Below are 288,358 nucleotides of genomic sequence, written 5' to 3' on the forward strand. Positions count from 1 at the left end.
GCCCTGGAAGACACCTCTGCCATGTGTCCTTCTCCAGGACAGAGAAGAAGCCAAATCTCTGCTTTCCTAGAGAATAACTTACAGTGGGCAGAAGGAATGTGTGAAGCCACACAAACATGTGAGGCACACAGGAAAGCAGCAAGCACACTGGAAGGCAGCAAAGCTAGCATAGGCATCGTAGGATGGTGGGGAGTCTCACTGCCATCAGGGGGGTCAGAAAAGATCTCTGTGGGATATTGTTATTTGGACTGGAGGAGGAACTGAGCAATCAAGGTAGAGAGGAGTCAGCATTAACAAAAAGCCTGGGGGAGAAGTATGTCCTGAGTTGTAATTAGAGGGAAGAGCAGAATAGCATCAGGGAGGTGGTCAGCCAGAGTCCATGAGTGTTATGGACTTTTGCAGGCCGTTGTCTTTACTCTGTAAAATATGAGAACCATGGGGCTTTAGAAGCTATCGGGGTTGTAGGATGGGTTCCATTTTGGAGGATTGCCTGGACTTGCCTTAAGAATAACTACTGAATGGCTAGGCAGAATGGGACAACAGTCCAATAGCTGTGCTAATAATCTAGGCAAGGTCATGTGGCTGGACCATAGTATGAACAGGGAGACATGTGAAATAGTCCTTTTGGAGACACTCTGCTCATGCATTGGACATCTGAGAGTAGAGTCTAAGGGCAGCTTATGCAAAGCTCTAATATGAACTGAAAAAAGTCAGAGGAAGGATCAAGAGACTACAAAAGACGAGTTGGAGAAGACCTTCAGTGTCTGATACCATGAGACACTGAGTGGAAGCAAGGAAGAAGCAGTCAGAGAACATTTGGCAGAAGTCAGGCCTTATCTCACTAAGGAAAAAGAAATGTTCCAAGCATTTGTTTACAGATAGGAGAGGACATGCCATGATCAAAGCCATGGATAGGAACAATCTGGAAGAAAGACAGGACTTGGGTCTTGAGAAGTAATTTTTCTTCCCACCATGGTCCAGCTGGGATTTTAGGTAGGTTGTCTCCCTGTTCTCCTCTTCAGATTCAGAAGCTCAACAGCATGAATCTCACCATCTCCAATCACTAAGTTCTGATATCAACTCCACTGACTTTTAAGTTCTTGCTGCTAGTGACTAAAAGGACTTCTCTACAGGCGGGTCATGCCTTGGAGCTATTTCTAGAACCCAATGCTCTTCTCTGTGTTATCTTTTTTTCTCTGCCACATTGCACCAAAGTCCTTGGTTTTCTGAGCTTCTACTTTCCAAAGGGGGGAAAAAAATCTCTGTTTGCATTCCCAGTCTCAGGGCACACAGAGTCAGGCTGCTCCATTTCTTGCTTCAGATCACTGTCCACTTAGAAGCCACGGTCATTTTTAAAATTTAATTTATTTATGTATTTTTTAAATGTATGTGCACTCTGTTCTCATGCATGCATGCCAGAAAAGTGAATCAGATCCCATTATAAATGGTTGTGAGCCACCATGTTGGTGCTGAAAATTGAACCCAGGACTTCTGGAAGAACAGCAATGCTCTTAACCTTGGAGCCATATCTCCATCCCCCATACCACAGAGATTTTAAAATAAAAGCCCTCTGTCTCTATGGGACCAGGTCCCATTTCCCTGCAGCAACTCTAGCTCCTTCAGGTCTTGGCTTGACTATCCTATCCCTAGAAAGAGGCTAGGTTGAATCACATACCAAGATGTATGTGTTCCTCCTTCAATTCTATCTCCCTGCATTGTTTATGTTTGTTCTACTTAAACACAAGTTAGTTGTCTACTTATGTTTCATCCAAGATTTGATTCAGGTCTGTGTCCCTCACAGGGCACATGCTCAGCAGAGCAGAGCCTCATCCATCTTGTGCATCTTGTATTTCACTAGAACCAAGCTGGTGGTTAACCAAGAACAGGTATGCAGGTGGTATTTAAATAAATGCATATTGGCATAAATATGTAAAATATTTAACAAGACTTTTTAAAATTTTATTCTATTTTTTATTAATTACAGTTTATTCACTTTATAATCCAGCTGTAGTCCCACCCCATCCCCTCCCAATCCCACCCTCCCTCCCTCTTCTCTACCCATGCCCCATGTACAATGATAGGGGAGGTCCTCCTCCCCTTCCATCTATCCCTAGTCTATCAGGTCTCATCAGGACTGGCTTTTTTGTCTTTCTCTGTGGACTGGTAAGGCTGCTCTCCCCTCAGGGGGAGGTGATCAAAGAGCCAGCCCATGAGTTCATATCAGAGACCATCCCTGTTCCTATTATTGGGGACCCCTCTTGAACAATGAGCTGCCATGGGCTACTTCTATGCAGGGGTTCTAAGTTATCTCCCTGCAAGGTCTTTGTTTGGAGTATCAGTCTCAGAAAAGACTTCTGTGCCCAGATTTTTTTGTTATGTTGCTCTCCTTGTGGAGCTCCTGTTCCCTCCAAGTCTTTCTATCTCCCCCTTCTTTCATAAGATTCCCTGCACTCTGCCCAATTAACAAAACTTTTTAAAGAAAAAGAAAGAAAGGAGAGAGGGAGGGAAGGAAAGAAGGAGGGAGGTAAAGAAGAAAATAAGGGAAATAGTTAAAAAGAAGGGGAGAAAGGGTAGAGAGTTGGAAGAAAGGGAGGAAAGAGAAAAGAAGGAAAGCAAGGAGGGGAAAGAAGAAAAAAGGAGGGTATTTTGCTCATTAGAATATTGTTAGTGATAATATGTCACTCTTGGAGGAAGAAAAAAATGACTGATATATTTATGCATATAAAGAAACCTGCAGTGGGCTTCAAGGTCAGCCAAGATTACTATCAAAGGATCAGGAAGTCTAAAGAAGGCTTCCAGAGTAGGACAGCTTGGAATAAGGTGGTCCCTGCAGGCTGGGAGGACATTTCTCTTGCCATGTGTTCACCATGACCTGGACAGTATTCCAAGACTCCACCCTTTCAGAGAGGGAACTGCAACATTCCACCCAGATCCTTGGGAGGATTCCCCTGACAGGCACTGAGAGAAGGCTTTTGGACTCTACTTCCTTCATTCCTGTGTCCCTGGAAGCATTCTGCCTCAGAAAACCCAAGAGCAGCATGTGGCTCTGTGTCACCATGTGCTTCCATATTTGGATGACCAGAGGGAGAGGGCCTGGGAGGACAGCCAAGCTGTTCTTTTCTGGGTGGCCCTGACTGTGTCACTACACTTCAGTACTCTAGCTTCACGTAAACTGGAGTTCTGACTCTCTCTCCCTGCATTCCTATAAGAATACAAGAGTAAAGGTGTAATAAAGTCTTATGGGAATAATAAAGAGTACAGACTAATAAAAGTCCTCTGGGAATCCAATGCAGGAGCTCAGGCCTGTTAGGAATAGAAAGCCACAGTGGTCCTGCCCACAGGTCCAGGGCCTCTGAAGTTTCATGGCCAGGGCAGAAGCATGAGGACCCTATTCCCAAGGATCTGCCTCTCAGCGTAAGCCACCCTTCATCACCTCAGAAACATTTCCAGATCATTTACAGTGTACCATGACTGAAACAGACAGAAAGACGAAAGTGTCTAAGATCGTGTCATTTTGGAACGCTGCGAAAGAATACCAATCTCTTCTACTGTGGACTCTGTCCTGGACCTGCCAGCATCTCGGGCTGTGAATATATAAAATAGACTACACAGGAGGTGTTATGTCCACTGTGGTCCCTGGCCTTAAACGTCTTATAGGACACACCGTCAGACCCTAGAGAAAAGGCCAGCAGTTAACAGGTGGGTTCGGTTTCTTTTTACACAGAAAAGAAAGTAACACCTTACATTTGAGAGCAGGGGGGCACAGAAATTGGTCTGGCCAGGGCAGAACCAAAAGTGGCAGCAAAACTCTAACTATCATAGAAAAGGCCTAAAGAATAGATACCTCAAGCTGGCCAGCTCATGGCTGGTTTCTGACTTTTAATTGTCTAAACACCTGCACACGGTAAAACAAAATTCATGATCACCATCAGACAAGGTGGCCTTAATATTTGGAACAGGAGCCCAGTGCCACATAGTCTTTATTTTAAGCTTCGAGGCCACATCTCTCTCATGACTATTAAACTCTCCAATGCAGGAGCAAAGTAGCCCAGTGACATTGTATAAAACTATGGACACAGCCATGTTCTAATAAAACTTTAATGGCAACCACAGGTGGAGTCGTAATTAGTCAGATGCTGGTTTAGAACAGCACAGGCAGCTACTCAAGACTATTGTGTCAGGAGCTCCACAGACTTAAATATCTCTTCCAAAACAAGTGTTTGACAGTCAGTCACCACAGTCCAGGTGCTAGTCTAGGCCCTGGGGTTCAGCAGGTTGGACACAGGCAGGGATTCTACTAGTACCTCTCACCAAGAGAAGTGCCATTCACACTCTTCAGGTGGAGGGCAAAGATCCAGGAAGAGAACATGCCAGGGCTCATGAGGACACAGAGCAGGGCTTCCAGAGAAGACGCTACTCCTCAAATCTTCAAACTCCAGGCCAGTTCTCACAGCAGAACCAAGACTCAATCCCAGCATGGGACTATGTCCCCACCTTCAGCCAAGGTAAACGGCCTTCTGTTGAAGGTTGTTCTTGATCTTCTTGGGCCCATGCTTTGCAGAGCAAGGAAAAGGTGGAGGACACCTCCAACATGGGAGAAGTTCAAAAGAAGCTGCTCTTCAAAGAAAGCCTGTCCTTTGTGTGAATGACGCAGATACCTAGATGACAGGAGGGTCTGTAAGCCCCTGAGTCACTTAGCTGGAGACAGGAAGCTGACAGACATTGCCCTACTAGAAGCCTTGGCCTTTGTATAATTTTGGGTGGCTTGGCTTTGTGAAAGGAATTTTGCTAGGAAAAGAATGGAGAAGAATTCCTGGGTATGCCTGGGAGCTTTACATTGTGACACACACACACACAGAGGGCAGCCACGCTCCTATTTCTGTGGTGCACTCGAACCCATGGCCAGGCAGGATATGTCTTGGGTTTTAGGTCATTCATCATGGTTGCAACTACTCAACTGAGTCACTACCAAGCAAGAGCTCTGGCACCATGCTTATATTATACAAACAGTATGAAAACAGGGAAACTGAGGCCCAGAAGCCACTAACGCTCTCTGCAAATAAGAGGTTTCTTTGGCTTCCATGTTTGAATTAGTCTTTTACTGAGGAAAATAAGGGCAGGATCTCAGCAGGAGCAGAGAAGGGACCACAGAGTAAACCTGCTTACTGGTCTGCTCCCATGCTCATGTTTAATTTCTTGTCTTAAACAAGCCAGGACCACCTGCCCAAGAGTAGCACCACCCACCATGAGCTAATCCTTCCTCCATCAATTGTCAGTCATAAAAATACCTCCCAGACATACCTACAGGCCACACTGATGGAGGCAATTTCTAGACTGAGATCCTTTTTTCCCAGGAGTCTCAGTGAATAGCAAGTGGACAAAAAGCAAACAGCCCAGTCATGTGTGCTGTAACATATATTAACATATAATCAGTGTGTTGTTGGTGTAACCCTGATTAGATATCTTAAGCAAGAACCTGTTTCCACAGGGAGTCTTATGGAAAAAGTGGGGGAGGGGAATGATAGAAGGACCCAGAAGGGACAGGAGCTCCACAAGGAAACCAACAAAGCTATAAAATTTGAGCCCAGGGGGGCCCTGCAGAGACTGATGTACCAAACAAAGAACATGCATGGAGAGAGCCTAGACCCACTGCTCAAATATAGCCAATGGGCAGCTCAGTCTCCATGTGGGTCCCCAAGTGGGGGAATAGGAGATACCTCTGCCATGAACTCTGTTGACAGCATTTTGATCACTTCCCCCTGGCAATAAGGCCTTGCCAGGCCACAGAGGAAGAGGATCCATGCAGTCCTGATGAGACTTGATAGGCTACGGTCAGATGGCAGGGAAGGAGAACTCCCCCTTTCAGTGGACTAGGGGAGGTGGATAGGGGGAAAGAAGAAGGAAGAGTGAGAGGAGATAAGGAAGGGGGCTACAATCGGGATAGAAAGTGAATAAACTGTAAAAAAAAATTAAAAAATGACCTGTTTCCAGAACTCCTTTTGGTCTATCTGTGGAAAGCACTGCAAGGATGAGGTCAGGCTGGTGAGCACCAACCATTCTTTCTCTTAGCATCCTCATGTCCTTTAACATCTGACTCATGTTGGAAAAGCACACCAGAGAGCAACACTTGTAGGAAAGAGAAAGTCAGAAGGCAAAATGATTGCCTTGGCACTAACGCCTACCTGAGAAGGGGAAAGAAAGGGTATATCAGGAGAGGAATGGGTTTGCCAGAAAGCTTAGGGATGGTTCTGAATAAAGGTTGCGGTTTTCCAGAATGAAAACAATGCTAGCTAGTGACAGTTCTGTGTCTCCTGGGCACACAGGCTTAGCAGGCAAAGAGGCGGGGCTGGATGGAGCTGGACAGGACCCAGAACTCAGCTTTGTATAATGAGCTCAGTCAGCCCTGTGGGGTCACTCCAGAACACCAGGGCAACCTCCGTACCAGAAAAACAAACTCATGATCCCTGGCCAGACAGGCACCGTCCAAAGAGTAAACAGGAGTGATCACACCCCAGGGACCCCCCAATACTCCTCCCTGTCCTGCTGGACTAATAATAATCTCAGTAGCTAACATGCATGGTGGATTAATGTGTCAGGCACGTGTTTTCAGAGGCTTGTATGCATCTTTTTAACCATCAGAAAGCCTTTGGTGTGGGTGGACAGGAAAAACAACTTCTAGTATTCTGTAGCAAAGTAGGTTAAGTAGGAGTGACAACACATCACAAAAGAGTGAAGTTTTGACTATTCCCTGCATGAAGACATGCTTTTGAGATGACCGACAGACCATTAGCCTGACCTGGGTTGTTATATGTTATCTATGTGTATTAAGGTGCCTGACCACACTGATAAGTATACACAATTACCATTATATATGGAAAGTGATGAAAATTATCCATTTTGCAAGTGAGAAATTAGGGTTCAGAGCTTACGTGGGGTCTTATGTTATTTAATAGTGCAACAAATGTGAGAATCTAGTCTGCTTCTGTGACTGCCACAGGTGGTAGACTTGTGGGCATGGCCCCGTCAACACATACACACAGAGATACCTTGATTAAACTTTCTCAGGATCTTTGTCTCATTGGTAAAACGGGACCGCATGTCCTAGGCTGGTATTGTAAACGGGGATGCTGCAGTTCGTACCTGTGAAGCGTCCTGTGGCTGCCTGTAGTTCCTGTGTAACTTGTTTGTGAGCTCGGGTTCACAGCCTCTGCCACCTCCCACACTGAGGGATGAGTTTAACTTAGGACCTCATGCCTCCCCTGGGCTCCTGGGAAGACCCACCCTAGCCCTGGACAGTGATTTCTATTTGGTGAAGCCTCCTTTGAAGTTCAAAGCCAAACAACTGCCCCCTAGGTTTTGCAGGAATGCATGCCCAGTCCCTGGTTTTCCCCTCCTAGTGCAACATTTTAGCCCTTCTGTTCTTTCACCTCATTCCCCACAAGTGTGTGTGTTAAAATAGCTGAACTCCCTTGTGCAAACACGGGGAGGGCAGGGAAATCCTTGTATCTTTGAACTACAACAAAAAACAGGGACTGAGTACTGTGTTGCTGTATCCGAGGTCACTGTATCCATGTGTTGCAATCCTGACCTTTGTTGTCCTGTGATTAGAGGTGGGTTGGAGGGCTCTGGGAGCTGTGTTAATTACTGCTGTGTCACTGTGATGGAACACAGAGTAGCCTAAGGGGGAAATTGTTTATTGTTGGCTTGTAAGTATAGAGGGTTTTTGCCTATGGAGGGAAAAAGGCATGATGGTGCTCATGGAGTGTGTGCCGAATCAGGAAGCAGAGAGGGAAACAGTGGCCTGGTGACTATGTTCAAAGGCCCATCCCTACTGACCAACTTCTTCCAGAGAGGTACCACCTCCTTAAGGCTCCAGTGGTCTGCCAAGGTAGCACTGCCATATGGGGGACCAGCGTTTAGACATGAGTCTATTGGTGGAAACGTGGCAGCATTTCAGGCATGAACTATGATAGAAGCTGGATTCACGACTTTTTTGTTGCTGTGATGAGAAGACAAAGTGACCAAAAGCAGCTTATAGGAGGGAGTGTTACTGTGGCTTACAGTTGCAGACAGGTTTTCCACAATGGCGAGGGACAGGAAACTGACAGATCACATCTTTATCCATACCCAAGAAGCCAAGAAAGCAAACTGTAAGTTATGAACCTTCAAACGCCCATGCCTGTGACATACTTCCACCTATTGAGGCTACCATTCCCAAAGGTTCCATAACCAGTGCCAGTTGAGAAAAACCTGAGCCTATGAAGGCAGTTGTGGGGGCAAGTTCTCAATTCAAGCCACCATAGCTGATTCAAACATGAAGCTGAAGTCCTTGTGAATAGGATATATATCTTTACAAAGGACTCTTTTCAGCCCCCTTCTGCCACAGGACTGAGGGCACGATAATTAGATGGTCATTCACATAAGAGAAAAATTGTCTTCAGAAAACATTGAGACTGCCTCACTCACAGTTAGAACTGTGAGAAATAAATTTCTGTCATACGTGAGCTACCAGTTCATGGCTCTCTGGGACAGCATCTATAGAAGTTAAGACGGCAGGCCTTGGGTAACTATCACATGAATGCACTATGGGAAGAGCTTCCTAGTTTTAAGGAGTGAAGCCTCCTTAAGCAAATATCTAGTTCTTTTCTCTTAGCCTTGGCTGACTGCTTGGAGTTGCTGGCATTTTATTCTTATTTGGGTCACATGGAGGACACGTTGGCACAAAGTCTACCTCCTGGCTATGACTTTTCACCCACTTGGATATTACCCTTCTCTCCTGCAAGCAAACTGTGGAAGATGACATTCTAGGAAATTGATGGTATACCCCAGACCCATACCCAGAAGAGGAGGGAGGGCCAGGAAGAGGAGAAAGGGAGGGAGAGGGAGGGACAGAGGGAGAGAGGGAGGAAAAGAATCCTGCTTTCTAGCGTGGGTTTATGTGAGTATCACTGCAATAAAAGAACACTTTCCTTCACCAGCAATCTTCCCCAGGCCAAGCATGCAGCCTCTCATGATGGATATTTATGGAACACTCCACCCCAATCTGCAGAGGAAACATTCTTTCAAGTGCAGATGCAACATTCAGTATTGAGTACCACATGCTGAGCCATTCAGTCAGTCTGCAGTAACCCTGAAAGAACCAAATTCAAGCACAGTGGCTTCTAAGTGCTGGGGAAATAAGGCACGAAGTTAACGATAGTACACATACAGAACGTCCCAGAGGGTTCATCTTGATCATAACTTGATTGGATTAAGGGAGGGTTCATAAGGCACACCACTTTATTCGTTTGTGAGGTTATTTCTAGTGACCATTAATTGAAAGCAGAAGGCAGCCCTGAACAGGACAGGCACCATGCCATGGACTGGGAGTCCTGAAGGGAAACAACAGGGGAAGAAGTCAGTTATTACATTCTCTTTTCTATTTCCTGGCCATCAGGGAGTGAGCAATTTTACTCTACCACATGTTTCTGCTCCCATGGTGTCCTGCTGCAACACCAGACTGTGTCGGCAGAGCCAGCCAAGTGTGGACTAAAACCTGCAAAGCCATAGCCAAAATAAACTTTTCCACCTTGAACATTGTTCTTTTAAAGAGTTTATCAGACTGATGAAAAATAACAATTACAATTCTTAAATATTTGTAAGTGAAGAATCCCACTCAGTCCTTGGTACAAAGTAGACCTTAAATATTGGTAACTCCATCTTCCAGTCCCTGCACTGACATCTTTGCACCACAGTCATGTCAGTAGACCTTGAACATGAAGAACATGGCTAAAGTCTTGAATATGTCACCCAGTGTTAGTCTGAAACAATGAATAACCTCCCAGGGTTTTTTTGTTTTTGGTTGTTGGTTGGTTGTTTTTTGCTTTGTTTTTGTTTGCTTGTTTTTATTTTTTTGCTTGTTTACTTGTTTTACCAGACTCATACCTCGGTAAGAAAATCTCAGCCAACTGCCATAGTGGAGCTCCACTCAACTGTCCAAGGTGAGGACAAGGAACATCCATCTTTCCTTACACTACCCATCACAGGATGAACTTGACCTGATGCTGAACCTCATGCTCTTTGCCTGAGTGTGACCCCGACAGCCAAAGTGATGGCCAGAAGAGCTTGATTTTCTTAGCTTCTATGCTAGAGAGCATCCATGAAAGCAGTAACGAGTTTACCCAGAGATTCTGCAAGCCAAGCTGCTCAACGTGAAGCCTACCACCACCTGTAACCCTCCTTGGTATGGGTAACGAGAGGGGTAAGAGTTAGAAGCAAGCATTTGCCTGAAGTTTTCAAAGCAGGTGATCTGATCTGAGTTTGGTTCATTACATAAATGGATAATCTGTAGTGACAGGACCTGTTACTCCTAAGAACCCCCAAAAGGAAGCAAATGGTATAAAAAGACATATGCAAAGTATAAACAACAGTTTATGGACACAATGATGGCAGCAGGATCACTTCCCCATGAATGAAGATTTCACACAGACAAGAACAAATAGAAAATGTATGCCTTAGGACACTACTGGTCCCATTGACCAATCTTGTTCCTTCCTTCTCCATTCTCTATTTGCCCCAGCCTCTGGTAGCCTCTACTTTCCTATGTCTGAGACCACATGTGAGTGAGGCCACAGAATGCTTGTCTTCCTGTGTCTGGCTCATTTTACTTAACATTTTGACCTCAGCTTCATCCATGTTGCCACAAATGGCAAGAGTTTATCCTTTATGTGGGTGAAGTGTTCCACGGTGTCCATGTTCCTTTTGTTTATCAGGAGGAACAAGTTACAAGTTTTGGTACAATATGACCCAGAAGGATGAGCCCAGTTCACAGCATTCCAGGGTAGTTGAGCATAGCTGGGACACAGGATTTGGGATGATCCTGTGACTGAGAAATGACACACATTTGAAGTGAGGGATGCTACCCAGAGTTGATTATTGTGCAGTGAATACAGGTCTCAAATCATCATTCAGTACCTCATAAGTAAATACAGCTACTACATGGGGTTAAAGAAGAAAATTTCTGCACCAGAAGAAGTAGACACGAAGCTTCCTTAGCACCCAACTCAAGGACACAAAAGAAGTCTGTTTAATAAGGTTAGATAACATCCAGATTCTGTCATATCCTATCTCTAGGCTATGAGCAAGAACCTCTGAACATTTCCTCATCTGTAAAGCTGTTTGATGAGTCACTACAGCGAGCTGTGGTGGCTACAGGAGATGGTTGGTGACAACTGAGCACCTGACATGCAATCTAAGCACACATACTTCCTTATGACAGTCTGGGGAAGGGGTAGATCCTAGAGTTATTTCATTTTGTAATGTAGAAAAGATGAGAACGGTGCTAAGGCATTCAAACTGTTTGTTGCAGAGATGGGGCTGGCATCCACTTCCAGGAGGTTGGGAATGACCAAGAGAAACCATCATCCACACTGCTTCAGGGAGACAGTGCCAACTGGCTACAGTGAAGGAACAAGGATCTAGAATGCCCCATCTGAGATGAGCCTTTAAGGATTTCTGTTTCGCTGCCCTTGCTGGAAAGCCTACTTTGCTGGGTGAAAGGAGATGTTGTATGGAATACTGCTTAGGTTGACCCATCTACATGGCTGTAATAGTGAAAGACTTGCGCTGAAGCAGTCTCTAAAGAAATGTCTTCCCAGTCTCCACAAGCATGCTAAGGAGCACAGTAGCACAGCAGGCACACTAAGCACACACAGTAACTGGGGGCGGGGGGGAGGAGAGCACTGTTGTCCCGTGAAGTAAATTCTTATAATGAAGCAGTATGACTTGGGAAAAAGACATAATATCTCTGGTCCCAGCAGGATAACCTTTTGCAGGAGAGTCAGTGTAAGAATGACCCTTGTGTCTGGGCTGCACTGAGCATCTAGGATTCTGACACTTATGTTTCTACTCCACTAGATGTGACCAGAGTCTTTTCTGCCATCTTGTTGGCATCTCACAAGAACATGCCAGTTCATTTCCTTAAAAATGTAATGTCATGAGAACCAAGAGGAAATGAGGCTTGACCGATCATTATTGCCACAGTTCTTGCTAACAACAGCTCATCAACCCAACCTGATTTAGGGATCTGACTTCATCCTTCTCACACAGCAGAGTTTTGTTAAAGAGCCAGAAAGCAGTGTCATTTGACTCTTTCCATTCCCAGTGGTTCTGTGAGATCACTTTCTGTCCCAGATCACAGGGCAGTATTATTTCTCTGGTTTATAGCGTGTAAAATGGGACAGCAGATTCGTGACTTTGATACAAGGTCATATTTGCTCTGAGCTCCCCATTTCTCACAAACTCAAGTCTTCAAACTTTTATTTTGCATCTGGGTTCAACCTTGTCTTTATGCTTATCAACTTTCAAAGCAGAAGTTTTCAGATATATCTTTTCAAATAATGTATATCCTACAACCAGAGGCATGGTATAGTTTCATTGGAAGAAACTTGTTTCTTTCTTGCTATGCATAAATTAATGGTAATACAGTGGATGACATCTAGCTTGGAAGAAATATAGAAACTGTTGCAAAGCATGTTGCATTTAAACAAAATTTACTTTCATACTGAACAACAGCAACATCCACATGAATACTAACATAGAGGTAAGAAACTGGATGTGCTTAAAACTGAAAATCATTTGCCCAGTTGCCTAGTGTGCTGGAGGAAGAATTACAGTGGGGCCTCTCATTTCATTGAAGAGTACACATTATTGCAGAACGTTGTGTCTTAAAGCACCAGTCAGTTAGTACGGCTTGTAATGTTTTTGGTCAGGAATTTGGGAAGGACTTGTCAGGGTGCTTCTCACTGCCATGCCCTTGTACTCAGATGCCAGCTAGACTGTGGTCATTCAAAAATGCAAAGGCTTAAACGGCCAAGATGGCCATCGCTGACTGGTAGCTAATCTGCAGCCGTGGCTAAGGCAAGAATAGCTGGCTCTTCAGCATTACAGGCACTATGGTCTCCTAGTCCTTGTACTCCAAGAACTCTAGGCAGGGGATGCATGTAACAGTCACCAGTCTGCACACACTTTAAGGAAAAGATAGAAATCCCATGTTCCAAAAGGAAGCACACAAATGGCCATCTGATTTTGTCCAGAAACCACCAAAGATAAGAATGCTGCTTAGAATTGGGATGCTCAATGATGTCCATGACCTGAGGAAGAGATTATCTAAATGCAGTGAGGTGGACTTCTAATCAAGGTGCATTCAGTCACCTATACAGCATCACCAATGCACTCCTTTTCAGACCCTTTTTTTCAAAACATATAAGGAACTTTCCAAGAAGTGCTCTAAAGGCAGATTTCACAGGTTCACAAGAAACATAAGTCTTAGAACTTGGTCAGAATGTTTTATTCAGCGTCATTACTTAGCAAGCACCCAGTGCAGAGTGTTCTGGCTTCTGTAGGCACTCTAACAATGGAAAAATGGCTCCTTCACCACTAGGCTTGTATTCTGATAAGAGATGCTTAATGGAGTTTTGTCTGCAATGACTGAAACTTAGGGTGCTACAGATGACAGCAAAGAAGAGGAGCACACTTCAGAGAGTTGGCAGAGAAAGCCTGAATGGAAATTGACACTGAAATACAGATCAGAATAAAGTGAGGACAGAACAAAGCAGATAGTTATTCAGGAAAGAATGCTCTAGAAAAGTAAACTGGTACATGGAAAGGCTGAGGCCAGAGTATACTCAGGGAATCTGTGAGATAAGGAGGTATGAACAAGCAGGAAAGTGGCAGTAAGGATAAACTATCACCCACCCGAGGTGGACTATTTACATTTTATTCTTAAGTGGGATGGTAATTCAGAGCATGCTTATGACCAGAGGAAGCCTATGTTTTGGTGTTAGTTTTTAAAGGACCCTGGCTGCTGAAGAAAGAAAGTAGGTCAGACAGAAGGAGGAAGGTTGGGTAGGAGAGCGGTCCAAAGTTGGGGCTCCCTTTTCTGGGGCATCACTCACAGAAATGGTAATAAGCAAGTGGGAAGGACACACATTCTTTAGGAACTTTCCAAAAGCGAGTAATTGGGGGATGGGGGGTGGGGGAGCGTTGTTTTGTCTTGCTTTAATTTTGGCAAAAGTTTTTAAATGGGCACACATACTAGTTGATTCTTTAACCCTATGATCAGGAACTATTTTGAAATAATGCCTAGTTGTTGCTCAACTTCAAGTGACCTCTCTAGGGGATGGCCATTGGGGCAGCAGAAAGTGATATCCTAGGTCATACCTGTTCCTTCACACATGACTAGCAGCCTGGTCCTTCACTACACAAAAAGGACCGAGAGCCCAGATACCAATCTTCCTCCCATCTCTCTACCTGACAAGAAAGATGGGAGATGCAAATAAAAAGCCACCAGATGGAAAGAGTCTTTCAAAAAGGAGTTTCCAAAATTCTAGAGCCTTCTAGAATTTGCCAGGAGAGACTCAAATCCATTTGCATGAACAAGTTTGGATATTTTCGTTATCTGGTGACACGACTTGATGGTCACAGCCCCCTTCTTTTTTACAAGCCAGTTTTCTCTAAGGAGTCTTTTGTGTCAAAAAGAAACTACTAGTATGGGTGTTCTGAGAGAGTTTGGGGGACATTTCATGCTCCCTGATCCTCAGTAGTGAAGGGGTCAAAGTTCTGCTTAAAGGCTACGGTGGTTTGATGATCAAGATGCGAAACAAAGCCTATAAACATTACTGCTTCACCTCATACCATTTGGCAAACCCTTCCACAGCCACTTACTTTGTGTCAGGCAATGTTCCAGCCTTTTTATAAGTATTTAGTCATTTAACGAGACTGACAGTCATGACTTAAATGGTACCATTGTCCCTCATTCAGTGTTCAACTTACATTTATTGAGCATTACACAGATGAGCAAGGGAATTCATGGAGAAGGTAAGAGACTTATCCATGGACACATAGAATATTCTAGGTTGGAACCCAGAAGCTCTGGGTGTCATCTCATGCTGAAGATACTCTGAATATTAGAAATCCTTTCAGCTGTAAAAGCCCAATAAGCAACAAATCTGAAGGTGGTCTCAGCCCTGAAATGATGGATTACCCCAGCAACAATTCAGTCAGGGATTGGGCTTCTTCTGTCCCTTCTGTTCTTCCATCCTAGTTTCCTAGTTTCGTGGCTTGTCATAACCTTATAGGTTCAACATGGCTGCTATACCTCCAGGTACTATATATGTGCCATATATACCATATATATATGTATGTATGTATGTCAAAAATGTAAATGTATCCACTAAATTCACATAATTGTTTTGTTCATCTCTAAGTATGTTTGTTCAAAACTAAAAGTACATTTCAAGGTGTAAAAGGCCAGCAAGATGGCTCAGTAGGTAAAGTTGCTTGCCTCTAAGCCTGACGACTAAGTCTGAGCCTGAAACCCACATAGTGGAAGGAAAGAATCAGCTCCTGCAATTCTATGTAGATGCCATGGCATGAACATGCCCATGTACACACACACACACACACACACACACACACATAAATTAATAAGTGTAAAATATAGTTTTAATGTACAAAAAATGCCTTCTTAAAATTTAGAATTAAAAAAAGAACACAATACTTTTTAAAAGGCAAAAGAAACGACTGAGCAGATACTTCACTGGTGATACATGGGAAACAAATAAACGGGAAAATCTGTTGCTAAGAAAACACAAACTAAAACAGTATGGAGACCTCACCATACACTGATTACTATTGTCCAAATCTAGAACATTAGTGCCGAACATTGACAGGAACCTTCTGTAATCAAGATGGAGTTGAAACTGTGATCCAGCTGTCTCAGCCTCTCCAGCAGATGGGATCACAGCTCTGCATCATCTGACTTGGTGAACTTGTACTGATTTGCTTCTAGACTTAAACCTAGGGCTTCAAGAATGCTAGGTGTGTGCTATGCTACTGAGTCACCTCTCTGTTATGTGCCATCGAGACTCTCAATTCACTGCTAGCTGGAATGGTCCATTCACTTGTCTGGCAGTAAACCTTCAAACTAAACATTGTCTTACCTAAGACTCAGAAACTGGCCTCCTAAGTATTTACACACATAGCTGAAAATTTTAATCAACATAAGTGTTTATAGTAGCTTCACTCCTTGATGCACAAATTTGAAGGTAGACAACTCGGCTTAAATCTAGCTCATCCAGACCATAGAATATCCATTGCCAATTCTCAATTCATAAATAACATATTAAAGGAGTCATATGCAAAAAACAAACAAACAAAAAAAAAAAAAACAAACAGGTATGTAAAGGCTACCTATTATGTGGCTCCAACCATGTGATAGTCTCAAAACTATACAACTACAGAGATACTAAAGGACCAGTGGTTGCTAAGGGTAAGGAAAAGGGAGAGAACAATGAATTCCCAGAGTGCAGGGGATTTCTAAGGCAGTTAAACTTTGATCCAGTGATAGCCGATTTGCAACACTAGGAATTGATCAAGCCCCATAGGCCCACAGGACACCAGTAGTGAACCCCAATGTCACTCATAAGGTGACACTTATGAGTATCACTCAGAAGGTATTAATACTGCTACATAAATTCTAATAAATGTACTACCACAATGCAAGATTTTAGTAATAAGATGGTGTGAGAAAAAGCGAAACAGTACAACTCAATGGATTTTTTTTTCTTTTTTTCCTTTTTGAAACAGGGTTTCTCTGTGTAGCCCTGGCTGTCCTGGAATTCATTCTGCAGACCAGGCCGTCCTCAAACTCAGAGGACTGCCTCTGTCTCTCTAGTGCTGGGATTAGAAGGGTGTGGCACCCCCAGCTGGCTCTCATCAGATTTCTTGATAAATCTATACCCATTCAAACAAACAAAAACAAACAAACAAAAAACAAATCCATTCATTTAAACACAAGTAACCATACAGAGTGACATTTACATTCTTTAATTCAGTGAGTATGCTTCTGTCATTATTGTTGGATACAGGGCATACTAGAAGTAAAATTTTACATACAGAAGGAAAGTTAGGAAATTAGGTTTTGTTGCTAACAATGATTTGGATAAAAGGAAATTTTGACATGTAGTTGAAAAGTTATGGAATAACATAGGCATTGCTGGAAGAAAACTATGGATGGAAAAATAAAGTGATTTGTGGGGAGTGATCTACAGAATGACAGACATCAGTTATATAGAACAATTGTTCTTATATTGCAAAGGCCCATGATATTATAAATAACCAATATTTTCAATATACTTGCTCAGATATGAGTATGTACTTCACAGGTCTAGCATATAGAGAACAAAGGGAGAGAAGACAAGAATGGATAGTAAAGCTAAGAACTGTAGCTCTCACTCCCCTGGTAGGTCAATTCAGGGGCAAAGAACTCTCGTCCCTCATTCTTCTCAAAGTTTAACAACTTTGGGGGAACTTAGCTATAGCTAAGTTACAGCTAGATGGCAGAGGACTGCTTATGTGAAACCAAAATGGACCCCCCTGAAGTTTAGGCATTCGGTGTGGACATGGCAAAGTCACCAGATGTGCTGCCTGCATGCAAAGATCAACAGAAAACGGCGATACACAAAGTGGGAGAGATTAATAATACACGTACTAGCTTACTCAATCTGTACAACTCCGCTTTCTAATTCCTTTCAGGGGAGCTGCAATAGGGAAATACATGGGAAAGAATTAAATATGTCTTTAAAGCCTCCCAGAGTAGTCTATCTAAAACTTGAAATCTTCCCAGTTGGGGCATTTCTGAGGGAGGAGAGGTATAACGACAGAAAGAAAATGGAACAGCTGGTGTCAAGCAGAATTCAGCCAGGGCTGTGGAGTGTCTGTATACCCCATGCCCTGTTCCTTGGGGAAGCCCCTGGAAGAAAGGAGTTTCCAGAAGCTGAAATTAAGAGGCCAAGGAATTTATGTGAGTCTTCCTCACATCAAGCTATTCCAGTCAAGGATCTATGACTCATAGGGTAAGTTGACTTCTTTTTGAAAGTTTACCAGTTGTGATTGATTATACATGGTATGAGGGCTGAGAATGTGAAATATGGGGTGGCAGGAGACAACTTGATTTGAATTGACCTACAAGAGATTCAAATAAATATAGTCAAGAAAATCAACTATTAACAGCAGCAAGAACTTCATCATCCTCTAATTTATATCATCAATTGGCCATGTACATTTTGCCAATGAAATCTTCTCCATTCCTTTTGCTCGTGTGTGTGTGTGTGTGTGTGTGTGTGTGTGTGTGTTCTAGATACTTAGAGTTCAGAACCTCTAAGTTACATTACTCCTGTTTTGAGACAGGGTTTTGGACTTTAACTCAGGCTTGTTCGGAAATCTTGTTCTTCCGGCCTCAATAACCGCTGTGCCCCATCACACCCAGAAAAAAGTATGGTTTTGGTTCCCCCTCCCCATAAAAAAAGAAAAAAAAAAAAGGAGAGGGTAAAGTGGCTATTGCATAGCTTCATTTCACCAGTTGGCCTAGCTGGTAGGAAGCAGAGAATGGAAGAGGTTTAGTCATGTGTTCTTAGCATCTTGGTACAGAGAAATGTATCAGCCCATTCATACAGAAATCTACTCAACCCCGGGAACACATGAGCAAAGTGGCACTCAGGAATGGAGGCACACAAAACCCTCAGACGCTGCAGGGTTACTGCTCCTTTTGTACCTTTCATACTTCTTCATAATGATCTCTCACCTGCAACCACAACATCTACAGACCAAGGGCCAGAGTTTTCCTGCCATAGGGCAAGGCACACCTTTCCTGGTGAGGCAAAGCCACCTTAGGCATATGAAGACAAGCCAGTGACCCTTGAGGTCCTGAGCTACAAAGAGGGGGAATACCCCATGGCTTAGGTTTCAGGAGAGAAAAGACTACCCATGAATCACAGTGGTTTAGAACTTCCTCTGGGCTATTCTTGTGGCTCTCTGAAGGGCTTGGCATGTGTCCCAATGGCCTAGAACACCTGAAGATTCTCTTGCAAAAGAAGACCTGCTGGGCTTTGATGGTCTCTCAAGTCTTGTCAGAGACTCATGAAATGACCTATCAGCCGGTCAGGCGAGACTTGAAACACCAGGTGAAATAGTCACAATGAGTGTGGTTTTAAACTTCCGATGTTATTTTGGCAGATGTTTTTCCCTTCACCATACCAGGCACATGTTCTTTCTCATATATGGGTCCTATCGTTGAATCTTCACGTTTGTGTTTTTTAACCTGCAGGAAGTATGGAAGCTGGAAAACTAGAAGGGGCCATCAGGGACAACGATGACTTAAGGGAGGGAGGCAAGTGGAGCTTAGGCAATATGGAAGTAGAAAGGGGGAAGAGCAAGAACAAAGCAGAGTTAGAGGTGGGACATGGGGAAATGAAGAGGCAGGGGATGTGAGAATTAATCAAAACAAGGGTATGCAAAAACCATATGGAAACCTATCACATTGTAAGTCAATTAAAATAGTTAAGAAATTAGAAGATTTATATCACATATGGTTGGATGATGCTACTTCTAAAAGCAATGTTTTTTTTTTTCATTTCTCAAATTTATTTTTTTTAATTTTTATTTTTTTATTTTTAAATAATTTTATACATTCACTTGTATCCCAGCTGTAGCCCACTCCCTTTTTCCCTCCCACTCCTCCCCTCCCTCCCTCATTTCTTCCCTGCCCCTTTCCGAGTCCACTGAGAGGGGGTGTCCTCTTCTCCTTCTGTCTGGCCCTAGTTTATCAGGTATCTTCAGGATGGTTGCAATGAAAGCAATGTTTTTTTAAAATGAAAAGTGCCATGACTATGACAGACATGAGATCCATCACTATGTGTTTCTTTGTTAAGGAAGCTCTTGCTATTGGCTGCTCACCAGAACTAGTCAATACTAATGCTGAAGATAACACTCACCTCAGTTATGATATGAAGATAAATTAAGCTGTAAGGGAGGTGAAGTTTTCCTTTCTGCTAGATAGCTTTCATATTGCTGATAGGTGTTATAAAAGGTGCTGAGAAAGAAAAAAAACAAATGTTTTTCACCCATCTGTGACCCCCATGAACTACAATATCAATCTGCTAGTTGCACCTACTGGTATAATTGTGGCATGACATTGCTAACCAACTACTCCTGATTTAACTTGAGACCTGCTTCACAGACGTCCATATCACTCAGCGACATAGAGTCCAACCATTTTTAATTTATTTTTTACCTATTTATTACAATGTATTCACTTTGTATCCCAGCTGTAACCCCCTCCCTCGTCTAAACTAGTAGATAAATGCTATGCCCAGCATTAATCAGAGAAGCTTTTCTTTGCAGTGAACTGTGGTAAATACAGATATTCTTGGTTTCAGAGGGTGCTAAGAATACATAATGGCTTAGTGCTCAGGAGAGTTATAGTATTACCCTCCTCTGTGACTCAGGAATGTCACAGAAGATAGAATGAAAAAAATGTAAGAGGCAGAAAACACAGAAAAGGGTTGTGAATGCTATTGTTACGGCATGACACAATACATTGAATCATGATTGCACAGCTGCTATAGTTGCCTATACTGGCCCTTACAAAACTGAGCTATCATCAGTCAATCATGAATGGTTGAGAGACTCCAAGGACCATATCCTATCCTGCAGAACTCCAAGAGAAGGGCAGACATTGTGAAGAGTCAGGTAGTCACAGTGGGTCCACCAGGCTCCAGCCGATAGTTGGAAATTTGTGGCTACAAAGACAGACTTGGTTAAACAGAATGGGTCACAAGGCAAAATAAAGTAAATGGAGAAAGGAGTTTCGGGAAGGAAGGTAGTTGACAAGGATTGGCGACATAGAGAATAGGGTGGATATGAGTGTAAAAAGAATGTAATATGTAACATTTAACCAAACTAAACAAACCAAATAAAAATTCTTTATAAATGATGGCAAAATATTTAGAAAGAAGAGTCAAATATAGAGGCAATAGTTTGGGGCTTATAGTAGACTATGGTGCTTTATCAGCTAAGCACGGGGCTCTGGTGTCTTTCCCCATCCAACACACAGTAGAAGGACAGTGACTGAGGTATTTTGCAGGTAAATTTTTTGCACTATGGAAGTTCTGTTATTCTTCCTAATATTTTCAAAAGGCTCTCTGAGCCCACTGTGCAGATGAAAAATACCATCCAGGGAAAGGAAATTATCCTAAGTTATCATGTCCACTCTTATGGAATAATTGGGACACAAAGGCCTAGATTTGGGATAAGTGATATTTGGTCTCTCTGGCAAGCCTCAAACCTTTGCATAATTCTGTTTGCTTCTTTGGCATTATCCCAAAAGTAGCTGATGGATACTGATGAAATGTGGTGTGAATACTAAAAGATACTATGGCTAGCTGATCAAGTTACAAAAAAGAAGGCATCTGGAAATAAAGTGACTGAAAATACCGATAGAAAAGCTTATTTGAGGGCCTAGGGAGATGCCTCAGATCATAAATACTTGCTTTACAAGTGTAACAACCTAAGTATTATCATCAGAACCCATGTGAAAAATCTGGACATGGTGGTAGAAGATTGTAATCCCAGGGCCAGTAGGCCAAGACAGGAGGACCTGTGGGGTTTGCTGGCCAGCCAGCATAACCTAAGTGGCAAATGGGAGGGAGAGCTGACTACCTAGCTGTGACAGCTAGTAAGTCAGTGCTTAAGAAAAAGCATCCAGGATTGGCATCTTGTATCTCTGTGTGCTGTACCCATGTGAGTGCATAGCTGCAGGCACATGAATTCATTTGGTTCACATCAAAGGTGGCAAATACACGGAGCACAATGATAGTCCGTAACAGCTAAAAGAAGAAAGAGGGGGCTCCTATGTGTCATCAGGCTTGACAGACTACCAGGTGAGAAACATATACTGCAAAGCAATCTGCTCACAAGTCTGTCTATAAGGAGCTGTCTGTGTGCATGTGTACGTAAAGGCATAGGCAAGGCATGCAAAGGTGTGCTCCAAAATGATGACAAATTATTCCCTCTGCAGAGATAAGGAGGAGGTGAAGGTTAGCAAAGATACATTAGAAGTATTTCCATCTTCTTGCAAAAGTTCTGGGGATTTTTTCCCCCTAAAATGAATGCAATCACTTAATATTTATGTAATAAATATTTTTGAAAGGAGAAAATCGAAGTCATACTTTGAGGATTCATTTATCCATCTATCTATTCATCATGCAAGCACCTACTATGAGGCAGGCATGTAATATAATACAGTACACATGCTGCCCACCAGCTGAGGTCTTAACTCTTATGGAAAGAGGTTGGCAAGCATGAGCTAGGCTACGTGTCTGCTGGCACAAGAAGAAAAGAAGATAGAACTAAGAATACAAAGAACGTGATCTCAGACCAAAGATGGCCTAGAGCGCAAAAGTGCTTGGCTTACACACTAAGGATCCCAAGCTATATTCCAGAATTCACAGGAAGGAGCAAACCAACTCCAGAAAGCTCTTTTGACCCCATTTGTGTTATGAGCTGTGAGTACCTACATGTACTCACATACAGGGAAATAATAAATAAAAGAGAAAATAATTTCTATTTCATGGGAAATGCAGACATCAAATAGAATCTCCACTAAACTCTTTTATGGCTGATGTCTTAAAACACTATATTATGGCCAACAATTAGCAGAAAGACAAATCTCTACAATTTGGAAGGAATTTCCATTTCCTTTGGCTTTAGTTTGCAAAGAAATATCACGATATAAAGGACAACTTGAAGTTTCTAAACACTTGACCCTATAAACACGGGGTGGCTTTCATGGTCTGTATAGCATTGTGTCTTTGGCTGTCTTTAATCAGCGTATAAGGCCAGCCACAGTAGGCTACCCCAGACATGGCCACCTCCAAAACTGCTGTTTTAATTGGGGTTTCTAAAGACGAAGGATGATGGTTATACACACCTCTGCAGGGTAAAAACATAAAACATTTGAACTGAATTGCCTAAAAGCTGAAATTGAGTGCAAATAATGCCTTGTAGCAATAGCTATAATTAGCCTAATGGAATCCTTTGAAGGTGGAGGCAGTTCAACAAGTGAGTTTAATTGAAAGTAAAATTTCCAGACTAATATTTCATCAAGCCAAATTGAAAGAGGACAGCACAGCGGTGACCAGAGCCTTGGTGAAGTGTTGAGTGTGGCGGAAGATGCTCAGGGAGGGGAGGGAAAGTGCTTTCTTCACTCTTCTTTGACTTTTTCTATGCACATTTTCCAGTTTCAGGAATCTTCTACGCCTTCTGCAAAGAGATTCTCATTCTCTTAGGGCCAATGTCATCGCTGTGCAAGTCCATCAGTATCCTACAAATAAACAAAACAAATTCAGGATTAGAAGAACAGGGGAAAAGACACTCACCATGCAACACCCCATTCATTATCAGCTCTGGGCACATTGCATTCTGGGAGATGCACACTTACCTATCAGCTCTGGAGAGCTCAACTGTCTTATAGAATGGCATCCAGCCTGAAGACCTCCACCTTTGCTATTTATCAGTTGTGTGATTTCTGTTGAGTTACTTGGCATCTCTTAAGTAGAGATCTCATCTGAGAAAATAAAACAGGATTACAATTATCATCACGTACTCCAGGATACTGAGGAAACCGAGCTGTGTGCACAATCACTTGGCACTCTAGACAGTGTCAAGCTCCATGTGCTGTGTGTATCTGTGTACCAGCAGCATCCTTGTAGCCTTAGAGCCTTTTATTCAGAGAATTCAGCGTGGAACAGGAGATGTTTAGTAGGTACTCCTGTGTCTGATATGAGTTATCTTCTAGGTGTTTGGCTTTCTATCAGGTCATCAGGTGAACACTGGAAATTGATCATGTCTTGGAAGCACTGCGCTACCTTTGTGGTCAATGCAGAGATTTGTGTGTGTGTGTGTGTGTGTGTGTGTGTGTGTGTGTGTGTGTGTGTGTAAAAAGTATTTTCCTGCTTTAGAAGTCAAGAAATTCCATGACTATTCTCTACTCCTTAATGTCCAGAGTCAGTACAAGCTCTGGGACCTGGCACACTTGAATCTTCTAGTTGTGACTCTGATAAGCAAAGTGGTCTGGTGTTTGGTAAGTTGACTACACTGAGCCTCTACAATTCTCCATTTTCCTTTTTTGAAATATAATTTTTATTTATTACAATTTATTCACTTTGCATCCCAGCTGTAGCCCCCACCCACTTCCCCTCCCAATCCTTGCCTCCGTCCCTCCCTCATCTCCTCCCATGCCCCTTCCATAATCCACTGATAGGGCAGGACCTCCTCCCCTTCCATATGACTCTAGCCTATCAGGTCTCATCAGGACTGTCTTCATTGTCTGACTCTGTGGCCTGGTAGGGCTGTCTACCCCCTCAGGGGGAGTTGATCAAAGAACCAGCCACTAAGTTCATGTTAGAGACAGCCCCTGTTCCCCTTCCTAGGGTACACATTTAGAGACTGGGATGTAGCCCATTTGGGCTACATCTGGGCAGGGATTCTATGTTATCTCCATGAATGCTCTTTGGTTGGAATATCAGTCTCAGAAAACATCCTTGGGCCCAGATTTTTTGGTTTTGTTGTTCTCCTTGTGGAGCTCCAGACCCTTTAGGTCTTTCTAGCATAAGACTCCCTCCACTCTGCCCAAAGTTTGGCTATGAGTCTCAGCATCTGCTTTGATACCTTCCTGGGTAGAGTCTTTCAGAGGCCCTCTGTGGTAGGCTCCTGTCATCTTCAATAGATGGTGCTGGTCTAACTGGATTATCTACATGTAGAAAAATGCAAATAGATCCATACTTATCACCCTGCACAAAACTAAAGTCTGAGTGTATCAAAGACCTCAATATAAAACCAGATACACTAAATAGGTTAGAAGAAAAAGTGGAGAAGAGCTTTGAGTTCATTGGCACAGGAGACAACTTCATGAACAGAATACCAACAGTACAGGCTCTAAGATCAACAATCAATAAATGGGACCTCATGAAACTGAAAAGCTTCTGTAAAGCAAAGGACTCTGTTGTCAGAACAAAAGAACAGCCTAGAGACTGGGAAAGGATCTTCACCAACCCTATATCTGACAGAGGGCTAATATCCAGAATATATAAAGAACTCAAGAAGTTAAACAGCAACAAATAAAGCAATCCAATTAAAAAATGGGGTACAGAGCTAAACAAAGAATTCTCAATAGAGGAATACCAAATGGCAGAGAAACACTTAAAGAAATGCTCAACATCCTTAGTCATCAGGGAGATGCAAATCAAAACAACCATGAGATTTCACCTCCCACCCATCAGAATGGCTAAGATCAAAAACTCAAGTGACAACACATGCTGGATAAAGGGGAACCCTCCTCCATTGCTGGTGGGAATGTAAGTTTGTACAACCACTTTGGAAATCAATCTGGCATTTTCTCAGAAAATTAGGAATAGTGCTTCCTCAAGATACATTTCCTTTTAAAATGGTAAAAAGTATCTAATATTTGAGTATATTCTAAGTCCTTTATATTGTTAACCCACTGAGTACTTGAAACATACCACTATTATCTGTGGTGCACAAAGAAAGCCAAAAGATGTATACCTCAGTGAAGTTACTTGCTTAAAGCCACCTGCTAATAAATGCCAAAAGCAATTTTCTTTTTCTTCCTCAGGCCTTATGGATGCTGAGCAAGCACTCTATGACTGAACCAGATCCCCAGCCTGGAAGCAGGTTTCTTTTCAGAATGCATGTTGTGCCCATGACACAGACAGATTCCGTGTCATGGGTTCAACAAGGACAGGAAAAGTCTGGAGAGTTCTTTGAGTTCATAGAAATGAACCTCCTCACCCCACCCCCAACCCCAAGCCACCTGGCAGAGAGCAAATACTCAACAAATTCTAACATTCGGGTATCACTTAAAAATCAGTGTTTTCTTTCATTGGTCAGACAGAAAATGCAAGGATTACTAGAGCATCCCTGTGGTGAGTGAGAAGGGAAAGCAGCTACCTGCAGAGATACTAGCCCCTGACAGGTGCTCCTCCCCACGTGTCATGGCACAGGGCCAGAGTTATGCTACTCTGCCCTTGAAACTTTCTGTTGCCTTCTCTCATTGGGACCATGCTTGACCTCAGCTCGCACAGTTCGAACAGCTGGGGTGGGAACAGGTCTATTGTCTACCTGGTACGAAGATTTTCTAAAGAACGCTAGGCTGCTAAAATGAGCCGGACAGATCTGATCCCCAGATAATGGGCATGTGCTGGTTAACACATCACTTCTGGTCTCTGAAAGTGGTTAGCTATACAGATCTGGGGAAGATGCTGCATGATTACAGAAGGGGGATACTGGCTTGCACAGAAAAGGCAGTATGCACCTCAGAAATTGGCAAAAGTGAAAACCTCATGCAGACTGTTGGTTGCTGAGCAGTAGTTAGCCTCTGCTCTCTTGTTTATTAAACAGTCCCAGTTGTGTATAGGTTTGACACAGATAAGGGTGTGCTCAAAAGAGATACTTGGCAATCAGATGAGTCAACCTTCACTTCAAGCAGCCACAGCAATCCTGTCATCTCTCATAGGGACTTGCTAGTGGGACACCTGCCCCATGCTACACAGTAACACAGGCTTAGGGGAGGTCTACAGGAAATTTCTGGAAAGAATCGTCTGCCTCCCTGATATTTCTTTTGACTAGAGATTTTTTTCTTTGGCATGTAAGGAGTCCAACACAGTGCCCCAACATGGTCATGGTGGTAATTGCACATCTTATCATACCAGGTGCTGGTGGGGCCGTAGGGAAACAGAAACCACCAAGGATGGCTGATGGAAGTGTGATCCAGTACAGTCATTCTGGAAAACAATATGACAACTCTTATGAAACTAAATGTGCCTCTGAGTTCTATGACTCATTCACATCATTGCAGGGTCCACACCAGGGACACTCTCACAGTCCCCAGCATGGGTATAGGGTGTTCATCACAAAACTAGACTCGGCCATCTAGCATCTACCAACAGGGAATAAAAGAAGACAGGAGGAGTGCAGGTGAGGGCCAAGAGCAGGTCTAGGTGAATCATATATTTCAAGGGTATCTAGAGCACCCAAACTGCATTACTATGGATAGGAATGGTTCACATGTTTGAAGCTTAGTCCTCTGTGTGCTAATGTTGAAAGGTGGGAGCAGGATCATGAAACGTTATTTTTTGGGTATGACACCGTCATTCCAACCACAGTCTCACATCAGCTGAGGCTGCCTGCTCTGAGCCTCCACCAGACTGCATCTGTAGGCAGTGACTGACAGATGGGGAAGGGTCTCATGTGGTGCACCCTTGCCTGCTGAGATGCGGGCTACTGATGGATTCTCAGCGAGAGGGAGTCATTATCTTCAAACGAGCGAGTACCTATCGTAAACCAACACGCACATGATAGTTTCATACCTGTGATCACGCAGATGTCCTAGATTAAACTCAGCACACCATAAAAAGAAACAACAAAAACATAAACACGGAAAAGGAACCAGGAGGAAGGGAGGAGAAGAGTTTGTAGGTGTGGGAGGAAGATGAAAGAAGATGGAGGTAAGAGTAATGAGAAAGCATTCAAATGACACATTTAATTAACAGGAAAAAAAAGTTCTTTTAAAAGATACACCCAGAGTTATATCTCATACATGATTTTAAATCTGCTCAACTTGGATTAAATGCAGGGCTGTAATTCTCTTTGGCCCACACTGACTTACACATTGTTTTCCTCAAGTGATGCTTAGCTGGAAAGGCTGCTTGCCCTGATTTAATCATTATGCATTACAGAACTAAGTCATATTTGAACTTGGCCAGCCATGTAATAAAGAGGCCTGGCCTGGAAGGCTTAAGGCAGGGTGGGCTGGACTACAGAAGAGACTGATACGTGATTCTTAAATGACTACTTATGTTTTCCCTTTCTATTCCCTAGCCAATACACAACCATGCTAACTAACTTTGAAAACTTGTTTGTTTATTAAGTGACTGCCAATGCTAAAGATACCATAGTAGGAGACTGCAAAACAGAAGTCATTCCTGGAGCGGATAGTCTACTTAGGATGTCAAGACTTCAGCAGGAGGAGAGTTAGGTAATGATGGCAGAATGAAGTAAAACACAACAAGACATGACTGTCAAAATTTAACTTAGTGTGAGCTCTATGTGGATGTGGACACAGGAGATCAGAATCACAGTGGGCTTTGTGGGAGAATCCTCGTAAAGCTGTATTTCAAGGAGAGAAATATCTCAAGGTTGGGGAGTGAGCGGCAGAAGTCACAAGGGAAAGATACCTTAAGTGGAGATAGGCTTGGTGCTGTGGGTTCAGAGAAAACATCTTCTTGAAGCTGGAGTAGAAAGAAAACAGTCCTGGGATAGGAGTGTAGGGGTATGGATAATGAAGATTCTGAAAGCCAGGCAGGGGATTCTGATGTGGGAAACAGAAGTGAACATTGCAGAAAGCTGTATAGCTGAAAGCCAAGTGTGAAGAGACTAGTTCTCAGCAGAGACCTACACACACACACACACAGTGTTTTTCAAAAGCTGAAGCAGGGAAGGGGTCATGAGGAGCCAAAAGCCAGGTGTCACCCGTGCATGGGCACTGCAGCTATCACCAATCCATAATGCAGAGCCCAGAAGGGACCCCAGAATACTTTCCCTCTCAGGGATTGATCTAGGCAGACTTCATCCTTAGATCCAGTGCAACAACTCCCACCTCACCTTGCAGGCTGCCTAAGTTGGGGGTGGTACGTCTTCCTGCCATAACATGTTATCGCCAAATGTCAACCTATTGAGTGTCACTGGACAAATTGATCCACAAGCCTATAAATATATACAACTATCTCCACCTTTCATTTGACTTTTTATACTTATGAGCTAATAGTATCTGGTAGTTTTCAGCATGAGAGGCCTTAAATATAGATTGGTCTCAGGCTCTCTTTCTAGCTCCTAAATGGTGAAATGCATCTACCTGAAGAATTTAGAAAATTTGTGCTGTCATCTACCTTCCCCACTGAGTTTGAAAGTCTGGTGCAGGCTCAGGTATCTATGTGCCAGCAAGCTTCCTGGAATACTACTTGCAGATTGAAGGCTGAAACCAACTGTTATGGATGCCAAGGATGCATTCCCTGCCCAGGATGGCAGGGGCCAGGGGAGGCAATTTAGGATGACGGTGCATTATGGAAGTGTCCAATAAATGGGAGGCCAAAGCCCCAGCGGTGTTGCAGCCTCTGTGCAAGAATGACTCTCCTCACATTCTAAAAGGGTAAACACAGTTGCAAAACTATGACTCATGAACTGTTGAGTCCCACCTCCATCCGCAGAAAACAATGTTCACTTCCATCAGAGGTCAAGTTCAAGATCCTGATTGGCAAGAAGAGCTTCCAACACTAGGCAATGCTTAAAGACTGAGCCCCACTGCCAGGAACCTGCACTGAGGGAGGAAATAACAAACTGACACCACCTAGATGTTTGCTGCCACTAGCCCCACCTTTGGTTGGTGATGGGCACTCATTAACTCCATCAGCTAGTTTTGTGTAGTTTGAGACTGGGTCTTATGTAATCCTAGCTGGCCTCAAACTTGCTATATAACCCAAGGGCTATGATCCCCCATATCGAGTGTTGTAGGCACATGCTACTATGCTTGGTTTTATGCAGTGCTAGGGATCAAACCTTGAGCTTCACATGTGTGTTAATTAGGCAGCCAACCTGACAACTGAACCATATCCTTAGTCCCAAGGGTAATCATAATTATCCAGAGGACATTGGTTTTGTTTAATCCTTTTATAAATCGGACAGATAAAGCTGTATGTATCAAAACCAACATGATTTAAAGAGGTATATTCACTATGAAATCTAGCTAGTTAACATAACTGTTACTTACATGGCTCTCCTGTTTGTGGAAAGAATACAATATCCATTCTCTAAGCATTTTTCAAGACTTCAGGATACTAAGAACTATAGTTACCATATACCATAAGTCTCCTGAATTTATTCCTAATGGACTGAAATGTCTCTTCTTTTGTTAATTAATATCTCACAGATTTCTCGCTCTGTGCACACAGTCCACCCCCTGGTAAACATCATTCTATTTTCTACTTCTGTGAGACCATTTCTTTCCTATATTAAATATGTAAGTAAAAACAAGTAATGTTTGTCTTTCCGTACCTGGTTCAGGATACAAGCATACATGTACACACACATACACACAATGTCATTCACAATGCATTTTACATACATACACAAAATGTCATAAGCATATGCTTTTCAGTCTCTGTAGAGGTTAGAGATGCCAGTGACCAGAATCATATACCCCATAAGACTTGCTAAGTACTATTTGCAAAGGCAAGCAGGCAGTGGACAAGAGGTTAGTTAGAAAAAGGGGGTGAACTGGCAGATGGGTCCAGCATGGTGCCAGGAATGTTCCCACATATGTTTCAAATGTACATAAAGTGGGGAGGGTGTTTCCTTGTCCCATTCTTCCAATGATGAAACTAAGATAGAAAAAAATCTACCAGATCATAGGTAATCAAACCCCAGGATTGACCTCCAAGGTTCATGTTCAATGCTACATGTAGAGTGGCCATAACGTATACCAGCAAGGAATACAGAGCACAGGGAGGTGAATCGAAGTCTACTCTACAGAGAAAGGAGCCAATGAAACTGAACGCCCAGTCAGGGAACAACCCAAATTATTTCTTAATAACAATTCACAAGCAGTACGTGAGTGATCCCTAGGGGAAAAGAAATCAACTATAGATGAAGAATGAAGGTAAAAAAAACAAATGTGCAATACTTCCTTTCAGAAAATTATAGTATGTAATACTCTGATACACTTTTCTAAACAAATAAATTTGTTCTAGGCTATAAACAAAATGACACAATAACGCAATTCTATCAAAAATTGTATAATACTGACCTTTTAAACATGGATAATCAGTAGTGTTTGCTCAGCCGTAATCTGCGAATTTATGTCATTTCTTTTTTTTTTTTTTTTCACATACTAAGAGATCTCCCACTTCTATCATGTTTGTTTCTTGTCTGTTTCTCTGCCATAAATACATTTAGGGTTATTGTGCTCTGTGGAAGCTCTGTCTTCACATACAGTTTTGCCTTAGAAAACACATGGGCAAAACAGAGTTGGCTTTCTCATCCTCCTATATGAAGATGAAGAATAGATTTTATATTCAGTAACAGAAAATGATGAAGATATTTTTAAACTTTGTTCTGAAGGAAATACAGCCAGACTTCAAAATGGCCCCTCCCTCACTGCAGTGAACAGCCCTCCAGGTGCCCCATGACCTCTGCCAGCCCCTTGTTCACAGAGTGGAAAACAGCTTTCTTTGCTCCCCACTGGTGCTATTAAACCTCCTATTGATCCATAGTTAATCATGCCAATTAAGAACCTGTTTACACTTGGCCTTCAATGCCAGGCACAGGCTCCTGAGTCTATGAAAAGGTGGGTAGATAAACAACCGGTTGTGTTTCAAGATCATTAAATATATGTACCCCCAATAACTTTTCCATTGACGTTATGTTAAGTTTGCAAAAATAAAATTATGTTCACTGAAATACGTAATTGAATTTGACATGTATTTACCTAAGTGCATCAAACCACAATACAGAGCATTTACCACTTAAAACGCAGTTTGTTCTTCTCCTAGTTGCTTCTTCTTCCAACAGAGGCAACTACTACACCTATTTCTAGTTCCATTTATTAACTTGGCATGAGTTAAAACTTCACACAAAATTGAAGCATGGTGTGTGTTTTAGGATGAGTAGGAATAGAAGCATGTTTTATGTTTAAGATGACCAGCAATAAGGAATGAGGGTAGGCAGTTTGAGAGAGATGATAAAATAACAATGGCCCTCTGTGGAAGTCTGACAGATCCCCAAAAGGTCATGAGGAACCATATCCTTTAGTACAGCAATTGTACTACTAGGAATGTGTATACTGTCATAAAAGGAGCCGTAAGTCCATGAGAAAACTGGCATATGAACCTCCAGACTAGTATTATCTAGAAAAAGGAAACAGCTAAAGGTCCATCAACTGATGACAAAATAGAACAAGACGTAGTCATAAAAATGGAATCTTCTTTCATTATATAAAAAGAATGAAGTGAAGATACTTGAATGAGACTTGAAAAGATATGCTAAGTGACAGGAGCCAGTCCCCAAAGGGTAGGATTTACAGAAAATGACTCGAATGGACCAATCCATGGGAAGCATCCTGATGAGAGTTGATGACTAAGAGGGAAAGAGCTACAAGAACTTGGTACCAAAAGGACCCAGACTGTCTTTTTGTAGAAATGAATGTTTTAGGATTGGTAAATTCCATGGTATATGACATCTGTCTAAATAAAGCTGCTTTAAAAGAATATGTTTAGAATCTACTCATATGGAGACAGTGGTAATAGGTGGAGAAGCCATAGTACTGCCCCTGCAGAGGAGACTTAATGAGACAATTGCTTAGTATTTTGGCCTAAGAACTCTGTCCCCAAGGACCAGAGCTGGTGTCCAGTAAGGTCTCTTTCCCATGAGAAGACTCTAGGGTTTATTGTCTTTCCCATGGGACCCTTCTCCCTCTCTATCTCTAGAGTCTAACTCCCAGAACGCAGCTAGTCACGTCCTACTGTCTCCTACTCTCAGTTAGCTTCTTCGTAAGGACAAGCTGATAGCTTCCTTGAGTGTGGCCCTGTGTTTGACAGACTATCTTAGTAGAATAGGGATGTGGAAAGAGCCCATCAGAGAGAAAAGAAAGGTAAAGAACTCTGTGGGACAGACAGTTTTGTATTGGTGGTAATGTTACTTTGTTCTGTTAGGAGATAGGGTCTTATATAGCTAAGGCTGGCCTTAAACTCCCTATGTAGCAGAGGATGACACTGAACTTATGATCCTCCTGTACCTACTTCCTGAATGCTGGGCTTATTTGGTTTAGGTCTGGTTTACTTGGTACTGGGGCCTAAACCCAGAGCTCTGGCATGCTAGGTAAACATTCTACAAACTGCGACTCATGTGTTATACAAATCAGGTGACTGGCAGTTCATCAAGGCTTACAGCACCTGGCTCACAGGAAATGCTGTTCCCTCTAACCACTGTGCATTCACTGTGTATAGCATACCCTTCATACCTCACTTGAACTTCACGGTGTGGGGCAGCTAAGAGACTAACACTGTTATCAGTGCTGAGGTTTCATTCAGCCTAAAGTACTGAATAGAAACTGGGAGAAACTTGAAGGGTTTTAGGACTTCAGGTTTTACCTGAATAAGGGTAAAACCAAGGCCCAGGAACTCTGTGGTTAAGTAATAGAAACATATATGAAAAAGGTTAAAGGTATTGTGTATTTAGTTAAACACCTATTTACAAACTACCAACACGTAGATGAGTTAGATAGATGTTTAGTAGATAGAGAGATAGAGAGAAATCGATAAATCAACAGGCAGAGTCATACTCTCATGTAATTATTTAGCTAGTTAACCTCTAAATGATGAGGATTTTTAGCTTTTTTGTGAGGGGTTCTTGCAGTATTATGCTAAGAGGTAAAACTGCCACACAGGCTCCTTGAGTGGTGCTCTTGTTTGCCATCTTTTGCCATGATAAACCATAATAACCCAAAGCAACTTATAGGAGGAAAAGATTCATTTCATCTTATAGGTTACAGTCCATCATCAGGGGAAGGCAAGGCAGGAACTCAAGGCAGGAATCTAAAGCAGAAACCATGGAGGAATACTGCTTACTGGCCCACTCTCTGGCTAATACTCAGCTGGTTTTCCTATACAATCCAGGCCACCCTATCCAGGAATGATGCTTCCCTGCCACACCAATCACTGATCAAGACAATCTCTCTCTCAAGTCTTGAGATTGCCACAAGCCAATCTATTCCGGCTCCCTTGTGTCAAGATAGCAAAAACTGACCAGCACCAACGTTTGACTGGCAAGTGGGGGTTGCTCTTTATAAACTCAGTTGTATGGTACATCTGTTGAAGGATGTGCTGTCAGTCTGGGGACAGAGACATTCCTGTTTTGGAAAAAGGCTCATTGGGCAAATCATTGTCCACTCAAGAGTATAGAGTAATAAGAGTATACATTAATAAGGCACTTGCAATAGGGCCAACAGATCAAGAGGAGCTGTGCAGTCTTTCCCCATGACTTGAATGTGGCTTAGACTCCAACATCCTCATCTAAACAGCATCTAAACAGGACTTCTGTCATCCTTGAGGAGACTGGAAAATTGATTTGCAGTTGGGAGAAGACTCTCTTTGCCTGTAAGGGATGGGGATGGATGATAACCTATGTGCGAACTGTGAGGATAATCTTGAGCTCAGAAAACATCCTGCTGCTCTCTCCTTCCCCATGTAGCAGATGGGAAGACTTAGTGTCTAGATCTGAACCCCTTTCTGAAAGGCTGACAGGAAAGAATTTAAATCATGCTGGATGCAAAAAAAAATTTACAAAATGGAACATGGGACAGAGAAAGGCAGTGAGCCACAGGTTTTCAGGTCACTATGCCGTGCAGGGAGAGCACATGCCTTTTCATGCGCCACTGAATGCAGACAGCACCAAGGCAGCTCATGACTTTCTGGCTCTTGTTTGTAGCTCCAAGGTTGAACTGCACACTTTAAATTGCATACACTTTCTCTGCAAGAGTGTGTCTGCACCCATTAAAGGGAAGCGTTTAGGGCCTCTCTGGTGTTCCGGCTTCTGGAGGAGTAGAAAGGAAAAGGGTTGGGGTGGTGGCAGAATGTCAGTCCAGCTCTGTGCCCTTTTGAAAATGTGTTGTCTCCTGGCTTCAGGACCAATAACATCCCTCCACAGCAGCAGGGACAGCTGTGGACAATCTGTGCAACAGACAGACAGGGGAACACTTGCTTGATCTATTGGGAAGGCAGCGGGGAACTTAGAAAGCATTCAGAAGCTGTGCCATTGGGGAAGAGGCTCATTATGGTCTGATTACCCTTACCTGGAAAGGTAAGTTGAGAGTATTTGAACCTTACAGGGATGAAGAAAAAAAGCACGTGAGACTGAGCAAACATGAAATGTCTGAATGCTGCACCCAGGAAGCTCATACCTGAACATGGATAGAGCACGTTAGATTTTCCTGCAGAGGGGAATGAATATGCACATGGGACAGGGATCACAGGCTGTTGGGAGAGAAGCAACATGGCCTGAATTTCCACCCAAATCCCCTTGAACCGAGAAACATTAGACTCTAAGTCTGATTTCAGGCGTAGAGGGCCTAAAGTAGACATGGGGGGGATTAGTATGGTTTCAAGATGTGATTTATTTCAGATGCTTCTCAAAGGCAGGCCTGGGAGTCCCTTACATGGCTACTAGGTAGTAGGTAGTCTCAGGAAATCAACATTCAAGATTCCACTGTGTGCTATTCCCAGCCCCAACCTGAACATTTTCTCAAAGAACACCAGGAGGATCCTACTACAATAAGGCAGGCTGGCACATCTCTTTAGGCTATAAACAGACACATACTCTTATGAACTATATAGTAAACACAATGAATATGCAGGTGCTGTATAATATACATCGCTATGTATACTACCTACTTACATGCAGACACACATATGTACATACACGGGTGCACACAAACGGACATTCATATTCACATACATGTAAGCGCGAACACAATCACACAAACACACACATACCGTTTTACAGTTACTTCTCATACAAGCTCTATTGTAGCTGTAATATAACTCCATATCCCAGTAAGGAGCTTTAGGCATGGAAGAAATGAGAGTTTTGTCTAAAGTCACTTACTGGTCAATGGCAGAGGCCAGCTAAAAAGTCAGGGCAGCTACTAAAACCCAGAACTGTAGGTCTACTTTCTGCTAGCCATATAGCAAGGCCATGCATCAAGTGACCACACAAGCCTAGAACCCCTAGATCCTTGTTCTTCTCCTCTCCATACTTATTTCACCCTATCTTCAACCATGAGTGGCTAACGTAGCACCCCAGAATTCACTTTCTTGCCCCAAATATGAATGTCTTTTGTAGTCATGCTGCAGCTAGGTACTCAGTAGAATCCAGGGCAGTGAAAGTTTATCACTTTTGCTGGATTTTGTTTTCTTGACCCATGAAAGCCAGCTATTTCCTCCGAATTGGTATCAGTCAGGCCAGGAAGTTTCTTTTTCCCTGCAATCCATTGTGTGAGGGAAGATCAGAGGTCTCCTGGCTGGCTGAAAGGACAGAGCCAGATCAGCTTAGCAGGGATAGCAGGAACAACAGGACACCCATCACAACAATTACTCATGACAATTATTACCAATCTGAAGAGGCTCTGCTCTGCATCAAAGGCACCTAAGAATCTTACACTACTTTGTTCTGTCTCATTAACCCACTGCTTACAGTCCACTGACAGGCAAGGGACAGCACCTGTTACCAGCAGCAACCTTTCCAGGAAAACAAACACTTCTAAAACAGGAGGCGGTGACAACATCAGAGGATGCTCTACCTCGTTTTCATGTCACAGATAAAATGTTAGGGCTTATAAAACCAGGATGGATCAACACTAATATAATACTGTGTGTGTGTGTGTGTGTGTGTGTGTGTGTGTGTAAGTAGGTAAAATAAAGGCGACCAAAAGATGCCCATGATCTAATCCCTCAAACCTGTGAATATCAGATTACATGGCAAATGGGAATTAAGGCTGCAAGCCAAATTAAAGATGTTGATTCGTATAAAATAAGGAGATGATTTTAGATTATTCTGGTGGCCCCAGTTACCATCAAAAGGGCCTTCAAAAAAAGGAGGGGGGAAGATGTGGGGGTGTTGCTCAGGAGGGGGAGTGATTCCTTATCATGCAGAGCCCCAAGCTTATTCCCCAGAACCAAATAACTGATCACAGTGGCACGTATCTGGAGTCCCAGCACTAGGGAGATGGGAACAGGAAACAGGAAATTCAAGGACATATGATAACAAGCGCTTATTTCACCCTCTTGTTATCTGGTGAACTAGATGTTGGCTGATGTAAGCAATGCCTGTGGAGGGGTGGTTCTGCATCTCTATCATTCTCCCACCACCAAAGGCACAATGTTACTATGACATTGAAAGTTACCAAGAGAAAGCTTTCACATATTCCATCTCCCAGCTGGGTGATAAGGCCAAGAACCTCCCATAGAGCACAAGAAGCCATGTGGCCAAGTCCAAAGTCAAGGAATGAAAGCACATTATATTTAGCCATGCTATGCGATCAAGGAAGAGGTAAGAATGCACAGTTTTACGGGGGCTATGGGATGTTGCTGAAGAATTGTAAGCAGCAGTTCAAGCTACCACACACAATCAGTATGATCACTAACCCATATTCCAGAATCATTTAGAATTTTACCCAAATCATACCACAAGTACACAGCAAAGTTAGGATAGGAAGTTGTAATGGTCAGTCTTAATCATCAAGTTCAAGAAGCCTAGAACCAGCAAGGAAACAGGCCTCTAGGCAAACCTATGGGGAATTATCTTGACTGGATGAATTGAGGTTGGATGGTCCATCCATTGTAGGTACCACCATTCCTCCTGTGGGTTAGAATCATGAGCTGAATGGAAAGGCAAAAATGCAAGCAGAGCAGAAGCATTCACCATTCTTTATTTCATGGCTATGGATTGCGTTGTGACCAGCTGTTGCCTCTGACTCTCACTGCTGTGACTTCCCTACTTTGATGGACTGTGACCTCGAACTGTGATCTGAAATAGAGCCTCATTTTTGTCCGAGCATTTTAACCAAAGCAATAGTGTGGGGGTTGTGGGGGAGAAGGCAAGTAAATAGCTTTAGGATGATAGTTAAGAACTTACATCTGCTAATGAGTAGAGTTAAAAGTCTATGGCAGAAAATGGTATTGTGTCTGGACAGGGTACATCGCTCTGGGCTTCTAAGATTCCCAGAAACAAAAGGACAACACTCTAAGAGAGAGCAAACCAATGAAAGGCAGCCAGTTTGAGCTGTTGCTTTTCAGTGAGGCCACATTCTCCCTTCCAGGCCTGGGGCCAAGAAGGTTCTGTGACTTTCCAGGGATGATTGTACGGCAAGTCCAACACCCAGGCTGAGTCAGCTATCCATGGCTGTCACAATGCCAAATGTCCTTCTTCCCCCTCTTTGGAGGCTGAATCTGCTGCTAAGGTAGGCTGGTTTATAGGAGGTCGGTACCTCTGTTCCTTTGATAGCTGGAGGGCAGGATGTAGTGAGGAAAGGAGGAAAAGTTGAGGAAGAAAATAAGAGTTATGGACAGAAGCAGAGCTGTTCCTGAGCACTGGAAGTCAGACACAGAAAGAAATGAAAGAAAAGTAGAGTGAAGTAATCCTTAGAACTAAGCATTGCTGAGAAACTATTTCAGAGCACCTAGTTGGAGTTCCTGGAAAGGATAAAAAAAAAAAAAAGCCTATCTGGGGCCTCTTCAGAAAGCTCCCAGGGCAGAAAAGCCAGGGGTAGGAGGCAGTGGTGTCTCCACCTGAAAAGGCAGCCAGTGTCTGAAGGTTCCAAATGATTGTAGAACCTTTAATACCATGGCTGAGATAAGGAATCACCAAAAGCTCTTACAGAGAATGTCAGTGGCTATAATGACTTAAGGTAATGATACACCCTAAGGCTGAACCAAAGGGAATCTGCTCTGAGTCCTACAGGAAATAGACCCTATCCCTTCTCCCTGTCAACCTGAGTGAAGGTCATCCCATCCCAGATAGCCTTTTCCCTTCCGTCTACTCTTACCTGAGAAGGATGTGGTATCATTTTACCTAAACATGAGAACATCTCCAAAAGAGCAGCTGATACTCTTTGCTCGGTAAAGTTAGTTTGCTCACAATCATCAGCTAAACAGCCCAGAGTTTAACTCTGGTCTGCTACATTCCTAAACTCTGGTTCCTTGTTTTACTAGGCTGTCATCTCGGCATCTAGTGCATAGACCGAAAGAGAGATGGGACAGTGGTCCTTTGATTCATGTATCAAAGTGATTGTAAAGTAGCTGCTGTTGGCAGTCACTAGAACATAGTAGAAGGCTTAAAGGTGAGCATTCCAGAGACAACTTGAGCTTCTGAACCTTGTTTTTACCACTTCTCATCTAGACTGGAGGATGGAACATAGCAATTAACCTCTCTTCTTAAGCTGCTCCATCGGAAAAATGAATGAATAGTAACTATACCGCAACAGTCTTAGAAGGATAAAATAATTCGGTGAAAATAAAGAATTTGCAATAGGTCCTAGTACATAGAATGCTGTTATGGTTTGTTTTGTGGTTACAACTTTATCCTTTAAAAGATTTAAATGTAATGGAGGAAGACAGGAATGAAACAAAAGTGCCATCATCAAGATGAAGAGTAGAAATCTCAGCATCTCTTCATCACAGAAAGATCAATTTGAACACCATTCAACCACAAGAGCTAAAGAATCCAAATGAGAAGATTATAGCATCTAGGTGGAACGGAAACATAAGAAGACATACTTTAAATGTCTTTTACATTTGATATGGGTTAGCTTTACACTGTCCCATATCAGCACTCCTCCTCACAACCCTGGAAAGGGTTGCCTTTCATTTGGAGGAAGAAGAAAGAACCCTGGGTTTGCCACAGACCCAAATTCCAGGCCTACTGTAATGAACTCCATTCCCAGGTCTACTTCCACAAACCCAGTCTTTGGGTTATAGTTAATGAAAATACCCCAGTGAACTTCAGTGTAGGATAAACCCTCATAGACTCAGAATTTAACTTGTACTAAATGGATCCAGATCTTAAGCTCTGCTCACTGGCCCAGACCTTAGGCTTAGCCACAGAAACCTAAGCTCTGAACCTATCCAAATGGCTCCAGGCTCCAGAATGGCCCCTACAAACCCAAGATACAGGCCCATCGACCCAATGATATAGGCGCCAGAGTATTCTCTCATTTCATAGTTCCAGCAGTAATGCTACCCACAGATTTTATCAGACAGACCACTCAATCTGGATAGGCTGACCAGAGAATAACGTTCTTTGCTAAAGGTAATCTATAAAAAGAACGTAAAAGTAGATTAGGGAGGGAGGGTGGGATTGGGAGGGAATGAGGGAGGAGGCTACACCTGGGATAAAAAAAATGAATAAACTGTAATTAATAGAAAAAAAAAGAATGTAAGAGTGCTTATTTCTTCAAATGGATTCACATCAACATAAGACATAAGGATCTTAAATGGTCAGGGAGATGATTAAAGAAACAAATCTCAAGAAAATGAATATCCATGAACTGACTAACAAAGAATTCAAAATAACTGTCTCAAAGAAGTTCTGTGAACCACAAAACAAAGATACTGTACTACATGATACCAGAAAATAACATCACAACATAAGTAAACAAGACAAAATCCATTAAAGGAAGAATGAATCAAATAGAAATCGTGACACCAATATACAATAACCAAACTAAAAACTCTGTAGATAACTTCCACAGCATACTTGACCAACTAGAGAAAGGAATTAATGAGCTTAAAGAAAGGTCATTTCAATTTATTTGGAAGCAACGCAGTAAATGAATAGAGTTAAAAAAAAAACCTTCTAATATACCATCAAGTAAAACAAAGGACAGGCTGAAAAAGCTTGTTGAAAGAAAAATAAAATCATACAAAACATTTCATAACCAGAAAGGGAAATAAATATCAAGCTGAATCCTGAAGAACTCCAACCTGGTCATAGTGAAGAGATCTTTACTAATATATATTATAATCAAATTCTCAGAAGCCAAAGACATCAATGTCTGAAAGCAATAAGAAAAGCTAACTTGTCATATTCAGGTGAACTGTCATTAAGAATATCTGCAGATTTATCAGCAGAAACTCTACAAAGTAAAAAAGAGGGATGATATATTCAAGGTACTGAAAGAATAACTGCCCATCAAATATTTGAAAGCTATCTTTGAGAAATGGTGGGCACCGAAAGCCCTCCTAGACAAATAAAGGATGAGGGGCTACACATCACAAGGCCTGTCTTAAAAAAAAAAAAAGTAAAGGAAACCCTTCAAGTTGAAATAAAAAGATGCTAATAGCATGCATGCAAAAGCCACAATAAATGTAAGGAAAGAGTCAAGGTCAAAAAAATACTATATTGGTGACACATAAGTCACTTTCAACTAAGTGATACAATTTGAAAAATAAAAATAAAAAATAATGTTAACTGTTTGTTAATACTCAATAGTACATCGTAACACCAGTAACATAAAATGCTGTGGGACAGAAGCCCAACTTTTTTCTTTTTTAATGCAGCTGCAGTTGTCATCAACTTAAAACAAACTCTATAATAAGGTCTTTTGTGTAAGTCTGACGGAAAACACACCCCAAAATAATCCACAATGGCTAGGTCATCAGAAAGGAAGAGTAAATGTAAACAAAAATGCATATTATAAAATCACAAAAAAGGAATGTGGAAGAAAGCAGCGATGAAACCACAAAGCAGCTAGAAAACAACAAAACTACAAGAATAAGTCCTGACCTATCAATGATTACATTATATATAAATAGGTTAAATTATCCAAGAAAATAAAGGATAGCTGAATGGTTAAAACAAGATCCAGTTATTCTATCTATAAGACTACCTTGAGCAGACATGGTGGCTCAAACCTGTAATCTCGGAATTCCGGAAGTGAAGGAAGGCTAAATAAAGAGTAAGATCCTGTCTCAAAAACACAAAATAATTTTAAAAGGAGGAGGAGGAAAAGAAGAAGGAGGAGGAGGAGGAAAAAGACTATTGTTAAAGATGGAGAGAGGCTAAAAGGTGATTTGAATACAGAACAAAACCTGGCAGAGAGAGGAGAAGCATGTTCATAGCCACAGAGACAGCTGGAGGAGAAGCTGGACTCAGGCCAGAGCTACAGACTTCTTAAGCATAAACAGAAAATGATAGGATCAAATCACAGGAGTCAAAGAGGGAAAGTCGGAGTTGAAAATACAAGAAGTGGAACTGTGTTTTGGAGGACTGACACCTGACACTGGCAGAAGGGGTGTCAAAGGTGATCAGGCTTGTTCTGTGGATAGGCTGGTATTGATGAGACCCTTAAATATTATATCAAGAGGTGTGACTGTAACTTAGAAGTGGACACAGAGCTCTAGGTTACATTTAAGTTGAAGAAGGACATAGTCAGAACTGGGCGTCCAGTATCTGGGTCTGGTCATTAGAAAGGAATGTGAGAGATGTCAAAATCAAGTATGGCAAGAAAACTCAAAGCCCCAAGATAATGCTCAGGAATGGAGAGAGAAGAAATAGAAGGAAACAGAGATGTAAAGGCACCAGGAAAAAAGCAGAATCAGAAAGTGCTGATGGGAAGGGGTTCCGGAAAACAGAAAACCACTTCTCCTTCCTTTTGAAGAAGCAAGATTATTACTTGAGAGCAGAGCTGGACAGGACAAGACTTCCAAAAAATCAGGAAGGAAGGAAAGAGCTCTGAGCATGTGCCTATGCTACAAGCCACACTCCCAAAGCATGTGATCAACTGCTTCCATGATGATACCCCACCTGCTGTGAGCATTTCCTCACAACAGGTTTCTGGGGACTTCAGAAAACCAGTACCCTGAAACTGAGACCCCCAAAGCTAGTTGTGAAAGACAGGAAAAAATGTGATGTTTTTCCATCATACTATAAACAAAGAAACTAATGACTAAAGAGGTCCACTTGACAAATATCACAAGGAATGCAAACCAGGTTTCAAAGCCAGGACCTTCTGTGTAGATACTGCCTGAATTAGAGAAGTACTAGCAGAGGGTCGGAAGAAAAATAAACTCCATTTCTGCCCTCCTATCTTGTCCCTGAAGAAAGGCATGAAACTCTATGGTTCAGCCATCCCTTGGATGCATGCACACAACTCAGTTTCCAGGATAAAGCACAGAGCAGAGAGCTCTAGGAAGCTGATTGGGGGAGCATAGCCCTCCAACAGCTTGGTTTTAGTAGGTCCAAGGGTCTGGCTATCCCTCCCTGCAGAGGCAGATCAGAGAAACCCAGGATTTGCTCATGTAGCAGGGGATGGCTTGCTTGTTCCTAGAAGGGGAAGTCCCCGCAGAGGCCAGGGCTCTGCCTCCACCCAAAGTTGGCCAGCATCATCACCACATTCCCTTCTTCCTTCCTCATTCCCCTCTGCCTATCAGTGAGTTCAAAATGCAAAAATCTCTAAAGGATCCACTTCTCACAAGGCAGCATATCAGGCCTGGTTCTCGTAAGAGATGGAGGCCAACTGATGCCTGCAACAGCATCCGCTGTCCACTCATGGGCGGCAAGCCCTTTCTACCCTCCCTGCCAGCCTGGGACATAAAGGTCTGGCAGCCAGTGAAAAGGAAAGCTCCTATCTCTGACTCCTCAGAGGCTCTGATAAGAAATGTCATCCCTGGCTGTGTAATATTACTCTGCCAGATAAGGATCTCTATCTCCTCCAACATATGGCTAGCTACAGAACACAGGGCCTGCTGGAGCAGGATAATTTATTTATTTAAGCTGCAAACCCTGGGAGGTCTGTGAAATGCAGTGAACAGAAGAAGGGCCAAATTATATCCTCTTTTGACCTGGTCTTAGGATTCCTCCCCGAGAATGACAGGAACCTCCTCTGCTGTCCGCACACAATAAGCACTTTCACCTCCTGCTGCCTCTAAAGGGCACTCGCACCAGTGTTATCACAGCTTATCCTCACCAGGACCTCCAAAGACGCATTTTAGTCTACTTTCACAGATCAGGAAATTGAGATTCAACAAGGGTAAGTAACATGGCCAAGGTCACCCAGCCAGCCATACCAGAGCACAGGTTCAAACCCAATAGGTCTGACTTACCAGCACACTGTCAGACGGGGAGGCTGGTCCCAGTTTCTGGGTTGGCTCTGCTCCAATGGCTAAATTAATCAATTAAGTTAGATCTGCCTGACTTAACTGTCAATGTCAGCCCCACACTGTAATCTCAAAAGTCCATTTCGACTCATTCGCTGCTCCCAGTTTTTCAGCAGCCTGGAGAGGATGAGGAAGATAATCAAGGAGAGGAGGGGAGGTCAGGGATGAGACCAGAAGAGGGAGGAGAAGGGAGAGTGGGACTTAGCCACCAGCTTCATACATTCAAGGAGTGGAAGGTAGAAGGAAATTGTAGGAAAATCCTCTCTTCTCTGTTCATTCATTCTTCATTCATTAATATCCATGAACAATCTATTATATGTCTGGTCTGGCTTGGCCCTGGTCATATCATTGTATCTGTAAGCAGTGCTGGCCCAGGCTTCATGGAATGATTGTTGAGCTAGGAGTGACTGACATGTCATCAAAGAGGCAGAGATAACAGTACATGCCATGGGTACTTGTGCCTGCAGTAGATCACACAGCTGATAGGAAGTCAGTGGCTGTGTGTTAATGAGCAGCTGTTAGCAAACCTCACACTCTGCTGTTTGATACCCAGCTTTAAAAAGAAAAGTCAACATTTCTAAGGTTGATGTCGTGCTTTGATAGAATTACTTCAACAATATTCCCCATCAGTTCATGAACTCATTAGTAATACACCTGAACAATTTTAATTGACAAATAAAAATTACATATATTTATAGTATATATTATATATATGTGCACCTTGTGTGCGTCGCGTCTAGGCTTAACTATATGCATAAACTCATACACTTATCTTTTCTAGCTGATTCTTTTGAATAGCTATTTATGGCATCCATTTTTATAAAGATGTTCAATTTAATAACCACAACTAATGAAACTGAAGCAGGAAGTTACCCAGTATTGAGCTGGGCATTCTCCAGGAGCTGCTTCAGTTCCTTGGGGTGCCAAGACATCTTTCGGGTAACCTGAAGGACACATGACATTAAAATACTCAAAAGTACCTGGATCACCACATTTGTAGCACCTCTCTTTGGCCCATTGAGAAGTAAGTAAAAGGTATAAAAGAACAACAAATTCAGTGTCATTGGTGGATCACTTATGGAAAAAAAAAAAAAAAAGCACTAATATGGATTAGGGGTGGGTGACTGGTTCTAATTTCAGGCTTTCTTACTACTGTCATATAACCAAGATGCCATATAGTTTTAGGACCTTAGCTTATCCAATGGCAAAGGGAAAGAAGAATGGACCTGTCAGACAAGGTTCATTTTTTTAGGTCAAACTGGAAGTTTGAAGGCCACACTGAAGAGTTATTTAAACTGCTGTCTAGGCCTCCTGGAACTGCAGAAAACGAAACAAACTTTAACTGCAGTTTTCCATCAATTTTTACACAAAGGGAGAGAGAGATTAAGGAGCAGTCATACCGGCCACATAAAAGCTTCCCTCAGGCCCACCGCACGGGTGGCAGCAAGGGGTCCAGGTGGGGCGGGTGATAGGGCAGGAGCTCAGGGTGTGACAGAGGGCTGCCCATGGAGACATTCAGATAGGCTATGCTATCTGGAAACAATAGAACCGTTGTTCTGGACCTGAATCTGACAAGAGGGGATAAGACCCCCGGAAACCCAACCCCAGATAACTAGCCAGGGTGGCCTCAACACACCAGCCCCAGCATGCCTGTTGCTTCATTTATGCCATTCATTCATGCACCTTTACAGTGTATATCAAGCACATACCAAGAAAGAATTGTGTTAGAAGGTGGGGATGTGGTGATGAATGAAACTCTCAGTTCCCACCCTCAGGAAGCACAAGGATATGAATGGCTCATGAAGACCCATTCGCCTAGAGCAGTGTGCCAGAATACAATAAGAACAACAAACATAATTGCAAATACACCATGCTTAGTATTTCCTACTCCCAGCCATCTCCCAGCCTTGTTGCTTTATCACCCTAAGAATGTGCATTCCATACTGACAACACAGACCCAAAGTTGAGAGGTAGGCTATGTGGACATGTCTAGGGACAGCAATCGCTGACGTGTTACATTTGCTGGGTCCTGTGCTGAGGCAATTTTGCTTACTTCCTTTCAACAGTGACTTATTGATGATTTGGAATAATACACAGACTGGAATCAGACTCGCCTGCAAGGAGCTGGCTCAGTTACTTTGCCTCTCTGCTTTTGAGACTGAGCCTGAGGCTCACCCCTAGAGCAGATTTGACATTCCTTCATTTATTTAGCAGAAATTTACAAGTCATCTACTATGTTGAAGAGAATCAAGCAATAATAATAATAATAAAATAATCTAACAAAAATTTTAGGAAGACCTTCGTAGGAAGATATTGCTTAAGGTGTGCATGCATAAATGTGGGTATGTGTGCATAAGTGTGTGCGCATGTGCATGTGTGTTTGGGCACATGCACGTGTTCTGCTATCCACTTCCTATGTGGCAGGAAACATTTAAAGATGAATAGCTCATTTTCCTTTCACTAATGTCCCTGGAAGGAAGACTGAGATATACTGTTCCCCCAAAATAAAGAGAGCCAGAGCGTTCCAAACTCAACAGTGTAGTGAGCGGGAGAGCTTTGAAGCACAAAATGGTGTCAAGACACTGAAACCCAAACTCGATGTGCACTGGGAAAGGCCTCCATGCTTACTGTGATACTCTGTAGACCTTGTGGTTATCACCATCATACTCACTAAGAACCAAAGAGTGGGCAGGCATGGACACCCAAAAATGCTTTATCCTGCCTGAAAAATAAAGGAACATAGCACCTCTTCTGTAGTACCTGGAAGCATTATACTCTGCTTTTCTTTTGGGTCCAGTTTCCTCTGGGGAGAAGGGCTGGTCTGGCCTCTTGGAAGAAGACTTTAGATTTACAACATTGTTAAAATTCTGCTCTTCCTCTGCCTAAGAAACAAGACTTCATACAGGACCTTGAGGGTTAGTTTCCTCACCAGTCTCATCAGCCTCATACCAGAACATACCCTATGGCTTTCAGACAAAGGTCCAAAGTAAGTATGGGATGGAACAGGAGGGAGGCGTGAATAGCCAGTGATGGTCCTAGAAAGTCCCAGGGAGGCAGAAAAGGACCCAGGGGCCCAATGCTGACTCTTCCTTTGAGCATATGCCTTAGTGGCTCTCCTACACTACCCACAGCCAGCAGAAGGAGCCAGTGTCAGGGAACCCCTTCTGGGGACTTCCCTTTATCGGCTTGGGCATAGCACCTGGAGAAATGCCCTTCATACTTGGGCCTATATGCCAGCTTCTATATTGGCAGCAGCCTTTATAGATGAATGGATAGATGTAAAGTAAAGAGAGGAAGAGAAAAAAGTAGAAGAGTAGTTCAAGAGTTTAAGAACAGGAAAAAGAAACTCTATGACTTGATTAAAGGCAGAAATAGAAATAAAAAGGAAATGGATAGGAATAGACATTTATAGCATCTAGGGAAAAAAAACAACAACTAAGCACTATGCAGAAAAAAAAAAAGAAAGACACACATTCTCACATACACACACCTCCAAGACTGACAGGAAAAATGAGGAGGGTGAAATATTTGTTCCTTCCAGATATAAATTCTGTAGAGTCTCTGGAGCCACTAGTAGCACTGGGCTTGGGGACCAGTTGATAGCAGATGAGTTTCCCAGGCCTAGATCTCCACATAAAGGAAGAGAAGCCGTACCTGCCTTGTAGATCTCAAGGCATCTTGTGATACGGCTTCCAAGCTGACTCTACTTTACTTGCTTCCTTGAAAACACTTGTTCTGTTTTCAAAACTTAATGAGTCAAGGAAACTTCCCTGATTCACAGCTCTAGTTGGTGGTGGCCTGTGAAGGACAACCTATGGACACCAAGTCACAGTTAATGTCCCAGGGCATTGGCCACCTATAGTATTTACCCATAGGACATGTTGTTGCATTATAAAATCCAAAAATTAGTTTTCAATATAAAAGGGGGTAAAATTCAGAGGAAGAAGAGGCTCTTCTACAAAAAAGAGATCTTTTCAATACACATATTTTCAATCCCACGTCCTAGACTCTGCCTAGCCAAACTCCTGCTCGGAGAGGTTAGAGACTTGCAAAGGTCACTCTATAGCCTGGACCAGAATTCAGTGTTCCTTAAGAATGTAGATGTCTCTAGCATCTGCTAAGCTGGTATGCTTCCCCATTCTAAACAATCCACAGTTGAAAAAAAGAAATGATCAGGCAAACAAATGGAACCAGAAAAGATACCCCAGAGGGAGGTAACCAGAGACAGAAAAGACAAGCATATTATATATTTACTTACAAGTGGATATTAGTCATTTAATATAGGAAAGCCATCTATAAACCTAAAGAAGCTAAACACTAAGGAGTACCCTAGGGAGGATTCTTAAATCCAAACAAGATAGACACCAGAAATGTTGGAAGAGAGGAAACAGGATGGGAGCCTACTATAAAGGGTCCTCTGAAAGGCTCCATCCAACAGGATGGATCAAAGCAGATGCTGAGACTCACAGCCAGTCTTCGGGTAGAGTGCAGGTAGTCTTATGGAAGAACAGGGGATAGAAGGACAAAGGGGAGACAGGAGCCCCACAAGGAGACCAACAAAGCTAAAGGACCTGAGCCCAGGGGGTCCTGCAGAGACTGATGCACCAACAGAAGATCATCCATAGAGAGGACCAAGACCCCCTGCTCAGATGTTGCCAATTAGCAGCTCAGTCTCTATGTGGATCTCCGAGTGAGGGCAATGGAGGTCTGTCATGAACTCGGTTGCCTGCTCTTTGAGCACTTGACCCTGGTGATGCGGCCTTGCCAGGCCATGAAGGAAAGAATCCAGGCAGTCCTGATGAGACATGACAAGCTATGAGCAGATGGCAATGTTGGAGAACTCCCCCTTTCAGTGGACTAGGGGAAAAGGATAGGGGAGAAGAGGGAGGGAGGGTGGGGCTGGGAGAGTTGAGGGAAAGGGCTTCAAATGGGATATATAATGAATAAATTGTGAAATATAAATAGATAAATAATAAATAAATAAATAAAAGCACTAACAGAAAAAGGAAGGAAGGAAGGAAGGAAGGAAGGAAGGAAGGAAGGAAGGAAGGAAGGAAGGAAAGAAGGAAAGAAGGAAGGAAGGAAAGAAGGAAGGAAGGAGGAAAGTTTCTTTGTAACCTCTGACTAGAGCAAGGTCTTAAGAGTTATCCTGAGTCCAGAGCAAACTCCAATTCTGGGAGAAGTGATAAACTGGATAAAGGCCCAGCATTCCTAACTCCTAAACCCCAAACCTGAAATGTTCCAAAATACAAAACTGTGCGCTGTGAGGGCCAATATGATGGCACAACTGGGAAAAACCTCACACCATAAACTTCATCCTAAAGGCAAATCACTAAAAACGTTGGATAACATCACCTCCGGGCCATGTGTATCAGGAATATAGGAAACCTAAAAGACTAGGACCCCAGTTCTAAGATATTTCTATGTATCCACAGCATTAAAACAAGAAAGAAAGAAAGAACCATGAAATCTTCAACACTTGTAGTCTTAAGTATCTCAGATAGGGCTAACACAGATGGTTCAAACACATTGCAACACCATATCCACTATTAGCAGGCCCTGGTCATCAGGATGCCTCTTGCTCAATGTTATTCTTTGCTTCATGGTTTCCACATGCTGAGGAACAATACTTCTCTTAAAAAAAAAAAATCAATTGTCCCGAGCAATCCACCTACACAGTTCTTGGAAAATATGGGTTAAACATTGTGCTTCACAGAGCAAACAAGGAACAAAGAAGGTGCGAGGAAGCCACCATTGCGGCTGCGCTTTTCATTAGTCACACTAAATGTTTTCAGAGTCACTAAGTTCAAGTGACCCTGTCCCTTGGGGCTGAAGAACTATTTTTACCAATGCTTGCCAGTAAGGAAGCCGCACATGTTTAATAAATGGGATTATTCAGTACGAAGAGACACCAAATGGCTTCAAGAGGCTTTGGGGTAAAGGAACTGCAAATGGTCTAGAAGACGCTGGAATAATCAATGTCTGACACAGGAGAAGAACTACTGGATATATTGCTGCTACCCCGGACCCTGAGAGACTTTGATGTGGGGACCACAGAGCATCCAACAAATAGGAAACCCTGCTGGGATCACATCCCAAACTGCCAGAAAAAAAAATGATAAATGATAAATGGCCCTAGCTTCAAGAAAAGTCAACATTGAGTAATGGGTGGAGGAGTGCCTGGAGCATAGTAAGTGATCAGCAGGTAGCTCACATACATGCGCGCGCACACACATACACACACGGGGAAGGAGTAATGCAAGCACAGAGAACTAGCAAAATAGCTTTTTTCTTTTCTTGCCTGCAGGGTGATCACACCCAGCCAGAAGGCTTTAAGTTGTGGACTTCTACATACAAATCAAAACATTCTCATTTCTGTAGACATTTCAGATATCCAAGTTGATCTCTTTGTCCCGTGGACTTCCCAGAGGGTGTGTTTATGTGAGAAAGACAGAGGAGGGAGGGAGAGGGAGAGAGAGAGAGCGAGAGAGAGAGAGAGAGAGAGAGAGAGAGAGAGAGAGAGAGAGAGAGAGAAGGAAAGCGGCAGTATTGCCTCACATAATCATGAGGTTCCCAAGCCCAGGACAGTGCAGCAAGCAGAGATTAAAGGAAGAGGTAAGACTGTAGTTCAAGTCCACAGGTGGCATGGAGTCAGAATCCCTACTTTCTATTGCCACAGAAAACCTCACAGTCTGCTCTCTTAAGGCCTACAACTGACTGGAGCAGGCACACCCATATCCTCAAGTCACATGCTTTATTCAGTCTATGTTAACTTAAATTTTAACCTCAGTGAAGAAACACTTTAGTTCGGGGAGGTGATGCATGCCTGTAATGTTGCCTCCAGAGGTAAGAGGATTGTGAGTTTGAGGTCTACATATAAGGCAACTATCCAGGGGATCCAAGAGACCTCCCCAACAATAAAGGCTATCTCATTGCTCTTGGTTGCTTTCATAACTTGAAGACTCTGTTGCTGAAGATAGTACACACTTCAGTCAAAGACTTGAAGAAACCAAGCTTGGCACTCTCCTGGAAGCCTCCTCCCTGGTGGTTAGTTCTCACAGTGTTGGAAGGTGATGCAGGAGAGTGTTGGCAGCTGCCAGGAGAGGAAAGTTATCAAAATGTATACCCGGCGCTAAATCCTGTGAATGACAATAATTATTGGCACACCAGGATGGTTCTCTTTGAATCCTTTGGTCTCAGCCTGACCTGGAGTAAGTGTGGTATATATGAACTCAGTACCTTATGGTACAACAGTACCACTTTTATCTTAGGGATGACCACTCATTGGACTCCCACTCAGTTGAATTTATGCCTGGTGCTCTACACTTAACTAAAAATGCATGGAATGGTCATAGACCCTGTGGTCTTAGACCACAGTTCTGCTAAACTGAAACAGCATGCAACAGCCTCCTAAAGACTTATCCTTAGACTCATAGTGTAGTTCAGATCGCAGCCCTCATCAAACAGCTTCTTTTTGCAGTGAAAGAAGCCATTACAGAGATCCAAAACCTGTCAAAGTGCACAGAGTAAGTGACTGTGGGGCTTCTATAACTCAACCCCTACAGCCAAGGTTCAGGAAACACCACAGAAGAGGGAGCCAAAAGGTTGTAAAAAGCCAGAGGACCAGAAAAGACTGCCATAAAATAGTGTCTGGTAGACATAGCAGGGAGGCTTCACCCGTAGCAACTCAACAGCTACGGTTGCCTGTGGAAGACCTACACAGAACCACAGCAGTCAGCATCCCAGCATGTTGACTAACCCCGGATCCAGATCAAGATCCAGGTTCAAGAGCTAAGTGTAGTCAGCTGCTACCGTGGAAGGGAAAGTCAGTTTTCTTCAGGGATAAACACCGTGACAGGTTGCTCATACCTGGCTGGTGAGCAACACTAACCACAGTGATAACAATAGTAATACTAGAAGAAGAGGATGCAATTTGAAAGTGGGGTTTGTGGAGGGATGAGAGAGAGGTAGATATAATCAAAATGCATTGCACTCATGCGTGAGAGTCTCAAAAGCAAAAGAGAAAGACAAGACAAGAAAGAACAACAACAACAAAACATACCTTCTCCATGATACCTACACTGGTATTAGGTTAATTCCACCCCTTACTTGAAACACAAACAAAATAAGCATCATTTTCCCGTCTCTGATTCCAGGTAGAAATTTAGGTCTCTAGTTGTACAAGACAAATCCTTTTCCCCCTGACACTCGCCATCTGACCCAGCAACAGGCTGCACACTGGGGAATTCATTCTGAATCCCAGAGCATCTCCCAGTGCTTTCTCCTAGCACGCAGTATCTACTCTCTATAACTCCAGTAGCCTGGGTTTCCCAACAGCCTGGACTGTGCCCCAGCTCTGTCACCCTGGCAGATCTCAGTCCACCTGCTTTAAAATAGCAGGTTTAACATTAACAGTGTCCAAGGGCCACTTCTCAGTAAGGACAGAGCCAAACTCCTCACCCTGACCCCTCTCCTCCCAGAGTTGCCTTTTACTCTTTTGGGCTACAATGTGTCCCTTTCCTTTCTATCTTAACTCACCCAGACATACCATTTCCAGAAGCCTACTTTTTCTAGAAGGTAGCACCCACGAGATACCTTAAAGGGCTAGCTCCAAAATGGGGGCGGGGCATTAACCTGAAGACAATGGAAGGGGACTGCAGTGCTGCAAGGGATTAGGTAACAGTGAGGGAGAGAGTTGATACTTTTGATTTTGGCAAGTGTCTAAGGCAGGTGGTAATGCAGATTACTCTCTAAACTGCACGGGTGGACAGTGAAGGGGTTGCGGGGAAAGAGTTTAGTGGCCAGGTAAGGAAAGATCAGAGAGAAAAATGATCAGGTCAGGGGAGAAAAGGAGTTTAAAAAAAAAAAAAAAACCTCCTGAACAGATGTCCTAGAACTTCTTCAAACTCTGTAGCCAAGCTGTGACAATTTTATACACTGATGGTCAGAAGAAATGCACCCAACAAAGACAGAAAAAAAATGCTTTTGGCACAGGCCAAAGGGAAGATAGGGAGCCATGACCAAGAGGAGGGGCAAGGTACCCCAACAAAACTCCCAGCAAGTGGGGCTCATCCCCTCTCTCCAGCCACCTATACCCCTGCTCCTCCCCCAAAGGGGCCAAGCACAAAGAATCAGGGTCATCATGTTCTCTGTTTTCTAAGCCCTTGGCTGGAGACATTGAGCAGGAAAAGAAATCTATTATCTTTCCTATACAGAATAGGGGCAAGTGAGGTACACACAGCTAACAAAAAAAAAATGCTTTCATTACCGACAGCAAAATTACTTCTGAGACCTCTGAAGTTGTGTCCATGGACATGTTATCTTCCTTCTTAGCCCATAATCCTACCAGGGGCTGCACTGTGGCTTCCTCAGCCTCCCCTTGGCTGCTCCATTCGGGTAATGCTCAATTTGCTGCCCATACAGCATCCCTGTAACCAGAGAACATCCAGGCAGGTGGCAAATATAGAATAGGACTGGTTGGGCACTGGGGACCCCCACAGAAGCCTGATGTTCAAAGATTTTTGCCATGGACATTTGAACCAAATCCATCGCGGCAAACAACAGAGCATATTTACTCCAGTGACTCACTCTTCAGCCGAAGGCTTTCCCATGGGCAACTGCAGGCCATTTTTCAATTTGTCAAATAGTATATGAGCAACGGAACCTGCTTTTCCACAAAAGACACAGCTGTCCCCTAACATAGCATTTTTTTTTTAACTTGGTACTGTCCAAAACTCTTAAGAAATCATCCCAGCAACCCATGTCAGAACCTTCCGTTGGCAGATCTGTGCAGATAAGTAAAAGTGCTCAAGAGGAAGCTTGCTTATAAACTCCCTCAAAAGGAATGGGTCCGGCAGAAGAGCATTCTGCTGTTGGATATCCGTGGGTTAAACTTTCTCCTGTCAGGGAGACGTGGCAGTATTTGGAGACCTTTTCATGTGCTTTCATTCACAGTTCACAGCCACCGTGATAAGGAAATGTCTTTACCTTACAGATGACAGGTGAACCTGGGGATTTGGGAAGTCTAAGTATTGGTACTCTGGGGCTCCAGGTCAGAACAAATGCTTAATAAGTATTACCTGTTGCTGCTCTTTACTGCTGCTGTCATTAGAGACATATACTCCATAAGCATTTGAACTGCATCAGCTTACTCTGAGTTTGCTCTTAAGTCAGTGTAAGATATGAACAGTGGAAGCTCAGAAAGGCCAAAGATTCTGCAGAATTCTGAGGTCAATGTTGTGTCTACGATCGCCATGCTACTTGCCCACCAGGCCAAATCTCCTCCCACACTCCAGACCTGTAGCCAGGAAACAGCAGAGAAGCTGCCTCCTGTTCCCCGGTGTTATTTGTGCTTTTTGAGTCTTTTGTCTTCTACAATATGCTGGGCTGGATGAACAGCCCCATCATGATCAAAGGCCCAGCTGGCAGATATGCCAAGCATGCATACCCTGCCAGCCGCCATCCATCGAGTCCAGGAAGAGTCACAAAGAGGAGGAATTATGCTTCAGAACTGTTTCAGGTGCTACCCCCAGCCAGAGGAGCTGTCCTGGAATAGCTGAGGTGTGCCAACTCCAGTTGTACCAGGCAGGAACTGACATTCAAGCAGCTCCTAGGTAGACAGATCACTGGCAGTGTGATAGGTCAAGATCATTTGTTTCTGAAGGAAACAAATCAGTTCAAGAGGGCCCAAAGGGAGAGTGCAGCCTGCTTTCACAGGTCCAAGTTCACATACACCACATTTACTCCAGGGCAAGCTGGGGCCAAAGGATTCAAAGATAACCATTCCTGAAGCATGCAGTAATGAGGGGCTGTGTTGTACGGCATGAAGGACTCTTGAGCAAGAAACAGGACCAGAAAGTGTCCATAACATCTGAGATGGTTTGAATGAGAAATGTTCACCATGACCTCACGCATTGAATTCTTGGTCTCTAGTTGGTGGTGCTGTTCAGAGAGATTTATGGGGTTTGGCTTTGTTGCAGGAAGTATGTCATTAGAGCCATGTTTTGACAGTAAAAGGACTTGAGTCACTTTTAGTCCCCATTCTCTAATTGATGTCTGTGGATGAATATGTGATCCCTCATGTTCTGCTTCTGTTGCCATGCTTTGGTTCTGCCATCATGGATGGACACTAACCCTATAGAACCATAGGCACAAATATACTTTTTTTTTTCTGAGTTGCTCCAGTCATATTTTATCATAGTAATAGAAAAGTAATTAATACACCATCCCATGTTCATTTCCTCAATGGCTCTTAACAGGACAGACACCCATCTGAATGAAGTATAAAGTGAGGGAACAGGGTCCCCAATCCTTACAGAACTCAATTGTTTATTGAATCTGCCTCTGGGAACCATAAAGATCTTCACGAAGAAATTCTGGGTGTCAGCTATGCCTCTAATCAGCCTGAAAATCCTCCAGACTTATATTGCATCACCTTCCTTATCTGTTAAGAGGGATAAGGCAGGTCTATTGGACATCACTTTCTCCCCATAAAATCATTTACAGAAAAAAGTTCATGTAAAGTCAAATGGCAAAACTGCCTATGACAAATGTAGAAGCAAACACGTGTTATGAAACACTTCATATATGCGAGATCCACGTATCATGGAATAAGACTATTAAATGAGAGCTATACAAGTGTGAAGTGACAATAAATACATGAATGATTATGCACACACACACATATGCATTAACTGTTATTCCACTATAGGTAGAGAGAATGAGTGTATCTGTGTGCCCATGACTATATACATTAGCAAAATGGCCTTTTTAAAGTTTTCTTCTTGCTTGTCTGAATTTCCTAAATTACGAGTATTTGCTGCATTTTTAAATGAAACAGTAAGAATAAAAGTTCTACCTCTTTCTCTCAGATAACTGGGAAACATGACAAGGAAGTACTGTAGCAAAACTTCTGTATGACCTCCTATTTTCTTGACCCTCAGATGCCAATCAACACCTAGGATGATCATTCACATAGACTAACAGCTACATCAGCAGCTGTTGTTGGTAGAACACTTATACTGGTCTAGCCCATGGTACTTCCTTGCCCTTCACCTGTGGGTACTGGGTAAGATACTCAGGGATAGAAGAGGAAACTGGGGCATGAAGCAGGTAGAGTAGGTTGGCAGAGTGGGGTGCTCTATCTGAAGCCACAGGCAGCGCTCTCCTCTACACAGCTCTCTGCTTCTCTTCACAGGCATAGAGCTCAATCAGGCCATTATGGTCCTGCTACGGGAGATCCTTGGTGGGAACAGGCTGAAGATGGAATGGCCTGAGAAAGAGCAGAGGGCTTACCCATGTAAGAAGAAGAGGCCTGAGAAAGATCAAGGCTACAGGAATAGTTGGCCTCAGCCAGCAATTTCAGATGGTATATCCATGCCAACCAAAGTAAATATCTGCAATTTTTGTCCCTGTGTAATGTATCTGAGCCTCAGGGTAACCAGGTGTGGGAATCCACCAAGGCAGGAAGTAGCCACCAGGACCCTGGCACAGGTTCCCTACCTCATAGGACTGGCCAGCTAGGTTGGCTGCCTGTCAAGACTTCTGACGGGTGAATGAAGCAGACTGGGTGAATAGCTGGGTAAGTCTGCCTGAAACTGAGAGGGCTGAACAAAAGGAGGCCACTGTATGCTGAGTTGGCAAAAGCCCATGGCGGGATAGAGGGCGGGAAACAAGAAGCACAAGAGCTGGGGAGAGGGGGGTATAAGGTGCTATTGGCATTGGGGATTCTCTGCCGACAGGAGGGAGACAGAATGCAAACAGAAGGCCACAGCTGTACAGGAAGCTGTGAGAAGACCTGGTAGGTAGAAGCCAGCAAAGGACAAACCCTTTTTTTTGCGGGGGGGGGGGGAGTATGGGGATAGGGGATTCGGGGATATTTCTTTGTTTTTAAATGTGCCTCTGGTAACACTGGTTGGTTTGAAACTCACTATGTATATGGACCCAGGGGATCACCATCCTCTTCTGACCTCCTTGGGCACTGGGTGTATATACAGTACACATACATACATACATACATACAGGCAAAACATTTCATGTAGTTAAAAATAAATAAATCTAAAAAACAAACAAACACAAAGTAATGACCTGACCCCCATCTCTGGAGTTTTTACTGTCTTCTTGGAGTTGGGAACCACATTAGTGGGAACTAAGGGTACCATACAACAGCTTGCAGTGAAGGGTCTGAACATGTAGCTGTTAGAGAGCTCAAAGGGGTGAATGAAGCAAAGTGGAGGAAGGGGGTCAGGAAGATTCGAAACTAGCCTTAGTGCACAGAGCTAGGGAGGGTTTGGGTCCCGCTGCAGCCAATATCAGTCACCACTAGGTAGAGACAGGACCAGGCACAGACCTAGCGCATCTCTGTGTTATGCAAATGAGGGCCCTGTGCAAAGGATCTACCAGGTTTTCTCTCTGTCTAACAACCCCTTCTAGCCAGAGATGAAGGAGGCTGTGAGAAAGAGGCTGGGTATGGAGCTTCCAAGACCTTTGTTCTCCAAAGCTCACTCGGCAATATGTCTGCTAACAGGTCAGTGAGCAAAGTTCAGGCATGTGATTAGGACCTGCAGAAGATAGCAGGGGTGGATAAGCATTGGGGCCATTCCTGCCTCTGACTAAATACGCTGCCTTGCAGGTGGATCCATAAAAGTAGTTTTAAATTAAAGTAAGGCTAGAGGGATGGCTCAGCAGTTAAGAGCACTGGCTACTCTTCCAGAGGTCCTGGGTTCAATTCCCAGCAACCACATGATGGCTTCCCAACTAGCTATCATGTGATCCGATGTCCTCTTCCAGCGTGCAGGTGTACATGCAGATAGAGCACTCATATATAAAATAAATAAACTTTTTAAAAAGATGTAATAGAACAAACTTTCCAAACAAACTTAGATTTATTTTTGTTTCATTTTGATGACTTGTTTTTGTTTTTTGTTTCATTTTTGATTCTGCTGTTCTGTCTTTGTCATTGCTGTTGGTTTGGGTGCTACAGATTAAACTCTTGACCTTGTGTGTACAAAGCATAGGACTTAGAGTTGAAGTAAACTCTCCGTCCTGAACTCAGCTATGTCATCACAAAGAGGGACACCAGCAGCGTGAACTCCACAACAAGCTCAGACTTTATTAGGGAACTGTTAGGTCTGGATGGCCTGAGTGTTGAGTGGCCAGAAGTGCTCACCTGGCTCAAGTTGAGAGCTCACACACCTTGACAGCTCCAGTCCTTCACCCAGATGGGAAGCAAATATCACTGAACTAAGTAGCTGGAATGAACCAAAAGACCTCCATGAGATGACAAATGAAACAGCTCTATGGAGAGGAATGTAACCTTCCCCGAGCCTCCACGCTCCATAAACCCAGGGTAAAGTTCAAGCAAAGACTCTATGCTAATTGATCTATTTCCACCCACTTCCCACACATAAATGTCCTGGTTTTTCTGGGGATGTAGACAGCACAGCACGTAGAGAACATTTCACACAGTCTGCAGTGCTGCCATGCAGAGCTGAGAAAAAGGGGCCCAGGCAGGGCTCAGAGCTGACAGTCAACCTCTGACTCAGAGGATCTGGGCCAGCTCAACAATGCACAGTCAATTCCAGCTGCCTCCAATACAGGTGTTTCTCAAGTCACAATTGGAACCCCAGAAACAGGAAGGGATGCAGTAGTCAAACCACTATATGTCCCACAAAGATGAAGGGGCCCAAAAGTTATCAAGGGTTCGTGTTCCCATGGGGAAAACAGATACACACACACACACACACACACACACACACACACACAACAGAGGAAGTAAAAAAAAAAATTTAAAAGTCAGTAATGACAGTAATGATAGTTATATCAACTCACATGTACTTCATACTAAACACTAGGTCACACTCTGGACACACAGATCCCCATCTGAACATCACAATGATTTTGAGAGACAGGGAAGATATTTGTGCAGTGTTTTTCAGGTGAGTAATGTAGAATTAGATTGAGCACGGGAAAGTCTCAGTCTTATATAAAGATCTGAATCTAATATGCTGTGGGAGATGCAGAGGGTCTAAGTGTGGGACCCAGGTATTTTAGCAGAAGAATTAAATCTACATGAGAAATTATTATCCGCTATGGGAAACTGAAGTTCATACTGTTGTGGTCTTCAAAACTAGTAAACTCAATCTTTAACCAATGTCTTAGGCAAAGCTGTGGACTCTCATGGGGGTGGCTTCCTCACACCACTATTTCACCTTCTCCTCTTGCCTCCTCACCCAGCTTCTTCAACCATTTCTACCAAGTCACTCTCCAAGGGAGCTGCAAATGAGGAAGTGGCCCTACTGTTCAGTGCCTCTTTTCCTATTTTCCAACAAACCTCTTCTGACACTGAAGAAGCCTCCACTGAGAGGTTAAGAGACTTGTTCAGGGGCCATGGTGTAGCCCAGCCCTGTATTTGAACTTCAGCACTGCCTACTGTGGTGTTCCAGTAACTCACTTACCCCAGTGATATGATTCATTCCCTTCATGTCATAACTCTTAGGGATTTAAAGAAGAAGAAAAAAATGTCTGCATCCAGCTGAAAACTGCTATGTCCATCATTTCTTAAGGAAAAGGAACATCCTGTGTAATTATTAAAATTGAGGCTGTGGGGGTGGGGTTAGAGGAGTGGTAGAGAAAAGGAAATCTGCTGCTTCCCAGCAGAGGGGGTGTCAGGGCCAAGGACATGATGTACTTTGAATGCGCAATCCCAGGCAGGGAAGGCTGGCCTGCCATGTCCAGGACTGCTGGGGCCATGCACTGGCTCCTGATCTGTACATGCTCATTGTGGACGTGGCTTCTGAGAACAGGATTGGGCCTCCATCCAGCAGCCTCAGGACAGACTCTGGCAAGACTCCATAGGATGTAATATGGAAAGATATTTTCCCCTCCCTGCTCCTTGTCTCCTCAGTGTTGCAAAGGAAGATCAAAATCACAGACAAAATTAAAAATTGCAAAAGGAAACATCCTAACTTCCAATGCAGGCCTGTGGGAGGAATCAAGGTGGAATCTCCTGCTGTCCTCTGATGCTGAGATAGTGGGTCTGGGAGCAGGCATTGGAACATCCTTGTGGAAGGTAGTGGTACCAGGTTGAGACAGGGAGCTCTCAGCGTTCAGTGGGATGTAGTGAGAAGTACTGGCTTACATCCTTTCATTTAATGTATCCGTGATATGCTGTCATGCTTGCTATCTCAAGTCAGAATGAAGTCTTTCAAAGTCTTGTGGAAATGTAAGAAATTTTTAGTGTCTTGTAACAATAATGAGCTTACAATTACTTACAATATTGTAATATTACTTACATTAATGAGCTGCAAGGATAGTTACTTTTACCCAGAGTCATAAGCTTTTCTCACCTCTGATGAATGGACTAACATTGTTGCAGCAGAAGACTGGGGAATACAGCCTAGAGGACATATGATTGTAGAGCCTAGAGCCGGGACTTGGGTTTGAAAGTGGGCTCTATTATTAACCTGTATAGCCTTCAGTAAACCACATTGTATCAGTTTTCCATCTTGGTGACAAAAAAGTACCTAAGAAAACCAACCTAAAGAACACAAAGCTCATTCTGGCTCATGGTTTCAGAAGGCTAAGTCCATGCCTATTTGGCTTGACGCCACTTGAGCCTATGGTAAAACAGAGCAATATCTTAATCTACAAATGAGTTCAGAGATGAAGATCCCATCCCTGAATATCACTGGGTTCAGTCTAAGCCTTCACTTTTTGAGTTTCTGGGAAGCCACTGCAGATCGAAATCGTAACACACTTTAGACTGGGTGCGCCATACATTTTTCATTCATAAAATGCAGATACTACTCGGCTAACTGCAGGGCACTGTTGTGAAGACTGACAGAGCAACTACATGGTGATCATGCCTGTTCCATGTGTGTCAGTTACTGCTGTAACAGGAACAGAATAGCAATACTCAGATAGAGTAAAATATTGGCCAATATTTGCCCATCTTCAACCTCACTGAAAACAACCCCTAAAGAATGCTAAAAATACTGTGATTCTTGGAGTCCTCAGAAGCACCCACTTTAAAGGAGGGCAAAAGCAGCCCCACTGAACACTCAGTTAAAGCGATCACACCAAGTGGCTGTAGTTGCTATCCATATTACATTCAATGTGGCCACACTGAATAAATCTCATTTACCTGTTTTTCACCGTATGTGTCTCTTTACTTTGTCTACTAAGGACCAGTGGCGGAGCCTAACTTGTCAGGGCTGCCAGGGCCCAGGCTTTGTCCCCCAACAACTGTGATAACATTCCCTGCCTCGAGGGTCTATGTGCATTTTGTACAGATGCCAAAATACACACACACACACACACACACATACAAACACACAATCGCCAGGCGTGGTGGTGCACACCTATAGTCCCAGCATTCAGGGAAGCAAAGGCAGGCAGATTTTTGTGAGCTCAAGGCCAGCCTGGTCTACAAAGTGAGTCCAGGACAGCCAAAGCTACACAGAGAAACAGTATCTTGAGAAACAAAAATCAAACAAAAACAAAAAAAAACATACACACAGGTAGACTTAGCTGTATGAGGAGGCATGGGGACAAATCCTCCTCTGAACTGACTCATATATTGCAGCAGCAAGATGCAGGTCCCAGTTCTTTCAAATGGCTGCCAGTGACCCTTAGGAAACAGTAGCCTGTCTCCAGTTCATGAATGTTGTTAGTATTCACTTTAAGGAACCAAGCAAAGGTCATCAAATCCTCCTCACATCTGAATCTCTTCAACTTTTCCTTTACACTTTCCAATAAAGCAAACTCTGGCTACTGAGGATCTAAGACAGCAGTTCTTAACCTGTGGGTTACAACTATTTTGGGAATTATGGATATATCACATACCCTACATATCAAATATTTACATTACCATTCATAACAATAGCATAATTACAGTTATGAAGCAGCAACAAAAGTAATTTTATGGTTGGGGGGCTACCACATCATGAGGAACTGTATTAAAGGATTGCAACATTAGGATGGTTGAGAACCACTGGTCTAAGAGATTAGACTGGGCCCACTCACTTGACTGACGTTAATTTTTGCCTAAAGTATATAGTAACAGTAATGACATAGACAAAGTCCTCTGGGGTATGTAGTATGTTTTACTTGTAAGTACTTCCTAGTGTACACTAGGAAGAGGTGTTCTGCCTCACAGAACACCTCTGCTTCTTGACAAGAAACAGATGGATGGTGTTCAATAGTCAGGAAGGTGTGATGGGCAGTGCCACCCACACAAGGAGGGGCAAGACTCTAGGAAATCACAGAGCAGAAGGGAAGCCCAGGGGCAACTGGAGAGTGAAAGGGATCAGGAAAAAGTCCACAAGAGACAAGATCTCACGGGATCAGAAAGAAGAATGAAAATGTCACCAACAGAATTGCCTGAGTGACTAGTTATTAGGAGAGCATGTTTAGAAGAGGCCAGAACTGGAGAGAACACCAAGTGAAATACAGAAGCAGGAACAGGGAGGGAGCTAGCTCCTTGGCATCTGCACACTCTTGCTCTTCCTCTTCTGTAGGCTCCATTCTGTCCTTGCAACGGCACTCCTGGGACACCCTCAACTATCATGGGAGCCCAATCCAGGAAGAAAAAGACAAGTGGACCTGCGCATACAGATGCAGTGGACCAAAACAAAGAGAAATTTCTAAGCCTCCACAAAAAGAGAAAAAAAAAATCATGGGTCTGTGTAAACTTAGGAGATCTGATAAGTTTTCATGGTAATGTTTCACTGTGAGGGCAGAAAACCCTTGGGTTTAGGGTGTGTCTCCCTTCAGAGATTAACAGAAAGGACACTAGTGGGTTTAAAAGTGCCCAACCTGCAAGACGAATGATCTAAAGGTACGGTGGAGAGGATTTCAGGCTGCTGTTGGTGATTTTTTTTTTGTATTAAGTAAAAAATCAGTGAATGTTCAATGTTTTGTCTTCTGTGTACAAAAATAAGAACTATAAAGAGAGACCCTCACCCGGTTGTACCATCTTTATTCTCCCTGTTCTCTTCCTGCGTGGTGGTGGCAGCATCCTGTATAAGTAATCACCTAGCTTGTGCCAACACAGTGGCCCTGAATCTCATGTTCAGACTGAAGACAAGAAGACTGCTCGGTACTGACCACACTGCTCAGAACTGGCCAACCCAGGCCAGCTCATAGGCTAGACTTGCCTCTTCAGGGAAGGGCCCTCAGATGGCCAACCTCAGGACCCATCCGCTCCCATCATCATGAATCACACTTGATGACCAAGAATCAAGTAGCAATATCTTCTCCAGAGCCGGCTCCTCCTTCCCAATGTCAGACCAGTGGAATGTATGTGGGAGAGAAATAGTGTGGACTCCTGGCAGCAGCATTAACTTCTGGTTTTGAGGATGCAAGGGTTTCTCATTTGTAACGCTCTCTATGACCCGCCCCTTCCAGTCCACACAGCCTCTGCATGGCTCTTCCCCAGGATGCTGGCTGCATAGCAGCATAGGCTCCCCCTACACGATTCTTCCCCCACAAGAAGCTCCAGCTTCCACTGTTGTCAGCAGCTGAAGAAATTACTTTTCTACCTGGTCAATGTCCCTAGGACTCTTCTCTGTGACAGGTGAGTACAGTAGGCAACCAGAATGTCATTATATGTAGCAGGGAGGATTCTACCACATGTGTTAATAAAGATGGCATTACATGCAGTGATGAAAATGCCCTCATGTGTAGTAGGAATTTGGGTTCAGCTTGGTGACAATGGCTTCTAGGAGTTTCATAAGAAATCCCAGTCATCCATGTCCCTGGGAGATGCTGCTGTGGTTCATGCCTCATATTGTTGATAACCTAAGTATGATTTTAAATGTTTCTTTGCTTTTCATGTCATTGTGTCATTTCAAAATTTACATACTGTCTTTTGCCCATGAGATAGCCATTTTAAACCATCGTTTTTTATGTGTAAATGGCCAGAAAGCAAATTCAGTCAATACACATGCTACAGTACCATCAGTCACTCCTCTATGGTATAAGATTGAAGCTATTTTTTAAAATTTCTTTTGTTTGTTTTGTTTTGCTGAGGGAGATGTAGTCTCTATGTAGGTCAGGCTGTCCTCAAACCTGTCATTCTCCCACCTTAGCTTCTCTGGTGCTGCGATTCCAGGTAATGTGTCAGCACACCTGACCTATTTCTGAAATCTCACATGTATACATATTTGCATGATCTGTACACATTCATATATATAAATATATATATATATACACATACACACACACATACATTCATACATACACAGAATATCTTTGTATATACTCCTAACACAATTCTGAAAAGAATGATTACAACTCATCTACTTGGTCATAGATGATTACTAATATCCTGAGTACAGAATGATGATCATGGCTGCCACTCTACCTGATCCTGGAGCACATAGGAATGACCGTAATCAGCCACTCGGTCACACACCAAAATTATTATACTGGTGTGGAAAAATAAGATCCTCCAAGACAGGGATCTTGTCTGATAAACTTGGGGACTCTGCCAACCCCTGATGTCCAGGTGCTACAAACTCATGTTTAGTAATTAAGAAGGAGGCAACTGACTGTAGCTCCAAAAGCAACATAATTCTGATTGTCTCATGAGTTCAACAGCACGGTTCATCTATTTTTTTTTCCATAATCATTTCCTATCCATCTCTTGTGCCTTTGAGAGGATCCTTTGGATGCAGAGACATATAGACACAAAGTCTGGAAAATCAGTATGCAGTGATCCTGATGTAAGGATCAAGGATTTACCACATAGAGACACCTAGATGTGAGCCTTGTAGGTTTGTATGAATCCTCCATCCCTCCTCTGCCATCCACCCTGGACTCTACACTTCTCTACCCATAAGCAGGATAATGACCATTGGTCTCAGAGGGCTCCTCTCTGAAGGCAACTACTGACTCAGGAAGTACAGAAGACTCATCTGTAACTCCTCTGTATTTCAATGTGCATGCCACTTGCATAACTTATTCCGCTCCAAGGGTCTTAAGGACAAGGTCTGGTGTGACTTCTTGACACTCTCCTCCCCCAGCAGCATTATCTCTAAATCAGGGACATAACAGGATCCATGCAATGTGCCTTGTAAGAGCAATAAAAGCAAACAGGAACCAAATGATGCTAGTGAAAGACAAGTGACCCAGCCTCAAAATTCGTCATTACATTTTGGGTACAGATTCGTCCCTAATGCTAAAAAAGAGCACATGCTCTCCGTGGAACAAGTATATTCCAAGACCACTAGATATTTGTGCCTATGTGTAAGTATTTATGGGTTGTCTTTGAACATTGCTGGGTCTTAGGCAAAATTTTTTATTTCATCATACTTTTTTTTAAATTAACCTTTTCTAAATTATTAAGCATCCCTACCTAGTAGTATTGAAGGCTAGAACTGACAAAATATAGCCTTCAGGTTAAATCTGGCTACCATATGCTTTGGCCTATGACCTTAAAATAGTTTCTACACTTTAACTTGCTGGAAGAAAACTCAGAGGACAAATGGTATTCTGTGACATGAAAATTATGTGAAATTTAAAATGTAGTGTATAAACCTAAAACTTTTCTGGGTCTAGAGCCATGTGCATTTACAACAGATTGCCTGTGGCTACTTGGTGCTGAATCAGGAAACCTGACTGACAGAGCTGACAGTGACTGCGTGGCTGGCAAAACCTGAAACATCCGTCAAGCTCTGACCCCTCACAGAGGAAGTCAGTCGGCTCTGGACAAGCTCATCATCTTCATGGCCTCTGACAAATTTGCATCTCAGGGAACAGGATGATGGCTTCACTTATATTTAATTACAACGTAGAGTGTCTTTCATAATCCGGATACAAGGTCTCATGTAAACACACCTCACCTCAAAGTCATTATGCATCTAAGGATTATCTAGCTTTTGTGCTAGAATTACAAGCATGTATCACTTGCTATGTTCAGTTTATGTGGTGCTGGGGCTCTAACTCAGGGTTTATGCATGTTAAGCAAGCATTCTACCAAAGGAACTACGTTCTCAGCTTCTCATTTGTAAATTATGGATTTAAATTTTTACCTATTCATTTAAATATATTTGTAATTATCTAGTTCTCTGTGTTCACTAACAAAACAGTGAAAACATCAAGCTACCAAACATACATTTTTAGAGTTAAAACCAAACAAACAAACAAATCAAAACAGGTGGCTCTGCTCTGGTTAGAGAACCTTAGCCTTTAAATAAGAATCTTTGTCACGTTCTATTGAAGAACATTTTCTTCCCTTGTATTTTTGTGATGCCTGATGTTCTTAAGCTTGTGAAGGCTAGAATGTTCTTTACAAAGAAAGTATGTGTTAAAGACACTTCTTCAGACAAGAGTTTCACTGCTGTTTGGCATGGGTTCAATGCTAGTGAATGAGATCCATAAAACACAGCACCTTTAACAGATACACACCAAACAAGGTTATGTATGGAAGGGCTGACAAGAACATCAGTCAGAGACTCCCACAAACAGAACTCTATTTTGTCTGGGGCAATGCTTTCATACCAACTCAGTGTGTGCGGCCCTTTATAACAAAGAATTTATAACAAAGAATTAACTATACGTTCTTTCATTATTCATCCTACAAATACCACCACATCAGTCTCTGCCAAACAGTGAGTGTCTTGGAATTACTCTGATCCATTTATATCTCTATCTTGAATACCTATTAAAAAAGTTTTTTTAAAGGGGGTCTCCTCCTTTAACCATATGATGATGCCAGAAAGAAAGCAACACAGACAGAGCATATACCAGCTACTCCACACTCTGCATCCTAACATGGTCTCAGAGCCTCTTGTCCTTTATTGTATTGGGGACCTTTACAGACTAGGGATCATTAAAGGTGCTTATGGGACAAAAATGAAGTCACACATGCAACCTATTGGCCCTTGTCCCCCAGTGAACATTGTAAATACTTTATTTAGGGAAACTCCCAAAGCAATGGCCCCCTTTTTGCTACAGGAAATTGTCATTGCACTTGAATATACTCATTACCAAAAATTCCTTTCCAACATTGGGCCCAAACTCTCCTGCAGATGCTGCTTAAATACTGCTCACTTCTTAGTAACAGCATTTGTCAATGGAGACTAAGTGTCCATACAGCCAAGGACGAGCCATCATAAACCTGTCAATTAACAATTTTGGAAAAGCATTGATAAGCCCAGTAAGAAGATTTGCTGCTCCTTAATCCTACCCAAAGTATTAAAAACAGCACCAATTAGGAGTTTGTAAATTCGTTTATTAAAATATATTTATTAATTAATAACCTTTTAATATGAATGTACATTCGAAAAAATGTAGAGAGAAATCCACTCTCAAGTGGATTTTGCACCCTGCAGAATATACCACATCAGCGTGTGCTAACAACCCAGTCTCATGTTCTTTTATGTAATATTAAGAAGGAAGGTTTGTATGACAAACAATGGCCACTATCTATCTCTACCTCTACCACTTGCAAAGGGGAACTCTCATAGAGTTTATTCTTTAGAAGGCGAGTGACTATATGTCACTTTCAAAATGAAGTATTTAATAGTGTGTATGAACAACTATATACCAACAAATTTGATCGTCTGCAGGAAGTAGGAGAATTCATTAATACATGCACATTATGGTTATTGAGTCTCAAGGAAACAGAACCCCTGAACAAACTGTTAGGAATGAGACTGGGGCCACCGTAAAGTCTACCACCAAACCATGCAGCAGAAAGAACGCACTCAGCACATGGTATGTAGTGATATGTAGTAATCGAACAGCTAAAATGATAAAGATGAAGAGCTACACATGGTCTAACATCTGGAAAAAGACAAGGATGTCCACACTCACAAATACTACTTGGATTCAACATGGCACTGTAAGTCTCAGAAAGAGCAAGGAGACAAAAGAAAGAAATGAAGGGAGTTAAGAACTCAGGTGAAAGCTCTGCTGTTAGAGCACATGCTTACCATGCAGAAGGCTCTATCTTTTCCAATTCTATAAGAATAACTCAGGGTTGAGAAAAGCAAAGTAAGATTCTTATTATTTATAGATGGCATGACCACATACATAGAAAACCCTAAAGACTGCACTAAAAATGAGTAATAAAGAAATTAAGAAAGTTGCAGGATACAATACCAGTATACAAAGCTTTTTACATACCTATAACAAACTACATGAAATAGATATATAAAAAGCAATCTAACTTACGGTAGCAAATAAACAAAAATGAAAGAAACAAGGAAACAACACACACACACACAGAGGCACACATAAATGGGTGCACACAAAGAGAAGAAAAGAGATATCCCATGTTCATGAGTGGGAAGAATCAACATTGCTGAAAAGTTAATCCAATTTACAGTCTAAAACCATTCCCAATCACATCCCAGTCGCATTTTTCACAGAATTTGAAAACAAAGAGAGTCATATAAAATCTCAAAATAGTCAAAAGCATCCTGAACAAAAAAAGCACAGATGAGGGAGTATTATACTTGAATTCAAAGCCTATTACAAAGCTGTGCTAATCAAAATATCATAGACAAGTACAAAAATAGACAGAAGGACCAAGGGAAAAAACAAACAAACAAAAAAAAAAAAACAGTGTCCTATAGGTAAATCCACACATCTTTAGTCTGCTTTTTGTTTCTTTGTATGTTTGGCTGGTAGGTTGATTGGTTTGTTGGTTTGTTGTTTGGCTAGATGGTTGGTTGGTTGGTTGGTTGTTGGTTGGTTGGTTTTATATACCAATTCTCATACTGCTAGCATGATACTATGTAGTCCAAGCTAGTGTCAAACTCATGGCAATCCTCTTGTCTCAACCTCCCAAAGCACTGAGATTACAGCTAGGTACCACCATCCCTAACCAGTCAACTGATTCTAACAATGGCGCAAAAGAAGGGATCTCTCATGGTAGAAAAAGGACAACATTCTCAATAAGTGGTAAAGTTGTTAGATAGGCAGGGAATGAAACTAGACTTTTATCTCTTGCTTCTTGCTAGTTATAAAAAATCATTTCAAAATGAATTAAACACTTAAATGTAAGACATAAAGTTTTATGACTTAAGAGAAATCCCTCAGGATATTATAGTGAACAAAGATTTTTTTCATACACCACAAAAAAAAAAACCACAAAATTAAATATGGACAAATAAGATTAAATCAAACCAAAAGCACAAAGAAGACTACCATTAGAATAAAGAGGCAATTCATAAAATGAGGAAAGGTGTTTGCAAACTGTACATCTGATAATGAGAAAACATCCAGAATATATAAAGAATATCAAAGGCGCGATGGCAAATGATAATAATCCAATTTAAAAACACACTGAGAAATCAACATCCCCCATCCCTCGCAGAGAAAACATACAAATGGCCAATAGTACACCAAAAAATTTCTGCTATCACTAAAGACCAGGAAATGTAAATCAAAGTCATAGTGAAATGATTTGACCATACTCTAATAATTATTGTCAGAAAAACAAAAGATAAATGCTGGCAAGAATGCTTAGGGAAAGATTCTATCCCTGCACAATGTTGGTAAGAATGTAAACGAGCATGGACATTATGAAAAACAGATTGGAGGTTTCTCAAATTGCTAAAAATAGAATGACAGTACAATCCAACAGTGTTACTACTAGGTATTTGTCCAAAGGAAATGCAATCAGCATGTGGAACATACATCCACATTCCCATGTTTATTGCAGTGTCCACCACAAAATGAGTGGATGAAGAAAATATGGTAGGCATGCTCAGTGTGATACTATTCAACCATAACAACAGGAAAACCCACAGACACTGAAACCCTATTACTGTGTGTGTGTGTGTGTGTGTGTGTGTGTGTGTGTGACATGTAGATGAAAGCAGAGGACTTTGGTTAGTTTAACAGGTTTCATAATCAGGCATACACAGGCAAGTGCTGTGAGAGCTTCACTCACAGGTAGAATTGGAAAAGGTTGATCTCAAATGTTGAGAGTCCAAAGTCACACTGGAAGATGGAGGGGGAAGGAGAAGAGAAAGAGGCTGGGCAGTAGGTACTGGATTATAGTTAGAAGGAGTAAAGAGTTCTTGTTGCCATGGCACAATATGAAGAGCAGAGATAAGAAAAACAACAATAATAGTAACAGCATGCTACGTATTTCTAAAAGCTAGAAAAAACATGATTTTGAATGTTTATTCCACACAAAAATGATAAATGTGACCATTGGGTTGTCTTGTAGGATAAAAATGCTTGGCGCCAGCATGGTTGGATACCATAAAAAGCTAAAATGATACGCTCAGGATGAGAGGCTAAGCACTGCACTCAGGGTCAGCCGCTTTGGACCCAGAGAAGAGCATGTCTGATTGCATGTGGGTTGATGCCCCAGGTCCCGCCTCTGAGAAAAAGGTATCGGACGGTCTGATGCTCTTTGGGTGGATGACACCTAAATGAACATCTGTACAAAGTCCCAATTTATTTCTAATATCAGAGATCAAACCCCTACTCTTGCCTGATGCGTCTAAAACAAAAAGGGGGAACTGTAGAGAGCTGCGGAATGCTATGCCTTAAAGATGGAGCTGGTTTCCGCCTTCCACCTTCCCGATGGTGAGTGCTCTCTGTCACAAACAACTCCACATTTGGCTAAGGCCGAGGATCTGGCTTGCTTCCATGTATGTGGACCTATCTGCATTGCCCCCGTGGCACGCCTGGGTTGGCTACCCAGAGGCTATTTAAGCTGTGGGCTGGCTTTCCCCGGGGTCCGAGGATTGTTCAAGGTTCCTGAATAAACTGCATTGAAAAAAAAAAAAAAAATGCTTGGCGCCAAGGCTGACAGCCTGAATTGGATACCCACATGCATAAGAACATGCACGCATGCATACACACACACATGCACATAACACATAAGAAAAATAAATTAAAAGACTTTTTAAATAATACATGATATTAACGATAGATGTATTTCCCTGACTGAAACATTTTACTATGATTATGTGCACTTAAGGATGATATGGCACACCCTTAAATATGTGTGTTTTTATCTATTAGTCTTTTAGAAATTTTATGAAAGTAACTGGCTAACCCTCCTTTACTGGCCCTTTCTTCCTCTGCCAGGTGAGTGAATTTCATGGTCCTAGGGATAGCAGGATCGTGACATGAAGAGGCCTGACTTCCAAACTTCTGCTTAAAGAACAGCCACCTGCTCACCAACACCCTGCTTAAACTATTATGAAAGAAAGAACATTTTAAGTTGAATACCACAGTTTAGTTGTTATACCGTCTACAGTCATCAAACTAAACGGTCTGCTTTTCTTTTACATCCCTGGGATAAGGAGACTGAAGCTCACATGCTCAATTCATTGTAACAAGGACACATTGCTAGAAATGCGTCGATAGGCATCAGGTTCTTGGAAAGTTTCCAGAGTCTATGATCTTTCCAAAAAGGCCCAACTGCTGATATGCCAAGAGCTCGAGGGCTCACAGAGCCCAAAAAGAGGGTGCAGGGCCAAATACCATGAAAAAGAACAAGGCATTCTAGAAATAGCTGCGCTGTCCAGCTTCCTGTCCCTTGGTCAGCTTTAGAACTGTTCAGTGGTCACAAACATCTTTTCTTTAAACATTCTCCAAACTTTCTTATTGCTTTGAGTCTAAAAAGGTTTTTTTTTTCTCTGTCTGTGTTATATGTGTCCATGTGTGTATGACGCACGTATTCCTGTGTATGGAGGCCAGAGGTTACCATCAGGTGTATGCCACAATTACTTCGAATCTTCTTTATTCAGATAGCCCCTCACTGAACCAACAATTCACTGATTTGATTAGATTGACTGGCCAGCAAGCATTAGAATCCTAAGTGTCTCCAACTCCTAAGAACTAGTCCTCATGCTTACACAGTAAAACAAGCACTCACCAGGCTACCTCCCAACTCCCTCATTACTTTGAAATGGCTGAAACTGCCGCCTGCCCCCACCTTCATTTCTGTTGTCTGTTCAGTCATTATCAGTACTACCCACAACCAGTGATGGCCAGGCTCCTTCAGAGAAGCCAAAGAGCTTATCAGAAATAACTACTTGATTTGACAGTAAGGCCAGATGTGCAGAGAGAGAGAGACAGTTCACAAACCCCTTCACTTCCCTGCTTCAAATTAGTCAGCTTCTAGCAATAATGAGAAACTGAAGATATCACAAAACAAAACAATGACTTTCTTCGGCAAGTCCAAAGCGGGGGGGTGGGGGGGATGAGGGGTAGGGGAGCGTTATTCAGTACCAGTCAGTATATGAACTTGATAAAGAACTTTTTTTCTTTGAAACAGGGTCGCACTGTGTAGCTCTGGCTGTCCTGAACTCTGAACCTCTCTATGTAGACCAGGCTGGCCTCAACTCAGATCCACCTGACTCTACCTCCCGAGTGCTGGGATTAAAGACATATGTCATATGCCTGGCTTTTGGCCAAGAGTTTTAAAATGTTGCTTAATGAAGACAAGAAGACAACCTCCCAGAGAACATCTCTGTGTTGTGTCCAGACACCTTCTGAGTTTTTCTGTGTACCCTGTTGGTTTAGACGGTGCACTCAGCCTTGAGAGGCATAGGTGAAAAAGACACAGATTTTCACCTAGGAAACACAATATAAAGTTGACTTCAGACTCAGAGACATTTCTGAAGGGTCCAGGACCAGCTGGGTCTCCACTGATCACTGACTCCATTATCAACGCAGCTAAACCAGCCTGCCCTGAGTCATAGCTCTGTATTTCCCAGAAGACTGAAAGGGTATAAAGGGCTGCTCATTAGTGGGATTCAGGATGTATTCATTTACACTGAGTCAAATAAGTGTCAAATAAGTGAATGAGTCATACCGGTAAAATTAAAATGAGAGAAAAAAAAATTCTTTCTTCAAGGCATTGTTTCGGTGGGTAGGTAAGTAATTATGGAACCCTCAATATGTGCCAGCAATGTGCAATCCTGAGCTAAAACTTACAACAATCTCATAATTTTAAGGCAATGGTTATCTGCATTCCATTACAAAGCTGGTAGAATGGGAGACAGAGAAGTGGTCTGTTGCTATGGCAAACACGGCAGACAAATCCCGCCCAGAACTGGACCTTGTTTCTACTAGAGGCATGAGACCCAGTGAACTAGATGGAAAGCAAGGTGGCTACTGCCTGGCTTCCCTCACACCTTCCTGGCCAAGCTGGAGTGGGTGGCCCAGAGCACTCAATGGTAATACCTTGTAAAACCACAGGTGGAAAGCAAGGCCCCTGCCCCAGAGGAAGTACATTAGTATTTTCTAAAAGGTAGCCACTGACTTTCTAAATGTCAGAGTCCCACTTGCGGAAAAATGAAGAAGAGCCTCCAATGGGCCTAGAAACCAGCCATAAAAGCCACCTGTGACTCTGTTCATGTATAGAAAAGGTAACCAGCAACCCAGAGCGACCTTTATCAAATGACTCACCCCCAAAGTGCAGAGGATGCTGTCAGGTTGAGTTTGTAAGACAGAAACTCAATGAACAAATTGGATGCTACATTGCTGTCCAACTGGCTACAAGTCTTGGGAGAGGTCTAGGGAGTACAAGCCTGGCAGGAACTTAAAGGAGCTGAAATTCAGAGAGCCCTCCTGAATTATATTGTAGAGACTTAACGGATGACAATACCTCAGAGGAATGGCTTCCTAATACTGGACTCCAGTTGGCCATAGGAATGACTCTTGCATTCATCAAAATGTGTTTGGGTGGGGAGATGGCTCAGATGTTAAGAGCACTGGCTGTTCTTCCAAAGGTCCTGAGTTCAATTCCCAGCAACCATACGATGGCTCATAACCATCTATAATGTGATCTGATGCCCTCTTCTGGCCTGCAGGCACACATGTCGGCAGAATCCTGTATGTAATGTATAAATAAATGAATAAATAATAAATAAGGATGGGGGGGACTTGTTTGGGTGTACAGACAAATGTTTGCAATACAAACACTTGGGGAAAAGGAGGATTAAGAGTTCAAGGCTAAGGTTACCCTGTCTTAGGGGCAAAATAAAATCAACCTAAAGTTCTGGCCATGGAAACACAAACGTGAGACAGAACATACAAAGCAGACACTGCACATGGGGAAGTGCGGTGAACAGTTAACTCTAATGACAGCTCTGCTGGCTTCAGTGGCTTAGAACACCAGCTCAGCTGCACTACAACTTCTTTTTGCAATCTTGTCTATCTACTCAGCAGTTAAGAAAGATCCTTGCTGCCTAGCCTTGTAAATACTATATATATAATTAATTATATTATATACATATATTTATATAACATAAATATACAAAATGTATAACAATTATATTAATTAATTGTATCAATTATAATATATATTAATTATTATATGTGATTATAATTAATATTATTATATAGTTGATTTTCCAAAATTATGTCTTATTATACTATGGTTCTTATTAGACTCTACTTTCAATGTCAGAGCCTTGTATGTCAGAAAGACTGAGTAGCAACATGTTCACCAGGACAATACGCATATTTTTAATTCAAAGAGAAATAGCATTCTGCCTTCAACATGATATGGTTCACCCCTCCCCGCTTGGTCACTCCAAGCATTGAAGAAGAAGAAACTGTACTGAATAGTAACTTGCCCGATATCCTTTAAAACTACATTACTCATATTCACATAAGCATACATAAAGATTGGCACTGCTGTTGGATTTACCAAGTGCTCAGAGACTCCTCGTCTATAAGGGAAAGAATGTCACATAATAGCAGGTGACTACAATGGTCAATATCCGCAATAGTTCAAGGCTTTTTGGAGTCCCTCATTCCAGAGACATTGCTTCCACTCACATCTGTTCCCTCTCAAAACTAGCCTGTCTGTAAAATGAATTCACCCAGAGGATATAGTTCAGTGACTGCAGGGCCATTACCACCACATACTCCCTGAGGATAGCTTTAAGTTCAAGGCCACCTTGAGCTACACATAGGGTTCTAGGCCAGCCGGGGCTACCAGTAAAAACCTGTCTCACACACAAAATGAAAGCAATTTAGCAGAATCTGCAGTCTCATGGTCTCATTTTCATTAAAACTGCCGGTGAGATGGCTCAGAGGTGAAAGGATTTAATGCACAACCTTAGTTCAATCCCCACATTTAAAGAGCTGAATGCTGTGGTTCTGGTCTATAATCCCAGCCCAAGCACAGTCACAGAGAGATGGAGACAGATGCAGGAGAACTGAAGTTTGCCTACCAGCTCAGTGGTAGAAATAACAGGAGAGGCTCTACTTTAAAAAACCGGATGGAAGGAGAGAACTGACTAAGAAGTTGCTCACTGACATCCAATTGAACTGTGGTACATGCAGGTACCTAATTGCACACGTGCATGCATGGGCGTGTGCACACACATGCACAGTAAGTACCTAAAAAACATAATAACATTTTTAAAATCCAAAAAGGAACTACAGCCATTCACTAACTTGGGGGGTTGAGATCCAAGGCACTGAATGAGTCATAGTTTCTTAACACAGCAAATTATAACCTTGTTCACCTTCTTCTGGGGAGACTGAAATGATACAGAGTTAGGAACAAAGTCTGTGAAGTCTAACCATTGCCAGGCTTATGAGAAACATAAAAGGAGCTGGCATCACTGAACCAGCAAGGATTGACCATTGCCTTTGTATAAAAAGACCGGGGGATGGATCCGATGGTGAGAAAATAGTTAACCAAATGAAAACAATGTGAGCATCCGTCAGGCAAGCCTGTTTGCACAGTGAGCACATCCAGAAAAACATCCTTGGGGAGGAAGTAGGTACCTGGGCATCAGAGCACAGCACCAATGCATGGGTGTACACACATGTAATCCAGGTGCTGATGATTCCACAAATACTAGCACCTGCTTGTTTCGGGACATATCAAAAAGTAAAAGCTTCCATTGTCTCACACCTTCCAACCACACTTCCCAGAAGTGTGCATTAAGAGGAAACACATGCTTTTCTTAGAATTTCTCTATGTGTAGATAAACATGAATACGTACTATACAAGCCTATCTTGTTAAAAAAAAAATGAAAGAAAGAAAGAAAGAAAGAAAGAAAGAAAGAAAGAAAGAAAGAAAGAAAGAAAGGCCAATTCAGCACAAACAGTACCACAGCCTGTCATTTTCAATCAATTGATGAATACATTACGTTCAAACATACAGATCTTGCTATGTTGTGTAATTTTTATTTGCTTTTCAGCTTGGAACAATGTCATACTTACAGGTAAGGTTAAAAGTGAACAGAATTCCTATATATAGCCTTAGGCCTTTTCAAATATTGCTGTCATATTTATATTATTATCACAGTATAATTATTAACTTTTATGGGTAAATTAGTTCTACTGGCTAATTAAGAGTCTTCATTTAAATTCACCGATAACTTTTTCCAGGATAGAATCTGGCCCAAGTCACAAACTGTATTTAGACCCTTCTTTTTTTTTTTTTTTTTTTTTTTTTTTTTTTTGTGTGTGTCGATTCAGTTTTAAGACTGTGCTATAGAATGTAATCTTGGCCAGTCTATATAGCTCAGGTTGACCTTTAACTCATGGAAATCTCCCTGCCTGAGCTTCCAAGTGCTGGGATTTCAGGCATGTGTCATGATGCTCCATTCTTGGTTACTCTTCTGTATGTGGGAGGAGTATGTGCATGTATGTGCAAGAACAAGTATGTGTGCATGTAGAGATTACACAGTAACCTTGATCTTCATAACTAAAGTGTCTCCTCTCCTACTGTTTCAGATAGGGTCTCTCATGGGCTTATATATTTGCCAAGTAGCCTAGGTCAGCTGGAAAATTCTAGGGATCTACCTGTCTCCACATCCCATCCTGCCATCAAAGGGTTTGCAGAAATATGACACCATACCCAACATTTTTACATGGGGTCTAGGGACTGAACTCCAGTACTCATGCATATGAGAAAAGCATTTTATTGACAGAGCCATCTCCCAAAGCCTTCTTAGTCTCTTCACTGTGCATTTGTTCTTCAACTACATCTCAGTTTGGGTTTGTCTCATTATTATTTCTTACTTAGTTTAGGGAAGGTAAGAATATCCCAGAAGTCATGGCTTATTTAAAGGCTTGGAGAGGTAGAGCATACTGTGAGTCTGGACCAAAATGCAAAGCAGAGCTCAGAACAATGGTGAACTATCAAAGCACAGCAATAAAACAGTGACCAAGACGATGTCACTATATCATTGCAAATATAAACCAGATATTTTATATAAAAATAAACAAAATTGAGTTTGTCTTCTCTTTCTCTTCCCAAAGGCAGATGTATTGACATAAGGTCTCAGATAGCCCAGGCTAGCTTTAAACTAACAATGTATTTGAAGCTAGCCTAGAACCTTTGATCTCCCTGCTCCTACTTCCCAAGTGCTGTGATGACCAAGTGTGTATCACCCCCAGTTGATATTTTCTTCTCATACCCTATTGTATCTGCAATACTTGCAGATAAGATGTGACTTGGACGTGGGTTTTGCAGACATGACCAAAGTAAGAAGTGGTATTTGAGATAAAGGTGAGGAACTGATCCATATAAGAAGAGACACATAGGTTTATGAGAGTACGCCATGGGAGAACTGCTAGAGAACTGTGCCTACAAGCTGAGGAATGCTTAGAGCTTCCAGAAGCCATCAAAAGCCCACAGAAAAAGGCTGGGTTCTTCCCATGGATCATAGACATCTCCAAATTAGACTTGCTGCCTCCACAGTGATGGGAATGCATCCCAGAGGACTTGAGCAATCTAGCTCAATTTTAAATTGTTTTAAGTAGCCTGGAAAACTAACATACACCCTGTGCTGGCTAGTTTTATGTCAACTTGACACAAATTAGAGTCATTTGGGAAGAGGGAATCTCAATTGAGAAAATGCCTCTAGCACATTGGCCTGTGGGAAAGGCCGTTGTGCATTTTTAAAGTTTTTTTGATTCATGGTTGATGTGGGAGGTCCAGCTCATTGTGGGTGGTACCACCCTGGGCTTTTGGTCCCAACTGCTATAAGAAAGCAGGCTGAGCAAGCCACGAGGAACAAGCCAGAAAGTGAGCACCACTACTTCATTGCCTCTGCATCAGTTCCTGCTTCCAGCTTCCTGCTCTGCCTTTCCTGTGATGTCTACAAGCTGTAGGCTGAATTAAACTCTTTCTCCCCACATCGCTTTTGGTCAGGGTGTTTTATCACAGCAACAAAAACAATAACTAAGATACACCCCCTACAGAGTACACTAACCAGAAGCCTGTGGGGGCTCACAGAGACTGAACCACTCACTAAGCAAAAAGCATCCCTGGGCTGAACCTAGACATATGTAGCAGATGTGCAGCTTGGCATCTTATGGGTCCCCTAACAATTGAACTAGGGGCTGTCTCTCTGACTCTGTTGCCTGCCTTTGGGTCCCTTTCCCCTAGCTGGGCTGCACTGTCTGGCCTCAGTGGGAGAGAGGATGGGCTTAAGTCCTGCTGCTAAGTGCCAGGGTGGGTTGGTACCCATGGGGGGACTCCCTTCTCTGAGGAGAAGGGAAGGGAGAACTGGGAGGAGGAGGAGGAGGAGGAAGCTGAGAAGAGAGGAAGGAGGGGGTTGTGGTCAGACTGTAAAGTGATTAAATAAATTAATTAATGAAAAAGACACACCCCCAATGAATTTCCACACGTCATTGAATAAAGAAAGACTAAAGCTATAAAGCCACATAGGAAAAATTTAGTGCATGGGCAAAGGTGAGTTTGCGTACAAATGGTCATCAGTTTGAGCATAGTGAATGAGAGGCCTGAATCACAGTATGAATTGTAGTAAATTATTTCAAATATAGAGAGTCAAGAAGTTTTGTTGACATGCTTGGTTAGGAAGATTAGTGTACTCGAGAGATATTTCAAAGGAGGATACTATGGGATGAATATTTATATCCTCATAAAGTTCATATGTTGACCCCCTAACCTCCAAAGTCAGATGGCACTTGGAGATGGAGCCTTTGGGACGTGATAAAGTTATGAGAGTGGAACCCCATGACTACAATAAGTGTCCTTGGAAAAGACACACCAGAGAAGAGCCGCACCCCATCCACCAGGTGAGAACTGGAAGACAGCTATCTGTGAACCAAAGGGCAGGCCCATGCCATGCACTCCTGTGAGCACACAACCTGGGACATCCAGTCTCCAGAACCATGAGGAATCAACTTCTGGTATTCAGCAACCACACAGCCTATGGAACTTCCTTATCGCTGACCAAATACACTAAGACAGGAGCAAAGGGGAAAAGAGAAAGAAGAACTGAGCAAACCCTTCTTGCTCCGTAAATACTGGAAAGTGAACAAGGAAGAGGAAGTTCTTGAGTCTAATGGGGGGCCTTATGTAGGTCTAAAGGGTTACAGGAAGTAAATCAGTCAGCCATTAGCAACAGAGCCCTGCACGGAGGAAAACCCCTCAAGAAATACCTGTCCTGTGCTTCTTCATTTCCCCTGTCAATGTCGCCCTTGGTCTATTTTGAGAAGGCTATTTTCACCCTCTGCCCTGTCATACCTCTGCAGACACAAGAATCCCTCCCCATTCTGAGGACAGATCATTGTAATGGAAAAAAGCAAAGCTTTACCACCATATGCAGCAGGCTATGGGGGCTGTCTGTAAGGCCCCAAGCCTGTGGAATGGAACATAATAAGCTACAGCTAGAAAACAGGACTTTCCGGCACAGGCTGTAGAAGGAGTGGGTGCTGCAGGGGAATGGAGGGAACTGTGAGTCGGTGAGGGTAGCAATCAATACTCTGAGTTTCCAAATGACATGCTGGAATCTGGATTCCAGCTCAAATGACTAAAGGAAATGAGAGATTGGATCTAAAGATTCACAAGACTGTCTTAGAATGAAGAGAAAGGACAAGACAGAAATTGAATATGGGAAAGGGTAAAAGGTGGGGTTGGAGGAGCAATAACTGCTAGAGCAAACACACCTCTTCAGAACGGGAGGCAGGGCAGGAGTAACAGAACTGAGGAACCTGGGCATCATCTGGGGCATATTGCCTGATAGGAAAAAGATGAAGCTTGGTACTAGCATGAGACACAGAGACCCCTGTGGACAAAAAGCATCTGTTACTGAAACAACCCTGCCAGGGTAGTACAAAAACGTACTACCGCAATGGCACTGTCAGGGAAGAGGCAAATAGAAGCTTCCAATCTTCTCTCGAATAACTATGTCTTGGCACAGGGTCTAAAGGCCTTCAGAGTCACTGTCATTGGCTTCACTTGAGCCACAATCTTCTTTGTAATGAACATCGACAGGTGCAATAGCCAAAACATTCCTGAATAGGCAGCATAAGTATTAAAGTATCAATGAGATGGCACATGTAAAGTGCTTGGGACATCAGAAAATAGTACACATGAGCCAGTCCCTCAGTTCAATTAGCAATGTCCCTAGCATTATCTTCATCACCATCAATGTTACTAGTACCACAGAGTCCTCCACCAGCACCAGTACTGTGCAGGGAGAGCAGTTCAGTGGCAGATACAGTACTGAGTGACTGATACAACACAATACACCTTTGAAGGAATGACCAGAGTCCTAGATGATTTCACATCACACAGGGATCCCCTCTGGAAACTGTGGTGTCCCGTGGGTCACAAGGAGCAACACAAGAGCCAAAGCTCCCTTTCTCTAGTATTAGCAGGCTGATGCAGAGAATACAACAGTGCTAGTTGAACACCTAACTGACATCTGACTGATGATAAGGCAAATATCAATCCGTTGGGGCTCTGTGTTGGCTAAACACCAAAGCAGGAACATAGCCACAGAAGGACAATAGCTCAGGATGACTCAACTTGGTCTCCTTGTTGCAAAACTTGGGTTGGAAAGTGGTGACTGTCCTCAGCAGTCTAAGTATCTTCAGCCTGTGGCTTAAGATGGATGTCAGCCAGCTGATCCAGACGCTTGAATACATTGTGTCTACCCAGAGTGTCGACTGACAACTGGATACATTGTATCTATCTAGTATGTCAATTTGGCTTGGTCATGAGCTACTAATAGAACTGTTCAGAGCATTTCTAAGGAGGGTTTGTAATGGTGTTTTCAGACAAAAAGGGAAGAAGAGCGAGTGCTGTAGGTGGCTTGCACTAGTGTGTGCAATCCCACTGAGGATCAGAACTCAATGCTCACTAGAAAGCTCACTAAGGAAACAGGTAGAGGGAGTTAATTCCTTCCCTGCCTGGGTACTTGAGCGGAGACAATCTTCCATAACCCCGTCCCACTCGGCACACTACCACCTTCTCTAGTCTACAGATACACACAGCAGACCATCTAAACTTCCCAACCTCCATGATATGAGTCAATGTTTTATGAAAAATAAATCTTCTCCATATAGACATAGTTATAGAGAACAGAACCATGTCTATCTTTCACTTTGCATTGGTTCTATTGTTCCAGAGTATCCTAACCAATATACCTGGCTTTTTTCCCCTGAGACAGGTTTTTGTTGTTGTTGTTGTTTGTTGATGTTGTTGTTATTGTTTTTCTCCTGTGTAGCCCTGGCTTTCTTGGAACTCAGTCTATAGACCAGGTTGGCCTCAAGCTTGAAGATCGTACTATCTATGCCTCCCAAGTGCTGGGATTAAATTGCATGTGCATCAATAACCTGAACTATTTTAATGATAGAGATAATAATAGAGATGGATAATAATTATCCATCATTAACACCTCAGCATGCTATAGCACCTGGCCTGTCACAAGAAGGTTGATAAGGACAAAAAGGGGACATCCTGTCATCATTACAAAAAATTAGTAATATGCAGAATAAGATCTGAGACTATGCTCTCAAGAGAAGTTATACAACTTCCAAGCCTAGCTCTATATAATCAGACCACTTCCCACAGAAGCACTGTAGAGAAAAGGCTGTTCGTCTTTAGAAGAAACTGAGCTGGGAGGAGGGGAAAACGAGGGGTAGAAAAAGAGGTCAGGAGAACTGAGGGAATAGAAAGTGGCACCCAGCTGGAGAAAAAGGCAGGAGACAAACAAGGCATCAACAGGAAGGTCTCTAGAAATGGAAAGCCCTGTGTTCTCATGTGAAAGCCACTACAGCTAGCAGCTTGATCTCAGGCCATGCAATCTCCCCCAGACTCCAGCCACTTCACTAGTAAAACCCCAGTCATGGTCTTGGGAATTCCCTAAGGCATGGGAACAACAGCTTTTCCTTCAGTACTGCAGGCACCCCGCACGGCGGCATGCCGCGGCATCTCAATAAATACTGAGCAATAAAAAGCAAACACTTGTGCAATAAAAGGAAGCAAACAGGATGGAAAGAACTTTATGAACTGTGAAGTCCTAAGCAGATGGCAAGGCATGCTTTGCTTCTGGAAGCCAGCAGGGTAGCTGTTGTTTGGAAGGAGTAGACTTCTGTATCATCCTCATTTTCAAAGCCAAAGTCAGTATTCCACAATTCAGCCAACCTATGAGTCCCCGAGAATGTCCTTTGAGCCTGTGCTGATGCTAAAGGCTCAAGTTAGTGAGAGAAGATCTAGAGCCTTCCACTAAATATGTATTATCCTAGAAGAAAGGCTGATAGCAAAGAAAAATGAGCACAGCTTCTGCAAGGCAGATCAAAGTCTGCTGATACAGTAATAACCCCAGCAAATTCCACAACAGGCCTTTAACTCTAATAATAATCCTGTTTTAGTTATAGAGTTATAGCTGGGATGCGTGTTCCTTTGTGTGGCCAGCTGCTACAGCAATGCTCACAAATGCTCGTGTCTTCGGGTGCAGGATCAGCTGCCGCTCCTGCCACTACTGAACCCATCATGATGGGTATCACCAAGTAAGGCATGTGACCAGACATATTCAGATGTCATCAGAAGAGATAAAATTAAGCAATTTTTTCCCTAAATGTACAAATACCTCCTCCTCTTCATTCACTCTCATGATTTAACATTCATTGAACTCTGCCTTGAGTACTAAAAATATACTCTAGGTCAAATGCAATGCACCAAAACCTCAATATGAAACCACAAGAAACAGTAATAGACAAATGGGCCAATACTGGAGGTGCTTTGAAAAGACGTTGATGTCAAGAATAGAAAGCAAGTGGGCCAGGGGGTCATTTTACTACTGTGAACACTGACTACAGGAAACAACCTTTACTCATGTACTTCATGGCTAAAGAATAGTGTTGATGCAAGTGTATAGGCAGGAAGGCGGAAGCCCACAGAAATATTATCATTAGAGCCAAAGGAGGCCAGTAAAGGCATAGTAGTCAAAGAACTAAGGACAGGGAAAGAAAAGCCGGAGAGGAGCCCAAAAGTACAAGGGAAGGGACAACAATAAAAGTCATCTGTGACTTTTGTCTGGTTTCCACACAACACTTTAGTTCTGATAGTTTACTAATAAAAGTGATTCATTCTAGCTCATGGTTCTAGACGCTAGAAAGCAAAAGACTAGAGAATTATATCTAATCAGTTTCTGGAAAGCATCTTGGGGCAGGAAGGGAAGTGAGTGCATCCATAAGAAGAGAAGGGGAGGGGGTCATGAATCAAGAGTCATAATAGTTACTCTATTGTATTTTAAACAGGCACTGGGTTGGGCGTGGGGACACTATTCATGAGGGCTTCACACTTCACCTCCGTGCTGTCCCTAATACTATATATCATGGATATAATGTTACAAGTCATGAACTCTTAAGGTACTCATCCAAAGCACCAACCAGAAAGGCAGGAGTCAATCCTGTTGCATGTCTAAAGTGGTGCCAGGCTCAGGGCTTGGGGCCGAGTGAGAACAGCACTGAGGTCAGGAGCCAGGCTAGTTAGAGATCCAAAGGAGTCTCAAAGAATAACCCTTCTTCTTCACAGCCATTTCCACCCACCAGGTGTCTTGTCATTCTTGTAGCTGTCTCTAACCAAGTGAGCACTGGTCTATTTTTCAGGTGAAAAAGGAAAGATTGAGTGGTGTGCAATCCAGGTGTGTCTGGCTCCACAACTGGTACTTCTAATCCACTGTAAGAATAGAGCACAGACGCCAGACTCATAAGTCGAAGAGAATGGTGGTCCTACTGGTGGAGGCAGGGCATGGTATAACAGCAGTGTTTTTAACACAGAGCCACAAGCATGGGTGCTAAAGTGGGAAATGGGGCTCATAATGAGCACCCCTGTCCCAGGACTGTGGGTACTAGAACCCCAGCACCTGCTCTGTCTTTGCGTTGCCTAGCAACTGAATTCGAGGAAAATTCCTCCCCTTTCAGCAGCAGGAGATGATTTCCCAGGCCTATCCTCTGTTCATAGAAGGTAGATGATAGGGATTCTTTCCACAGCCATAGCAGCAAGCAGCAGCTCCTCAGCTCTCTGGTTCTCTGCCCTTATAATCAGACCCCCTCTGCCCTTCTCTCCCATTTCAGAACAGGTCAATCTTCAAGGAGAAGCAAAGAATTGTGACAGACAAAAAAAGCTAATACAATGATATGTATTTACGAATGTCTATCCCACCACACCCCTGGCTGCCATGTTAGTCATTCACTAGTTTAAATTTCCACATCCACTGAGAGGCCTGGCCCTGGAGCAGATACTCTGTAAGCAGTGGTATGCGAAAGACTACCCCAACGCTGATAAAGCTTTCTGGTGATGAGGCGTGGCCAGAGAAGAGACTGCAGTTACACCCAACTACAGAAGCCATGGTGTGACAGCCCATACCCTAAACTGCCTGCTGTGGTCCACTTGAGGAAGCAATCAGCTCTGCTAAAGACTGGAGATTCACAAACTATTGCCCAAAGAAGCTCGCTGCTAAGGGAAAGGCAGAGACAACAACAGGACAAAACTTTTAAATGGCCTGGCATATAAAAGACACCCTATATGCTCTTTTGTTGATCAGTTGTAATGAACAAATCAAGGAAAAAAAGCCCTCTTCTAGCAAATCAAACAGCCCACTACACTTGGAATCTCTGCTTTTCAATGCGCACAGCACCTGCACAGGAAGAAACACATATGACACGTAGTTCTACCAGGTAGTGCTCTAAGCTCAGCAAAACTCCGCGGAGCAGAGACAAGTAGAACAGGAAAACCCAGGTTTGCAGAGAGCCCTCAGGCTTCACTTCTTACCCTTACCAGGGCAGCCACAGACTTAGTGTGCCTCCAACAATGACGGAGGTAGAGGAGAAAACAGATTTCTGGGCATAAAGAAACGTCTCACAGTCCGTGTGCCCCACATGTGTTCCGACCTAATTACCTCAATATAGGACTCTTTCCTACTTTCTGTTCCTCTCCCAGGCCAGACATCTCACAGCAGAGCAAGACAAGTGATTCTTATATGAGACAATGGGTGCTCCAGGTAGGACCAGGGAGAGCACAGCAGGCACTATGGTCAAGTAAGAAGAAATGCTGAGAAAGAGGGCCATGATACAGATAAATGGGAAGCCAGCTTATCAAGCACTTTGGATTGTTGCAGGAAGACCTGTTTAAAACACACACACACACACACAAAAAAAAAAAAAAAAACACTAAAACATACTCCAACCAAATCTTTCTACAGAGACCATCCATTAAGAAAGTTAAATTTGTTTCCAAAAGGCTCAGAAAGAGCCCATCCCTCGCTTACCTCAAATAGTCCAGCTTTTTGTTTATAAAAAGATGATTCTCAGCATCCTTCTGGAATGCTCAACAGGTATGCTAGAAAATTCAAGAAAAAGAGAAAGACTTATTAATATCAATGATGAATGGATTTGAGAAGATGTTTCATTAATTTAAAAAATACAAACAAAGAGCTGGCAAAATGCCTCAGTGGTAAAGATACTTGTCACCAAGCCAAACAACTTGAGTTCAATGACACAGCCCACATGGTAGAAGGAGAGAGTTAACTCTGATGGGTTATTCTCTGACCTCTGTGTACAAGCCTACAAACATAGAAACACAGGCACATACACACACAAAATAAAGATGGGTTGATTGGTCAAATAAATAAATCAACATGCAAATTTAATAAATAGAATAGAATAGTTTTTTAAAAAAGAAAGGTATCCTAGCACAGGCCTGAAATCTCAGCACTTGTGGAGGCAGAGGCAGGTGGATCTCTGTGAGTTTGAGGCCAATTTGGTCTACAAAGAGAGTCCAGGACAACCAAGGCTACACAGAGAAACACTGTCTCAAAAAAGAGAGAGAGAAAAGAAAAAAGAAAAGAAAAGGAAGGAAAAGAAGAAAAGAGAAAGAAAGAAAGAAAGAAAGAAAGAAAGAAAGAAAGAAAGAAAGGAAGGAAGGAAGAAAGGAAGAAAGGAAGGAGGGAAGGAAGAAAGGAAGAAAGGAAGGAGGGAGGGAGGAACGGAGGGAGGGAGGGAGGGAGAGAGGGAAGAAGGAAGGAAGGAAGGAAGGAAGGAAGGAAGGAAGGAAGGAAGGAAGAAGGAAAAGCTAGGCCAACTGTGCTAGCAAGAGCCTGTAATCCTATACTTGGGAGTGAAAGTTAGAAGGATATCTATGAGTTCAAGGTTAGCCATATATTGTGTTCAGCCAGTGTCACATAGCAAGATTCAGTCAGGAAAAAAAATAACAAAATGAGAAGCACAGGGGAAAAAAGTTGTTTACTGACCAATTCTTGTTTTTGTTGTTGTTGTTTGTCTGTTTGTTATTTGTTTTTTGGGTTGTTTTTTTTTTTTTATTTGAGCATCTATGAGTATGGGCATACATATGCATGCATACATAAATACATATGGCCAGAGGAGAGTTTGCAGGAGTCAGTTCTCTCTTTCTACCTTGTAGGTTTTAAGGGATCACACTCAGGTCATAACGCTTAGCAACAGCCACCTTTGCCACTGAGGCATTTTGAACACTCCCCTTAAAAAAAAATGCAATTATTGGCGAGCAATTCTTCTGTGCCAAGCTTTGTGTTAGATATTTTATCCCTACTTTGGTCTCTTTGTGTTCCTAAGTCATTCAGGCAGCAAGGCCACAGCTGATGGTTGGTCTTACTGGTGATTGCCATGTCATCCCCCATCAATCTTATTCCCCTCTGTAGTAGCATTTTCATTCGTCCGATTGCAAGACTTCTAGGCACTGAAGAATAAGAAACCTGTCTTCATTCTGATAAGGGCCTTGTGTTCAGGGCCTAGCCACTATGTACACAGTGGAGTGGATGGGCCACGGAAGCTGCATCGGATGAGCTCAGCGTAAGTGGTAGCAAAGTTTACCACACTCAGCTTGGCATTTGTAGTCATTGTGAATTATGCAGCAAACAACAACAGAAACCAGGCTCTACAGAGAATCTTATCCTCAAGGATCACTAAAACAGCTACAGGAGGGCCCCAGAAGAGATAGAGTAGTGTGGAGAATGAGGCATGGAAGTGCAAGGTCCTGTGAGCCAAGCGGGGGGTGGGGGTGGGGGGGCCACACTACATTATAGCTACTTGCAAAGCCCCAACCAGGTCCTGCTGACCCACCTGGTGGACTCATACATGTCTTCTCCTGCCCTTCGAGGGATAGTGATACTACAGCGTGGGACCCTAGAGACAGCCACATTATATAGTTCCATGTGCTGCTGGAGACCCCTTCCCTATAGACCTCTCTCTTGCCAGGGCCCCACCTCCACCACTACAAACCACCCAGGACATTGGCAGGTGGGTCACTAACGAGCTAGTGCTTAGTGAGCACTGACTCAACGTAAAAGACACTGGAAAGTTCCGTGGGGAATTTGCCCTTACACTAGGTGCAGCTGGCCAGCTGTCCTTGCCACAGAGCTGGGAGCAGAGGGCACACGGCTTGCTCCTTATATTTCTCCTGATGAATTCCCCCTGTCTTCCAGAGATGCCTTACCCGTAATCTGCTCATCTGGGGCCCCCTGGTTGTCATATTCTTCCCTTGGACGTGACAGTACCACAGCCCTGCAAGGCTCAGTGAGTCCCCACCTCCACAGAAGTGCTGGTTTAATTCAGCAAGTGCCCAGAGTTCAGTTCCCAGCAGACAGAGGTGAATTCCCCTCCCCAGAAAGTCCTACTGACTAGTGGTGGACTCAGAAAGATGCCCCTGTCCTCAGCACCTCTGCACTCAGCAAGCAGCCACCCACACAATACTGGCATTTCTACCAGAAAAGCATTTTTAGCCTTATTGTCACACTGCAATCACTTTGTGACCCTAAAAGGGCAGTAGCATAGCTTCCTGGATGTTGGTGGGCTCTTACCAAACCATGTTGGGGACAGCTTACCACTACCAATTTGCAAGCCCTGCTCAGGCACCTCTGCAAAAAATTTTGCTTTAAGCCCCTCTGCCCTCTGTCTAAGTTTCTAAGTAGTTTTGTTCTTGGTGTAAAACAGAGTCTTAGCAGAGTCCAAAACAAGTAGACATATCGGCTACTACTGATGTTTCTGAAACACGCGCTTCAGACTTAACTTTGTAGTTGACTCCTAACAGGATAAAAACACCAAAGGTCTGCCCCCTTCTTATTGCATCACAATTATCCATGGATGAGAGTCAGTGTATGTCTTAAGGAAACACACAGGCCTCATTTGTTCATCTGTGAAATGGGGTAGGTGACAGCAATACACAATGACAAGATCAAATGAGGTAACATTGAAGGAAGGAGGCTATCCAGCACTGAACAATAAATGGGTAAGGCTGAGTTGTTGGTTTCTAAGTTGGCTCTCTGTCTCCTTGGTAGTAGGGAAGGAGCAAGAACATAAAAATAACATAGTTCATGCCAGAAAAAAAAAAAAAAAACAAAAAAAAAAACCAAAAAAAAAAAACCACAGACCTTTTCCCAAGGCAGTCAACTAATATTTTAATTAATGTTTTTGTTTGTTTTTATTTTTTGAGACAGGGTTTCTCTTTGTGTAGTTTTGGCTGTCCTGGAATTCACTTTGCAGAACTTGAACTCACAGAGATTCACCTGCCTCTGCCTCTGAAATGCTAGGATTAAAAGCATACGCCACCACTGCCCAGCTTAATAAGTGTTTTTAATCTTGCACACATAGTGATGTTCTATGAAAATTAGAGAAATAAGTCTCTAAGTTTCTCCCCTAAGAGCTTCAAGCAGAGTGTGGGAGAAAGGGTCTAGTTCTGGGGGCTCAGAGCCTCAGGGTGCAGAGTAGAAAAGTCTCAATTTTACCTGAACACACAGAACTTGGAGAGTCACACGTTCCTACACCCTCACAGAGATGAGCTAGGAATAAGAATGTGCACACAGTGTGACATAACTCATCTGTCCATTTTGAGGGGACCTGATCAGAAATCCCTATGCAACCCAACAAAAGAAGGATGGGGGAGGGGGCCAGAATGCTGCAGACCCTGCTACTCAGGCCTTCTTGTCATATCACTCACTGCCAACACTATCCCCAAGAATGGGACATTAGCTTGCTCCCTGAAGTATGACATGGCCAAGCAAGCCATGAGTCTGCTCAAGTCCTCTAGGCTTTGCAAAAGACAACGGCTGGGGCCCAAAGTCTATGTTCTACTTTCTGTGGATAGCAGAACATAGGCTCAGTATTTGTAACAGGCAGGTCCAGGCCACCCGAGACCCCAAGAGTTAAAAGGCAAGAGGGCTGATCAGATGCCCACAGTTTAACCCTTTGGCTCTGGACTCTTTCTCACAATTCTAAGCATGTGCCAGGTCGCTTGTCCTCTACTCCTCATCATAAGCCCAAAGGAAGGGACATGTAATCTTCTTTGCAACTAATGGGGTGGGTGGATGTGCACAGTGGCTTAATATCTTAAACAAAGATAGGCAGCACCTGGGCTAGGCAGAGGTCCATGGTTAAAGATGGAGACATGGACACAATCCATCACATCAGAGACACGCCGCCTGTTCTGCTTTTAGTAGTTTAGCCTCATCGGCTAGGGCAGGAGGTTGTTTGCTCAGATTATAAGGCCAACTGGCCGTACAGATGGTTGCCAAGATCAGCCAGCCGTGGGTAGCATTTCTTATACACTTGGCAGGAAATAAATGAGCCAGTTGGAAAACAAGTGACCATGGGTGGGTTTCTCACTGGGAATACATCTAAGCACCATCTGACCAATGCAGATAGGTAGCCTGGGTCACCTGCAGCAGCCAATAAGTGGCTACTCACCAAAGAAGTAAGCTCCTGAGCACAGGTGTAGTGTTGGGGTGTATTTGCTCTCACCAAAGAAGGCCCTAAGAAAAGTCGAATGATACTGCTGGATGGTCCCAGGAGGGTTGGCCAACTCTGGCTCCCATCCTTCCCGAATTCTATGAAACCCAGGAGTGCCGAACGTGAAAGCACCAGGAATAATCTCGGGACACTGGCTACCAGGGTCAAAATTAGAGCCCTAGGAGGTAGAAATTATCTTTTAGGTTCTCTGTTCCAGAGTTGCACTCAAAGACATAGAGAGCAGTTACCTTCTTGGATGCAGAGTTAACACAGTACCTGGTTTGTGGTAGGGGCTTGATAAGCACTTTGTTATTCTCAGTGTCTAATTGTTATCATTCATTCTTCCTGCTTAGTAAACAGATTGCTTAGAGAATGGAATTCATTCTCACAACGGTGAGTGTTTGCTATCCTAATGCTCTGTAGTTAGAAGCAAGGCTGTCCCTACTCTCCTGACTCTTCTGAGTACACCTGCCTGGCCTTCCAACTTCTGCCATATTGTAAGGCAGGTGCAGTTGCCTAACCATGGACTTCCCAATGCCCAGAAACACAGCCTAAATAAACATCTTTTCTTTATAAATTACTAAGCCTCAAGTATTCTCAGACTTAGACAATTATTGGGAAAAAAATAGACCAAGATGTTTGCTTTGTTTTAAATACAAAAGAGAAAAAAAGAAATTAAGGCATTACTGTGTGAGGCAGCGTTGAGCATGAAACAGTAATCAATCTCACGCAGCATCATGCCTCTTCCCTGGCACACAGCTGTCACTCATTGTACATCTTTCTATTTTTAGAAAATATATGGCCTAAATATTACAGAGCTGTCCAACCTTTTGCCATTGCAATGTAATGCTGTCATCTACAAAAGTATTGGACTTCAATAACAGCCATATTGGGACTTAAGTGGCCTATAGGCCACAGGTTGGACACATCTGGTTCAAAATGATTAAGCTAGTATCCTGGATAAACACCTAAGAGTGTTAAAGACTTGACCACCAAGAGGTAAGTTCATATGCCTCAACACCCCAGCACAGCTAGAAAAGCCATCAAAGGCAGTCACCCTCAAGAAATTCAACTCAGGCCATATGTGAGCACCTTCCTCTGCAGAGCAACCTCAAGAGAATGGCAGGGACTGTAATCAGTCCCACTTTAGAGCTTAAGAAGCCAAGGCACAGAAGGCCCAGGAACATCACCTGGGTTTCTACAAGGGAGGGACTGTAGAAGGTACAGCTTCTAGAAACAAGGATCTGGAAGACAGAACACCTTCAAAAGGGTCATTAAGGACCACTATGGTCCTATGAAGAAAGGCTACTTGAGTTTAAAAAATAAAAACAAAAGTAAAACAAACAAACAAACAAAAAAAACCAACAGCTCTGGTTTGCAAACGAAGCTCGTGAGCAGGCATCATGGGTCATTATACCATGATGTGTGAAGGATGAAGTAGATAACAGGTATAAACATGCTTGAAAGGTAGCTTATCACTACTGAAACTGAGGATGTGGTGGAGTGTGGGAAGGAGACTTCTGAAAGGTCTGCAGAGCGGGAAGATTTTCCTGAGCCATTAGAACCATGTCGTCTCACAATAGTCCACCTCAAACTTTCCTTTTCATACCTACACTTACATTCACCTTTCTTTATAAGTATCCTCCTACCATACGCATGTTAGGTGATGAAGTCACCACCCAAAGTAGTTTCATTTCTCCAACCTCAAAAACCTCCCTTCCTGCCAACACACTTGGGGCTTGTCACCCAGATCATCAAAACCATTGCTTTCCGTAAAGCTCTTCTGATCACCTGGGTGACTTGTGTAGATAAAAACACGCTATCCGGAACTAGACATCAGCTACTTCCTGCTATGTCTGGGCAAAGGCAAGAGCTGAAAAATGGAGCAGAGTGAACCAGTAAACATTTCCCTAAGAGTAACAGGTTCTACACCTCTCCAAGCACTCCCTACTAGAGGCTCTTGCAGAGGAAGGCAGTTGAACCAGACTATCTCTGTGCCTCTTTGAGAGGTTTCATGCTCACTGTGTAGAAACTTTACTTACCAAACTGTAATGACAGCTCATTTGCATACAGGAAAAGTAAGTCAAGCAGTTACACACACCCTAGGCTGTAGTTTTTGGTGACTCACAGAAGAAAGTGTATAGATTATTTCCATTCAGCTCCATCCTCCAAATACCCAAATGATGTAAAGTCACAGAGCCAATGGGACCCTTGGGGAAGTTCCAGGCTACTGGGAATTCAAACAACAGTTAATGTAAGTTTAGCAGGGAGTTTCCCATGGTGTACAGGTGCACCATCAGGTGGGCTGTGATAGCGATTCCCACCCCTGAGAAAGCCCACATACCCATTCACACCTCATCTCAAGAAACAGTCCTCTAAAAAAAACCCAAGGAAACTCTGAGTCCAGTGTTGGACCAGAGCCTGTGATTCAGGAAGTCACATCTCCAGAATAAAGGCTGGCTCTTCCAGGAAGCCGACCTCAAAACCCACCTCAAAACACCAGATTATAAACTTCCTAGTTGTAGTCATTGTGCATGACATGTCTAAGGAAATCATTGCCCAAATAGTAAGCACTTGCTGAATGAATTACACACAGTTTCCATAAAACCTAGGTGAGAATGTTTTCCTAAATACTGTCGGTTATTTATTATGTGCTAGGTACCATCCATCCATCATTAAAAGCAGTTGATTAGTAAAACTAGCTGACAGCTGTCAGTTTCTTTGAAGACGGCCTTAACTGAACATAGTGACCTTGGTCATGCTTAAGTATCCTCCCAGGCAAGGCTACATAGTCACTGATGAGCCATTATCACAATTCAGGACAGTTCTCAAAGGGCATTCTAGTCTGGTCTGTACAGTGCTGGGGCTGTGCTCTGTTTAATCACCTTCACAGCTTGACATCTTTCCAATCCTGATTCTTTCCCTGAGTTTCACAATTGTTAATCTTAATGTACCCTGACACTGTATCTATACACTGATATCTGCCTCTGAGGGAATCCAGCATGCAGGAATATGGTTCTCCTGAGTCAGGTGTGATGGCCCAGGCCTGTAATCCAAGCATTCTTTGCTCCTCCAGTAGCCAATTCAGAAAAATAACATAGGCAAAACTTTTTTCATGTGATTAGATAATGATGGGATGGACAAATGAATAAACGTAATTGCATACTTCTTTGACAAGGCAGTCACAGCTGAGCTTGCTAAAGCATAAAGACTGGCCGTGATGATTTGATGCTCGCTGCATGGTGCTCGGTGGATGCTTGGCTGTGTAATGCTTATGATTTACTGGTGAAGGTAACAACTAAACAACTCCCTGGAGGAGGTACATGTGATCCGTATGGAAAGAAGAGGACTGGAAGACTAGAGGAAGATGTACAAGGCATTTGTATGAACAAACCAGGTCTATACTTCGCTATCCAGTGTACCAAAATGCAAAGTGTGGACACATCCCACACCCATGGCCTCCCTTACTAGGAATATCAGCCATGATGTCCCTGTGGACAGTTCACAGAAGGCAATCAACATAGTAGTACTGTTTGGAAACTTGATCCTATAGTGATAAGAAACTATCAAGCTCCCAGAATAAAGTAGATGACAGCTGGCAACCCAAGATACAGAACTGATGTAAGATTTCCCAAATTAGCCACCCCTTAAGTTGTCCACACTGGCTTGGGATGCCTAGGCTTTTATGGTCCTGAAGTAGACAGAACCTTGGGAGCAACCAGGAACCCCCTCATTCTCAGAAGATAGCTGTAGAAGCATAACCAGCATTGGGAAAATCCATACCTTAGCCTCAGTCTCCCTGACCTCTACCCCAGAAATGGGGTAGAAGTAAGGGATACCAGAAGACTTCTTCCTCCTATTAATCAAGACCCCAGACTCTGAGTGACTCCCTTTCTGAGGATGACACTTAGACAAACTTGGGCCATTAAGAAAGGAAATGGAAAGGAGCTTGTGATTTGTGCAAATAAGAGTAGGTGAGGACAATGAGAAAAGGGTGATGTTTGCTTGAAGCAGTTATGAAACAGATGATGTCACAGAGCTAAAAGAGTACAGGGTATTCCAGAATACATTGCTGTCTTTGGCTTATTATTGCATGTCCCTGAGCTGGGAGCACCTCAACAGTCAAATGTTGAGGTCATGAAAGGTAGCAGGCAGGGGTGATAGCTCAAAGAACCAAAGTCCAGGCAGACCTTGATGTCAGTATTGGGTGACACATATCGCAGGGAGGCAGTACAGCTCAGAATTTAAACAGAGTACTCACTACTTCCTTCCTGTGTGACATCAGATGCACAGAGCAGAGTGCACCTCTCTGAGCCTGGGGCCTTTCAGGGACATAAGGACTCAGGCACCTTAAGTCACGTCTAAGGACTGAATGTAGAGTAATCTGTGCAGATCACCTTACATAATGGAGTAAGTGAATGCTAAGGGTCATAGGCCTTTCCTGCTGCACTTTCCAAGCCCATGCAACAAGTCCCTAGGGGTCCACAGATATTCCAGAAGGCCTTCTCTGGAGATGTCAGGCAGATGAAGCAGGGGTAGAGCAGCATCTCACTCTAAGCGTAGCATCTTTCATTTAGTCAGTCACATGGATAAGGTCTAAGTTTATGTCAGAAGGCTGAGGGCTTTACAAAAAACCTGAAAAGATCATCTTCTGTTTTACTAGTGACTCAAGAAGACCAAGATATAATCAATACTGGCTCAACAGGGAAAAGAGAAGGAAGCTGGAGCCACAGGTCAGCCTGCATAGACCAAGACCTAAGCCCTAGAAAGAAAAGACTCACACTCCAGGAAACTGGACTTTAGTAAGCCAAAGGGATTCTTTAACTCTTCATCACTAAAGTCTGCTGAATAGAGCAAAGAGGATGTCAAGTGGAGGGTCTAATCCACAGCAGAGAAAGAATTAACCCCACATAATACAACCTAAACTCACAAGCCAGGGTTGTGCTGCACTGAATGGGAAATTCAGCCCATGGTTCCTGCAGCATTAATGTGCTAAGTGTAGAATAAGGCACTGAACAACGCAGACAAAAACTTATTGGCAGACTTTGTTTTGTTCAAAACTACTTGTGGATTTTAACATGTGCCCCACAAATAGCCTCTACTTTCTTTTAAAAAAACTTTATAGAGGAATTCTAATACAGAACATAGCTGCTTTGGCAAAGGATCATATCTAAAGACCTTCTAGATCTATGTGATCCATCTGGAATCCAGACATGCCCGTAGCACTCACCTTTAATCCCCAACAATGACTGTAAAGTTAGGTTGTAGAAGGAAGCACCCATGTTTGAAAGTGATGTCTAATTGAGAGGCAGACAAAATGAGGAACCAGAGAAACATCTGGCAGATTAGGATACACTCAATTCTCACAAGGAGAGGAAAGAGGACTTAAGAGAATGAGGGGGGGCAGTTTTACTAGAAGAGTTTTACAGAGACAGGTTGTAGAGAGAATAAGCTAGACACAAGTGAGGACAGAATGAGCCAGAGAATGAAAAGGATCCAGAAGAGTAGAATATATCACCAAAGTTAGTATGAGGTCAAGCAGAGCAATTTCAGTCAGAAGCTGTAAGAAGCCAGTGTGATTCAGTCAGCTTGGAAAGGAGTCTGAGCCACAGCAACTGAGTTGAACCAGCCAGAGTTCAGAAAGAAGTAGAAAGGGTGAGCTTATTCACCAATAAATTTCAGAGGCTGAAAACATTCTAGGCCTAGATTAGATTATACAAAGACTAGATCCTTCCAGGACTAGGCCTAGGTTAGTAGACAGGCTGTAAGCCTCAAAGGCAACAATTCCAACAGGTGAATAAAACATCCTAGCACACATGTGCACGCATGAAGGTGGGGAGGCAGTGAGAAACAAGAGAGAGGGGGGATAAACGGGATGAAAATGAGTTCTTAAAAATGCAAATGCTAGCCAGGTGCACATCTTTAATCCCAGGCAGAGGTAGGCTGATCTCTGTGAGTTCAAGGCTGGTACAAAGTCTAGAATGGCCAAGGATACAAAAAGAAACCATATCAAAACAAAACAAAAGCAAATGCTCTCAAGTGACCCTGGGTCAATTATCAACCCATGAATCAGCCCAGGAAAGGAAGGAAACAAGGCACACACCTCATCAAAGAAGAGATCAAGCCTAGAGAAATCACTCATTGGAGCCACTCAGCTTCCAGTTTGGGGTTCACCACATGATCATTGGTTTAAAAAAAAAAAAAAAAGGAAGAAAAGAAAAGCATTTTATCTCCAGTGGCAGAGTGAAATGAGGCTAAAGGAGTTTGTGCAAGGCGGAGTTGAATGTGCACTACAGCTGTTGTCATGTGTTCACAGTAGGACCTATAGGACGCAGTGATCCCTAAGTCCCTCTTGATTTTTCATGTGTCTTTCTAATCATAATTTAAAAAAAAAAAATCGTTTCACACAAAAGCTCAATGTTCAAATTCACTCATTTGAACTCGGGGCTGCACTGCCTTTGGCCCATCTTGAAGGAATTCTGTGGAATATGATATGTATCTCACATGGAAAGCAAATAAATGCTTGACAGATAGTGACAGGAGGATCAGTGCCAACTTGGAATACATGAGACCCTTCCTCAAACAATGCAAAACAAAGGCATAACTCTGAAGCTCAGAAGGAATCCAAGCAAGAGACTAGTGAGGGAGCCATAGAGAAGAAGCCAAACAGGTACCAAGGGCAAACTGCAAACCTCAATTTCTCTCATGCCTTCTCAGGTGAATGTGGGCATTGCTACCCATCCAGGCAGGCTCTTCTCTTTCTTTGGGACAACAAAAGTCTAGAAAGTCTTCCCTGGCTTCTTTCAACTAGTGTGGGACTTCCTTCTGCAAACCAGGCTCCAGCTGGAGAGTTGAGAGAGCTCCAGGTTGCTTCAGTGAAGAGAGTAGAGCCAGGGTGCTAAAGACTCCTCAAGCCTGCAGGGTGTTATGGGTGAGGCAGTGAGAGAAAAATCAAAGAAAACTGTCTAGAAACATAAACAACTGCTCTAAAATAAATAAATAAATAAGCTTAATAGGAACACATGGATCTTCTCTCTCTCTTTCTCTCTCTCACAGCTACAAAAAAAAAACCCTCAAAAATAGTTGGGGAGGTATATCTCATAGTTTTTCTGCAGAAAAACTCTGTCTTGTTCATCAGATAAGGCTGTGGGCAGAAGAGAAGAAGGAAACAAGCGCTAAGTTCAAAGTCACAGAGACTAGGGGCAAGTCGGAAGACTTCCCGCAGAACTCTCAGTAGGTAAAGAATAGGTTGTTTTGGTTCTGGTCTTCAGGCTCTGAAGCCAGTCAAAACCAAAAACAAAACAAAACAAAACAAAACAAACAAAAAAAATCAGCATTTTACTTGAAGCCTCAACATTTCAGTTGGACTCAGGGCCACAGTGCCCCTGCTTCATCGTGAAGGGATTCACACAAGGAAAGTCATGAGCTTACTTCTAGAAGCAGCCCGCAACAGGTATTCTCAAACACAGAAAACACGCATATGGGGGGCGGGGGTGGGGGTGGGGGAATGGTTCCTCTCTAGATAAAAATATATGTGAATTAAAAAGAGACCATTTTTGCGCCTATTTAAATTACTTTTTTTTCCCCCAAATCTAATAGTAGGTGTTGATGGGTGGTGAAGCTGGCCTGTCTTTCTGCTAATGGAGGCAGTGTTAACAACTCTATCTGAAAGTAATTTGGCAATATGGGTCAAGTGTTCAAAAACTGTGGCCTCTGATTCAATAAGCCTTCTGCTGAGAATGCTTCCAAAATGATTTCCAAGAAGAGAAAAGTTAATGCAAGGATATGCACAGCCCCCTCGGGTATAAGAGCCAATTGAAGTCTCTTGATTGTCAACTGATTTTTTAAATACAATTCATCAGCATCACCAACCATGACACCCTGATGGAAATAAGTATTGTAAGATGTTTTAATATAAATATGGAACGTTTAAGATATAAACATTATTGGGTGAAAAACACTCTACCAGCCGTTCTCTACCTCCATGCCTATGTAAGATAATTAAGTGTGGCTAGAACATAGTGAGTATCTGAGATAATCCCGTCAGCCCAGAGGGGTTGCAATTGAGTTCTCTGATTTCCTCATCATTTTCCTTCCTTTGGAGCCTGAGCCTGATGCCACTGCAATGCTGCTAGCTCAATAAGTGATAGCAATGATGGTGTTGATGGCAGTGACAATAGCATTTGAAAAAGTGGGGCTAGAAAGTTGACTTAGTGGTTTTCAGCACTGACATTGGGCTCACAACCATCTATATAACTTGAATATTGGGGAATCTGATGGCCTGTTGTAACCTAGACACGCACCATGAACACAATATGGTGCACAAACATATATGCATGCAAAATACTCATACATATAAAATAATGAAATGAAATTTAAAATACATGAATAAGATGTGAAACTCCACCGCAGTGCCCTAGAAACAACTCAGGATATGGGAAAAGAACAAACACAGAAAAGTGATTTTGCTGGGCATCGTGGTACAAACTCAGAATCTGGCCCCAGGGGGCCTGAGGCAGGAGAATGTTAGGGGTACACTGGCCAGCCAATCAAGTATAATTGGTGGACTCCAGTCCAATGTGAGGTCCTGTCTCAAAGAAAGTGATGGCATTCCTGAAGCCAGCACTCTAGGTTGTCCTCTACACAGGCACGGGAAAGTGGTCCCTAGTGAGAGAAAGCAGAATGTATGTAAGGGTATAGTCATATATAGGCCATGTCAGACAGAGTCCTGCAGTGTACAGTGGCTCTAACAGGCTCTGATGACCACAGCTTTGAGAGGTCCGGGCCTCTCCCTCATCCCTACAGTGTTCAGATAGGAGAAGGACAACTCAGAGTGTATATGATCATATGTTAACTGATTCTCACAGATGTTCACACAAAACCTTGTGGAGAGGTGCAGAAATGATGCCAGTACTGAACTGCCCAGATTAAGCCTTCTCAGAAAGGTAATTTCGACCAGCCTCTACTGGGGGGTGCTATAAGTTGGGGACCAAGTGAGAGTTCAGCCCATATGAGAATCCCAACAGACTGCTGTCTGTACAAAACACAGGCGGAGACAGAAAAATGAGGGGTGAACCCTTGGCCACCTTAACCTAAGTCTAGTTCTAACTCCAAACAGACCAGTTCTGTGCCTCTGGGCATATTTAGTTTGTCTCATAAACTTCCAAAGTTTTCACATCCATAAATGGGGACCTTCTGGAACCTTTTCTCTAGGAATGTGGAGGGGGTAAACATAGACCACAGAAATTCTGGAACCTTCTCCCTCTTTGGTAGCATTCCCCACTGCTCTCATATTCTAGGTCTCCTGGTCAGGTTGATTTTCCCAGATTTTACAGTTCATGTGCATATAAAGTATCGCAAGGGTGTGTACTACAAGGGCAGACGCACAGGCAAGAGTTCCACCCTTCTTCACATCAGAGTCACCTTGAGGCTTCCAGAGGCAGCCATGTCTAGTCCTTCCTCGTATAATGGTATCTGATTCTCAGGCTGGTATGCTGACATAGGTACATTTTAAAGCTGATTAAACTACGTGGCTGAGCTGGGTAGAACAATGATTTTTCTCCAGAGCTCCTCGGCCAAGAGAGCAGGAGGCAGGAGTCCTTCTTAATTTGTTTAGGCCGTGGTTCAATAGCTGCTTTTGGAATGAGCCAGAGCTCTGTGGCTAACTGGGTGGGCAAATGGCAAGAGGTTCACCAACTGCTGCCTTGCAGTCCATTGACTTCCTCTGAGGTGGTAAAGCGGGCCAGCGGAAGCAACTTACCCAAAAAGGACAAAGGGGAGCACCTGACCAATGCTGGGGGGTGACAATGATGGAATTTGGCCCTGCCGTGCGGTTTCCAGGTCCTGCTGGGGCCACTGTTGCGATGTGGTGCTGTAATAGCTGCTGAGGAATCCATGGGAGACACCCTGCCTCTCCCTGTCCATGGAAGAGGACAACCGCTGCTGGGCTGGCTCTCTCAAGAGCGGCCCAGATGAGGAAAGGTTTGCTATTTCGTCTCTTAACACTCTCACCTGCTGGGAATATCCTTGGGCCAAGACTATCGAAGAACCACACTGCTTCTCCTTTCCTTCTTTGCATCTGAGGATGTAAAATGCCCCTGAGCCTGTAAATGCAAATGCCCCTGAGCCTGTAAAAGCCTGTTTTCTCATCACACTGGCAATGGATCAAGAATGTTTCCTGCAAATGACCTATGGTCATGCCTGTATCTCATCTCATGGTACTATCAGTGCTAGGTTTACCCCACTTTCCAGATGAGGCAATCGAAGCAAAGAAAGTGGAGCTCCTTCCTTGTGCAAGGTCACAAGGGGAGCTGGCACGGGTTGCAGAAGCTAGGCTCTAGCATCCAACCCGGAAGGGCCCTGGCTATCTTTTTCTAGAGTCTTGCTTCCAGTTGTAAAGCGTTATCGGGATCCCTTTGGATGCCAGGTGTAATGGTTAACCTCAGTTGTTGATATAACAGAATCTGGACTCTCCCGCAGACAAACCTCCAGGATGTCTGTAAGAGAGTTTCTAGACTTTGTTAAGTGAGGTAAAGAGGCTCACTCTAAATACCGAGGTTAGAACCATGACATGGGTCAGAATCTTGACCTAAATAAAGTGGGTAAATAAAGCAAGTAGAAGGCCAGCATTCAACCCTCTCTGCTTCCGAATTACAAAAACAATGTGACCAACCTTCATGCTTACCTCACCAAACTGCAACAAAAGAAACCCTCACTTTGTTTTTGGTGGGAATATTGTCCCAGTAACTAAAAACAAACAGGCTGAGGCTGAAGACACTCCATGGGAAGGGACATGTTCCATGTTCTCAAAGCTCATGAACCCTCTCATCCAGCAATCCTAAAACTATGGGTATCCTCCTGCTAGTCCCTCCTAGCAGTGTGGGGCGGGGCTGCTGCCTGCTGATATTGGGTCTCACTAAGGCAGTGGTAGAGAAATGCAGGGTAAGCTTAACCTATGGGGTCAGGGAGACCTGGTGTGAGTGCCAGCTGCTCACCTGCTGCATGGGGCCCTGGTCTCATTAGCCCACTCCAAAATGCAAGGAAACAACATTAAGTGAGAACTACAAAGTTCTCAATACTCTGCAAAAAGGAGCTCAGCTTCAGTGTCCGAAGAGCAGTTTTATATCAGGGGCGAGACAGGAAGGTTTCTGTCCTTATAAGGCACAAACTCTCTGCCATGACTGGAATCTGCCCCTGAAGCAACAAATCAACACAGACAAAATACAGGAGAATGGCTATTCATGTATTCTAATAAAACTTTATTTCTAAATCAGGAGGCCTGCTAGTGTGCTGACCACTGTGTGTGGTGGAGGTGACAAGATGGGTCATAACAAAAAGCAACTAAAAAACTGCTCTTTGCTTTTTTTCCTTTGGCTCCTTTTAGAATACTTGGACCTTAAGGTTCAGATCAATTTTTTTTTTTTTTTTTTGGCTGGAGAGGCAGACTTTCCCAGTCTACTTTTCAATAAGGTGGCTTTGCACCTTAGGGGCATTTGGGAACTGCTATGAGCTTATCTGCTTATTCATAGATGAAGCTGGGGTTGAAAGGAACCATAGAGAAGTTGGAACCCTCTGTGTTCCCATCTATGGAGCAGGTGAGATACTGCCATTCTGTTGTCTCTTATCGAGGAGGTACCTCCATCTAGGTTGGGGATTATGGGCTAAGTTCTTCCCAGAATGCCCAGGAAGGTTTCTGAGCCTCACAGCAGCTGCTTCAACAGGAGCAGACTTTGTGGTTCTGTCTGGAAGGTACACAGTGAGGCACGCACCCTCCTCAGGGTTGACCTGATATTAACACCTTTGTGCCCAACTGGGACTGGGTCAGGATCTGGGAAACTCTGGGGTCCAAGTCTAATGTCTGCAGGCCTAATCCCAAGATCCTGTCCTCCTCCAGCCCCCTTTTCAGGATCATTGGGAGCTAAACTTTTGTATCCAGTTCACAGGCTAGATCATAGATGGGTTTTCTTCTGAGAGGCCCCAGGTCTGGCTCCCTATTCAGGGAAGAGCCCCTTCACTCTCTGCCTCTGCATTTGTCATCAGCAGCTGAACAGTTGTGCCATAAAAACAGTCTACAAACAGTCCAGCATGCATGCTCCACTAGTCTCCAAGAACAAGCACAGCTTACCTTCCAAGGAGGCCTCTCACCTTCCAACAAGGCTCTTCTCAAACCTGCTGGGAACGTTTTTTTTTTTTTTTTTTTTTTTTCTGGGTCAGGGGCAAAAGGGAACACTTGAATTCCCATGAGTCAGTGAGTGTTCCAGCCTTTGGGATGAAGACATGTTGTAGATTCACTTGATTCAGAGCTTTGCAATTGACCAGTGTCTGTCCCTGGCTAGGTCCTTCCTCCACCACCCCCCTCCTCAGCAACCTCCTGTACATGTGTGTTTCTTCAGGGCTGAGAACTGAACCAAGGCTATGTGCTCTACAGATAAACTATACCTTATACCTTCACCCTGCCCTCAGCCAAAATACAAATGCTCCCACCAAAGTCTGGTTTTTGCTCACGTTTTTCTGACTGCCCTCTGCCTCTCTCTCAGCACCTCATGTCCAACTGCAGGCTCTTCTGTGTGCTTCACTGTTGCAAGCATAGCACTCAGCTCCTTAGTTCGAATGGCCTCACTGCCTATCTAAGCTTTCTCTAGGCAGGAGACTCAGAATTTTCCCTGGAAAAGAGTGTGATGTCGCTTTCTGTACTCCCTGAATGCAGCCCAATGTTTGGGCTCCAGTGTGTGTTCAATGTCCACGCTGTGGAGCACTACTCCACTATGTAGTGGAGCACTACAATCTCCAGTAAAAGCAAACAAGGAGAATTTTCCAGTGGTGACCTCTGCCTCAGTTTCTGCATCTGCAAAGTGGAGAAAGACTCCAGAAGTGGGCTGACAGGAAGGAAGTACCTCAAAGCCAGTCCTGCAGAGGCCCTCCTAGATAAGTGTTCCTCCTCTCTATCTTTGACCTGCTGATCTGGCTATCTGGGGACATCCATCCAGAAGGCTCCCTGGTGACAGGCTCTGCCACAAAGATCCTATCTACCACCAACGGAACTTCAAAGTCATCTTTATCAGCAGGCCCCCACCTCAAGGAAGGTGGATTCCTAAGAAACTTCTCCTGGTAAGCCTTTTATTCTGGGCCGACCAGGCACACCCTCCTGGCCTTATCTGTAGTGTCCCTAAACTGTTGTCTTTCCAGGAAGGGTGTCTCCTATCTGCAGCCCTCCAGGAGGCAGAAGACCAGGCCTCCTACTCTTCAGCTGATGCCTTGGGACAAGTAAGGCCACCTTTCAGGGAATGCGGCTAATCCAACCTGCAAACTACCGTCATTAGGGTTGAGCAAAAGAGTAGAGCTGTGAAGCAGGGAAGAGCAGAGAGCGTTTCCAGGAAGCACATTATTCTGCAAAAGGTGAAGCTGTGGAATACTGGAGAGCCTTCTGAGAACTTCTCATGCTTTCGGGAGGATGGGAGTCCGCAGAAGTGTACAGAGGAGGCAAGCATGCAGAGAAAGTCCATCCTTGCTGGAAATAAGCTCAGGAGGGTCTTCTCTGGGAGCTGAGCAAGGGGCTGCCAGGGCTCGACACAATAACCCCAGTGCTGACAAAGGTCCTCCTCACCTTCCTACCATTTCCATGGAAGTGTCAAGCAGCTTAACAGACAAATGTGGAACAGTCCATAGCGGTACTTCCTGCTTCCTTCCCTGTGGGGTTTGTAGTGCCGAGGGCTTCTCTAAGAGCAAATCCTGGACCTCTTCTCTGTCACATCTTGTCACCTCTACCACACACAGTGGTCAGCACACTAGCCTCCTGATTTATAAGCAAAGTTTTATTAGAATATGTGCATAGCCATTTGCTTGTATTTTGTCTGTCACAATTACTGTGGATAATTGAGTTCACATGGTTGTATGTATCTCCTCCATTTTCCCCTCCTCCTTCAGAGCCCAGAGACAACCAGGCCTGGGTTGACTCACATCGCCTTAACTCCTCCTAATCTTCAGCCTTGAAAACATGAAGGCCATACTATGAGAATGTCAGCCGCACGCTACACTCTGATCTCTATAATGAGGATGAGTTATGCAGCCCCGGATTATTGTTCACTAATGACCTCAAAGCTCCTGTTTCCATAGTACCCAACTCCAGATGAGTTATGAGGATGGTATAAGATGCTTAAGTCTGGCCTTGAATCGATGGTACCCATGACTACTAGCTGATTACTGTTCTCACCAGGGAAACTGCACACATATGACTATAAAGTCACATGCCCACCATCCCAAACATCCAAGCATACTTTGCACTTTACACTTGGGGTCCTAGGTTCTTTGCTCACCCTAGCTCTGTATCTTACTTTTCCATGCTAAGCCCCAGGCTTGCCAATGTGGAAAACTTTTTGGTTTGGTTTGGTTTTGTTTTTACAACAGCTGCCTTCCCCAAAGTCTGGATCCAATAAAACAGAAAGCAGGAAGCTTTCTAGGGTTGGTACAAAGGTTATAAAATTATATTAACAATAATTATGCCTCCCCCCACCCCCAGGATGACCCTCATATCAGTCGGCCAGCACACCCCTGTCTGTGTGTTCCTGATTGGCCATTCACACTCATGTACCGCCACACACTTCCAGTCACTCTGGTTTACATGTGCCCCATTCCTGTTTGGGACACTCAGCTTTGACTAGTAAGCTGGAATTTTGGTGCCAGGAAATTAGATACCAGGTTCAAGATCTAAGAATGCATCTGTCCTTAGGTTGCACAAGCTGTCTTCCTGATCCTAGGTTTCACCCTGAGGAAAAAAGGAACAGCAGAGCACCTGGGAATTATGCCACACCCCACTTTCCTGCATTCATGAGTGCACCCATATGTGCAAACTTCCAGTCACAGCAACACCTGAGCAAAGTTATAGAAGTCACTGCACACTGTCACATCTGGGTAAATAATAAGCTTATGGGCCTCTACGTGCATCACTGCCCCGACTCTTACTCTCCTATAGAATGGACAGAGGGAAGCCCTGATCTGTAGAAGACACATAGAAAACCCAAGTGAGAAGGGATTCCTGTCACAAGTGATACCTGTTTGCTATTCCAAATGCTTAGGAACAGAGTGTAGATTCTGCCAAGCTGTGCAAATCACATAGTTGCTTGACATCTCTGAACCTAAGGACTGTCAGAACTGCTAAGGTAGAGATAGACAGTGGTTTAAAAAAGTTCTTTGGAAAGCATTAAAATGCCAAGGTACTTGGACTGTGATCCTATTTCATGTCTACAGAGAAGAATGAAAGTGATGGTGATGATAAGGAGGATGATGATGGTGAGGAGGAGGAGGATGACTGATAACAGTGCTTACTGTAACAGCGGGGCCTATGAGATAGCCATTCTTTCAAAAATCCAACAGTAGAACCAAGTTTTACTTACAGTTGGCTTCAGCTCCACTGGGCAGTAGACCCATTTTTATTTATTGCAGAGGTCTTATTAACAAATGGCCTGCAGGGAAGAGTCTTCCCTTTGCTATAGAAATATAAGCCAGTGGTGGAGTCATCACTGTACCACAGTGACTGCTCTGTACATCACAGAATGGGAGGCAGTACACAGAGCAAGTGTAGGGTTGCCAGTGCTACCACTTGGCTGATCTAGACATAGGCTTTGATGGCATTGAATAAGGGTGGGAAGCAGATCCCATGGCCATAGATAGCCACATCCCTACAAGCACAGCTCAGGACCCTGCTTCTGTAGTTGGGTGACAGTTGGAGGGCTCAACCTGAAACTTAGCTAAAGACAAAGCTTCCACTTTGAGCACGGATTGATGCCTTTTTCCATTTCCTGTGATATGCTGTAGTATTGAACGAGATCAGTTACCCAGACTAGCTGTGACAGAAGATGGTATAATACATTGAGTAAATGCTAAACCTTGGAGCCAGATACCAGCTTCAAATTTAGCCCTTGTATGAAATACCTAGATCCCTAGTACAAGGTACTTGGTGTCCTTGAACTAGGTGTGACATCTGGCCATATGGAAACAGTGCCAATAAAGATTATGAGGTATAGATTTTCAGAAGCTCCGAAGGCCAATGTGCTTAGTAACTTGGAGCCCTGACTTAATAGCCTATTGTTGTTTGTGGATTCTGTTTATGTCACTTGCATGGAAATGAAAACATTTCCTATAAAAATCTTGGTTTTAACCACTGATAGTGTCCAAACGTCTTTGCTGACTTGGAGTACCATGACACAGCACCAGAGGCTGGGCTGCAGCCACAGAAACCTAAGACCTCACAATGCTAAACCCTAGGTGGCAGTAGGCTTTCTCTCCTTGACCTGCTTGTACACGGCACTCACTCCTCGCTATCCTGCTATTTTGTGTTCAAGCATCCCTAGTGTCTCTATATGTTCAACTGAGAAGGACACTGGTCAGACTAGATGAGCCCATCCCAATGACTTCACTTCTTCACCTTGATGACCTCTTTAAATACACTAACTCCAAATCCACACTCATTCAAAAGACAACATACAGTTCATCTGGAACACAGAGCACTATGTCACTTCAGTAAACTCTGGAAGCATCATAAATTCCTATACGATGTGTTCCAACCATTCTGAATGTAAAAGAGAGGAACCAGAGGACTGTGCCCATGGGTGGCATCAGAGAAGAGATGAGCCAATACATGTTAATTCCCAATCATAAGTCAAATGCTATATGAGACTCCCTAGGAAGAAGCTACACCCCAGCCATAAACAGAAGCTCAGTCATTGTTACATGAAGAAATTGGTGTGCTCAGCAGGGGTCTGAATCCTTACTCTGTAGCCAAGCATGGTGGTGTATAACCGTAATTTTGGCACTCACACACCTGGACCAGGAGGATCAATGCCAGCCTAGCTAAATAGCAAACAAACATTATGAGGAAGAGAAAAAGAGAGAAGCATGATCAGCATCAGTGCCTTGGCCCTGTCTGCTTAACCTGTGTGAGGCAGATCACTCCCTGCTTGGAGGAGTGTGAAAAACACAATGTGGAAGTAGGTAGATGCTGTTAGTTATGGTAGCATGTGCCTTTGACCTCAACACTCAGGAGGCAGTGATAGGAGGCTCTCTAAGTTTGAGGTAAGCCTGGTCTACACAGCAAACTCCAAGATAGTCAGGACTATATAAAGGGACCCTGTCTACATGAATGAATAAATGAATGATAAATAAATGAAAAGGAAATTTAAAAAAAGAAAAATGAAGAAGAGGAGGAGCAGGTAGATTATGAGTGAAGTCTGAGCCAGTACCACACACAACTGGATAGTGTTTCAGCAAAACCTTGGGATAACTCAAATCCACACATTACCAGGCTCCTCTCACTTCCAGGAATGATTCTCAAAGTCTATTCTAAAGGCCATATGGAAAGCTAAAAGCAACAGAGAGTTAGTGTGACCCTACGGGCAAGTCTTTCGGTGCTTGCCAAGAACTGGTGAATGCCCTGTTTTCTGTTCTTTTTTCATGCTGCATGCATCAGTTGTCTTGTAACCAGCCCCCAAGAGTATTCAAGACCATTATTCTTTCAGGTTTTGTATTTTTCTCCACATTCCTGCAGGCAACCTGCTTGACAAGTTTTGCCTTATTCTATGTGCATTTTCAACTGCCAAATTGTACTTGGAAGATGAAGAGATGTGCCCAGCAGCTTTGGACCCATGTCACCAGATGATAAATCCTGCTCAGTGCACAGAAGAGATGGACCTCTAGAAGTCCATGGAGAAATGGATTTGATTTACAATGAAACTTTTATTCATTACTCAAGCAACTTCTCTATCTATCTATCTATCTATCTATCTATCTATCTATCTATGAGAAAGGTCTCACTGTGTAGCCCTGGCTTGTCCAGATTCTCTATGTACACCAAGGTGGCCTCAAACACACAGAGATCTATCTGCTTCTGTCTCCTAAGTACTGGAATTAAAGATGTGTGACCAGATTTTTTTTTTTTAACAAGACAAAAAGAAGGGGGTTTAAGTTTCAGTCCCAGGACTTCAATTTTCTTATTGGAAGAAGGAAAGAGGGAGTTTAGAAGAAGTGTGGGTTGATCTGCTGACACAATCCAATACTAGAATGATTTCCAGAGCAGTGGTTGGCCCACTTGAACTATTCAATGAACAGTGGCTGCCCTTATCTTTTCTTCCATCCATCTCCACAGCCATCTAAATGCAGACCTAGGTTTCCCAAGGTATAATTGGAAGATTCAGATCCTGTTCACAAGTCCACCTGTTCTTAACTCCATGCAAACAGTACAGTGGAGGCCTTCGTGTCCAAGAAGGAATCCTCTACTGTGTGGTGGCCTCCTACTGCATGGGCTCTCAAGAACAATTAAAACAAACAAACCAAAAAGATAGATAGATAGATAGATAGATAGATAGATAGATAGATAGATAGATAGATTAGATAACATTAATGTCCTGTCTTAATGTCCACTTACGGCTAAACTTCAGGGAGATCTTCCCTTTGTTCATTGAGGAAGTGCAGACATGCCTTGCTCACTGAAAAGAATAATATAGAAAATGCAAGTGTGATTACTGAAAGGCATGACCTGGAGACAAATTCAGCTGACTGATCACAGCCACATGACCTCTCTGAGCTCCTCAGCCTAAGTGTCAGTTGACCTACCTGCCATCAGCAGTGCACAGCCTTTAAGAGAGACAAATGACCCAGCACAGTCACTTGACTCAAGACAGAATGTCTAAAATAATTAAGCACTTAAATTTTTTTTCTTCCAAAGGCAGCCTTTCAAAATGCAAAGGAAGCATCAGCTGCAATGCTTAAGGAAACCAGGGTCCGGAAGTGGGTAGAATGTAGTTCTTAGCTGGGTGATAATTTTGCTGAGTAAGCAACAAGGACACAGCTAATACAGCAAGGGAGCTCCAGGAACTCAAAGGGCTTTAACAGACATGATCTCATTGTGATTTTTTTTTTATTAGCTTCTGAGACAGGTGAACAGGTTCCTGCCTCTCTGCTGAGACAGGGAAACTGCAGGCTTGTGGTCTCCCTGGGCATTTGGAGGCCGGGCAGCTTGTCTGAGCTGCTTACACAGCACACACTACAATCTGCTTCTTTATCCGTGATCCCTCCCGAGCCAAGCATCACAGGTGGAAAGGCTTTTTCTTTGAAATTTGTTTGTTCTTCTTTTTTTTTTTTCTTCTTTTTATTTAAATAAATTTGCTACAGCAACACTAACTGAATCCTAGTTTTGTTTTTTTCTAATAAAGCAGATTGAGGAAGTCCTTTGGTGTCCATACTGGGCCTACCTACCTGCCAGTCTAACTGTTTCCAAGATGTGTTTTCCAGACCAGAAGTGGGCAAATCGTGTTCCTCTGGAGGCAAGGCTGGGTCAGGCATAGTCAAGGAAAGTGACTGCTAAGGGCAGGTGCTACAATCCCTGAGTTCCTCCATTAAATGCCTTTTATTTCATATGTTTTGCTTCAGTGCTGGAGACTGAGCCCAGGGCCTCAAGCATGGTAGGTAATGCATCCTACCACTGAGCTATACCTCAAGTTATACCAGAAGCCTGGCTGAATTCTTTGTGGCTTACCTTTCTGAGAATATCTATTCAGCTCTCAGCTTGAAACCGTGCTGGGATCTCCTGCTGTCCATTATGTGCCAGGCCCACCTGGAGCGCCACCTTCTTTTTCACTATCTTAAGGAGTGCATAAACTCCGAACACTGAACCTACCCTGGGCTTCCTACCCAGAGCTCAGGGATCTAGCCCAGAGGTGACTAAAGGGTTTCAGTATAACAAGGACACCCTTGTGAAAATTACCATGCCGGGAGCCCTGTGGGATTTCAGAGTGCTTGATAGAGAAGAAGGAGCCTGGTGGAGTAGAAGCATCTTTGGTTGACACTTCCTCTCTCCCTCAGGAAGTTCTAGTTCCCCCTTCAGCCTAGCAGGGCTTAGATTCCCACCCAAGCCATTGCTCAACGGAGTGAGATCATGTCTCTGAGGTACTATAAGCAATGCTCAAGTGCCAAGTGGGCAGGAGCCATCTTTGGCTCCTCAGGCCCTCAGGATGCTGCTCCCCTGTGACTGTGTATAGAGGGTAAGTATTAGAACTCCAGGACAAGTCCTGATGATAGAGGCTTGTACACAGAGAACTATGGGAAGATAACTAGGAAGTCTTCCAGGCCAGGCTCCTATAGATTGATTAATGGCTATCTCTTCCTGGTCCATCTTTAAAACTCCTGTCCTGGGGTGACTGCTAGCTATCTCTTCTGCAATCAGCTCTTTTCTGAAGGACCCCTTAACAAATTCTCTGTGTATGTGTGGTGACCCCTGTCTTTCCCCTGGGACCCATTTAAGAAAGCTGCCACGCCAGTGGAGACAATGTTTAACAGTCACAAGAGCTCAAAGGCTGGAGTCTGAGACTCAAAATTTGGCCCACTGAGGAAACCGTGCTTCCCTTGTCCACAGAGTACTATAGCTTTGTGGCTACAGGGACTGCTGCTAATGGCACCCATGAGTCAGGTCTTAGTCTTTCCCTGTGGACAAAGGGTGAACAAGAACAGCATGCCATCCCAGGTTGACTCAGTTACCCCAGGACACATTTGACACCTGATGTAATAAGGTACTTTCTCCTGTTAGCCCTCAGGCTTCCAAGATGAGAGCTGGTATCCCAGTTGGTCAGAAAGAGACCAGATCGGGTTATTAGGGGCATGGAATGAAAAGCTGTGGTTGGGGCTCAGTCACTGAAGCGTTTTCTCTGTAAGCATGAGGACCTGGGAATTTAGATGCCCAGCACACAGTTAAAAAGCCAGGCAAAGCAAGCAGTGCATGCCTATGACCTCTGTGCTGGTGGGGTGAAGACAGGAGAATCCAGGTTCAGCAAGATATTCTTTCTCAAAAAATAAAGTCGGGGGAGGACAAGGAAGGGTGTGTGTGTGTGTGTGTGTGTGTGTGTGTGTGTGTGTAGAGAACTAACTCAACTGATAAGAGAGCTCACTGCTCTTTTGGAGGACCCCAAGTTCAGACTGCTCATAATTGCCTGGAAGTCTAGCTCCAGAGGAGCCAAGGCCTCTAGCTTCCGTGGGCACCTGCACTAGTACACATGCCCAACACACAGGCAAAAATATGCAAACAAAATTTAAAATATTAAAAATAAGACAGGGTCTCTCTCTCTCTCACCCTGGCTTTCAGGAAACTCACTATATAGACCAGGCTGACCTTGAACACAAAGAGATCCACCTGTCTCTGTCTCTCAAGTGCTGGAATTAAAGGTGTGAACGACCATGCCTGGTCTTAAAAAGGAAAGAAAGATTGCAAAAGATATTCAGTGTAGACTTCTAACACCCACACACAAATGGGCACCCATATGTGCACACAGTCTCTCTCTCTCTCTCTCTCTCTCTCTCTCACACACACACACACACACACACACACACAGAAACTATGTCTGAAAGACTCAATACAGTCCCTGAATCAATAAATGGGAGCTCCAGTTATGTAGCAGAAGGGAAAATCCATGTCTCATGGCATAAAGCTTTTCCAGGAACTCAGCCATCAGAGAAGTGGGATGGGCTAAGGCTAGAGAAAGTATAGTGTCTTTGGCCAGTGACTAAGGCGGCCAGTGCATCCAGCCACCAGGGCAGGGCTGGCTTGGGTTGGTGCCTTGGCTGAGTGATGCATTTTCCCGTAAGTGCTGTGTAAGTCCATGGCTAGCGCTGTCCTCCCTTCCGTGGGGTCTGACATTGGTCAATGACGAGAGGTGCTTTTTAAAAGAGGCAGAGAATGCCAGGGCCCTGGGAACTGTGTATGGAAAGAAAGATTAGACAGAGCTGGGGAGGAAAAGACAGATTCATAGGTACAAGTCATTTCCCAAAAGCTATCCCCCTGTTGATTTAGCTATGTGAGGTGTGAGGATTTCAGGGCAGGTCTACATGCCGAGCTGAATTCTGGGAGAGAAGCCAATGTCAATAAAGATGATGTCTGAGCAGAGAGAAAACTGAAGCAGAAGGGACTGATGGAGGGTGGAACACATACACACACATACATACACAATACACACTCATACACAAACACACACACACATACAAATACACTTACATACAAGCACACATACTACATATATAGTACAAAAGATCTTATGTCAGAAAATCTGCCTTTGCTCTATAATCTAGGTACTGTGGAGCTGAGAGAGCTTAGGAGTCGAGTATAGGGGGAGTCCAAAGACAATAACAACTCCGGTCCTTATACTACTGAATTCCTTCTCAGAGAAGCCCCATCAGGCAAGTCAGTCAACAGCTCTGGGGTCCGCTCACTTGGCTGTAAAAGGGAATGCAAGCATATCCTCCCAACAGAGCCCATAGAAAGATACCCTGTGTTCAACTTCTAAAACGGCTTCGAACAGGGCCCAATCTATGATAGGTCCCTGACCAGTTACCGTGAGCTATTCTTACCGGCTTTAGATCCCATAGCCTGAGGTGGACAGTCCTGGGGTGAAAGGCTCCCTTTCACAGCTAAGACTCCCAAGGTGGCTGTGGAGGCAAAATGACTCACTCATGGTCACTGTATTTGTCTTGTAGAAGAGCAAATTATCGCTAGGTGGTTTAAACAACATTAAGTTATTTCTTCATCATTCTCAAATTACAAGATCAGGCAGCAGCCAGGTCCATTTTGACAGACTCTCTCCTTGCCTTGGCTGTGGCCATCTCCTCCAAGTTCATCGGATATCTCCTTTTGGGGGGGTGGGGTGTCCCAATATCTGCATCTCACACCAGTCACACAGGCTGAGGGCACATACCTGTGGCTTCACTGAACAAAATAACCTCTTCAACCCTATTTAAGACCACAGTCACATTCTGAGATAGAACGTGAGGAAGGATGTCATCATAGACTTTAAGGGGCATGACCCCTATAGCAGTCACCACCTTCCCCTGAAACTCCTAACCTCATAGACACACCAGCGTTTCTAAAGAAAATCTTGACTTTGCCCCACCCAGGATCTCATTTCAAATGGGAGACAGGTCTACACTTCTCAGAGAAAGCTGCAGGTGCATGCGACCAACAGTGGGTCACCCTCACCTTGAAACACTCCACCTCATCTGCGATGGTTATAAGCCAGAACACAAGGGCAATTCTTCCATCTCGGGACAGAATGCTTGCTAAGGGATGAAAGTACCATTGCCATTGTCTGCAGTGACAGAACTGAGCTCTCTATAAGGGATGAGGAAACATGGAGAATGTGTCTCAGTCACACCAGTTCGCTTTCTTCAGTATTCCTTCCAAACCCTCTATGCCAGCTGATATTCACATAGGGCCAGGAACCCACTGCTCCAGCGGAACCTTCTCAGAGGCACAGCAAGGTGCAGTTCCACCTAGCTCTTACATACTTGAGTTCAGCAACTGCCATATTGACCACTGAAGAACCATGGAAACTGAGCACCTGAGGCCTGCCAAGGACTGGCCCTAGGCTGAGTTATTCCTAGGGGATCCAGCACATGACTGACGAGTGCTTACCAAACAAGATCTGTTCCCTTCATTTCTAAAAGGTATTGACCTCATCCAACCCCTATCTCTTTGATCTCCTCTACTTGGGAATCATCTCCTAGAGAGATGGTGAGCAAAGCAAGAAAGAGGACCATCATTTCCTTTCTCCCTTGTGTGACAAGGCTAGTTAGAAACATTGAGAGAATGGAAGATGTTTTCTAGGCATTGACGTCTTCCTCTTACAAATAATGCCTTTCTCCTTTGACTTTATACCCCACAGGGCAGAGCCATGTTTGCATACTGCCTTCTATATCCCTGGAACCAGGGCTATGTTAGATACAACATGTACCAAACATAATCAATGGAATAATTGCCACATAATAATTGCTTCTCAAGTTTAGTGAATGGTCATGAGCAGGAGGGGCAGGAAGGCAGTGAGTAGACAAGCTGTCTCTGAACTCCTTTCTCACAGATAATAAGTGTCCACAAACAGGACACCTAGCCACTGGTAAAAAGACCAACCAGATGTACACCTTACCCATCAAACTGGCAAGATGGTGACCCAAAAGAGATGTATGACAATGCGGGGTTCAGGGCTCTGCACCCAATGGATAGGAATGTAAACTGGAATGACTCTTTTGGAAACAGCTTGACAGTTCTGACAAAACTCAGAGGCAGGAGTGTTGTGTGAACCCCCAAGAAGCTTATACACCAGGGAGTCCATCCTAGCAGCACTGGCAGCTATAGATACAGAAGAAATGAAAAAGAAGCAAGAGTGTCATCAAGCAATTCTCTAAACAGAGGGACAGAAAAGCAATCCTGTTGAAAGGCTCAACACTGGTCACTGTCCATTCCCTTTGAACTACCTGGGTCCTCATCCACCACCCAGGCTAGCTCTCTGTTGGGTACTATCAGCTCACTGCTTGCCCCACTGAGGAAAGCAGAACTCACATATGAAGAAAAGCAGCCGACTCCAGAAAACCTTTTTCACTTGTCTTTTTGCCCAGGAGATTTTCCCTAACAAAAAGCCTGGCCCTAAGCCATGAGCCCTGGGGAGCAAGAAACCTTGTTCATTCCATTTAAACTAATTTGCCAACCCAGACAGTGGCTAATGGGCAGCCCGCGCCCTCATAGTCATCAATACCACTTTCCAAATCAAGTTACCAAATTGGTCTTAAAACCACTTCAAAGGGACCCCGCCTGACCGTTACCAATGAGGCATCCAGCTGTCCATGTGACCACCACTCCTACTGCCAGTATCCTTTTCCACAGCACGAAGGACAGAGGAATAAGCTGGCTATATTTCCCCTAAATGCTTGAGCCTCCAGAATGGAACTAGAGTCCTCTGAAAATGAAACAACTCTCTCCAGGAGATTAGAATCCAGGAAGACCAGTGGTCAAGTCCCCTCTGAATCCTCAACACAATAACTGTGTGATGTTACTGTGCTTGTTAGTCAGTCCCATTGCACACCTGGTCGTGCTGAACCCGTGAGAAACACAGGCTAGGTCTCAGCTGGGCTAGCAAGTGACAGATGTAGAAACCAGTCTGAGGTCTGGCTCTGAGGCAAGCTGGTGCAAATCTCAGGACCTGAATCTTTTCTCTACACCTAAACAGAAAGTATCAACTGAATCTCACACAAGAGCCAAGAGTTATTTTCCTGAAGATGCTTCTGTTACTCAAAAACAGAGTGCCAGCATTTCCTAGAGCACTGGTGGAAAACAAAAATTTTTTTTTAATTTTTTTGTTAATTACACTTTATTCACTTTGTATACCCCCTGTACCTCCCTCCTCCTCCTCTACCAATCCCATCCTCCCTCTTCTGCATCTGAGTCCCTCTCCCAGTCAACTGATAAGGGAGGTCCTCCTCCCCTTCCCTCTGATCCTAGTCTATTAGGTCTCATCAGGAGCAGCTGCATTGTCTTCCTCTGTGGCCTGGTAAGGCTGCTCCCCGCTCAGGGGGAGGTGATCAAAGAGCAGCTCAATCAGTTCATGTCAGAGACAGTCCCTGTTCCCTTTACTATGGAACCCACTTGAACACTGAACTGCCATGGGCTACATGTGTGCAGGGATTCTTGGTTATCTCCATCCATAGTCCTTGGTTGGAGTATCAGTCTCAGGAAAGACTCCTATGCTCAGATTCTGTTGCTCTCCTTGTGAAGCTCCTGTCCTCTCCAGATCTTACTATTTCCCACTTCTTTCATAAGATTCCCTGCACTCTGCCCAAAGGTTGGCCATAAATCTCAGCATCTGCTTTGATAGTCTGCAGGGCAGAGCCTTTCAAAATCCCTCTGTGGCAGACTCCTGACTTGTTCCCTGTTTTCACCTTCTTCTAACAACCTCATTGCCTTTCTGGATGGGGATTGAGCATTTTAGCCAGAGTCCTCTCTCTTGATTAGTTTCTTTAGGTGTACAGATTTTAGTAGGTTTATCCTATATTATATGTCTATATGAATGAGTATATACTGTGTGTGTCTTTCTGCTTCTGGGATAGCTCACTCAGTATGATCTTTTCCAGTTCCCACCATTTACCTGCAAATTTCATGATTTCCTTCTTTTTATTGCTGAGTAATATTCCGTTGTGTAGATGTACCACAATTTCTGTATCCATTCTTCAGCTTCTGGCTATTACAAACAGAGCTGCTACAAACATGGTTGAACAAATGTCCTTATTGTGTACTTGAGCCTCTTTTGGATATATGCCCAGGAGTGGTATAACTGGATCTTGAGGAAGCAGTATGCCTAGTTGTCTGAGAAAGCACCAGATTGATTTCCAGAGTGGTGTATAAGTTTACATTCCCACCAATGGTGGGAATGTAAAACCATTTTTACAGCTAGCATAGGCAGACTCTCACAAAAGGTCAACACAGTGAACAGCTAGGTTGAAACTCATCCCACAAAATGGTTCAGGATGCTTGAGAAATTTTTCTTTTCCTGTAATATTCCTGAAGGCCTATTATGAGTCAGATCCCATGCTAGGCTAGGATAAGGAAAGGTACCAACAGCAAGACCTTCTTTCTGAAATGCAAGACTGGATTGACCTATGTCATCTCCCCTTCTCTAGATGGCCCATGGGACATGCCCAGGTCTCAGATACAATACCCTACACAGCACATTCTATTCTTTCAGAACTTTAGGAGAAAGGCCCAAGACAGAATAATAATCACAGTCAAAATGACATCTTCTAAAATCTCACAGACAGACTTGATAGTTTTAAAACTGTCAGTATCTCAGTAGATAAAAGCTGATACCTAGCTTCAAAGCAGAATCGATTCAGAACTATGGATTTTGTCTTCCACTGAAAGATGCTGACACTAGAGGTTCAGATACCTGAAATGACAAACATGCCAGCTGGCAGGATGAGTCAGCTCTATTGTATTGGAGACTTCATAGTCACTCCGGAACTATCATTCACAGGAGAGCCCTATATTCTCACTCAGTCTTGCTCAACAGCTGGATAGTGGGTGTCTGCATACCCTGCCGTCTCCTTCCAAGCCTTGGGGGACCATTATAGGTCAAAGGGGAAAAGTAGTAGCATCAGTTTTAATGTACAAAAATATAAACTAGGAATGATATGTTAATAAGAAGTTGTGAGCTCACAAGAAGCAATCCATACTGACTTCTATCCTTTGTCTCAGGCAAACAGACCTGGCTTAAAGCATTTAGATAAGCCATACAATTTAAAAGATCCTCTTCCTAACTCAGAGCAAAAACAGTACCACACAACTGATTGGGGTGGCTGGTGTGGGGGGGGGGGAGGGGTGACAAAGAGAAGCCACACAGGCATGTTCAGGAATGAACTGGGAATGCAGGACTACACTCCAACAGTCAACCAAAAGTCTATGGATCTGGTAGGAGACCCAGACTTGGGATGACTATGAAAAGAGAGTCATGACTCTGACCCTAAATGTGGGCTCCTACGGAATGGCCCCATGGAAGGCAGGATAATCCTTGGAAAAAGAAGACTGCCCACTTTCCCAAAGGGAAAAGTCTCATTCTCAGCCATGTTCAGGGCCAGGCTGGGAGCTTACAATGCATAATACTGATTGTCCACTTGACAAGATCTAGAACCACTGAAAAGACAAGCCTCTGTGCATGTATAGGATTATCATTATCAGAATAAATGAGGTGAGAAGACCCACACTATTCCACCACCTGGGGTCCTGACAACACAAAAAAGGAAAAAGAAAAGTGTGTGCCAATGTTCATCCTGCTCCGCTTCCTGACTGAAGATGAAATGTGACCAGGTGTCAAGTTCCTGTCATCACACTTCCCTGTGATCATGAATTCTTGAATTGAGTCAAAATAAGCTCTCCTTTTAAGTTTACTTCTTGCTGGGTACTTTTTATTTTGTTTTTCAACACAGGGTTTCTCTGTGTAGCTTTGGCTGTGCTGGACTCGATTTCTAGACCAGGCTGGCCTCGAACTCACAGAGATTTGCCTGCCTCTGCCTCCTTAAGTGCTGGCACTGCACCCCGGCTTTTGGTGGGTGTTTTATAATAGCAACAAAGCTTGACGGTGAAAAGCTGGTTTCCTCTAGGCCATTCAACTACAGGGATATGAGCCCACAGGCTAAGCATGCTGGGGAAGAAATATGCATTCTCTCACATCAGGAGACCACAATCAGAGATAACAGTGATGGTCAGAATGTGCAAATAAACATTCACAGGACCAAAGCAATAAGCATTGGTGTTACAGAGGTACATGCATTAGCAGGAAGTTGGGACCCCAGCATGCCAGCTGATTAAGGGACATCATTTCTACCATGAGAATAAAGACAGAAAACATTCATTGAGGGTTTACTACTGACCAGATGCAATAAGAATGTTCAGAAATGGAATGGTGGATACATCATGGGGTATGATGTAATATTCTAGTATTCTTCATGTATTGATATCAATATAGTGAATTTTCACAGCAACCCTTACAGGACATGGCGGTAGAATACTACCTCCCTCTCACTCAGAGAGCAACTTGTTCTAAGTGGGAGATCATCTGTATGATTACTATTTTAAATATTTAAAGTAGCTAACAGGAATAATAGTAGCCCATCACATGACTATGAAAAAAAGAGTGCGGCCAGTAGATGGGAACTTTACCTAGAAGGAAACTTCTTCCCTCCAGATTCTGAGGACCTGGGAGGGTTGCAGGAATGCATAACCCCTCAGATGTCACCTGAAGCTTGCTTCTGGCATCTCTTATTCACACGAGGCCCTAGGATAAGACTTTCCCTCAACTCTCAGCACTACCTAACTAGACAGGCACCATCACAATGGCTATGTATATGACATCCAGCAGCAGGAGATGGCCCTATCAAATATGATTGGCTAGAAGAGCCAAAGCCATGGAGGTCCCTTGGTACCAAATGCCAAGTCTTGTGGACCACACTGCTCAAGGACTTGGAAGTTCCAGTGTGTCCTGTGTTGGCTGAGATATCTTTTAATGTGTTCCTTGTCCAATGACTTCAGACCATATCCCACCTTTCAGACTGTACCCCGTTCTTTCCAATATCTTAGCCCTCCCTCCTCTACATCATCTGCACTCCATCCATAGCATATCAGGACACAGAGCCCTAATGTCATTCCTATTCGTGAGACTTCTTCATTAGTGTTTGTTAAATGAGAAGGAAGGTAAGGTTGGGTTGGAGAAACACTGAGTAGGTGATCTTTTTTCCTCGGTAACCACAAAGCATTGGCCTGCAGAAAGATGAAAGCAGTCACCTCTAGCCTTTCATCTAACATCACAGATTGAAAAAGTAAATAGCATTTCTACATCACACACCCCCATGGTTCCATTCTTGACATCGCCCTTGACAAAACAATGCACCTGTCACAGGAGGACCCTAGGACAAAGCAGTAAAAATGCAGTTGGAATTTAGTTCATGCCCAGCAATGCGTAAATCTTTCTGTTCCGTGCATTATGGTTTTTTAGCTCTCAGAACAAATGGCATCACTTTTTAAAAGTGTCATTTTCCTCTAAACACTTGAAGAAAACAAATGTCAAAACCCCAAAGGGATCTTCCACTTGAGTTCATGCCATCTGTCTTGCTTGGAGTTTTCAAAAATGTGCATTTGTGAAACCACAGGACTTAGCTGCAACGTAAGGCTTTCCTTTGTACCCTGAAGCTGACCATACTTGGGAGCATCTCCTTGTCAATTCAAATAGCTGTGCTCAAGGGATGTAAGATACAACCTTTTGAAACTGTGTAACTTCATCTGTAGTCTCGAAGAAATACAATACACCTTGGCTCTCTCCGTCCCAGGATGGGGCATCCTCAGGGACCTGTAGCTTTCTACTAGGCCATACTCCCTCTGTAGAAACCACTGTTTTCAGTTTCACTTTCAGATAACTATAACTCTCATCTCTGGCAGTCTGAGGTACATTGTTTCTGGAATGTTGTGAGGGGCAAAGACAGGCCTTGGATTCACTTTACTTCACCCCTGTATAAGGATATTACATAGCTTCGTTCCTTGAGCAGCCCATCAGAGAGATCACATGTAGAGGACACAAAGACACTGACATTCAGCTGGCTTCAGTCTTGAAGGGACGAAGCTGCTTGGGAAGAACCAGATCAAGAGCAGGATGAGAAGAAACTAAAGGACCCAGGTACAGATGTCCAAGCAACTGCAAGGCAGACACACAGCATGTAGAAGATCATGATGTAGGGTAATGAAGAATCTAATCTGGGCTTCAGATCCTAGCTCAGTCATTTACTGGGAATCAAAAGTATCTTTTCTTTCTTAGCCTTGAGTTTGACCTCTGTAAACTATAGATGATAATGACCTGTCTTGCACATGTTAAGATTAATTAGACGATGTTGCCGGGTGAGACTGCTATTGGTAGGCAAGCATGTGCAATGTATCTGTGAGGGCAAGTTGGGCAATCTGAAGGAAAAGGAACTAAATCAAGTAATGGAAGATAATTAGATGAGGAGGATGTAGGAAGCACAACTGAGGAGGGGTGGCGATTGGGTCTGTAGTCACAACGGGAGATGGACATGTCCTTTTATTTCTCTACCTGAAAGTTACTTTCTGTGTCAATCTTTCCAGAGGTTCATGTGATTGTTATACAGGGGTGCCTCTGGGGAGGGAGGAGGGGTCGGGAGGAGGGGTCATGGAGGAGGGCCATTAAGAGAATCCATGACCTGCAAGGTGCCTAAGAAGAGGTTTCTAGATGGGGCAGCTGGCTCAGCAGAGGTAAGCCAAGCGAGGTGACACAATGGGCATGGTCCTATGGAAAAAGCAAAGCCTTGCATTCTGTGTAAGGCTCCCTTTCCAAAGCGGCCTGTTTCTTGTATACCTGACGCATGGCAGAACACAACTGGTCCTAAAGAATGTAACAAGACCCACTGTCCCTGCTCGTGTCTTTGAGGACAGACTGTCTCTGGGGGAAGGAGAAATGTCTCCAAGGCCAGCACATGGGATGAAAGGAGCATTCATACCACAATAATCTAGTTCAGGGGGCAACCAGCCAGCATTAGAGCAGCCAGAGAAGCCAGGGCCAGCACCACCTCATCCTTTATAAGCAGCACAGGGGCATTGCCAGGGTAATTGCAACTAATCAGAGAAAGGGTCTAGGCCTGAAACACTTCTGCCTGGAGAAAGCAAGCCACCCAACTCTCATCTCAGGGCCCTCCGCACTCAGCCCCAACCACCCCGAAGAGCCACTTGCCCACATCTCACAGCATGCCCTGTGTCCACAGCCTCCACTCACATCTTCCAGAAGCATCAGGCTGTTGGTCAGTTGGTGAAGGCTATCCAAACTAGGGCAGTTCAAGCACACATGCCAGACATTCTTACTCCAAACATAGGACCTGGCTTTGACATTTGTTCTCAGCCACCCTGGGCAGTAAGTACTGTGATCATCACACTTTGCAGGTAATAAACTGAGGCTTAGAAAGATTCAGTATCTCCCCTGGTCACAGAGCCAAAGACCATGCTCTGTGTCACTGGGTCACCTTTGCTTCACCTTCTATGGACTATACACCCAACAATGGACGTATGTGTGATTCTGATACATGTCAGCTACATGACTAGAGACAAGGTATTTTGTTTCTTTGAAACTTCATTTACTCCTTAACAACAAGAAATACATGATCTTCCACATGCAGGCTGAACTCATGTTGAGAATTGAATGAAATGCCCATCCTGGAGTTCAGTACACAACAGGCACTGTCTAGTGAGAGGAACTGTCTGGTTAGTGAATTATGAAGGAAGATTTATGTGTACATGCACACACAGACACACAGACAAAGGCAGAGAGAGATATACCTATCCGGCCTCTCTGAATAGGCATTAAATTCACCTCTTTAAGAAAGACAGTGAAGAAATGTACATACACCACTGCTCATGCAAACAACCAGCAGGTAGGCAGTGCTGTTTACTTCCTTCTGGGAGAAGAGGAGAATGCTTAAAGAAAGAAAAAAAAATGAAATGGGCCTGGTTGGATCCTAGCATATGCAGGTGCAGCAATGCAAATAGAAGAAAACAATCTTCCAATGTCGCTTTAATCCCAGTTCTGCCTGCCTCAGAAGTGACTGTCAATCCCACCCCAGCCCTGCTTCTCCAGCAAGCAGCTGGCAAGCAACCATCATGAACTAGCAGTCTGTATGGTACGTGCCTGCAAATCCCAGCTTTCAGGATATAAAGGGAAGAGGATCACTTCAAGGTTATCCTCAACTACACAGTGTTTCTGAGGGTAGAATGGGTGACATGAGATGGTGTCTCAAAATTATAAAATGGGCTGAAAAGCTCTTTTACCTTCCTCATATCCCTTGAGATTAAATTCTCTCTCTCTCAAGAAGGGAGTTCCCATAGTTTCAGAAAGCATGTAAGTCCTTTTAAACGTCACAGAGCTAGTAAGGACAATAGTCCATCATCTCCAGTTCAAAGGTTGGAAGGAACGTTCGTGTTTGTCTTTTCCTCAGGGTAATGGAACCAAGCCTGGCCATCTCCTCTCTCTGTCTCTAGCAGACTTATTTCAAAGGCCCAGAGGCACCCTCAGACAACCTCCTTGCCACTCAGCTCTCAGACCGCCGAAGAAGCAGCACAGTGAGGCGGTATTCCCAGGAATCACAGTATGTGACAGAAGCAGGAAACAGGGCAAAGTGGCCCTGCCGAGTTTTCCAAAGGAAATGAGTCAAGCGGTGTTATGCAGTCACTCATGGCCAGGCAAGGAAATGGCATTGTCTGGGGACCAGCACACAGGGCCTTACATAAGGGGCACCCTCTCACTTTCTGGCCATGGCCGTATTTGGGGATTGGCAAAAACATAAGAAAGAGCACCTCTGGCCTGTGTAAACACGATCTGTATTAGAGTGGTGGACAGAGGGCTGGGTGGGGACTCTCTTTGGCTCCGTGCTGGGGGGAAATTGACTCACATGTCCTCTGCCACACACTGGTTAAGCTACAGCCCAGAGAACAGACTACTAGTCTCCATTTGCACAAAGTATGCCTTCAATACATGCCAATCTGGGACCTAAGGAAAAACATCGCACCACCCTATCCAAGACAGATAATTAAAGCAGAAGAAAGGCACAGGAGGGTCCTGAGCCTGCAGTGAAGTCTGGACAGGAGTCCCTGGCAGTGCAATGGGGAAACAAAGTGCTCAGGTCCATCAGGCACCTTGCAAATGAGCATGAAAGGGGGTGTGTCCCAAAAGCAGCAAGCAAGAGAGGGAGGCAGGAAGTCAGAAACACAGCAATCTCGCTGCACACAACAGAAAGCTCTTCTCAGGCAGAGAGAAAAAAAAAATCAAAAAATTCAGCAGAGTCAGTTCACATGGTTGCAGCCTATAACAGAAGGGAAGAGAGAATCAGTTGCAGGGGATTCTCTGTGCCGTCTGTACACGCCCAGCCCTGCAGTAGACATGTGTGCAAACATACACCTTCTCTTCAAAAGATGAGGCACAGAGTGCTTAAGGTCGCTGGCTAGAGTCAATCCTCCATTAACTAGTGAAAGGCAGGTTTGTTTTATGTTTCACTGAAGGGAATTTTCTCCTATGCTGATAGGTTGATTTTTTTTTTTTTTTAAATCTGTGGAGCAAATTTAGAAACTCACAAGTTGACCTTGATGCATAATTGACTGACATCTGTCAATCTGCACTCAAGCTCACAACTGTCTCCTTTTCAGTGTCATATCCAGCCCCCGCATCTCTGTAGACTCCTTCCTTCTGGTCTTATTCCAGCATCCTTCTTTAGCTCTCATGCCCTTGCTTCTTCCCGGCTTATCACGCCATTTTGTGGAAACATGCCTCCTTATGTAAACTGTCAGGCATTTCCCCACGACGAATCCACACGTGTTGTACCTTTATTAGCCCTTTTCCCTTTCCATGATTTCAGAGTGCGAGATTGGACAGGTTAAGTTTCCTGGAAGAAAGTCCCCTATCTATGGCAAGGGTGATCACAACCTTTGCTTCATCATTTTTAATGGGATGAGGCAAGATGGTGGATGGTGGTTTATGGCTTAGGGAAGGGTTTGGAGCAGTCTGCCTGTCTCGGGAGCCACTAGTTTCAACCCAGCCAAGTAGACCCCAGCACCATCCGCTCATGCCAGATTTGCTTACAAATAAAAAGGAGGAAAGAAAACCCTCAGAGTTCAGCTTAAAAGGACCTTTCATGCCTTGCCAGGCCTCTGCCTTCTCCTCACCACGCCTCTGTCGCAAAGTACAATACATATGTTTATCTTGCTTCAAGCAGGGGTATATTAAAATACTTGAGGATTTTCCCCTCCTAACGCTGGCATGTTGGCTCCCAGCGGCTGCACAGCCACATATCATGAATTGCAAAAGCAGCCGTAAATTACTGCCTTTGCAAACACACAGATCTTTCCTGAGGTTGCAAGTCGCATCACTTTAAAGGCTGACTTTCTTCAAACTTCCAGGAACTGAGTGGCTCAGAGCCCATCTATTTAAAGGTCAGCCTAGCCTTGCTGTATTTGGAGGACTGCCTCGGACACAAGCTTATCCTCAGCTCCACTCCATAGCCACCACAGCCAAGCAGGCTATGAGTAGCAGTGTGTCCCTTTCAAAGGATGCAGAAGATGTTGCCAGACAGAGAGGCTGGGCACTGGGTGGGGGTGGGGGTGGGGAAAACAGAGGTAGGAAATGATTGGTTACCTCCCTCTCTCATCCATGTGCCCTGGGAGGGGCAGGAGTGGGATGAGGGTAATGATGCTACGGTTGAATCTCAAAACTGAATGGAGGTCCTCGTGTTCATGGGCATGATAATCCTTTGTCCTTGTTTGAGCTCAGCCTCTCTGGACCCAGGCTCCCGTAGGGGTGTAGAGATATATCAGAGAATGACTCAGCGATGCTTGCGCAGAAGGTCAGAACTTCCTTCAGACCATCCCAATGGGAGATTTGCAGGGCTGTGTGTCAATTTCTCTGGCTGTGACATAGTACCTGGAACAACTTTAGGGGAAAAGTTTTATTTGGGCTTGTGGTTAGTTCATTGTGGCAAGAGTGTATTGGAGCACAGCTCACATCGTGGCAGCCAGAAGGTGGAAAGATAGGGAGAAAGAGACAGGGAGAGAGAATAGGCTGGCTGGCTGGCTTATATCTTTCCCTTCTATGGAGTCTAGGCCCACAGCCTACAGGATGGTACTGCCTATACTCAGTATGGGTTTTAGCCTCTTAGTGAATCCTCTCTCAAAACACCCTCACAGACACTTTCAAGCCAGTGCCTTATTAACCCTACAGTGTTGTTCCATCCAGGAAAGTAAATGGTGTTGATCCTGTCTGAGGAGAAACTGGCCTCAACTCAGAATATAGCACAGACAAAGGCACCTGACAGCCAGAGGGCAGGCTAGGGTTAGGGAACACTCTAGGGCCAAGAGGCCGGCTGAGATCAAGGGTCAGGCTGGGGTGAGGATGTAGAATTACTAGGAAGAAATATCAATATCAAAGGGCATTCTGGGCTAAGTGATCAAGTGGGATTCTTCTTAAAGACGGGTTAGGAAAGCAGACACAACCAGTGGTATGGTAAAAGAAGAAAAGTCAATCCTTTATTGACAGAGATCAGAAATGGGTGAGGTAAGGATCCTCACTAAACTGAGCCAATAGAGTCTGTAGCAGGAGATGCCCCTCACCACCAGCCATTTCCTAACTCCCACATCTCTGCTTAATTAAGCTCTGCTGATAGACTGACCCACCTATGTAGTGAGAAAGATGCTGCTGGTTGAGTTAAGGTCCCAGGAGAGGCCTCATAGCTTGCTCCTGCCACCTACAGAAATTACTCCTTGCTTGAAGTTACCCAACAAGTGAGAAAAGGTGGTTGATTGCAAAGTCCCCATCTGACTCTAGAACAAGTTCTCCCTCTGTACAGCCTCTCCCTCCATGTCCATCAGCATAGTAAAGACAACCCACACAGCTCCTCCACTTCAGGGCTTTGCTGGGAAGCTTCAGTGTCACTCCCAGGCACCCAGGAGGACTTCAACGAGGAGGCAGCATTTTCAGATTGCCTTCAAGAAGCCTTTTGACAGGTCAGGGAGAAAAGGAAGAACGCCCCAGGAAGAAAGTACAAAAGGTAAACAGAAGCAGTGAGGTCAGAAAGATGACAGTTACCAGCTGACAGAGGTAGTGAGGGAGTCCAGAAGTCTTTTGGGACATGTTCATAGCTCCTTTGCAGAGCCTGATGATCGCTACAGTTTCACTGACTGCATCACTCTGGCTCTTCCCAACAATGCTGAGGAGGAGGCCTCAGCGGGCCAGTTAACGGAAAGTCTAAGGCAGAAGTTATCACGAGCAGTTCCTGGCCTGAATAACAGGACGGTGTTTGTGCCCACAGCCGGGATGCTTGCTGCTGAGGTCATTGCTGGCCCAGGAAAGGATGCTCAGAAGGCAGGGAGGGAGTAACAAAGGAAGCAGGGGAACAGCCACAACTATGATTCAGTACAGACTTTTCCTGGTGTCTGATTAGCCAGAAAAGATGGAAATCAAAACCAACAAAACAAAACACTCCACAGGGCAAACCCAGGAATCTCTCTGGCCTAGGAATGAGGAGAGCAGGCAGTCAAGGATCAACAGAGTCATCAGAGGTTACCAAGAAGTGGGATCTGTCTGCAGAGTGTTTGAAGCTGGGGAGCAGGGAGGCAGGCTCTGGGATGGGATATAGTGGGTGTAGGAAGGGCAAGCTTCTTACTCCTGAGTCAACTATGACTACAGCTGTGCTATACAACTTCCCAAACAAGGCTTATCTCCAGAGAAAAATGGATGCTGGGACATTTGGTATCTGAGCCTTCACAGCACCTTGCTCTGAATCATGGCTATGTGACTGAGGTGATCAGGAGGCACACTAGAGTAGAACTCTTGATCATCCATACAGACTTAGCCTGCCTCTCTGTGAATGGCAGAGATACAGTGTCCAGAGAGTTGCCCCCACACCTGGCAGAAGAGAACTGGGCTAGCAAGTGGCCTGTAGAAAGTAAGGAGGACAAGAAGCTGTGCCTCCTCACACCTCTCTCCTAATCCAAATGAGGACCTTGACATAGCCTAGTCTCCCATCCAAACGGGTCTAAAGCAGGCAGGTTCTGACAGCAACCCCTTAGCAGGATCACAGAGCACCATGAATGAATTAGGCCACTCTCAGTTAGCACTCATTGTTTATCCACTGAAAACAACTTATGTCCACCATATGCCTAAGCACAACCTTCTAGACCTTTCCAGCATGGCAGAGGGTCTTCTTTGTGAAGTCCGCTTTGCTTTAATCACATAATACTGAGTCAGCCATACCTTAGTCTTTCACCTAGAGTATTGCTTTTCCCAAGTGACATCCACAGAGGCATGCTCAACAAAACACGTGATGACCACACAAGGAACATTATTTAGCCATGAAAGGAGGAAAAGATTGAATGACAGATACCCACATCAAGAACCTTGAAAGAGTCATAAGAATGAAAGAAGCCAGTCACAGCAGACCGTGTCACATGATCCCATTTAGATGACATTTTCAGAACAGACACATCCACTGTGACAGGAAGTAGCTTGGGAAAACTGGGGGGGGGGGGGGTGACTGGTATTGAGTATGAAGTTTCCTTTGTGATTGATGCAAATTTTTTAGAATTGATTGTGGTAACAACTTCAAGTTCCGTGAATACACAAAAAACATTCTACTGTATAGATGAACTGGGTGAATTGGCATGTGTTTGAATTAAATCTCATTAGAACTATTATATTTGAAGATGAAGAAGGGAATTGTGGCTATATGAAAAGTGGCTGTCTTGCTTTTCCAGGCCTTAGGTTCAAGCCTTCATGATGGAAGGAGGCTGGAGGTGGGAGAGGAGGAGAAGGGGTAGGGAGTGAGGTATAGGAGGAGGGTGTAAGGACTGTTATCATGGAACCATGTTAATAGCACCAGCAATGGCAGGTCTCAGCTGGACGAGATGGTGGTTCCAGAATAGAGTTCAATGGTTTGATGAGCGCATACACACATGTCCCCAAGCAAACCCTCCAAACATGGGAAGCTGAGCTTCTGCCTCCGAGCCAACCCCCAAACCCTGTCAGTTCTGACCCCCACTGTCCAACAGCACAGCAGAGACTCATGCGGCAGACAGACAGGAACTCTTATTTTGTCTCCTGCCCCAAGCAATTCCTAAACAGTGGGAGTTAAATATTTATAAAGCAGTCACTGTTTGTTTAATGTTCAATCTGGTCTTGAGAAGCCCGATGCTGAGAATCGCTGAGGTGACAGCTGATTATACAACAGGAGGATCCTGGTGCACCAGGGTGCCTGACAGTTACCAGGATGGCCTGTCTCCTCTCCAGAGCTCTGGGGAAGTTGCTTCCTGCCTTGCACTCTGCCTTAGGGCTCCTTGGATGCCTGAACTTACCTCCTCTCCCCAGTTTCCACGAGCAAAGAGAGGACAGCCCTGGTCACCAAAAGCTACAATGTCAGAAACAGTTTCCGGGACTAGTTGGGTGGGACATGAGGGTGACACTTTCCTCAGAGTCCCTCACATCTCTCTGCCAACCACTAGTCCTCACAAGACATGTGTAGGATGAGGGGAGTCAAGGCATTTAGAGATACAGAGACTCATCTCACAGATCCCCTACATCCTGCCTGTGCCTTTACCAGCTGGGACATGAACCTGTTTGGGCCCAGTTTCCCTTCTTATAAAACAACTGAATGAGCAGTCTTATTTTTCTATTGCTGTGACAGAATTGCCATTATCAAAGCAACTTAATGAAAGAAAGAGTTCAATTGAGGTATACTTGTAGAAGGCAAGAGTCCATGATTGTGGAGTGAAAACATGGTTACAGGAGGCTGGGGCCGTGGCTTAGAACTCATATCTTGAATCACAAGTAGCAGACAGAAAGAGCACACTGGGAAGGGTTCAAATCTTTCAAAACTTGAAAGCCCAATCCCAGGGACACACCTCATTCAACAAGGCTTTCTAGTCCTTCCCAACCAATTCCAGCAACTGAAGATCAAATATGCAAATAAGTGAGCCTATGGGGGCTATTCTTACCAAACTGCTATATGGCCCATCCGCCATTCAGACCTGTTTACAAGCAATAATAATAATAATAATAATAATAATAATAATAATAATAATAAGATGCTACTTGGGGTCAGAAGTATCACGTGGGTATAGTAATAATGATTACCCAGGTATGCCTCAGCTCTAACCCTCCCCACCCCCACCCAGGACTGAGTTTGGGCAATTCCATTCACTGATCCTCTCCACTGGCTTAGTCATCTGAGAGTAAAACAGTCTGAGCTAAAACTGAGGTAAAGTGAGAAAATGCTACCTTGCAACTACAAAACACTGTCCAAAACGGAGTAAAGCTCATAGAAGAAGCTTGGTGGCTAATGGTTCCAATAGACCCTGTCACACCCTTTGGGGCCTGGTGACCTCTCAAAGTGACTAGCATGCAGTGATCAGCCAGCAGGGCTAGGTAACAGCTTTCCTAGTATCCACAAACCACCCTTGTTCTGTTAAGCATCCCAACCAAATCTATTTGTACGAGGAGGCGCCAGCAGTACAGGTGGTCATGAGTACCTGAGCTAAATTAAAACAAGACACAAGCTCTATAGGACCTCTCCTACACTAGCCACCACCAATTTCTGCACAAGACTGAGCAGCAAGACACAGGTGACAAGCAAGGTCGGGGACTTCTCAGCTGCCCAGTAAGCCAGACAAGGAAAGAAGCCTGGTGTTCTGAAGCACATGATTATCGGTCAGGTAGAAGTTCTAGCACTGAGGCAGGAGGATCTTGAGTTCAAGGCTAGCCTGAGGTACACTGTAAGAACCTGTCTTTATTAAAACAAAAAACAAACAAACGAACAAAAATACTGGGGAGAGAGAGAAAAAGAAAAAAGCTCGGGAAGGACATAGAGAGATGCAGACAAGCAAGGGCATGGCTGGGTAGAGCTCAGAAGCAAAGCTACTGGTTAGATTATATTTAAGTCTGGGTTCAACCCTTACACTCCAGTAAAGAATAGCAGAGAGAATTGAAGGCTGAAGATTTTGTCATCCTGAGAAAAATGCCACTGAAAAGCGAAGCCGCCTCAAATAAGGGCCAGATATTTAGAGTAAGTAGGACAAGTGTGGGAAGGGCGTGGATAACTCATCTCTGAAAAACTAACCCACAGCTGCTTCTAGCTCTGCCCCTCACTGGCTGTGACCTGCAGTGACCCGTGACCCATGACTCTTGTCTGTGTGTGTGTGTGTGTGTGTGTGTGTGTGTGTGTGTGTGTGTGTGTGTTTTGGGGGGGGTGCATTCTATGACATAGTCTAAATATGTACAAGTCATGAAGTAAGCTCTGCCTCATACTTCACACCTGATGTTTGCAATTAGGACATGAAGCCCCATTCTCAGGGCTCTCACCATGAGGCCATGAAAGAGCCACTCTCCTGCCTGTGGGGGCTTTTCTCTGTAAAAAGTTCCTCACAGCGTGAAAACTTCCTTCCCTCCCTCATGAGAAGTCTCATGTCTTCAGAAAAACCTTTCAGGCTTCCTGAATTCTCTCAGGCCTGTTCCTAATTTCTATGCTTGTTAACGCACGCTCTAAATCTGCCAAGAACTCTTGCCTTTCTGCTGTGATGCTGCCTGGAATTCTGGAAGAGTCCCCCAGGCCTCTCTTCAGTTGGTCTTCAGAGTCCCACACCACCTCTCTCTATGAATAGGATTTCTATGAATGCAGTGAAATGCCTTGACGGAAATGCAAGTTGGGAAGGAAAGGATTTATTTGGCTTACACTTCCAGATCATAGTGCATCATTGGAGGAAATCAGGACATCAAGCAGGGCAGAAACCTGGAGGCAGGAGCTGAGACATTGGTCATGGAGGGGTGCTGCTTACTGGCTTGCTTCCCATGACTTGCTCAGCCTGCTTTCTATAGAACCTAGGACCACAGCCCAGAGATGGCACAACCTACCATGGACTTGGCCCTCACCCATTGATCACTAATTGAGAAAAATGCCTTACAGCTGGATCTCACAGAGGCATTTTCTCAACTGAGGCTCCTTCCTCCTTGATGACTCTAAGCTTGTGTCAAGTTGAGACTAAGCTTGTGTCAAGTTGACACACAAAATGATCTAGTACAGATAGTAAGCACATCACTGCACATTTGTGTGTGTATGTGTGAATATGTGTTCATCTATAAATATATGTGAATGCATGTCGAGACCAAAGGGCCATGGGTACCACTCCTCAAATGCAATACTCCCCTCCTCTTTGAGTAATGATCTCCCAGTGTCCTGGAATTCAACATGTAGGCTATCTAGCCAGTCCCAATGATCTTCCTGCCTCTTGTTTTTCCACCACTAGGACTATGAGCATGTAACACCATGCCCAGCTTCTTTTTACAGAAATTTTGCCCAGGTCTTAAGGTCTCCAAAGACCACCATGAGCCAGACCACATATACAAGAGCAAAGAGCTTTATTCTGGCTTAAGCTCGGTCTCTCCACCATCACCAATGCAGTGGATCAGAGAGGTGAGCCCCAAGAAGCTGCATGGCAGGGTTTTTATTGAAATTTCCAGCTTATCAGTTACAATATTGGGTGATGTTCAGCAAGGGCAAGCTTGTTATAAAGTGACTGGCTAACTAGCATAACTAACATTGAAAGAGCTATCTATAGACCTCAGGAATGTTAGGTCCGTGGGCTTCCCAGCACAGATGTCCCACCCTGAGATAAGATACTTTCCCATTCTTGTGATTACCTCCATCAATTCCTTGGGTAGGGAATTTTCTGGTTTTCTTATTCCTGGAATTGGTGACCTATGGCCTAGTTCCTGGGACTGATGACTTTGGGGGTGGGTGGAGGTCAGGCCTGGTCCTCTCAAATCCGGGGTATTGAATCAATCCCTCCTGATGGCAAGGCAAACACTTACTAGCTGAACTATCTCCTTAACCCACTGTACATTTTAAAGATTTGTCTCATTGACAGTATTCTCCCTCTCTACATTAAGAAGCAAGGTCCCCCTAGGCAGTACTATTGCCTTCTTTACACTGCACACAACCCAAGCAGTACCCCATCTTGTTACAGAGTCCTGCCAGCACTGCAGCCACCCCATGAAGCTGGGTCGTGGGTGCAAAGCATGCAGTTTGTGGCAGTTGATTAACCTTGGAGGAAACAAGCCCTTATCCAATTTCACCATTGTCGTTCCATTTAAAAAGCTGACAACCTCTAGCTGGGTGCCGGTGATGTCGGGCTTTAATCCTTGAGGTAGTCAGATCTCTGTGAGTTCCAGTTCAGCCTGGTCTACAGAGCTAGTTTCAGGACAGCCAGGGCTACAGAAAGAAACCTTGTCTCAAACCTCCACACCCACCCCCTCAAAAGTAGATAACCCTGAAAGGCACCATCCTAACACTGTCTGAAGGTTGCTTGTCAATCAGTCAAGGGAAAGGAATTTCTTATGGTCCGCTAACTATAGGTACAAATTATCTTCCCCAGGAAAAAACAAACTCACATGTGGATACCTGCAATACCAGATTTCCCTTTCCTCACAGTAAAGCAAAGCTCAGTCATCTGTATTGTATGGAATGCACACTCCCTGTATAGCTTTACCATGCCTTCATTCCTTCACAGCTGTTTTGCTTCTAAGTAACTTGGTAACAGTGTCTCCACAAATTAACATTAATCTACTTTTTCCGGGAGACCACCTCCAGTTTCATCAAGAAACTCCAGTTTCTCAATGTATATAATATGTAATTACCAACACAACTAACTTTTGGCAAGCACACAAATCAGCTGGTGGCTGCTGGCTTTCCAGGCACACCAGTATCAATAGTTAACGTTTAACGAGTGTTTACTATACATCCGTCAGGAAGCACTGCTTTAAGCTTTCCTGTGTATTAACTCAGTCACCTCTCTAGAAAGTAGGCATGTGGTCAGGGATTATAAATGAAACAAACAGGCACAGAGGAGCTAATGAACATAAAGGCACAGAAAAGCCCAGGTAACAGCTAGAAACCCCTTATCCATGCTTCTACAAGCAAATTTATAGGGAGGAGCACCCGCACACACTCGCACAACACACACACACACACACACACACACCACACAGAAAGAGAGAGAGTGAGACCCCAGGTATAACAGCAGAATAGTCAGGGTTTATCTAGAAAAGGAAGGGTGCAGCAGGAGTGAGGGATAGGGAACAAAAGAAGGTCTAGGGAAGGTAATGATCAAAATAGATGGTATAGCAATACAAAAATGTGCTGTTACGATGAATCATTAATACATGCTAATAATTTTTTTTTACAAATTAACAAAATAGATCTTTTGAAGTGGAAAAATGGGCTTCTGTGTAGCAGCCACCCAGCCCAGATTATTGTTGGGACTGTGGCCTCAGTTTACTTTACAAAGAGGATTGATTTGCTGTATCACTTGATGCGCTCAGTGGGCCAAATGGAGGTCAGTTCCGAGTTGTAGCTATTCATACTCTTACTGACAGATGTTTACAAGGTCTGGCAATCAGTACATGACTGATGAGTGTCCGTGTAGCTGGGCTGGATGTTAGCAATGCATTTATGAGTGCGTGTTTTCATGTGGAAATGACTCTACCGTGCAATTTCCCTGGGCAATGCTTTTTTTTTTTGCAGGATCACAGATGTAAAGGACCCACATGGTGTCTGAGTTACCAGAGCATGAACTGTGGATAGAGAAAAGGATTTAGGGGGTGGGGATGAAGTTAATCCCCCATCTGTAAATATGTCTTTGTGTTTAGTCATTGGGAGAAACATGTTCTCTGCCTGGCTGTGGATCATTAGCAACTTGCACATGATTTGGAATTCCCCATAAGGGGGTGAGAGCAATATAGAAGGAAAAAAAAAAAAAAAAAAAAAAAAAAACTGGGACCGGGATGATGGGACATAGGGTGAGGACTTGAAGTTGGGGTAGGAGGGGGTTCTCTCTCACTCCTGAACATACCAAATCCCCAAGATGCTCAGGCTTTTGGGTGGTGGGTCAGGACAGGAAATGGACGAGGAGGCCTGCAAAGAGAACAGAAAGCTTCCTAAAGAATCATGGGAACCAGTTATCTTAGAAACCTACCCTAGTGTTCTTTCTGTTGTCTCAGCTACAGAGACCATCAAAGTCCAGGGCTCTCACTCAGTTTGCTTTGCAAAGTGGGTCTGCTCAAAGGATATGCAGGAGCTCAAGTTAAAGCAGACTAGGAAATAGGAGATCCAAAGATAGGCAGACGCATCTATCGCTGAACCTGCTTCTGAAGCCAGGATAAAACTGTCCATAAAGCAATTTGTAGACAAGAAGGTTAAGTTAAAAATGAGCAGGTTGGTACAGGGGTGTGACTCTTACCCCAGCTCTCAGGGCCCAGAAGGACCACAAGTTGAAGGCCAGTCAAAGCGACAAACCCAGGATCTATCTCACCAAGTAAAGATAGTACAGAGGACCAAAGAGGGTTGACATGCCATACTTAGCAGAGTGCTGGCTTAGCATGCTCAAGCTCTAGGTTTGATCACTGGTACCATATAAACCAGGCATGGCAGTACACGCCCATGATCCCAGCATCCAGCAGCTGGAGCTGGCAGAATATTCTTCAGTGATAGGACATCTACCAAGCATATGTACTTGGTACTGGGGTCAATCTTTAGTATCAAGCACCACAAAGAAAAGGAAGAAGACACATGAGAGAAGAAGACAAATCCTTGTCTCTTGAAATAATCAACACCAAAAGGGAACACAGGGAGCTCACAGCTCTTCAGCCTGTAGCAAACTGACTGCTTGGAGACATGTTCATTACATAACAGCCTTGGTGCTACCTAATGTACAGAGGTAGGTACAAATGCTAAAAGACAACCAGATCAGATATACTTGGTTCTGGAAGCCCTTCTTCGGTTTTAGTGACACCTGTTTAAAAGAGAAGAATGGAGGCTGGAGAGATGGCTCAGCAGTTAAGAACACTGACTAATTCCCAGTGCTCATATGGTAGCTCACAACTGTCTCTAATTCATGTTCCAGGAGACCTGATACCCTCACACAAATATACACACTAACCCACATAAATTTATTAATTGATTAATCAAAATATCACTCCTATAACATTCTATATGGCCACCATTTAAATAAATAAATAAAAATAAAAGAGAAAGAACTAAAAGGATTTCACCACAACCCTCCCAAGAAGTACCATCAAGAAGATAGCAGGCCAACATACGTGGTCCTTAGACAGTTAGTAGTCTCTAAATCATAGGAGCAGTTATAGGCAACTGCAGTATGGATTGAATGAACAACTCAGATGTTTAGTGTGTGTTACTCGTTCACTTGGGAAATGAGCTCACTCTGCTCTTTCTATATCTAAAAAGCTTCAGGGACTATATGGATGGTAAAAACCAAGAGCACTTTCTTCATGAGAGCATCTGCTGGCCTCATATGGAAGCTGGCTGAGTGCAAGTGTGGTATGGGGAACTCAGGTGAAGAATTCACATCCCCATGACCTAACCTCTAGTACCATCATTCATAGCAATAGATGATTCTTTTGGGACCCAGGGCTCTTCAGGCAACACATAAAGCAAATTGTAAAGGTCATAGTACAGATGGCATTATGATTCTGTAATTCCCACTGGTGAGAAATGGTGCAGATCAGAGAGGATAAGCAAGTGTCTGTTTGCTCAACAAGTTACCAGGGCAACTAGCATCACCAACTCTAAAAGGACTTTTCTCTGTGGCTCTTCTGGATATAGAAACACACATGTTCCCACACTGAGCCAAATAAATATCTGCACCAGGAAGGCCATGACTTGGCTTTGCCATCCCACTCCACAAACAGCCTCCAGGGTCATCTCTTCTTTGCTCTCTACTATTGGCTCTGGTTGATTCTAATGGATCTTGCTATCCCAGGCTGATCAACACAGATGGGTGAAGCTCTCATGGGTTTGAGGGCAGAGGCAAAAGGCAGTAGTGCACATGAGGTCTGAACGCAAATGCCAATGCTTTCATCAGCCAGATCTGACTGCCCACTCTGGCACACAGTCTTCCAGCTTCCATGGGCCAAGCAGAGCTGCTCATTGGAAATCCTGTTTTGCCTGTGCCCTCCCTTGTCGGGGAATGGAGTGAGGAGCCTAATCTAGCATACCTTCAGAATCGCTGAACTGCTTTACTGTGAGAGGTGGCTAGCCGTTGGAAACACAGGCTCCACTCTGCCTTTGGCCACCAAATGCTGACCAGTGAGACAGAAAGGAGGTCTGTCTGGGCCAGACACCACCACCACAGCATCAGCATGGCCAGAAAACACAGTAGCTAAGCTCTGGCTGCAGGACTGCCATTACGTGCCTCCCACACAAATCAGATCCAGGAAATGGAGGTCTGGAACCACAAACTAAATGTATAGCAAGGCTGACTCACCTTTCTATTTCTTCCTTTCTGTTCTTCTTACCCTTTCTGCAGTAAAGCCAGCAACTGGGAACTCTACAGCACAGATTCCTGTGGCTCAAAGGGATCTCTTGAAGATACAATTATGTCTCTCCTCTGCAGGAAGACAAAGGGACCCCTTGAAGATACAATTATGTCTCTCCTCTGCAGGAAGACAAGCTCATCCCAGGATCCTTGCAGGAGAGGCCTCATCCTTGGTAAAGGGATCTCAGGAAGTTGCCAGCCTCTCTTGTCATCATTTGAACAGCCTGTGCCTTTTTAAATCATAGTACTACTTGCTACCTTTGAGCATCCTCTTTTATCCAAATATCTGTCTCCTACCTGTAAGCCATTGAGATTTGGGTCCATTATCTTCTTCTCTGTCTTTCTAAGAACTGGACCAGGTGTCCAATCTAGAGGGTTAGTAAGTACAGGTGGGTGGCTAGATAGGTGAATGCATCATAGGTCAGTGTGTAGATTAGAGGGATGGATGGATGTACAGATGGATGTGTACATACATGGATGAATGGGTGGGTAAGTACATGCGTGGGTAAGTGGACAGATAGGTGAATGAAGTAATAGATAACTTAGTGTGTAGGTGTGTAGATGTGTATAAGACAGATAATCAGTTGATAAATGGATAGATGAGTGTTTGAGTGACTGCATGAACGGATTCATGAATAAGATAGGTGGGTACATGAACTGATGTAAGTTTGGATGAAACAGTGGAATGGACAGAGGGATAAATAGATCAAGTGGCTAAGTGTTCAGATGGATTGATTGGCCAACAGAAGAATTAATAAGTGGGTAGGTTGGTGTATGGATGGAGAAATGGGTATGTATACACAAGTAGAAAAGAGTGAAAAGACACAAAGAAATAGAAGAGGATTGGAATTAAAATTGTCAACCATGCTCACTCTAGAATTAAGACTTTTGGTCTCATCCTCACTATTCAGGACTTCAAAACAAGACTGCTCTGTCTACCGTCACATGATAAAGAATCTACAGTGACACATAGGGCTTTGAGCCACTTCAGTCAGAAGGATAAATGACAGCCCATCCCACAGTCAAAACCAAAGAAATACTCAAGTTTGTTGAGCTTGTATACAGAGGGGCACTGCCCATAGGTCTGAAAAATGTTCTTAAAAGCCTGGGAGTCCAGAGGAAGGGGTGCAGGAAGGAGCCTTCTGTTTTACAAGCAATGTCCCACAACTTCCCACCAAGAATGTAAGGAATGTCAGTTCTTTTGGCTCCTGCCCTGGATCACACACCTCACCAAGAGGTTCGGAGATTTTTAGAGGTTTTTGGCTTTTGGAATTTAGATCTGCTCTCTGTAGACGATGAAAAATGTTTGGACTTGGTTAGGACCACCTCCCAGAAGTCATGTCAGCCTCCCGCTGTACCACTCCAGCACTTGCTGGAACATGACATATTTAATCCCAACAAGCAACCCAAGGAAGACATTGGTGAATACTCTCAAGCTCCCCTGTGTACATTTGGGGAAACTGAGGCACATAGGGTTATCCAGGGCAATGTAAGAAGAAAGAAAGAAAGAAAGAAAGAAAGAAAGAAAGAAAGAAAGAAAGAAAGAAAGAATCTTTGGAAGACCTATAGCATGGAGGCTAGGGATACCTACAGTCAGGTGTCTTCAAAGGTTCAGTGGCCAGCTGTCTCCTCTTTCCTCCATAGGCAAAGGAAAAAAAAATATGCACAGCGGAGAACCTGATACCCAGAAAGAAGCTCCAAAGAAGACCTTTGCCTAGTAGGAGCTACCAGCCCCTCACAAAGAGAATACATCCCACCATGGACAGTCCGGACCCATGCTGCAGTTTCTCTGCTACCTCGTCTGCACCTTGAGGCTTGGAGTGCTCACACATGGTCTCTCTGTGTGACTCTCCGCTTGAGGACATATACCTTGGCCTGGTGCAGTAGGTTAGACAGGTGCAGAAGAAGGGGCTGGGTACCAGTCACTGCCCTTGAGGAGTTCATAGCTGACAGGGTATTGGGAAAACACTCACACCAAACCAGACTAAGATACAGGTCCTACCACCTAGACAAGAAAGCCGACCAAGGAGGGGACATGAGCTGGTAATCAATCTAGCTAGAAACAAAGAGACTACAAAAGTCTATTGAGAGCTCAAGCCATGCCAGCATTTCCAATAACCAGAAAAAGCCTAAATGGCTCACCATCTCATGCTGGGGTTAAGGGAACTTCTCTATGAGTGTTCTGGGCATGCCATAGATGACGGAGCTCCCCAGGGGCTGCAGCGTTCCCTTGGTGGAAGGCCCTGAGAGGAAAGCTTGCTAGTCTGTGCTCTGCCACCCTGCCCTAAATGCTGTTACTTGGGTGTGTTGCTCAGCTCCTCTGAGCTCAGTTTGTGTAACACAGGGGGGTGAAGGCAATGGCACCAATTCTGTCAGGCATGAGTTCACACACACAAAGCCCCGGGCAGAGGCCTGGGAAGTGCTTGGAAATTTACCTAGCTGTTATTACACGACTTTAAACAAAACAAACACTTCCTCCCGACGGGCTCTATTGGGTGCAGATCGCTGTACTGTGCACTGAGCTGTGGGCTGGAAACAAGCTGCTGCATAATGTCTCCTTGGAGAAGTAGAGAGGCTCCAAAGCTCGCCTAGTTTGGGCATTCGAAGCCAGGGCTCTCTCGGAAAGACAGTTCCTCTGGACCCCTGCCTCATCCACCAACCTCCCCACATGAACCACGCCCAGGCTTTATCCACCACTAACCGTGTCCCACCCATAACCTGCGGTGGGGTTCAGTTGAAACAGTTTATTGGGCATAAAGATGTTCTCTCTGTCCTTCTTTCACTGAAGATAAGGGAAACTTCCCTTTAGGCCAAGGGAACTTGCTGTCACTAACAGCACCATCCCATAGCAAGGAAAGAGGGTCTCAACTTTCCTTGATTGCACCCTGAGAACTGAGGCATTAAAGGAAACCGGTGCCATCACATGCTGCTGGCATTCATATGGGATTCCAGTGCTGAGTCGTTGATAAGTTCCTATGTGCAGAATTCCCCAGAACAATTCCCATTACAGATGTATCCAGCAACTGTGAGAGAACTGTCAGAAATAAAGAATGTGGTCACAAATGCGAAGTTTCACAGAGGAACGGGGGGGGGGGGGCTGCAAGCTGCTATCCAGTCCTGCTCCACCCCCATCCAGTATGGTCAGAATAAGTCTAAGAGGAGCTAGGAGTTCAAGGTCCAGCAGCTCCGGGTTCCAGGCCCTTGCTGCAGGACTAACAAGCTATGAGGGAGTCAAAACCCACATCCCCATCGGTTCTCCAAGCTCCTGACTTAAAGCCTAGCTGAAGATTCTAGGAACATCTTTCAATGACTCCCGTTGGTTGTCACCACACAGAAATGTCAACCAACCAACCAGTCACTGTTGGCATCCCCACACCACCTCTGATACTTCAGTACCACAGTTAACAATACAGGTTTAGAGCCTGGCACTGAAGCTAGAATACCAGCTCAGGCATCTTCAGCTGTGTGACTCAAACAATACACTTAGCCTCTCTGGTCTTACATTTTTCTCATTGTAAAAATGGGACTAATTAATTTTAACACTGTATCTCCTGTGATTATTATGAGTTAAATTATATATAACAGAAGAGACTTACTTTCAATTGCCTCAACGCTAATAAGCATTAGATAAATGTCAGCTACGATTATTTTATGCAGAGCTAATTAACACTATCAGGAAATCATTTAAGTGAACCAATCTCACTGGCAAGGGCTTCATGTATCAGTGAGTAGGCTATTCAACAGCAAAGGGAGGCCAACAAGGAGAGCAGGATGTAAAGAACCAGGCAGGAAGGAAGGAAGAGATTATTGCCGCCTTGTACAAGTCACACTCAGATACAGCCTGGCCACCTCTCAGACTTGGGGTTTCTGAGATGTTGCATTTCTGTTCAAGGAGATATGACTGATAATGTAGGATTGCTTTTTCTTAATTATTAACCAAAAGGTTTTTGCTCTGGTTCTTGAAATAAAATAAAGGAACAAAATAATGCCACAGTTACCCCCCCCCCAAAAAAAGTGTTTTTGTTTGTTTGTTTCAATAAAGAACAGAACAGCAGGAAGAGAGCCAAGAGTTTGGGTCAGTGGTGAAGCACTAGAGTAGCATTTACATGCAGGCTCTGTGACCATCCTCAGAGTGGTTAGTTGGGGGTACAGGAATGGAAGAGGGAAGGTAATAATAAAAAAGAGAAATAAAAAAAAAAATCCAGGAAGGAAATTGACATTCTTTTCAGCTTGCTGCAGAATGCTTCAGGTCAGGATTTCACACTGCTATGCAAAGCAGAGGTTCTGGCTCCAAACCTGATCTCTAGGTCCTCCTCAGCAAAGCTCAGAGAGGTCTGGCTGTGCCTCTTGCTCCAAGGTTAGTCTTTAAAGAATCCATCTACACAGTGCTGCAAATACACAATGCAGCCTGTGTCTCTCGAAAACTTTCCACCAAATATTGTCATCATATCCCTTCCCTTCATTTGGCTGGTCTTTGTGTTCCTAGAGAGAAATCATGAAGGCTTTCCTAGAGCACCTTTCCAAATAGCTAGTTAACTTCCTTCCTTCTTTTCTTTCTTCTTTTCTTCCTTCCTTCCTTCCTTCCTTCCTTCCTTCCTTCCTTCCTTCCTTCCTACTGGTTTTCTTTTTCTAAGCCTAGGTGTCAATGTAACCAAGATGGCCTTGACTCTCCTGTGTAGCACAAATTAGACTGGTCCTCAATCCCAAGGACTGGATTATGAACACACGTCTCTATGCCCAGAACTACAGGGGCTCTGAAAGGTCCCATACACCCAATGAGTGCTTCAATGATCAGTTGTCCCTCAGCCCACAGAGATCCCTGCACATGCTGAACATTGTGCCTGCATCACTTCCATGGTCCTTGAAACAATCTCCTAAATTAGGTACTGTCATCACCCCTACTTTGCAAATTTGAAAGGAGCTTGGAAAAGAAAAAGAATCTAGGCTCCTACACTAACAGGTCATGAAGCTACAACAGCCAGGTTAGGTTCCCTCTTCTTCACCCCATGCCCCATACTCATGCATCTTTGTAATACCTTTATTCTCCAGTGCTGCTTTGTCGCTGAATTTGAGGAGCAGGAGGAGGATCTTTTTGGAAAAGACCCTGTGAATATGGTAGCAACTACTTATTTCTCCAGTGCTGCTCTGGATCACAAATAGCAGCAGAGAGCAAGAGGGGAGAGTGGCCTGGGTGGCCCAGTACACTTTCATAAACATTTCAAAATGTCAAGCAAGGCTCTTGAGAGTTCATCAGCAAACATGAACTCACCCCAGATAAAGGGCTCTGAATATACAGTGGTCCAAAACCTACTATTTCTCCCAGAAAATGGTCACAGTCTCATGGGAGAGACAGTACACCTCAAAGAAATGGGCACAGTGGCCATTAGCGGAGATGCCACTAATTCTGCCGGGGGAGCCACAGAGGGCTTTACAGCCCCTGTTGGTGGAGATTGGCAGCTGGTAGAGGAGTCAGGAAACTTCCACAAACAGTTTGATTGGTGGCAGCTTCTGCGATGTGGCTGCTGTACCACTGAGACAGCGTTCCTTACTGCTTCACTAGCTCACACATTTTGGTGGTTCTTCTGCTACACCTCAAGGAGTCTTTGCAAGAGTTGTTTAACAGATCACAGCCCTCCATAATAGAGCTTCCAATCAGAAACCCCACGAAGAGTTAGGAAGTGAACGTGAAAAGATGGAGAAGGCAACTGCATCCGTGCCCCTAACAGACCAGTATCCTAAAAGCACGAAGCCCCAGATGCAAGGAATGACTGTGTCTTGTAGATTTGTACTAAGCATTCACCTCGATTTATCATCCAAAGAAAGAAAAATAGGGAGGGGGAAAAAAGGCAAATTCCAAAAAGATGAGGCAGCCCTAAAATCAAGATAGAGAATACCATGAACAACTCACTGCATGGAATAACTGAAATGGAATTTCCTCCCCGTCACTGAAAGGCACAGGACCTCAACTACAGCGAGGGGGCCCTGGAGCCAGCCACGTGAATCAGCCCCTTGTTTGCAGTTCCAGGGAACCAGAGCCAGGAAGAGGCTGGGTGTGGAATGTGTACTTTTCCCTTTCTTCAACTATCACCCTTCCCCCACCCCACCCTTCTGTTTACACCCTCAGTAAGACTGTGGCTTGGAATACCCCACATGCAGAATTGCTGAGGTGATCAGTCAAAAAAGTGCTTGGGGCTGGAGATTTAACTCCAGGTTGCTTGCCTGGAGTGCATGAAGAACTGGATTTTTTTCATAGCAAGCATCTAATGAAACCAGATATGGTGGAGCATGCCTGTAATCACAGCTATCTATCGGAAGGTAGAGGCTGAAGTTCAGCGTCATTCTCTGCTATCTACTGAGTTTGAGGCTAGCCTGGGGAACCCTGTTTGAAGTGGGGTGGGGGTGAGAGTGGAGGAAGAGGAAGAGGGAAAGGAAAGAAGCTGGTGAGGACTTGATAGGAAAATGCAGAATTTTCTGGCTTCCTGACTTCATTCTGTTCATTGGAGGCACCTTGTAATCAGCTAGGAATCCAGGAAAAACAGTTTGAACTGGGGAGCAAAGAGCAAGCTTCCTCTTCCACGAGCCCTGCCCGTGACACCTGCAAACCACTGTCCCCCAGCAGACCAAAAGAGCTGAGGCACAACTTATAATCATACTCCTGAGCACTGGTTGGCTTAGGTTTTATGACTACCAGAGACTCCAGGAGAACCGTGACTGCAAACAGAAAGGCTCCTGTCACTTTCATGGGCTTCAGGGATCCATCCTCTTGCAGGTCAGAATGTCATCTGCAGGCCCCTGATGTCTGCATCTGGAGGCAGCAACCTGCCACCTACACACTGAATGTGGATACTTGTTGTATGGAAAACAGGTGAAATTGTGTCCAGAAGCCCTAGGGAAGGAATGCCAGCTTAGGGTCGTTGTTAGCTGGGGACTGAACCCTTTCCAGCTTCCATTTCACTACTTGGAAGATGATGATTATACAACTAGGAACTGCTGGGAAAATTAAATTGACCCCTGGTACATTAGGAATGTTCAATACAGTAGAAGAATCAAGTAAAATCCTGGCTGTCGGTGTCCACACACCTACAGCTTCAACTGTCAGTCATGACCTTGACATTTGATACTTGCATCAGCCTACAGCAGCATCAGGAAGATGCTAACTAGCTTCATCAAACAAAAGAGCCCACTCCCTCAGACTCCCACTCAGCCTACGGGAAGCAGAGGGTATCAGACACGTTGTTTAAGCCATTTATCGCCTGGCTCATCACACCAAAGGGGCCAATCTGATCAGCACTGCCTGAATTTCCCCCAGTTTTTCCTTTCCCCTGTTGTTCGTTGTTATCTAAACATTTATCATCCCCAGGAAGATGCAATGCTATGTGAATTCACAAGGTACTGTCAATGAAACCCTCTCAGCCATTTGGAGAATTTATCTTTGTGTTAACTGAAGAACAAATGAAACCCAGGAATATCTTAACTCCATAAGCATCAGCTGGGTATTTCTTTCCCCACCCCACCCCCCACTCCCATCTTGCTGTTAATCAATGAAGATGGGAATCTACAGAAACAACCCAGATAGTTGTTACTAGGGTCTCGATGTGACCACAGGACAAGGAAGGAGCTCCCATTTGGAAGAAGACTGACTCAGCTCATCCCAGGAGCTGTCACAGACTGTGACCATCTGCAAGCTTCAGACCCTCTCTGTGAGATCACTTGTAAATTAGTAGCCAGAATGAGATGAGGCTTTGCCAAGCCTTTGCTTTGTGCTGGGCCTGTCCTAATTGCATCTCATTTAAACCCCAAACCTATCTCCCAAAGAGAAACTATTACAACCCATTTTACAGGTGAAGAAACAGGCCAAGAAGGTGCCTGAGACCATATCTAAATACACGAAGTTGATATTCAGTCAAGGCCACTCAGCATACACCTCCTCACACCACTGCTCTAGGTTAATGAGACAGAAAATATTCAAGACTGTGATGTTGGAGAAGTCCAGAGTGGGAGATTGGCTGGACTTGTGAAATGAGGACAGAAACCACCTCCCAGGACTGTTACAGCAAATCAACAAAATAAAGTCAGTAAAATATTAGAAAAGACTTAAAATGCTTGAACAGTAGGACCGAGTGATCTCTCAACACGTTGCCCTGCACTGTGTAGGTGCATCACAATCACTTAGTGAATCAAGAGAACTGACCCCTGACTAGGCCAGCCTTACAGTTTTCTTGGGAGGATTAAGGCAGGAATGAGCAAGAAGGATGACTTCTCAAGAATGTTTTCCATCTTGAGGAGAAGCATTTTTCTACAGTGTCAGCACACTAGGATTGTCCTGTCTATGACACCTGCTTCTCTGCATGCTTTCAGCTTCCCTGAGTATGCATAGTGCCTGGCCCCGACAGCTCCTCGGATGACTACATAACCGGTTCCTCCTTGCTCCTTCAGAGAGCAGCCTGAGGATACTATCCAGTAGGTTTGCCCCATCAAACAACAGGATACACCCCAGTAAGCCTAGCTAGGACAGAATTGCTCATCTCATGGGTGTGTCTCAAATGAAGGAAAAGAGGCTGAGGCTGAGCTGCTAACACTAAAGTTGAGTTGACTGGTAACAAAATGGTGGCACAAATAAGAACTGCCAATCTGGGTATGATACACATGCCACATTATAATTCTAGCCCTTAAAAGGCTGACACAGGACTATCAACACAAGTTCAAGACCAGCTGCAGCTACATAGTGAGACCCTGTCTCATAAAACAAACATCTGGCGGTCTTTATGAACGAGAAATGCAGATCCAGAAGGCAATTCTGTTCTTGTAGGTGCTCCCAGAGGCATGGTGCTGGGACATCACCCAAGTAGCCTGCACCCTGGATAGCCTCAAGCCCCAGCAGAGGCTGTATAAAGCTCAGCAAATGAACGTGTATGCATGGGGATCTTGTTGATGCCATCTATCAATGGGTCAACTAGGACATGGGGACTGTGCCTATATACCAAGCCTTGTGCCTCAAAGCAGCACGAGGTCACCAAGCCACCAGACAAAACTTGCCCCATCCAACTGGTCCATGTAATAATCTTTCATCGTGGAGGAAACAATAAGAGGAGACATCACTATACAGTTATTTTCCATTAGCAATCCTCAGTGTTCCATTCCTAATCTCACAGACACACAGACACACACACCACTTCTCCAGCTTTCCGTATTTGACTTTCCTTTTCTTCTGCCCCTCTTAGATTTTCCACAGTTGAACGTCCTCCCAGCAATTTCCAATCCTGACTTTCCACAAAGCAACTATGCAGATGCCCCTCGGGATGTCCTGCTCCTGAGCCTAGTTATGGAATTTCCTAGAGTCCTCATAGCCCACAGTGATGACTCCTCATATTGCTATGGCAACCTCACTCATCTGTCTGGTGAGATACCCCTTTCTCAGCAAGCCCAGTGTCCCGAGCTCACCAGATTTGCAATAATGTCTTAGATTTTCATGCTTGGATTGCTGACGTCAGCGAAACTGACACCTCAAGTGGCCTTTCAGCACCATGACCACACTGTTTGCCTTCACCACTGCTACTGTTCTCTCTTCTGCTCTTGCCAAAGGACCCACAGCACTGCTCCTTCCACACCCTTGCTCTAACATGCTGCTCCTTCCATGCCCTGGCTCTGGAGTGTCCCTGGGTATTTACCTAGTCCTCTCCCAGAGTGTAGCACACATAGTCAATCACACCGTGACCAATATCAGATACCAGACCCTGCTGATGGGCAAAGGTACACAGAAGTGTACTACCCATTCCTGCTCACCCAAGTTCCCTGATCTCAGGGAGAAGAAACTCAGGAAGCTGATGACCCACCCTACCTGGAAAGCCAGGTGGCCCCCCATAGGAAGACTGCAAAATATGTGCCCTCCATGCTGGACTTCTGGGGACACATTCTGTTGTGTGCTTAGACATTCCTTGCAGGACTGCTGACAAATGCAGGATCTTAGAAGGCCCCCTCCACACACACACACACATAAAGCCTGGAATGAACAGACAGGAACACCGTAGACAAGCCCAATGTTGAGTGACTGTTGGGTTTTTTCAGCACTGTGCCTACAAACTGCTGCAACACAAGACCTGGTGTCCAGAAAGTTGTCCACATATATATGAAATAGAAGGGCAGAGTTTGACCCGTGGAACCCCAGTCCAAGAGTGGAGCTTCTATGAGCTTGAGCGGGACAGCTTCTCACTGTCTTAGATTTTGTTTCATTTATTTCTTCAAAGGCATTGGTCCAGGACAAATAAGCCACATTTCAGCATCGAGTGTTTAATCCTGAGAGTGGAAACAGTGCATTTGTTAAGTGGCCCTTTGTGACTCCCACTGCCTAGATAACTCACATTACACAGAGAAACAGCCTCCAAATTCCACAGCAAATTCCTGAATAAAGACAGACTTTCTAGACTTCCAGTGGAAGCCACTGGAAGGTACAGGAGCCCAGAGAGCTTGAAGGATTCTCAGTGTCACAGAAAAGGGCAGGCTTCAAGGTGCTGGCAGTCATGACAACCATGTGGCTTCATCTCTGAGGGGGTCAGCAAGGGCTGCAGGGCCTGTAAGGAATCTGCCAACCCACCTTCTCTACCCCTCAAGGGTCCCTCCCTAAGCACTCTGTTCTGCTATCACATATTCACAGACATCACTCATTTGTTCTCTCGGTATCTGTCCTAAGCATCACAAAACCTGGGCAGCCACCACAAGTCAGAGACTCCCCCCAAAAATCCTAAAAACTGCCTCAGCAACTTGAACTCAGAACCCAATAGTCACAAAAATGATCTACCTAGCAAAGTGAAGTTGGATGAGGGGTTTGCTAGGCATCGGGCTTGAAGAAGAAAGTTACACATGGCCAGGTTTCCCACTTCAGTGCATCTAATTTTACAATAGCCAGCTTCCGGACAGAGGAAAGAAAGGCCCAGAGAGGCCAACTGAGCTATCAGAGGTCACACAGCCAGAAAGCTGTTTCACTTAGTTGACCCAGGTCGTCTTTTTGTTTGCTTGTTTTTCAAGACAGGGTTTCTCTGTGTAACTGCCTTGGCTGTCCTAGAACTTGTTCTATAGACCAGGCTAGCTTTGAAGTCACAGGGATCCACTTGCCTCTGCCACCCAAGTGCTAGGATTAAAGGCATGAGCCATCAACATCAGCTGGTCTCAGGTTTTCTAATACTCCAACTGATCTTCAGAGCATTTGTCCATCCAGAGAATTCTTTTTACTATTATAATTCTCTTCATGTACCCTAAACATGTAACAAAGAGTTTCTGTTGACCAGGGGATGAAAAGAAAGCTGGGAGCTTGTTGCTGGCTGTTTATTCATTTAAGTCATCTGGTGTTGCTAAATAGTCCAGAGCCTTGCCTCGCTCCAGTGAGCCAAGCATAGGGAGAAGAGGTCCATACTAACCCATTCTGACCCAGGTTTCCAGTGGCCACAGCCTAGCCCCACTCTACCATTGACAAGATCCTTGGTGCAGTGACTATAAGCTTTGCCTGCCTCCAAACTCACTTAGGGATATACAGGGCTTGGGGAAACAGTGGGAGGTTACACAGATGACCCCTGAAATCTGTCCCCTTTGTTAGCTCTGGAATTCCACAGGATGAACACTCAAAAGAGGAGAGGACTGTTTGATCCTCGCACCTACAGACTGAGGCTGGAAAAGTTCCCTAGCCTCCTGGAGCTTCCTAGAGGAGAAACTAAACAATGGACACTAGTCAACCAGCTGTGGCGCAACTCACAGGTGATAGGATTTCTACGGAGATGGACAAAGTAGAGGTCAGAGAGCAGAGGGAGATCAACCAGCTATGAAACAAAAAGCTTCCAGTGTTGCTTCATTTTCCTCGAAAGGTAACCTTTCAAATGAGCATTGCGCTCTGACTGTAATCCAGGGTCTCAACGGTATACCTAAAAACGAATGCTCTAACATGACCTTGCTGAATTGTCATCAGGCTCTCTCCTCTGCCAGTCACAATTCTTAGCCAAAGTACATGCACTATCTGACAGTATCATAGCTGAAGACACAGTAGACATGAACTAAGTGTGTGAAGGCCTACTTTTATGTTTCCTGTGAAAACCAATGAAAACGCTGCCCATCTGCTGTTGTCACGGCCTCATACAAATATTATATCTCACAACAAACTCCCCTCCGGTGTTTATGATACAGGAGAAGTTTCTTTCAAAGACAAACAAATAGGTTTCCTCATTTAAAACAAGGACAAATGACAGCTTATGGGCCCTTGGCCAGTTCTTGTAAAATAAAGTTTTATTGGCACACAGCTACACCCACTCATTTACATACTGCCACTGGCAGCTTCCCAGAAGCAGAAGTAGTGTAGATGAGCAGTAGGGAACTTCAGGACTCCCAAAGCTGAAAATATTTACTTTCTAGCCCGGAGAAGGAAAGGTTTGCCAAACCTTAATTTAGACACAAATATATCCCACTCAGCATGCTGTGATAACTAAGAAACCCAGGGCTAGATTGAACATTAAATTTCTGTGAGTCATGACACATCTTCAACATTTTCTTATTTCTCTGTGTCTGTGTGTTTTGATCTTCCAATTCTACTTCAACATTTTACTTAAAAATAACTAATATTCCCTGAGTACATGTTATATGCCAAAAAAAAAAAAGAACCTTTCTGACTCAAGTGCTCAAATGTGTACTTTAATTCTCACTCTAAAGTTGTGGGGGAGATAACAGCCTCTAATCACTGAGAAGAAATGAATGAGGGAGATGAAGTCATCAGTTGATGTGCAGTAGGAATATTTATTAGGCTGTGATTCAGCCTGGAGCAATAGAAGGGCTGACTGGAGTGCTCCGGGTGTTCAGTGTGCATGAGAAAGTGGACAGGGCCCGCACAGTACCTACAATCAGTGTCTCACATGATAATAAGCTGCTGGGGGGGGGGGGCTGAAAAAATGGCCAAATGGTTAGGAGTACTGTTCATTCTTCCAGAGGACCCTGGTTCAATTCCCGGTGCTCGCATGGCAGCTAACACCTGCCCATAACTCCAATTTCAGGGTATCTAGACTGCAGGCGCTGAATCCACGTGCTGCACAGACATGCCTGCACATGCCGTGTACACATACATGAACATGCTGCATGGACATACATGCAGGCAAAACACCCATATAGTAAGCTGCCGTCTTGCAAGGAATCTTCCCGCTTCAGAGAGAAGCACAGCGGCCCACAGCCTTACCAGATGTGAGGCAGGACCCACAGCTACCCAAACTACACAACAATCTCTGAGATTTTGTTCCCGTGATGTCATGAGCCCCCCAAAGCCACAGTACCACACCTGCAAACAAGGACGGGTACTCCAAGTTGAGGACCCTTCAAGGCTAAGAAGCCTACTCGTATTTCGGAAATGGTGATCATCTTTTATTAAATTAGATTTCTATACTCTCAGCAGTGATGTCTGAGACACCACAGTCCTCATGTTCCAGCAGCAGTTCTTTACGAATTTCTTAAAATAAATACAAAAGTCATTCTTCTCTAAAACAACCTTGCCTGTCTACAACCAAAATCATCTTCAATCCAGTCCATATCAACCCAGTCAGAGACATACTCTCCAAGCAGCAGTGAGGGTCAGGCTGATGACAAGTCTTAGCGTAAGCACAGCTTCTGGGACATCCACGGAGAACCGGGATGACCTTGTGACTATCTAGATCTCTCTGAACCTTAATGCCTGCAAATGTGAGGCAGAGGGCCACACCCACCCCACAAAATTAGGCCAGTTCAGGGGGATTGGTCTAGCTCATAGACAGCCCAGTACAGAGCAATGCAAGCCCTAGAGATGAAAGAGGCTCAGGTTTTTTTCATGCCAAATCTTTGCAGACTCCCTAGGGCTTGCAGCACCCTTATGTGGGCACAGGTCCAGGGTGCTTGTTTATCTCCAGGAATGGAGGCTGGAGGATCTTGAGGAGCAGCCCTCCATGGACAAGAGCATGTGTTTCCATCAGCACAGACACCCATAAGGAAAACCAGTATTGAAAACAGCAATCAGTGGGACACATGTCCTGCCAGGCAGCTGAGGAACGATTGAGGTGAACCATAAACAGAAATCCTGCCTGCTCTTGCAACCACAAGAAGAGAGAAAAGGCAGAGCTGCCAGGGGCCTTGGAGTCACCAATACCACCACAACCAGTGCCACCAGTGCCAGGACAACCAGCACTTGAGCAGTAGTACTGCCAGCATCTAAAGCATGAGTACCAACCGTGCCAATCACCTAGGGATACCTGTGGTCTCTGGGCCTGAGGCTGGAGGCTGGAGGCTGCAGGTCCTACAAGTTCTATCCAGGTGTCTGTGTGGCTTGTACTTGTCATCCCCCAATATGTGTCATGGGTGACCCTTTCCTTCCCAAGCTCCTCAGCTTAGAAGAAAAATCACATAGTTCCCTACTAACGAGCAAGCCGGCCAAAAGAAAGGTGATCTGTCCCAAGTTACAGTCACTAGAGGGAACAGGAAGGGAGCAGAAGTCATATCTTTCAGCTCCTGACATTGCGATCCATGGCTGTGGAGTGAGGCATCCATGTGTTCCCTGGAGAGACCTACTTTGCCTTTCTGTATTCATTCTTCTAACAGGAACTCAGATCTTAACAATGTCTACCCCATGGCTCTGTCGAGACACGTATGTGGGCTCAGTGTTTGCCATGCATCCTACAGTGGCCAAATAAATGATGACATTTGTTATATCAATACCCATCCAGTCACCAAATTATTTCTCACAACTATGATTCTGTGGTTTTTGGAGCCTGAGCCCACCTTCACCCTCTTGAGAGAACAGGAGATAAAGGGAACCACCATGAAAGGGTTATTCTAGGGAGTAACCAATAAAAGAAGAGAGAGGGAACTGTGGGCCATGTGATAAGTGAGGTACAACTGTCCCAGAGGAAGAATGGGGGAGACGGTATGAAGACACAGAGAGACTAAGAGCCTTAACAGCCCCTCCCTGAAACGATCCAACCCACCACCCCAGATCAGGCAGATCCATAAGTATAGCTCTGTACATACCATCCAGCAAGTGCCCACTTACCAAAGACACAGATCCCCCCCCCCAAGACCTGTGGTTCTCAACCTTCTTAATGCCACAACGCTTTAACACAATTCGTCATGTTGTGGTAATCCAAGCAATAAAAATATTTTATTGCTACTCTATAACTATAATTTTGCCTCTGTTACAAATCGTAATATAAATATCTGATATGCAGGATATCTGATATTCAACCCCTGTGGAGGTCCCGCCCACAAGTTGAGAACCTCTGCCCTAGACCATGAGCAACAATTGAGTACTGTCTCCCAGTCTGATCCAGCTCCAGCCCCAGTCCACCCCTGATGCCCTAAAGTCTTTTCTTTTCCCTCATAGGAAAGAGGACTGTAGGTTTTAAGAGTGTAAGAGCAACTACAGGAGGAAGTCCCATGACATACACCTCCAGGCCTAGAAGACTTCCTCCTTCAGCTGACCTTACTGGTTCTGCATAAAACAGCAGACAGCCAGGCTTCTAGCTTCCAGCTGGCCTTCTCCTAAGCATATACCTATGAAAGCCACAAACCTCATGGCTTTCAACTACAGAGTGAAGACACACTACCCACCCAAGGGACAGCTGGATTAAATTACACAGTTGTTACAAAGGACCATGCTCTTATCGATTGTCAGTGGGGCTGCAAGAAAACCACAGTGGGTCACCATCGCGTCACACCAACTCTGCAGTATGTGTCCAGCCTTTAAGCAAGACAGTGAGGTTCTCAGACTCCTCCAGCACGAAGTCAGTTGCACATCTAGGGGCTGTGAATAACAACATACCATAACCAGAGGACTCTGTTTACACGAACAGTTCAAGAAGGCCTGCCCAGGAGTTTATCAGTGGCACCCTAGACCTAGAGAAGCTCATCCCAAGCAGATCCTATCTCAAGTGCCACTTTGGCAGCTGAATGATGACATGAGCACTGTGCTACCTTCTAGTGGGGAGCAGGGGCTACCACTCTCCTTCAGGTGGCCTGGCACTACAGTAAACGTCTCTGGGTTCTACCAACCTGGCAACTCCTGAGGGGTCAAGCTTCCTGCCAGTCACTGCAGAGCCACAGGAGCGCTGGTTGTCAGGCCGCTACTGCCTCCCACCAGCTGGCAGGAGGCTTGTTTCCCTTGTCTATTATAGGCCTGATGCTCAGCCTTCCAGCGGACTGCAGGAACTATGACCCGCATAGCTGCACGTGGGCCAGCTCGCAGTGTCTGGTACAAAGTCTAGCACTGCTTGCCTGCTCTGCTCAGAAACTTCTCAGGGCCAACCGACACTTACCCTCCGAAGAAGCTTCCTTGCACTGGCACTGCCCTGACTCTGTGTCAAGCATCAAGCACATGCTCTGCAGATGGTGCCTGTTGTGAGCCTCAACACTAACTTGGTGACAGAAGAAAATACTAATATCAGTCTTGCTGATGAGAGAAAGGAAGGGAGCCTGACTGTCACTGGCTCTAAGTCACATTGTTTGGTAGAGACTTAAGTCCAGAACAGCCACCTACTGACACACACCTTTATGGTACCAACCATCTGGTCCCACAGTGTTCTCAGCTCTAGGCATGGAGCCAAGAAATGATTGTATTGCATCTATCTTCCCAGTGGAACTGCTAGTGTCTTAATGCATTAACCATCACATCTTCATTGATCCTCTTTGCACAGTGAGAGAGCACATGCCACACAGACATTCTCCTCAAACCCTGGCCTTCAAGGTGTTCACAGACTAGACAGAAATAAGAACCTTTAGTCAGTACCCATCAACATGGGCAAGAGTAGCTCCAGGGAGAATTTTTTTTTTTAATTAATAACAACTTTCACTTTTTGTCCATCTCCCACAGGCTCCCAGTGTCACACCAGATACATAGACGAACAGAGAAGACAACAGATCTTCTCATAACAGCCACATCAACAGAGCACCTTTAACCACTAGCCAGGACAGTTGGTCTAAAGCACAGGAACTTGCCAGAAATGCTTCATCAAAAGGAGGTGGATCTTAGAGACTTACATGTTAGAGGGAGCTCCAAGTTGCCTAAGAGATGAAAACAGACATTCCCATTGAGTCAAGGGTAGAGATGCAGTCCTCTCAGCTATGGTCCTTGTCCCCAGTGGGCATCTAGGCTGGAAGAATCCATTGGGCCACTTGTAGCATCCCAAGGCAAGGCAGGTGTGTTATTCCAGAATCTTCATCCACCAGCATCACTCCCCAGGAAACTGGGTCTTACTGTAAATCCACAGGGTTCAGAAAAATCCCCAAGAGAGGCTCCATGTAGTCTGCAAGCACAGCCTGTTGGAGGACATCTTCTTACCATAGCCATGTTAAGAAGGTCAGGCCTGAGACAAGGGAGAAGAAAATCGTGTTGGCACAATCACAGGCTACAGTAGCTATTATCCCTCTTTCCTGATACCTGACCCTGAACTGCTCACAGAGGAATGTGCAACAAAATACTCTCGGTGACACTAGCATCCAAGCACAGCTGAGTAAAAGGCCTGAGGAAAAGGTTACAGAGAGAGAAGATACTTTTGTTAGTGCCACTAAGTGGGTTGCTACCATCCAGGCAGGGACATTTTAGCTCCAGGAGGACTGAGCCCATGGTATTGAGGAGAGGAGAGTTAGCGTTAGAAGCTTGCCTAGGCTGACAGAAGGCCAGACCTGGCACCCAGCCAGGTTCCCCAGCAGGTCTGAAAGGTCCCAGCAGGGAGTGACTAGGCTTAGAAGCTTAGGGTCAGCTGGTCGGAAGTCAGTCTTTGTTTTGTTTCTTTTTAAAGGCAACCACATAAGCCTGGCCTGGCTCCAGGTCCTGCCTGCTCTATGAGCTGCTTCTCCAGGACAGGGCCTGGGGCGTGTTCTCTTATTCATTGAGCAATTCCTGGGCCTTTCTAGACTGGTCCAGCTACTGTGTCTTGGTGTCCTCTATCCAGTGCACTCACATTATCCTAGAAATCAGACTTTGGAGCCTGAACTTCCCCAGTCACTTGAGAGCACTAATGGCCCTTCATGGAGTATCTGTCATTGATCCTGCTAAAAGCCCTGGCCTACCATATCCCACACAATGGCTCAACCACCTGGGATTCTTTAACAAAGTTCCCAGGTCATATTTGGGGGCACAGACAATGAATGTGGTTCACACTAGTAAGAGAGCAGCTAGAAGCTAGGCAGTCAGTCTGTCTTCCCAATCTGAGGCTCTATACAGTGTCCTGAGCTACCCTATGAGAAATACTTACCCAAGATGGCTGTGACTAAATATCCAGGCATTTCCCACATATGCAATCTCATTTCATCTTCACACACAGAAAAGGCTATGATTTATATATTGTTCTGATTTGGTTGCAGAGCTAAGAAACTTGAGGCCCAGGGCAGCAACTAGGAGGAGCCCAGTGGCTGACCGTCAGGTCTGGAGTCCATTCAGTCTTTCAGAGGGTAAGACATCAAGAGGAAAGGGGGAACTCTGGTTTACAGCACAGCCTCAGCAGAAGCGGAGAAGATGGGGAACACATGGTTAAACATTCACTGAGTCCCATGGGCAAATCTGAAGCCCTGAAGCCAAGTTTACTTTGCTGTGGTTGAGTCCATTAAAGTTCTGTCACCTGAGAAAGAATTCTCCTATGGCTGGTTGAGCATTACAGTAGCCAAGTGGTAGTTCCTGACAAAGGACAATGACAGCATGGATGCTAAGGAGAAAGGGCACCACACCATACTCTCATCTGCCCAGAAAACATCGTGGGAGCGCTTGCCACATGGGGGCTTCAGGTGTCCTCGAAACCAAATGCTTTTCTCATAGAGAGCATTTTCATTGTACCTGCTATCTTACTTGCCAATAAAGCTAAAATGAATGAAACAGAACACAGGGACCAGTTAATGGAGTAGACAGACAGTAGATTATCTGAAGACAATCCCTTAAAAGTAATACACAGGGACAATGCCATACACAATTTACCCATGTGAAGTAGACACATATCCTATGAATCTAGGCTCTCCAGTCTTTGGCATAACTGCATGAAATTATGTGCATAGGGACAACAAGACTCAAGCCTGAGATTCTCCCAGCATCGCTAAGAAACTCCAGAAAGGCACATCAGTTATAGGCTGGACTTTAAAAGCACACACAGAATCTAAAGAACAATGAGCATGAACTGAGTTTCAGCCATACAGACAGCACATATCTCAAAGATTACTGTGGCAGGGGTGAGTGGAGGATCAAGTAAGACGGTAGGAGAGTGCATAAGGACACAGAAAGCTAAACTTCTCTGTGGTGCTCTTATGCTCTTAGAAGCCAAAACAAGGGGCACAAGCCTGGTGATCTGCATTTAATCTATAGATTCCCCATAAGAGTAGAAGGAAGGAGCTGATTCTACAAAGGTGTCCTCAGACACATACAGATGCACACACAAATAATTAACAATATCTGATTAAAATCACAAAAGAAAAATAAGTCAAAACAAAAGTTAGGTCGAATGACTGGGAGAGGGTATTCTAAAAGGGGTGATGCTCCATCCATCCAGGTGCTGCCTAAGCCATACTGAACTTCTCATTGTGTCTACTTTTGAGGATGTGCTTTACTCTGCAAAAGAGGGATTACACTTTTTAAGACTTTCCTGGGAAAGTGTGCTGTGGAGCCATCAAAGAAATGGAAAACAGGCCCTCTGGCTTGGGAATGGGCAGCTTCCGGGGCTCCCTGCCTCAACGCATCATCTTCTCACAGCCTGTTGCTGTCAGCTGGCCATGCCTGGAAGGCATCCAGGGGGAGGCTTCGTCAGGAAGTATGGTCTGGCTTGGTGACACAGAAACTGCCCCACAAGAAAATACAGCCTCGGGTCCTTTCTCTTGGCTGCGTTTTTTCCTCTCTGTCTCCCAGACTGTCAGGCTCAAATGTGTCACTTCCTTTGTGACCCTCCCTCCTACATATTTGTACCAGCTGACCCCTCTGAGCAGCCACTGTTAAGACCCACAGTCTGTTCCAGTTTTCTACTCATCAGCAACAGGGGAAAGGACCTTTGCATATCAACTCCCTTGAACACAGAAATGCTTTGCAAGCTGCAGGGCCAGTGCAAGGTATAGTAACCAAAGAATGAAGCACAGAAGTACCCCTGACACCCATGTGTCCTCGTGAGTACGGCTGAGGGTTCTCCCCTCTCTTCCTCAAGGTCATCTTGACACTACGTGTACGTACGCACACATTACCTGAGTTTCGTACTCTTCTGTCTTCTAGAACTGTCCAACATGCTAAGAATATCAGTATCAACCATGGGAATTGACGTCTAATTCTAATCCCTGAATAACGCAGCCTAAGGACCACATCACTGACTGCAGGGGCGGAAAACAGTTCTGGGAGGTATGGCTGGCCCAGCCTCCTCCCCACATCCACCCCTTTCTCTCACTTGGAAAACTACAATTTGATAAACATGGCAGAGAAGCCATCTGTTTCTTCCCTCACTGAAGCACAGAAGCAACAGTCAAAGCTGTAACTATCCCACTGCAAACAGACCCCATTTTTGCTTCCTTTCCTTTCTTCCCCAAGGTGCTGAATTAACAGGGATCAGCTGCTCCAGCACCCCCAAGCTTTCCAGCACTGGCTCATCCTCACACCATGGAATGGACTATGAAGTGAGCTAGGTACACAATAAGCCAGAGTGTTTGTCCCTACGTGGGGTCATGGCCTTGTGGCCTTTGGTACATCCTTTGAAAGTATCTCTTTGAGGCACTGGGGAGATACTATTCCTGTCAAGATTCAGAACTGGGTTCAGTTCTCAGCACCTACATGGTGTCTCACAGCACAGTTCTAGGGGATGTGACACCCCTCTTCTGAACTCCACCACCACCACCAGGCACACATGTGGTGCACATACAAGCATGCAGGCAGAACGTTCATACCCATAGGATAAAATAACAAATCCTTAAACAGAAAGAAGGAAGGAAGGAAGGAAGGAAGGAAGGGAGGGAGGGAGGGAGGGAGGGAGGGAGGGAGGGAGGGAGGGAGGGAAGGAGGGAGGGAAGGAGGGAGGGAGGGAGGAAGAGAGAGAGAAAGAAACAAAAAATATTTTTTTCAATTAAAAGCAGAAAGTCTCCTCTGGGTTCGTCTGTTGAGATCTACAGAATGGACAGAGAGAGTGCTAAGCACAGAGTGTGTTCACAAGCTGAGAACACAACCATGAATGAGGCTTGGGAGATGAGAGGAGTTCGCTAAGGTTCACCTTGCTTTTCAGCTTGACCCATCGAGAGGCACCTGGGGGAGCAGCAGAGCTCACCTCAGAGTGCTGGTGAGAGTGCTTGCAGAAAGAACTAACCAAGGGGGTCGGATCTCCTTTGAATGTGGGCATTTCCATCCCACAGGCTTAGGTCTGTGTGGAAGAAATGGGAAAGGCGGCCTCTAGCAAGCATCTGCTTTTTGCCTGCTGCTGAGCCCTCTGTAACAATGAGATTGAATGAATCTGTGATCACTACTCCTGGTTGTCAAGTTGATTATATCTGAAATTAGCTAAAATTCAAATGACTGGGCACACCTAAGAGGAATATTTTTTTCCTTTTTCCTCTCTCTAGTTCATTTATTTGTTTGTTTTGAGACAGGGTCTCACTATATCTCACTGGATATCCTGGAACTTACTATATAGACCAGGCTAATCAAACTCAGAGATCCAAATATCTCTGCCTCCCAAGGGCCAGAATTAGAGGTGTGTGCTCGCCACTCCAAACAACCTGAATGGTGTATTCTTAAACCCTTTGAACTGGGAAGACCCACCTCTGATCCAGATCTTTGAGGTGAGAAGATACCCCTTTAATCCAGATCTTTAGCACTGAGAAGACTCACCTTTGGTCTGGACCATACCTTCTGCTGGCAGCCTATATAAAGGACCTGGAAGAAGCAAGTTTGTTCTGTCTTTGCTTGCTTGCTCTTGCTAGCAAGTCTACTCCTTCACTGGCATTACAATCTACCCATTCAGGATTGTGGTGTATAAGACCAGCTAAGACTTCCAGTCTGAACAACTAGTGGATTCTTGGACCTTCCATCGGTACACAGCCACGGTTAGACTAGTTGGACCACAGCCTGTAAGTCATTCTAATAAGTCATATATATGCATGTATTTGATTTGCTATACATTGTAAGTATATCCATATATATATATGCATACATATATACACATATTCATTTCATAAATTCTGTTTCTCTAGAGAACCCTGACTAATACAAAATCCTTCTTCCTTTAAGCTGTTTTTGTTTTTCCTCAGATATTTGGTCATACAGATTATAAAACTGACTCACAAAAAGGGTTTGGTTCCCTTATTTACAGGACTGCTCAGAACAGAGTGGACAAGCAGCCCCTGCAGCTCCTGGGTATGCTCCAAGTCTTACCCTAGGAGAACAGATCCAGGCTAGTTAACCGCCTCCTACCACCAGTGGAGATGCTGGTGAAGAAGCTGAGACAAAGCTCAATGCTCACTTCTCTCTAAGCCACTAAGAATACTAATTATAAGAAACTGTTCCTCAGGACCTTGTAATGAGAATTTTAATTTTGTTAAAAACACAGAAATGCTATGTGAATATGATTTTGTTTTAATCCCAGGTGTGAGATATGGAGCTACTCCAGATTGTCCACAGCAGCTTACTATGATTTATCTTGTGCTCTAGCAGGGGCATGATTTTACCAGCTGATGATGGTTTACATTTGGATTCTGCTTGGAGCTATCCCGACTACAAAAATCAAATTTGCCCCAAGAAACCCGATGCCCTCTAATAGAGGAAGTACTTCAATGCTATCAGTGACCCCTTTCCCCTCAAACCTCTTTTTCTCCTACCTAGTGCTGAGGGGTTGGGAGGGATGAAGGTAGTGTAGGGAGGTAGGAAAGAGAACCCACTAACGCAGCTGAAAGTCCAGCTATGCCCCTCTCCTTGAGGATGAGAAGGTTTCAGAGGGGCAGCCTCTGGGCCATAGGAAGTTAATGGAGAAAGTAACCAGCTTCCTGCAAGCTGGAATGAGACCACAGGAATGTCAAGAAAGGGAAGAGTTGGTATGTAGCAAGGAGGAGGAGGACTTTCCTTTATATGACCGGACACATCCAGTTGCCTCATCTGACTAAACTACTTAACATTGAGGCCACAGTGATCATTATTCCCAAAGCTCATGTCCATAGAGCTTCATGGAGACTTGCACACCAACAGCCCCAACACTGTGAAACTTCTTAACCCCTCCACCAGACAGGAACCAGCCCCATACCTCCACTACAGGTCATAAAAGCAGAATGAGTCACAGGAGTGATAAGATGGACTGGAATGAAGGCTCCAAGCCCTTAGACATTCCATTCTAGCTACCACTACACAGCACATCTCACATAATAATGTTCTTATGGACCTGTTCATCCCCATAGTGACTTCTCACTCAACAAAGCCCTTTTCATCCACATGTAGCCACTCCCAATCTTTTCCTAATCCCTTGTGACTGCCCTCAAAGCTAGTCTATCACTATCCCTCCCCAGTACCCCCAAAGCCTGACATAATCTGGTCCATTGGCTTAGCATGGACCTCAGTATGTAGAAGTAGGACGCTCTAAAAACAAGAGGACTGAGATGCATTTTCTCTTCATCCTGAGCCCCACATTGCTTTGCACACCCCCAGACCTTTCTCCACCATGAAGCTGTGAGCAGCTAGGACCACAACACAGCCTCAGCTCCAAATCATCTGATGCTATCTGTGTGCAGGAAACATCATGAGACCAGACAAGCTGGCACACACTTGAAGGGTAGCCTGAGCGATTATACACACTGTCTGGAAATTTTTAAATTTTTGTTTGTTTGTTTTTTAATGTTGAGGGGCTTGGATGAGATTAGCTCCATTGTAAGAGTGCTTGTCTAGCATGCAAAAATACCTTGCAGCCAATCCACCGTCCTGCATAAAATAGGTCAAAGTGGTATGTGTATATCTGACATCCTGCCGTTTTGGAGACAGGAGCAGGGAGATCAGAAGTTAACTGTCCTTCTCAATTCCATGGTGAGCTATAGTGAGCTCAGGGCTAACCTGGGCTACCTGAGACTACGTGTGTGTGTGTGTGTGTGTGTGTGTGTGTGTGTGTGTGTGTGTGTGTGTGTTCGGGTGGGAGGATTGGTGAGATAAGTTTCTGGTAATCTGTTACAGCATTCCTAGCAAACAAATGCACTTATAAAATGAATTTTAAGCTGCAGTCAGTGAAAAAACTGTGTCTGTAGTTATCAGTACAATGTCTTAGAACATGCTATGTAAAAAAATAAAAAAAAAACAGTTGCCATTTTGATGCTATGTAAATACTATAAATAATACTCGTATTTTATTAGTAAGTGAACTATAAAAAATAAATGAAATCTGACAACAGGGGTCATAAGTCAAGCTACTTCCTGTGAAGCACGATAACCCGAGTTCAAACCCTGGGATAAGAACCGGATCCTGGAAGTTGTGTTCTGGTTTCCTCACATGTTCTATGACCTTTGTGCCCACATGCAAATCTTCACACATGCAAATAAGCAAGTGCAAGCTCTGAAAACAAATAAATTGAAGGCAACAGAAGTAGAATGTTTTACAAACAAGAGGGCACAAAAGTATTTTCTCCTCATCCTGAGCCCCACATTGTTTTGTTCACCCCCAGACTTCTCTCCATCATGATGCTGTGAGCAGCTAGGACCACAACACAGCCATACCATCAGATGGGGTCTAAAAAAGATCGTATTGAAAAAAACAAATGACTTAAAGAAATGGTTTAGTGGTTATAAGAACTTGTTGCTTTTTCAGGATCTAGGTTTGGCTCCCAGAACCTACAGTGGCTCAATCGTTCATGGTGGCAGTTCCAGGAAATCTGATGTCTTTGTCTGACTTCCAAAGGCATCAGGTATGCATATGGTACATGTACATGCATTTCACACACATAAAAGAAATAAATAAATGTACTATGATTTTTTTTTTTTTAGGCAAGAGATATAAGTCAATTGTAGAGGGCCTGCCTCACATGTACAAGGTCCTAGATCCAGTCTGAACAATAAGGGGAAAAATATCACAGATGTCTAATGGAAGAAGTAGATAATTGTGCAGACCTACCATGTGCTGGACCAGAGTAATGGATGTTATTTTTTAGTGATGATATTGGCAGCTATTACTTCCCACTGGGAAGAGACTCCACGGATATACCTCTCTCCCATAGCCCAGGATCTGCACTGTCAAGAACAAGCTGCTGCCCACATCCTTACTCACTGGGCACACCAGAGAGGTTGTTCAGCATTTCTGAGTCCGACCTCCTTCCTCAGGAACTAACATTTACCCTTGTAGTCATCCCCACTCATCTACAGCTTCACTTTCCATGGTCTAAGTTACCCATGGCCAGCCATAATCTAAAAATGAAATAAAACTTTCCAGAAGCAAGCAACTTACCAACTTAAAGAACTTTTATGATTATGACTAATCTATTATAGGTTACTGTTGTTAGTCTCTTGTTATAGTTCACTTACAAATTAAAATTTATCCAAATATGTCTGCAGGGGAAAAACAGTGTCTATGAGCTTGGGACCAGCTATGGTTTGAGGCATCCAATGAGGGTCTTGGGGCAGTACTGCCTGCAGATAAGGGGGAGAAGGGATGAAGTATCACAGGGCTGTTGGAAGACGGAAGTGAAACAATCCATGCAGTGTGCACAGCAGGTCCCCTCCTCACAGAGAACATTAACCCTTATTATCACCATCTGCAAGTGGTCCATCAGCAAAACTAATACTAGTCATGATGGTTTCTCAGCAGGCAAGATGTACCTTTAGAAAAGATGTTTTCTGAGTGTCCTGGCTGCTCACCTTCCAAGTAGGTTAAGGATGAAGAAATGTTATTCCCCAAGTGACTTCAAGGGACAGTACTAGCACAAGGCCTGATCAACAGGTAAGTAGGCTCAAGGTAAACTGAGTGTGAGACCTGGAAATTGCTGTGTGTCTGGGTAGAGGAGCATGCCGGGGCTGAGGCTGCCCAGGATTTCTCAGAAGCTATGAGGAGAATGTACCAGAAGCTAGGGGCCGGCCTACGTCCTGGGATACCACAGGCACCACAGGCTGAATGCCTGCTGCTTTGTGTCCTCACCTAACCCAGGCAGGACAGCTGCACTGGCCAACACTAGCAAGTAGGAGGGAGGGGAAGGGCAGGAGCCAGTGGGAAAGCACCAGGTCACTCCCCAGTCCCTCTGCTCTCCTGTCTCTGTATTCCCAGACAATCTGCAGCAGGGGACAGGAAGGAATGAGGACAGAGACTGAGCCCCACTGAGACCACAAGTGAGACAACTTCACTAAATGCCTCCTTGTAGCGCTGCTATCTCCTCTGGTGGCAGAAATGTCCCCTCTACAACCCAGATGAACTCAGAGACATGGGGCTAGGATTCCTATGCAAAGTTCTCTCACTCCTTCCAATTCTCTGACAACAGACAGGGATGGTATCTTTCACACTTCTATAGTGTTTGAAGCTGCTTGTAAAAGGCATATATTTATTTATTTTTTCTTATTACTTTGTTTGGGGTTTTTTGAGACAGGGTTTCTCTGTGTAGCCTTGGCTGTCCTAGACTCACTTTGTAGGCCAGGGTGGCCTTGAAACTCACAGAGATTTGCCTGCCTCTGCCTTCCTGAGTTCTGGGATTAAAGGCGTGTGCCAACTCTTAGTATACTAAGTGCCACACACTTAGTATACGGCTAAGGGCATATACTTCTAATACAACCAGGAAAAAAAAAAAAAAGCTGCAGATACTAGGAGTGATTTTATTTTTCTAAACACCTGGAGCGAAAAATGTACAGATGCTCTTCTTTGGGTGTGAGAACAAAAAAAAAAAAAAAATCACACCAAAGAGGAACAGCAAGATGACTCAGCATTTAAAGGTGCTTGCCATTCAGTCTAATGACCTGATTTTCATTTCTAGAACCCACATGGTAAAAGGAAAGAACTGACTCCCTTAATCTAGCCTCTCACTTCCATGTATGCACTGTGATATGTACACACACAGACACAAACTAAATAAGTACTTGTAAAATGTTAAGCTCCAAAATGTGTGTACCAATTAACTCTCTTCATCAGATTCCTTACACATGGTGAAAAGCTGCCACATATGCCTAACAGGCTCTATCTGAAGTAAGCATGGGGTTCTAGGCACCAAGAGTCTAACAGTTTAGCCCCCAGCAAGACTTGTAGGACTTTGGCGTACAATGTACAAAACCAAAGGTACCATTCTTGGCACAGAACAAACCGAGTATACTGTTACACCCCAGTAATCCCAATGCAAGAGAGGTAGAGGCAGGCAGTTCAGGAAGTCAGGGCAATCCTTGACTACACTCCAAGGTAACCTGGGTTACATGAGGCCCAGTCACAAAAAAAAAAAAAAAAAAAAAAAGACCTGCAAACAGATACCCACCCAGTCAGCTCCCTGGCATGCATATAAACACCCCAAACTGATGAGGCAACAAGAATGAGGTGAAGAAGAGAGAGTATGTGTTTACATTTAGAAACAGCCTCAGAACTGAAATAATCTCTCACAAGCCAGATTTCCTACCCTGAAAAGCAAGGCTATTGTTGCAGTGCAGGGAACTTAAGTCAATGCCCTCCTGAGCTCCCTGGGTATTTGTATGAATGTGGGATATATCCAGACAAGCACACATATACCTAATTAAAAAAAAATATTTAAAAAATAAAAAGGACTAAGGTTCTTGCTTGGTGTGATAAAACAGTGACCAACACCAACCCAGGAAAGAGAGGATTTATTTCACCCTACACCCCCCAATCACAGTGCAACACTGAGGGAAGTCGGGGCAGAAACTCAAGGTAGAGACAACTTGAAGCAGGAACCGAGGCAGAAGCCACAGAAGAATGTTGGTTACTGGCTTGCTCAGCTTGCTTTCTTACACCTTCTAGGGCCATCTGCGTAAGGATGGCACTGCCCGTAGTGGCCCTCTCACATCAATCATTGATTAGGAACATGCCCCCACAGACTTGCCTATAGACCATTCTGATGGCCTATAGGCATCAGATTTCCCCAATTAAGTGTCCCTCTTCCCAGACACGTCTAGCTTGTGTCATGTTGACAAAAGAAAAACTACCCAGTACAGCTTAGATTTTCAGCTAGGTGGCATGACCATATATATTGGCATCATAGCATTTGGTCAGTGCTATGACCCAAACCACCTTGCACTTCACAGGCAAGGCTCCTTGGTCTAGAGCACTGTGCTTCACCATCTACCCAAGACCCCTCAGAGAGTAAGTGGCAGATGGTTCCATTAATAGAAGAAGAAGCTTGTCTAGACATTCCAATTGCTCTCAGAACTCCAGCAGAGGGTATGGAACAAAATGATCTGTCCCACTGTGAACTTCACAGTCATTAGCAGTATTTGTGTAAAGAACATATGTAAAAGGGAGACGGATATAGCCATTTTCTTGTTCTATTTCCTGAAAACCGGCAAAGTCCTATTCTGAGAGGAGTATTGTCAGAGTTTCCTGACAAACCATTCTATGATGGGCACCTTCCACCACCAGAAACATAACTCCCTCAATTCTGTTGGTTAAGAAGCCTACACCCCAGGAAGAGTGGGCTGTTTTCTCCTGGAGGCTCTATGCAACAGTCTTCCTGCACTGAGCCCTCAGGCCTGGTCTGGTCACTCACTGGCTTGTGGCGCCATCTCGCCCATCTCTACCTACCTTCCCTTATCACCTCGCTCTCTCCCTATATCCCTAACACTGCCTCCCTCTACCCCCCTTGACTTTGGCCCAACAGCAATCCCAAGCTGCAGAGTTTTCCACAACCCTATACTGAGGGAGGCTAGAAAGGCAAAGAAAATCTTGGCGCTGTGACAATCTGCCAAGAAGTCCTTCAATCTTCAGCACAATTTACAGCCTCTTGAGGCTTTTCTCCCTTCTCAGCTACTAACTTGCAATTTTCTAGGAATCTTACTAAGAATTCCAGGACAGAGCTCCTTGTGCAACCCTGGTGGCTCCTGGTTTTTCCTTATCAGATTATGATTGTAACCAAGGCATCTCTGGAGCCTCTTCTCTTATCAAAGAAGAGAGAAGGGTTAAGTTATGCCTTACTATATCCTCTGTTTTCCCTTGATAAGCATGCACCCTCTCTTGGGCTTGTCTTACTTTTGTCTTAGCACCTTTCACTCACTCATTCTCTCTCTCTCTCTCTCTCTTTCTCTCTCTCTCTCCCTCCTTCCCTCCCTCCCTCCCTCTCAATTTTTTGTTTAGTTTTTTTGTTTGTTTGTTTATTGTTGTTGTTTGAGACAGGGTTTCTCTGTATAGCTCTGGCTGTCCTGGAACTAGATCTATAGGCCAGGCTGGCCTTGAACTCAGAGATCCACCTGGACCTACAAGTACTGGGATTAGAGGTGTGTACCACCAAGGCCGTCCCCTCTTTTTCTCTTAACTCTAATGTTTAAGCTTATACTAAAATCTCGTTGATAACATCAGTAATACTGGTACACATTAAGTTGGTCCTGAAATTCTTTTCATTGTTGAAACCATAAACCTAAGTTTGGCCTGAGTCAAGATTTCTTAAAAATAAAACAAACAAACAAAAAAGCTAGGGGACCTCCTGGGCTAGTTAGAGCTGTGTTCCTGTCTTATAACCGCCTACATTTTCTCACCACTGACAATAAGAGCTCACCTGAAGTAATTATGTTAGAAAGATCTCCCTGTCCAAATAACAGCACATTCTGAGGCTAGTTTGGACACCAGTGTGGCCCTTTCAACCCAGAATAATCATCCATTGTGTTCTCACATAAAGTAAGATGTGTGGCCAACTGTATCCTTTTCTTATAAGAGACGACGAATGGCTACTCGGGTGAGTAAGGCAGCTAGGTGATAGCCTGAAATACAGTTAGAGAGAGGAGGGGGGAAGAAAAGATTGGAAAAGGGAGGGAAAGAAACTGGATGTTCTGGGACTTGGGTACTCTGGATTAGTTTCTTACTTATAAAATAAAGTAAGGGGCTAGAGAGATGGATCAGCAGTTAAGAGCTGATTCAAGAACACAGGTTCAATTCCCATCACCCACATGGCAACTCACAACTGGCTGTAACCCCGTTCCAGAGATCTGATGCACTTGCACATGCAGGTAAAACACCAAAGAACATAAAATAAAAATAAATACTTCCTTTAAAAAGCAAAATAAAATGTGCAGGTGACAAACATTCTCCAAGCGGAAGCTGAGGAGCTCTTAGCAATGGTAACAAACCAGGTCCTTAAGTTCTTGAGGCAAAAGGAGAAGTGTAGAAGAATTTGCTGGAAACAGTTGGTGTTATCTGACATCCTTTATCTCTTAGCTTTTGATATTAGGCAAATACTGCAAAGCTTGAAGCTAGGTAATGAGAATTAATTAAAACTCAATGGCATTAGTATCATTATTATTTAATAACAAAGAATAAGATTGGCAGCTTTGTGACTTACTAATGACTGCTTAAACATTTCACTGCAGTAGGTAATGTGCAAAGCACAAACCTGTAATACACAGTACACAGCTTGCAATTTACTGGAGCATAATTTCAGCCCTAGGCCCAGCCCTCTGCTCACGTACCACCTCTGCCATCAGCAGTGTCTTAAGCTGTATATTACTGACCTCACTTGGCAGGTGCAGCTCCTCCATCTCAAAGGGTGCATTAGCCACACAACAGAGTATATGGGTCCTCTCAGAAGCAAAAGGGATCCTGGGTTGGCTCTTCCAGTCTAGCCTGAGAATTTGTGCCAAGTCTTATTGTAACTTTTTATTCCGTGTTCAGTTCATATCCCTAGAAGGCCTGTTCTTTTACGAAGGGAAATGGAAGAGGAGCAGATCTGGGTGAGAAGGGAGGTTGGGATGGTAATGGGGAACTGGAAAGAGTGGAGAGACTGGAAACTGTGTTAGGGATGTAATATATGAGAAAAAAAATACATCTTTTAAGTGAAAAACAAACAAAAAGGAAAAGGGGTGGTATTTATAAAAGATACCTTTGTTCGGAAGAAGGAAGAGGATGTGGAACCACTGAAATGGATCACTCACTAGAAACTGATATTCTTGTGCGAGGATTCAGTGACATTCTCGGGGGGGGGCAGCTGCATGCTTTCACATGGGGACCTAGAGATGCTGGTGGTGCTTATTTCTAAGTTTTCTTCTTTTTCTAGGAGTGAACTCTCAGGGTTTGCCATATTGGCTTTTCTAAGAACTTGCTCTGTGATCTCTGACCCTGGAGTAACCTCTGTCCCAGCACCATCATCTAGGGCTGCTTGGAATCAAATGGGTTAATATATGCAAAATGCTGGGATAGAAGCCTGTTTTGCAGAAATGCTATCCTATCCTATGCTGGACAGAATAATTTTTTATACTATAATTAGAAAATATTGTAAAGGTCAAGGAAAAAATAATAAAGGTAGCCAAAGACAAAAGGGACTGGAAACATCAACATAAGGAGCCTTTAATGATGTCTTGTAATGGTTTAGAGTGGCCTTTCCATACCCAGCCAAGTCTAACTGTGTTATGAGGTGGTAAAGGGCAGCTGACCCAAACCTCTGGGACAGGCACAACAAAAGAGATGCCAGATAAAAGGTGACATCTCCGGTGATTTTTAGCTTCAAGTCAGTTTTTCAGTCCATTTTTCCTGGCCTAACCGTGTTCCTGTATCGATCGTCTCCCATCCACACAACACATGTGCATAAGAGATGAGATTACACAGCCTCAAGGATTGTTCTCAGCATAAACTCTAGTCAGAGAGGGCCTGGAAGGAAAGGCAGGGAGGAAGTGCTAGCTCAGCAGAAACGAGCCCCTCGCAGCAGAGCATCCTCGCAGCTGAGAGAAGGCCCGCATTGCCACTCATTGTTATTCCAGCCAGGTGTCGGCAGGCAGGCAACCCCAGGATACTGCAGAGGAATGTGAGCCTCACACCAGATCGGAAGCAGTGCCCCCTCCCAATTGCCCAGCACCCCTTCCTGGTGTAGGAGGAAATGAGGGATGGGGGTGGCTCCAAGCAGAGTTGCTGATGGGCCACGCTTGCACATAAAAGATCTTGCCCGGCTGCTCTGTCTGGGGGCCTTCCTCCTTCTACTTACTAAGCTAGGGTGCCCTCCCCCTTCTTCCTCCCGAACAACCTGACCTTGGCTAAGGCCAAATACAAGCCTGGGCAGCATCTGGCCATTCCTAGCATTCTGGGTGAGCAAGCCTGAGAGGACTGAGAAGTGCAAGCGAAGCTGCTGAGCCTTTCCCTAAGGTGAGCAGCAGTCCAGGGCCTGGTGTAGATGACAGGTGAGCTAAGCATTACAGAAGTATTTAATGTCATCCCAGTAGGGGAATCCAACCCTTGGGCACACACTATTTCAGAAAGCACCATGAAGGCGAGTGAGGGAAGCCAACAGTGAGGCGCTTGAGTGACCCAGAGGCAGGCAAGGTGCTCTGCTTGTATCCACAGCTCGGAAGAGCAGCAGAGCGCACCCCAGAAGGGCAGTAGTGCTGCAAGCTGAACCTGCCCCAAGACACCAAATCAGTGCTTCTCTTTCAATTTGCCCAACCACTATTGTCTCTGTGATGTGGGGTTTTCTCCTTCTTTCATCTGAGTGCTCATCTCTAAGCTCCAGGGCTCCCACCAGATACTGAATAAGAGAGGGGCTGGATGGGGACACAGGAAGCCACAGGACCTGCTGTACAAATAGCAGGACAGTAAAGGCTGTCCTTGATGGGCAGGAAGCACAAAATCAATTCAGAAAGTACAAAGGTCTCTCTCAGTCAGGTCTGGGGACACCTAGACCCACAACCACCCCCATGCTGTCCTGATACCTCTCTCACCCTTTAAGTCAGAGGCAAGAAAGAGGAGTGATGAAGAGGCAGCCACATTCTCCACAAAGGAAGCTTAGGAAGACAAAGCAACAGCTCAGACACATTTTCAGGAAGGAAAAGGAAAGTTTTGGATGGTGAGCCAGAGGTGCTCATCCATTGGAACAGAAACACACCTGTCAGTCATTTCCAAGATGCTCAAAGAAATATCAAACTCACGCAGAGCAAGGCTTCAAATGGCAAGGCAGGAAACGAAGGGGCTGACACTTGCACCAATGTTACCTGAGGTCATCCAAGCCAGATGCCCAGGGGAGGGCTGGGTAGGCTATCACAGCAGAGGTCATGTGCACCCGGGGCTTTTTATCTTACCAATCCTCAGCACCTGCTTGTTCAGCAATCCTTCGAGGCCACCAAACTGGCCTTGAGACCTCAATGATCACACTCAAATAAGGGACCACCTGACATTGCCACATCTTAAGAGCACTTTGGGCTACTGCTTCATCACCCACTCCCTGTGGGCTAATGCAAAAAGGTGAGCTTTAACTAGTATAGCCACACAAGTCAGTTTAGCACAGTTAGGCGGAAAGTCCAAGGTAAGCGTCCCCAGCCTTGCAATAGGACAATAGGAGCCACACAGTGAGTGCTGTTTGCTGGAGGCTGTGGAGCAGTTTCTGCTTCTCTGCCTTTTCTAACATGGAGGCTGTTCACATCCCCTCATCTTCTAAGCAATCAAACGTGTCACATCACACTGCTCACCCATTTCGTGTCACATCACACTACTCACCCATTTCTGCCTCTTTCATCCAGTTTATTTGTCTATTAAAGACAGTCTGTGTAGCTCTTACTGGCTTTAAACTCTCTGTAGCCAAGGATGAGCATGAATTCCTCATCCTCCTGTCTTCACATCCCAAGTGCTGGGATTATAGGCATGTACCACCATGCCTGGTCTATGTAGTGCTGATGACTGCTGGGTGTTATGAATGCTAGGCAACCAAGAGAGGTGCATCCTCAAACTTCTCTTATGCATTTATTGTTTTTTTTTAAGATTTATTTTATTTTTAGTTATGTGTCTGTCTCTGTCTGTGTGAGGGTATATGTGCATGTGTGTAGGTGTCTGCAAAGCCACAAGAGGGCATCAGAGTCCCTGAAGCTGCCTTACAAGTATGCTGGGAATTCAATCCCAGGCCTCTGCAAGAACAGCTCTTAATTACTGAGCAATTTCTCTAGCCTCACCCTTGCCAACTTCTAAGGACTCCTGTCATTGTACTGAGTCCACTGAATAATCCAAAACAACCCAATATGCAAGGCTACAAGTAAGTGTAGCCACCGCTTTTGCCATGTGATGGACATAAACATTTGGGGAAAAAGCAAAATTTTGTCACTCAATCTATTTCGGACCCTGGGCTATTGTTTAGTATCAGAATCAAGACTAGCACTTGTGACTCTCAATGTGAAACAAGGCCCACCGTAATCCCAAAGTGGGATGGTTCCAACCACCTCTTCATTCACAGGAGCCTAACTTCTGCTGTCATGCAGTGACCTTATGCTAACTTCAAGATAAAGCCAGACACCCCAGATCTTAATGGATTGTAGGCTCCATGCTCCCATCTGGACCACAGGGCAGGGGGTGGGGCTGTCTAGTGTATGCTCGAAGCTTCTTAGTAGAGCCCCTTCCAGCGTGCAGATACTCCACCACCTACACCTGGTATTCCCAGAGACAAGAGGACCTACATTTTCAAATCTCACTGCCCCACTGAGAATTTTCCAGTTTGGGAAATATCATGCCACAGAGTGGGAAGGGGGGGGCATAGTCAAAGTACATTATGCACTTGTTCAAAGTTCTTCTTAGGAGTCAGGTATGAAAGCACAGGCCTGTAATCCCAGATACTCGGAGGCCAAGGCACAAAGTTGCAAGTACAAAGCCCAGCCTGGTTAACTTTAGCAAGCCAAATAAGAAGAGAAGAAGGGGTTTGGGGGTAAGCTCAGCAGTAAAATGCTTGTCTAATGTGCATGAGACTCTAGGATCTGTCCCTAATATTGGGAAACTTATTATATATAATGACTGTACACCAACAGAGATAGGAAAGAGGAAAGCAAGAAGACAGAAAAGGAGGAAGGTGGGAAGGAGGAAAGAAGGGGGACACTCATTAGGCATAGGTCTGTCCTGTAGACAAGCAGGAAAGGCAATTAACATCCATAGGATACAGGCAAGGGCTCAAAAGAATCATCCATCATTGAGTCTTGATCACGAACCTGAGTACAGATCTCACCAGTTCCATCTGGCAAGCAGGAAGAAGGCCAAGGCTCTCCAAGAAGTGGGTAGCATGCCCAGACTCCCAGAGCAGGGTGTTGACAGCAGGCTCTCTTTCCTGCACCAAGCTTCCACTATCCCTGCCCCTCCTACATAGAACCAAGCACTTCCCAAGCATGCTAACCCTCCCTGAAGTTACCTGCCAGCGTGCCACCCTTTCACCAGCCTGGAGCCTTTCTTTCCTGCACTCTCTCTCTATACTAGCAGGGCAGGGCCTAGAATTCTCAGTAGATCGGTTCCATGGTAGGCCTAGAGAAGCCACAAGGTATGCAAGGAACAGGCATGGCCAGGGGGACACTGAAGCCAGCTGTCTCTATGTTCTCACCTGGAAGCCTGTCCTAACCTTCCCCTAGTTCTCTCTACACCCTCATTAACCCAGAATGGCCAGTGATTACAGACCACAGAGACCCTGCTGTCTGGGCAACCTTTACTCTATTCACCCGAGGCTCCAGGGAAAAGTCCTGAGCCCAGGTGCAAACAGGCTAGAGAGCTGGAGATTAAATATGGGCCGGGACACCTGTGCAAGTATGGGACTAGCTACTACCTTCAAGCTGCATGGCCTCGGGCATGTCACTTTTTGCCTGTCAGCTCCCAAACAGGCTCTGCACTAACAGCTGGGCTTAGCCAGGAAACAGCCAAAAAGAAGCCTCAAGTAGGGGCTGGACAATGGTGCAAACACCCACACACTCACCAGGGAAAGTATACTATGAGGTGCAATGAGGAAGTTTGCACCCACAGAAACTACAGCCCAGGAGTCAGGATTTTGTATGTCTGAAGACAGTAAGAAAGAATAAAGCCATCTATTTGAGAATATGTAAAACTGACAGCTCCGGGGTGGATAGGCACAGGCTGTCGAGGGTCTGGAAGGGTCGGGGCAGAAGGGGAAGGGGTTGATGGAAGGGCAGGTACTCACATTCACTTGCAAAGCACAGTCTTTCGCCCCACAAACAGATGCAGAATTGTAAAGACACATACCCCATAGAAATGGAAGCTTTGGTTCCTGGAACAGCAAGCCTAACAAAGAGGACAACCCCTCTCCCCCTCCCCCTTCCCCACTCCCAACAACAGTAAAAGTTAATCGGAGGAGGTCTTATAAACCAATGTGGAGGGGGAGCAATGAGGGGGCGGAGCACTAACATAACTGAAGGAACACACACAGGTGAGAAACAGGAAAGTCTGCAGCCGAGGCATCCACTTTATAGCAAGCGCAGTTAAGAGTCTCTAACTCAGTTTGTTAGTTTGCTGTTTCATGAATCTGCCTTTCAAATTAAGCTCTTCCAGAGGGAGTCTCTTCCTCACTTAGAATGCCCATGCTTAGAAAGTCACCACCCCACCCCCACATCCACATAGCACCACACTCATAACAAGTAGTGGCTACGATGGAAACGGCTCCAAAAGAACCAAGCAGAAGGGATAAAACTTATCTATTAAATATCCAGCTATTTAGGGTGAACAGCATCTCTGTAGAGAAAACAGCTGCATATCATTAAAAAAGCCCTCTCTGTGTGTATGTGTGTCTCTCTGTCTGTCTCTGTGTGTCTGTGTGCATGAGTGTGTGTGTGTGTGTGTGTGTGTGTGTCTGTTGTCCAGTATAAGGTGGAAGGAAGTCTGAGAGGAGAAGGCTTGACCTTTCCCCACTCCCAAAGTCATCAGTCCCAGGAACTAGGCCATAGCGCTGGGCAGCCCACTGACCTAACATTCCTGAGGTCTACAGATAGCTCACTTAATGTTAGTTATGTTAGTTAGCCAATCACTTTGCAACAAGCTTGCCCTTGCTGAATGTCACCCAAATGTACCCACTGGTGTAACTGCTAAGCTGGAAATTCCAATGAAAACCCTGTCGGGGCTCTCTTCTCTGATCTACTGATTTACAGTGGAGAAACACTGGACTTTAAGACTGAATAGACGAACTGTAAACCAGCCCCAATTAAATGTTTTCCTTTATAGGAGTTGCTGTGTTCTCGGTGTCTCTTCACAGCAGTGGAAACCCTAACTAAGACATATGCAGAACGGCCAAAGGGATTTGAGTAGACAGGCTGCTAGGTTTCACCCCTTAGTCTGTGGCCATTAGATCAGACATGTCTGTTCAACCTCATTTCTACAATGCTATGCATACCACTTCAAACCAAAGGATGAAAGTGGTTTTCTCTAAATCTTTGTGTTCTCGGCTGTTTGTTTCTGAAGGTTTCCCATAGCATATAAAAGTTTAATACAAAACAAACACATTTGTTTTGATTGTGAGTGTAGCTCAGTGGTAGTGTTTGCCTAGTGTTGGGATCAGTCCCAACACTAGAAAAGAAAAAAGTTATGCTTTGCTCCTGCTAATGCACCTTTTACTATGAACATGTCACTGTGATTCTTACAATAGGTGAGGAATAGCATTCTGTCTTTTGTCCCTAGGGCTGGGTTGTTAGAAGGGCTCTTACATTCATGGGTGGCAAGATACAAGACTGAGTGGGTAGAAAAGTGGCTGGAAGGAAAGATGACGGGGTGGAGCAAACTATAGCAGGATTGTTGGAAGCAAAAATAAAACATGGAATAGAGAGGTACAGTGTGCACAAGCACAGAGAAAACAAGATCCAGAAAGAAAATTATAAGGAAGAGTCAGTCGTCACTTCCCTAAACAACCCTAGGTAGGTACATATCCGGTAGAACCAAGATAGAGTGGCAAATCCATCATGAAATCCCATCATGCACCCTTGACTGTGGGCAGCAGCAGCAGATACATGTTTCTATATAATGGACTCCATAAGAAGTTCCCTGGACCTTAGATGCTCACACAGGAAGAAAGAAATGCCATCTGTATAGGTGACCAAATGGCCAGGAGCAGAGAACTTCTTGCCATTAACCACTTCTGCAAGAAAACTCTGCCCCAATCTCCTGCCCAGTCTCTTGTGGTACTTGCCCAGCTTCAAGGTTCTCAGGAACTGTTTCCCTAAATGCACCAATCAGAAACTTCTTGTCCATCATTTGGTTGTCTGAAGATTTGTTTGTAGAGATGGTAGCCAAGGCTGGTCTCCAATTCACAATCCTTATGTCTCAAGTTTCCTGAGAGCTGGAATTACATTTGTATACAAGCTGGCTTTAGGCTGGCAGTGGAGCAGACTGCCTTGGTCCCATGAATTACCTCAACACCCACAATTGGCAACTGACCTCTGCCAGGAAGAGCCCTGCTTCTGGCAACACCACATCCGCAACCAAACCTGCTCCTCTCCTACACAGGCTCACCCAGGAGACAATTCCTGACAGTTCCAGGAAATGGCCTTGCCCAGATTCACACACTGCCTTCCCTGCATCCCCTGGAGCATCCCTGGTTCCTGTCACCACTGGCAGCTGTGAGCCAGTCCTAAGACTCAGGGTCAAAGTTGGCGTTTACACGGTTTGATGTCACCCGTCTCTTGGCAGAACAGTATTATTCCTGAGGCTTACCACACCCAGATAATACAAGCTCAAGAAGGGCAAGATGGCACAGGTAAGGAGAGGAGAGAAAGCAGTCTCCTTCAGGACTTGTGACTCAGCTTGTCTACTTGTAGGGACAAAGAAGCAAAGATTTGCAAGAGCTTCTGGGTACCAGGCATTTCGACCATGAGAACTTCACTCTCCTATCTTTGACCTAGATGATATCACCCTTATTTGACAAACAAGGAAGTTTATTTTATAACAGGTTAACTGAATGGTAAACCCAAGATTGACCCCCAGACGACAGTAAGTACAGATCTCATTTTTGCACTGATTCTTCCATTCAGCATTGCCCTGTTCCTTCTTGCGAGGGTGCGAATCTCTGTGGGAACTGTACAGCTTTTTAGGTACAACTGCCTGTAATGTTTCTGATTACTCATGGGAAATGGTGCAAACTAGCAAGGAGACAAGCAAATTCAAAAGCATGCCAGAGTTCACATTCCACCTCTATTACCTTGTGAACATGAAAAAGCTGTTTCACCTTCATGCCCTTCCCTAATTCAGAGTCAGAGCTGAAACAGACAACTAAAAAAAAAAAAAAAAAAAAAAAGCATTCATTGGACAGCTCCCATGGGTCCACAAACTAGCCACAGAATGGCAGCCTAGCATCCTTTGCTTCACATTCAGTCTGTCCATCTTCTTTACTGTGGGTCATGTGTTTACCGCTACACGTAGATATGCCTAAAATTAAGGAGATTAATTAAGTTATCTCATCCTCCTTCAAGGTTTACAGCATGGACACTGTCATGAAACCTGCCATTACTTTGGATCCCAGGAACAGAAAAACCAAAGGAGGGCAATTATCCATGATGCCAAGGCTGTACCCCGGAAATGATCATCTTTCCTAAGAAACAGATTGGGTCCCTCCAGCAATGATAGCAGGTAAGCCCTTCCTTGGATCACCTTAGAGAACTATAGTAAGACAAGGATCAAACACCTCTTTGACAAGGATTGCTTAATCATGGTATGGCCACCTTTCCCCTTGCTCCAATATTTTTCCCATTCAAACCTGAACTCATGTCAGTGTCCTGGAAGACAGTCTTGGGATTCACCAGAACCCTTCATTTGTTCTTTCCAGTGTGGCCGCACCAATAAACATTATCTCTATTTTTGCACCATTGCCTATCTACTTCACTGGTGGATTGGAGGCTAATGGCTAAACATAGTCTATTGGGATTGCCTCTGAATACAGGTATATGTAAAGGTCCAGGCTTTGGGCCTGAAAACTCCAGTTAGCGTGCCACTGTGCCTGGCATGAAGTTGAAGGCACAGAGGATATTCTTCTCCTGTCTAACAAGGAAAGAACCACATACACGGTTGTTTTGTGTCCTCTAAGGACACAATGGTGAAATCAAGGAGTTGGATGGTCTATCTGAAATAGTCCAATGTGAGCCAATCTACCACAAAAATAGAGAGAAATTATCTTTCTCTCATTTAAATGTGTCACTAAAGGACAGGCAAGATACCTTAATAGGTAAAGGTGCTTGCTGCATGAGAAATATTTTTCTTGTACCAACAGAGGTCCATAGTACCTGACCCTCCACTGTCCACTAGAAGCAGCCTCGTTCTACAGCAACACCCTATCAAATTTCCCGTCACCTCCTGTCTTTGTGCTAATTTTCAAAATGCCTGCCTTCCCATACCCAAAGCTCTTTCCAGCTCACTCACCACCTTCCATAGACATTAACAAAGGCCACCTAATCATCTTTCTAGTAATGAAGTTCTACGTGAATGCAAAAGATGACTGTTTTCAAACTTGCCCTTACTGATCTTTGAGGTGTGGCCCATCTGGCCCCACTGGCAAGGGGTAAGCAGTGTCTGAGCCTACCATGAAACATAAGGACAGGACTACTTCCACAAGTGGGTTTCATCAGCACTAACACATGGATTCATCAGCCTCACCGAGGAAGACACAACAGACTCCTTCCCCAAAGGTTAGGCTTCAGAACCAGCATTAGCCAGCAGAGGTGATGCCATCAACACCAACAATGTAAGCAGAGGGAAACTTCTAGAAGCCAAGCCTTAGCAGCAACTCTTAAGCTATCACAATCCTGTAAGCAAACATCTTTCCACCCATTGTCAGCTGGAGGCTCTATCTCCAGTGCTAACCAGGCAGATACAGCAGCCCTAAAGGCTCACTGCTAAGCTCCTGGATGGTTCCTACCCCCAACTGGAAGCTCTCCTCTAACATTGACAAGCTTGAGGCTCAGCATTCAGTCTCAACCTACAAAGAGCTCAGGAGTCTTAATGACATTTTTACTTCACCTTAACAGTTGGCTTTCTTGACTACAATACAGCTGCCTTAGAAAGAAGACTCCAGCAAGCAGCCAGGGAAGGAAAGTTCTAAATTGAGTCAGGCAGGTCTGAGAATCAAATTATAGATGTTCTGACTTCGGCTTCTCGTTCTGACTCCGAACCAGTATCATCTCCTACTAAAACCCATTTTTTCAACCACCAAATGGATATAAAGATGGTGGGATTAAACAGACTATAAGACAACAATACACAAGAATTCTTGCACCTGTTCCCTTAAAAACACAGGATTGAATTCTCAAGGTAGCTTCAGGATGCTCCCAAAATATGCAAGATAGAAGAAAGTTGGCTGATCTTCCTGGGGCCCTGTCCAGGGTGCAGGCATCTTCCCTGATTCACTCCTGCCCCAGCTTGCTTAATCACTGCCCTGGCTCCCTGCCTGTCACCCAGCTGCTGACTTGATTTGAACTTTTGGAGTCTGAATCCTAGCTGGCAGCCTGAGCTGGAGGTGTGTATCATTCCCTAGCCCATAAGCTTAATGTCTGGAAAGGCATCAGGGCCGAAGAGTCCTTGAGGAAAAGCAGAGGGGGTCAAAGGCCAATCTGGATGCCCTTTAAATGCCCCAAGAATCAGGAAAGTCCATCTGGGTTCCACAAAGGGCTCAGTGTTGAGTATACAGCTGTAGTGTGTGTGACTCAAGCGATGATGACTCAGCAGCCCACTACAAGGGCGTGCAGGAAGGCTCTTGACTTGCTTCTAGAAGCAGGGTTCCTGTGCCAAGCTACCAGCTCGACTCAGTCCAGAAGAATGCCCTCCCCTGCTTGACTTGCTCACTGCCTGCAATTCATACACCTGGCATCCCAGTGAGTGCCACGTGAGAAGCCTGTCGCTGGGCCAGGGCAAATAGACAGAAGCAACAAGAGCCCCACTTCCCGGCCAGGATGAGGTCATTGTGGAGGGCTAGAAAGGAAGCAGTATCCAGGACCCGGGAAGGGGTGGGTATGGCCCGGAAGTCAGCAGCTTCCCCTGCCAGGCTTGCAGCAAGCTGGCTTCTGGAACTAAGGAGAAAGGAGCCAAGAACAGAACAGGAAACAAAGGGGCAAAATAGAGCTTGACCCAAGGGTGCAATGGAAACCCCGATGTAGATATTTTGAATGATATACAGAGACTGAGAGAGTATCTTGTATGTCCCCCCAACCTCTTACCTTTCCCTCTTTCATTTTCCCTGTTTTTATTAGAACTCAACTTTAGTCACTTACCCCAGTAAATATACACCGACAGAAAGCTTCTGGCACAACCAGCCTGAGCCAAGACACCCCCTTGACATCTTGTGGAACCCTCTGCAGCAAGCCCTTCAGTCAACCTGCCCCTCCAGCAGAGTATCGTCCATTCTCTACCTTCTCTATGGAAACTCTCTGCAGCTCCTGCTGCATCTCTGCCATACAGGATTCAGGAGAAGCCTGAGACACTTGCTTTCTTTCCCAGAAACCTCTAGGTCAGCAATGTCACAAGAGCATGGCCTGGCAAGCTAGGCTCTGTGCTTTCTGTTAGAGGAAAGGAAGACTAAGCCCCTCATGTGATCACCATTAAAGAGCCTCTGAGTCATTTATTTAAGGCCAGGCATGGTGGCGTACACCTTTGGTCTCAGTACTTGGGAGGCGGAGGCAGGAGGATCTTTGAGTTAGAGGATAACCTGGTCTATATAGCAAGTTTAGGACAGCCACTGCTACGTAGAGAGTTGTCTCAAAATTAAAAAAAAAGAAAAAGAAAAAAGAATGTTCATTTCCACATGACTAGAAGCTGAAAATGGTGGGTATTGACCTGTGTTGTTCCTGCAGGAAGGACCTTCTTGACAGTAAGAGATGGCTAATAGCATCAGCTCAATTTACTCAGCCTTATTTTGGCACTCAGGGCTTTGCTTCCCTTAATCTTCCTTATAATCTTGCAGAAAGGCTACAAAGTATACCATTTGATTGTTGTATATTAATTCGTATAAAACCTCAACTCTATGAGCTAGACAGCACTGTGATTTCTTAGAGGGACAAGAGGACTAGAGAGGCTAATACATTCACAGCGAGATTCAAACCTACATTCATGTACTGACCTCGACACCTCACTTCCTGTTTGCCCCAAAGCACAAAGACACACCAGCCATACAAAGTTCAGGTTTCTGATGCTGTATAAGGAAAGCTAGAGACAGCAAGGGTTTCTTTTTCCATGCCAACAGCATTACTTGTTTTTGGAAGGCTGACCCTTGCAAAATATTGGCAAAATAAGATGGACTCTAGCTCTGTCTGACCTTACTTCCAAGCTGTGATCCCTCATAGCCCTTGCTCAGGTACCCACTCATGGGGCCTGGATCCTACGCACGCACAGTCTTCTTTCCTTCTACCTAAGTTCCTGTTTCTTCCTCCATCCCCTTTCTCTGAAGTGGCAGAGCCAGGAGTTAAACGGCAGCTGCTGGAGACCTAGAAGTTTCTGAACGATGCAGCCTTCATCTGATTACAAACCAGTCTTTCTACCTCCTGGGAACACCTTGTTCTGAAGGCAGCTGGCTGCAAGTTCCACTTCACGCTCAACAACTGCAAGCCTGGGAGACTGGGGGAAAGGAGCTACTTCTTCCTAGGGTGTTCATAAATGCCCCAGCCCACTCTGGAGATGCTGAATAGGGGAAGGTCTTCATAGGCTTGAGGGGGGAAAAGAACAACACATCATGCAATGTGTGCTTTGCATGAAACTGCCCAAGAAGATCGGCAGACCCCATGGCCATTAACACCTGGTCTTCAAGATGCCCTGTTCTGTGTTTAGCTCTCTCACCAACTAGGCACTCCTCTACGCAGCTCTGGTCTCAGCTGCCACCAACAGGGAATGAGACTCTTTGCCATCTTCTTCCCAGGAGCTTCTCTTCACATACCAGGGCTCCCGAGATCTGTCCTGTAGCCTACACTGGCACCTACACCCTGGGTGAGAACTTTACTTGTGTCCAGGCCTGATATTCCCTCCCCTTCTGTGCACAAAAGCCCTTCCACACGGCTGCCCCACTGGGCAGCTCCTCCCATTCCTTTTACTACAGTCCCAGATGGCACTTTCATCAGGCCTGTTGTGAAGAGTGCTGGCCCAGGATTTTGATCTATTTTATTATTAGTGCCTGTGTCTATGTGTAGGGGTGGGTACACATGTACCTCAGGCATGTGAGTAGAGGTCAGAGGACAACTCTGGAATTAATTCTCTCCTTTTGTCTTCATGTAGATTTAAAGAGGGAACTGAGATCACCACCCATGAAAGGCAAGAGCCTTTGCCCACTGAGCCGTCTTGCTGGCCTTGGCCAAATATTTTGTAGGTGAGCTCCTCCCCAGATTTGTTTAAGCTGTTCCTATTAGCTCGGCCTCTTGCCATGCCCTGACATGACAGGGCTGCATTTGTTCTGTGATCACCCTTCCACAAACCCTATCCCTCTGTGGCCACTGACAGCCCTATAACCAGAGCTAGGTTACTAAAACATCACTTACACAACCTCTTAGTGGCTAAGGACAGAGGTATGTCTGTCTGTTCTTTACTCTACTCAGGCAACCGATGGCATGCCTTTGCACTTTGCTTTGATCTCAGCAATATATCCCCGAATCTGCGTGTGCATGCACACAGTGATTTCTTTTTCCCTTCCACATCTAGCCAGCTGAGCCATGTGTCATCATTTACTGAATCGATCTCCCATTCACAAAATCGCTCCCAATCTATTGCTGCTATAAAATTGTGACTATGAATCATGTTGGGCACGGTTCATTTTGTACAGATAGCTACAGGTACATCTTCTGGGGAAATGGCTCAGTGAACCACTGCAAAATTAGAAGGTCAAAAGGTGCATGCATTAGTAGTGTGCACAGAAAAAAAAGGCACCATTTCTTAAAGGCAGCTCCCTTCCCCTCCGCCAGGTATGGGGGGACTACTTCCCCATGGTTTGCAGAGTCCAGTACTGACTTGTGCATGGTGTAGTCTCAATAGGGAAAAAAAACAGTCATTTTAATCTGTATTTCTCTAGGTAGAAGCATCCTTTATTTATTTGTTTGTTTGTTTATTTGTGTGTTTGTTTGTTTGTTTTGAGGCGGGTTTTCTCTGTGTCATCCTGGCTGTCCCAGAACTTGGAGATCCACTTACATCTGCTTCCTGAGTGCTGGGATTAGAGGCGTGCGCCACCACCCCCTAGCTGGAAGAAGCATCTGAAGTCTAAAAGATCACTTGGGACCCTGTTCTTGAACTGTCATAAAGCTCTGAGAACTACAGTGTCTCTGGTTTGGGCTGGTCCTGCCTACAACCAGCATTGCCAGCCACATCCCCTGCCTTGTCTCCTGGCATTCCAAACTATTTTAAGGCTCTTAGAACTCTGCACAGGATTCCCTGCTCACACGGGACAGCCTGCAAATATTTTCCACTGGAACAAAAACTTAAATGGTAGGACTGAAAACACATCTTTACAATGGGTTCTGATTATCAAGCCTTCCAGAATATCCTCTCTGGAGACACATAGCTCCGTTCTCTTTCCTGTCAGTTACAGGCTGACAGGCACTGGCAGGAGCATACATGGAGGCCAGGCAAAGGCTCATCTATGCAGCTGGCCTAAAGTAATCCTTTTATCTAAAATGGGATCTCTTGGGTAGACAGACTACTGCACCAAAGAAGAAGGGGAGACAACAGAGCCTGGGCCCACACCCAGAGCCACTCATCCTCTTAAGAATAGTAGTACCCATGACATTTAACTAGATTACCCTTCACATTCAACCCAAGGTCATGTATTGAGAGGACCTCTTCATTCTCTGTCTCCTTGCCTCTACCACCATTCTGTTTACAGAATGCTCCCACTGCAGCCTAGGACTCTTCCTCATACTCTAGGCTAGTGGTTCTCAACCTGTGGGTCAAAGCCTCTTTGGGGATAAAAAGACCCTTTCATAGGGGTGGTCTATTCTCCATTATCACATATGTACATCATGATTCATCAGTAGTGAGATTACAGTTATGAAATAGCAATGAAAATACTACCTGATTAGCATACGTGAGGATGAAGGTTCAGTTCCCAACAACAGAAGAAAAATAAGGTCCATTTTCCAAGCATATATGCTCAAATGATCAATATCAGCAGCAGCTGAGGGCTACCTTTAATATTATCTCCCCCACTTCACAGATTAAAATCCATTCGGGTGCTGGCATTACAGCCCACACTTTTAACCCCACCACTTAGGATGGTGAGGCAGAAAGATTACCATGTGTTTGAGGCCAGCCTGAACTCTGCCTCAGAAAGAAGACAAAACAAAATCAAAGAAAGAAAGAAGGGAGGGAGAAAGGAATCAAGCTGCAGTTGTGGAATAAAAGGCTGAGCTGAAAGCCTGAGGCCTCCTTGTGCTCACTTGCTGGCCTACCCAGAAACCCAGGCATCCCTGTGCAGGCACCAGGTGATAATGATGGCTGGAGGGAAGCAGCCATCTGGCTATGAAATGGAACACAATTCCAAAGATACCCGCATTTGCCAAGCAAGCCACCTGCCCTCAGAAGGCCTTACTTTACTAAGAGAAGCTACATTCCCAAATTCGGCATCCTTTCATGCTCCAACCTTTCATCCATTTACACATCATCCCGTAACTACCCAGCACTTCAGAGAATGAGAGAGACATCACAGCTTCCGGCCTTGTGGGAGAGGAATCACACTGAAAACAGGAGGCAAAGTAAGTTGGCTATGCTTATTTTTTTCTCCCACTGGTTGGAGCCACCAACCATAATGTCAGTAACAGGGATTTGAAATCAACAGCATCCGGTGAGAGAAAAGGATGGAGGTTGGTGAATGGTCCTATTAGATGGAGGTCATATGGGGAGGTAAGTTGACGATGGATAAGAAAAAAGTTGGGACTAGCCTTGGGTTTGACCCCAAGGAAGGGGAGGGAAGGAGAGGAAGAGGAAAAAAGAGAATAACAGGAGGAAGAAGAAGAGGAAAAATTAGCCCTCTACAGAGCTAGAGGCAAAGTGTTCTTAGAAGTGGAACAGTAAATGCAAAGGTCCTGTAATATATTTAAAAAGGCAGATGAGCTAACCAGGGCCTAGCCAGAGACTAAAGTGCTAAGTAAAAAGGACCAGAGACTAAAGAGCTGAGAAAGAGGACAATGAGATGAGACCGGAGACCCACAGAGTCAGTTAGCTCCGGGTTCCAAGCATAGAGAATTGCAATGCAAAGTCTGGAGAAGGCTTGGCTTCTATGGTTTCAGGGTTTCGTTTTGGCTCTAAGGAAATAAATAAATAAACAAACAAACAAACAAACAAAAACTCATGCTCTGTGAATTTTTTTTCCTCAGTACTTGAGGTACAACCCACATGCTAGGAAAGGGCTCAGTTCACTGAACCACACTCCTAGGAAATGGATAGTCTGAGGAGACCGGAAGGTGGCAATGTATGTGTGTGTATGTATGGCAGGGGCATGAGGGGGCTACAGCGGAAGTAGTCCAGGTAGGCAGCTATACGTGAGTTGTAAGAGACAGAGAGTAAAGGGCTATTCAGAGGGAGAATATTCTAGCCTACACGCACAGTGAAGTAAAAGTTCTGTAGTTCCACGGTCACCCATAAACTTGTTAGAGACCAATCCTCCCACCCAAAGGTAAGTAAGAATCCAAAATTTAACACTCCCTAACGCCAGGTCACATTGATGTCCACTTCCTTTGACATTACTGGACATTACTCATATCTAGGTATATCCCTAAGAGACTAACTTTATATCCACCCAGGGCCAAACCCAGCCAAAATGGGAGCTTCAAAATGGCTTCCTGCCCAGGCCAGAGAAAAGATGGGAAGGGCTGTACTGAACCTGAAAGCTCTAAGCCTGGGGCGAAGCTCAGCAGTAGAGCACTTGTCTAGCATGTACAAGGCTCTGAACCTGAGCTCCAGCAAGAAGAATAAAAAGAGCAAGGAAGAAGAGGGGATTTGAAATTACTTCATCACTAGGCTGGAGTGAAAAGCAGAGAGAGCTGGGAGCAGCTGGTTTGTCCCTGTAGCCTGTCACATTCCACAAAAGAAAAGCAGGCGGCTCCTGAAAGTCCCCAGGGCAGGGCTGAGAGAGGTAGGAAAGATGATGGAATTGATGGAATACTTTGCTGGCTGAGCAAAACTGAAGTGCACAATCTCACCAAATCAGCCCTTACTTATGCTGGCTTATCCATGCCCCTGGGATCAGAGGGGCCCAAGGGATAATTTGTGACAGCAGGATTTCATGTGCAAAGGCCACTTAGCAGCCTGCCGCTCAGGCCTGCCCTTACAGACCCTAGAGGCTTCAGCCACTCCCTGTCACTCCCTGCTTAAGGGACAGCTATCATCCATGGTGACCCAGAAAGTTCATGAGCTGGGCCCATAACACACAATGGAATGAAGAAGGCAACATGGCTGTTGCTGGCACCTCCTTACACAGTTCTGCTCAACAAGGCTGTATGTTTGTCCTCCGAACACTGTCCATTACATAACTCCATGAGTAGCAAGCCACCTGAGACTTAACCTATCTAATGAATGAATTGTATTCACGTCACTCAAGTATGAAGCCATATTCAGCTCCATTGACCACAGTGACAGCACACTCAGTGTTTTTAGAGAACGTACTTTGGCTTGGTCATTCTAGACATCCCTTTCTAAGAAATCATGTTCCAGGAACCTACTAGGCACTATAGCCAGAATGCCAGTTGGTGATAGCCAATTAAAATGCTGTTAGTCAACCCTGGGGCTAGGTCCAGAGTCAAAGGAAAAGGGGGTCATGATCAACTAGTGATGTCTGCACTGAGCAGAGAGAAAAGCACAAGGGTGGAGCATATCCTATCCCTGTCCTGGGAACACAAAGATGTCACTCAGCTCCTCTCCTTACTAGGCTTACAATCTATGTAGGCACATAAAAATATAAGGAAGGAAATAGGCCAGGATTAGAAATACTTGTCTGTATCAGAGAACTCCATATGTAAACAGAACTTCGGCTATGGTCATATTCGGAAATAAGGTCCCTACAGATGCAATTAGGTAGAGTGGAGTCTACTACCATGGAAAAGTAAAACGTCTGCCACTGACCATTACTGACCCATCCGTGTGGCCATTGAAGGTGGCAGCCCTAAGATGCCACAGTACCTCTTAGAAGCTGAGGGCCAGTCCTAGCCCAGTCGAGGCAGCATCCTCACTCTCACGTTACAGATGGGAGCAGGAAAGGAGATAGCCCTTTCTAAAATTCACAAAGCTGGTAAGTGGTGAGCCGAGACACAGATCTCATTCAGCCCCAGAAAGCCAGGGCTATGCTGACTGAGAAGCCCCTCTCTTAGGAGAACAGGTAGATGAAGAGTAAGGAGTCTTGAGAGGCAACACCTGGAAGCCTGAGAGCTTTCAAGGCTTCTGGCAGCTCCTGACAGGAAAAGGCTTCTGGGAAGTACCGTTTAACAGGGAGTTCCTCCAACTGGCTACCAATCCTTTCAGAACAACCTCCAGGCAACGGAGGCTAGATTCTGCAGTGGTAATGTGTATTTTTTGGTTGTAGGGACCACCCATTAAAATACATATGTATATATTTCTAAGCATCTATTAAAGGTTTTATTATCTGCAATGTGCAATAATTACTTTCTGCTCATCACAGAGCTCTTTGTAGTCCGGACCTGACTCATTATTATTATACTTGGCTCAAATGCTAACAATCTCCACTTGCAAAGCGGCATTCTGGGCAGAAGATCCAAAAGCCTTAGCTGATTGAGGCACAGATCCTGGAACGGCATTTGGTGGGCCATTATTTTTAACAGGAATAAGCAGCCCATCTTCTCATGTTTGTATCTCTCCTCCCTCTCCACCCCCCACCTTTTTTTTTTTTTTTTTCTCTCATTTGAAAGGATAACAAACTGGCTACAAGAACACAGGTAAAGCATAGGGTGGCCTGTCTGGGTTCCCAAACCATGTAAAGGATAACCATAAGTTTTCTGACGCGTCTAAAAAAGGAAGGCTTCTTTGCTTTCTCCTTTAAATTTCAAAATATGCTTCTGGCCAAGCAAAAACACAACCAGTGCTAAGGCTTGTGCCACAATGAAAAAAGAAAGCCTCCAGGATCCCCAGCCCAAGCCGCAGAAGACGCAACTTTTTAGCCGCAGTTCTTGTCTATGATTGCTACTGTAATTCTCACTACTCTTGTTCTCATTGCTATTGTTGTTTTTGGACAAGAACGTCTTAGGGACTCGGAACTCTGCAGAGCCTCTCCTCAGAAATGTCCCATCCGCCCTGTGCCTCACTTTTCCTCATTAACGGTAAAAAGAGCCAGGACTGAGGACTGCTTAGAACATAAAAAGAGAAAGCAGACTTCAAAATGGCTTTCCGTACAATGGGCAGGGTCTCAGGAGTGAGAAGGTAGAAGCTGCCACCGGACCCCATCCTCCACTACAGATCAATATGGTCTTTCTATGTTAAATGGAGAAATGGAAAGGGGGGCCATAAACCCATTGATGCTTCCTGAATTGGCCATCGGGCAGTGAAATATTGCTCACTATTGAACTAGATGGCTTCCATAGTTCAGTAACTGTTCCCTAACAGCCTGGCCTACCAGAGGCAACAACAGTGTGGGGAGTGTGGGGGAGGGAAGGAACTTTGCAGCAAGATGAAGATCAAAGACCTTCAGGAGGAAGGAAGAGAGTAGGGGGTTCATGCTCTCTGTTCCTGTCCCGGCAGGGACCACCAGGAATTGAAGAAATGAGCCCTGACATTCAGTGTAGCAGAGGTGAAGGAGGAGAGTTCATGCTTTGTGTTGGAAAGAAAGTGGGAAATGTTTCCAAAAAGCTTTCTAACACCAGGAAGCAGCAGAGGCCTGATGAGCTGGCAGAGGAGCCTCTGAGGGGAGGGAACACATTGCGTGGCTTCCTTCTGCGCTGGTGCCATGCAAGGGAATGCACTAGGTAAGTACTTGGGCTATCCAGAGTCACCAAAGGAACACAGCTTGTGTTGGCAGCTTTGAGGAGTGGATGAGCAATCAGCAAATGGTCAAAGGTTGTGCAAGTATTGCCAAGCACTCAAGAAGCCCTGTGACTTGGGTTCAGAGACACAGCTATAGGATAGATACATATTTTTAAATTCTTTTAGGGCTTTCATAAAAGCCTGAATCAGAAAGTTCGATGTTGCCAGGTGGTGGTGCACATCTTTAAGTCCCAGAGGCAGACCCAGCTCTGTGAGTTCAAGGCCAGCCTGATCTACAAATTGAATGTAGGACAGCCAGGGCCACAGAGAAAAGCCCTGTTTCAAAAAACCAAAAATGTATGAGGTTATCCTAAGGTCTTTATTACACACAAACTCAGAGATGGAGGTACATGCCTTTTATCCCAGCACTAAGGATGGGGAAGAAGAAAAATCAAAAGTTCAAAGTGATCCTTGGCTATATAGGTCATCATGGGCTCTCGAGATCCTTCCCCTATTCCACTGGAAGATTGGGAAATTAAAAAATTCAAATGGTATTTTGTATTTTCCAGCCGGAGGAAGCCACACAAAGCCACACGGTTGAGGTGAAGCATCCTTACTGTCCTTAAAGACTCCTACAATAGCCACTATCACCATCACTTCTACATATCCTTCCAGATAACAGTGCACACTTTTATGTGTGTGGAAACATGTATATTTGCATATAAATTTGTGTGCATGCGTATGCGCATATGTATGAGTGTGTACATGTTCTTGTGTTTTTCCTTCACACGTAAGTGGGAACAGTTAAGAGCTTCCAAAATAGTCCCTCACCATCTGGACCCTTACTTTGTCATTCGTCTAATGACTTTGGAAGATTCCTGACTATGAACAAATCCAGCCAAAGCCAGGCACAAGGTAACTTGAGAAGCTAAAATGCAGCCTGGGTGGACTCACTGAGTTCACAGAAGGTGACTGAACTCAACCAAGAGCTTCCAGGATTAGGCACTGGACCACAAAAATCTCAGATACCTCCTTGATCCAATACACTCATGAGACAAGTTGGGAGCTATTATAATATGTGTTTCACAGAAAACAAAACTAAGGTCTCAGAGAAGCAATCAGCCCAAGATCACTCACTTATCTAGAAGGAGTGACCTCAGGGGACCCTGGGTGCATCTCTGGCATTCATCATTTTTAACTGCAGACACACAGCAGAGGAAAAACTGTGAACCATTGGCATAGTCTTCATCCCAGCAAGGTTGTGAAGGTATAGGAAATAATGGTCACTTTGCACCTGGCCTGCCCTCCAGAGAGCTGTGTATTAAAGAATGAGCCCTCAGCTTGATGCTACCCAGGAAGGCACTACTTAAGAGGTGGAAGAACATTTATGTACAAGGCAGGTTTATATGAAAGGTCTATATAAAACCTTTTATCAGAGGTTTTACATCATATGGAGCCAGGACCTTAAAGGGATCAGTTAAATATCCACCTCTCCAACTCCCTTCCCTCTCCCCACCTTGCTTTCTTTAAAAATAAAATCTCATTACACAGCCCAGGATAGCCTCAAAACCACAATCCTCCTACCTCTATTTCTAGAGCAGCACTGTACAGGTACAATCACTGCAGCAAGTTTTCAGACGTTTTCTCCTTTCAAAATGGATTGACTTCAAAGCTGATTATTTCTGGTGTTCTGTTACAACAGTGGAAAACTGGCCGACACAAACACCCATTTAGGAAAAGTGTCAGAGAATCTAAGCTTTTCTTCGGATTCTCATCTGTGACCTGTGCTTTTCTTGTCTACTAACACACCTGAAACTGAACTTTCATGGGAGAGCCCAACTTAGCAGCCAGTTGTGCATCGTCTCGCTTCACCCTCGCCCAGCCATGCTTCGGTAAATGTTGTCATCTCCTTTGTTTCCCTTGAGCAAACAAGGCTAACAGAAGCTAAAGGGCTTTCCAAAATTTTCTCGAAGACGTATCAGGTCCACACCAGGGTTCTTTTCACTCAGCATCACAAACTTAGGATATAAGACTTCTGTGGCCCCACGGAAAGACACTCAAAAAAACCCCAAATCTTAGAGAAACCAGCCAGACCCAGCCTTCCCCCATCCAAGCCTCAACTTCACAGAGAAAGCTCTGTGAAGGAAGAACGTCTTGACACTCTAGACTTTGTGCAAGAGAATCAGAAAATGGCAAGGTAACGCACATGGAGAATCTTAAATGAGTCTAAAATCAGAGCGGGATGTAGAGGCCCATGATTTTCATCCTAGGTCTAAGAAAGCTGAGGCAAGAGGATATCAAAGGATTGATAACAGCTTGGCCTGCCCAAGTTGCCGCAGCAGCAGCACTGTGCCACACAGCATGGCATTCAAATGACAGCAGAAGATCTGCACACTACGCCAAGAGAAATATCCAATAAAGCTGTTCCTTTCCTGTGTCTCAAATTCACAAGAAATATGCTCAAAGCACAAGAATGAACTGGGCGGTGGTGGCGCACACCTTTGATTCCAGTGCTTGGGAGGCAGAGTAGGGCCTCTGTGAGTTCGATGCCAGCCTGGCCTACAGAGCAAGATCCAGGACAGCCATGGCTACACAGGGAAACCCTGTCTTGAAAAAAAAGGGGAGGGGGAGGGGAAAGAAACACAAAATGCAACAAAGTTGTCTATGTTTATTCTTCCTTTAGGCTTTTGACATTTCCTATGTTTCTACCAAAAACAAAATTAAGAGATGTCATAAATATAAGCATTATTTAGAAAAACAAAACAAACAAATAAAACACTCCCAATGACCCAACCCTAGATAAAACAAGCAGCGTGTAAAATATGAATTCAACTGAAGAATTTACTTGTTTTATCTTACGTTTTCAGATTGTGATCCTACAAAATAAAATCAAAATGACACAAGAGAGGGAAAGAGGGGCCAGCGAGAAGGCACTCCAGTGTAGAAGAATGGAGGCAACAGGAAAACAAACCTTGAAATCTGTCTATATTGAGATAGGTCTTCAGGGCACGGGGAAGCAGGTTGCAGGGGGAGCCGCGGATAAAGGTCTCTCAGAGAGAACTCTGAAGCTAGGACAAGTAGTGGACACTTTAATGGAATCAGCAAACAAGAAAGGCCCCAGGGATCCATTCCATATTCCAGTACATGCATGAAAGCTCAAATAGTGCAGACTGATATGAGTGCTATGTTTACAGTCATACCTCATGATAAGGGTTAATTTATACATAAGACATAATGGGAGAGTTACAATAACTTCACCAGATCTCAGCAACCTCGGTGTGCAACTTTCTTTTCACCTTTGCACCAAAAATAAGTACTTCATGGCTATCTGTGGCACATCCAAATTGCAACATCGTGGTTCTACTTCAGGGCCATTATTAAGTAAACCAAAGGTTCCTGGCACACAAACATTATGATAGGAGAGTGGGCCAGGCACCACCCACCCGAACCCTGACTATGTTGTCCAAACTCGCTACTTGGCCCAACAGACTCATCGTTACTACCTCTAAACATCATTATGTCCTGGAGATGAGGCTGCATTGCTTTGTTGTTTGGGTTTTGTTTTGTTTGAGACAGTTGTTGCCCCACAGAGCCTTGAACTCCTAATCTTCTAGCCTCCACCTCCCAAGAGCTAGGTCTATTAGCCATACCTTGCCAGCCATTGCATTGGTTTTTTTGCTTCTTTCCTTATCTGGTTCCCATCCACACGTCTTTAGGTTTTACGTCAACAGCCATCAAAATAACAGCTAAGACAGCTAAAACTCACTGAGTTGACAGGCTGGCCAACTCTAAGAACTCTATATGGGATTATGCCATTTAACCTTTACAGGTCTACACAACAGGTCCTACTGCCAGACTAACTGTACAGACGAACAAATGAAATATAACCATCTAAACCAATACACACCTGAATACTGTCAGAGCCAAGACTCAAATCCAAGCAATCTGATGTGGCCCTTGCAGGTCTGCTATAAAGGTTTATGTAAGGCATATAACACAAAACTGACATTTTTTTTTTGTTCTTGTTTTGTTTGTTTTGCTTTGTTTTTTGAGACAGGGTTTCTCTGTGTAAAAACTCTGACTGCCCTGTAACTCACTCTGTAGACCAGGCTGGCCTCGAACTCACAAAGATCCGGCCTCCTAACTGTTGGGGTTAAAGGAGTACACCACCACTGACCAGCTAAAACTGACATTCTATACTGGTATCAGTCTTGCTAGCTAGTATCTAATGGCTATATAATGCATGCTACATACATAATGTTAAATTTTTAACAGCTATATTTTTTAAAAAAGTAATAAATATGCAAGTGAAATTGATATCAATATATTTCACTTTTTTAATAATGTACAAATCTCATTTCAACATGTAATCAATGTGAAAAAAAACAAGGTATCTTTTCTAAGTCTACAAAATACACTATATACTTCCTATAAATAGTGTTATTCAATCCAGACCTAAAATGGGAAACATCTTAGATGCTCCACAGCCACATGAGACTGTGGTTAACACTCTGAACAGCACAATTTTAGCTATGGTTAAACTAACCCAACCTATGGTTAAACCTAGTTTAACCTATGGTTAAACTAACCTGGGCCTTGGTATCTCTGGCCTGACATGACGGTGAACTTGATCTCTCCATTTTCTTCCACTGTCAGGTTTAGGTCAACCTGAATCAGTGGTTGAAGCTAACAAACCTAACATTTGTTCAGCCCTTTCAGAATACCCTAGAATGTGTCTTCAAGTTCTCCAAGAAGTGTCTGTTTGAAATGCCTGCAGGGAGACACAACTAGTCCCCCTGGGAAAGATTGTCAAGTCACTGAAACATTATGGCCCATCTTGTATATCAGCTTTTAAGGAGACCCCATCATGCATCCCTTTTCTGCTGCCCAGCAGTGGAACATCTGGAAGCTTCCACTCCTCACAGCTGGACAGCCTGCTTATCCTTAAAAACCATGATTTATGAGCCCAGCAGTGGGAATTGTGGGGAAATAGTCACATCCACTAGGATAGAAAGGAAGGGGTGGCAGGTGGAGAATTAATCCATCCTTTAAACTAGAACAGAAAGAACACTCTATCAGTTTATCTAGCACTGCAACTGAGTAGAGAACGGGACAGTGACTGAAGGACTAAAAATTCACCAGTGCAGTTCAAAAGAAGTTAGTGTGCATCTCTGCCATGTAAATCAGATCCAAACAAATCAGGGCAGTTCTGGTTGACCAAAGTTTAGTCTTATTCAAAGGCTCAGGTCATAGGGAACTACAGCTGTGGTATCTAAGTGCAGTCTGGGATTTCTAGATCAAGATTATAAACATTCCCTAATGGAAACTTGTTCCGGGTTGCTGCCAGTCTACTCACTCTGTACTCCCAGGCAAGACGAAGGCATCGACTTATCATCAAGGATCACAAGGTTGGGTATGGGTAGTTCACCCATGGGTCCTTCTAAACTCAGACCCAGGCCTCAGAATCTCAACTAGAGAGAGCCACCAAAACAGGGACAACTCCATAAAAGGCAAACAGTCCCAAATCACAATGCCCTTTGCACTATCATCCAGTGTCTTTCCACAAGAATGAAGAACGTGCACTGTGAGTTGCCAGAGGATATCTGATAGGATCTGCAAACTCCCAATGCAGACTCTAGGCCTCTTTGATTGCACAGCACACCTGCCCCAGGCACCATGATAAAGACTCTGATGCCCAGAGGTCTCCTACCTTATTGACTTTAATCTGAGCCTTAGAACTCCAGAGGTAAGGATGCCCTCTAGGCTCTAGGCAGGAGAGCAGACCAGTGGAGACACACCAGTCTGAAAAGAGACACACCTGGCTGCAAACGCTGGCGCTGGCTCTGGCTCTGTTGCAGATTTGCCTTTCATGTTGGGACGTTATCTAGCTCCCTGCCTCCATTTCCCTACCTTTAGAATTGGGAGAATCAACATCAACCTGCTTGACTGCTTTAAGGATGCTCAGAGCAGAGCCTACAAACAGCCACAGTCACTTCTGTGCACACTGACCTGAGTTGATAGTGAGGACACAGAGGTGAAAGGGGAAGTGGTTGGCCTCATTCTATATACAAGACTCAACTTCCTGGACCAGGACTTAAGGGCAAGGAAAGGGAAACGGAAGTTTGCGAGTGTGATTTGCAGTGTTAAGTTCTGAATGTACTTCCTTATTCAGCAAAGATATACTAAATTCACTTTATCCTCAGCACAGACCCAATAAGCACAGTCTGAGATTCAGAGACAAGAAAGCTGACAATGGCCAGGGCTTATTGAACTTCTGGGTGGCAACAGAAAAGAGCCAAGAGCTTGTAATCTCATTTAACTCACTGCAGGTTTCAACTTTATTTTCTAGTTTTAAAGATGGCAAAGTGAGCCTGGAAAAGACAAGTGACTAGATGTGACCTTTGAAGGGGAAGAAGGAACATTCAGAGCAACCCTGAGGGAACTGGGAGCCAATATCTCACCCGTGATGCTCTCCTGCCTCTTAACACATGGGGACAATTACGGATATTTGGTTGTCTCTCACCATCAGAAAGATGCAGGTCTCTAGGCAGGACCCAGGTGTAAAAGCCCAGGCCCCAGGCCTGAAGTAATAGCCAAATGAGTTAGTCCTGGGGATAAACTGGGTCCCTCTCTGGAAGACAGGTAAGTGGTTATTTGGGCCCACAGTGTGGAATGTCAGGCAGGTGGCAGCACAGGAACTGAGCAGGTATTTTGTCCCCAAGGAAACATCCAGAAGGGCCTCCTCCATTCAGCTACAAGTAGGTGCTCTGTTTCAAAAGGTGATCTTTTGTCCTAATGGGAGTTAACCAAGCTCAGACCTGAGCAAACTAAGCTCCCTGGGAGGGAACACCTCACAGCCCCACATTCCCTACAAAAATGCAAAGCTCTCAGGATGATAAAGTACCATCCAGGCCCAGGGGAGAGAGCAGAGTCTGAATGAATTGAGAATCTGCCTGCCATCTTGAACCCATCTTGAGGTGAAAGCAAACTGGAGAGCTGTCCTGGCCTGGTCCCTTAGAGACACTGCCCCTACTCTAAACCTCAGGTCTTCTTTAAATGCAGTGGGAAAGTGAAACACCAGGAAGAAGTGCTCAGTGGGTCAATGGCTTAATCACTTTGTAGGGTCTACCTCATTTAAATCTAAAGCGAGGTGGGTGTGGTGGTGCTTGCCTTTAACCCCGGCACTCAGAAGGTAGAGGCAGGTGAATCTCTGAGATCAAGGCCAGTCTGGTCTACAAAGGACCCAGGATAGTCAGAGCTGTTACACAGATAAACCCTGACTCACAAAAAAAAAAAAAAAAAAAAGGCCTAGTTTTATCTTTTCTCCTCAGTTTTCTGTTAGACACTGGCACAGACGAGTTAATATTCTTTCCCAGTGAAGTGGTGAGAGAATGAGGTACATGTAGGAGGCTCTGTCAGCAGTGATTCCTGTAGATTATCTATGAGGACGATCAACTGAGCCAAAAAAAATAAAGTCCCTTCCAACTTTGCAGGAAATCCCGCACAACCCTGGAAAGGCCTTTGGCTGATGATTCCACACACAGGGTCTGTGTCCAGGATAAGTAAGATGCTCTCATTGTATCTCTGCCAAGTACACGTGAGATGCTGCTCTCTTTAAATATGGCCAATAACACCCAGGAAAGAGCCACTAGGAGCATGAACAAGATGTACAGTCCATACTAGGCTTAGCAGCTAGCCCATGCCAGCAGTTGGGCTGAAATCAGAAGAGTCTTGAGTTCATGGCCAGGCTGGACTGCATAGCTGACCAGTGCTCGGCACAGTATGAATACCTGATACCAGGAGGCTAAAGCCTTAGAGGATAACATAGACAGTGTTAAAGACGTGGACGCTGACCCAAGTTAGATGGCCTTCACTGGGCTTTCACACTAAAATCAACAAAAAACAGAGCCACGCTGATCAACACTAGAAATGAAGGGCTGAGGAGATAGATCGTGTGCCTGGTTAGCATTCCCAAAGCCCTGGGTTTGATCCCCAGCACCACACACAATCAGGAGTGGTGACACATACCTTTAATCTCAGCACTTAACAAGAAGAGGAAGGATCAGCAGTCCATGGTTGTCCTTAGTTACACGGTAAGTTTGGGGCCATCTTAGGATGTATGACACCCTAGAAAAAAAAAGCAAGAGATGCTGAAATGATTTTGCACGGTGAGACACTCTCAAAAGAGTGGAAGGACAGCCCACAAAATGGAAAGGCAATATCAAGAATCGAATATCTGGGGCTAAGACCAGGATGTGAAGTGAGTAAGTAGATGGATAGATAGATGATAGATAGATAGATAGATAGATAGATAGATAGATAGACTTTCAGTTAGAGGTAATGAAAAAGGCTCTAGTAATATTTAGTAGGGATGGTTGTGCAAGGAATACACTCAGTGTCATTGAATTGTACTATACAGAAAGAATGAACAAAAGAGAGGGCAAGTGAATGGAGATGGTAGGGCAACAGGAAGTAGACTTTTGCTATGATTCTCAAAAGGGCCTTGTCATTATTCTGTAGCTGAGGCTGATCTTACACTCTTCCTGCATCACTTCCCAAATAGCTTGGATTTGAGTCTCATACCACTGGGACTCTGGTCTCAACCATTTTTGAGAACAGAGTAACACTAGCAAACAAGGTTAACATCTGCGCGCCATTTTATTAGAGTTGTTAGCAATACTAAGTAACAGCAGATTGTGATTATCTTTACTAAGATTTATTTTACTTTTATTTGTGTGTACCTGTGTCTGTGTGAATGTATACCATGTCCACAGAGCTCAGAAGAAGGTGTTGGATGCCCCTAACGCTGGAGTTCCTGGCAGTTTTTAAGCTACCAGATGTGGGTGTTTCCGACGAACTTTGGTATTCTGTAAGAACATTAAACATTCTTAACTGCTGAGCCACCTCGGCAGCCCCCAGCTTGTGACTATCTAAATGATACAGTATCCTCCTCTTTGCCCTTTCTCTCCCTCCACTTTTCTCAAAGACAAAGGCTGGATGGACCCTTCTGGGAACAGTCCAGATTCCTCTTCACTATCCCCCTGACAATCTTGAATATCTCCAGGCCCATGTCAAGCTCCCTCTGTGTCCCTATGCAATTTCCTCTCACAACTCACAGGAAGATGATAAAAAGCTCCATAAAATGGTAGATGATAAAACCCCACATAAAATGACGTATGGCTATTTTCCTCAGGACATCAGGTTGGTTTGCTTCTGCAAGCAATCCTGCTGTAATCTCTTCCTGTCCGTGAAGAGAAATGTGACAATCATTTTGGTCCCCAGGTGAAATCCTCAGTGGCTAACCAGCCAGCAAGGGAAAGGTCACAGAGCTATTGAGAAACTCATGAGATCCATACTCCACAAAACAGAAACAGAACCAGCATGCTCTGAGGAGGCAGAGAGGAAAGAGAAATTAACAAAGCTGTCTAGAATGTAGGAAATGGTGGCTTCCCCAGCACTGTGTGGCCTGGAAGCATGGAGGAAACTGAAGGAGTGGCTCCATTCCAGGCAAATAACTCTAAACAAAGTGTCAGGAGGCACTGGGCCAAAGTAGCATTCAAATCCACTGCCACGAAAGTAGAAACAGCACACAATGAGGGCTGCTGGCTGAAGGGATCTGGAGATACAGAGTCATGGCTCATCAGAAGAAGCTATGTCAACCTAAGGGGACCACTATAACCCAAGGGTTGCAATCTACTGGCCAACCACAATTGCTTGCTTGGCCTATGACTTCCCTTAAAACCTGAGTTGAACATAGGTGAAATCAGGAGGGGAGTTGTTATATCTCATTTCATGCAAGGAGTGATGGTTAATATCCAGCGATATATCCACAGGATCTAGAAACATCTAGATGACAGACTTCTGGCAAAATCTATAAAGTAGTTTCTAGACTGATTTAACTGAGGTGGGAAGATCAACCCTGACGGTGGACAGCACCATCTACCCAATGGGCTGACGTCCTGGACTGAGTGAAAAGAAGGTGAGCTGGACACCAGCAGCTGTCTCTCTCTGCTTCCTGGTGGCAGAGGCGATGGGACCCGCTTCCTCATGCTCTTGCTGCAGTGATGTTCCCAAAGTTATGAGCTGTATCTTCTCAAACTTAACCCCAAAGCAGCCCTTCCTCCCTTACGGTGCTCTTGTCAGGTTTTTGACTGACCCACAGTCAAAACAGCAGTGCCTTCCTTTGCCTCCCCAGTGCTACCACACACATTTACATTTTAAAGAACCCTCTTCCCCCTTCTCGTTCTTTCTCTTGGTGAGGTGGGGATGTTGAAGAGTAAACTCAGGTCTTCACAGACCCCAGCAAGTGCCCCATCCTGGTGCTATCTCCCAGCCCAGGCTTCTCATTGAGAAGCAGAAGCTCTGCTTTGGCACATTTGTTGGCAAGGACATGTCAGACTTCTATCTAGTTCATAGGCAGCTGTTCTGTCTGGAGAAGACTGAGCTGTCAGTGGTTTCCTATTGTACTTTTTGCTATGGGCTCAGCTGGGACATTAGTATCTCCTCTGCTCACCTTCCTGAGTGGCATGCAGCCCTGCAGGGACATGATGCTTTTCAGTTCATACTAAGGTGTTAGGAAGGTGAGGACTTAGAAGCTGCTAGGGTTAAGGAGAGACTGCATGCTTCCTGGAGGAGGTGACCCTTAAACAGAGTCATAAAGCAAAAACAGAAGTCCCCTGGGTGAAGTAGTAGAAAAAGGATTAATTCTTACCCCAGTCCCAGACCGGCTACTTGCTATGCAGTTGTGAGATGTGAAACTCAGAATCATCTGCAGAGATAAAGCTTCTGGAAGAAGCCGATCATTCCAAAACTTCCTAATGATTCAAACCTACACTGGCTGGCTGCTTCTGCTGTTACCCAAGCCAGGGGAATCCTCAAGGCAAAAGCACTCAGGCTCTAAAGTTCAGTTGGAAAGGGCTATGATATAAACCATTCATTCATTCAGTAATTCAGTGAACACTCATGGTGAGACTACGTACAGCAGGTGTCCCCTAACAATGTTGAACCATTAAGAGCTTTTTAAATGCATGATTTCAGGATTGGGTTTGCTGCTAGAACAAACATGCTTCAGCTAGAAGAAGGAGAGGGCGGATAAGGATATAAGAAGATGCTCCTTCCTGAACTAAAGGAAACCAGGCATCTGGTAAGCAGAGCAGGGCCTTTGGAGCCTGCTACCCAGAGCATCCCTGGACTGTAGCTGCACTCTCAATTCATAGGTGTCACAAAATGTCCAGATACATTCTTAAACTCCTTTTGTTAGTTGGGCATGGTACCCCATGCCTATAATCTCAGCACTCAGTAGGCAAAGGCGTGTGGATATCTGAGTTCCAGGCCAGCCTGATCTATCCTGTAAATTCTGAGACATCCAGGGCTACAGAGAAGCTCTGTCTCAAAAAGCAAACAAAAAACAAACTCTGCATGGTGGCATACATTCATATGCCATGGTTACTAAAATACATCTCTCTTTTGCACTCAAAGATTTTAATTTTTAAAAAAATCTTGTTCTTCCTTTTAAAAGGAATAAGCATGCAGGGAATGTCTTTCTAACAGAGAAAGCATGAAAGGAATGTTCAGAGTCATGATAGGGAAGAAATACAGCCTTTGGCCCCTCTGACCGGAAGGACAGAGGCCCAGGCCAACTAAGCATGGACAGAACTCAGACCAGGCAACAGCATCCAAGGCCTGTAGCCTGACCTCTTCCCACCTCCAGCTCGGCACACTTCTGGAAAGCAGTCACCCCCTAGAAGGATAAGGCCATATGGCCTGAGGGGTGGGTGTGGGGAGGAGGAAGACAGCTGCTGGAGTAAACTGGAGTCCCCTTGGGCTGTGTCCTCCAGCTATAAACCAGTCTGGCCAGCTAGGGTAGTCTGGCCTCAGCCTCAGGGGCTTCTCTGAAATTAAGGCAAGCAGAGTTCTGTATAGAGTGATCTCTTTTTTAAATCTCCAGACTGGCTGTAGGATCTCAACAGTACTGCCCAATTCCAGAGTCAGGATGTAAGTGGGACCCAGCTGTGGAACAAACTTGATCACAACCAATGCTGTGCTTTCCACCACTGCTCTCCCATACACTCAAGGGGACTTTCCACGAACTGCCCTTTTCCTTTTCCTATTTCCTTTTGAAACTAGGAAAAGTCGAATATTTAACCAGAGAGTGACCAATACTCTCTCAATCACATAAACTAGAATATACTTTAGATGTTCTGAGCCGGCAATACATGCAGATAGACCGGACATTTCATTCTCATCTCACACCCCGCCCTACTTCAAAATCAGCCACAGCCCCCACAGCAAGATTGGAGCATCTGAGGTGGTTTTCAGAAGGCCACAGGCGCCCAGGCCTATCTAGACTCTCTCAGACATTACCATCCAAGTAAAAGTTCTTACAGCTCCAAAATGAATGCAAAATTCGTCCTCTTCCATTTTTTTTACCACAGAGAACTGTTCTCCCCATACACCCAATCAAGGTATTTTCATACAGCCTTCAAATTTCCTGGCTTCTATTGTTGACTGGCCAATCTATTCTCAATCTAACAATGAGAAAGGGGCCCTCCTAGGAAAAGGACATAGAGGAGCACTGGAGGATCCCCATACATGGAACTGCACCACCTAGAGTTGGCCCTGTCCCCAAAGACCTAGGCACAGAATGCCAACAGAATTTTCTTGGCACTCTGAATAAACCTCAGGTTTCTCCTGCTGCCGGACCTTCTAATGTGCTGTGCTCTTTGCTTAGAAAGTATAAACAATTTGCAAAAGTTAGAATTAATAGCCATGTCAGTATGACATACCTGCCCATAGGGTTTTTGTTGCTGTTATTGTTGTTTTGGTTTGGTTTTTGGTTTGTGTGTGTGTTTCCCTTTTCTACATATTTTCAAAATGGTATGTGTAGATGTCTATACTCTTATTTTTAGATTGAGATATAAGTTTCCTCTCACTCAGGCTGGCCTTGAACTCTCTATGTAGTTGAAGTTAAGCTTGAACTCCTGGTGTTCCTCCCTCTGTCTCCCAAGCGCTGAGATTATAAGTGTACACCCAAATATCCAGTTTATATTCTTCCATTACACAGCATTTAAGGAAACATGGTGTTAAGTAAAATAAGACAGGCCCAGGCAGATACTGAATGACCTCACACCTATGTCGATGTCCATGATTTTGAGAGCGGAATGGTGGTCACCAGAGGCTGGGGAGCATAGATGAGTGTGGCCAAGCCTCTGGGCACAGAGCCACAATTAGATGGAAGCAATGTGGGGAACTATATAGTTCCATGTGCCATTACACAGTGGGGAACTATAGATAATAACAACATAAGATATATTTCAGAAAAACTAGAAGAAAAAAATTCAGTGTTTTCCCACAGAGAAACGATCAGGAAACACAACCCCTTAGATTCAAAGATGTCTATACATATTGAAACACCACATGGCACTCCACAAACACAATTTTTATGTCAACTAAAACTGTAATTTTTTTTAAAACATGCATTTCTTCTAGTTACTGTAATAAAGCAAATGATGTAAACCTACTTAGAGGAGGGTTTATTTGGCTTTCAGGTTTTAATCCATCTTCAAGGGAAACCTGGGACCTTGGAAGAAGCTGGGGTCCATGCAGTAGGAAACTAGAACCCCATCAGAACAGTTACCTGGAAGCAGAAACTGAAGCAGAGACCATAGAGGACCACTGTTTAATATCTTATTACCCATGTCTTGCTCAGCTATCTTTCTTGTATAGACCCGGACCTAAAGATGGTACTGCCAACAGTGGGTGAGGCTCTCCTATATCAATTAGCAATTAGGAAAATACCCCAGAGGTACTTTTATAAGTCAAAATGATGTAGGTAATTGTACCATTAAGGTTCTCTCTCTCCAAGTGACTCTAGTTTATATCAAATTGCCAAACTGGGTGTGATAATACACTTGTAGGGCTGATGCTGGGAAACTGCTGCCAGTTTAAGGCCTACAGAGTGAATTTGGGGACAGCTACCACAGAGCAAGATTATGTTTCAAGTGAAGATAACATATACTTCAGACTCAGGGCCTAGATGTCCCAAGCTGAAATTGACCTGAGTTCATCCTCCCTGAATACAAGCTTTCATGATACCAAAAGACATTGTGCAAGCTTCCAAAGGAGAGAAGAACCAACAGCCCTATCCAGCCATGATACCTCAGCATCACAACGGCAACCAGCATGGCCTAATAACCCTAAAGGTGCAATGGTGGCATGCATACCATAATGGTAACCACAACATTTTAATTGGACTTAAAGCCTGCTCAACAAGAGGAAACTCACGGCTTATACTGGAAACCTAGCCAACAACTAAAGATTAGTAAAGTCATCGATCTCGTAAAAGGACCTACAACTGCCATTTTACTAAACTAGTGTAATCCCTAACTAAATTCTATTGTCCTTACACCCATGAATAAATGTAGTCCTGAGCCCTGTTGCAGGATATTTGATCCCATTGTGAACCCCAAGATTGTGAACTATAAAAACCTGTTTCTTATTTGGTGTGGTTCAGCCCTAACATACAGCTTTAATCCAAGCACTTCCTGTTTATTGTAAGCAGGTGCTTATGGTGAGGCCCTAGCAAACAGTTCTAATTCAAGAGCTTTCTGTACACAGGATTTAAGTTAACCCTAGGTCAAGAGGCAGAGCAAGTAACCAGCTGACAGGGATTAAGTAGAAGAGAGGGACTGAGAGAAGAATTTTTAAGACGGTGTGGAGAAGGAGGAAGGGTTCTTTAGCTTTTAGCTTTTCCCTCCCAGGCTGTTAGGTAAGCTCGGGTCTTTTTCTCCTTGGCTGTCACCTGAGCTAGAAAGCATTTGGCCTTGGGCTTTTGGCCTTTTTGCTTTTTCCTTCTGGACCATGAGCTGAGTAGGAAGGTTAGCTGAGTGCTTTCTCTGCCTCTCTGAGCTAACAGGTTTTCACCCCAGCATCTGGTTCCCAAGTCTTTATTGGTAAAATGGAACAAGTGTGGATTTTCTTTCTTTACAACACCCCTCCCTGTCCCTTTAAGTAAACCTCTTTTTGCAATAGACAAAGACCATTAAAGAAAACTACAACCAATTAAAATACAAAGCTATAGAGCAGAGTCCCAATGAGTACATCTACAATATAGCTCCCTAACCTAAGGCTCAGAGGTCACTGTGGAAGAGAGGACAATAAGACTGTAAGAGCCAGAAAAAAAAACAGGGAATTTGCTGTGAGATTATGTCTTCTAGAAATATCAGAAGCTATACCTAGTCACCAACATGACTGCCTAAATATAAGCTCAACAAGGACAACAATAACATGGATAGGAGAAAGCCCAAGAGGCCCCAACCCTACTTAAAGGACTACAGGCCACTAAGAAATGCTGAAACAGAAGAAATAGTCTTCTCTAGGGAGGAGCACACACATCAACTGGTTATCCAAACCAAATGGTCAGCGCTGAAAATATAGACAAACAAGTAATATATACAGGCTAAGTAGATTTATTTTAGTAATTTAGGAATACACAAACATATACACATACATATATGTATGCATGTACATATGTATGTAATAACAATTAATGAAAAAGATGCCATTAATCTGGAAGAGAGCAAGGAGTGGTATATGAGAGGGTTTCAAAGGAGGGAAGGGAAGAGAGAAATAATGTAATTATACTATAATCTCAGAAAACTAAAAGAAACATTAAAAATCGGACCAAAAGAAAGCAAGAAAACCAAAAAAATGGAGGAGGGGAGAAACAAGGTAAGGAAAAGAACACATTAAAAGAAAGCTGAAGGAGGCTTTGGCACTCAACACCAGCCCTACCCTCTCACCCATCTCCAGATGATGAGAGTAAACTAGATCCTCCAGTCCACCTTCACATCCTTCTCCACATATTCCGAAGTAGTGCTGGGATCCAAACTGGGAACCCTCGAATTTACCTCTGAGTGCGGCTGCACATGTGTTTTTAATTGCATGACATGCAGCCAAGCTTGTCTCTGAAGTGACCTCACACAGTCACTAGCTGGGCAGCAGGATCCTGTGCTACTCAGACACGCCAATAGTTGAGTCAGACTTCTTATATCCGGCACATTTTAAAATGAGAAAAACATAGTTCTTTTAAGTAACCGAAACACTCTCCAGCTGGAAGAAGGACCCCTCACAATGTGGGACATCCACAGAGCACAATGCTGGTCCTCCAGTGTAAACTGCCAAACCACTCAGGGAGGGAACTACATGGAGGTTCCCCAAATAAATAGTGCCAGGTGAAAGGAGCCAAAACTGGGGAGACCACTGCCTGCACAGTTCCATTAACATGACATTCTGAAAAGGGCAACACGAAAAGGTCACAAGCACTTGTCAGAGCTGGAACAAAAGAAATCCACAACAAAGGGGAGAGAGTTTTGAGGATGATGGACCCATTCTAGGACTTGATTGTGACATAGGACTTGACAGTGTTCAAAAACGATGAATTCTCCAGCCCTCTCTGATTTTACGAATGAAATTCAGAATCTCTTCACATCAATCTTCCCTTTTGCTCCCTGCTTTTGAGAATGTTTTTTTTAAATCTATTACTCACTTTGCCATGGAGGCTGTTTGTCTTTTGTTATTGGCTTTGGGAAATGCTTTATACATATACTAGACACCAGTGCTTTGTAATATACTACAGAGACTTTAAATTCCTTCCAAGTCTTTGTTACATTACATTTAGTTATTAAATGTAATAACTTGGAGCATGGCGTTCATGTAAGGGTCAGAGGACCACTTGCAAAAGTCCTGACTGGAGACAGGGCCTAAAGTCGGGTGGCCAGGATAGGCCATCTTCCAAGCCTGTACTAACTTTTGATATTCTCATGGTTTGCAATCTTAGACGTGCTTTCATTTTTCTTTAATATTAATGTGCTTTTAAAATCGGACTTGTCTTCTGTGTTCTGTCTCTAGTTAACTTCTAACACATGTGTCCAACCTCCATGTGAATTATTCAAACAGCGCTTCTGTACCGATGTCTCCACTTCTGGTCAGCCTTCCCTCTTTCTATCACACACGCTTCACAATAGTGCTACTTCTGTGTGTGTGCTTTCTTGCTTGCCCCTCTTAACTGCAGTAAGTCCCTTAAGTATCGGTACCACACTGCATTTGAGAAATCCTGGATAACCAAGGTCTGGCCTAGCACTCTGCACACAACACTCATCTATAAACATCTGATGATGAAATGAGGCTGAAGAAAAACCCAGTGGGCTAGGTGAAGAGTACTGAAGGCCTGTGATGTCTGTAGTTGGGGCAGGAAGGTTGTGAGTGCTTGGCTAGCCTAGAATTCATCATGAGCTTGACGCTAGCCTGGGATATATAAGAAAATTTTGTCTGAGAAAGAGACAGAGACAGAGACCAGAGGGTGCATGTGTTAGAGATACACATGTTGCTAGCATGTAACTCACTAAGCATTTAAGACAAGCTAGTGGATCATGGGAAGAGCAACATCGAATGTCTCTAATAGAAAATGTATCTAAAGTTCTACAAATACTTAGATGCTATAATACAAAAAACCTAGCCATGTGATTTGTCCAAGACAGAAAAATCAATCTACGTAACAGTGTTTATAAAGCTCAGCACCCAAGCAAAAGGAATTAAATCAAAGGAAAGATTAACCAATGAAACAGCCACTGAACAGAGATTCTACTTAGCCAATAGTCAAATCATCAGTACATATATATTATTCGGGAATGCATGTGACTGAGCAGTAAGAGGAGTCAGCAGCTCAGCATGCAGTGTAACTACAACTATCTAAGAAAAAAGCAACAACAAAGAGACAAAACCAAGATAGTATTTATCATACTCAAATCAACTGAAGAAATTTCTCAATTTTACTTCTCTTGGGAGGGGAATGGTGCTGGTAATCAAGTCCACACAGGGCTTCATCCATGACAAATGCATGTTCTACTGCTGAGCCAATCCCCTAGTTCCAGAATTGTTTTTTTTTTTTCTACCTCCCTCCCTGCCTTCCCTGATATAGGTGGTGTTTACTGGGGCTCGACCTCCGGGTCCTGGGAATGCTAGGGAAGTATTCTACCACTGAGCTACCCACAGCCCTCTATCTGATTCATACATGTAAGTTCTCACTTTTTGATGAAAAGAATTTTAATTTCCCTAATCATGGCTGTGTCCACCAAGAGTTCAGAATTCTCAAGTCAAGGTGTTCACTCCTGAAGCCTACCTTCCACATGCTTCCAAGTACCTTTCTAAATATGAAATCTTGGAAATTGTTCCTTGCTGAGACACTTAACAGATCCCATTTCAGCCAGGTGTTTGGGGTGGCGGCAGCAGCACCACCACACGGGTGCCTTTAATCCCAACAAAGGCAGGTGGCTGTCTGCGTTCCAGCCCAGCAGCCCGATCAGAGCTATACAGAGAAACCCTGTCTTGAAAAACCAAAATAAAAAGGGAAAAAAAGTCCCATTTTGATGGTCTCACAGCAGTCAGTCTGACCACTGTTGACCTAGATAGAGCCCCACTCTCTTACCTCCCCACAGACATCTCACTTCCTGTCTCCATTCAACACCCCATGACTTAGAGACTTGGCTGCTCAGTGGTCAGTCTAGTGCTTCCTGCCGGGAAGGATCCAGCTGACACTCAGGACAGTCCCCATCCACCCATCCACCCACCCCAACCCCACCACATCTCTCCTGTGCTGGGCCAGGCTTCCAGGCTACAGAAGATCCATGGCTATGAACCCATTTACCTGCTTACCTTCTCCCATCAAATGCATCAGCAGTTATCTTTACCCTCTTTCTGCTGTCCCCTGGAAGATGTCTTTATTTTTTTATTATTTTCGGATAGAATCTTCTGTATCCCAGACTGGCCACAAATTTGACATGTTGTAATGCATGACCTTGAACTCCTGACTCTCCTGCCTCCACTCCCTGGGTTCTATAATTACAGGTGTGCTGGGCTCTATATATACAGTGCTAGAGGTCAAGCCTAGAGCCTCAAGCATGCCCAATAAACAACCTAAAATCCAGCTACATCAAGCATCTTTGAAAAAGGTAAATTGTCTTCCCTTTTAAGAATCTGATGCCTGCCACTCACAAGGTTCATTGCATGCCTCCCAGACCTCAGACCTGTCTCAGGCCAAGTATCACCTAAGCCAAGTATAATTTTATATATTTCCCAGTAGCCACAGAAATCAAGTTAAGAAACAGATGAAATTAAGTTTAATAACATATTGCATCTAACCCAAGATATCCAAAATGTTACCCTTTCAGTACGCGATCAGCGTTTTAAACTGGATTGCTCAGACTTCACTTCCCTTTTGGTTGCGCTTTCAAAACTCTTCTATGTATTTAACAGAGAGCATATTCCAAGTTCATTTCAAATACTCAAGGCACAGAAGGCTACTGTACCCGATGGCAGAGTTTCACATGCTGGGATCTCCAGGGAAGAGTTAGCAGCCCATGTCTGTAGCTCCATCAACAGCTCACAGCCTAGAGAAGTGCTTACAGTGTTTAGGTACTGCCTCCTCACACTCCACTGCCACCACCACCACCCACTTACTTTCTTCTCATATCCCAAAGCTGAGTTGGATAGAACGACATTGCTGCCCAAAACCTTTCAGGGAATCGCCATTTCCCTGGGTAAAGGAAGAGAGCTTTCAGCCACCAGCGCTGGCACATGTAAGTAATCCCAATACTTGGGAAATTGAGGCAAGAGGCTTCCTACAAGCTTCAGGCCAGCCTAGGTGACAGTGTTTTCCAGCCTGAAGTATATACATAATGAGACCTGCTCTCAGAAAATGAGAGGATCAGGGAGAGGGTTCATGCAATTATGGTGCTTGCCTTGCAATCACAGCCTGAGTTCAGTGCTCAGCACCTCACCTACATAAAAAAGGCGCTGATACCAGCCTCACCTACTCAGTAAACTCCAGGCCAATGAGAGAACCTGCTTTAAACAAACAAACACAGGTGTGCTGCACCGGAGCACTGTCCCCTGGCTTCTTCCACGTGCACTGTGCACAAGCATGTGCTCAAACACACTTTCATTTAGCCATCCCACATACAAAAATGATAAGAGCTTTTGCAGAGTTTCTGAAAGGCATTGTAGAACGTGGCCCTGGTTTCTTATTTCCGTAACTGTCACCTGGCTCTCCTTGGGCTCTTGCTGCTCCCACGTCTCACTCTCCACTCTGAGCTTGGGATCTCTCTGTCTGACCTCTCCCCAGGACCTAAACCCACAGCTCCACAGTAGCACAATGGCTCCTCAGTCGACAGGACTGCTCTTCATCAGATTTCTCAAAGCAACTGCCCTACCCAGACAGCCTCCCTCTGCAGCCCACTCCACTCCGGCTGCCCAGATGCTATTGTTCCTGTGCTAGACTCCACAAAATTTTGCCCCTCACAGATTCCACAAATGTCATTATTAATGTGCGTAATTCCTCACCTGCCTCACCTTGCTATAACATAAGTTCTACTCACTCAGACACATGTCAGAATGGAATAATCCTGCAGTGAATATACCCCAAGTGCATGAAAATGAAGGACTGAAGGAATGAGTGTGAGTCTTCAGCCTTGAAGGGCTTAACCATTTACTGGGAAAAAACAGACACATGTGCAGTCTACCTGAAAAACAGGCAAGCATTACGAAGAAAAGTAAAACAAGAGAGGAGCTGGGAGAGAGGAAGGTTGACATTTTATAAGGCAGCCACCAAAGAAACATGGTAATAATGAAAAATATGGCAAGTACTACTTTCATGGTGCCCACTGTGTGCCTGGCCTGACACCGCACAGCTATTAGCAGAGGGTACTAGGCCCACGTGGCCTTGATAAAAATGGAAGCCTTAGGACGGTAGATATTTGCTCTTGCTAGTTCTCCAGAAGCTAGACTAGTGCCTGGCACCCAGCAAGTGCTCGGTAAATGAATGAGTCACTCCATCCATGCTCGGCAGAGCAGCAAACACAGCGGGGCTGATTCACCAGGCAAACGGGCCTAAAGAATAATAAACAATGGTGATGGCTTTTGCTCAAGGGCTTACTTCTGCACTGTGAGCGGGGCATCACCCCTCAGTGGACAGAACCACTGTTCTCCCCATACTGTGGCTGAAGACGTGGTGGTACAGCCAGCTCCCCTCGGCTGTGCGCGAGGCAGCCTGGGCTCCGAGGGTGCACCTTCCACTCTGTGAACTTCTAGAGACTGCCCCTGCAACTTGACTGGCTTCCTTCTCAGATCTCACTTCAGCCAGAGATACTTTCTGGTGAATGGCTGTGGTGAAGTCATTGGCATCTCAGGACCTGTGCTTGGACCCAGAATGGCACCGTTGCACATTCAAATGCACCCAGAGACTTAGGAAGTCATAAAGGTCCATCCCAGGGAGAGTAATATCATTTATTAGCTTTGACTGGGCTGGGTGAGGATGGCAGGCAGCTCCTCCGAGGCCACCCTCTGCCCTTTAAGGCCTTTTTCTGATTATCATTCTCTCCTCACAGCTGCTCAGTACCTCATCACCCCATTTTATAAATGTGGAAACGGAGGTAACATATTTGGTCAAAAGTACCTGGTATCTATATTTCTTTATATGGCCTCGGCTGCCTCTTGCAGCTTTCCGCCGTCTTTTTTTTTTTTTTTTTTTTTTTTTTTTTATATTTCAAGATAGGTTTTCTGTGTAGGCTTGGCTGTGCCGGAAGTCAGGCTGTAAACCAGGTTAGCCTGGAACTCACAAAGATCTGTCTACCTCTGCTAGGATTAAAGGACACTTCCTTTTTGAAGTGTCCTTTCCTTGGAGGCAAGGCCTCCCTTCCGACCCTGTCAAATTGTTTCGCAACAGAAAGGCAGTAATAGTAGAGGCAGCAGATACCCCTTCCCTTGAAGAAAATAAAAGCAGTTCCGGTACAGCTTGATTCCCAAAAACCCCAGAGCTGTGTGGGCAAGAAGTTTAAAGTCAGCCAGGCTTGGTAGCACACACCTTTAATCCCAGCACTCTGGGAGACAGGGCCAGGCAGATCAATGTGAGAGAGGCCAGCCTGGTCTATAAAATAGTCTAGTACTACACAGTCAAGGCTACACAAAGGAATCCTGTCTCAAAAAGACAAATGAACAAACAAACAAAAAACAAACCAAATAAACAAAAAGTTTAAGGTCAACGATGGGGAGAGAGGCAGGTAAATAAAACAACACCCCGTACTTCCCCACCAATCAAAATAAGAGGCAATTGATTGTTGGGGCTGCAGCCTACTTAGCTGGCACTCCCAGAGCTCTGGCTTCAAATAAACAATAAACTATCTCTAGAGAGAGAACTCCCATGGTGATTAGCACTGGATGCTCTCCCATGGGACGTGGGTTTGATTCCCAGCAGCCATATGGCAACTGACAAGTGTCTATAACTTTGCAAGCACCTGGTACAAGTGGTGCACATACATACATTCGGACAAAACACTCAAAAACATAAAAGTAAAAATAAATAATTTATTTAAAAAACAGCCTATAACAAACAGACTAAGAATTCTGAGGTGAAAATTAGTTGAAGGTGGTGACAAACACGTTCAAAGGTAACTCAGTTCCGGGCACAGTGCTAGAATGATTTTGGTCACAAGGCCAAGTGAAATTATTTCAGTTGCAGATAGAAGCAGAAGGACTGGGAATTTAAAACCAGTCTGGAATACAAAAATGCAAAAGGGTGGCTGGGTGTGGTGGCCCACGCCTTTAATCCAGCACTTGGGAGGAAGAGGCAGGTGGATCTTTGTTAGCTTAAAGCCAGACCAGTCTACTTAGAGACAGACTCAACACAGCCAGGCCTACATACAGAGACACTGTCTAAGAAACAAAACAAAACAAACAAAAGAGAAAGGCCTTGGGCTAAGAGCATAACTGGGGTAGGGTAGAACAGGTGGCTAGCATGGCGGATACCCTGCTCTAGATTCCCAGAACAGCCAATAAGGAAAGAAGGAAGGGAGACAGAGAGGAAAGATTGCAGGGCAAGCCAGAAGGAAGGAAGTCATGGGCTCCAAGAACACACCAACAGTTCAGTATTTTTTCTATTAATGATAAGGTACAGGGAAAGCCATCACCATCTTTGTACTGATGAAGGTTCCTACAGTACAGGAAGGTTCCTGTACTGTCCTGAAGGTTCCTACAGGACCTGAATACCCCTAGCAGATAGCGCTCAGAAAAGCACCCAGGAGAAAGAGAAACACATTAGTGATTATCAAGGATGCTCTAGCTTGCATCTGTTGTAAAGTCAACAGTAACTCAATTACGGATGAACACAATGCTAGAATGATTTCGGTCAGAAGGCAAAGCAAAATGCCTGGATAGAGCCACTTGTAAGCAACCATAAGCTCTACCTGAACCTTCCCACCTTGACTCACCCAAGGCCCCTGCCCGAATGCTAACTGACCCTTCCAGGACTACAGCCCAGAATTCTCCAAGCATTGAGCCTTTGTCTTGCCTCCTGTGTGTGGCAGTGAAGACAGGTGGCTGAACAAAGGTATCTCTCTTCAAAAGCTACTAGCATCTATGTGTACCTGAGCTGGGTGTGGAGGCAGGGCATACTCGAACCATTTTTTAGCTTATTCTTCACTATCTTCCGACTTCTGAAAGTAGCCAAACAGCCCTGATCTCAGTCACATCGACTTTGCTGCTGTCTAGTTACCTAGCCTTTAACCCCAAGCTGTTTTCCTAGTCTTAAAAACTGATGCTAATAATAATCTTAGCTTATGGGATTGTGGGAGGGAAAAATGAAATAATATATCTAAAGCATGCAAAACCGACCTGAATATGGTGAGGTAGATACACTTATAATTCTAACAGATGGGAAATAGACTGCTATTTCAAGGCCAGCCTAGGCTATAACAGCCTTACTCATAAAAAAAAAAAAAAAAAAAAAAAAAAAAAAAAAAAAAAAAACCTCCATATTGGCTGGACATTTTCTCTTAAGTATTCTGTAGAGTTGTGGACAACACAAAGATAAAGAATAAGCTTAGCCTGCTAAAGAAGTGGAAAGTCACTGCCAAATTAGTATCCTATTAGTTACTATGACTACAGAATTGTTCCTTAGAGTGCTTGGTTCCAGAGAAGCAAATCAGGTCATCCATGGCCTCCCAAAGAACTCAGAAGATCTAAAGCCATACTGCCCAAATCCCCCAGCTGCTCTGATCTCCAAAGTGACATATGGTCAGGCATGGCTAGTACTCTGGTGGCAGAACAAAGGATTCACCTTGCAGCCTTCTATGAGACATAGAGCTTCTGATACATTTTAGAGAGATGCAGACATGATTGTCAGCAGGACTCTCTACTCAGGCTAATCTGGTTTTCTTTTCTTTTTCTGATATTTAGTTTTTGAGACAAGCTTCACACTGTAGTTCAAGCTAGCCTCCAGCTAAGGCTGACTTTGAACTCACGGTAATCCTCCTGCTTCAGCTTCTCACATGCTAGGGTTATAGGCATGAACGACCACACCTAGATTCAAAGGTATGTGTGTGCATGTGTGCATGCATGTGTGACTGTGTTTGTGTGTATGTGTGTGTGGTGTGTGTGTGTGTGTGTGCGCGCACCTCATGACATAGAGAATATGTCAAATCATGCCTGAAAAGGTCAAAACACAATGTCAGGATATTCATTCTCTTCTTCTACCATGGGTTTCAGTTGGTCATCAGACTTCCTGGGAAAGCACTTGTAACCATGGACCCATGTCCACAGCCTGGCTACTCTTATTGCAGATTGTTGTGGCCAACACAAACATGAGAGACACCATGGAAGATAAATCCCGGTCTCATAGTGATATCACAAACTGACATTAGGGAGAAAAATGGGGAGGGAGGGCAGGCAGCAGAGTGGAGAATGTGAGAATGTTATATCTGCGACCAACTAGAGGAGGGAAGAAACAACAACAATGAGCCAATGCATGGAAAGGCCATGTGGCATCTGAAACATATCAAAGTAGAGCCATTTGCTGGCTTTCAGCTACCACTTTAAAGGACAGGGACCATCACAACAGCAGTTTATGTGCCAACATGAATGAGGCAAATTTCACAAAGCCTTACCCCTCGATAAAGAGCTAATGTCTGCTGGGAGAGAAAGAATCAATCAGATTTCTCTATGAATGAGTTTCTGATAGGTTATCCAATCCCAAGTGGTCACTTCTAAACACATATACACACAAGCAATATTAAATGAATTCAGCAGGCTACATTTATATATACTGTACGCGTGTGTGTGAGAGAGTGTGTTTGTGTGTGAGAGACAGAGACAGAGTGTGTGTATGTAATTTAAAAAGAAGTTAGGAATTTTAGAGGGGGCTAGGAGTCACATCAGGAGTTGCAGGGAGAAGAGAGGGGTGAAAATAATTCAAATACTATACTCATTATTATTAAGGATAGAGCACAGCAAATATCCAAGGTCTTCAGTGTCCTCAGGAAAAGGCTGGTCCACCTTTAATATGAGCAAATTCACGGCCGCTTGTACAAAATGACAGAGAAGGCAGCTGTGGTCCAAGAGAGTCCACAACCGAGGTGCCTCAGGACAACACCTAGATCGGAAGACAGACAGAAGGCCCCGGACATGACAAACATAGGCCTCAGAAACCAGGCCTTCTATGTTAAAAAAGGACAAGAATTGGATCTGTGGAGATGGTAAGAACTAGGCTTTCAGAGAAGCAATCACTCAAATCATCAGAAACATTAGAAAAGAAAGAAGACCTTTCCAGCTCTGAAAACTGCTGCCACAGAAGCAGATCAGGATGAGTCAGAGGTGGTTGTTAAAAGAGAGGAAAATCAATCAAAAAGAAAAAAAGAAAGAAATTGATTTTTTCTACTTTTCAAGGGAAGCTGGTTGATGCAAACTTCTGCACTCGATGGGGTAAAGCAGCAAGAAGCAGCCACCCTTAGCCAGGAAAAACAAGGCAGGCCCATACAGTCACTCCCTAACGGTGGTGGTGGGGTTCCAGAATGATAGACCAGAACCCTCAGCCAGCCTTAATGTCTCACCAAATCCATAATGAACCTAGTAGATCTCAGAAACCATAAGGCATACCCTCACCTCCAAGATGCAGCGAGCATGCTTCCAGCACTGGAGAGCAGGCCACCTCCAGGTTTTTCCCAGTCATGGATTCCAAGATTCCATGTGTGCTTCAGCTTTCGTGACAGTTTTGCTCCTTATAAATCTCTGAGTTAGTCCCACTTGGAGTTCCAGGGCCAGATCACAAACCCTTTCCCACTGGCTGGAGCTTCACAAGGCCTAGCTATGACCACAAGACCTCAGCAAGTGAACAAGCCCTGACTTGTCACTGCACATATGCAAACAGGCCTGCAACATCCTACCACATGCAGTTCAACAGACTGAAGACTGCATCCTCAGTCCTCCCCAACAGACACAGATACACACGAACATAGACTCGCCCCCCCCATCCCACTTTTCCAAGGCTTTCTCTAGGCCAAATGACAACAGCCCCTCAAAAGCACAAGAGCAGAAAGAAAACAGAGACCTTACCCTCTTCTCCCTACACCTTAAGCGATTTCTCTCCTTCTTAACCTTCTAGAATGTCCTGAAGTCAAGAGCTTAAAAGAAGAAACTGTCGAATGCCCGTAAACTAGTAGGAAGATCCATGATGTGCCTACACACGGGCACATGTAGCTTCAATGGCTGCGCTTCCTGAAAGCCTGCACCGCTCTTCCACACCACACCACACCACACCATGGGTACAGCAGAGAAATATTAGCCAAGGAAGAGCCAATCTAGTTAAATCAGCAATCCATCCAAAAAGAATTAGCAGTGAGGGGGCCTTCCACAAACACAGGAACGCAATACAAAAGCAGAGAAAGTTTCCTGGCAGAGGGAGTTTTAAGGAGATCACCGTCTTTCTGCCCCAGGGGGTGTCTCAGAGGAGGGCTGGCCAAGGATAGAGGGAGCATCACTCGATTCAGACTTCCAGTTTCGCAAAGGAGGCCTCCAAACCACATCAGCGGCCCCAAATCTGCGCTGATTGCAGGGGGCGTCTCTTTTTAGACATGAGGAAACGGGCTTTTGATCAAGTGCATAAATCCAGAATCACCTCTATGCTAGGGCCATTCTGTGTAACCTCCCTCGCACTCCCACCCCTCACCCCCACCCAAACTCTGGCAGTCTCGAGTCCAGTGATGAGGAAAGGTGCAAGGCCAACACGCGCTTGTCGGAGTGCACAAGCCCCTTTCCTCTATCCAGACTGTGCATCCCTGGGCTCCAGAGTTTCCAGAGGATAAACTTGGAACTTACCGGAGGGTAGATCCGGCCGTGACTCCCAGGTCACCGGGGCTGCCAACATCCTTTCCGCGTGGATATCCACTCAGGGGGCTCTGAGGGTACTGGGTCGCAGCTCCTCTTCATCCTGGCCTTGGGGAGTCCGCTCGACCAGCGGGTCCATGTGCTCGGCAGCCGCACGCGCTCTGCCCGGTGGAGCGCGGGGCTGGCGGGTGGCCTGTGACGTCACGCCGGCTCGCTCCCGGCCGCGGGGGAGGGGGAGAAGCGCGCGCCACAGGGCGAGCCGCGTGTGTCCCGGGTCTCCTGGAGTCTGAAGGACCCCGGCCTGAAGGGTCCTGCTAGCCTCCCTCTGCCTGCTGTTCCAAGCCATGAAAGGCACCACGCCTGAGAGGAGGACCGCGTGGAGGTGGCGTGCCACTCAGGCTGCCTAGTGCCCAGATGGCTCTATTCGAGAGTACACTCAGTCTGCCCTGACTGGGCTGGGGGTTCTGGCCTGCCTTACCTCTACGTCTCGCAGCCAGTGGCTACGCCCAGGCGTTGTCAACTGGCTTCGCTCCACTGTTCCTCTCTAAGGCAGACGCCCCATCCCCCTTCACCTTGAAGCCTAGCAATCTTCCCACTTTTCAGATAGGGAAGGAGACTCCAGTGAAGTAAATGAACCAAGATGCTCAGAAATGAGGTCATCAGTTCCCATAAAGGACATCTGAATCTGTTCTAACTCAGATCTGAGTTACCTCTGAGAGTACCCCGGGGTACCACACAGCGTCCGCGGTTCAGGCGAGAAGGACGCACGCACCAAGCGAACCGGAGCTGAGAGAGGACCACCTGTCTGTGCAGCATCCTCCACGCTTGCCCCAAACAGGGCATTAAACTAACCTCTCGAATGTCCAAAAGCTTCTCCAAAGAAAGCTGTTGTGAGTGGTACCGTGTACCTTTTCTCTATATTAAATCCAGTACCGAACAGGTGCAAAAGGACCCTACCTCCATTCAGTCTAGCGTGGCACCCCGCTCCAACCGAGAAGAGGAATGAAAGATGAGGCAGACTCAGACCCCAGAAGGAAACCTGAGTATGGTGGAAAGTGGGACGCGTGACTAGGTGATACCATGACCATGGAAAGTAATACGGGCCCACTCTTCGCCCGGCATAGTACGCTTCACATTACTTCAACCTCTCAGTCTTTTTCTCCTCCCTCCCTCTGTGTTGCCTTCAGTTTCTTTTCATTGCTTCTTAGCCACACGAACATGTCTCTGCTGAAAAGAAATTTTCTCTTTCTTGTATGCGGCAGTGCAATATGCACGGATAATCGCGCTGTGTCTCCATTACATCTTGCGCTAGAGAGCGAAGATGGTTCCGAATTCTACGTCTGTATAGGGTGTTGTAGGCGCGTTTGATGCTCCCGCATCTCCCAAAGCACCTGCTGCGACCTTGGAAAAAGCTGCAACCACAGGCTCTCAGAGACCGGGTATTCAAGGAAAACCTCAGCACTAAATCCTTACAGATGCCATCTGGTCCTCCCATTAGTCCTACACACCAGAACCGCAACACTAAAGACCTTCTACATTGACCCCATTTGCATTCACTGTGACCGAACCCCCCCAACAAAATATTTTTGCTATTTGGGAATTTCACATAATGTACCTCACTCACACTTCACTGTCCTCCCAGGTCCACAAACCACCCTTGTAACCTCCTCTCAGTAAAAATAATCCAAATTGTGTTAGCCATATAGTCCCTGGAGCACGGCCATACTCCAGGGGCCAGCCAGACCCCTAAAGAAAACCAAGTCCTTCCGCACCCCCTCCAGAAGCCATCAGTTGTGCCGAGCTATGCTTCACCATCCTTATCAAAATTTTTAAGCGTTCTCTTCATTGGCTTCCTGTCTAGGCTGTTATTGGGGGGGAGGGGAGATAAAGTTTTTTCATGGAATGTTTAAATTTCTTTCCTGCAATATTTCACAGAAAAAGCTATTTTTTCTTTTCTTTTTTCTCTCTTTTTTTTTCTTCTTCTTCTTCTTCTTTTTTTTTTTTTTTTTTTTTTTTGACACAGGGTTTCTCTGTATGACTTTGGCCATCATGGAACTCTCTCTGTACACCAGGATGAGCTTGAATTCACAGATTCATCTGCCTCTGCATCCAGAGGATTAAAGAAAGGCCTGTGCCACCACTGCCCAGCAGAAATTTTCTTTCTGTTTCTTTTTTTTTCTTTTCTTTCTTTCTTTTTTTTTTTTTTTTGTTTTGGTAATTTTGTTTTAAAGTCACATTCAGGACAGAACTAGACTGTAGCATGCAGGAAGCATTTAGCTACATGACTTGGAGGCAAACCTTGTATACATAAGCTCTTACCTCAAAAGTAAATAAGTCAAATAATTAATAAAAATTTAAAAGGAATTTTTTCTTCATAATAGTAAGCTATATGTATATATACAGTAAAAAAATTAATTATGCAAAAATACAGAAAATATAAACTATTAGCTAGGGGCAGCTTTCAAGAGCATTAATAAAATCTATTTCAGCACAGGCAAATGATTTAGGCATGAACTGACCCACTGCTGAAGCTGATAAATGATGATTCATTTATCTTGAGTGAGATACTTCAAACTCTCAAACGCAGTGTTTACTTTGTTTCTCTTTAATTTTTAAGCATTTATCCATTTTTGTTTGTATGTGTGCAAGTATGCTGGCATGGAGGTCAGAGAACAACTTTGGGGGAAAGGGGTGTTCTCTCCTTCCCATCATGTGGTCTGCGGAGGGGTGTGTCTAACTGAAGAAGTCAGGCTGAGCAACAAGCCCTTTTTACACTCTGAGCCATCTTGCCAGCCCCCTTTCTTTCCTCCCTTCTTTCCTTCTTTCTCTCTCTCATTCTTTCTTTCTTTCTTAAAGAAAATTTGCATTGCAAATTTAAGTTACAAAATTTTAAGTTACAAAATGAAGGTTTTAAACCTGGGTGTGGGGTGGCAAAGGCCTTTGATCCCAGCATGTGGGAGGCAGATGCTCGTAAATCTGAGTTCAAGGCCAGCCTGGCCTACAGAGCACAGCCAGGGCTACACAGAAAAACCCTGTCTCAGAAAAAGGAGGAGTAGGAGAAAGCTTGGATTATATTTATCTATGTGCAAAGGTCACAGACTATATATGGCTGTCAGAGCACAACTTGTAGAAGTTGTATCGCCACTTCCAGCGCGTGGGTCCCTGAGCCTAAACTCCAGGCATCAGAGTTGACGATGAGCACGTTAACCTGTTATGCCACCTCTGCCATTCTTTATCTTCCTTCCTTTTGCTCGCTGGGTTTCTACTCAGGACCTCACGCTGGTTGGCAAGGGCTCTATCGCTTTTTTGTTGCTGTTTTTAAGGAGAGGAGTGGACTACCGTGGAGCCAAAATAATGGCTACATTTGAAATATCTCCTTTTGACATGACACTCATGCAGGGACTCAGAAATGTGAAGATGAAGAAAGGCAGACTGAAACTCTGGTGGCAAGTGTCATCCTCATTGATGGAGAGAGCGGGCAGTCTTCCTCCTCATGGTGTTCGCTCATTTCCCCTTCATTCCCCTGCTGCTTTTTAGTGGTAGTGCTGTCTTCACGCCGCCACCCTCCATTCATTCCACACTGTAATTTCCACGGCTACCATCACGGGGCCTACATGTTCTGGACCAGTCCTTCCTGTCTCTACATCTGCCTTGCTATCCAAAACCTCCATTCCATCATCAGACAAGACTGAGATCCTCCTATATTAAGAGACAGGAAATCCATCTCAAGAGATAGAGAGGAATGGAGACAGAAGGGAATCAATTCTGTTTAATCTAACTCATGAGAAGAAGCCAGACTAGAGGCTAGATATTATTCCAGGAAGAGAGAAGAGCAGTGTGAAAGCCTGGCGGTGCATGAGAACAAGATGACCGGTCAGTCAGTCATTCAAGGTTCATTGAATAAGACAGGCCAAGAGTTGCAGACAGTTTTATGTTAGGTTAAAAACCATGTTTTTTGAGCTGACTACCCTGACTTCAGCATCAGCTCCATAAACATCTGTGACTCCATGAGCGAATCAATGGTTCTTGTGAGAGAGCAGGAAGAGAGGGCTTGGATCCAGATGTGGAAGCACTCAGAGAGGCCTGCATTTGGCAAAAGCTGAAAAGAGAGGAGGAGCCTGTTCTGAACCTTGGAAAATGAAGTTGAGTTGCCAGTTTGCCAAAGAGGCATCTGAGCAAAGAGAACAGTCTGTAGGGAATCAGAAACTAGAGTACAAACTCACTATGAAAGGTTAAGCTGTATTCCAAAAGGCATCACGTCCCATGCTGAGAGTTTCGCCTTTGTCTTGAAGATCTGTGAGCAGTAGTGAGTCTTAAAATATCCTGTCCCCAAGAAACATCACCCAGCTCGTCATGAGAGAATGGATTTCAGAACAGTATAATCCAGAAGCAAAGAGTTCGGTTAGGAGTTCATGGCAGATGGCTGTATGGGAAAGGTCACCTTGGGAATACAGAGAAGGACAAGACATGGAGAGCATTCAGAAAAGCAAACCTATGAGATAAACAAGGATGAGGGCAGGTAGGAGCGGGAATGAGTGCCAGGTTCTGCGCCTCAGAAACTGGGGATTGGTGGGATGGTCATTTAGATGTGATACAAAAGAAGAAAATGCAAATAATAATAATAATAATTAGTATTATTAGAGGGAGGAAGAAAGAGGAGAAAGAAAACAAAAGGAAAAGGAAGAAGAAAATGAAGCTATAGCTCTGAGTAAGTAGTGGGAGTCCTCTCCTGTGAGCTATTAATAGTTGACAGCATATCAGCAGGTTGCTACCCTAGGTGCCTTTAGTGCACGAAAGGAGTCTCAGTAGAAAATACCATCTCTCTGTTTTTGAAAGAGTCATTATATAACACAAGCTAGCCTAGAACTCCCATACCCAAGTACGATTGAGATAAGCTCTCCCAAGCTTTCAACATCAGACAAGGTCCATGTGTTTGGTCGTGCATGGGCATAAGCTGGTATTGAACTCTTTGTGCTCCTGCCTCAGCCTCCAGACTGCTGGATTACAGTCACGTGACACCATTTCAAACAAGATTCAATAGTGGCTAAGATGTTGGGTGGTAATATTCACACGCAGGTCAGGATGATGATTTAAGTGAGAGTGTTAGTATTTTGGAACACAACCTGCTCCTGTGTTAGTCACCCAGCAACCTATGATGTCATCATGTGTCACAATGCAGGTGGCCACACCTGGAAGGCGTGGTTTGCTTCCCCCTTAAAGGGCTGACCCCCACATGTGGTCACTGCTCTTCTACAGGAACAGACACCCAGACACTCTCTTATTTTCTCTCTCTTTCTCTTTCTCTCTCTCGAGGCACCCCATCCCCCCTTTTCCTCTCTCCCCACCATGTCCTGCTACCCACTTCCTCCATACCCATCTAATAAACTTCTCGCAGAGGATATCAGTTGTCCCCCTGCATCTTCTTCTTTATGATTTTTTTTAAATATTTATTTATTATTTATACATTATTCTGCCTGCACATACCCCTACATGCCAGAAAAGGGCACAGGATCTCATTATAGATGGCTGTGAACCACCATGTGGTTGCTGGGAACTGAACTCAGGACCTTTGGTAGAACAGCCAGTGCTCTTAACCTCTGAGCCATCTCTCCAGCCCCTTCTTTATGATTTTTAACAGAGAGGACCAAGTCCTAAGGATTGAATATTCTGTGGACCAAAATAGGCGCAGGTTGTTGATATTCAGAAAATAGTAACCAGATATAGTGGCACGTACTCTTAATCCCAACACTCTGCGGGCAGAAGCAGGCAGGTCTCTGAGGTTGAGGCCAGCCTGGTCTACATAGTAAGTTCTGCTAGGACATGCAGAGCTACATATTAAGATCCTGCCTCAAAACAATAAAATAAATAATTAGAAAATACACAGTAACACTATGGGGTTTAGTTTGCTTCTGTTTGCCCTCTAAGGCCTCAGTGACACAGCCTTCTTCCTGGTGTCTGGTGACTGAGCCCACTCACCCTTCATCACACTCACAGTTGTGGCTCTGGAAAGGACTTGCCTCTCTTCCTTCTGGATTCTGCAATGATCCTCCAAATTCAGTTGTTTTTCTCTCCTACTAATGGCCTCTAAATAGTTGATATCTGTGAAGGAGGTGCAAGAGACATTGTGGTCTACACAAAACACATGGTTCTTGGCCTAATAGAAACAGGTTTTTCTTTCCCCAACCTAACCATGTGTGTGTAATCTTACCGTTTTCTCTCATTGGGCTTTTCCTTCTACCTGGAATACCCAGTTTAAGAGCTTGACTCTACTCTCCTCTGTGGTTCTTTCTCCAGCCTCTCCTCTGTTGTTTTTAAAGCCAAATCCCTATCATTCACTTTTACCAATAAAGACTCCGGAGCTGGATGCTGGGGTGAAAGCCTACAAGTTCAGAGAGGCAGAGAAAACACCCAGCTGATCTTCCTACTTAGCTGAAACCCCAGGAGCCCTTTCTCCTTCTCCACACTGTCTTAAATACCCTCAACTCAAAGTCTCTCCTTTCTGTTTACTCATGTTCACTCTCTTCCCACTGGTTGCTTGCTCCGCCTCCTGACCTTTTTAGTTCTTGGGTTAAAGGAGTGGAGTGTGCTAGTGCAGAGCCATAGCACAAGTACTTGTTTACAGTAAACAGAAAGGCTAAATTTATGTACCAGGGCAAAGCCACACCACAAGAAGAAGCAGGTTTTGTTTTGTTTTGTTTTGTTTTCAGTCCCCAATCAGGAGGTTCACAATGTGATCAAATATCCAGCAACACCCCTCTCCCATGAACACATGTCTTCAGGGTCCATCTTCTCTTTGCAATGTCCATGGCCACGCTTATCCCCCATGCAGCCTGGTAACCTCTCTCTCTTTACTAAGTCTCTACTTCCTCCTTAGTTCCTAAACAAGCCTCAGTCTGAGAAATCACTGCTCTTCTACAGGAACAGACACCCAGAGAGCATCAGAACTGTGACTTTCTAACCAGCCAACCCTGTGCGCTGCAGTACAGCTGCTTGCATGGTATGGGGCCAGTCCAGGCAGAGAGTCAGCTCTCAGTGAAATGACACTTACAGGCAGCACTCACCATTCTGCTCTTCAATTGGGGGTGCTACAAAGGCCCAGGTGGGACCCTCTTTAAGCCCTGTTGCGACTGTATGTCTCTGGATGAGTTACTCATAGTTAAATCCTCTAATATTTGACTTCGTGTGACTGGGTGATTTCTAATGTCAGTTACCATTATGCCCCATGGGGTTTGTCGGTGTCATAGAATGTGTCAGAACTCTTTTTCAAGTTCCGTTGCAAGCATAAGCCACATTTTGTTTATCCTTTAATTCCTCCACGGACCCTTGACTTGCATGCTCCTCTTGGCTCTCATGCACAATGCTGCTGTGAACACGAATATAGGGATGTCTCTTTGAGACTCTTTCAATTGTTTTTTGTTGTTGTTGTTGTTGTTGTTGTTGTTTTGGTTTTGTTTTTTTTTATTCTTCTGGTTAGTTTTTTGTAAGCTTGACATAAGCTATGGTCATCACTAGAGATTAAGCTCAGGTCATCCGGCAGCCAACTTTACCCACCTATCCATTTCTCTGTCCCTCCCACAATTTTCTTCATATCTGATTTTGTTTGGTTCCTCTTCATATCGTGAACATTTCTGGGTGCTACTGAGTATTTTAATGAAGTTCTTTTAATTAAATACACACTTTCGCCACTTCAGTAGGTCAGACCTCCTCTCATCTCTAAATGTGTAGGCTGCTTCGCATCTGTCTTCACTATGCTCCACACTGAGATGAAAACCCCGGGGCACCCATGACTTCTAAAAACCTCACCTTTCTCCTTTGGACTCCACCTCTGGAACTGGAGTGGACTGATGGCTGGCTTTGGGCTTTGTTCTCAGCTGACATCCCTTTATTTCCATCACCCTCCCCAGCTCCTGGTCACCATTTCCCTCGGTGCTTCTAGGAGCGCAACCAGTTCAGACTCTGCGTTAAACTCCCACGGCATCTATCTTGATGCGCATGTCTTATTTCATTCTGCACAATGCTGTACCTGTGTTTTGGGGTCATATTAAAGAATTCTTTCCCTTGACCAATGAAAACAAGCATTTTAAGATTTTTGCCCATTCGTGGCATGTTCTTCATAAAGGCTCTACATGGACTCCCAAGGACAGCATCCTTTTTTCAAGGACTTGGAGGCATTCCAGTACAGTGTATGTGTGTGAGGGGGCCAGGGAGCGCATGCCATTTCTGTTGTAATTGTTTCTTTCTCCTTTCCTTCCTTTTTTTTTTTCTTTTTTAGGTTTTTCTTTTTAATTTTTCAGTCAGACTATCATACACAAGTTCCAGCCCAGCCTGGAACTTGCTACACATACTGGAACTTCCTGTGTGAACTTCCTGTCACTGTCTTCTAAATCCTGGAATTACAAACCTAAGCCACCATGCTTGGTTTTACAAACTGATTTATAACAAAAAGGAATATTCACACATTTGTGCATTGGTTCATTGCACTATTCATTTAGTTTAGGTTTAGAGCAGGCTTTCCTATGTAGATCAGGTTGACCTATGACTAGATATAAAGCCCAGGCTAGTCTTAAACTTCCAATCTTACTGCCTTAGCCTCCCAAATCCTAGAAGGACTGTGTGGGACACTGTAGCTGGCTGATTAGATATTTTTAATGAATATTTTTATTTTGCTCAGACCCACTATTTTTTGTTTAAAGTTTTCTTCAACTTTTTGGTGTTTGTTCCTAGATTAAAGTTGTTTTATATATATGTCATTACAAAAGCAAAGCAGAAAGAATTTGAAAGAAATTAAACAAATATACCATCTTCTAGGAAGAGACAGTGTTTACCATGGGGTGTTTGGCTTACAGTCCTAGACACTTACATATATACATACACACACACTCACCTGCTTTTTCTTCAGGAAAGTGGAAGCAAGCCATATACATTATTTATATTGTTCTTTGTCACTTAATAATACATGGTGATCATGTTTCCATGACAACAGCTACATTGTTGCATCACTAGTCTTTAACAGGCCTATAGCATTTCTCCTGGAGTTTATAACATATTTTACTTCAGCAGCCCCTATGGCTAGAAATTCATTTTGCTTGCAAAGTTTATTATTAAATGCAGCACAGTCACACACATCTTTGATATTAAATCTTTGCATATGTCCTTAGAGACATCCTTAGGGTAAATTCTCAGACGTGGAATATTAACACTTTATTTGCCATATAAAATGTGTATGGTATACAGTTATAATTCCCCATGCCTTTTGAGTTTTCCCTGTACTTAATATGAAAGTTTTTTTAATATGCTTGATTTTAGTATGTTCACCTCTAACAACCTTGTAATTAGTGATTTATTCCTATTATTTTTACACTCAGAAAGTTGTTACTTGTCATGTGACCACATCAATACCTTTGCATCCATTCTTTCTAGAAATCAGATGAAGCCTAGCATATGATTCTACCTCTTTTGCTAGCTATCACTTCAGGAATGGACTGATTGATTCATTCTGGCCAATACTTATGGGAGAAAAGCAACTGGACTCTTCCAGGGAAAATGTACAGGATCCTGAATGAAGAAGAGTCATTTCTCTTCTTCTAAACAAAAGAGAAAATATTTTGTTCTTTGAGATAATGGTTACTCTCAGGAATGCTTTTGCATACAGGTATGAAATCCGTTCATACCTGTGGCTTAAGCAAATAATGGATTACAGTTTGCAACTGTTTAGAATTGCAATGGTTTGGAATTTGCAATTCTCATTAATTGGTAGTAGGGAGGCCTCTGGGTTCAGTGGCTCCCTCTGGTTAGACCAGCATATTCTCCCCAGGTGTCTGATGCAGCCATCAGCATCAAACTCATGATTAAAAGAACAGAAAAAAAAAAAAACTGCAGCCAGGTCTAGAGCTTTGGTCAGAAAGAGCAAAAGTCACCAGGGCCTGAGGGTATATATCTATCATGTAGCTCTTGGGGTACAGATGCAAGTGTGTTAGGAGTTCAAAGCCAGCCTAGGGCACACCCAGCGTCAAGATTAGACTTCCCTAAACCGGTCTGCTAGCTACAAGCGAAGCCGGGATTTTCCACTCTCTGTGAAAAAGGCACAGAGGAAGAACTACTAACCAGCAACCAATGTCTGTCTTGGCCAGCAGAGCTGGGCTTTCAGTCATTTGAAAAATAAGTTCATACAGAATTTTATTTTTTCTTTTATTTTAAAAGTGTTTTTAATAGCTCCCTCTTTCCCTTCTAACATTATTAATCTGCCTGAAGATTAGCTTTATTGAGCTATAAAATGATACCGTGTTTCTCCTGGGAGATTGCAAGAACCTCCTTAGTACTATAAATATGGAAAGCACAATTTGTGCAGCAAATTTTATGAAGTGACCAGAATGCTGGTGCTGGGACACCGATGCAGAACTCCATGTCCCAGGTCCCACTGGTCAGTGCAGGAGTAATTAGGAGGACCCTGGCTCTGAGTGCAGTGCTCCTGAGTCCTTAGTTGAGGGTTCTGTCCCACAACCCTGACCTTAGTAAGTGTCCAAGGACTCAGTCACAGAAAGACTTTTGTCTTCTAGCTGCCGTCTCTACCTACACCAAAGCAGCTGCCTTCCACACCGAGCACACACTTCAAAGAACACTATTCTTCTGAGCTAGAGAACTGTTCAAAAGGCAGAGATGGCTGTGCGGAAAAGGTTAGCTGCTGTTGATCGCAGATGTATTTAGTCAGCTGCAGTATGGGCATGTTCTCTATGGAATGAGGTTTTCAGTTAGAGAAACTTCACTGAAAGATATAATGACCAGCGTGCACTCTGTGCTAGAAAGCTTTGAGTTGGGATGCCCTAGGACAGTGGGTCTCAAGCTTCTTAATGTTGGGACCTTTTACAACAGTTCCTCATGTTGTAGTGACCCCAGCTGTAAAATTATTCTTGTTGCTATGTTATAACTGTAATTTTGATGCTGTTATGAATAGTAATACAAATATCAGTATTTTCCAGTGCTCTTAGGCAACTCCCAAAAGTCTCAAGACACACAGGTTGAGAACCACTTACCCAGGACCTATCACCAATCCTGTAAGTCTCTGTTTCTTCCTCTGAGCAGAGAAAGTAATAGCAACCATTACACACCTTGTTTGAAGGTGAAAATAAGATAAACTCCAGGAGGTTGAGTTTTCCATCTTTAAAAAAATAAGCTGCTAGCTTGTGCTCTTTCATATTCCAGAGAGACCTGACTGTCCTGTTCTACAACACCACAGTCTGGCCTATGGTAGGTTCTCAGTTAAGCTGATAAGTGTATATAAGTTGAACATAAACCCTAAGGTAGGGTCTGACATATAATAAATAGTTTCCCGTGTTATCCACTGTCTCTAGCAGCTACACACTGCTGATGTGAAGTAAGCTAAGTACTCAGTCCCCTCTTCATCAGCAGAGTTTTCATCTAAGCTCTCCTAGTGCTATGTTCTATCTATCTATCTATCTATCTATCTATCTATCTATCTATCTATCTATCTATCTACCTATCTATCTATCTGATTTTTCAAGACACAATTTTTCTATGTAGCCCTGGCTGTCAGGGAACTGGCTCTGTAGATCAGACTGGCCTCAAATGCAGAGGTCTGCTTGTCTCTCCTTTCAAGTGCTAGGATTAAAGGCATGTGCTACCATCATCCAGCTTCCTGGTGCTATATAAATGAGACCCTGTCTCAAATAAACAAACGGAAGGAAGGAAGGAAGGAAGGAAGGAAGGAAGGAAGGAAGGAAGGAAGGAAGGAAGGAGGGAATCTAGATGAGAGAGGAGATCATTCATCATATTAGCAGTACAGGCAAAAGAGAAAGCATACTTAGCACAAAGATCTACTGCCATAGTTTTTATCAACTTGTCACAAATACACACATACCTGAGAAGGGGGAATTTCAGCTGATGAACTGCCTCCATCAGATTCGTCCGTGGGCATGTCTAGGGGTGTTTTCTTAATTGCTAATTGATGGAAGAGGGCCTAGCCTACTGTGGGCAGTGCCATCCCTGGATTGTATAAGGAAGGTGTCCCAGCAGAAGTAGGGAGCAAGCCAGTAAGCAACACTCCTTCCTCCAATGTCTCTGCTTCAGTCCTTGCTTTTATGATCTTGTCTGAACCTCCCTCAATCATGAAAACTAATTCTTCCCATGATTGTTTTTGGTCAGTGTTTTATTATAGCCACAAAGAAGCCTGGCACAGATGAACAGATTGGCTGAACTAAACAAGGCTTTAGAAACTTCCTAGCCAAGGACTCTCTTTGTACATGATCTCTGGAAGTAAAATGGACCTGGCCCATACCACTCTTTAATCACAGGCTCAACAAGGACTGGAATTAGGTTTCTTACCTGCAACTGTCTTTTTGTTAAGTGGTGGATGTCTGCAGGGTCTTCCTCCATTTTCTGGATGTATACATGCACTTCACCTGTACAATGGGTAGACTTCAGCCTTTTTAAATACACTGGCATTGTTTCTGTGTTTGGTGTAAAACAAGGGGTGCTCCAAGTAGACACACTTAAGGGAAGTTGGATGCATGGTCTTGAAGAATCTTATGTATGATTAGATATTAACCAGGCTCTTCTCGAGACATGCTCCCTGTTCCCACCAAACTTTCCTGGCTGCTTGTTTAGCCCTGATCAATAGGACCGTCACCTTCCTGTCTTCCTTGGCTCTTCTACACTCTATCACCTATGGTGGCTAATCTTGGTTGTCAATGTGACATGCCTAGAAAGAGGGAATCTCAGTTGAAGAATTGCCTCCATTAAATTGACCTGTGGGCATGTCTGTGTGGTATTTTCTTGACTGACAATTGGTGCAGGAGGGCCTACCCACTGTGGGTGGTACCACCCCTTGGTAGAGTTTTATAAGGTAGTTCAGTGAGCCAGAGGAGCTTTGTCTCTGCTTCAATTACGACCTTCAAGTTCCTGTTCTGACTCCTTCAGTGCCAAATTATGACAGAATAGCATAAACTAAAGAAATCCTTTCCTTGTCCAAGTTGTTTTTGATCAATGTTTTATCACAATGACCAAAGTAAAATTAGAACACAACTCCATATCTATTAGAGTTTCTGGAACTTCAGGAAACATGGTGAGACACAATCTATTCCTTTATATTCTAGATCTTAGGTTAGAGCAGGTTATCTACCACCTACATGTCTTTGAAAATTTGATAATACAAGAAATCAATGTTGTATGGTCACAGCACCAAATCTGGAGTCAAAAATCACCTAGCCAAAAATGTCTTTGCTTTTCTTCACAGCTAAGTACAAATAAGTTATTGAGAACACAGATCCTCAGCTTGCTCATAACTATGTCCTTCAAAAAATGAGAACAAGGACGTTTGTTTCCCAGGGTTCCAGAGTTACAGGCTCTGTAGTTGTAATTGTCTGTGTCGTGTTTGGTACACAGTCATCGCCTAGTAAACATTTGATAGGAACTCTCAGTACTAAAGCCTTTGGCTTGTGTTCATCTGCAATAGTATGTCCTGGGTTTTGTTTGTAAACCCAACAGAGATGATGGTAACTGAGAACAAACCCAACAAAGATGAAGATAATTGAGAACAAAACATACAGAGATAATGGCAGAGAACCTCTTCTATGTTCAACTCTACTCAGGCCTCTCTGGGTCCTTGTGCTAGACCAAGCCTCAGCTTATGAGGACTTGAACACACACACTGTGTCCAGCAGCACAAGGGTACAACTCCAGGATGATCTTAAGCCCCCTTAAGTGCCTCCATAAGAAAATCCATGGCTACCAAAAGAATTACTGTTGTTCTAGTCAACACCTGAAGATGTAGCCTATGTCACCTAGTTTCAGTTACTGGGGTAACTCTTCACCAATTCTTTCTTGTTTTGGGACCCAGGTTGGGACTGAACTCACTTCTGTATATCTGAGAAATGGAAAATTCAACAAGCCTGCCATGGTGGTACACAACTATGATCCTAGCACTTGAAAGGTAGAGGCAGGAGGGTCAGATGTTCAAGGCCAACCTTAGCTACATAATGAAGCTCAGGTGGTAGAGAAGCCCATCCAGACAGCCATTCCAGCAGGCTTAAGGCTGAGGATAGCTGAGAATCTTCCATATGTGGCTCCCAAGTTACCCCCGAGGTCACCAATTAAATCAGTTTACAAAGGAGTGAGCGTGGGTGCAGAGTAAAGGTTATTGGCTAGATCTGGCGGTATTCTAGTTCATTCATCCACATTTCTTTCAGCAGAACTCAATGATTACTTGTGTATAGAAAGTCAATGGGTCTATTGTTCAGCTGTCCAGTGTATTCCAATCAAGTTTCATCTGATCTCTTTCCCTTTGTCTTTATACTTGAAGATCGTTCTAACAGTTTAAATGCTATCACCTCAAAGTCTTGTCTTCAAGTAGTTCACTGTAACTTTGTCTGTGGTTAGTTACAGAGGAGAAAAATGTTCGTGAATACAAGTTATGTATTATAAATGTACTAGTCAGCTTTGGCTGCAGAAAAAATATCCCCAGGTCATCACTGGTGCTTTGTTTCTTTTTGTTTGCATATGTACAATTTAGCTGTGGCTGTGTTCAGCTGTGTCTTTTATTGCCAGATCTGGCTTGATGGACATGCCCATTTTGGGGACAAGCTCTCACAGCAGGAGTGTGAAAGCAGGAGATCTGTTTACAACACCCATCCATGTATTCAGGTCTGGCTCACACTTGGGTGCTGCTCATACCTACTCACAACTCATTGATCAAAATATTCGGCACAGATAAGCTCAAAGCCACTAGGCAGAGAAACAGATTCTACCCTCAGGGAAGCTAACACAGAGAGAAAATAGATGACAGCAGTATATATATATATATATATATATATATATATATATATATATATATATCAACTTACCATTTTTTCCTTGTTAGACTCTATAAGAATGATACAATAAATATTTTTTATAAATACTAAGTTACATATAAAAAAATAGATTCCAGAGGTGTTAAAATGTCGCCTAATATTCTCAACAGTTACCAGAGTCAAAATTTCATCCCAGGTCTGTTGAATGCTAAAACAAGCATCCTTTTCCCTGCTACTTTCTAAAGAATCAAAATTTAAGAATATTTGCTCAGAAGTGGAGATTTCAGTCTTCTGCCGATGACTTTTCACCCACAGAAATTAGAGCACAGCTCTGTCTAGGGTTCATTTCATCCTCATCTCCATTTCTTCTTCCTTCTGCACATGTACCTACAGTTCCCCTCATCTCAGTGAATGCACCAAGATACAGTATGGAGGACGAGTGTAGTGGCACACACCTCTTATCCCAGTCCTTGATAATATCTTTGAGTTCTAGAACAGGATGGTCTATATAGTGAGTTCCAGGACAGCCAGAGCTCTATAGTCAGACCCTATCTCAACCAAAACAAACAAACAAAGTTGCAGTTATGGGTAAATGCAGTTATGGGGTAAAGTTATGATAAAGATGTCCTCTACACAAGACCAGGTTAGACATTTGTAGGCAGGTCTGAAAGAGCATCTGCCTTCTTGAGTCTATATAGACTGTATAGACTTCTAAAACAGCAATTTCTACACTGCAATAAGTGTGTCTACTGAATTTTCTGCTTCTCTTTATATCAAGGGCTCCAGTTAGGTTTGTTTGTTTCTTTTGTTTAACCTGTGTTGGAAAGATGAGGTAAAGAGATTTCAAGTTCAAAGCCAGCTTTCGCTACATAGTAGCTTTATGACTTAATAAAATTACAAAGCTCAAATCAATTGATCCATCTATTTATTTATTAATCTGCCAAAAAATATCTAGAGAAATCTAATATGATTGCTCAGTAAGTAAGGAAGCTTGCTGCCAAAGCCTAAAGGCCTAAGTTCAGTTCTTGAGTTTGATCCCAGAACCCACACGGCAGAAAGTGACCTACAGACACCTACAAGTTGTCCTCTAACATCTACACATGTACACTAGCAGACACACACACACAAACACACACATGGGATAGTGGGTAAAGAAGCCTAGAGAGTGTTCATTCTTTCATCCCCTTAGGAAAATAATTACCAGGAACCCTCTACTTTGAAAAGACCTACACCTGTTATTTCAGATTCCTGATTGCCAATATCTGCTTTAGGCTGTTGCATGCAGGCACATAAGAACTTCTCTCTCTCTCTCTCTCTCTCTCTCTCTCTCTCTCTCTCTCTCTCCCTTTTTATACCTTCCATAGCCAGCACAGAGCTTAGAACTCAAAGTCAAACTCTTAGTAAGTGTTGGCTGAATAAATCAACAGGTAAAGTAGAACAGACAGACACAACAGCAACACGAACAGGGCTTATTACTGCTTGGGGACATTTCTAAGTGCTTTTTTGTACGTAACCACATTGAAATCTCACAACAAATGATGAAGTAAACACTATTATTAACCCTATTTTTATAGAAGGGGGAGTGAGACACCAAAAGCTTCAGTGGTTTGCTCATGGTCACTCCATCAGCTTCAGAGTCTATAATTAAAGTCACTATATAGAAAGAAAAGGAAGCAAAGAGTTTTGGGAGGTGTGTGTGTGTGTTTATTAAACTGAGGTCTTCAGGGCTTGCTTGGTATGGGTAGTATTCTGCTTCTAGCTGTAACTGGAGAGTAGTGGCCCATTTCTTCCTTCCTTGCCATTAATCCAAGCTCGGTGGAAGACCTTCTGAGTTCTTGCCCTGTGCTAAGGTCTATATTGAGCAGTTCTTGGTTCCAAACCAGAAGCACAGGTTCTCCCAAACAGGATCATTTTCTTATAAATAGCTGAGATTGATGGTGTTGGTTCATTCCCTTTATAACGCATGCCCATCAACCCTGAATATCAGAAGCTGGTTGGACTCGCCCATCAAGTATGTAGTCTTTGATGTCTTGATCAGCTCGGTTTATCTAGAGCAAACAGGCATGTGCCCATCTGGTCAAACACAAAGAACCTGATTGCTTTTAAATTGCCATTGCAGACTCTGCAGGCTCCTGAGAAGATTACACATACTAAAGTCAGCAGTAGTGGGGAGTGGGTTACTCCTCTTATGTGCTTGAGTTAAACACTGGCCCCTTTGGGTCTCAGTTTCCATCAGTGATAAAGAACTGTACGTGCTTGTCCTTGCTGTCCACAGAGACTCTAATGGTCTCAGAGTCCATGGATTTATTTAGCCTTGAGCTTTGGCACCATGCCAGAGCTGTGAAGAAAGAGGCAAGAAAAATGTGCATTTTTTTTCCTGTTTGTATTCGTTCAGCAAATACATATTCCAAAACTGTTATTTGCCAGGGTTAACTTTAGGCACAGAGGATGAGGTAATGAGCAAAACAGGAAGACAGGCCTGGCAATGTGATTCAGTGGTTGGAGGGCTTTCCTGCCATCTGTGAGGTACTGGATTCAATCCCCAGTATCACATAGTGTTGTGTTATGTTATGTTACACAAGTTGTAGTCCAGCACTTTGGAGGCTACAGACAAGAGGATCAGAAGTTTAAGGTCATTCTTGGGCTCCACCATGAGTTAGAGGATAGCCTGGGCGCTGTAATGCTTTCTCAAAATAAAGCAAACAAACAAAACACCAGAAAAAAATAAATAAATTTCCACTATGCTGAGGCTTACCTTCTATGGAGAAGAAAGTACTTTAGTAAGCAAAAGAGCCATTCCATATATTAGGAGGTGGTGAAAATGAAGCAGAGATGAGAATTTATTGGCTTGAATCATGCCCCCCACACCCCATTCCTATATTGAAGTCCTCACCCTCAGAACCTCAGAATGTGACCTTATTTGGAAACAGAGTTACTGCAGATATAATTGCAAGAGCTGAGGTCAGAGTGGTTTAAGGTAGGCCCTACTCCAGTATGATTGGTGTCCTCATAAAAAGGGGGAAACTGGTCATACACAGGGAAGGCACAGGTGAAGAGCAGTGAGAAACAAAATAATAATGCCATTGGAGATACTGGGCATGGGTGGTGCATGCCAGCAATCCCAGCACTCTGGGAGGCAGAGCCAGGAGGATCTCTCTGAGTTCAAGGCCAGTCTGGTTTACAAACTAAGTCCAGCACAGCCCAGTGCTACATAGAGAAACCCTGTCTGGGGAGGTAAGGGAAGAAGGCCATTGGAAGCTTGTGCTGGAAAGAGAGAGCAGATTTTAAGAGAGCAAGCATATCCCTCTTATAAAGATCCAGCACCCACATTTAGAGATTCACAATTGCCTATAACTCCCTCTTCTGCTTTCAAAGGCATTGCACTCATATATATATACATACCCCACACACATATAATTAGTGCTAAGTTTTTTCATTTTTTTTTTTTTTTTTTTTTTTTTGAGGCAGGGTTTCTCTGTGTAGCCTTGGCTGTCCTGGACTCACTTTGTAGACCAGGCTCATCTCGAACTCACAGAAATCTGCCTGCCTCTGCCTACCAGTGTGCTGGGATTACAAGCGTTCTCCACCATGCCGGACTCAGGTGGTTTTTATTTCAAATTCATTCATGTGTACATCGATGACTATGAACATCACAAATGATTCAGAAAGGCATTCTTTCAGTTAAAAAAGTTAAAAAAAGAAGTAGAAGGGAAGCTCGATATATGGCATAGTCCTGTAACCTCAGCACTCAAGTGGTGAAGGCAGGAGGATCCTGAGTCCAAAGCCAGCCTGTCTCACAATAACAAAGGCACCCATGTAATTCGGGCTCTGAGTCAACTGAGCATCCTTTCCCTAGAGTAATCTTGTTGGCCTCAGGTTCTTGGGAAACAGACTGCCTGGTGCAAATTTCCCAGGAGGAGGCTTATTAGGCAGAACCGTGGGGATAAAGGAAGACAGGTGCTAGCTAACTTCAAGGGGAAAATTCAAGTAAGATGGCCATTCAGAGAAGATCAGCTGAGTGGCATGCTGTCTGTGCCTTGTCACTCTTAGATGTGGGCTTCTCTTGGAGAGGGCCATTCATTACCCTGGAGGAAGGAGCTCAGAGAGGGAGACAGTGTGCATTTCTAGCAGCCATGGGTCAGAGAGGCTAATTGCATCAGTGAATCTCAACATCAGCTAAATTCCCTGGCTCCACAAAGGCAGACAGCTAATATATCCATTTGGATTGTACCTTAAAAAAAAAAAATCTCAGGTTGTTCTTATAGCCTTGTCTGACCTGTGTGGAACAAGCTGGCTTCGAATTTTTTGCAAACTTCTTGTCTCTGTCGTCCAGCTGCTGTGCCAGGCTTATATCCTATCACTGAAAAATACAAAAAAAAGGCATGCTTTCAGAAAAATGTATAGATTTGTTTGCTCTGTGTGTGCTTTTCTCATGTTCTTTCCACTCATTGGCCTTTAGCTCATCTTTGTAGTAGTAGTAGTGTGTGTGTGTGTGTGTGCAATAAATACAGCTTGGAAAACATATTAGATACAGTAGTAGTGTGTGTGTGTGTGCAATAAATACAGCTTGGAAAACATATTAGATCACATAGCACTGTCTCATTCTTGCTTCTGTACTCCATTTGAATGAACATAGTCCCATGATCTGGTGCTTTAGGCTAAAGTACTGGAAAATGGACATATGAGATTTGGAGTTACTGAGTGGTTTTATGAAACCTGTGGCTCCAGGCTGTTGTTGATACTCAGTAGTATCATCATCTTCCTCCTCCACCATCATCTTCTTTTAAACTTCTTTAATGATTTATTTATTATTTTAAGCTTATGAGAGTTTTGCCTGCATGTGTGTATATGCATCATATGTGTCCCTGGTGCTCACAGAGTTTAGAAGAAGGCATTGGATCACCTAGAACTCGAGCTACACATGGTTGTGAATTGTCATATAGGGGCTGAGAATCAAACTCAGGTCCTCTCGAAGAGTAGCAAGTGCGTTTATCTCTGAGACAATACTCCAGTCATTGTCATTAGTGTTTTGAGACAGAGTCTCACTATATTTCTCAGGTTGGCTTCAAATTCACAATCCTCTTTCAGTCTCTCAAGAGCTGAGATTACAGGCATGTGCCACTATGCCTTTGATCTTAATCGGTTGAAGATATTTTCAGTTCTATGGGCAGATCTAGGGCTGTCAGCAGAAGGCTGGTTAAAAGAAAGAAAGAAAACAGTTTTGTGGGTGTGTTATCTGAGTGACCACAGCACATAGCTCTTGCTTAGGGCCAGATAATTAAGCTAGCTTGCTGCTAATGTTTTTGTTTTTGTTTTTTTTCCTGGTGGACACATATAAGGAAGGTTCATATAAGGTTTTCAAGGAACTTTCTAATTATTTTTTTCCACATCAATTTAATTAACACCATCCTTAAAAGCACAGAATGATAAGAAAGAAATGTATAGATCCATGGTTTGAGAATAGCCTACAAAGTAACAGACTTTATTTTTAAAAAGTTGTTTAGCCAGGCAGTAGTGCTCCACTCCTGTAATCCCAGCACTTGGTACATAGAGGGGTCCCTGGTAGGGACCAATGAGAAAAGGTCAAAGAGAAGAAGAAGGTCTCCAGGAGCCATAAGGAGGTCGCCAAGAGGACATACATGGAGCAGAAGCAGCCAAGGTAAAACTAAGAGGCAAGCAGATCTTTGTGAGTTTGAGGCCAGCCTGGTCTACAGAATGACCAGGAACCTGGTCTAGAATAGCCAGGAGCCAGGCCTACACAATTAAACACTATTTCAAAAAACAAACAAAAAAATTAAAATTAAAAATAAGTCATTTAGCAATCTGAATGTTTCTCTGAATTGGAAACAAGTGAAAAAGTATTATACTGATATTGAAAAATAGCTAGGACAACTAGGTGATGACTCATAAAAATCACTTCAAAATTATGGGGTTTTGTTTTGGGAGACATGGTTTCTCTTTGTATCTCTACCTGTCCTGGACTTGCTCTGTAGACCAAGCTACCCTCAAACTCACAGAGATCCACCTGCTGGGATTAAAGGCGTGTACCACCACACCCTGCTCAAAATCCTGTTAAATGACAAAAGTAAACCATGAGATGAAAAGTTTCCCCAACTCAGGACTCCATAAAAAACAGAGAGAGAGATGTAAAAATAAAGTAAGAACTTTTCTACTCCCATTCTAGCTCCCAAATACTGACATAGAAACCTATTACATTTATTAATAAACTTTACAGCACTAAAGTGGGCAGATATTGATCTATTCGCACCCGATTACAGTACCTTAGCTACTTCCCAGCCATGTGCCACGTGCTACTTGTCATTCAGTCTCACCTTGGCTGCTTCTGCTCCATCTTGTCCTCACAGTGACCTCCTCATGGCTCCTGGAGACCTTCCACTTCTCTTCAACATCTGTCTCTCAATACCCCCTGACTGTGATCAGAAGTACTGCCTCCTGTCCTCTTTCCTGAGCTACAGGCTGATCAGCTCTTTATTAACCAACCAGAGATGATGGAGAACAATTTTTACTCAACATTGAGACAGGAGATTCTTCAGAGAAATGACAATGTTCACATTTGGACTGCAGCCAGATCTCAGAACACAGAAATCAGCATCTGAATACGCAGTGCACAAAGCCATCTTCCAAAAGAGGGATGATGGAATCTTGTATATTCTGTCTCCTTAGCCCTTGCTAGTCTGGTTATTTATTTAAGCTTCTATGTAAAAAAAAAAAAAAAAAATTATTGCATACATTTATTTACTTATTGTGTGTGTAGAGGACACCTTGAACAATAATTTACCTTCCACCATGTGGGTCCTGGGGATTGAGCTTTGGTCATCAGGCTTGGCTCAGGCACCCTTACTTGCTGAGGCATCTTGACAGTCTTAATTTTATCTTTTTAATAATGTTATCAGGAAATATTACTATTAGTTTTACATACCAAAGAATTAACCAGATATATATATTAAAAAATTTCCAAATCAAATATTTCAAGTGTGACTGTTTCAGAAGACTAAGATAACTCCAGAGTAATAGTCAGAGTGAGGCAAGAAACAAAGTCAGGTAGAAATTACAGCAGATAGAACAAAGGACACATGATCTGATGAGATCAAGATATGATTTTTCCTATTGGTCACTTTTACTTCTTCAAGCAGAAGCAAAAGTAAGCTTACCTCCTTTTCTTTCTTTCTTTCTTTCTTTCTTTCTTTCTTTCTTTCTTTCTTTCTTTCTTTCTTTCTTCCTTCCTTCCTTCCTTCCTTCCTTTCTTTCTTTCTTTCTTTCTTTCTTTCTTTCTTTCCTAATTTAAAATTTCTTTTGCTGATTGACAGCTCAGTCTCCATGTGGATCTCTGAGTGAGGGGAGCAGGGGCTGCCTCTAGCATGAACTCAGTTGACTGCTCTCTGATCACTTGCCCCCGATGATGCAGCCTTGCCAGGCCACGGAGGAAGAGGATCCAGGCAGTCCTGATGAGACTTAACAAGCTATGGGCAGATGGCAATAGTGAAGAACTCCCCCTTTCAGTGGAATAGGGGAAGGGGGTGAGGGGAAGAGGGAAAGAGGGTGGGACTGGGGGGATTTGAGGGAGGGACTTCAATCCAGATATATAATGAATAAATTGTGAAAAAAAAATTAAAATTAAAAAAATTTTCTTCTACTGCTTGGTGGTAGCATACGCCTTTAATCCCAGCACTCAGGAGGCAGAGGCAGGTGGATCTCCATGAGTTCAAGGGCAGCCTGGTCTACAAAGCAATTCCAGGACAGCCAAGGCTACACAGAGAAACCTGTCTCTAAAAACCTAAAACAAAACAAACCAACAACAGTAAAGCACCTGTCTCAAAACAAACAAACAAACAAACAAACAAACAAACATCCATTCATATATTTTGATCACATTTTCCTTCCCTAAATGCCCTACCTATTTACCTACCTACCTATTTACCTCCCTCCCTATCCACTCAACCTCATGTCTGTCTGTGCTGTGAGGTCATATGGGCATTAGTCAATCCTGTTTTTGTCTGAAAGGCAACAATCCACCACTTCTGGCTCTTAGAATCTTTTTACTTCCTTTCCTATGTAGATCCCTGATCCTTGAGGGGAGGGGTTTGAGGAAGACAGCCCATTAAGTGATTGCTCCACTCTGAGAGGCAGAGGCAGGTGGCTTTCTTGAGTTTGAGGTCAGCCTGGTCTACAAAGTGAGTCTGGGATAGCCAAGTCTACACAGAGAAACCCTGTCTCAAAAAACCAAAACCAAACCAAACCGACCAAACAAACAAACAAACAAACAAATAATTGATTCCTCCAAAATTCCTTACCCTCTGTTTATTAGCATTACCCAGTTGTGGATCTCTGTGCTAATTACCATCCACTGAAATCACTCTTCTCTGATGAGGATTGCACATCTGTGTTTAGCCCTGGCTGTCCTGAAACTCCATTTGTGGACCAAGCTAACTTCAAATTTACAGAGATCTGTCTGCCTCTGCCTCCCAAGTGCTGGGATTAAAGGTGTGTGCCACCATGCCCAGCTGAATCATGAGCTCTCTAATCTCAGGTTCTTGGCACTTTAATTAGTGTCAGGCACAGGTTCCATCTCACGGAGTGGTTCTAAAATCCAGTTCCATGTCATGTTTTCCCAGTGTTCAGTAAAGCTGGCAAGCAAGCATTTAGCAACTGCTAAGGAGGCAAGTGCAAAGCCTTCAGATCACAAAGAACACACAGAGGTTCTAGCCTGAAGGACTTCCTGGGCCGGCCCTCTGTCCTTTTTTTCTGGTGACTCTCCAGGACATCTAAGGACAGACGCAAGAGAAGTGAAGTCCAGCAATAATAGATGTCTGAGTTTATTTCCTTTTACTGTGATAAAATACTCTGACGGAAGCAACTTAGAGGAGAAAGTGTTTACTTTAACTCACAGTCCGTCAGGGAGGAAAGTCAACAGCACAGAACTTGAAGCAGTCACATTCAGGGAGCAGAGCAAAATCAGTGCTTGCTCATGCTCAGTCCTCCTTCTCCATTCATACAATCCAGGCACATTCATACACTCAGGAAATGATGTCACAATAGTGGTTGGATCTTTTCACCTCTAGTAATGTAATCAAAATGATTCTTCACAGGCTTGCCCAGAGGCCCAGCTCCTAGTTGAGTCTAGATCCTGGCAAGCTGACAAAAGTATCCCAGTAAGCAATGCTCTGACATCAGATACAGTGTGGGTAGTCCAAAAAGCAAGAGATGGATATGGAGTTTTTAAAGTCACAAGGTTGAAACAATGAGTAGTCAAGTCATCAGAGACATTGCTCTCAGAATACAGCTCCCTGAGGAAGAGGAGGTGCAAAATTTAAGTATCTCTCTCATTTGAACAGCATCCAGTAGTTGTCAAAAGACTTTTTATGTGTATAGTTGTGACATCCAGAACAGTCCCAGAGGTGGTTTGCCTTCATGTAGTCATTCATTTCTGCATTCTCTCCCATGCAAGATGAGAAAAGCACATGTATCAACAAGCTATGGCAGAAGTGGTGAGTTTGACTTCTGACGTTTGGTCAGAAAAGGCATTGTGGTTTCTGCCTTGCTGTTCCTTGGATTACTTGCTATGGCAAAGGTCAGGTGTCATATTAGGAAAACATTCATGTGCCATGTCCTCAGCCATATAATAATGTACGGTTTGCACAAGTATATATTTTAAGTAATCAAGCAATTCATTTTTATGCTTCAATTAAAAAAGAATTAAAATATAATTGCACCATTTCCCCTTCCTTTTCTTCCCTCCCTTGTTATTTTTTCCTTTAGACCCTCCCATGTTCCTCCCTTCATTCCCTCTCAAATTCTTGTTCTCTTTTTTCTTTAGAAGAAAAATATATGCATGCGTATATAAATGCAACCTGCTGAGTTCATTTACTTGTGTGGATGATTTCAGGACTGACCACTTTGTATCAGATAACCAATTAGAGTCTCATTTCTGTGGAAGATTACTTCTCCCTCTCTCAGTAGTCATTAGTTGCCTGTAGGTTATTGTGTCAGGGTGGGGCTCTGTGAGATTTCCCCCTTCACATTAGCATGTCTATTGGTGTTGCCATTCGTTAAGTAGCCATGTTGTTGATGTATTGCAGGGTGTAGTTTTCCTGTAATTTCTAAGAGATCCAATCTCTCAAGACTTCCTGGGCATCTAGCTGTTGGTAACTTTTCATCCTCTCTCCTGGGGTGTTCTCTGAGTCTTATGTGTAGGAGTTGAGTTTTAAATGTATCCATTGGGGTTGTGTCATCTGTGATCAGTTGATATCTGATTTTGCTAGTTGTGCTTTTCCGCTTCAGAGAGAAGCTTCTTCGATGAGGGGTGAGAGCTGCGTATATCTGTGGATATTAGGAAAAGTTATAGATTGCAGTTAGAAATTACTGTGGTTTAGTAAAGTGGCAGTAGTAAATTCCCCTCAAAGATCCATAATCTCATTAGCCCTGAGTAGCTGGCTCGGTTTTCAGTGCCACAGCATACTTATCTCCTGTTCAGTGGGCCTTCAGTCCAATTAGAGAGATGTTGGTTACCACCAATATATGGGTGTTACTGTTGCCACACTGGTCATTACTGTAATTAATATGAATCAAGCATTTCTTAGTCAGACCAAGCAAGAAGCAAAATCTTGACTTTTTCTTTTTTTTTTTTTTTCTTTCTATTTTTCTTTTCGTATTTGAGGTAGTTTAGCTTTGTAGCTTCATCTGGTTTTAAACTCATGATCTTCCTGGCTCAGACTCCAAGTGCTGGGATCACAAACATGTTCCAATACTCTTGGCTAAAATTTCAAAAGATATGAAAGAAAATCATTGCCATTATATCCCCTGAAAGACAATTCATGAGAGGTAGTCTATTAGTACCACATGGGAGGTAAAGGGCTAAACTCAACAAGCAGAGATCTTTTGAGCTATTTTAAATGTCTGTCCACATTACAACATGTGGGACCAAATAATTATCTAACAAATTTCATACAGTCAGACACAAAGTTGTTTCAGATTTATCAACATTGTAAATAATTGGTATACTACAATAATGGGGCCATCAGATTACCACATCTATGTTTTCATCTTATGCCATTGTGTTTTCTTTAGGTAAATGTCTCTAAGTCTAATTGTTAAAATAACATTTATACAAAAAAAAAAAAAAAATCCCTCATCAGCAGCATGGATTTGGTTACAACCGTCAAAAAAAGTGAGACTCCGAGAAGTTAAATGACTTCTCCAAGTCACACAGCTAATACGTGGCAGTATTCACTGAATTCACCTTCCAATCCAGCTGTCATTGCTTGCTCAGCTGTACCAAATGTCAGGAAAAGCTAGAGGATATCCACAAGGAGTGGCAGTCAAGGAAGGCTAAGGACTCTCCCTGGTTCCCTCATCAAGTTGCTTTTGCCCTACTGCCTTTGTTTGTTTGTTTTTCGAGATAGGGTTTCTCTGTGTAGCCTTGGCTGTCCTGGACTCACTTTGTAGATCAAGCTGGCCTCAGATTCACAGTGATCTGCCTGCCTCTGCCTCCCTGAGTGCTGGGATTAAAGGCCTGTGCCACCAAACCTGGCTGCCTACTGCCCCTTTTGAGCTGCAGACAGGGAAGAAAGGAGCCTGGCTTCTTATTTTTTTTTTTTTTTGAAAATCAGTAGAAGGGTATGGAGCTCTTAGGGCTCATGTCTTCCAGAAGCAGCCTCAGCATACCCAGGAGTTACTGTATCAAGAATTGTATCACATCTGCCAAACAGCCTCTGATGCCAGCAGGCTGACTCATTACCTTCACTGCCTTGGTAATGCAGTCCCTGTCTCCTCAGGAGAGGTTCATGGAATCATGGACATGAAAGAGCCTGACATACTAAGGAAGTGCTCAGACAATGAGATGTTCTTTCCTTTCCAAGAATATCCTATAATACCTGCTCACAAGTATACACAAATGCACACAAATATGCACATAGGCATATAAACACACAAACACACACATGCTCACAACCTCCCATTACTCACAACTTCCCATCACATGTAAAAATACACACAACAAGGGGTTTCTCCAGTAAACCATCTATGAACAGGTACCATTTAAATGCAATTGAGCTTTTGATGCAGGTCAGTGAGATGGCACAGTGTGGAAAGGTGCTTTCTGCCAACCCTGATGACCTAAGTTTGATTCCAGAGACCCACAAGGTAGAAGAAGAGAACCATGTGCTTTGAGTTGTCATCTGATCACATACATGCCAGTGTGCCTGCATGTATTCACACACTCTAACTACATAAATAGACAATGTGAAAAATGTAAAAATAAATAAAATATAGTTGAGCTGATGGCTTAGATCATCACAACTGCAGGATACAAAACATGTACATCCTAATTAAGTTTATCCCCTAAGATAGTCTGGAAATTGTAGGTTTTACCTAGAGCTGGGATCAGGGGCCACTTACGGGCTGATAACAAATTGCCATGTTCCCAGGTACATAGCGGAGGCGGCCTGGACCAAACTCTGAACAAGCTTGTTAGAAGCTCTCTCCCCTCTCTCTGTTGGGCCCCCTTCCCCCAACTCTCTCTCTCTTCCTCTTCCTCTCTGCCTCATGGCCCACTTAGGCCCTAACTCTCTTCTGCTTCCCATTCCCTGAATAAACTCTTTTGAAGAAGAAGAAGAAAAAAAAGAGAGATGAGGAGGAGGAAGAAGAAGAGGAGGAGGTGTCTTCCTCCCCTCTGAGAGCAGGCTAGCCTTTGTTTGCAGCTTGCTGAAGCTGTGAAGAGCTTTCCCAGCATCACTTCTGAGAATTTGGGCTGAGTCACCTCAGCTTGCATAGCTTCTTAATTATCGATACAGGACTTGGAAGAACGCACACAGTGGGGCCTGTTTACTTCCAGGAAGCAGCCTTCAGCTGCTAGAAAACACCATGGAGCTCCTGCTAGGCAAGATAGTCCAGCATGTGGCCTGAGAAAGACAACTTCATTCCCCTGGTCTATGACAGGTTTGAGCTTGTCCCCAGGAGGACATTATGGGTATGTGGTCACACAGGAATCCTACTCAGAAAAGCTACCATGTAGTTTGGTGCTCTGGGGTTGCCATCTGAAAATTTTTAATACATGAACAAGAGATGGTTTGTTTCTATTTGTACTGGGCCCTGCAAATATGTATCTGATCCTCTTGACTCTTTTGACTCTTCTGCATTTTGTATAGACTGTTCCTTACCCAGACTGCTCGGTCATCATATCCATCTGAGAGACTGAGGCCTAATTCCTTTGTCTTCCATGACTCCTTCTTATCTTCCTGTTCTCAGGTTTCACTCTTGTAGGTACATGTGTGGGTATTTACTGAAGCAACGGCAATTTACTGAGAAATATGACTGCCTCTGCCCCCTCCTCACCAGCAATCACTGAGTGTCACAGGGAGGAGAAGGGGCTTTGTTTCTCCTTGACCCATGACAGGATGTGGCAGCATGCCTGTGCAGGAAGGCACTGCTAGTTCATGAGCACAATGGCCATGCCATGTCCAGAAGAAAATAGCATTTTATGACACCCTTCCCTGCTTTCTCCAGCTCTTATATTTTTTTCTGCTCCAACTCAGATGTTCTCTGAGCTTTGAAATGGGTGACACAGGTGTTCGATTTAATGCTGAGCACTTAACAGTCACTATTCTCTGTGCTTTGACCAGTAGTGAGGCTCTGCAAGCAGAAGTATCTGTGATTAGGACTGAGATCAGCACTAATTGATGGTATTAACAACAATTTTTACTTCATGAGGAGGGGCTGAGGCTCAGGTCTTCAAGCTCTTCAGCAAGTGCCCTTACCTAATGAGCCATTTTTGCTGGACTTAACATCATATATTGGAAAGCACTTTGGCGCTACGTCTGTCTAGAACCCTTTACTTTTCTCCTCTTATTAAAGTGATTGTGAGGTTCTCTTTGTATATTTTAAGTAAAGAAATCAGAATGAAGAAGTATCTTAGTTATTACTTTGAAGAAACAGCATAACCAAAGTAACTCCTATAAAGAAAGCATTTAATTGGAGGCTTGCTTACAGTTTTAGAGCATTAGTCCATGAACATCATGATGGAAAGCAAACAGGCATGGCAATTGGAGCAGTAGCTGAAGGGTGTACATCCTGATCTGCAGGCAGCAAGTAGAGAGAGAGGGAAAGAAAGATTAGACCTGGCAGGGCTTTAAAAAAATCTCAAAGCCCACCCCCACTGACGTATCTCTAACAAGGCCACACCTCCTAATCCTTCCTAAAACATTTCCAGTAACAGGAGACTAAGCATTCAAGCATGTGAGCCTACGGAGTCCCATTCTCATTCCAGTCACCCAAGGGCTCCATGGATGAAGGAGCTAACTATCAAACCTGAAAACCTGGATTCAATTCCCTGAACCCATGTGTTACAAGGAAAGAATTGACTCCAGGAAGCCGTAGCCCATACATATACCCCATCTATGAAATAAATAAAAAATGTAAAATAATTTATTTAAAATAAGAAATCAAGGTAAGGAAAATTAAGAGAGCCAGGCATGGTGGCACATGCCTGTAATCCCAGCACTTAGGGAGGCAGAGGCAGGTGGATCTCTGTGAGTTCAAGGCCAGCCTGGTCTACAAAGTGAGTTCAGGACAGCCAGGGCTACACAAAGAAACCCTGCCTTCAAAAACCAAAAAACAAAAAACAAAAAATAACCCCAAGAAAGAAAGAAATAAAGAAAGAGAAAGAGAGAAAGAAAAAAAGTACCATACAGCTAAGGACAATGATAATGCTGAAAAAAGAGCGATAAAGTATTGCATGCCCTACTGTAGATGGGAAACATGCCTCAGAGGTTACTAGCTGCCAAGGAATTAGGTATTTCTAATGCCAAGGAAAACATTTTTCAATTATTTGTTCTTAACACCTCTGGAGCTTAAAATAAAATCAACATATTAAGAATAATTAGTAATTGTAGTCTCTGTGCTCAAAGACAGAACTTTTTGGCATCGAGCCTGAAGTTTTTCTTATGAATTGCCATAAAGGTGACTTTAATGAACTGATTTCCCTTACTGATATCCTTAGCATACAGCAACATTCACCTGAAGGTATATTTTAGATTACGTGTAAAAATTACTAATAATACAAGAACTCAAAATGGTTATGTGTTCTGCTGATAGCTAAAGGTTGAAATCAATAACAATTTGAATTTAATTGTAATTATTAGGGCTGGGAATGTAACTCATTGGTGGAGCACTTGCTTAGCATGCACAAAGTCATGGGTTTGAACTCCAGATCTGTGATAACAACAAGAACAGCACCAGTTAAAGGGACGCCTTGTATCAGTTTGTATCAATTAAAGCAAGGAAAGCAATGCTATTCTAACAAACAATTTAGGAATCTCCCTGACTCAGAACAAAGTTCTATTTCTCTCTGTAACACATATTTCCTCTTGGCTTAACTAGGGGTTTGTTTTGTGGCCTCTTCAGTCAGAAACACAGTGATGATGCTCCAAGATTCCCAGTGCTGTCAGACAGGAAATAAAGTCACACACCCAAAGTGGTACCGGTGCTAGATCTGAAAACATTTGCTCCTAAACATCAGATCTTAGGTCTACTCACCTTTCATCGGCAAAGCAGGTCAAAGGGCATACTTAAACAGAACAGGCAAGTTAACCATACCGCATTTCCAACAGTGTGAAGAACTGGAAACATTTGGAGTAAATACTACATGATTATACTTAGGGATCTGGTTATCTAGTCTCTCTCTCTCTCTCTCTCTCTCTCTCTCTCTCTCTCTCTCTCTCTCCATCTATCTATCATATATCTACCATCTGTCTATCTATCCATCTACCTACCTATTATTTACCTACCTAGCTATCAGCCTATCCTCTATGATTTACCACAGTGCTCGAGAATCAAACCCAGTGCCTCAGCAAGCTAGGCATGTCCAATAGCATAGAGCCTGCTGCCTTTATAGAATAATCTATTTAAGTGAGTATATGAATTGTCTACTGATGTGTAGTAAATCTCCCCCAACATGAGTGACTGAAAGTATTTAAGTAGCAAACAGATAAATGTATTTTTTAAATTCTTGAGCAGAGGACTGAGTATGGTGGTGTGTATCTAAAATCTAAAATTTTAGGAGTTGGAGGTAGGAAGATCAGGAGGTCAAGACCAGCTTCAAGGATTCAAGGATCTAGTAAGAATTAGGTTAGCCTGGACTATATGAAACTGTGTTTCATAATATGTGTATGCGTGTGTGTGTATTTGTGTGTGTGTGTGTGTGTGTGTGTGTGTGTTTAAGGCAGGGTATGGTGCTACATGCCTATTATTCCAGCTACTCTGGAGGTCAAGGAAAGAATCATGAGCTTAAGGTCAGCTTTGGCTACAAAACAACAGCTTCAGAGCATTAGGAGTTTGAGTCTTTTCCTCAGCTCACAAGCCTACTCCCATTCTCAGGAGTGTTCTTAATAAACTGTCTACACTCCACTACATATATATATGTACATATATGTACATATACTTATTGAAACTGTGATCTTGCTAAATTGCCCGAGCTAGTCTCAAACTTATGGACTCACAGGATCCTCCTGCATCAGTCTCCAGAGCAGCTGGACTAAAGGCAACTCCCAACAACCAACGGTTTTTTTTTATTGAACAGCTTCTCTCTTCTGGGCACTAATAAACTCCCAAAGATAATTTGGTGAATGATGATGGCATAATCTTTCTGTGCAAGAAATTTTCAGTTGAGAAAGGCCACCAATGCACAGGAAACACGAACAATAGCCAGAGGAAAGCTTGAGCACTCCCAGGCTAACAGCCATGCCAAGAACTCCTCCTTTTGCTCTAATCCAGTTCTCTCATCCTCATTATTTTTTACCATCCACTAAATCCTGCCACCACCTTTCAGATCTCAAAGCACTTGAAAGAGTAATCTATAGCTTGCTCTGAAAGACTCCTGTAATCTGTTCTTCGCCAAGAGGCAAGAATGTTACTCAGTTGGTATTTACACAATAGCAAGAGGAATCAATCTAGTCCCTGTTCCCAAGAACTTAACGCTCTTGCTAGAAATTTTCCAATTAATCATGGTCAACAAAATGAGATGGCAATTCCAGCTCAGAGGTTTTCATAACTGGGATACACAGGTACCAGGTAGTGGTACACAAAGCTTTTAAATATTAATGTCAGTGTAATTTTAGTGAGTATGAGGGAATAAATGGAACCAACATCCAAAGTCTATGTTGAATGTTCACATGTTCATTCATTCATCTTACAGTTATATATTGATTGTGACCCTGCCTCACATTGTTCTAGCTCCTGGCTTTCTAACAGTGGGTATTTAGCCCAAAGTCCCTGCTTTCACAGATTTTGCACTATATTCAAATAATTTATGTACATGGTAAAGCAAGGTGAAAGAAATCCACAAATATTCCAAAGTAGAGAAATATTTGGGGTAATTTGGAGCCAGATCTTATTTAATGAGTGACCTTATACCAGTTTTATAATCTTTCCATGCCTCGGTTTCCCCTTCAACAGTGAAATGATAGGAATAGTCTCCACACTGTCCAAGTTACAGTGATCGTTGCGTGAGCTGACTGTATGCCATACAAACAGGGCTGAGCACACAGTAAGCATCCCGAAGTGTTTGTTCAGTTGGCTTTAAGTGCAGGATAAAAGTTGTAAAGACGAAGCGATGACTCAATTCTGGGAAGCTCGGCCCAGGATCTTCCCAAGCACCTGGGGAACTTGTTAAGATGCGCTTTTCCCAGGCTCCACCCTAGAGATTTTGACCTACTAGATTTGGGGCAAGACCCAGGTTTAAACATTCTTCCCCCTCCCCTGCTTTTATGTGTTCATGGCTGCATTAGGTTTCAGACGTCCCCTCTGGGACAGAGATGGATAGAGTGCCCTCCTTGAACCTGTGATATTTTGGAGAATGAACTAACAGGCCGATAGTTGGGTTCAAGAGGAGCTATCTGGCAGAGGGAGCAGCAGGTTCAAAGAGGCAGAAAAGAACAGGTTTGTTCTTGAAAGTTCGAGAAGTTTGCCACGAGTAGGGGGTTCAGTGTGAGGCTGTTCGGGTCGCTCTGCTTGAGGTTATTTTTCAGCATGTCCTCAGCATGCAGAACATGCTGAATCAAGCTTCATGGAAATCTGCCAAGGAAGTGCATTTTGCAATTTTGAATAGTTTGCATTTTCAGACTTAAATGATCACATCTAGAAACTCAAAGCAGCTATCATGAGAAAAAAAACAAAAAACAAAAAGCAAAAAGCATGGTTCCAACGTGATCCTCCCAGCGATTGGCAGGTTGGTGATACTTTACTCTGCTGCAGCCGCTCCTACTATATGTAGCCCAGTGATTTCTGGGGAAAGTGAAGGGAAGAGTCTAACGAGCTTAAAGAAAATAGCGGAGTAAGCCAAGTGGGATAGCCTATCCCTGTTATTCCAGTATTTGAGAGGAAGAGACAGGAGAATGACTATGAATTCAAAGCCATCATGTAGCCTACAGTGAAATCCTGTCAAAAAATATGTAGAATGTTTTTGTTTTTTTCAAAAGAAGAAAAGAAAATAACAGAACACACCCAAATGGCCTTATATATTTGGAGAAAGAGTGACTGTTGAGAGGGTCATTTCCTGAACACTGTAGGAGAGTGAGGAAAATATAAGCAAGAATCTGATGGATCCACCTTTGATGTCTGACTCCACCCTGAATTGACTGCATTGTCTCTGACAAACCATGAAAGAGAAGCCTAGAAAGGGCAGGTGGACATTATCGTGAAAAGGGTATGACATATAGGTGCTTGGCACATAGGAGAAGCCTATCTGTTGCAAGTCTTTTTTTTTTTTTTTTTAATTAGAAGAAGTAAACTGACTCCCAAATACCCCAAAAAGAGGAAGGCTCAAATTGGAGTGGAGATGAGGAAGCTTTTCATATAAGGCTTGTGGAGAACACAATCCAAAGTAATCGTGGCTAATATATTTGACTAAGCATTGCCGATTTAGCTCAGCTTTCTGGAGACCCTGGAGGCACAGAAAGGTGGGCTGAGGAAGCTTGAAGAGGAGAGAGCTCCCAGCTGGTGAGGTGTATGCATGCATGAGTACACCCCCCCCCCCCCACACACACACACAGAGCAAGCTCTCTGGCTGCTGTCAAGCCCTAATGTTCATGTCTGCTAGGAGGAACCAAAGAGAGGTGGTGGGTAGAGAGTGGGAAGAGAAAGCAAACACAAAAAGGGAAGGAAGGGGACTTTGGGTGTGGTTTGATGTGCCAGGGATCTAAAGCAGCAAGGAAACTTCTTCCAAAAATCTGGGCTTTTACAACTTCATAAAGAAGTTTATCCTTGGGCCAGTTGGTGGTGGTGCACACCTTTAGTCTCAGCACTTAGGAGGCAGAGGCAAGTAGCTCTGTGAGTGTGAAGCTGTCCTAGTCTACAGAGTAAGTTCCAGGATAGCCAAGGCTACACAGAGAAACCCTGTCTCTGAAAAAAAAAAATCTAATGTAGACCACAACAATGATGATGATGATGATGATGATGATGATGATGATGATGATGATGATGATTTACTTTGGAGCTGGTGTCTTGCTGCAAAGTCCCAATAGGCCTGGTATTCACCATGTAATCCATATGTCCTTGAACCCCCAGCAGTCCTCCTGCCTCCACCTTCTAAATGGGGCGGGGGATTAAAGGTGTGTGTGTGCTTGAGTCCCATGCCTGACATGTGTCAAAATGCTCATTGTGTTGCCATTAATTTTTAACTCAGCACTGACTGGGAGGCACAAACAGGAGGATCCATGGGGCATTCTAGCCAGCCAGTCTATCCTAATTGTTGAGCTTTAGACAATAGGAAATCCTGTCTCAAAGGAGGTGGATGGCATTCCTGAGGATGATGCCTGAGCTTGTCCACTGGCCTGCATGTGTCTATACACAATACACATGCATACCTACACACAGCAGGCATGAACATGAAAACACATATATGCACGCACATGTACACACAAACATTAAACATAAAAAAGAAGGGTACTCAGGTAGGGCCATACACATATAGGGAAGAAGATGTTGTGGATGAGGCAGCAGGGAATTCAGTGCTATAGCTGCTAGCCAAGGAGAGCAGAGGATTGCTGGTATCAGGCAGAAGCCAGACAAGGCATGAAGGACACCTTGATTCCAGACTTTTGCTCACTGGGACTATGTGAACAAAACACTTTGGTATAATACATAAAAAGGTCATAATGTATTGTGGGGGGAGGGGGATGCTAGGTAATTGATATACTATCTTAAGGGGAAAATGGAACAAGGTACTCTTACTTCATAGCATTGTTCTAACAGTAGCATGCATACAATTGAACAGTGTCCTCATCTGCTTGAGCCAGGTGCAGTTTGGATCCAAGAGGAAATTATAAAAGAGCAGTACAGTCTTCTATCAGAAGACTTATGGAGGCCAGGAATAATTACCTAATCTGTGATCTCAGCACTTGGGAAGTAGAGGAAGGAGTACCAAGTGTTCTTCTCTGTGTCTTTGAAGAGAGTTCAAAGACAACCTGGAAGACAGGAGACACCTATCTCAAACACTAGCCAACAAACCAAAATAAACATAAAACCCACTTTGCAGACATAAAAGTGACCGTGGCTACTCAAAAGTAGATTCATGGTGTAAATAGACTTTGATAAGGTTTTGAAAGATCTGGAAGAAAAGGTTGTCTGAAAAGTCACAATAGATCCATCTACTACTATTAATTAGGTTTTCAGTACCTTCCTGTGGTTTGTATGTTCCTGAGCTCATGTCCCTTCCCCTAAGAAAAGGTGAACATAAACCCTGGTTAATCTGGGAAGATAAAGACCTCGTTGTTTAAAATTACCTCTCTCACTTCCAAAGGTGTTCTGATTTATAATAAAAATAGATGAGATTGGTTTTTACTTGCTTCTTTTTGGAGTTGAAATTATAACATGTTAGCTATAAATTTCAAAGAAAAGTTTCCCCAAAGATTCTGCTATTCAGCCTTCCCATCTCATGGTTGATCTGTGACTTGAGAACCACCCAAATTGGGTGTCATTGAGAGATGTACAGGCAGTGCAGTGTAGGGATTTGAAAGCAGGTCTCTGTAGTAAGACAAGGCTGGGATTATAGCTGAGGTCAACAAGGTCCATTAACAATGTGACCTTGGCATTTGATGAATAACAACTCTATTTTTGACCATTTTTTCTCATGAATGCAATTAAACTAATCATACTGTTCAATATATAGCATTGCTAAGGTGATGATAATACAAACAAACTCCCTCAACCCTTCAAAACCAAACAAACTAATAAACAAAAAGCACCCTAGCATAATTCTGGCCACAAAATACATATTTCTCAAACAATCGTCTAAAATATTTATGAATTGTGTCTAGAACTGTTCGAAGCTTATATTTGGGTTTGAAGTAAACTCCTAGACAGTGGGAGCAGAGACCCTGGAATAGATATCACTACACAGTCCAGACCACCCACCATCAGCTATGGCTGTGGAAGGGCGGTCAGGACACACTAACCCTGACTGAAGATAGTGCAAGAACAAAATGTGCAGCTAAGGGACAACACTTGCTGAAAACAAGCCTTGGACCGGGAACCCATGTGTGGCGCTTTGTTATGACCTTTAATATTTCTACCCTTGTCAAAGCATTTTCTTACCCCCAGAGCAAAGCATTGAGCTATCGTAGGGAAAAATGTGAGGGGCGTTCTGCTTTTTTTCAGGGATTTTTAGTTGAAATGAACAGAAAGTTCTCTTGGTTCATTCAGTTCTGGAAGAAGTTTGTTTAAAAGCGTTGGTGACAAACAAGGACCATGTATGGATGCAACCTAGAGCCCCTGCTCAGATGTAGCCCTTGGTAGCTCAGTATCCAAGTGGGTACCCTAATAAGGGGAACAGGGACTGTTTCGGACATGAACTTGATGGTGGGCTCTTTGACACTCCCCACCCCCGGGAGCAGCCTTGTTAGGCCACAGAGGAGGACTTTGCAGCCAGTCCTGAAGACACCTGATAAACCAGTATCAGATGTAAGGGGAGGAGGTTCTCCCTAATCAGTGGACTTGGAAAGGGTTAGGGAGAAGATGAGGGTGGGATTGGGAGGGAAAGAGGGAGTGGGATATAGCATGGATACAAAGTAAACAAATTGTAACTAATATTAAAAAAATAAAAACTAAAAAAAAGCATTGGTGACTTCTAGAACTGCAGAAGCACGGGTAGGGGGTTAGGGTAGGGGGACGGGAAGGCCGGGGTAGTAGTGGGGAGGAGGGATTTGGATGGGTGAGGGCATGGGGGCTAGAGAGGAACAGGCTTGGAGTGGGCATAGCCAGATGTTTGAGAAACCCACAACTTGATGTCTCCAGGGATCTCCAGAGAGGATGTGTTTGGGCTGCTCGTGGGGTCGCGTCAGGAAAGTGGATCTTTGTCTTGTGCTTTTGCTTTGTGTTGAGGTTTGATTCCAGGAGCTAGAGCCGGGTAAGCTCAGGCTTACCACTGACCAGCACCCTCAGCATTCAGTCACCTTACTGAAGACTCAAGTCACTTTGTCATCCACTGGGCAAGTCGTCCTTTGAGGAGGGCATGGTGATTTCTTGGGCTGGCCCAAGAAAATGCCGAAGGAGGGACTGGGCACAGAGCTCAGCTGGTAGGGTTCTTGCCGAGCACCTACAAAGTTCAGCACTGCAGAAAAGGTTGTGCGTGGTTGTGCACACTTATAATGCCAGCGCTGACCTGCAATTTTAGTACTAGGGAAATGATGTTAGGAAGAGCAGGAGCTCAAGGTCATCCTTGACTTGTAGAGAATTTGGAAATAGCCTGAGATACCCGAGTCTTTGTTAAAAGAAGGTAAGAATGAAAGAATGAATGAATGAAAGGAAGGGAATAAAAAGAAAAACAAAAAGCAAATAAAACAAAAAGGATAGAAAGGTGGGATAGGAGAGTCAAAGGAGATGGAAACATCATCAAAGGAGAGGACAGAGTGGACGCAGGCCATCACAAGCGCTACAGAAAAGTATACCCGAGAGCTGGGTGGTAGTGGGGTGCACTTTAATCCCAGAACTCAGGGGACAGAGGCAGGAAGATCTCTGCGAGTTAGGCGCCAGCCTGGTCTACAGAGTGAGTTTCAGGACAACCAGGGCCTACATTAAGAAAACCTGCCTCACCCTGCAGACAATCAAAGCAGATGCTGAGACTTACAGCCAACCTTTGGGCAGAGTGCAGGGAATCTTATGAAAGAAGTGGGAAACAGGAAGATCTGGAGAGGACAGGAACTCCACAAGGAGAGCAACAGAACCAGAAAATCTGAGCAGAGGGGTCTTTCCTGAGACTGATACTCCAACCAAGGTCCATGCATGGAGATAACCTAAGACCCCTGCACAGATGTAGCCCATGGCAGTTCAGTGTCCAAGTGGGTTCCCTAGCAATGGGAACAGGGACTGTTTCTGACATGAACTGATTGGCCTGCTCGTTGATCACCTCCCCCTGACGGGGGAGCAGCCTTACCAGGCCACAGAAAAAGACAATGCAGCCACTCCTGATGAGACCTAATAGACTAGGATCAGAAGGAAGGAAAAGAAGACCTCACCTATCAATGGACTTGGGGGGGGGGGCATTTGTGAAGAAGGAAGAGGAAGGGAGGGCTTGGGAGGGGAGGAGGGAGGGAACCACAAAGTGAATAAAGTGTAATTAATAAAGAATTAAAAAAAAAAAAGAAAGAAAACCTGCCTCAAAAAGCCAAAAAGAAAAAAAAATATACCTGAGGGACACAAGTACAGGTCCAGTCTGCTCTGGGGGTCTGTGCTCAGTGTAGAGTCCATACCCTGTCTGTCCTTAGTTTCATCTATAAGATGAATCTGTTACCTCCACAACCAGACTGTCCTTGTCCCCCAGCAGCTCCCACTCTTCTCTGACCCAGTTACATGTGTTTGGCTTCCCATACCTGCCACCCTGGAAGAGAATCCTCTCTCTAAGGTGTCATGTTGGTGGCAAAGTCTCCAGGGCCAACATGGAAGACATCCTGTGACAGACTCTAGGGGTGGGAGGGTGGCTTAGGAGGGAGATTTGTGCATGAGGGTTTTCAGTGAGAAAGTGGCCTTCCCAAATCTTAGGCTGGTACAAGCTGCCATAACTTTGTCAAGGGCCTCATCGGCGTGAGATGGCAGGTTGGAGAGGCAGAGCAGATAGATAAGGGCTTGAATTCTATTTCTTTCTTTTCTTTGCCCAAAGTCCTGTAGCAAATTATTTCATTCCCCTGGGTGTTTCTCATTTATTAATGGGGTGAAGTCCTTCAAATGTTGTCATAAAGATTTGGTGAGAAGCCAGGAATGGTGGTTATAAGCTCAGCACTCAAAAGGTAGGAGGATCTATGTAAGTTCAAGACCAGTCTGGCGTACGTAGGGAGTTCCAAGACAGCCAGCACTATGTAGAAAGATCCTGTCTCAATTAAAAAAAAAAAAAAAAAAAGGAATTGGTGAGAAAACCCACATGAAGTGCCTAACACAGAAGTAGGACAGTAAAAACAAAAACAAAAAACAAAAAAAAAAACAACAAAAAAAAAACATTCTGCAAATGTCGGTACTTTTATTTTTGTGTTCATGGTTATATCCCTCTTGGAGCCCCTCAATATTTATGATTATTTTTTTTGAACTTCCTGACCCTGGTTATAGATATGGTATTGGGATCTGGGAGAGGTAACAACATCACAGCCAACCTTGTGTGTTGGCTTTCAGCACTGTGACTTCCCACTGCATCATACTCATGACCGTGGGAAGGTTGCCATCCTAATCACTGGGCTCAGAAAACTGTAGCAGAGTGAGTGAGTAATGTGACTGTTCCCTTTCTGGAGTTTGTTTTGAAACCATGGTCCAAGTCCCTGTAGCAAATCCTTGGGTCACTTGGTATGGTATCACCCTGTGTCTCATTCAAAGGTGGAAGTCCCTTTGTTCTTCCTTCTCCTTACATCCTTGTTTGCTTTCTGTTCCCATAGAAAGTTTCACTCTGTCTCATAGCAGGGCCTCAAGATATTGACCATGCTTGATTTATACGCATGGTCTATATTCTGGCTGAAAACTTTCTCTGAATTTTGAGGCCGCCAGCTATTCCTATAACACTGTAGTCCTTGCTCCACTACTTTGTGCTCTGAAAATAATCTGGTTAATTATTTGTGTAAATACTTGTTCCGTGCATGCCTTGTTTGGTAAGTGGAGGACTATGGCCATTCCACATTGAAGCCTTTATGCATAAGAAATGCCCCAAATGCCCATTGACTGGGGAAATCTTTGATATAAAGACAAGATCTGGGCTGGAAAGATGGCTCAGAGGTTAAGAGCACTGGCTGTCCTTCCAAAGGTCCTGAGTTCAATTCCCAGCAACCACATGGTGGCTCATGAGCATCTATAATGAGATCTGGTATCCTCTTCTGGTGTGCAGGTGTACATGCAGACAGAATACTGTATACATAATAAATAAGTAAAATTAAAAAAAAAAGACAAGATCTTTGTGGATCTGGGTAAGTTTGGAAGATTCATCCCAGTGCTAATTGCTTGTGGTTTAGGTGATCATTCTGGGTCCCAGGAAGGCAAGGGAATAAATCTTATCTCCTAGAACACCTGATGTCTTAAAAACAATTGTACTATAAATAAGTAGAGAAATGTTTGAAGACGTGTATGTTAGTCTCATGAAGTATGAGAGTGCTTTACCACTTAATCATACCCTCAGCCCCAAGACTGCAACTTCCGTAGAAGCTTGACTTCAACCTGAGGCAAAGATTGTCCCAGTTGCATGTCATATGATCCTTTCCTCAACCCTCAAGAAGAGGGCAGATAAAATTGTGCTGAGTAGAATATCTGCACACTCTTCTGGCCATGGGTGTAGAGTGCACTTATTTAACTGTATGTCCTGTCTTGCTAGACATTGGAGATGGCACAGCATGAGAGCAAGTCATTCATCTGATGGAAAGTATTAAGATCATGTAGCCAGCTAAGTTAAGCTTCATTTCCAGTGGGGAAGGAAGAGAGGGAAGAAAGAAAATTCGAAATGATATGGTTGTAGAGAGACATCAGGAAGGGGGGAGGCTGGGTGGCAACAAGAAAGACTGTGGATTCTATCCCTGCTAACACACTGCCCTGCTCAGATGAAGTTGAGAAAGTTACCTGCTAACTCTCAATCTCAGCATCCTGACATGTGAAGGGATGGCATGTGTGCCACCATCTCATGAGAGAAGGGTGCCAATAATACAAAAAATGCAAAACGGGGTAACTGAGAAAGGTGCCATACTGGGTACCCTTCACTAGCACTGAGAGCATGATATAAACAGAAAAGGGGTATCAGGCAAGCAGAGATGAGAGAGTCCTGCTCTGAGGAGGTAACATTGGAAATGAGCCAGGAGGGATGAAGGTGGAGGAAGTCCAGATTAGAGTTCAAGGACAGAATATGCCTGGCATTTTGGTAGAGTGCAGGGAGTCTTATGGAAGAGTGGGGTGAGGGCAGGGGCAGGGGTGGGGGCGGGGGGGGTGATAGAAGGACCAGGAGGGGACAGGAGCTCCACAAGGAGACCAACAGAGCCAACAAATCTGAGCACAGGGGGCCCTACAAAGACTGATACACCAACCACAGAACTGTGCATGGCGAGGAACTAAACCCCCTGCTCAGAGGTAGCCAATAGACAGCTCAGCCTTCATGTGGGTTCTCTAGTAAGGGGAGCAGGGCTGTCTCTGACATGGACTCTGTTGCCCTCCCCCTGGCTGGTCGGCCTTCCCAGGTCACGAAGGAAGAGGATGTAGGCAGTCCTAATGAGACATGATATGCTGGGGTCTGACAATAGAGGAAGAGGGATCCCCCTTTCTAGGGACTATGGGAGAGGAAGGGGAGAAGAGGAAGGGAGGGTGGGACTGGGAGGAAAAGAGTGAGGGGCTACAATCAGGATGTAAAGTGAATAAATTATAAAAAATAAGTTAATATAAATAAATAAATAGATAAGTAGGAATGCCTTAATAAGGGTACTGATTAGAGGAGTGTTGTGGCAGGGGGTGAACCTGAACATGTAATTGGAGGGGTAGCTTATGGACAGGTTCAAAGAGATTTCTTAAAAAAAAAAAAGATTTATTTATCTATTTGTTTGTTTGTTTTATGTGCATTGGCATTTTCTCTGTCTGTATGTCTGTGCTAGGATGTCAGATTCTCTGCAAATGGAGTTATAGAGAGTTGTGAGCTGCCATGTGGGTGCTAGGAATTGAACTCAGATCCTCTGGAAGAGCCCTGCAGCTCTCAAAGAGATATCTCATTTGTTTGTTGTTGTGGGACCGAAACTGGAAGTAATTGCTGCAAGCATCCCATGCATGCACTCTGTCCCTGAGCTATATCCAAGGCCATTCATCTCAAATATTTATTTATCTTTAATTTTAAGGGTATGAGTATTTTCATTACATATAGTGTGCACAGGCTGTGCATGCCTGGTCCTGAGAAGGTCAGAAGAGGAGTCATAACCGAAGTTGCAGATGGTCACAAGCCACCACATGGGTTCTGGGAACCGAACCTGTGACCTATGCAAGAGCAGCAGGTGCTCCTAAACACATGCCTCAGGCTCCCCAGTAGCTGGGATTACACATCTGTACCACCAGGCCCACAGATCTGTATTTTGCAGGCAGAGCATGAGGACCATCAAATTTTCCTATGTAGGGAGTGAACTGACTAGGCATATTTTGAAAACCTCTCCTCTGCATTTGAGAAACCAAATGAGAAACAGGTAGGTAGAATCTACTACAGAGTTCCAGGTGGAAACTATTGGTTGGCAAAAACAAAATGGACAAGGAGACGTGTGGATAGAGTTAAGAAGTATTTAGGCTGACGTCCTGGGGGCATTTAGTGATGGGTTAGAAACCGAGAAGGGAGGTCGAGAAGTAGCAGAACTCTCACTTACTTACTTGGCTGGAATAGCTCTAAATTCTTAATTCCCAACAAATCCCTGGTAGGGAGGGAGAGCTTTTTCAGTCCCCTGTTGCCTCTTAAATGCCCACCTCACTGCAAATATCCCACGGTTCGTTGGCTTAAAACGATAGAGTTTGCATGGATTGGGCAGCTCGTTGTGGGCACAACTAAATGAACCCAGAACTTTACCTATAATTGTTTTTAAACCTCTTACTCAGAGAACTTCAGAAAAACACAGGCCTCTAGGCCTCTCCCTTCAGACTTCAGACTTCAATAGCTCGAAGCTCTTTTACCAAACATTGCTCTCCCAATATGAAGAATCAGGTTTTTGTTTGTTTGTTTGTTTTTAAGTATTTTTTTTACTAATTTGTTTAATTTTATTTTATGTGTATTAGTGTGAAGGTGTCAGATCCTTTGGAGTTGGGGTCATAGACAGTTGTGAACTGCCATGTGGGTGCTGGGAATTGAACCCGGTCCTTTGGAAGAGCAGACAGTGCTCTTAACCACTGAGCCATCTCTACAGCCCTGAAGAATCAGGGTTTTAAACATCTTATATATATATATTTCTTATATCCCTGAACAGTGAGGACCATAATTATCCAGCAGCCAACCAGGGAACATTCCTTCTTTTTTTTATATTGTCCTCTTTTCCTCTTGGAAAGGTCTTTCCTTTATTTTAGAGTCTTACCATCTCAGGGTCCTAACTCTCACTGGAAGGCCTGATCCTGGTAACCAAGTGGATTAGCTGGTGTAAGAGTGGACACATGGTTCCAGAAGACCAATCATAATCCTTTCTGATGCTATCTTCTGGCTAGAAGGGAGAGGTTTTCATACCTCAAAAGCCGAAGTCACAGCTGGGCTTGGTGGCTCATGCATTTAAATCCCAGCACTCTGGGAGGAAGACAGCAGCAAGTAGATCTCCGAGTTCTGGTCAACAGAGTGAGTTCCAAGACACCCAAGGCTACACAGAGCAAACCCTCTCTCAAAGAGGAAAGAAAGAAAGAAAGAAAGAAAGAAAGAAAGAAAGAAAGAAAGAAAGAAGGAAAGAAAGAAAGAAAGAAAGAGAAATAAAGAGAGAGAAAGAAAGAGAGAGGAGAGAAAGTCAGTCATGTGCAATTATAGCACCATTTAAGTAGTTGAGGCAGGACTGTAACAAGCAGCCTGGGTTAAATCTCAAGTTTTCCATCCCACCCTTCCCCTAAAAAACCCTTAAATAAAAATGTGAAAAATGAAATAAAGTCTTTTTAAGAATCAACAACAACTCTAGCTGTTGGCAGCTGTCTGTACCAGGTGGGACAATGGTGTCCTGAAGTTTATGTTTGAGTATTGGATGAGTCATGTTAACAGCTGCATCAACTAACATCTCTCCTTCCTCCCTTCCTTCCTTTCCTTCTTCCTTCCTTTTTTCTGTCCACTGTTTCTTCTCCTTCTTCCCTTGTTGATTTTGCCAATTTGAACGGAGTTTCTGTCACCTGGAACTTACAGCCCCTGAGTAACAGATGGAGAGAAGCTGTTGCTGAGGCTGCTGCTATCTGGGATGAATTAGGTAGTCACCAGAGGGAGAAAAGATTTGTCAATAACAGTGGTGAGCAAAGAAATGAGTGGGGTGAAAATGACTGACAGTCTCAGGAAGTGGAATCTTAAAACAGATGCCAGAAATATGTATACGTTTATTCTTTCACATACCCATTTATTATTCAAAAGTTTTTTTTTCTTTCTTTCTTTCTTACTTTCTTTCTTTCTTCCTTTCTTTCTTTCTTTCTTTTTTTTTTTGAGACAGGGTTTCATATGAAGCAGCTCTGGCTGGCCTTGAACTTACTGAAGACTGCCTGCTTCTGCCTCTGGGATTACCATACCTGGCTTCAACAATATTTATATGTCAGGCACGACAATTTGTTTTGTGAGTGCTGAGATTAAAGGTGTGTACTACTATGCCTGGCTTTAATTTAATTCTAGCACTCAGGAGCAGAGACAAGTAGATCTCTGTGAGTTTGAGGGCAGCCTGGTCTACAGAGTGAGTTCCAGGACATAGAGAAACCCTGTCTCAAAAACCAAACCAAACCAAACCAAACCAAACCAAACCAAACCAAAACAAAACAAAACAAAAATGTATGTCAGTTTGTCTGGTTTTTAGGATGCAAAGATGGAAGAAAAAACACACTCCTTGTTCTTAAAAGGGTCTAACCTTTAACCCAGCACTTTGAGACAGAGGTAGGCAGATCTCTGTGAGTTCCAGGCAAGTCTGGTATGCATAGTGAATTCCAGGAGAGCCAGAGCTATAAAACATAGAGCCCCTACCTCATGAAGGGTGGGGGTGCAGGTGAAAAAGTTTAAACAGGTATTTGTATAAAGACGGACATGACATCTGTTCGGAGGTAGAGAGCTATGGGAGCCCAAGGGAGAATAGCCTGGTCAGTGAGGTCACCACCTGGAAGAATCCTTACCTAAGTGGGGAGAAACACATTCTTTTTCACGTGGCCAGTCATATTCCATACACAGCTAAGAGAGGGCTCCAGATATTGAGCAAACAAAACAAAGCTACCCTTCAGTAACCTGCCTAGCCACTTTTATTATTTTTCTTTTCTGTCTGTAATTCTTCTCCTTTCAAGTCTAACCTATCATCATGGAAATCAATTATGCCTCTGCCTTATCAATCAAAAATCAAATCAAGCAAAGCAAGTCTAATCAAAATCCTTTACCTCATTCCTTCACCTGACCTACCCCATCTTTTTCTTTACCTTTCTCACTATGCAACTTAAAACAGCTTTGCTTCCACTTCACCTCCTGCTCAGGTCTGATGCATCCTCAAGGCATAAAAAAAAAAAAAAAACGTTCATTCAGCTGTAATTTCCAGAATTACTGAATTGCACTTTTATGCTGGGCACTGTTGAGCAACACCAATGAAGATCCATTCTTTAAGGGGTTGATCTGATGAGCAAGACAAGTGATCTCCAAGGATGAAAGCAGAATCCTAAAGCTGGCCTTGTCTCACTGTTACTGAAATCGAACCAAGATGGATGAATGAAGCACGTCAGGCTGCTGTGTTTGTAGTGGGTAGTGAAGGTATGTATCAGAGGGGAGAGGAGGATGGCTTCACACTTAATCCAGAAAGGACCAGGTGAAAAGATGGCTGAGTTTGCAGTAGTGGAAAAGATAGTGCTTCTCAGACTGCATCAAGTTCCAGGGCTCATTTAAACATTTTCTGAGAGGGCTGGGGTGCATGTCTGTAATCCTAGCACTTGTTGTTTGAATTTATCCCCAGCTACACAGTGAGCCCAAGACTGACCATTCTGTGTTATATGAGACTGTCTCAAAATAAAAACAAAACAACATGCTCAAAACAAAAACAAAACAAAACACCCGGGCATGGTGGACCATGCCTGAGGCAGATGGATCTCTGAGTTTGAGGTCAGCCTGGTCTACAAAGCAAGTCCAGGACAGCCAAGGCTACATAGAGAAACCCTGTCTTGAAAAAGACCCCCACCCCAACCCCCAAAACAAAAACAAACAAAACAAAACCCCCAAACAAAACCTAACCAACAAAAAACAAAAACAAACACCCAGGATTTTAACTGAGAATATGAGTCCGTATTTGCATCCTAGTATTACACAGTGGAAATTCTAAGAGAAAGTACTGAAAGTACAGAAATAACAGAAAGCTGGAGAATGGTGTCCCAGGCTGGTAATCCTGACAGTCTGAGAGCCTGAGGCAAGAGGTTCCAGAGTTTGAAGCCAACATGGCCTGAATAATTAGATCCTATTGCTAAAACAAACAACAAACAAACCAAACCAAAGTACTGCAGGAGGGCTGGGTGCTGGGACAGCTAATTAACCAAACATAGGCAGTTGTCCCCAGCAAGTGAAGGAGCAGGAGGCTCCTGGTTGGGAGCGGGTAGAAGAAGTGATCCAGAGAAGCCCCCTTCTTACTAAGCCTGTGGATCCTTGCTGTACTTCTTGCTGCCTTAGGCACAGTTCAAGTAGCAAAGCATCCTTGTTGGTGTTAGCTCTCCCCTACTCTGGCTTCCCTGCAATCTGCTATTAATACTTTCTCCTTTGGCTTCTTTCTCAAGACTTCCTGGACTCTATCCATCCTTATTCCCTGTTCCCAGGACTTGAACTCTCACCTACTATATAATAAATGACCTGACACTTTTAGTAAAATAACCTATAGTCTCTGGAGCTGTTACTCATCAAAGATCATAGATTGCTTACCTAGGGTATATGAGGTTCCATTCCCTGTGCAGCATATTAAAACAAACATATTTAAAAAAAAAGCAGTAAACTGACTTAGAGCCTCGACATGTGGTGCTTTCCTTGGTCTCTGCCAGTCTACAAATGCTTGGGGCAGGATCTGCCATGCCATATTTATTATTATACTCCTGCCCCTCAACACACACATCTATAGTATAAACACATCATAGGGACTCAAATATTCATGACTGAAAAATTAATCTAAGTAATTGCTGCTTTCACTATTTTCCAATTTTGTGAATGCAGGCAAATCAACAACTCCCAGTCTCAGTTTTGTGTACAAAATGGGCGTTAAAAATAAAAATCAGTGCTTGAAGCCCAGTAGTCAGTCAGGAAAGGCAGACAGCTCTCTGAGTTCTAGGTAAGCCAAAAGGAAAGAAAGAAAGAGAATTTACTTCCTAAGTGTTGCTTCAAGATAAACTGGGCATGGCTTTAATCCTTTAATACCAGCATTTGGAAGTTAGAGGCAGGTACATCACTGAGTTTAAGGTTGGCCTGGTATATACATTGAGCTCCAAGATAGCCAGGACTACACAGAGAAACCCTGTCTCAAGAAACCAAAACCAAAGGGGGTGGGAGGGTGTTGTTTTGGGAATAGAATGAGGTAATGTATGTCAATTTTTTGTTAGTTTTTTGAGACAGGGTTTGTCTATGTGTAGCCTTGGCTCTCCTGGACTTGCTTTGTAGAGGAGTGCACCACCACCACCCTGGCTGTATGTCAGGGTTTTGTTTTGTTTTGTTTTTTTTAGCCTACAGTAAACATTAACGGCTATTATTGTTAGTCCTTAGGTGACTTTGGAGCCAGCAATTTAATATGTCTGTGTATAAACTTCAGTATTGTCACATTCAATGATTGTTCTCCAGCTGAGTTGTTTGTGGGGGTCCTGCAGAAAGCAAATGCATTGTAACATAGCTCTCCCCAAAGCTCCTTTTCCCTAGCCCTACAGACTGCACAGGATAGTTTAGCCTTTAATGAGATGACTGGGTGCTGGGGATTGTGGCTGAGCCCCTAGGCATTGTGGAGTAACAAAGGACATTCCTTTCAGCATCAGAAGATCTACATCCCATTAGCACTTGTTCCCCTCAACCCTGTCTTCCTAAAGAGCTTAGTGTGGACTAATATTGAGTGGAATAAAACTCAAAAGGGAAATCCACTCAGTCATTTAGTCTACTCACACGAGTTTGGCAAAGCTACCATGGGTGATTTCCCTGAAGTGATACTTTGTTGGATTTCTCCGGAAAGAGAGGAATAACAACAACAAAAGTTGCTAAAGCTTTAGTAATGAGTAGGGGCATTTTTTTAGTTTGTTTCACTTATTTTTGTAGTGTTGGGGATCAGGCATGGGTCCTTACACATTCAGGCAAGTGTCTTATCACTGAATTACAACCTCAGTCTAGGCCTCTTTGTTTAAAAATAAGTGCCTGTTCTTGTCCTGTTGACTCTGTTTCCACCTCCATCCTCCTTTGAAACTGACCTAGAATGGTTTATTTAAGTGAAGAGTTTGTTCCCCAAAGATCCCTAGTGATATGTTTCGAGGCATGGTTGATGATCATCTTTTAGCATGTTATAACCTAAGGATTATTTTTTGTTGGGAAGAAATGCTTCAGGGTCCCTTAGCACTCATGCTAAAAAATAATTATTGAGAGTCATAGGTTATTGTAAACAAACCACAAAAAATCCCCTCACTTTTTTTTTGGGGGGGGTTCTCTTTTCCATGCTTAGTGCCAAACTTTGTCTTAAGGACCAGCAGAAGACTCTGCATGGTCAAGCTCTGAATGATCTAAGTACTACTCTAGGCTTGTGAAAACTTTGTTCATCTTAACGTTTGATTGATTGCTTTGTAATGATGATCTCTGAAATTGCTCCCAAATGGTAGCATAACACTTCCTCATTACTCATCCTATCTCTGAACCATACCAAGTCAGGAATCCTCTGCCGGAGCCCTCAATTCCAATGTCCTGGGTAAATGACAGAGAGTAGCTAATTCTTGCATATTCCAGACTGAGTTGAAAGCTCCTCCCCTTTCAAACTCCTCATCCTGGTTGTTATCTACAGATTTGATTGCACAATGCCACAGACCCCTGGGACTCCAGATTGGCTACAAGAACCTTCCTGTATTATGGTCAAGATCAGCCTGACTTTCTGGAAGGAAACTGGCTGATGTCCTGTTTTCAGACCATTCCCTAAAGCTGAGAGGTGCTCTGATAGGCAGCTGGGATACTTCCCTTCCATTCTCATAGCCAAACTCTGAATCCTTAAACTTGTTTCCTGATCATTTGGAACAGGGAGTTGTTTTCCTAACAAGGAACGCTCTCCTATTCCTTGGGCTTGCCTGGACTTAGTGATTCAACCTAATACCTTCCCAGTTCTCAAGTGAGTCACCCCAGGGCTGTACTCCAGCCTAAGGCCACAAAGAGGCAAAGAGGGAACTGTTAAAAAGCACCCCTGCTTTTGTTACTCTTTGAACTACTCGATGTCTGGGGTTTGTGTTTTCCTTTGAGTTTAGGATGACGGGTGTGGCATTTTGAAGCTGAGGGTGGCTCTAAAAGGGCCCAAAAGAAAGATCAAAAACTGAATGTTAAGTGGTTGGATAGATTATCTTAGGGGGTCAAAAAGAGCAATTACTTATTGATTTATGAGGGATGCTGGATTAAATTAGTTCCAAAGACACTCCAGGATGCTAGAGACCTTCTCTGAGACGATGAGGTCACTGACAAGTTTAGGGTACCTTCCTCCTGGTTCATACTGACATGCTCCAGTTTCTGGTTTGGACTGTGGGTTTTCAGAGGCTTATAATTAACAAGCTGCCCATTCAAAAATGCCTGCTCATGGGCTAATGATGAGCATGTGTCATGAGTGTGTGAAAGCGCTTGGGAGGAAGGAGAGTTTGCAATTTCTAAAGTAATGACTCACATGACAAAGCCTAAGGAGGTTTTATTTTATGATCTGAACAGGAGCATTTTCAAACTGGCTTTTCCCCGGGAATAAGCAGGGATCAGATTTTCTTTTCTTTTCTTTTCTTTTTTTTTTTAAATAAAAGGGTAAGGCAGGAGGGATTGTGCTTTTCATAGTAAGCAACAATCAATAACATAACTCCCCCCAAAACCCACCAAAAAAAAAAAAAAAGAGGGGAACGGATGCTGGAGCAGGTCTAGATATCGAAGCATAAGACTCTTCTCTTAAGCCGATGGGTTCTTCTTTCTGGATAGACTAAGTGTTAAGTGGGTTTGAATCCTTTGGATGCACAGATGGGTCATTTCATGTCTGTTTCTACCTGTCCAACACGAGGAAACCATATACCTTTTTTGTCAAAGCTCTTAACAGCAAAGTTCATTCTCATGCTCCCAACCAGCAGCTTTCCCCAGCTGAGGATGCTCAGATGAGCAAAGGCATGGTGGCATGGCTTGTTTCTAAGACAAGATTTTTATTTTTGCTCTGCGTTTTCACACGTTAAGTTCTACAACCCTCTGAACCCTTTAATGTCCATGTTTGGGAAACCAGGTGGAACTTAGCAGTGGTAACATTCTTCCTCTGGTTCTTCTGAGGCATAGGAGACAATTGAGGTGAAGGGATGCCACCTATTAGCAACAGGCTAAGAACAAAAGGTTCCTCCCTCCCTCCCCCACCAGGTCTTTTGCAGGGCAGAGTCCCTGGCTTGAAGTGTCCAGGGTAATAGCTTTGGTTAACTGCAGGAGATTCTGCCATCCTTTCCCTCTCTGTATGTTTAGCTGTTATCTTTAACCTCTTGCTTCTCCTTTCCCTGTGTCTAACCTTCTCACTTGCCTTTTGTCCTTTCCTAACTATCAACCCCAGTTCTTATCACCATCTGCAGGAAGTATCTCTTAGCCTTGGGAACTTAAAGGTCTTGAGGGCCCCAACCCCATTTTCACAAAGAAAACCCCTTGCCTGTCTTCGGATAACTATTCTCATCCTTGCAAACCCACTCTGTGAAAAATGGTTGAATTTTATTAATCTGTAATTGAGAAAATTGGAATTTGAGAGTGAGAGAAAGGAAACAAAACACAACTTAAGAGTTAGCTCAATTATATTTTTTCCAATTATTTTATTTTTTTCTAAAAACAATAGAAAAAAATCAACTTTAAAAATGAAAATGTATTTAAATAAAAAAAATTATGGTTTATAATACATGTCTTAAAATCTTGTATAACTGTTATAAACGTTTTATTAAAGTTATTTACATTTAAGGGTTCTATTTACATTGGAAAACTGGGTAAACTTTAAGATTTCTTTTTTCTTAAAAACAATTAAATACAAATCTGTTAAAGGAAAAGAAAAAAGATGGGAAGCATAAAAAAAAGTTCTTTTATGCCTAAAGTTTGAGGCAGTTAACATTATGGCTGAAGCTTAGAGTCCCAAAGCCCCCAGCCAAGGTTGTGAGGTTAGGCTTTGAGCATGCATTTGAAGTCCAGCGCATCAGTTCTCTCAGAAGGAACCGTTCTCCTTACTCTTCCCTGAGTAAGGAGTGAGCATTCACGAGAGATTCCAGCTCCTCCTCGCCATAGGCCAGTTCATGCACCAGAATTTCGAAGCTGTTCGAGTTTGTGTTTCAACTGTTCTCGCCGCTTCCTCAGTATGTCCTTTTCTGAGGTGAGCTTGTGCTCTTCCGCTTGGATGGACAGGATGTAGGCGGTGGCTTTTTTGAGGATAACTACCTTAGGGGCCTTTTCATTGTTTTCCAACTCAGGGATCTGGTCACGCAGGGCAAAAAAGCTGCGCTTCAGCTCGTTTCTCCTCTGACGTTCCAAGACGTTGTGTGTCCGCCTCTTGTCGTTTTCCTCTGTGTCTGAGGACCTGGGGCTGGTACATTTGCGGTTGTTGCTGATCTGTTTCAGGACCCTGCCACTGTCCAACTTGGCCCTCTTGGCAGCTGGATAGTCCTTCCTCGTGGAGGGCGGTGCTGCGTAATTGTGCTGATGAATGGAGACATGGCACCTCTTGAGGACCAGTGGGCTGTGGGGAGGTTTGCTGTGGCCTCCCGATGGGGATGACCCTGACTCGGACCTCCTGGCAGGGGGCTGCCTCTTTTCCACAGACACCACATCGATTTCCTCCTCATCCTCTTGTTCTTCTTCTGTAAGAAAGGAAATGGAAGATCACTGTTAGCAATGCCTCCTTAAACTCAGACAGTATATAGGATTTGACCAATGCTATGCAAATAATACTAAGTATTAATATGTCTGAAAGGATTCAGATGAAAAGAAGAACCGGATCTAGACACCATCTTCCCTTCTCCTCAGAAAGGCAGAACAGGGTTAGGGCACAGGTGAGAAAATTACCATGTACCAGGATGTGGCACCAATGCCAATTCTTACCTAAGACTTAATGAGGCTTCGGACACACCCAAAGCAAAGCACATTCCCAAGCACCTCCTATTTTTAAGGGACTTTACCAAGAGCCCTTTTAGGTCTTGTGAACTATAGCTGCAAATCACTTGCTATGACTTTAGCAACTCCCCATTTTACTGGAAGGGCAATAATAAAAGTCTTGCGGCTTCGCCAGAAGTCCTGGTAGGAGTGTGTTGGGGGTTGGGGAAGGAAAAACAAACAAACAAACAAACTGGACAGGATTTGCTTTGAAGTGTTTAAAATAGGATGAAAACCGAACCAAAACAACAACAACAAAATGCAGGTCCTCAACTCCTTAGGAACTTTCACTAGTGCCTGGCATTGGCTCAAGGCTGTCCTGATTCTGTCGTTGCTTCTTCTGAGTCTTATCCATTAAATTCAAACATTTTTCCGGAAGTCAAGAGAAGCAGGTAATTCATTCACCCTCCAGAGATCAGCTCTCTTATCCTCATTCACACCCTTCCCAGGGTAATTAAAATGCTTAAGAGAGGTAAAAAGGGAGTGGATTGCGTTGAAAGATAAGCCAGAAGATTTAAAAACCCAAATGAAATTCCTGAGGGGTGGGAAGGCGAGGGGGCGGAGGTGGGGAGGCTGATAACCAGGGAGGTCTGGGGGATGGGGAGGGAGGGATATCTGAATATGGGAATCAAGGGATGAAGAACCCTTAGAGAAGGAAAAGAAAGGGCGAGCCCAGGGGCCAATTGAATTAATGTCAATGAGCAGCGGAGAAAAAGGTCCATCTATCCTCTCCTATCCTGCCTGCTGGAATTAGGGCATCTTACCGGAGTCGCTGCTGGTGGTGGGCGGTGTCTCCTCATGCAGCACTAGGGGCTCAGGGCTGGCCCGTGGGGAGGACTCCGAGGACAGCAGAGAGTCGGAGGAAGGAGAGAAGGCCGTGGAATCGGACGAGGTACAGGACTTAGACGAGCTGCTGTCGTTGAGCGGGTAGGGGAAGACCACCGAGGGGTCGATGCACTCAGACGCGGCAGCGGTGAGGTCCTGCAGGTACAGGCTGGAGGTGGAGCAGACGCTGTGCCCGCGGGCGGGGCTCGGGCTGGCGCTATCTTTGCGCGCAGCCTGGTAGGAAGCCAGCTTCTCCGAGACCAGCTTGGCAGCGGCGGAGAAGCCGCTCCACATACAGTCCTGGATGATGATGTTCTTGATGAAGGTCTCGTCGTCAGGATCGCAGATGAAACTCTGGTTCACCATGTCTCCTCCAAGTAGCTCCGTCACCATCTCCAGCTGATCGGCGGTGGAGAAGTTGCCGCCGCCACCGTCGTCATCCTCCTTTGGGGAGAAGGACGCAGCGACCGTAACGTAGGATGGAGAACAGAGCCCGGAGCGGCGGCTGGGGGACAGAGGCGGGGTGGGCAGCAGCTCGAATTTCTTCCAGATATCCTCACTGGGCGCAGGCGGCTGCAGCTCGCTTTGCTGCTGCTGGTGATAGAAATTCTCTTCTTCGTCGCAGATGAAATAGGGCTGCACAGAGTCGTAGTCGAGGTCATAGTTCCTGTTGGCGAAGCTCACGTTGAGGGGCATCGTCGTGGCTGTCTGCTAGAGAGGGGCACAGCAAGGGAAGCAAGTCCAGAGTTAGCCAGCTCTGGGTGATGCGGAAACCTGGCGCAGCGCGTACCCCAATCCCGAACCACTCCCCTTCCAGCGCGCTGTCCTTCCCAGGGTGTGTATGTGTGCTTGAGGGAGGATGCACTCTTTTTACTCCCTACTATCAGCGACACACGTCGGACTAGCAGCTGCTCTGAGTCCCCGCCTCCTTGGAGCAGGGACTTAGTCCTGCACAGGCCCAGGAATCGCCAACGGCCTTGGCCTCCTTCAGAGACTGAGGGAGGCGACGGTGGGGAATACAGTCTGCCAAAAGGCAAGGCGCAAAGTTTGCGCCACCTGAAGGAGAAAGGAGAGAGGCGCCGCGGCGCTCGGCCCCCTCCCGCGTCCGCTCTCCGCACCGCGGACCCGCTCCGGGTTCTCACTCGCGCCGCCGCTGCGCTTCTACCCAGCCGGCGCCGCCGCCCCTCTCCGCCCTCCTCTCTCTCCACCCTCAGCGCGCCCCCCTTCCTTCCTCGGCCGGCTTTCTTTCCGACTGCTGACTCGGAGGGGCGAGCTCAGTCTCCGGCTGCAACAAGCCTCTCCAAATAAAGGGGAGAGGGTGTCAATTTAGACACCTCCCTTCTACACCCTCACACAGCGACGCCACTGCGCCAGAGACCCCCACAGCGATCCAGCACCCGGCGCGGGGCGTCTTCCCTCTCCCCACCGCGGGGAGCAGCTGTTACGGAACAGCCCGGATCACGACTCACCGCAGTCTTCCTAGCAGTTCAGGGGCGCGGGGATATCTGCGGATCCTAACCGGGAATGTGAGGATTCCCCCTGGCTTCCCCCAAACCAACGAACCGGTCCCATCTCTGCCCCAGTTTTCCCTTCCGCCTCGGCGCTAGCCCAGCACCAGGTCCTGATACCGTGGAGGTCAGGCTTAAATTTTACTATGGTCACTATTTCTAGAGACCAACGGCAACTTCTTGAAAGGGTCAGGGACGAGGTGGAATCGCCGCCGAGGATTGGCGGGTGGGACGCACCTCCGCGTCCGTCCCAAGCTGTCAGAACTGCACTAAGCCGAAATTTAAATGCCCTCCCGGAGACGGGAAAAGTCAGAGGCTACGGAGCCTTCTGGCTCCCGCACGAAAAAGGTAACCCCTTCTCCGAAGACCTCAGGCTAGGAAGGGCTTTCTGGCCACCGCAAAGCGACCCCCGGGTCCGATCCCCCCAAAAGACAGGAATATCAATTAAGGTAGAAAAGGAAGAATGTCGAACACCGGCTGGGATCGGCGTCAACCCGTAGTAACCTCTGGAACCCAGTTTCAAAATTCACCCCGGCTTTTCCTTTGCCCTTTCCTCAGTCATCTTGACAAGTCGCTCTACCCCGACTCAGATCCACTCCAACTCCACCCCGGCTTACACCAACTACTCTGAGAAAAGTGTCAAAAGCACAGGAATGGAAGAAAGACTGCCCTAACCGGCCGCTGCATTCAAGACGCAGAGAAAATACATTAGAAGAGCAGCAGATCTGTCCTTACCGGGTTTTCCACCGCCCTAAGGAAATCCAGCCTTCAGATAGCGCGAGGAGCCCCTTTCAGGGGGAGCCGATCGAGGGCAGAGGCAGAGAGTACTGTCCCCAAATAGACAAAAAATTCCCTCCCCGGTGCCTGGGGAGTCCTGTCCTCGCTCGCAGATTGTAAGTTCCAGTGAAGTGTCCTCCCGCTGCAGTGGGCAAAGTTTCCCAGAGGCGGCGAGGGTTGCGATCGCTGGCGTTGGGGTCAGCCGTAGGGCTGGGGCGGGGGACGGCAGGCTGGGAGGCAAAGCCCCTCTCACTCCTGAGCTGCCTTCCCAGGACTCCCGGAGTGCGGCTGTGCACACTGGGCTCTCCCAACCCGCCCGCTCACTCCCTCTGTCTCTCGCTGGAATTACTACAGCGAGTCAGAAAAAAACGCCCGAAAAGCTTCTTTTATACTGCCACTCAGGATCCCTCCCCTCCGGTCTTTTCCCGCCAAGCGTCGGCTAAGCCCGGCCCTTCTAGAGGCAGGGGGGGCGGGAGGGGGGGAGCTGAGCCGAGCGCTGTGGAGGTGGCAGTGGAGAGCAGCGCGGCCCGGGGGTCCCTGGCCGCGCAGACCCCCGGATTATAAAGGGCTGGTGGGCGGGGAATAGCCAGAGAATCTCTCTTTCTCCCTCCCTCCCTCCCTCCCTCCTTCCCTCCCTCCCTCCCTCTCCCTCGCTCCCCCGCCCTCTGCTTTGGGAACTCGGGAGGGGCGCTAGTGGGGAGCCGGAGAAAGAGGAGGAGTCTCAACCCCGCAGCCCAGTACTCCAGCTCTGGGGTGTAAACAGTAAAAGCGCAGCATGAATTAGCGCGCCCGACCATTTTGCTCTTGTTCGCGTGCAGGTCCTTTCCCTTTTGGTGTTGTTCTTCGGTCGCGGCGCTCGGGTGAACCGGGTTCTTGTCCTGCGTGTTTCAGTCACCGCAGGTGGAACAGCTGCCTGGCTCAGCACAATACACCACGTACTCTGGGCTGGGTCGCGCACGTCCTGGGGGGGTGGGGGGGCAGGTCGGGGAAACAAAATCTAGACAGGGAAGGACGAAAGGATGAGTTCTCCGTGAGCCGGCGCTCAGTGAGCGGAGTGTTAGATTGGGATCGATGACGGACGAGGTCTACTCCGGGAAACTGCGCGGCAACGCACCGCCACGTATACTTGGAGAGCCACTCATGAATAAACATCCACTGCCTCTCCTGGGGAGGGCATAATGCATTTTGCGTTTTGGTTGTACAGCTATGTTGACTGGGTGCATTGGCTCTCCCCAGTCCATTGCCAAAAAGGCAGGCATTCCCCTCTCCTTTCCAGCACCTCCGGCTCAGACTTCCCCGGGTCGGGGTTGGGTGGGAGGTGGCGTTCCCCACACAGACCTCCCTGCGTCTTCCAGAGCCGAGGTACTGCAGGACTGCGGAGGTGGGTGCGTTCTACCCGGATCTTCCCCGTCCAGTCTCTGCCAGTCTACACCCCGGCCACCCCCACTCACTCATCCCCATTCCACAGTCAGCTTTCACAAGAGCCAAATCCTCTTTGCCCCTGTGGAGTCACTTTGCACCAGACTCCGGCTTAGGGGCTGGGGGGAAATCAAGGCGCTAGACCAGAGGATCCGCAGTGGGCTGGGTGTTGGAGAACACCCGGACTTCCCAGAAAGGGGGAGGAGTAGAACTGCCAATCCAGATCTGGGGAGCCGGCAGAGACCCTAGAATAAAGAAAACCGTTAACCCTTTCCTCCCAGAACAAACCCAAGCCTTGTCGTTTATTTCTGGAATAAAAAAAAAATGAAAGTCGGCCCCGATCTGATCAAGGCAATGTTGCGTCTTTGCCTTTGTGTGTGTGTGTGTGTGTGTTGAACTAATTAAAAGCTGACTTTAATTTATACGTTAATTTCCCAGTTTACTATTTTTTCCCCCTGAATACTATGTTGTGCATTCTGTTCAGTCCTCAAACGTACTCACAATTCATTTATACACGATAGCCTAGGTTATTGACCAATGGGAAACGTGAGTCTTTTGCTCTGTGTATAAGTTCTAGATTTATTACATAATGCTTATTCCCTCAGGATTCGCGAATCATAACTATGGCATCAAAACCCACAGCTAATCTTCTCATTCATGACTCTTCACCCCAAGACGTTTTAACAAACCTCTCACTGCTACCCCCTAAAAAAGCAGGAAATATGGTAGCGTGTAGAGTGTACAGAGTGCACACTGTTCAAAGTAGTTATTACCCTTGAGTTTGCAACTTAGGGTTCAGCTGTTCAATGATTGTATCTTCCTCCAGATTGAACTCATTGCACAATTCGGCTTTAAGGATTGCAAAATGACTCCAGCCTCTAGGATTTTGCCTCAAACGCTAAGAGCCACCAATCCCTAGGCTGCGTTTTGCTGCAGAGACTCTTTCCCCGCCCCCTCCCTCGGGAAGAGCCAGCTGTCGGTTCTGAGAAAGTAAAGTAAGTGTGCCCTCTACTGGCCGTAGAGATCACAGCGCTGCGAAGGCAAAGAGGGCGGAGGGCGGATGGGGGCAGGGCATTTTCCTTCAGGGTTTCCAGGTTCTGGGAAGACTCTTTGCTTCGCTGTCTGAGATGAGTTTAGAGCCACCTTTTCATGCCTCTTTCAGACCACAAAGGAGCCAAAGAAAGAAACTACTGGAGGAAAAGGTTGTTCAGACTTGGCTATTCAATTGCAAAGAGATGGCGAAAATTAACCCATCACGACTTTCTGACAGTCACCCAGGGGAGAGCCCTAGTTGTGGGTGGAAAAAGTGAATAATTCACAGGTATATAAGTGAAAAAAAATTAACAAAACCGAGCAGCAGTCGAACTAGCTTTAGTTCCCATGTCTCACCACCTTTGTCATGTTTTAAGCTGAAGTGTCAGAGCAGAACATTGTGTTTTGGGGGGATGGGAAGGGGAGGCAGAAGGCAGGGGGCAAGGCAGGGGTATCAGTTTATTATCTTTTTGTTTGCTTGTTTTTGTTTTTTTCGAGACAGGGTTTCTCTGTGTAGTCTTGGCTCTCCTGGAGCTCACGCTGTAGACCAGGTTGGCCTTAAACTCAGAGATCCATCTGCCTCTGTTGGTGTGTGACACCAACGCCCAGCTATCTCCTTGTATTTGTTATCATTATTTTTTTGTGTGTTTTGAGACAGGATCTCACTATCTTTGCTAGCCCGAAACTCACCCAACTACTACTACTACTACTTCTTCTTCTTCTTCTTCTTCTTCCTCCTCCTCCTCCTCCTCTTCCTCCTCCTCCTCCTCCTCCTTCTCCTCCTCGTAGTAAGCCCTGGCTGTCTTGGAGTCATTTTCTAGACCAGGCTGGTCTCCAGATCACAGAGACCCTCCTGCCTCTGCCTCCTAGGTGCTGGGATTAAAGAAGTGCGCCATCCTGCCTAGCTCTTTGATTATGTTTGTATTATTGTTTCTTCTCCCCTCTTCTTCACGAATGATCTCATGTATCCTCGGATGTGTCCCACCTGGTTTTCCTGTCTTAAGCCGTGAGAGTGGGATCTGGGGTGGGGGCTCGTTTTGTAAGCTCTTTACCAAGTGAGCCAAATCTCGAGCCTCCACACTTTGCTTTTACATTATTTATGTTGCTTCTCAGCCCTAATGCTTATTACATACAGCATTTGGGTGGTTGAACAATGGCCAGATGTTTTCTTAGCGCAGAGGAAGAATGAGATTCCTCTGCCAAAATATTTTAGAGGGCCTTATATATATTGGATTTTTTGTTTTGTTTTTTTGAGACAATATTTTTCTATGTAGTCTTGCCTGTCCTAGACTCACTTTGTAGACCAGGCTGGCCTGGAACTCAAGAGTCATCTAGATGCCTGCCTCTGCCTCCCTGAGTGCTGGGTCCACAGGCATGTGCCACTGCCTGCAGCTTAAATATTGGATTTTTGAGGCAAGGTTTCTCTGTGTAACAGCCCTGGATGTCTTGGACTTGGACCTCATTCTCACAGAGGTCTGCCTGCTTCCCAAGTGCTAGGATTAAAGTCTTGGGTCACCATTTGAAGTTTGAGAGTCATTTTGTTAAAAGGTTGAAATTTTAGCCAGGTGTGGTGATGAATGCCTTTAGTTCAAGCCCCAGAAAGCAGAGGCAAGAGGATCTCTGTGAAGTTCAGCTCATCCTATTATACAGAAGTTCCAGGGGCAGGTGGATTTGTAAATGAAACAAAAGCTTCTGTATGGCAAAGGATGGCATAATTCAGACAAAGTGGCAGCCTACAGAATGGGAAAAAGATCTTTACCATCTACACATCTTATAGAGAGCTAATCCAAAGTAAATAAAGAACCCCCAAAAAACAGACAGGAAGAAAACAAAACAAATTAGCCTGTTTAAAACAAAACAAAACAAAACAAAACAAAAACCATGGGATACAAATTGGATATGCCAGCACTTGGAATGCTGAGGTGGGTGAATCTCTAAGTTCAAGGAAAGTCTGGTTTATAGAATGAGTTCCAGGCCAGCCAGTGCTGAGATCCTGCCAAGTAGAAAGAGAAGGATGAGGAAGAGGAGGAAGAGGAGAAGGAGAAAAAGGAGGAGACACCAGCAGCAGCTGAGAGTGCTGTCCCTATCCTTTAATCCCAGGACTCCAGAGGCAGAGGCAGGCCAATTTCTGTGAATTTGAGGCCAACTGTGCATTATGAATTCTAGAAGGCCAGCTAGGGCTATATAGTGAGTCCTTGTCTCAAAAATTCTAAGTACACACATACATACTTTTTATTTGTTTGTTTGTTTGGTTGGTTGGTTTTTGGAGACAGGGTTTCTCTGTGCAGTCCTGGCTACCCTGGAACTCATTCTATAGACCAGGCTGGTCTTGAACTCAGTGATTTACCTGCCTCTCCCAAGTGCTGCCTGTCCCATGTGCCCCATGACTGCCTGATACATACACTTTTCTTTTGAAGCTCGATATTTTAAACCCAAAGGACTACGTGAAGGTGGTATAACATAAAGGAAATTTGTACAACCTACACAGTGGTTGTGAATGTCTTAGCATCATGCAGAAGATTCTTGATGGCATCTGGTCAACAGACTAAATATTCAGCATATGTGACAGGATAGTCTTCTCTTGAAAGAGGCCTCTTGTGAAGACTCCCCAGAGGTTAGCACTTTATAATTACTCTGTTTGAGGCTATGCGCAGACACCCTTTGCCTCTCCCCAAGCACAGGACAGCACCTACAAATATGAGAGGGGTAGGTATAGCTGACCCTCAAGGTACCTTCTGAAAATGAATTATGCATTATTTTAAGGTCTTACTCCCAAATCATGCCAGTCCAGTATATACGTGAGAACCCAGGTGACCCAGGTTTGGGAAATTATCCATACTGTTCACAGTCAGATGCACACACACACACACACACACACACACACACACACACACTTCCTTAAAGACTTAAGTTCAGTCTAAGTATAGTGGTACCTGAAACTCTAATTCCAGCACTACAGCCCGAAGCAAGAGGATCTTTTAGTTGTGGTGTCACTTTCAAGTAACGGGAAGGTATGGGCCATCCCCATTTTATATGTTAGGAAACAAAATAGCTACCATATTTGTAGTAAAATAAATTTAAAAAAAAATATAAAAAAGGGACAAGAAAACCACAAGTTCATAATCTTGTCAATAAGGTGTAGTTATTGGAATTCCTTTCTGTTGAGAATGTAACCCAGAATGGCTTCCAACTAAAAGATCCTCTTGCTTCGGGCTGTAGTGCTGGAATTAGAGTTTCAGGTACCACTATACTTAGACTGAACTTAAGTCTTTAAGGAAGTGTGTGTGTGTGTGTGTGTGTGTGTGTGTGTGTGTGTGCATCTGACTGTTTGTGGAGAATCAAACCCAGGGACTTTCAAACAGAAGACAGTGTTTTCCCCTCCAAGCTACATCGTTAGCCCATGGTGTTTTGAGATAGGGTCTTACTATGTAGCTCAAGCTAGCTTTGAACTTGCTGTTCTCTTGCCTTGGGCTTCCTAGTGCTGAGATGATAAGCATGTGTAAAGGAATTCTAATTCAGAACATGAATGCCCTGGCAAGAATCACATCCAAAGACCCTCTAGGTCTGTGCTGGAATACAGACACACCTTTAATCCCAGGAGAGACAGAGAGACAAGCATATCTCTGAGTTCAAGGCCAGCCTGGTAAAGAGCAAGTTTCAGATAAAGAGAAGCTTAGGTCTGGCTTGGTAGTATATACATGCCTTTAATCTCACCACTCAGGGGACAGAGGCTTGCAGATCTTTGAGTTCTGTTCGGGCATTTCAGTTTAGTCAGTGAGTTGAGATGTAGTGCAGTGGAGTTGAGTTTGTGGTAGTTCAGTTTGTCGAATTTAGAGGCGGTTTTTACTGGGAGAGTTTTACAGAGAGAGGTTGAAGAGAGAACAAGATAGACACAGGTGAAGATAGGTGAGCCAGAAGATTAGGATTGATTACTAGAGCTAGTTTGAGGCCAAGCAGAACAAAAAAGTCAAAAGCTGGGAGAAGCCAGTTTGAATTAGTCAGCTTGGAGAGGAGTTTGAGTCAGAACAGCTGAGTTGAACCAGCCAGCCAGAGCTCAGGAACAGCTAGAAAGGGTGAGCTTATTCAGCAATAAGTCTCAGAGGCTGAAAACATTCTAGGCCTACATTGTATGGAGTCTAGGAGCTTCCAGGAGTAGGCCTGAGTTATCAGACACAGGCAGTGAGCCTGGGAGATGACAATTAAATCAGGCAAATAAAAGATACTTATGCAGGCATGCATCATTGTATGTACCTACTGAGAGAGCTGATTGCTTCTTCTGTTCTGAAGTTTCCTTTTGTAAGAAAATGGAAGATGTCACACTGCTTTGCCCCTCTGGTACATTGTGACTCTAAGGTTCTGTTATGGGAGATGTTGCCAGGCGTGAGTTGGATATCAAAAACAGGTCAGTCTCTAGAAGACCCTGTTTTTCTCTATGGAGGTGAGACTCCAGGTGAGCAGTTCTGTAGGTTTATCCTATGGCAGAGAGTACAGTCCTTCTTACAGTGTAATAAGCTAAGAATCACGGCTCCCTTTTATACACTGTTTCATGTCAGTAGCCATGCTGCTCTTAGGAAGAAAGAAGGGCGGAGGAGAGAACGGGCAGGTTTGGTGTGCAGAGGAAGGTATGCTCCGTATTGAAATAGGGCTTCATTTGTGATCAGCACACAAATCCCCAACCAGAATGAACAACTGGCCCAACTTCTTCCTTTCTTTGCAAAGACACAGGAGATGAAGTCCAACTATGTTGTATGAACAGAATAGTAAGAGCTGTTTTCTTGTAATGGTTAATTTTGGTTTCTTGATTTTCAAGTTAGGGTTTCTCTCTGTAGCTCTGGCCATTATGGAACTTGCTCTATAGACTAGGATGGCCTTGAACTCAGATCTACTTTCCTCTGCCTTCTGAGTGCTAGGATTAAAGACTTGTGCCACCATTGCCTGGTGTGATGGTAATTTTGATTGTCAACTTGATGAAACCTGGAATCACTTAAGAGATGTAGGTCCTGTCAATTTATGAGAATATTTCTAGAGAAATTTGAGTGGGGAAGGAAGACCTACCCACCCTAATGTGATCTGTGTCAACCCATGGACTAGATCTAGTCACAATGTGGGTAAAGACGTAAAACAGGAGGAAGAACTAAACCAGTATTCTCTCCCTTTGCTTTCTGACTTTGGCTACAGTGTGACCAAGGCTCTTCAGTCTCCAGGTACTGAAGCTTCCAGCAGCTCCCGCTATGACTTCTACCATGATAGATGGTCCCCTCAAACTGTGAGCCAAAATAACTCCCTCTTCCCTTAAGTTGTTCTTGCCATGAGAAAGGGGAGGAGGACCAAACAACAACAGAAAACCCACACTAAATGCATCGCGTAACTTTCTTGAAACTCTCTTCTGCCTCCCTTCAAAAAGCCTCCCTCTGACTGACCTTACCCTGTAGAAGAACAGTCACTAAATCCAAAGAAACTGTACCTAGGTGATCAAAAATGTAGCTTTAACTTGAGAGAGAAGCAGAAGGCCCCAAGGATGGGTTGGGTTTTCAAAATTGCTTCAGCTCACGTGAATCCTGTCAGGGAGTGACGAGAGCAAAGGGAATGATAAATACCTATCTGCAGTAGAAAGATCATTTTGAAAGAAGGGCTGTTAGATTAAAAACCAAGCTAGCCACGGAATGCTAAGGGAAAAAGAGGATCTCCCAAGCATGCTAATGTCAGGCATGTCTCCACAGAGGGAAACACAGTCAGGATCCTCCATAGACAGGAAAGTAAGAAAAATACAATTTAGCACCATTAATTCATTCATTCATAGGCAGAGACAGAGAAGGTAGTGAATGAAATCTTTGTGCATTTTCAGATTTTTTTTTTTTTTTTTGATGCTGTCCCTTCCCATACTACTATAAATTAAAGGAGCTGACAAGGAAAGAAATTTAGTAGATATTTTTAACACAATACCCAAGAGGTTACATTTCCTATATTGCATTAAATACATTTGATTGTTTCCCTGTCCACTGGCATTTAAATCTTCGATCCCAGCATAAGGTCTCAGAGAGGACTCAGTAAACCTCAGACACACCTCAGTTTGGCATTTTCCCATTCTTTCTTAGTTCTCTGCTGCAATCCTGTTCTCCTTTGTAGCTACCAGCATAGACAAATGGCTCTTTTGTTTAACGGTGTTTCAAAGGCTCCGTTTATTGTTCTGTAAATGCCAAACCCAAGTCAATCTCACACTTTTGTTCACTGACCTGTCTTTGTTATGGTCCTTTTGGGCAGCATCTGTCTCCATGATGGACCCTTGCTGAGTAGGGGGTAAAGGCGACTAAGGAGGAGACATTTGAAGGGATGTTTTGCTCCTTCATCTTTGCCTTTCTTTTAGAAGCCAGTGGGAGAGGAGCCTGCGCCTCTCATTGGCCAGCACAGACCCTCCCCCTCCCCAAACCATTGGTTGGGAGTTCACTTCCGTAGGCAGACTTTTGAGTGCAGCGTAGCCTTGCCTGCTCCCAGTTTTACATTGTCTATTTCCTTCGTGACTCCTGTGTGTGGACTTTATTACTGAATGAGCCTCCATGAAGGTACTCAGACTGCCATCACCACAACCAATGGCCTTGTGGCTGTTTCTCTTGATTTTGCTGCTTGTTGATAGGCTTCTGAAAATGTTCAAGATTTTCCATTCTAGATATCTGTGACGCTCAACTAGAGGTAATTTTGCTTCCACGGGACATTTGACAACATGTGGAGACCTTTGAGGTTGTTATAGGTGATGGGGGTTGGAGTTTCCTATTGGCATTTAGTGAGACAAGGCCAACAGTGCTGCTAGTATCCTTAGGGTGTTGGGCCATTGGTTGCCAACAAGCTGACGTTGAGAACATGTGGATGACTACATTTTCCTGATTCGCCTCCTGTGTGTGCAGCTTATTCTTTTTGCTCCATTGTTTCTTCACTCTTTTCCTATGGCCTGTAGTTGTCGGAATCATCAGGCAATATTTATTTCTTTAAAATGTTATTTGTTTGTGTGTGTGTGCCTGCCAGTGTGCAGATGCGGAGATCAGATGACAACATTCAGAAGTTGCTTCCCTCCTCCCACCTTGTCTTTGAATCAGTCCTCCCATGTTTTTGCAGTCTCTGCTAGCTGATTGTCAGGCTTGTTTGGCCACTGGCATCACTACCTACTGAGTTGTCTCACTAGCCATGGTACAGTATTCCCTGCTGTCTCCCAGTCTCTGCCACCCCATTTACACTAAACTTGTACGTAGACACATTTGCCCCTTCGTTTAAAGTCTTTCTGTGGCTCCCAATGGCCCAGCATAAGGTTCTATCTCATGAACTTGGACTTCAAGCCCCAGCACATCTGGTCTCCACATCTTCCCCTTATTCATGCTATGATGTTAACAGTTGTTGCCTTTGTAGGTTTCAGTTCTAATGCCATCAGCAGCTTCTGAAGCTGGCTTCAATTATGCCATTTCTGTTCTTACCTGTGAGAATTCCGGTGTCTTGTAATCCCAGGGTGCACCTGGTCTAGAGTCTAATAAGATATTTGATGAACAACCATCTCTTAGACTGGGTGACATAAAATGGGGGCTCCCAATACCAATACCAGTTCAGTTTCAATCAAGAGAGAAGGACGGTCTAAGAAGGACTCTTTGTTTTTGTAGAGCAATGTGCTCAAGTACATATTCCCAGTTGCCGCCTGCAGGGAGTACTTATTTATATGCTTATGATGACATGCTAGGCACAAAAATAGTGATGCGAAAGGAATGCAGATGAGAAGACAGTCTAGATGGATGGGATTGGACTCATTCATCTAAAAACAAGTGCAATACAGAAGATACCAGTCCACATTCAGCAATAGCAGAGAACACTGCCCACTGCAGGTCACCAGGAGAAAATCCTAGTAGAGCCAAAGAAGGAAGGGAGCTTTGGCAAGGCAGTGGTAAAAGCTAGGCTGCATCTCACACTGCCAATTTCCCAGGAGAGAGTGATGGCCTGTTAGAAAGTCATGAAACCACTGTACAGTCCACCGTCAGCAGCGTCACAAATGGGCTGGCCTGAGAGATATTACAAGCTAGTTATTTTTACTTAATTATTTATTTATTTTTGAGACAGGGTCTCTTTATGTGGTTCTGGCTGGCATGAACTCTCTCTATATATCAGACTGACCTATAACTCACAGAGATCCACCTGCCTCTACCTTGTAAGCACTGGGGTCAAAGGTGTGCACCACCCCACCCAGATCATACATACTGTTGGATCTTGCTGGACTGGAGGGTCTTACATGAAGGTACAAATGAAGCTAGGATGCTTGTCACTTACTGTCTGTGCAACCACGTGGTCATTGCATTCAGCATGAAGCTGAACATCCCTTAGTGCCTCTTCCTGGAGCTGCATTTGGAACTTGGATACCTTTGGGAATCTTTGTCTATGGCTTGTCAGCCCTCATGAAATTCTTACCCCCTTTATGCACAGAATACCATCACCCTCTCTGGTGAAGCACAACATATAATTGCAAGGACCATTTTCTTCCCCATCTTTGATTTTTAGCCCTCCAGCTCCTTTGGTAATTATATTGACACCACTTAAGCTCAGGAGTTGACTTGGAGGAGATGAGGCATGGAGGCCAGGCTTGGATGCTGGCTGAAGACAGTTTGCCATAAGACTGAAGTAATTAATTGGACCGTGTTAGAGGATTAGACACTAAATAAGAACATATTGGCATTCTGGCCAGTAGATCCACATGTTGTGTTAGAAATGGCGAAACGGAACCACCACACTGATTTCTATAGTTGGCTGTATGAGTTTGCACTTCCAGCAGCAGGGCATGAGGGCCCTTATTCTAGTGGAGGAGGGAGAGAGGTAGACCTTGGTTTAGGGTGCAGTGAATGGTGGATGGGTCTTAATGGGTAGGAACATTTCAGGATTATGCTAAGGCATTGGAAGTCCTGGGTCTAATTTTCTACATGGCTGCAGATAGCAAGTACAGGAATCTATTTTTTCCTTTATCCTTTCCTCCTTGCTTTTTTCATAATCCTCCTGCCTTCACCTCTTCAGCACATTCTACTGACACATCTCACCACAACTGATTTAATTTGTTCTTGTTTTCCTTTATCTTCTTTTTAAAATTATAATATATACTTTATATATATACTTTATATATATTTATAAACTAACTTTATTATTACTAATTATGATTTTTTTTGTTTTTCCAATAAAGGGTTTCTCTGTGTAGCTCTGGCTACCTTAGAACTCCCTCTATATAGCAGGCTAGTTTTGAATTCAGTGATCTGTTTGCCTCTGCCTTCTGAGTCTGGGATTAAAGGTGTGCCTGCCACTGCTTGGCTTTTTTATAATAAAAAAAAATATTATTATTGCTTTGTGGGTGTTCATATGTGGGTGCACATGTCATGGCACATATGTGGAAGTCAGCATGGTAACCTTGTGATGTCCATTCTCTTCTTTCACTTTTCTGTGGATTCTGAGGATTGAACCCAGATTGCCGGAACTGGGCAGCAAGGTCCTAATCCCACTCCCACTAGGCATCTCACTAGGTTTCTGTTTCTCCTCTCTCTCTCTCTCTCTCCTTCTTTCTCTTTCTTTTTTGAGGCAGCATCTGAGTTTGCAGGTTGCTGCAAACTTGAAGCTGAAGATGTCTTTGAATTCTTGAAACTCTTGACTCCACATTAGTGCAGGGATGACGGTGCATGTTTCCACGACCTTGTGGATACAATGACCTTTGTTGTATCCGCAGAAATTTTAATTCCTGGTTGTAGATGTTGGTGTAGATGATCCTCTGATGCATAGTGAGAGCTTCTATAGATGTATGGATGTATAGTTAATGGTGACTGTGTATCTGTCATCCGTCCTGTTTTCTTCAACTCTGATTAGTGTGTGCTCCTTACTCTGATTCCAGAACCCTTACTTAGACAACATTTTCCTTTTTTTTTTTTTTTTGAGTTTTCTGAGAGGCTTCCCAGACCTGCCTGCCTAAATCAGAACAGCTCTGTACCTTCCGAAATAGCATGGATTAGTGTTTTTGTATTTTTAAGTTGTATTTTTAATGCACATGTGATTATCCTATACATACACGTTTATAGCTCTTCTCTTCTCTATTTAACACTGTATTATAAAACTTGCTGGCATAATTGAAAGCAAGATTTTAAATGGCCATATTGTTTAATGGTAATTATAAAATAACTCGTTTAACCTCTTTATTTTAGGGAGTAGTATTTAGTTTTTGGTGCTCATTTCAGAAACACATAAACTAAAATTAGGTTTAAAAAAAAAACAGTAGTGTTGTAGATTGCTCCACAGATTTGCTCTGTAAATGACACTGACATGAACATCTTCGAACACAGAATTTTTCTTCAGTATTTGGCATTCTGTTCAAAGAGTAGCATCCAAAGTAGAATTACCAAGTCAAAAACATTAGCACGGCTCTGATACACAGAACTCTGTAGACCAGGCTGGCCTTGGACTCATAGAGATCCACCTGCCTCGGCCTCACAAGTGTTGGGATTAAAGGCCTGCACCACCACCACCTGACTCTGATACACAGTGTTAGTGTCAGGGAAAGGAAGATGCAGGTGCGTGCTTTGTCCCTGGGACATAGAAGAGTGCTGAGTTAACCAGACCCCTGTTAGCCCTGGGTTTATGATCACTCTAAAATATACACTTCACTTTATTATGTATTTCCTTGATTGATGATGAGTATAAATATAATAATTATAAAACAATGGAAGCATAATTTAATTGATACACCAATTAAAAATAGACGCTACATTACGAGTAAATTTTTTTTTTTCTAAATGATCTCCAGAAAGACTGTGTAAAAGTATTTGCTGGAAAGGATTTAGAAAAAAAAATGGGGTAGTTGGAATGTGGTCACTAAAACTGTTGACAGTGGGATTTGCAGATAAGAAAGAAGGACAAACGCTAAGACTATGTCATGGTTGACCCTCCCCTCCCCTGGCTTTTAATGCATTCCTGGAACAGGGACTGCCCTCCAGTATAATGAAAAGGGCTGCTGGAGACAGCTCTTTCCTGGTCCATGTGACAGAGGGCCTAAGCTAATAAAAGCTGCTACTAGAAAAGCCTTGGAGAGTGCTGCAGAGCTAGTGGTTTCAGATATTTATTTCAGCTTAGGTTGCAGGTGGCTTTTCTTCTAACCTTAAGTTAGAACTTGATGTGGGGAATGCTGGCAGAAGCAGGGGAGTGATTTGGTCTACTCTTTCATGAACAAAGGGCCTTGAGAGACTGGTCATGGTGTTCAGATGGCATCATAAATGCAGGTCCATAGACACACTGTCCCACTCACATGTATTAATCAGACGGACCTCATTCTTCTTTATGTGTTGTCAAGGAGTTAAATGCAGAGGCAAATAGATCTTTGTGAGCTCAAAGCCAGTTTGGTCTACATGGTACGTTCTAGGACAGCCATGAGTACATGGAGGTACCTATTTTTTAAATAACAAGAACAAAATAAAACTTACCTAGGATCAAATGCGTGGTAAATGTCAGTTTGAAGAGAGTAGAAAAGAGAGCATGAACCAGTATTATGCTCTGATGAACTATGGCTCATTTCCTTTTCTGTTCTTTGAGACAATGTCTCTTTATATGCTCTAGGCCATCTTAGACACCTGGATGTAGTAAATGACGTCCTCCAACTTGTTATACTTCAGTGCTGGTATTACCAGATATGTACTGTATACTACCACACTTGACTTTGTTTTATTTTCCTTCCCTTTTTTTCTTCTCTTTTCCTTCTTTCTCTTCTTCTTCCTCCTCCTCCTTCCCTTCCTTCTCCTCTTCCTCTTGTTCTGGTTTTTTTCGAGAAAGGGTTTCTCTGTGTAGTTCTGGCCATCTGGGAACTCTCTCTGTACACCAGGCTGGCCTTTAACTCAGACATTTATCTACCTTCTTCTGCCTCCTGGGTGCTGAGATTAAAGACATGGGCCGCCACTGCCCAGCTTTATTTTCCATTTTTAAAACCAAGTTTCTCTTAAGGATAAAGATATCTAGTAATTAGCCTTGACCTACTGAAAGAGACCGATTAAGTGCAGCATTTGGAGCAGGCAGAAAAGGTGGCTGTACAGGTAGAGTAGGAGGTCCTTGCTTGTTCTCGTAATAGGGTATGCAGGAATCCACAGGACACTACTGTTAATGGCCCAGTTGGCCATTTCTGTGAACTTTAATTGGTGATTCTGATGGTGCAATGGTAGGATTCTAACATAGAGCTTGGGATAACATTTGAGCTTCCTAGAGGGAAACCAGCAGCTGTATCTATCCTGTAGAATTCTTGAGAGAATCTACTGAGAAAATAACTCCTGTGAAATGCTTATACTGTTTGTAATGTGGTAAGTGTTCAGTGAGTGCTAGTCCTTATTACTTACATGCTTCCATGTTTCTTTCAATAGCTGTTTTCATCTGTACCCTATTAGGTTAGTAGATGATCCAGCAAAGGGATAAAATAAAATGCAGAGCCAGCGTTTTTAGGTACAAACCTTCTTGACATCAAATACACTTATGGGTAAAAATGCTAGAAAAGGCAGGTATGGTGGGGCAAAGAGGTAGAGGTAGGTGAATGTCTGTGACTTTATGCCAGGTGTATATAGTGAGACCCTGTCTCAAAAAAAAATTCTTTGTGAGATAGGGAAGTGTAACTATGTTGCTTATCTGAGTCCCTTAGGAGAAAGAACTCCACTTCAAAAACAGAATAAGAAGAATTCCAAAAGGTGTTTGAGTTGGCCCCAGGACTCACATAGTGGGAGGAGGGAACCAACACCATTGACCTGTCCCTGACATCCACACACATGCCATGATGTGTGCATGAATACACACACACACACACACACACACACACACACACACTAAATAAAACAAGATAAAAATATGAGAAAACAAAATAAAGTCTTCCTGGCTCAGAGAATGAATCAGGTTCTTTGTTCTTGCCTATAATGAACAAAACACTGAAAGCCCGGAACACAACCATTATTTTGCTGTTTCATACCAGGACATTATCATTTCTTTGCTTTTTCAGATCAATGTGAGAATCTCTGTTATAAAAGAATGAACAGCCAGCCCTCAGCACTTGGGCTTTGGGGATTGGGTAAAGCTGAGCTGGACTAGCTGCAAAGAATAGGTCATAAAGCAAGATGCCTGAATTAGCAGGTCACCTTCTGTGAGCAAACCATCTCTGTGTTTCTTTGATGCTCACACAGGGGTTTTGTGTGTCTAAAGTGACAACTTGAATCACTTTTCCTGTGACAACAAGGAAGGAAGGAAAGAAAATAGGAAACGAAAGAAAGAGGAAGGAAGGAAGGAAGGAAGGAAGGAAGGAAGGAGGAAGGAAGGAAGGAAGGAAGGAAGGAAGGAAGGAAGGAAGGAAGGAAGGGAGTTTTCTGGCAGCCAGGTTGCCGATAAAGAGCTGCTAGTATTCCAGTGATGTTGCTGGGAAACAGTCAGACACTGGAGTGGCATGGAGGCCAGTTCCTGAAGCAGCTTACAGGGCACATGTGCATAGTCTGTGTTAAGAGCTTGGCGCCTTCCTTTGTTTTAATCCTGTAGGCTGCTCTGTGTCATGATCTAGCCGTGTCCATGCCACAGTTCCCTGCTTACTTGTTTAACACTTTGTTGTGTATAGGTTTTGAAGATCCAGTCTGTTGTTTTGATACAAGCATACGTTGTTTTCTGTTTGTTTCTGATATAGGGTTTTTCAGTGTTGCCCTGTCTGTGCTGAAATTCGCTCTGTAGATCAGGCTGGTCTGAAACTCAGAGATCTACTTGATTCTGCCTCCCCAGTGCTGGGATTAAAGGCATGGGCCACGATGCTCAGCCTAAAGTATCCATTGCATATTAATGAAATTGAAGGTAGATAGTGGGCTGGGGGAAGTGCTGTGGTGGGGAAGGGCACTGGCTCTGGAAACATAAGCACCTGAGCTCAGATCACTCCCAAGCTGCCAAAAGCTAGCATCTAGGGGTAGAAATAGGTGAACTGAGGCCTGCTAGCCTAGCCAAAAATGGTGACCTTCTGGTCTCATGAGAGGTAAAGGAGAGATTGATAGAAAAAGACACCAAGTGCTTCTTTGGTCTTCACACACACAAACAAATGTACTCATATATACATACACACACAGACAAATGTATATACACAAAGACACACATATACATATCCAGATGCACACGCGCACGCACACACACACACACACACACACACACACACACACACACATTCACACTCATACTCACAAATTGGGGTACTTAGTGTCACTATTATTATTGCATTTGTTATTCCTTTGTGATGGAGACTTAGGGAAACCCATTTTTATAACTTAAAATCATTTTGTAGAGGAGAAAACTGAAGTTCAGAAAAGTCCTGATTTGCCTCTAGCTGCCCAGTCAAGAGCTGAAATTCAATTGGGTGACACAGAATTTTTTCCTTCTAGGTGACACACCAGTAGCCAGAGTCCCACGCCTCTTTAGTCCCCAAGGGCTGGGTGTCCGCAATCTATAGACTCAGCCTCTCTCTCCAAAACAGCAATCTGTGTTCTATGGCCTCACAGTGTTCCTCATCACGGTATAGGTTAGAAAGGAACACAAACAGTTTTTGGGTTGCTCCCTCTTCTATCTGGCTCCTTTGCCTGTGGTCATCATTTCTGTCTATGCAGTGACAGCAATGGGCTAGCTGCCCTTCAGTCCTTTTAACCCTGGAAGTGTATCATTTGGCATCTTTACACATCTCTCATTCTGTAACGGGAAGCTCTGAATGCAGCCATCCGAGCTTTGGGCTTGAGTAATGTTGGTAATTTCAAAGCCTCATTATCTCCATCCCTAGTGATTTGGTTCTAAACAGCTATAGTTCCTGAGGGAGGAGGGTAGTGTGAACAACAGTGCTCAAATAGTTCCACTGGGGAGGGTGAGAGGTACCAGGAATTTTAAATTTAGAACCTTAGTGGCCAAAGAAGCAGGATTTGTCTCTGGAGCTCCCAGTCCATGTCAAGGATGCAATGTTTTAAGGTTGAGCCTGTTATTAAGTGGGGTGACAGAGGATGGCATCACAAAGGACAGGGCAGTATGTTGTAGGTGCCGCATAGATGAGAAAGCTGAGATCCAGAGAAGCGAGTTGCTCATGCCTTCCCTCTCAGAGCTACAAGTACATGGTATGACACAGCGCCCGAGTTCTGATGACTTGGGCTTAGAGTCCAGCAGTTTAATTTTTTTTGAACTTAAAAAGATGATTTCAAGCCAGGCAGTGGTGGTGCATGCCTTTAAACCCAGCACTTTGGAGGCAGAGTCAGGTGGATCGCTGAGTTCGAGGTGAGCCTGGTGCACAAAGTGAGTTTCAGGACAACCTAAGGCTACCTAGAGAAACCCTGTCTTGAAAAACAAAACAAAACAAAACAAAACAAAACAAAACAAAGATGATTTCAAGATCAAGCAGGCAGGCACCTATCACTGTCTTCTCACTTGGGTACTTTGTGACCCATTGCTCTCCAGCCCAGTTCTCCACTAAGTTTGCGTATCAACAGCTTCTTAATGAGCATCTACAGAAAAGAGAATGGCTATTTCAGAGGACAAATGACCTTTCAGAAGCCCCAGTGAGACTGAAGCTGCTCTGGGTTGACCTTGCCAGCAGGTCTGTCCTGTCTTAGAGAGCTACAAACCTCCTGTGTAAGAATTGCACCTTAATGCTTTACTTTCCCCGTGGACAAGTACAAGCCTGGGCTGGGTAGAGGGGAGGAGCCTGCTACGCATAGGCTTAGGTAAATCCCAGCTTTTCAACAGCACTCAAGCTTGGTTACACTTACTCACGCTCACTAGATGGTGAAACTGTGGTATGGAGTGACAATTGGTAAAAATTACAGAGGTAGACATTGAAGAATGTGAGGTTCAAGACCCTGAACAAACTGAATCTAAGAACACCTCAAAAAGATCATTCACCATAGTCAAGTAGGCTTCATCCTGGAGATTTAGGGATGGCTCAACATGCAAAAATCAGTACAATGTAACTCACCATATACATAAACTGAAAAAAAAAAAAACAACACTTGATCATCCCATTAGATCCTAAAAAACCAGTCTTTGACAAAATCCAACACCCCTTCATGATAAAATACTTTAGAATAATGTAAAATTTATGGAAAACCTAGACAATCAATACACTTTCTACCCTGTTTTAATTCTTTATGAGGGTGTTGTGCTATTGTGGTATATTTCTCAAATCTAGAGACCAGCTTTGATAAATCTCTTATTAACTAAAGTGAATTTTAGGATCTAATGGCCTTCCATTACTGCCCCATTGTTTTTTCCAGAGTTTAGGTCAAAGCACAAAAATGCCTTCATTTGCCATGTTTCCAGTTTCTTTTGATCTGTGGCAGAATTTTATGGCTTTTTGTTTCAAGGAGTACTTTGTAGAGTTTCCCTCCATTTTTATGTCTAATATCCCCTCCTCCCCCAAACAATTTTGCTGGAATTGGGAGATTTTACAATATATACTGCAGATTCAAACTTCTGTTTTTATACAGCTTAATGCACCTGTATATGATGATATTAAGTTTAAACACTTGATTAGAGAGGTGCTTGTCTGGCTTATCCACACTGTATCTGGGGGTTAGATGTCACATGCAGTTGATGGTTTTAGTTTAGTGTTGTCTTTTAGACTCTTTGATTGGCTGATTGTCAGAGGATGGCTTGAAG

General features: G+C 44.2%; 1 protein-coding gene and 2 long non-coding RNA genes across 4 annotated transcripts; all 3 read right to left on the reverse strand.

Moving 5' to 3' along the window:
- Positions 1–15,572: 15,572 nt before the first annotated feature.
- LOC132655820 (uncharacterized) lies at positions 15,573–214,016 on the reverse strand. Its single transcript, XR_009593695.1, has 7 exons — positions 213,813–214,016; positions 194,643–194,741; positions 152,918–153,243; positions 85,140–85,210; positions 23,318–23,443; positions 22,808–23,200; positions 15,573–19,909 (listed from the first exon to the last, which is right to left on the reverse strand). It is a non-coding gene; the product is annotated as an uncharacterized LOC132655820 (long non-coding RNA).
- LOC132656006 (uncharacterized) lies at positions 99,494–103,599 on the reverse strand. The gene is made up of 3 exons (XR_009593962.1): positions 103,232–103,599; positions 99,640–99,731; positions 99,494–99,544 (listed from the first exon to the last, which is right to left on the reverse strand). It is a non-coding gene; the product is annotated as an uncharacterized LOC132656006 (long non-coding RNA).
- Positions 214,017–264,766: 50,750 nt separating the features above from the next.
- On the reverse strand, positions 264,767–269,215 carry Myc (MYC proto-oncogene, bHLH transcription factor). Of its 2 annotated transcripts, none has more exons than XM_021655781.2 (3): positions 269,192–269,215; positions 266,888–267,656; positions 264,767–265,831 (listed from the first exon to the last, which is right to left on the reverse strand). In XM_021655781.2, the coding sequence occupies exons 2-3, from the start codon at positions 267,642–267,644 to the stop codon at positions 265,269–265,271; spliced, it is 1,320 nt and encodes a 439-aa protein (XP_021511456.1). In that variant the 5' UTR covers positions 267,645–267,656; positions 269,192–269,215; the 3' UTR covers positions 264,767–265,268. The 2 variants fall into 2 exon arrangements, with proteins under 2 accessions (XP_021511456.1, XP_021511454.1); XM_021655779.2 differs by having other exon boundaries at positions 266,888–267,659.
- Positions 269,216–288,358: the final 19,143 nt, after the last annotated feature.

Source organism: Meriones unguiculatus, chromosome 8 (genome assembly GCF_030254825.1).
Source record: "Meriones unguiculatus strain TT.TT164.6M chromosome 8, Bangor_MerUng_6.1, whole genome shotgun sequence".
NCBI lineage: Eukaryota > Metazoa > Chordata > Mammalia > Rodentia > Muridae > Meriones > Meriones unguiculatus.

Bases quoted from the DNA above. Each gene is read 5' to 3' on its own strand.
- Myc (XM_021655781.2), bottom strand. From the start codon at position 267,644: ATGCCCCTCAACGTGAGCTTCGCCAACAGGAACTATGACCTCGACTAC. The intron at 265,832-266,887 runs GTAAGATGCCCT...CCTTTCTTACAG, and splicing joins CACCACCAGCAGCGACTCCG to AAGAAGAACAAGAGGATGAG.